A 243793-nucleotide genomic window follows, 5' to 3' on the forward strand; every position below is an offset into this window, starting at 1 on the left:
CGTGTGGTGCCAGGACAACAACCTCTCCCTCTACGTGATCAAGACAAAGGAGATGATTGTGGACTACAGGAAAAAGAAGAGGACCGAGCACGCTCCCATTCTCATCGACGGGGCTGTAGTGGAGCAGGTTGAGAGCTTCAAGTTCCTTGGTGTCCACATCACCAACAAACTAACATGGTCCAAGCACACCAAGACAGTCGTGAAGAGGGCACGACAAAACCTATTCCCCCTAAGGAGACTGAAAAGATTTGGCATGGGTCCTCAGATCCTCAAAAGGTTCTACAGCTGCACCATCGAGAGCATCCTGACTGGTTGCATCACCGCCTGGTATGGCAACTCCTCGGCCTCCGACCGCAAGGCACTACAGAGGGTAGTGTGTACGGCCCAGTACATCACTGGGGCCAAGCTTCCTGCCATCCAGGACCTCTATACCAGGCGGTGTCAGAGGAAGGCCCTAAAAATTGTCAAAGACTCCAGCCACCCTAGTCATAGACTGTTCTCTCTTCTACCGCACGGCAAGCGATACCGGAGCGTCAAGTCTAGGTCCAAGAGGCTTCTAAACAGCTTCCACCCCGAAGCCATAAGACTCCTGAACATCTAATCAAATGGCTACCCAGACTATTTGCATTGACTCAGTTCCGGTACCCCCTGTATATAGCCTCGCTATTGTTTATTATACTGCTGCTCTTTAATTATTTGTAACTTTTATTTAGTATTATTTTATATTGTATTTTTTTGTGTGATTTGTTTTGGTATTCTTTCTTAAAACTGCAGAGTTGGTTAAGGGCTTGTTAGTAAGCATTTTACTGTAAGGTCTACATCTGTTGTATTCGGCGCATGTGACAAATAACATTTGATTTGATTTAGGCCCAGCAACGCTGCATAACATAACCCTTTAAAGTACTTTAGTTGGTAGACAGCAATCCAAATCTCCATTATCTCCATGCAACTTCACCAAAATGTACCAATTATTATTTCAGCTAGGACCATGGATGGACAAAGTGCACATCAGACGTTTTCTCCTAAAAGATGGACTATCAAAAAAAGCTAACTTTCTGTTTCCTGGTTATTCATTCAACCACCTGAGTGAAGGAGAGAGAAGCAGTGGAAACAGAAGGAGAGAAGGACAGAGGGAGAGAAAATAATGGCCCATCATTCTTCAGACGTTTGTTTGATGCACACAGACCCTCTCTCTATCTCTCGCCCCCGGGCAAGAATGCTTGATTTTGCTGCGCCAATCTGACATTTGGCAATATGCAATGATTTTCTAAAATTTGTCACGAAAATGGGCTGACGATGGAAAAACTTTGTTGACGTGTAGATTGATTGAACCATATTATGCTGTAAATGTGCTGTGATTGGTCAAAATTGCGAGCCCTCTTTTTGTACTATACGCAGATAGCACATGAGTACACCTGCTTGCTGTTGGTTTAATTAAAGGTTACAAGTAAGTAACACAATGCTTGGCACTCAATTATACGGTGTTCATCCTGTCAATACAGTGAGGGAAAAAAGTATTTGATCCCCAGCTGATTTTGTACATTTGCCCACTGACACAGAAATGATCAGTCTATAATTTTAATGGTAGGTTTATCCAGAAAAACGCATGTCAAAAATGTTATAAATTGATTTGCATTTTAATGAGGGAAATAAGTACTTGACCCCCTCTCAATCAGAAAGATTTCTGGCTCCCAGGTGTCTTTTATACAGGTAATGAGCTGAGATTAGGAGCACACTCTTAAAGGGAGTGCTCCTAATCTCAGCTTGTTACCTGTATAAAAGACAACTGTCCACAGAAGCAATCAATCAATCCGATTCCAAACTCTCCACCATGGCTCTCCAAGGATATCAGGGACAAGATTGTAGACCTACAAAAGGCTGGAATGGGCTACAAGACCATCGCCAGGCAGCTTGGTGAGAAGGTGACAACAGTTGGTGCGATTATTCACAAATGGAAGAAACACAAAATAACTGTCAATCTCCCTCGGCCTGGGGCTCCATGCAAGATCTCATCTCATGGAGTTGAAAATGAAAAACATCCCCACAGCATGATGGATGGTGTTCTCGGAGTGATGAGAGGTGTTGGGTTTGCGCCAGACATATCATTTTCCTTGATGGCCAAAAAGCTCAATTTTAGTCTCATCTGACCAGAGTACCTTCTTCCATATGTTTGGAGAGTCTCCCACATGGCTTTTGGCGAACACCAAATGTGTTTGCTTATTTTTTTCTTTAAGCAATTGCTTTTTTCTGGCCACTCTTCCGTAAAGCCCAGCTCTGTGGAGTGTACGGCTTAAAGTGGTCCTATGGACAGATAATCCAATCTCCGCTGTGGAACTTTGCAGCTCCTTCAGGGTTATCTTTGGTCTCTTTGCCTGGTCCGTGAGTTTTGTTGGGCAGCCCTCTCTTGGCAGGTTTGTTGTGGTGCCATATTCTTTCCATTTTTAATAATGGATTTAATGGTGCTCCGTGGGATGTTAAAAGTTTTGGATATTTTTTCATAACCCAACCCTGATCTGTACTGCTCCACAACTTTGTCCCTGACCTGTTTGGAGAGCTCCTTTGTCTTCATGGTGCCGCTTGCTTGGTGGTGCCGCTTGCTTAGTGGTGTTGCAGACTCTGGGGCCTTTCAGAACAGGTGTATATATACTGAGATCATGTGGCACTTAGATTGCACACAGGTGGACTTTATTTAACTAATTATGTGACTTCTGAAGGTAATTGGTTGCACCAGATCTTATTTAGGGGCTTCATAGCAAAAGGGGTGAATACATATGCACCTACCACTTTTCCATTATTTATTTTTTAGAATTCTTTGAAACAGGATTTCTTTTAAATTTCACTTCACCAATTTCGTGTATGTCCATTGTATGAAATCCAAATAAAAATCAATTTAAATTACAGGTTGTAATGCAACAAAATAGGAAAAACGCCAAGGGGGATGAATACTTTTGCAAGGCACTGTATATTTGTAAACAACAGCTGGTGCACGGAAGTCTCAAGGTTTTGCTCGCCTGATGTAGAGTATCTCATGATAAACTGTAGACCATACTATCTACCAAGAGAGTTTTCATCTATATTCTTTGTAGCTGTCTATTTACCACCACAAACCGATGCTGGCACTAAGACCGCACTCAATGAACTGTATACGGCCATAAGCAAACAGGAAAACGCTCATCCAGAGGTGGCGCTCCTAGTGGCGCTCCTAGTGGCCGGGGACACTGCTGGTCCTGCTCACACTGCCCTACCCTATGCTTTGACTTCTTTCTCCCCTCTCTCTCCAGATAAAATCTTGCGACTAGTGACTGCAGGCCGCCCAACAACCTGCCCGCTTGACCCCATCCCCTCCTCTCTTCTCCAGACCATCTCCGGTGACCTTCTCCCCTACCTCACCTCGCTGATCAACTCATCCTTGACCGCTGGCTATGTCCCTTCCATCTTCAAGAGAGCGAGAGTTGCACCCCTTCTCAAAAAAACCAACACTCGATCCCACTGATGTCAACAACTACAGACCAGTATCCCTTCTTTCTTTTCTTTCCAAAACTATTGAGCGTGCCGTCTTTAGCCAACTCTCTTGCTATCTCTCTCAGAATGACCTTCTTGATCCAAACCAGTCAGGTTTCAGGACTGGTCATTCAACTGAGACTGCTCTTCTCTGTGTCACGGAGGCTCTCCGCACTGCTAAAGCTAACTCTCTCTCCTCTGCTCTTGTCCTTCTAGACCTGTCTGCTGCCTTTGATACTGTGAACCATCAGATCCTCCTCTCCACCCTCTCCGAGCTGGGCATCTCCGGCGCGGCTCACTCCTGGATTGCGTCCTACCTGACCGGTCGCTCCTACCAAGTAGCGTGGCGAGAAGCTGTCTCCGCACCACGTGCTCTCACCACTGGTGTCCCCAGGGCTCAGTTCTAGGCCCTCTCCTTTTCTCCCTATACACCAAGTCACTTGGCTCTGTCATATCCTCACATGGCCTCTCCTATCATTGCTACGCTGACGATACACAACTCATCTTCTCCTTTCCCCCTTCTGATAACCAGGTGGCGAATCGCATCTCTGCATGTCTGGCAGACATATCAGTATGGATGACGGATCACCACCTCAAGCTGAACCCTGGCAAGACGGAGCTGCTCTTCCTCCCGGGGAAGGACTGCCCGTTCCATGATCTCGCCATCACGGTTGACAACTCCGTTGTGTCCTCCTCCCAGAGTGCGAAGAGCCTTGGCGTGACCCTGGACAACACCCTGTCATTCTCCGCTAACATCAAGGCGGTGACCCGATCCTGCACGTTCATGCTCTACAACATTCGGAGAGTACGACCCTGCCTTACACAGGAAGCGGCACAGGTCCTAATCCAGGCACTTGTCATCTCCCGTCTGGATTACTGCAACTCGCTGTTGGCTGGGCTCCCTGCCTGTGCCATTATACCCCTACAACTCATCCAGAATGCCGCAGCCCGTCTGGTGTTCAACCTTCCCAAGTTCTCTCACGTCACCCCCCTCCTCCGCACACTCCACTGGCTTCCAGTTGAAGCTCGCATCCGTTACAAGACCATGGTGCTTGCCTATGGAGCAGTGAGGGGAACGGCACCTCCGTACCTTCAGGCTCTGATCAGTCCCTACACCCAAACGAGGGCATTGCGTTCATCCACCTCTGGCCTGCTGGCTCCCCTTCCTCTGCGGAAGCATAGTTCCCGCTCAGCCCAGTCAAAACTGTTCGCTGCTCTGGCACCCAAATGGTGGAACAAGCTCCCTCACGACGCCAGGACAGCGGAGTCACTCACCACCTTCCGGAGACATTTGAAACCCCACCTCTTTAAGGAATACCTGGGATAGGATAAAGTAATCCTTCAACCCCCCAAAAAAAAAAAAAAAAAAAGTAAAGTGGTTATCCCACTGGCTATAGGGTGAATGCACCAATTTGTAAGTCGCTCTGGATAAGAGCGTCTGATAAATGACGTAAATGTAAATGTAATGACTATAATGCAGGGAAACTTAAATCCGTTTTACCTCATTTCTACCATCATTTTAAATGTGCAACCAGAGGGGAAAGAAATTCTAGACAACCTTTACTCCACACACAGAGACGCGAACAAAGCTCTCCCTCGCCCTCCATTTGGCAAATCTGACCATAATTCTATCCTCCTGATTCCTGCTTACAAGCAAAAACTAAAGTGACTCGTCAATAAAAAAAGTGGTGAGATGAAGCAGATGCTAAGCTACAGGACTGTTTTGCTAGCACAGACTAGAATATGTTCTGGGATTCTTCCGATGGCATTGAGGAGTACACCACATCAGTCATTCAGCAATAAGTGCGTCGATGACGTCGTCCCCACAGTGACTGTACATACATACCCCAACCAGAAGCCATAGATTACAGGCAACATCCGCACTGAGCTAAAGGGTAGAGCTGCCGCTTTCAAGGAGCGGGACTCTAACCCGGAAGCTTATGAGAAATCCCACTGTGCCCTCCGATTGAATCTTATTATGCTGTAAATGTGCTGTGATTGGTCAAAATTGCGAGCCCTCTTTTTGTACTCGGTGATGGGTCAGTTTTATGTGCAAGCCCTCGCATAATATGAGGGGAATTGTTGATTTTGCAACAAAAAAAATGTGATCGCAGAATCGCGGAATCCTGGAGGGACTGACGCTTTGACCTCAGACGTAAGTAACAACGACATGCAGCAGCGGATCCAAAGGCTTTGTCTGTGATGCCACCTCCCTGTAAAAAGTCATTATTTTTCCATGTGGCACAGTGGTCTAAGGCACTGCATCTCAGTGCTTGAGGCGTCACTACAGACCCCCTGGTTCGATTCCAGGCTATATCACAACCGGCCGTGATTGGGAGTCCTATAGGGCGGCGCACAATTGGCCCAGCATCGTCCGGGTTTGGCCGGTGTAGGCCGTCATTGTAAATAAGAATTTGTTCTTAACTGACTTGCCTAGTTAAATAAATAAAAAATAAAAAATAATTTTTCCAATGCAGATTCTCCACAAGCTCTCTCTCTCCCATTTATATTAGTGTCACTCTTTATCATAAAACACGGATGGCAATGTGTCACGGATACGGCCGAGGCTACCCCTCCTCCTCGTTCGGGCAGGCTTCGGCGGTCGTCGTCACCGGAGTACTAGCTGCCACCGATCTATGTTTCTGTGTCTCACTAGTTCTGTCTGTATTGTTCACACCTGTTACTCATTAGGCTTATTAGTTTCCCTATATTACCTCTGTTTTCCCTCCTGAGTGTGTGCGTGATTGTTCTGTGTTACGTCGTCTGTTGAGCTGTTGTTTTTGCTCTTCCCTGCATGGAGGGTTTGCTATATTTACTTGGAGTCGAGTAAAGCCATTTATTCTCAGTTCTGTGTCCTGCGCCTGATTCCGTTTCCCCACTGCACCCAGACGCTGACACAATGGATGGGAATTTAATTTCACATCAAAAGGACCATAATCATAATCTTATCTCGAAAGCTAACATTATCAAAATTGGTTTCACATTTATTATCGATGATGGATATGAAATAAGAAAATAATAATTTTTCATAATTCCCCATGGTTTACAAATCAATAAATAGGTGGTAAACATGTATTAATAGATAAATAGGACCAAACTTATTGGCTAATGCCCCAGTCAGAAGGCCCTGTTAGATTCCATTATTTACTCCAGTAAGAGACCATATGAACTAAGGCTTGACCAAATCTGTACTTTCGATTGTATTTTAATTGTTATTTATTTATAATGGGCTATAGCTCTTTGTTGACTTTATTTACTTTGTTTGTTGTGTCTGTTCTGTTTGTTGACGTTATTGACTGTGTTTGTTGTGTCTGTTCTGTTTGTTGGCATTCTTTTTTTGTGTATATTTTTTTTCCACCTTTATTTAACCAGGTAAGCCAGTTGAGAACAAGGTCTCATTTACAACTGCGACCTTGTGACGAGGTGTGAAAGAAGGAGTCAGGCGCAGGAGGTAAAATACCAAAGTCCAGAGTTGAATCCGTTTGCATAAATCAAACGCCCCAAGCGTCAAACGAAACTGTACAAGGGAAAACATCCACCTTGGCAATAACACAGTGAAATGTAGCTCAACCGAGCTACACGCTCTCACAACAAAACAATCACTCACAAAGACAAGGGGAACAGAGGGAACACTTATACACATACTAATTAGGGGAATGAGCACCAGGTGTGTGTGATTGACAAGACATGACAAGTGGAGTGATGAGAATGGGATCGGCAGTTGCTAGTACTCCGGTGACGACGAACGCCGAAGCAGGCCCAAACCAGGAGGGGGGGCAGCCTCGGCGGAAGTCGTGACAGACCTGGCCAAGATAATGCAAAGCAGTGCGATAAAAACAACAACACCGAGTTACATATGGAAAAACAAAACGTACAGTCAATAACACAATAGAAAATCTATATACAGTGTGTGCAAATGTAGTAAGTTATAGAGGTAAGGCAATAAATAGGCCATAGTGCAAAATAATTACAATTAGTATTAACAGTGGAGTGATAGATGTGCAGAAGATGATGTGCAAATAGAGATACTGGGGTGCAAATGAGCAAAATAAATGAGCAAAATAAATAACAATATGGGGAGGAGGTAGTTGGGTGGGCTAATTACAGATGGGCTGTGTACAGGTGCAGTGATCGGTAAGCTGCTCTGACAACTGATGCTTAAATTTAGTGAGGGAGATAAGAGTTTTGCGTGAAGTGTTGGGTGAAGATTCAATAAAAATGTAATCACAAAAAATAAAAAATGCATTAACAACATACTGTCTCTTCACCAAATCTCTCTCTCTCTCTCTCTCTCTGTCACGAGTTACAAAGCCAGAACCCAGAAGCAGACCAGGACAAGGTAAGTTGAAACGAAGGTGAGTGTTTATTTACAAGTTCAAGAGTGATGCTGAATAATCCAGGGAACAGAGCGGGCGGCGTTGGTTAGTTGTTGGGGGTGCAGTGGTTGATCCAATCATGGCTCGGCAGCCGCCGACCACCAGGCAGAGGTTGGATGAAGGTTCCGGACGGGTGACTGCAGATGGAACAAAACGGAGGTAAGTAAACAATAAACCAACAAGGTGCAAAACAACAAAACTAACGCTAGAAGCTCTAAGACTGATACTCTGGTAAACCTACTGTTCATGGCTAACGATCCGGCAGGGAATGGATGTTAGGCCAGAGCCTAAGAAGGGTGATGATCAGGACCAGGTGTGCAGATTGCTGATGGGATGCAGGTGCGGAAATCAAGAGAGCTCCCCGGAGCGTTCCAGAACCCTCGGGAAACTGGAGATCACGAGCAGAAAAACTAGTCCACAGACCGGACCCGACTCAGACTGCCGGGATCGTTACAGTACCCCCCTCCGACGAACGCCACCGGGCGGACTCCCGGAGCGCCAGGATGGAGGCGGTAGAAGTCACGGATGAGGTCAGCATCTAGGATCTGTCGCCGCGGAATCCAACTCCTCTCTTCAGGACCATACCCTCCCAGTCCACGAGATACTGGAAACCCCGGCCCCGCCGTCTGGAATCCATGATGCGTCGCACCGTGTAGGCAGGACCACCTCCGATCATCCGAGGAGGAGGAGGAGGAGGCGGAGGAGGCAACAGAGGACTGAGGAAAACAGGCTTGAGGCAGGAGACATGAAAGGTGGGATGGACTCTGAGCGTCCTCGGGAGTTTGAGTCGAACTGCCACCGGATTGATCACCTTCTCCACCACAAACGGACCAATGAACTTCGGTAACAACTTCCTAGACTCAGTCCGTAAAGGAAGATCCCGTGTGGCCAACCAGACCCTATCTCCGATGGTGTAGGTGGGAGCGGGGATCCGGCGACGATTCGCCTGGAGCTGATACCGGTCCGAAACTCTAAGGAGTGCCTTTCTGGCCCGATGCCAGGTCCGGTGGCAACGACGAATATGGGCCTGAACAGAAGGCACTGAGAGCTCCTTCTCCTGAGAAGGGAACAAGGGAGGTTGGTAGCCATACAGGCACTGGAAGGGAGACATCCCAGTGGCAGATGTAGGGAGAGTATTGTGGGCATACTCAACCCAAGGCAACTGAGAGACCCAGGAGGTGGGGTTGGAAGAGGCCAGGCAGCGTAGCGTGGATTCCATCTTCTGGTTGGCTCTCTCCGCCTGACCATTAGATTGGGGGTGAAAACCAGATGTGAGACTGACTGTAGCTCCAATGGCCAAACAGAAGGACTTCCAGACAGCAGAGGTAAACTGAGGGCCACGGTCGGAAACGATATCACTGGGCAACCCGTGGACCCTGAAAACCTCCCTAACCAGGATCTCGGACGTCTCCGAGGCAGAGGGAAGCTTGGCAATTGGCACAAAGTGGGCGAACTTGCTGAATCTGTCCACGATAGTCAGAACGACCGTGTTCCCCTCAGAAGCGGGCAACCCAGTGACAAAGTCCAGGGCCAGATGCGACCATGGTCGCCGGGGAATAGGAAGGGGGGTGAAGTAGTCCAGAGCTGGGCCGATTGGTACTCTTATTCTGCGCACACACTGGACAGGCAGCAACATAACCCCGAGTATCCTCGGCCATGGCAGGCCACCAAAACGTCTGCGAAGAAACGCCATCGTCCGAGCCACGCCAGGGTGACAAGCCATCTTGCTGGCGTGGGACCATTTGAGGACCGCAGGACGAACCGACTCAGGCACAAACAACCGACCGGGTGGACCGTTACCGGGACCGGGCTGCGTCCGAAGAGCCGCCATCACCTCCTCCTCAATCTTCCACCTAACAGCTCCCACGACGCAGTTCCGGGGAGAATAGTCTCGGTCTTGGACCCACTCTCCTCCGTCTTGGAGAACATCCGAGACAAGGCGTCCGCCTTGCCGTTCTTAGATCCAGGTCGGAACGTCAGGGAAAAATTGAATCGTCCGAAAAACAACGACCACCTGGCCTGACGGGAGTTGAGACGTCTAGCCGATTGCACGTAAGCAAGATTCTTGTGGTCAGTCCAGACAATAAACGGCTGCTCCGCCCCCTCCAACCAGTGGCGCCACTCCTCCAAGGCAAGTTTCACCGCGAGAAGCTCCCGGTTACCCACATCGTAATTCCTCTCCGCAGGCGAAAGGCGACGAGAGTAGTAGGCGCAGGGATGGAGTTACTGTCCGTGGAGCATCGCTGCGACAGGATGGCGCCAACTCCCACATCAGACGCGTCCACTTCAACGACGAACTGACGGGCCGTGTCCGGTTGAGAGAGAATCGGTGCGTTGGTGAATCGCCTCTTCAAATCCAGAAACGCTCGATCCGCCTCCGGATTCCACTTGAAGCTCCTGATACTGGAAGTCAAGGCCGTTAACGGAGCGGCCACACGGCTGTAATCCCGGATGAATCTGCGGTAGAAATTCGCAAACCCCAAAAAATCTCTGGAGCTGCAATCTCGCACGGGCTGGGCCCATTCCAGAACCGCTCTAACCTTCTCCTGGTCCATCCTAATCTCTCCCCTGGAGATGATGTACCCGAGAAAGGATGTCGTGTGGGCGTGAAACTCGCACCTCTCGGCCTTCACGAACAGGCGATTCTCCAACAATCGCTGCAGAACCTGCCGGACATGCTGGACGTGGTCGGAAGGTTCCTTCGAGAAGATCAGAATGTCATCCAGGTAAACAAACACAAAGAGACCGATCATATCTCTCAGGACGTCGTTCACCATACTCTGGAATACCGCTGGAGCATTGGTCAGTCCAAACGGCATCACCTGATACTCGAAGTGACCCATCGGTGTATTGAAACCCGTCAACCACTCGTCTCCCTCTCTGATCCGGACCATGTGATACGCATTGCGTAGGTCTAGCTTGGTGAACACCGTAGCACCCTGTAAGGAGTCGAAGGCAGAACTCATCAAGGGCAGGGGATACTTGTTCTTGACCGTGATGTCATTCAACCCCCCGATAATCAATACACGGTCGAAGAGAGCCATCCTTCTTACCCACAAAGAAGAATCCTGCCCCCAGGGGGTGATGACGAGGGACCGAACGAGACCAGCAGCTAGGGACTCCTTGATGTAGGTCTCCAAAGCCTCACGTTCAGGGCGGGAGATACTGTATAACCTTCCCTTGGGGTAGACAGCTCCAGGGAACAGGTTGATGGCACAATCATATGGTCGGTGGGGGAGGGAGTGACAGAGCCTTCTGCTTACTGAACACTTCCCCAAATCGTGATATGTCTCGGGAACCAGGGACAAATCTGGGGGTTTAGCCTCAATCACCTGACTGGGAACCGAATGGGGACAGGCAGTCTTGAGACAGTTAGCATGACAATCAAGGCTCCAACTCGTTACCTTGCCCGTCACCCAATCGAACGTGGGATTGTGTTCCTTCAGCCAGGGGTATCCAAGGACCAGAGGAACATGGGAAGACGGCAGAATGAAGAATGAAATCATCTCCGAATGATTCCCCGACAACAGCATCTTAACCGGTTCAGTCCTCATCGTGATACGTGCCAGACTACTGCCGTTCAGAGTGGTCGCTTCAATGGCTTCCGGCAATTGCTCCTTGGAAAGCCCCAGCTGTTCCACCAACTCGGCATCAAGAAAGCTTCCATCGGCACCTGAATCGATAAAAAGCGTTAATCGCTAAGCTCTGATTCCTGTTCACAAGGGTAGCCGGGAAACGGGGTCTGACAGAGGTACTGAGAGGTTGAAACTGGCTCGCTAAAAGTCCTCCCAACTTTAGCGAGCCGGGCAGTTTGACGACCGCCGGGAACAAGTGGAGATGTAATGTCCCGAGCTACCACAGTAGAGGCAGCAGTTGGTCTTACGTCTATGTTGACGCTCCTCCTTGGTTAACCCGTGCCGCCCCACTTGCATGGGTTCAGAATCGGGAGAGAGGACCTCTCCACTAATCCTTTGTGGTGGAGAATGATCGCCGTGTTCTGGTCCACCACCCGACCCGACTGGGAACTGAGAAGCTGATCGATTGGACGGACCCCATTGCTTCTCCCTCCTTCGCTCTCGGACTCGATTATCCACCCGAATAGACAAGGCTACCAAGCTGTCCAGGTCACTAGGCTCCGGATAGGAGATCAACTCATCCTTGAGCTGCTCCGACAGACCCTGGTAAAAGGCCGCTTGCAGAGACTCCTCATTCCACCCACTCTCCACAGCCAACGTCTTGAACTCGATCACGAAGTCGGCCACGCTGCGAATTCCTTGGTGAAGCGAAAACAGGCGCCTAGCTGCGTCCCTCCCTCGGACGGAATGGTCGAAGAGCTTCCTCATCTCGGCCGTGAACCCCTGGTATGAAGCCATGCAGGGGTCTTGTCGTTCCCAAACGGCTGAAGCCCACTCCAGCGCTCGACCACGCAGCAACTCAATCACAAAGGCTATCCTAGCCTTGTCTGTGGCATAAGAGTAGGGCTGTAGATCGAACACTAACCCACACTGCATAAGGAAAGAACGGCATCTTCCCAGCTCCCCCTCATATTTATCCGGCGTCGGAACCTTGGGCTCACGGAAGGACACATCTCCAGACGCGGCAGGCGAGATGGGTGAAACCGGTAGTGGATCCTCCACCGGAAACTTGCGCTGGTTCTGGACCTCCGTCAGACCGGTAGAAAGGTTCCGAACTGACAACGCTATCTCCTGTAGTGCCGTGCTATGTTGTCCCAACATCTTCTCCTGATGGGAAATGGCATGGCGAACAGAGTCCAGGTCCGCTGGGTTCATTACTGGCCGGATCGTTCTGTCACGAGTTACAAAGCCAGAACCCAGAAGCAGACCAGGACAAGGTAAGTTGAAACGAAGGTGAGTGTTTATTTACAAGTTCAAGAGTGATGCTGAATAATCCAGGGAACAGAGCGGGCGGCGTTGGTTAGTTGTTGGGGGTGCAGTGGTTGATCCAATCATGGCTCGGCAGCCGCCGACCACCAGGCAGAGGTTGGATGAAGGTTCCGGACGGGTGACTGCAGATGGAACAAAACGGAGGTAAGTAAACAATAAACCAACAAGGTGCAAAACAACAAAACTAACGCTAGAAGCTCTAAGACTGATACTCTGGTAAACCTACTGTTCATGGCTAACGATCCGGCAGGGAATGGATGTTAGGCCAGAGCCTAAGAAGGGTGATGATCAGGACCAGGTGTGCAGATTGCTGATGGGATGCAGGTGCGGAAATCAAGAGAGCTCCCCGGAGCGTTCCAGAACCCTCGGGAAACTGGAGATCACGAGCAGAAAAACTAGTCCACAGACCGGACCCGACTCAGACTGCCGGGATCGCTCTCTCTCTCCTCTCTCTCTCTCTCTCTCTCTCTCTCTCTCTCTCTCTCTCTCTCTCTCTCTCTCTCTCTCTCTCTCTCTCTCTCTCTCTCTCTCTCTCTCTCTCTCTCTCTCTCTCTCCTCTCTTCTCTCTCTCTCTTTCTCTCTCTCTCTCTCTCTCTCTCTCTCTCTCTCTCTCTCTCTCTCTCTCTCTCTCTCTCTCTCTCTCTCCAGGAAGAATAATAGGTATTTAGATTTCCTGCGTTCCAAATGGGGAATGCACTCATCTTGACATAAAGCATCTCTGGGCACCGCTGCTTCTCTGCAGCACAGGAGATGTATAGGCTAGAACGTAATCAGATGTACCTTTGAGTGCATCCCAAATGGCACCCTATTCCCTGTATTGTTCAGTACTTTTGACCAGTGCACTGTGTAGGGAACAGGGTGCCATTTGGTATACAGCCTTTATATGCCAACCAGGGCCATTGGACAACAAGATGTAGGGCTGTAAGAATGAATAGTTTTTGGTATTCGGGATTAATGATATTGTACTAGAAATATCAATGTAGATTTCAGGTTATGGGTATATTTAAAATCCTGTCTTTGCCATCATCAAATTAAATACAAGAACACTGGACTGACAGGTTTGACTTGTAATATAACAGGAACTAATAGTAAGAAAGGTTGTTGTATTCACTGCTGTAAATCATTTGGCCACAATTGGTAGCTCAATTGGTAGAGCATGGCGCTTGTAACGCCAGGGTAGTGGGTTCAATCCCCGGGACCACCCATACGTGAAAATGTATGCACACATGACTGTAAATCGCTTTGGATAAAAGCGTCTGCTAAATGGCTTATTATTAAATGTACACCTGCTTGCTGTTGGTTTAATTAAAGGTTACAAGTAAGTAATTACACAATGCTTGGCACTCAATTATACGGTGTTCATCCTGTCAAGTAAAAGGTTAGTGTGTGTGTGTACACTTGTGACTGCATGTGTGTCTGTGCGCATTCTTCTGTGTGTATGTGTGCGTGTCTGTGTGTGTGTGTGTGTATGTGCACGTGTGTGTGAAAGTATTCACCCCCCTTGGCATTTTTCCTATTTTGTTGCCTTACAACCTGGAATTAAAATGGATTTTTGGGGGGTTTGTTTTTTATTGTGAAACAAACAAGAAATAAGACAAAAAAACAGAAAACTTGAGCGTGCATAACTATTCATATCCCCCCGCCCCCCCACCCCCCACCCCCACAAAGTCAATATTTTGTAGAGCCACCTTTTGCAGCAATTACAGCTGCAAGTCTCTTGGGGTATGTCTCTATAAGCTTGGCACATCTAGCCACTGGGATTTTTGGCCATTCTTCAAGGCAAAACTGCTCCAGCTCCTTCAAGTTGGATGGGTTCCGCTGGTGTACAGCAATCTTTAAGTCATATCACAGATTCTCAATTGGATTGAGGTCTGGACTTTGACTAGGCCATTCCAAGACATTTAAATGTTTCCCCTTAAACCACTTGAGTGTTGCTTAAACAGTATGCTTAGGGTCATTGTCCTGCTGGAAGGTGAACCGCCGTCCCAGTCTCAAATCTCTGGAAGACTGAAACAGGTTTCCCTCAAGAATTTCCCTGTATTTAGTGCCATCCATCATTCATTCAATTCTGACCAGTTCCCCAGTCCCTGCCGATGAAAAACATCCCCACAGCATGATGCTGCCACCAACATGCTTCACTGTGGGGATGGTGTTCTCGGGGCGATGAGAGGTCATGAGAGGTGTTGGGTTTGCGGCGGACATAGCGTTTTCCTTGATGGCCAAAAAGCTCAATTTTAGTCTCATCTGACCAGAGTACCTTCTTCCATATGTTTGGGGAGTCTCCCATATGGCTTTTGGCGAACACCAAACGTGTTTGCTTATTTTTTTCTTTAAGCAATTGCTTTTTTCTGGCCACTCTTTTCCGTAAAGCCCAGCTCTGTGGAGTGTACGGCTTAAAGTGGTCCTATGGACAGATACTCCAATCTCCGCTGTGGAGCTTTGCAGCTCCTTCAGGGTTATCTTTGGTCTCTTTGTTGCCTCTCTGATTAATGCCCTCCTTGCCTGGTCCGTGAGTTTTGGTGGGCAGCCCTCTCTTGGCAGGTTTGTTGTGGTGCCATATTCTTTCCGTTTTTTAATAATGGATTTAATGGTGCTCCGTGGGATGTTCAAAGTTTCTGATATTTTGTTATAACTCAACCCTGATCTGTACTTCTCCACAACTTTGTCCCTGACCTGTTTGAAGAGCTCCTTGGTCTTCATGGTGCTGCTTGCTTGGTGGTGCCGCTTGCTTAGTGGTGTTGCAGACTCTCTGGCCTTTCAGAACAGGTGTATATATACTGAGATCATGTGGCACTTAGATTGCACACAGGTGGACTTTATTTAACTAATTATGTGACTTCTGAAGGTAATTGGTTGCACCAGATCTTATTTAGGGGCTTCATAGCAAAGGGGGTGAATACATATGCACGCACCACTTTTCCGTTATTTATTTTTCAGAATTTCACTTCACCAATTTGGACTATTTTGTGTATGTCCATTACATGAAATCCAAATAAAAATCAATTTAAAATTACAGGTTGTAATGCAACAAAATAGGAAAAACGCCAAGGGGGATGAATACTTTTGCAAGGCACTGTACAGAATGACAGAGCAAGGGCATTTTCCTCAACTGTTTAGTCAAATAGACTAATAGGATGAACAGCTTCCATTCAGCCTTTCTCCAGAATGGAAGAGATAATCTGAGTACCCCCTGTGGAATGTACCTTGTACAGTATGTACTACTTGAGAAATACTTGAGTACTACATGAGAATACTGTCATCCTCATGTCATAATGCATTGTTCTTGGTTACTCCACATTGCTTCTTTGTTTGTGTATATTTCGAGAAGGTTGACATGAAATACGAAACAAAACAGTTTTTTTCAGCTATTTTCCTCATTTCTTTCCTTTACAAAAGTATAGGGCTTTTTGTCATAAAATAAAATGCGTAAAAGTCTGAGTAAGCTTTTAGAGCTTTTTGGAGCTTCCTGTCTCCCAGAATCACAGCTCTGCCTGTTGCGTTCTCATCCTGACATGACTCATACCTGACGCGTAGTGGAACACTGGTACCCAACGACGAAGCTTTGAGGCCTTTCTCAGAGCACTACGTTGCAGAATTCTCTTCACACTTTGCTTTCAGTCTTCTACAGTCTCTCACAGGAACAATGACAGAAACAAAAAAGTGAAAAAATACTCAACCTTCGAGGCCATTTACGATTTTCAGTCTGAATATGTGTGGGCACCCTTTTTGTCTGAAAAAAAGTATAGAATTTTTGTTATTGTGTTTTACGCTATTGTGAAGAAATGCTTTGTCTATGCTGTCGGTGGTGGAGGAGGGTTCATTCGGTTGCTTTTCAATCATGTTTCTCAGCGTTGTCTATGGGCTGAATCCGAGTTTGAGATCTTTGTGCCTAACTTTAAGTTTTTTTTGTTCACGTCTGTTATCTAGCCCTACGTTGAGGAGTGGTTGCAAGCCATTTGGCAAAATGCAGAGCTCTCTCTCTCTCTCTCTCTCTCTCTCTCTCTCTCTCTCTCTCTCTCTCTCTCTCTCTCTCTCTCTCTCTCTCTCTCTCTCTCTCTCTCTCTCTCTCTCTCTCTCTCTCTCTCTCTCTCTCTCTCTCTCTCTCTCTCTCTCTCTCTCTCTCTCTCTCTCTCTCTCTCTCACATACACACACAGAGACACACACACACACAAACACACACACCCAGTTGAGAAATTACCAACACACCCCACAATCAAAAGCGATACAAATAAATTGAAATTTAAAACATAAAATCCCACCCCTCTGTTCTTTGTTCAATGTATACCAGCTGGATAGAACGCATCTCTTTCTATTCCTCAACATACTGCTTTGTCAAATTCTTATTAAAGGTAATTTGATTGGGTTGTCTCACCCATTCCCTACCATGACTTTGAAGAATTTAGAAAGCATAATGGGTCCTGATGGCATGCTGCGCACATCCTCAACCATCGTCTCTCTTCACTCATTCTCTCATTAGAATTTCATGCCATGACGGTAAGATTCTGTTTTTTTCTCAATCGATTCCTTCACTCAGAACAGAGCATGCTCCCTTCCTCCCACTCATTTTAACCTTTATTTATTTATTTTGACAGGAAGTGATGCTGAGACCAATATCTCCTTTACATATGAATACACATCAATATACACTATACACATCAATACACATCACTATACACATCAATATACACTATAAATATCAATATACACATCAATACACACTATAAACATCAATATAAACATCAATACACAGCAATATACACTATACACATAAATATAAACATCAATATACACCAATATACACTATAAACATCAATATAAACATCAATAAACATCAATATACACTATAAACATCAATATAAACATCAATATACATTATAAACATCTATATACACATTAATAAACACTATAAACATCAATATATACATTAATATAGAGCAATATACACTATACACATCATTATAAACATCAATATGCAATATAAACATCAATATACACTATAAACCTCAATATAAACATCAATACACAGCAATATACACTATAAACATCAATATACATCAATATACACTATACACATCAATATAAACATCAATATACATCAATATACAATATATACCTCAATATAAACATCAATAAACATCAATATACAATATAAACATCAATATACACATCAATATACACATCAATATACACATCAATATACATCAATATACAATATAAACATCAATATACATCAATATACACATCAATACACAAAAAATAAAAACACAATCATATAAACCAAACACATTCTTCAGTAAAAATAATTGCCCTAGAGGCACCAACTCTTCCAATTTTAGAGCGCTTTGGAGATTATTCCACAAGGTGCAAGCTCTTCTCTCCCTCCACCTCACTCCCTTCTCGCCCTCCACCTATCACTGCAATTCACCCTGGATCAACAATGAGCCTCCTCTCATATGTCTCTGAAATTGAAAGAGTTGAGCAATATGGTAGCTAGCTGACTTTAAACAAACAGATATATATTGACTCGAGACTGCAGCTGTCCGGAGTATGACAGACTGCACAATGGGGAGGAACTATAACCAGCAATATCGAGATGGACGCAAGCGCTCCAGCTATAAATATATTTTTCTCATTTTGAATGAGTACCTGAATACAGTAGTCAGAAACCATACTTGTATAGTAACACTCAACCTAATTGCTGATGCATGTAACAGTATGAGAGCCTGGCTGGCTGATGTAAGACACTACCTGTACATTTTCACATCAATATTACATTAATGCAACATCTATGTAAATGTGCCGGGGTTAGCCAAGAGCTAATTTGCACCCGTACTCCCTGGGCGGGTAAAGGCAATTACACAGCCACAATGCAAATGCAAATACTCACTAAAAACAATTTAAAAAAAAATACAAATACATTGCATCCAATACAATATGATTATAACAACAACAATCTATTCATCATTTTAACAAACATCAGCTGTCGTCTTACATATGAGGAGCCAGAGATAACTCAGGTGTATAGGTTTGGTTTGATTTGAGACATGATTTCAATTTCAATTTAAAAGTGCAATAATCAGTGCAGTTTCTCAAGTCCATGGGCAGAGTATTCCAGTATTGTGTAGCTCTAACAGAGAGGGCTGATGGTCTGAGTTTACTGTGTCGGAAAGGGACAACACAGTCTCCTCTGGTTACTGCCCTTGTTATCCTGGAGGTGCTTTCCTTCAGCTTGATATGCTGGTATAGAGGTGGTATAGAGCCTTGTCTTTCAGAATCTGAACGACAAGGCTTGCATCAGCATACTGCTTGAAGCTGTCCAGACTTGAATACATTGTGTTTGTGAATGATTTGACAATGGTTGTAACTCTTTGGTTTGTTATCAAAAAAATCTTAAGTGTTTGTTTGTAGAGTGATTCAATTGGTTTGAGAATGGTGGCTCCTGCTTGTAAGGCAATAACTCAGACGTGAGATCATTGCATGCATATACTTATGTAAATGTGATATTTCTGTTTCATTTTCAATACATTCGCAAAAATTTCTAAAAACATGTTTTCACTTTGTCATTATGGGGTATAATGTGTAAATGGGTGAGAGAAAAAAATATATTGAATCCATTTTAAAAGTCATGCTGTAACACAACAAAATGTGGAATAAGTCAAGGGGTATGAATACTTTCTGAAGGCACTGTATGTACAGTGAGGGAAAAAAGTATTTGATCCCCTGCTGATTTTGTACGTTTGCCCACTGACAAAGAAATGATCAGTCTATAATTTTAATGGTAGGTTTATTTGAACAGTGAGAGACAGAATAACAACAAAAAAATCCAGAAAAATGCATGTCAAAAATGTTATAAATTGATTTTCATTTTAATGAGGGAAATAAGTATTTAACCCCTCTGCAAAACATGACTTAGTACTTGGTGGCAAAACCCTTGTAGGCAATCACAGAGGTCAGACGTTTCTTGTAGTTGTCCACCAGGTTTGCACACATCTCTTTGCAGATCTTCTCCAAGTCATTAAGGTTTCGAGGCTGACGTTTGGCAACTCAAACCTTCAGCTCCCTCCACAGATTGTCTATGGGATTCAGGTCTGGAGACTGGCTAGGCCACTCCAGGACCTTAATGTGCTTCTTCTTGAGCCACTCCTTTGTTGCCTTGGCCGTGTGTTTTGAGTCATTGTCATGCTGGAATACCCATCCACGACCCATTGTCAATGCCCTGGCTGAGGGAAGGAGGTTCTCACCCAAGATTTGACGGTACATGGCCCCGTCCATCGTCCCTTTGATGCGGTGAAGTAGTCCTGTCCCCTTAGCAGAAAAATACCCCCAAAGCATTCATCCTCCTCCAAACACGGCGAGTTGAGTTGATGCCAAAGAGCTCCATTTTGGTCTCATCTGACCACAACACTTTCACCCAGTTCTCCTCTGAATCATTCAGATGTTCATTGGCAAACTTCAGATGGGCATGTATATGTGCTTTCTTGAGCAGGGGGACCTTGCGGGCACTGCAGGATTTCAGTCCTTCACGGTGTAGTGTGTTACCAATTGTTTTCTTGGTGACTATGGTCCCAGCTGCCTTGAGATCATTGACAAGATCCTCCCGTGTAGTTCTGGGCTGATTCCTCACCGTTCTCATGATCATTGCAACTCCACGAGGTGAGATCTTGCATGGAGCCCCAGGCCGAGGGAGATTGACAGTTATTTTGTGTTTCTTCCATTTGCGAATAATCGCACCAACTGTTGTCACCTTCTCACCAAGCTGCTTGGCGATGGTCTTGTAGCCCATTCCAGCCTTGTGTAGGTCTACAATCTTGTCCCTGACATCCTTGGAGAGCTCTTTGGTCTTGGCCATGGTGGAGAGTTTGGAATCTGATTGATTGATTGCTTCTGTGGACAGGTGTCTTTTATACAGGTAACAAGCTGAGATTAGGAGCACTCCCTTTAAGAGTGTGCTCCTAATCTCAGCTCGTTACCTGTATAAAAGACACCTGGGAGCCAGAAATCTTTCTGATTGAGAGGGGGTCAAATACTTATTTCCCTCATTAAAATGCAGATCAATTTATAAAAAATTGTACATGCGTTTTTCTGGATTTTTTGTTGTTATTCTGTCTCTCACTGTTCAAATAAACCTACCATTAAAATTATAGACAAATCATTTCTTTGTCAGTGGGCAAACGTACAAAATCAGCAGGGGATCAAATACTTTTTTCCCTCACTGTATACTGAACAAAAACATAAAAGCAACATTCGTCCCATGTTTCATGAGCTAAAATAAAAGGTCCCAGAAATGTTCCATACACCAAAAAGCTTATTTCTCTCCAATTTTGTGAACAAATGTGTTTACATCGCTGTTAGTGAGCATTTCTCCTTTGCCACCATAGTCCATCCACCTGACAGGTGTGGCATATCAATAAGCTGATTAACCAGTATGCTCATTACACAGGTGCACCTTGTGCTGGGGACAATAAAAGGCCACTCTAAAATGTACAGTTTTGTCACACAACACAATGCCACAGATGTCTCAAGTTTTGAGGGAGTGTGCAATTGGCATGCTGACTGCAGGAATGTCCACCAGAGCTGTTCTCAGATAATTTAATGTTAATTTCTCTACCATATGCCGCTTCCAACGTCATTTTAGAGAATTTGGCAGTACATCCAACCGGCCTCACAACCGCAGATCACGTGTAACCACAGCAGCCCAGGACCTCCACATCTGGCTTCTTCAGCTGCGGGATCGTCTGAGACCAGCCACCTGGACAGCTGATGGAACTGAGGAGTATTTCTGTCGGTAATGAAGGCCTTTTGTGGGGAAAAACTCATTCTGATTGGCTGGGCCTGGCTCCCCATGTCCAGTCATGTGACATCTATAGATTAGGGCCTAATGAATTTATTTCAATTTACTGATTTCTTTATATGAACTGTAACTCAGTCAAATCCTCTGTAGGATCCTGTGGTCCTCTGTAGCTCAGCTGGTAGAGCACGGCGCTTGTAACGCCAAGGTAGTGGGTTCGATCCCCGGGACCACCCATACACAAAAATGTATGCACACATGACTGTAAGTCGCTTTGGATAAAAGCGTCTGCTAAATGGCATATTATTAAATCTTTGAAATTGTTGCATGTTGCGTTTATATCTTTGTTCAGTATATAGTTTGGCGGGCTCCAGAAGAAGGTAAGGTCTTATAAACCTACAGTTGGATCGCCCGAACTTGACAGTGTTAAACACCTTCTTCACCTGTTTCTTGAATGTCAAGTTGGAGTCCAAAATGATGCTGGGATACAACTTTTAGTTTCTCCCCATTGATAAGAACTGCTCGTTGGGAATAGTCAATGGTTTTCTTAGAGAAGTACAGTACATGCAAACAGTCTTGTCAATATTTAAATGCAGGCATGAAGAAGATAATTATACACAAAGCACTCAACATTCATGCCTCTAATGAGTGCTATCTAGCTACATAAGACATTATTAACCTATAATGCAAATATTTTAACCTGGTGGAATGAGCCTGATCGCTGCGTATATTGTTATTAGAAACTGCTTCATAGGAGGCCATTTCATTGGAGAGATCTACTCTCCTCTGGTGCTTGTGACCTCTAGACATGCCCTTCAGTGGCACATCAACACAACCCACACGGCCATTACCTGTCCCTTTCACAATTATGCTTTTATAGATGCTTTATGTGAAAGGGATAGCTATTATTTTTGTCTGGAGAAAGAAAGAGAGAGAAAGAGAGAAAGTGAAAGTGAGTGAATGAGGTTTTAGAGAGTGGTATATTCTGTGAGACTGACTTCGAGGGTGATAGCTTGGATCAACAGAGAGAGACGCCTACGCTGCCAGCAGAGCAGTCACCAAGGGGGATATAGCTAGGTACAAACCCATAGCCCAACTCACGGTGGGGAATCAATTGCTATGTTGGCTTTGATCATGTTTGTCCTTAGGAAACTCATTAGGATGTGAAGAAAGGCTGCTTAAAAGGAGTGGAATGATCGCTCATGGCCCAGTTAGGAACTACATCCCTGGCAAATCCCAGACCCGTCTTTGATGGACTTTCACTGAGCTATTTTGGACCCCTTAATTAGTAGAGCATGGCGCTTGCAACGCCAGGGTTGTGGGTTCGATTCCCACGGGGGGCCAGTATGAAAAATGTATGCACTCACTAACTGTAAGTCGCTAAATGGCTAAAATGTAAATGTAAGAAAGAAAGAAAGAGAGAAAGAAAGAAAGAAAGAAAGAAAGGGTTACAGCAGTCTCGTGTTTTTTCACATGAATTCCATTAACGATCTTCCCATCCGACATTTCCTACCGTGCTGTACGATATAAGAGGTCGATAACGTAGCAGAAGGAGAAGCACATATCCATGTCTTGAAGACAGCTGTTGGCCATTCCCATTTCTTGCACAAGTGAAAGATACTCCAGTGAAAGATGTTCCTGTCCATCAGAGCAGCTTGAATTGATCTTGAGGTACTCTGTCTGTCCCAAATGGCACCCTATTCCCTATTATGGTGCACTACTTTTGACCTGGGCCAATAGGGAATAGGGTGCCATTTGGGACGCAGTGAGTACCTCAAGAGCAATTCAAGCTGCTCTGATGGACAGGAACAACTGATCTGAGATCAGGCAAATAACAAATTGGAGGCAATGTCTGTTCTCTGTACAACTTTATCTTCTGGTTTTAAAAGAGACCAAAGGACTGACAAAAGAGAAGATATCTTAATGTCTGCCTTAACCTTTTTTGGTAGTTTCGTTGTTTTTAGCCACTACTTGATGAGAGAACAAACAATTCACTTTGGGCAACAGCTGTTATGTTTTGAGTTAAATATGGATACCTGCAGATCCACTGAATGCTGAATACCCCATGGGACCACTGGGATGTGCTTAAATTACAATAAGAGAGAGAACATGTTTAATTCTTCATTTGTTTTGCTGTCAATTTATCTCATCATTCACTCCGTATGGAATAATCAGAATGACTGATTAGAGTTGGGAACCGATGTTGCTATAGGAACTAGTTTTGATTAACTTCTGAATCCAATATTGCCATTGTTTGTGTGAAAGTGTTTAGTCACTGCAGTCTCTCACTTGGCCTTTTAGCAGGAGGAGTGTTGACATCACCCCCCCCATGTCCTTTACTTCTCTATTCAACAGCACTCACAGATTTTCACTTCATCCCTCTGATCAAGCCCTACTGCTGCTAATCCTTTCTTTCTGTCAGGCAAAGCAAAGCCATGTTCTCGCTCACTGTTCCGCATTAGAGATCCATTTGCACCTGCCGGCTTCCCTCAGCAGTCTAGAAGACTCTGGTAGCTCTTCTGTATCAAATCAAAATAAAATGATATTTGTCACGCTTCGTAAACAACAGGTGTGGAATAACAGTGAAATGCTTACTTACGGGCAATGCAGAGAGAAAGAAAATAGAGAAATAATAGAAAAGTAATAACACAAAATAATAAAAGTAATAATAGATACACAATGAGTAATGATAACTTGGCTAAATACACCTAGTCTACAAAACATTAGGAACACCTGCTTTTTCCAGGACATAGACTGACCAGGTGAATCCAGGTGAAAGCTACGATCCCTTATTGATGTCACTTGTTAAATCCACTTCAATCAGTGTAGATGAAGGTGAGAAGACAGGTTAAAGAAGGATTTTTAAGCCTTGAGACAATTGAGACATGGACTGTGTATGTGTGTCGTTCAGAATGTGAATGGGCAAGACAAACGTTTTAAGTGCCTTTGAATGGGATATGGTAGTAGGTGCCAGGCGCACCGGTTTGAGTGTGTGAAGACCTGCAATGCTGCTGCGTTTTTCACGCTCAACAGTTTCCTGTGTGTATCATGAATGGTCCACCACCCAAAGGACATCCGGCCAACTTGACACAACTGTGGGAAGCATTGGAGTCAACATGGGCCTGCATCCCTGTGGAACTCTTTCAACACGTGGTCCTCTGTAGCTGAATTGGTAGAGCATGCCGCTTGTAACGCCAGGGTAGTGGGTTCGATCCCCGGGACCACCCATACGTAACAATGTATGCACACATGACTGTAAGTCCCTTTGGATAAAAGCGTCTGCTAAATGGCATATTATTATATTATTAACACCTTGAAGAGTCCATGCCTCGAAGAATTGAGGCTGTTCTGAGGGCAAAAAGGGGTGCAACTCAATATTAGGAAGGTGTTCCTAATGTTCTGTACACTCAGTGTATAAGGGGTACCAGTACCGAGTCGATGTGCAGAGTTATGAGGTAATTGAGGTAGATATGTACAGTACATATAACTAGGAATAAATTGACAGATAGTAAACAGTAGCAGAAGCGTATATTATGAGTCAAAAAAGTTAGTGCAAAAAGGGTCAAGGTAGCTATTTGGTTAACTATTTAACTAACTATTTAGCAGTCTTATGGCATGGGGTAGAAGCTGTTCAGGGTCCTGTTGGTTCCAGACCTGGTGCATTGGTACCGCTTGCCGTGCGGTAGCAGAGAGAACAGTCTATGACTTGGGTGGCTGGAGTCTTTGACAAATTTTAGGGCCTTCCTCTAACACCGCCTGGTATAAAGGTCCTGGATGGCTGGGAGCTCGGCCCCAGTGATGTACTGGGCCGTACGCACTACCCTCTGTAGTGCCTTGCGGTCGGATGCCAAGCAGTTGCCATACCAAGCGGTGATGCAGCCAGTCAAGATGCTCTCAATGGTGCAGCTGTAGAACGTTTTGAGAATCTGAGGGCCCATGCTAAATCTTTTCGACCTCCTGAGGGGGGAAGAGGCATTGTTGTGCCCTCTTCACTACTGTGTTGGTGTGTTTGGACCATGATAGATCCTTAGTGACGTGGACACCAAGGAACTTGAAACTTGACCCACTCTTCTCCAGCCCGTCGATGAGAATGGGGGCGTAATCGGCCCTCCGTTTCCTGTAGTCCACGATCAGCTCCTTTGTCTTGCTGACGTTGAGGGAAAGGTTGTTGTCCTGGCACCACATTCCCAGGTCTCTGACCTCCTCCCTGTAGGCTGTCTCATCAGGCCTACCACCGTTGTGTCATTGGCAAACTTAAGGATGGTGTTGGAGTCGTGCACGGCCACACAGTCATGGGTGAACAGGGAGTATAGGAGGGGACTAAGCACACACCCCTGAGAGGCCCCCGTGTTGAAGGTCAGCGTGGGGGATGTGTTGCTGCCCACCCTCACCACCTGGGGGTGTCCAGTCAGAAAGTCCAGGATCCAGTTTCAGAGGGAGGTGTTCAGTCCCAGGGTTCATAGCTTAGTGATGAGCTTGAAGGTCACTATGGTGTTGAACGCTGAGATGTAGTCAATGAACAGCATTCTCACGTAGGTGTTCCTTTTGTCCAAGTGGGAAAATGCTGTGTGGAGTGCAATAGAGATTGCGTCACCTGTGGATCTGTTTGGGCGGTATGCGAATTGGAGTGGGTCCAGGGTGTCTGGGATAATGGTGTTGATGTGAGCATTTCATGGCTACAGATGTGAGTGATACAGGGCGATAGTCATTTAGACAGGTTTCCTTGGCGTTCTCCCGAGTGGCGCAGTGGTCTAAGGCACTGCATCTCAGTGCTTGAGGTGTCATTACAGACCCCCTGGTTCGATTCCAGGCTGTATCACAACCGGCCGTGATTGGGAGTCCCACAGAGCGGTGCACAATTGGCCCAGCGTCATCCGGGTTTGGCTGGTGTAGGCCGTCATTGTAAATAAGAATTTGTTCTTAACTGATTTGCCTAGTTAAATAAAATAAAAACCTCCCTATGATGTGATTGGGGGAGAGCAGCTATGATAAGGGACAGCTGTGTGATCTGGTGCGATAGCTTCCCAGTCTCTCACTGACCTAAGGCTGCTAAAAGCAGGGAGGTCATAAAAAACCGCAGAAGTGGGGATCACGGATTGGATCACCATGCCAATGAGAAGCTTAATCTGAACTGATAGTATCAAGGGCGCAGGTTACAGGACAACAAGCTTACAGACAATATGTAGGCTTCATGTGGAATGATTTTCTGTTTGTTTTTTTCTATTGCAAAATGCTGTACAAAATATAAATTCTCTCATAAATCCTTGCGTCACAGCATAGTTCAAACAATTTATATACTGTAGCTTATGTACTTTACCCATAGTTACTTCATATCATCATGGGATCAACCCCCATTTGTTGGTTTGTTATTCTATTGTAAACTGAAAATGCCCTCTCTTTGCTGTAAACAAAATATATTTGTTTGTTTATTGAAGTGATTGGTCTGAACATCAGAGACATGAAACACACTAAACTCATCTGGAGAGACTACAGCTAATCGGCTTGATGTGTTGTGTGGCAGAGGCACAAGTCCCTAACATGTTTGGGCAGCAGCCACTATCACCAACCCAGCAAGTCCCGATAGTTTTTTTGTGTTTTTGTTTTTTTGGGGGGGTGGGGGGGGTTGTTGGGTGCTGTTCCGTTCTCCCCATCTCTGGCCAGGAGATAAAAGCACTGTCATTTATGAGCGAAAAGAGACAAAGAGTTCCCTCTCATCTCCCAAGCAAACAAATCAAATTATAGGAGCCTGTTACTTTGTCAAGCGTTTCCCCTTTTATCTGGAGCTGATTAAAACGCCCTTTGGAATCGTGTGAAGACACACTCGGCTGTGATTGCTGATAAAGTTTTGAAGTCACTGCAGTGAGTGAGGAAGCAGGGAATCAAGGAGGGAGGAAGGAAGGGGCGATGACTTTATATGGCAATCAGAAATTTGGGATTTCTTTTGTTTTTTTTTGTTCCTGTAGGCAAAATAAAAAAGGATTAGCTCATGTCCATGAATGGTAGCAGATCAAAATACTCATGTCCATGAATGGTAGCAGAGCAAAATACTCATGTCCATGAATGGTAGCAGAGCAAAATACTAATGTCCATGAATGGTAGCAGAGCAAAATACTCATGTCCATGAATGGTAGCAGAGCAAAAGACTCCACTAGCTAGATACCATTATACATAGTGCATCTTAAGGACACAATTGTTGAGTAGGGAGTAGAGTGGTCTAAATAAACACTCAATCTTATTGTTTCTATTGTTCACAGCAGGGTTTACTTATCTCATAGACATTGTGTCGCTTGAGAGAGAGAGAGAGAGAGAGAGAGAGAGAGAGAGAGAGAGAGAGAGAGAGAGAGAGAGAGAGAGAGAGAGAGAGAGAGAGAGAGAGAGAGAGACAGACAGACAGAGAGAGAGAGGTAGAGAGGTAGAGAGACAGAGAGACCCAGACAGAGAAAAATAGAGAGATAGAGGGTGTGAGAGAGACGGGGGAAGAATTACATATTCATTAATAATGTAATAAAAACAATCGTTCTTTATAATTTACTCTCTGTGAATGTGGAACATGGGCTGTTATTTGAAGGATGAAAAATGCAGTTACCTTATAGTTAAACCTATGTAGAAAGCACAGCCATAGGCCTACAGTATCAAATCAACACATTATAGATGTTATCGTCATGTATAAGACCATGCAGATGGGAGGAACCTCTCCAACATGCCTCGAGTGTGTGCCAAGGATTCGGGAGAAGCAGCTGGCATAGGGTCATAAAGTTGATACATATGTTGTCTTATTGGTATTTGAGGAATGGAAACAAGCAAGGGCTCAAGGAAAACAAGGTTGCGAGCTGATTGTAACAGCACCGTTGTCTCTACTTTGGCACTGAAATGCTGCATGAGCATTCTTTATCTCCACACCGCACTTCAAGGGTGTTTTCTATCTTATTTTAGGGAGTTATCAGGGAGCACATGCACGTTTTTATTTGCAATTGAAAGGGACATTTTCCATCTAATTTAATCTGCTCTGAAATATGCAGTTGTTGAAACTGTTGCTGCTGGTTTCTGAAGAGTATGCAAAAAAAAAGAAAAAAATTAGAGACCTAAAACAAATGACTAATTCACCTCAAATAGTGGCAAGCGCATAACGTTTTGAGAACCATATGTGTCTTAGAGCTTGGTGAGAGCATGGTTGTCTTATGGTTATTTTGGATACAACCTTCCCACAACTTTCTGGAAAGGTGCAGGATAGTTACTTGGCTTTGGAACATTTTCAGCACATTTAAGGAACATTACAACAACAAAAAAATATTTGTATTTCATTACTTTAACAGACCGTTTCCTAAAAGTTCAAACATGGTTAGATTTAATTTTAATATTTTAATGTTTTAATGTAATTTTTATGTTATAGGAACGTTCTCCAAATGGTTTGACATTGAGAATGTTCTCAAATAGTTCAGAGAATGTTAAGAAACAATGTTCTTCAGTGGGAATTTCAGTACTTCATCATAACGTTTCCTACAGGTTTCCTGATGGTTCTATTTGAAGTCAATGTTCTCAAATTGTTCCTAGAATGTTAAGAAAACGTTCTAAGAATGTTTTTTTAAAACATATACATTATTTTCTCAGTATCAACCAAACTCTTTATATCCTCTATCTTGTTAAGGTGTGTTGGCCGCACCCACTAATAGTCCACACCTTATCTTAATGAGTGCTTGTTTCCTTTGAATTGGGGTCTGTTTTAACCCTCCCGTTGTCCTAGGGTCAAAATGACCCGCCAATGTGTTGAACCAACTTTATTAAATTTTTATATTTTTGGGATCATTTGTGAGAAGGAGGCAGTGATACTTTCTTTAAAGTCTCACTGCCTCCTTCTCACAAATGATCCCAAAAATATAAAAATTAAATAAAGTTGGTTCAACACAGTGGCGGGTCATTTTGACCCTAGGACAACGGGAGGGTTAAAATGAACAACTTTGTATGCGTAAAAAAACATAGCATGCTAGCTCCATTCTGGTGGCACAGTGGGCTAATTCCATGGATAAAGAACAGAAGATTATAGGTTCAAATCTCCCTGATAAAAATAAATATGTTTGCACGATTAATGCCTAAGGAAATGAATTTCCATGTGTCCTATCTGTGCTTGGAGTTGAAAAAAGTTAACCCAAAATAAGCTAGCAGTGTTATTGAAAGTCTTACTAAAATAACCTATCATTTCTGTTCTTAGAGCATTAATAAAACTTTCAAGGAACCAGAGTAAAACATTCTCAGAACCTCCCTAAAAATAAACATTCCCGGTCAGAAAACGTATAGCTTCGTTCCCACAACCAATGTGAAACCAAAAACATACGTTCCCACAACTTCCAAGGAACTAAATGTGCTAGCTGGGTATAGCCTATCGATCCATTTAGCCCAAACTCTCACAGAGTAGCTAAATGGACTGGCAGGAAATTGTTGCCAATTTGGCATTGCTGTTTACTCTCATTTTACAGTTTTTGCTCTATAGCCTGCAACAATAATAATAATAAAAAAAGCTCAAACAAAACTAAGGCTTTCAATTGACTTTCAAAATTAATAAAGATGTGGTCATGCTTGTATTCTAGAAATGTTCAGCTTTAGATCTTAATCAAAGATCTGGTGCTGCACTTTCAATGATAAAAGACTGTAATCTGAAACAGCACACATTAATGTACTTCCCTCTGGTAATGTGTGGTGGTGGGGGTTCTTTAGGAGTGATAATTGCCCTTATCATACATGAGAGATTATTTGCCCTGATATTGTTATTCTTAATGGGATAATTTCAGTAAAACTGTCATGCTAGTTGAGTGTTGAATGTTGATTACGTTGTAGGCTACATGCTTCTACATGCTGCCACAAAGACATACTTTAGGCTACTATATAGCCAATATATTCTCTGCACACATTTTTTACAGATCAAAGTATTATAAGCTAGTAATACCAGTCAAAAGTTTGGACACACCTACTCATTCCAGTTTTTTTTTTTTTTTTTTTTACTATTTTCCATATTGTAGAATAATAGTGAAGACATCAAAACTATGAAATAACACATATGGAATCATGTAGTAACCAACAAAGTGTTAAACGAATCAAAATATATTTATATAATGAGATTCTTCAAATAGCCACCCTTTGCCTTGATGGCACATTTGCGCACACTTGACATTCTCTCAACCAGCTTCACCTGGAATGCTTTTCCAACAGTTTTGAAGGAGTTCCCACATATGCTGAGCACTTGTTGGCTGCTTTTCCTTCACTCTGTGGTCCGACTCATCCCAAACCATCTCAATTGAGTTAAGGTCGGGGGATTGTGGAGGCCAGGTCATCTGATGCAGCCCTCCATCACTCTCCTTCTAGGTAAAATAGCCCTTACACAGCCTGGAGGTGTGTTTGGCCATTGTCCTTTTAAAAAACAAATGATAGTTGCACTAAGCCCAAACCAGATGGGACGGTTAAGTGTGCCTTGAATTTGAAATAAATCACTGATAGTGTCACCAGCAAAGCACCCCCACACCATAACACCTCCTCCTCCATGCTTTACGGTGGGAACTACACATGCGGAGATCATCCCTTCACCCACACGCGTCTCACAAAGCCACGGCGGTTGGAACCAAACATCTCCAATTTGGACTCCAGACCAAAGGACAAATTTCCACCAGTCTAATGTCCATTGCTCGTGTTTTTTGGCAAAAGCAAGTCTCTTCTTATTATTGGTGTCCTTTAGTAGTGGTTTCTTTGCAGCAATTCGACCATGAAGGCCTGAGTCACACAGACTCCTCTGAACAGTTGATGTTGAGATGTGTCTGTTACTTGAACTCTGTGAAGCATTTATTTGGGCTGCAATTTCTGAGGCTGGTAACTCTAATGAACTTGTCCTCTGCAGCAGGCTTCCTTTCCTGTGGCGGTCCTCATGAGAGCCAGTTTCATCATGGCCCCGTGTAGCTCAGTTGGTAGAGCATGGTGCTTGCAACGCCAGGGTTGTGGGTTCGATTCCCATGGGGGGCCAGTATAAAAAAAATAAAAATAATGTATGCACTCACTAACTGTAAGTCGCTCTGGATAAGAGCGTCTGCTAAATGACTGAAATGTAAAAATAGCGCTTGATGGTTTTTGCGACTGCACTTGAAGAAACTTTCAAAGATCTTGAAATGTTCCGTATTGACTGACCTTCATGTCTTAAAGTAATGATGGACTGTTGTTTCTCTTTGCTTATTTGAGATGTTCTTCCCACAATATGGACTTGGTCTTTTACCAAATAGGGCTATCTTCTGTATACCCTCCCTACCTTGTCACAACACAACTGATTGGCTCAAACGCATTAAGAAGGAAAGAAATTCCACAAATTAACTTTTAAGAAGGCTCACCTGTTAGTTGAACAGTTTAAATGCATTCCAGGGGACTACCTCATGAAGCTGGTTGAGAGAATGCCAAGAGTGTGCAAAGCTGTCATCAAGGCAAAGGGTAGCTTTTTGAAGAATCTCAAACTTTAACGCTCTTTTGGTTATTACATGATTCAATATGTGTTATTTTATAGTTTTGATGTCTTCACTATTAATCTACAATGTAAAAAATAGTAAAAATAAAGAAAACCACTTGAATGAGTAGGTGTGTCCAAACGTTTGACTGGTAGTGTACCTGTAGACTAAGGCTATACAGTCTAAGCTACAGTGCCTTGCAGAAGTATTCATCCCCCTTGGCGTTTTTCCTATTTTGTTGCATTACAACCTGTAATTTAAATGAATTTTTATTTGGATTTCATGTAATGGACATACACAAAATAGACCAAATTGGTGAAGTGAAATGAAAAAAATTACTTGTTTCAAAGAATTAAATAAAAATTGATAACGGAAAAGTGGTGCGTGCATATGTATTCACCCCCTTTGCTATGAAGCCCCTAAATAAGATCTGGTGCAACCAATTACCTTCAGAAGTCACATAATTAGTTAAATAAAGTCCACCTGTGTGCAATCTAAGTGTCACATGATCTGTCACATGGTCTCAGTATATATACACCTGTTCTGAAAGGCCCCAGAGTCTGCAACACCACTAAGCAAGGGGCACCACCAAGCAAGCGCCACCAAGAAGACCAAGGAGCTCTCCAAACAGGTCAGGGACAAAGTTGTGGAGAAGTACAGATCAAGGTTGGGTTATAAGAAAATATCAGAAACTTTGAACATCCCACGGAGCACCATTAAATCCATTATTAAAAATGGAAAGAATATGGCACCACAACAAACCTGCCAAGAGAGGGCCGCCCACCAAAACTCACGGACCAGGCAAGGAGGGCATTAATCAGAGAGGCAACAAAGAGACCAAAGATAACCCTGAAGGAGCTGCAAAGCTCCACAGCGGAGATTGGAGTATCTGTCCATAGGATCACTTTAAGCTGTACACTCCACAGAGCTGAGCTTTACAGAAGAGTGGCCAGAAAAAAGCCATTGCTTAAAGAAAAAAATAAGCAAACACGTTTGGTGTTCACCAAAAGGCATGTGGGAGACTCCCCAAACATATGGTAGAAGGTACTCTGGTCAGATGAGACTAAAATTAAGCTTTTTGGCCATCAAGGAAAACGCTATGTCTGGCACAAACCCAACACCTCTCATCACCCTGAGAACACATTTTTTTTATTTATTTTTTACATTTTAGTCATTTAGCAGACGCTCTTATCCAGAGCGACTTACAGGAGCAATTAGAGTTAAGTGCCTTGCTCAAGGGCACATCGATAGATTTTTCACCTAGTCGGCTCGGGGATTAGAACCAGCGACCTTTCGGTTACTGGCACCCAGTGAAGCATGGTGGTGGTGGCAGCATCATGCTGTGGGGATGTTTTTCATCAGCAGGGACTTGGAAAGTGGTCAGAATTGAGGGAATGGTGGATGGCGCTAAATACAGGGAAATTCTTGAGGGAAACCTGTTTCAGTCTTCCAGAGATTTGAGACTGGGACGGAGGTTCACCTTCCAGCAAGACAATGACCCTAAGCATACTGCTAAAGCAACACTCGAGTGGTTTAAGGGGAAACATTTAAATGTCTTGGAATAGCCTAGTCAAAGCCCAGACCTCAATCCAATTGAGAATATGTGGTATGACTTAAAGATTGCTGTACACCAGTGGAACCCATCCAACTTGAAGGAGCTGGAGCAGTTTTGCCTTGAAGAATGCGCAAAAATCCCAGTGGCTAGATGTGCAAAGCTTACAGAGACATACCCCAAGAGACTTGCAGCTGTAATTGCTGCAAAAGGTGGCTCTAAAAAAGTATTGACTTTGGGGGGGGGGGGGGGTGAATAGTTATGCACACTCAACTTTTCTGTTTTTTTGTCTTATTTCTTCTTTGTTTCACAAAAATCTATATTTTTCATCTTCAAAGTGGTAGGCATGTTGTGTAAATCAAATGATACAACCCCCCAAAAAATCAATTTTAATTCCAGGTTGTAAGGCAACAAAATAGCAAAAATGCCAAGGGGGGGTGAATACTTTTGCAAGCCACTGTATACGTTACTGCATAAATAGAAATGTATAGAGAGCTTAATTAATGTAAAAGCAATAAGTCTATGGGCTGGTTTGTTTATTACCAGACAAATACAGAAAAACTACCCGTGTGTGTCTACCAAACATAGTTAGCCTGCATTTTGAGTCGGCCCAGATCAATCAATGAAAGGTATGATTAATCTTATCTAACACAGAAGACAACATTATTTATCAGAGTTGATGCATTGTCCCTTCGCGTAAACATTCAGACAAAGAAGCCTAATTCTGCTACAAAGCAAACATCCTTTAAATTAATAATAATAAGTTAGGGACAAAGGTTAATGATGCTGACGCTAGCTTTTCTTTTCACAGATAGGTGAGAAATAGTCCAATAAAGTGGAGTGTGTAATTAGGAGTCTCTTTGCCATGCCATCAGTCCTGCTAATGTCCAAGGTTACAGGCCCGGGCTGTATTCACACTGGAGGACCAGAGGCAGGTGACACGAACACTGGTTTAAGAAAGAAGAGAGGAGGTGGTTCAAAACACACACTTTCCCAGGCAGATTAAACCTATAGTCTTGGACGAAAAAGCACAGAATCTCCATTGAAGATTATTTTTGCACTACGATTAGTGTATTCAAGGTTTTAAAATGTTTCTAAAGTTTGTAATTTCCACTTTAAAATGTCAGACTTGATTTGTCCTAACAGAAAATGTATGAATCCCTACAAAAAAATGCCATTAATTATAATCCACATAATCATTTACATTTCCTGTTGCTGCAGGATTATTTTCCTGCTGTAGCAAACTGGCTCAAATTCAGATCCTACATCTGTAGCTCATTACAATCACAACACCCTTATTGTCTTATTTTATGGTCTTTCATTTTACAGAAGGTGTCTGAATGTGAAACCATGGATGTGCACTGCACTATCAAGTTATCTTACATCTACAGTATGCATTGACATTTACAAAAACAATTATCTTCTGCCTGAATGTCAATGCATCTATTTCATCACCTTCAGCATTTTATTAGAGGAATACACACACCTATGTAGGAAATATGGCTAAGAATAAAGGCATGGCATATGCACTGTCTATATATATACTGTATGGTGATAGGTTTGTTTATAGTTTATTTTTTGTTTATTATTTGTTTATTGTGGTCCTCTGTAGCTCAGCTGGTAGAGCACGGCGCTTGTAACGCCAAGGTAGTGGGTTCGATCCCCGGGACCACCCATACACAAAAATGTATGCACGCATGACTGTAAGTCGCTTTGGATAAAAGCGTCTGCTAAATGGCATATTATATTATATTATAGTGCTATGTTCACAGCCAGTGCAGCGGACAGCCAGGCTGGCGAGAAGAGAACACAAACTCCAGTGCTATTTCACACGGTAAACACAGCCAAGTACTTTCACTGCATATAAACAACATCATTTTGCACCCGTGTCAACCACCATTACACAGCACTGTCATTACAACAGACTCAATCAATGGGACCTTCTAGAAAACGCCTGTGGCCAGGGCTGGGTGTAAATATAGTGTGTTTGTGAATGTGTGTGTGTGTGTGTGTGTGTGTGTGTGTGTGTGTGTGTGTGTGTGTGTGTGTGTGTGTGTGTGTGTGTGTGTGCGTGTGTGCGTGTGTGTGTGCGTGTGTGTGTGTGTGTGTATGTGTGTATGTGTGTGTGTGTGTGTGTGTGTGTGTGTGTGTGTGTGTGTGTGTGTGTGTGTGTGTGTGTAACATAGGCCTACAAGTAATTCCATACAAATGAAGAATAGCATGAACAGACCACTCTAAAAGCAGAAAATTATAGGAAAGGAAAAATTTGACATTTTTATGACTGTACTAATACCTTTAGTTGCCTTTAGTTGGAACATTACAACATCAAAATACTATATAAGAAAGCGTGTTAAAGGTGTACACTACAGATGTCGGATCTTAACTTGATCACTCTTTTGTCACAGAGAATTTTCCTGCTGCATCAGGAAATTCAAATAAGCCTTGTGAGTCCCTAAAAAAAGAGCAGTTATTTTTCTCTACATGTGGGGGCAGTCGAGTCATTGGGATCAGGGCTTGCTATCAAAATTATGTTCTCTCTCGCTCGCTCAAACGCTAGGCCTAGGTCCTATTCCAAATGTACAAAAATCTATCTGAAATGCAGCCATACACATCAACAATACATTCTGTAGGCTACCCGTTAGCCTATCTATTGTGACATCATGAAAGTTGTGAAAACCCATAATAGGCTAAAGTGTCCCTGACTGAGTTGATCAGCTGATTTGGGCCATCAGTTGATTGACAGATGTAGGCCTGCTGTAGAACGATAAACTTTCCTCCAGTGTGGATGCTCGTCCACGTTTTAGTCAGGCTATGTATAATTTGTCAATATAGTTCTGGTCTTTGTTGTGGATTGAACGCCTGTATTGTGTGGCTTTAATATTTCATTTCCTATAGCTGTCAAGATGTTTATTCATTTGAGCTTATCCAAGAAGGATTTTGTTGAGCTGTGACACTTTTCTTTGATGTGTAAATTATCAGACTATTCGTTTTACTTTTTGAACACATTTAAATAAATGCAATAAACGTGTGGGTCTAATGTATGCCCCATGGTCACTATATCGCCCAGCACTGGGAGAAAACGAATGCAGCTCAGACTACGGCAGTTCATCATGCTTTATCAAGCACTAAGAGTACTATGAATGCTGATGACACATAGGCGATTGTTTTTAATTAATTTGTTTTAAACCTTCCCCAAACCATAACCCTAACCTTAACCACTTAGAATTCATGCCTAAACTGTTAACCTTTGAGTTGTTTCAAATCAAATCAAATGTTATTGGTCACATAAACTTATTTAGCAGATGTTATTGTGGGTGTAGCGAAATGCTTGTTTTCCTAGCTCCAACAGTGCAGTAGTATCTAACAATTCACAACAATGTTTCTGTTTTAACCCTGTAACCACGCGGAATTAATACGTCAAAAATAGACATTGTATGATTTTTAAGTAATTAATTTGCATTTTATTGCATGACATAAGTATTTGATCACCTACCAACCAGTAAGAATTCCGGCTCTCACAGACCTGTTAGTTTTTCTTTAAGAAGCCCTCCTGTTCTCCACTCATTACCTGTATTAACTGCACCTGTTTGAACTCGTTACCTGTATAAAAGACACCTGTGCACACACTCAATCAAACAGACTCCAACCTCTCCACAATGGCCAAGACCAGAGAGCTGTGTAAGGACATCAGGGATAACATTGTAGACCTGCACAAGGCTGGGATGGGCTACAGGACAATAGGCAAGCAGCTTGGTGAGAAGGCAACAACTGTTGGCGCAATTATTAGAAAATGGAAGAAGTTCAAGATGACGGTCAATCACCCTCGGTCTGGGGCTCCATGCAAGATCTCACCTCATGGGGCATCAATGATCATGAGGAAGGTGAGGGATCAGCCCAGAACTACACGGCAGGACCTGGTCAATGACCTGAAGAGAGCTGGGACCACAGTCTCAAAGAAAACCATTAGTAACACACTACGCCGTCATGGATTAAAATCCTGCAGCGCACGCAAGGTCCCCCTTCTCAAGCCAGCGCATGTCCAGGCCCGTCTGAAGTTTGCCAATCACCATCTGGATGATCCAGAGGAGGAATGGGAGAAGGTCATGTGGTCTGATGAGACAAAAATAGAGCTTTTTGGTCTAAACTCCATTCGCCATGTTTGGAGGAAGAAGAAGGATGAGTACAACCCCAAGAACACCATCCCAACCGTGAAGCATGGAGATGGAAACATCATTCTTTGGGGATGCTTTTCTGCAAAGGGGACAGGACGACTGCACCGTATTGCGGGGAGGATGGATGGGGCCATGTATCGCGAGATCTTGGCCAACAACCTCCTTCCCTCAGTAAGAGCATTGAAGATGGGTCGTGGCTGGGTCTTCCAGCATGACAACGACCCGAAACACACAGCCAGGGCAACTAAGGAGTGGCTCCGTAAGAAGCATCTCAAGGTCCTGGAGTGGCCTAGCCAGTCTACAGACCTGAACCCAATAGAAACTCTTTGGAGGGAGCTGAAAGTCCGTATTGCCCAGCGACAGCCCCGAAACCTGAAGGATCTGAAGAAGGTCTGTATGGAGGAGTGGGCCAAAATCCCTGCTGCAGTGTGTGCAAACCTGGTCAAGACCTACAGGAAACGTATGATCTCTGTAATTGCAAACAAAGGTTTATGTACCAAATATTAAGTTCTTATTTTCTGATGTATCAAATACTTATGTCATGCAATAAAATGCAAATTAATTACTTAAAAATCATACAATGTGATTTTCTGGATTTTTGTTTTAGGTTTCTGTCTCTCACAGTTGAAGTGTACCTATGATAAAAATTACAGACCTCTACATGCTTTGTAAGTAGGAAAACCTGCAAAATCGGCAGTGTACCAAATACTTGTTCTCCCCACTGTAAGTACGGTGTGCATTGTATACAAACACCGCTTCCAGCTGCCCACTGGCCACGATTGTAAATATTTCTTCAGATATTCAAATCCTCCTGCTGCAGGATTGTTTTCCTCCTGCGACAAAAGGGGTCAAATTAAGATCCTACATCTGTATATTCCATTTATTTGACTAGATTCATTGGACCACCTCTTGGACAATTTTTCATGATCAAATGTTTTTTATTAATAATATTGTCAACAAGAATCACCTCTTGGACTCTTATTCAGATCCATCAGCATGCAACTCATGTTCCTTTGAATGTGTTCACTATGTGTTCTGAGGCAGAGCAGAGTGGTCCTATAATAGACTGGAACGGCAACAGATGTTGTGGTCCATAAGACATGACATTTCTAACATCTAACACACACAGGCACAGGCACAGGCATGCATGCACGTGCACACACAAGCACGCACGCACACACACACACACACACACACACACACACACACACACACACACAATCACACTATAGATGTTATGGTCCATAAGACATGACATTTCTACCATCTACCACAGGCTGCCTGCCCATAACAGATGGGACACACATCATCTTGCTGCTTCCTCTCAACCCTCCCTCCATCTCTCCCTCCCTCCCTCCCTCCTGATTCCACATCAAACAGAAACACATAATCAGAAGAACAATGCAGGAAATAATACCTCTAGTTGATAACAGAGAGACAGTGCACAAGAAGTGAGTTCCTCTGATGCATCACACACACATCCGGTTTCCGAGCTGGTCATGGGTGCACCTCAGCCACGCTCAAGGTCCTCTAAACGATATTATAACCGCGATCGATAATAGACAGTACTGTGCAGCCGTCTTCATCGACCTGGCCAAGGCTTTCGACTCTGTCAACCATCGCATTCTTATTGGCAGACTAAATAGCCTTGGTTTCTGAAATGACTGCCTCGCCTGGTTCACCAACTACTTCTCAGATAGAGTTCAATGTGTCATATCGGAGGGCATGTTGTCTGGACCTATGGCAGTCTCTATGGGGGTGCCACAGGGTTCAATTTTCGGGCCGACTCTTTTCTCTGTGTATATCAATGATGTCGCTCTTGCTGCTGGCACCCGCCCACCCGACTAGAATCACTACTCTCGGCGGGTCTGACCTAGTGTATGTGGACAACTACAAATACCTAGGTGTCTGGTTAGACTGTAAACTCTCCTTCCAGACTCACATTAAGCATCTCCAATCCAAAGTTAAATCTAGAATCGGCTTCCTATTTCGCAACAAAGCCTCCTTCAATCATGCTGCCAAACATGCCCTCGTAAAACTGACTATCCTACCGATCCTTGACTTTGGCGATGTCATTTACAAAATAGCCTCCAACACTCTACTCAGCAAATTGGATGTAGTCTATCACAGTGCCATATACTACCCACCACTGTGACCTGTACGCTCTTGTTGGCTGGTCCTCACAACATATTCGTCGCCAAACCCACTGGCTCCAGGTTATCTATAAATCACTGCTAGGCAAATCCCCGCCTTATCTTAGCTCATTGGTCACCATAGCAACACCCACCCGTAGTATGCGCTCCAGCAGGTATATCTCACTGGTCATCCCCAAAGCCAACACCTCCTTTGGCCGCCATTCCTTCCAGTTCTCTGCTGCCGATGACTGGAACAAACTGCAAAAATCTCTGAAGCTGGAGAATCTTATCTCCCTCACCAACTTTAAGCATCAGTTGTCAGAGCAGCTTACCGATCACTGCACCTGTACACAGCCCATCTGAAATTAGCCCACCCAACTACCTCATCCCCATATTGTTATTTATTTTGCTCATTTGCACCCCAGTATCTCTATTTGCACATCTATCATTCCAGTGTTAATACTAAATTGTAATTATTTTGCACTATGGTCTATTTATTGCCTTACCTCCATAACTTGCTACATTTGCACACACTGTATATATATTTTCTGTTATATTTTTGACTTTATGTTTTGTTTACCCCATATGTAACTCTGTGTTGTTGTTTTTATCGCACTGTTTTGCTTTATCTTGGCCAGGTCGCAGTTGTAAATGAGAACTTGTTCTCAACTGGCTTACCTGGTTAAATAAAGGTGAAATACATTTTTATTTTTTATTTTTTAAACACACACACACACACACACACACACACACAAGCCCTGACATAGCTGTGCACCAAATTGCCTTTGAGCGGCCGGGGGAAGAGGCAAAAACAATTTCCTGACAAGTGAAGGAAGGCAGGGGGGCAGTACTCTCTAGAATATAATTTAAAATGATGGCACGTCGTTCTTGGAAATGCTAATTAAGGGTAATTTCTCTCTCAATTTTAATAAAGCTAATCAAGGGAGCAGTGTGGTCGTATCATACAACGCTTCTCTTCTCATTATCTGGTATGCATGGCAGCATGATGGCAGCGTGATGGCAGGGTGGCAGCGGTGTGTGTGCGTGTATGTGTGTGTGTGCGTATGCGTGTGTGTGTGCAGGGAGGCAGCGGTGTGTGTGCGTGTATGTGTGTGTGTGCGTATGCGTGTGTGTGTGCAGGGAGGCAGCGGTGTGTGTGCGGTGTATGTGTGTGTGTGCGTGTGGGATGTGTGTGTGTGCGTATGCGTGTGTGTGTGCAGGGTGGCAGCGGTGTGTGTGCGTGTATGTGTGTGTGTGCGTATGCGTGTGTGTGTGCAGGGAGGCAGCGGTGTGTGTGCGTGTATGTGTGTGTGTGCGTATGCGTGTGTGTGTGCAGGGAGGCAGCGGTGTGTGTGCGTGTATGTGTGTGTGTGCGTATGCGTGTGTGTGTGCAGGGAGGCAGCGGTGTGTGTGTGCGTGTATGTGTGTGTGTGCGTGTGTGTGTGTGTGTGCGTATGCGTGTGTGTGTGCAGGGTGGCAGCGGTGTGTGTGCGTGTATGTGTGTGTGTGCGTATGCGTGTGTGTGTGCAGGGAGGCAGCGGTGTGTGTGCGTGTATGTGTGTGTGTGCGTATGTGTGTGTGTGCGTATGCGTGTGTGTGTGCAGGGTGGCAGCGGTGTGTGTGCGTGTATGTGTGTGTGTGCGTATGCGTGTGTGTGTGCAGGGTGGCAGCGGTGTGTGTGCGTGTATGTGTGTGTGTGTGTATGCGTGTGTGTGTGCAGGGAGGCAGCGGTGTGTGTGCGTGTATGTGTGTGTGTGCGTATGCGTGTGTGTGTGCAGGGTGGCAGCGGTGTGTGTGCGTGTATGTGTGTGTGTGTGTATGCGTGTGTGTGTGCAGGGAGGCAGCGGTGTGTGTGCGTGTATGTGTGTGTGTGTGTATGCGTGTGTGTGTGCAGGGAGGCAGCGACAGTACTCTACCCCGTTCATCACCATGATGATGTAGCATGTTGATGTTGATTTGATGTAGGGGAGAGAGAGAGTGTCAGAGGTAGTCATTAGGAATAGGACAGGAGTGACAGACGAGGACACACACACACACAAGCAGGTAGTCATTAGGAATAGGACAGGAGTGACAGACGAGGACACACACACACACAAGCAGGTAGTCATTAGGAATAGGACAGGAGTGACAGACGAGGACACACACACACACAAGCAGGTAGTCATTAGGACTGGGACAGGAGTGACAGACGAGGACACACACACACACAAGCAGGTAGTCATTAGGACTGGGACAGGAGTGACAGACGAGGACACACACACACACAAGCAGGTAGTCATTAGGAATAGGGACAGGAGTGACAGACGAGGACACACACACACACAAGCAGGTAGTCATTAGGAATAGGACAGGAGTGACAGACGAGGACACACACACACACAAGCAGGTAGTCATTAGGAATAGGACAGGAGTGACAGACGAGGACACACACACACACAAGCAGGTAGTCATTAGGAATAGGACAGGAGTGACAGACGAGGACACACACACACACAAGCAGGTAGTCATTAGGAATAGGACAGGAGTGACAGACGAGGACACACACACACACAAGCAGGTAGTCATTAGGAATAGGACAGGAGTGACAGACGAGGACACACACACACACAAGCAGGTAGTCATTAGGACTGGGATAGGGTGGGAGTGACAGGCTGCATAGTCACAATACGGGGAGCCTGCACAGCCCTTTATTTCCATGGATATACGACTCTGGTGGGGACCATCATTAAGCAGGCGTACAGGGGGGGACTGGGCCCTAGAAGCCGAGCAGACAATAGGACAAACAGGGAAGGACAAGGAGGAGGAGGTGGAGGAGAGTCACAGGGAGAGATGGGCTCCAAGCAGCCAGAGAAGAGAATAGCCACAGCAAACTGACAGGACGGAAGTGACAAACTGACGACATTCAGCCTGTCTGTCACCAGTCAAAGAACCAGGGTTGGGTATTCGGCCTGTCTGTCACCAGTCATAAAGAACCAGGGGAGGGTATTCAGCCTGTCTGTCACCAGTCATTAAGAACCAGGGGAGGGTATTCAGCCTGTCTGTTACCAGTCATAAAGAACCAGGGGAGGGTATTCAGCCTGTCTGTCACCAGTCATAAAGAACCAGGGGAGAGTTCTAGAATCCATTATCACCTATCAGGACTGATAGAATGCAGCGTCGGCAACCAGCTCTCGACACCCAACACCCTGCTCTCACATTCATACAGGCAGACATTCTCCCAACCAATGTGCTTTAATGAAAGCCAGGGAAATGGCCTCCAATCAATACCTGCTAATAGCAGTGTGTGAGAGGGAGAGAAATGTTTCAGGAGGTAGTCGTGTCTGGGAAGCATTGAGGAAGGATAGGGTCGTTAGTTGGGTGTCACTCCTCTTATCAGTTATATAATAGTCACAAGGCGGTGTGGATTCTCCCTACATACGTCTTCTAGGGGTTTAGCTGTATTTAGCAGGCTTCTCTCAATTCAAAAATTTACATATATAGTCAATGTGATGTTGTAATAACATCATTTGTTCAGGTTTTACATTTACTCTCACTCCTTTACAGTGAATGGTCAGTAAAGGAGGGTGCTGTTGAGTTAGTGCTGAATTACAAACCAGACAAACACCCCAGGGAACCACTAAATCACTTATCTAAATTCATTCCCTGCAGCTCCAAGCTACCTTTAGGGGGATACACACTGAGTGCACAAAACATTAGGAGCACCTTTATGTAGTAGTAGGTTCCAGGCGCACCGGTTTGTGTCAAGAACTGCAACGCTGCTGGGTTTTTTCACACACAACAGTTTCCTGTGTGCATCAAGAATGGTCCACCACCCAAAGGAACTCAAAAGTCTGATTATTTCAACTAGAAGCATCTGTTTGTAAGTGTTCTACCTGGTAGTACTGTAGTACTGTAGTAGCAGTAGTAGTAGTAGTAGTAGTAGTAGTAGTTGTAGTAGTAGTAGTAGTAGTAGTAGTAGTAGTAATTGTTGTAGTGGTTGTAGTAGTAGTAGTAGTAGTAGTAGTAGTAGTAGTAGTAGTAGTAGTAGTAGTAGTAGTAGTAGTAGTAGTAGTAGAGGTAGTTGTACTAATAGTAGTAGTAGTAGTAGTAGTAGTAGTAGTAGTAGTAGTAGTAGTTGTAGTAGTAATAGTAGAGGTAGTTGTACTAATAGTAGTAGTAATAGTAGTAGTAGTAGAGGTAGTTGTACTAATAGTAGTAGTAGTAGTAGTAGTAGTAGTAGTAGTAGTAGTAGTAGTAGTAGTAGTAGTAGTAGTAGTAGTAGTAGAGGTAGTTGTACTAATAGTAGTAGTAGTAGTAGTAGTAGTAGTAGTAGAGGTAGTTGTACTAATAGTAGTAGGAGTAGGAGTAGGAGTAGGAGTAGTAGTAGTAGTAGTAGTAGTAGTAATAGTAGAGGTAGTTGTACTAATAGTAGTAGTAGTAGTAGTAGTAGAGGTAGTTGTACTAATAGTAGTAGTAGTAGTAGTAGTAGTAGTAGTAGTAGTAGTAGTAGTAGTAGTAGAGGTAGTTGTACTAATAGTAGTAGGAGTAGGAGTAGGAGTAGGAGTAGGAGTAGGAGTAGTAGTGGAGCAGGTTGAGAGCTTCATGTTCCTTGGTGTCCACATCACCAACAAACTATCATGGTCCAAACACACCAAGACAGTCGTGAAGAGGGCACGACAACGCCTATTCCCCTCAGAAGACTGAAAAGGATTTGGCATTCGTCCTCAAATCCTCAAAAAGTTATACAGCTGCACCATTGAGAGCATCCTGACTGGTTGCATCAGCGACTGGTATGGCAACTGCTCGGCCTCCGACCGCAAGGCGCTACAGAGGGTAGTGCGTACGGCCCAGTACATCACTGGGGCCAAGTTTCCTGCCATCCAGGACCCTTTTCCCAGGCGGTGTCAGAAAAAATTGCCAAAGACTCCAGCCACCCTAGTCATAGACTGTTTTCTCTACTACCGCACGGCTTCTACCCCCAAGCCATAAGACGGCTGAATAGCTAATGAAATGGCTACCTGGACTATTTGCAATGCCATCATCCTCTCTTTCATGTTGACGAAACAGTCTATCACTCTGTCATACAGTACATGCTTTTATTTTTGTTGTCCTAGGCTACCTGGCTAAAATGCTTGCTCGCTAGCCTAACTTCCATTCATGGGCAACGTTAGCTAGTTAACATTAGCCTTCTACATCTAGCTATATATTGAACTTCCATCCTCTCAGGTCAGGGGCACAACAATGTATGAATTAATGGTTGGATCAGAATCACCGGTATAATCATTGGCCAGTACGGAGAATTAAGTAAAACCACAAGTCCAAATCCCTATCTCCATCCATGGCTAATTTAGGAAAGGACCACTTTTCGCTAGCTGGCTAGCTAGCTAGCCAACGGAGGACAACAACACAACGAGATGTAACAATTCAAGTTGTTTCTGTCAATGACGTATTGCTCTCAATGGATTTGATAGAAGTGATGCCAAATCCAAACTGGCTTCCCTTTACACTTTGTTTTGGTGTGCCAGGACCAATCACAGATGGGCTCGGTTGCTTTCTCCTATGAGATACATTCAGCCTCTTGCGAATTGAAGGGAAATTATGAAACACAGAGAGACTAAATATAAATGATTATTATTTATATATTGTTTTTTCTTTTCCTTTTTGTTGGGAAGCCTGGCTTTCCTTGGCATCGATGAATACACGCCACTATCTATTCATTGGTTAAGTAATTTAATGTCTAGCTAAATGTAACAAATAAAAATGTTCTATTTTCAGAGCTTTACAAAGGAACAGAAAGGAACGATATCAACTGTTACTTTGTTTTGGTTCAAACCGGTTCCAAACTTTATTTTGCTGGTAGGAACAGTGTAACGGAACAAAAATAAATTGAATTCTGTTCAGAACTAAACGATTGGAGAATCATTTTGGTTCCAACCGCTGCTACAAATACAGTACAGTAGCTATGGGGGGGGGGGGTAGCTTGTTCTACAAAATATGCAAGAGCAATTATTCCACTGCTTGAGATGTGCCACAGATGTCTCAACTTTTTAGGGAGCGTGCAATTGGCATGCTGACTGCAGGAATGTCCACCAGAGCTGTTGCCAAATAATTTAATGTTCATTTCTCTACCATAAGCTGCCTCCAACGTTGTTTGAGAGAATTTGACAGTACGTCCAACCAGCCTCACAGCCGCAGACCACGTGCAACCACACCAGCCCAGGACCTCCACATCCGGCTTCTTCACCTGCGAGATCGTCTGAGGGGGGATGGGGGGAGTTGAGGAGTATTTATATCTGTAATAAAGCCCATTTGTGGGGAAAAACTCATTCTGATTGGCTGGGCCTATGCCCTCACAGATCCACCTATGGCTGCACCCCTGACCAGTCGTGAAATCCATAGATTGGGGCCTAATGTATTTATTTCAATTGACTGATTTCCTTGTATGAACTGTAACTCAGTAAAATATTTGAAATGGTTGCATTTATATTTTTGTTCCGTATATATAAAAACTGGCTTGTGGTTGAAATTCTCTACTCTGGAAGAGTTCAGAAAGAAGAGGGCAGATGTCCTGTCTGTCTGTCAATGAGTTAAAAGCAGACACAGGCTTTTGAGGGAGATTCATAAAGAACTCACTCCATATGCCTGCCTGTCTAACTCCCAAAAGGCCAGACCTAATCTGTCTTCTAGAAGAGAGAGACCTTTACTGAAGGGCCCCTGAAGAGACCTGTGGTTCCTGCAGTACTGCTACTGTGTTTGTGTGTATATAAGCGCATTCAAACTGATGACTCAGTCATACTGTCATCAAAGACATCTGAGCCCACCTAAAACCCATCCCTCAACCCTGTCTCTACGACAGTCTGCTTGTGTCCCAAATGGCACCCTATTCCTTAATATAGTGCACTACTTTTGGGCTCTGGTCAAAATGCATGCACTATATAGGGAATAAGGTGCCATTTGGGACATATAAACAGTCTCTCTCCTGCTCCGACCCCTGGCCTTACTGACTAATATATGCAGTAAGCTGAGACGTGGCCGCCGAGGGCTAGAGTGAGGAACGGAGTTGATATTCTGATTCCACAGGGGTGCACAGGGTCCTCTAGCTGTCCAGATATCCCTCCCTGTCTTATCAGATCACATCTTATCAGGGAAATAGTAATCTCACTTTCTCCTACAGGGCTCAAAGTTGTTGCCAAGGTTACTTCTGAAAGCTGCATGCTATTAAACTTATTGCAGTGTAGTATGTAGTATGTCTACGGCCAGGAGATTTTCTGAGTCTGAAAAACTCCTGGTCCTTATTAGATCTGAGTGGAGGAAAACTAGAATCCCTGGCCAATTCATGCACTGTTTAAGAAGACAAAATAATAGTTACATACTAATAGCTCAGAATACGCTCGTCAAACATACATTTTACAATAGCTTTCAAAAAAGAAACCTTGAAATGACAAATACCCTTTTCAAGTTGTGCACGTATTCAAATACCCTTATTTTCCTTTCCAACTGAACCTGAATGGCAAACATGTCACACACTGCACCATGATAGAATGTTCTACATTTAGATTCTGCATCTACAGTGGCTTGCGAAAGTATTCACCCCCCCTTGGCATTTTTCCTTTTTGTTGCCTTACAACCTGGAATTAAAATTGATTTTTTGGGGGGGTTGTATCATTTGATTTACACAAAACTTTGAAGATTATAATATTTTTTCAAGAAATAAGACAAAAAAACTGAAAACTTGAGCGTGCATAACTATTCACCCCACCCAAGTCAATACTTTGTAGAGCCACCTTTTGCAGCAATTACAGCTGCAAGTCTCTTGGGGTATGTCTCTATAAGCTTGGCACATCTAGCCACTGGGATTTTTGCCCATTCTTCAAGGCAAAACTGCTCCATCTCCTTCAAGTTGGATGGGTTCCGCTGTTGTACAGCAATCTTTAAGTAATTGGATTGAGGTCTGGGCTTTGACTAGGCCATTCCAAGACATTTAAATGTTTCACCCTAAACATTTACATTTACATTTGAGTCATTTAGCAGACGCTCTTATCCAACCACTCAAGTGTTGCTTTAGCAGTATGCTTAGGTTCATTGTCCTGCTGGAAGGTGAACCTCCGTCCCAGCCTCAAATCTCTGGAAACTGAAACAGGTTTCCCTCAAGAATTTCCCTGTATTTAGCGCCATCCATCATTTCTTCAATTCTGACCACTTTCCCAGTCCCTGCCGATGAAAAACATCCCCCCAGCATGATGCTGCCACCACCATGCTTCACTGTGGGGATGGTGTTCTCAGGGTGATGAGAGGTGTTGGGTTTGCGCCAGACATGGCGTTTTCCTTGATGGCCAAAAAGCTCAATTTTAGTCTCATCTGACCAGAGTACCTTCTTCTATATGTTTGGGGAGTCTCCCACATGCCTTTTGGTGAACACCAAACGTGTTTGCTTATCTTTTTCTTTAAGCAATGGCTTTTTTCTGGCAACTCTTCCGTAAAGCCCAGCTCTGTGGAGTGTACGGCTTAAAGTGGTCCTATGGACAGCTACTCCAATCTCCGCTGTGGAGCTTTGCAGCTCCTTCAGGGTTATCTTTGGTCTCTTTGTTGCCTCTCTGATTAATGCCCTCCTTGCCTGGTCCGTGAGTTTTGGTGGGCGGCCCCCTCTTGGCAGGTTTGTTGTGGTGCCATATTCTTTCCATTTTTTAATAATGGATTTAATGGTGCTCTGTGGGATGTTCAAAGTTTCTGATATTTTTTTATATTCCAACCCTGATCTGTACTTCTCCACAACTTTGTCCCTGACCTGTTTGGAGAGCTCCTTGGTCTTCATGGTGCCGCTTGCTTGGTGGTGCCCCTTGCTTAGTGGTGTTGCAGACTCTGGGTTCTTTCAGAATAGGTGTAAATATACTGAGATCATGTGACAGATCATGTGACACTTAGATTGCACACAGGTGGACTTTATTTAACTAATTATTTGACTTCTGAAGGTAATTGGTTGCACCAGATCTTTTTTAGGGGCTTCATAGCAAAGGGGGTGAATACATATGCACGCACCACTTTTCCGTTATTTATTTTTTAGAATTTTTTGAAACAAGTTATTGTTTTCATTTCACTTCACCAATTTGGACTATTTTGTGTATGTCCATTACATTAAATCCAAATAAAAAAATCCATTTAAATTACAGGTTGTAATGCAACAAAATAGGAAAAATGCCAAGGGGGATGAATACTTTTGCAAGGCACTGTACAGTATGCAGAAAACAAACAGAGACTATGATAATACAGCACCAACATTATATTTTGCTGCCATGCAACCAAGTGTGAACTCTCATTTCCTGGCTCTTCTCATACACTATTGTTAGTAGGCATAGAAAGTCACCACCCCTTTCTTAAATGTTCACCTTTTATTGCCTTACATCCTGAAATGAAAACACATAACATTAGACTTTTTCCGGCTTTATTTACACACAGTAACCCACAATATCCAAGTTAAAAAATATATATATTTCAAAATTAATTACAAGTAAAACAGTTAAATACCCTATGAACACCCCCCCAAAGGGGCTTTATTACAGACAGAAATACTCCTCAGCCCCCACCCTCCCCCCCACCCCTCAGACGATACCGCAGGTGAAGAAAACGGATGTGGAGGTCCTGGGGTGGCGTAGTTACACCTGGTCTGCGGTGGTGAGGCCGGTTGGACATACTGCCAAATTCTCTAAGATGACGTTGGAGGCGACTTACGGTAGAGAAATGAACATTAAAATCCTCTGGCAACAGCTCTGGTGGACATTCCTGCAGACAGCATGCCAATTGCTCCCTCAAAACTTCAGACATCTGTGGCATTGTGTTGTGTGACAAAACTTCACATTTTAGAGTGGCCTTTTATTGTCCCCAGCACAAGGTGCACCTGTGTAATGATCATGCTGTTTAATCAGCTTCTTGATATGCCACACCTGTGAGGTGGATGGATTATCTTGGCAAAGGAGACATGCTCACTAACAGCGATGTAAACAAATTTGTGCCAAACATTTTAGAGAAATACGCTTTTTGTGCATATGGAATATTTCAGGGATCTTTTATTTCAGCTCATGAAACATGCTGCGTTTACATGTTGCATTTATATTTTTGTTCAGTGTACATAAAGTAAGCACCAAACCCTGCCCTCCTCCACTCCAAACTAGAGTGAGTGAGTGAGTGAGTGAGTGAGTGGAGGCTGAAAGATAAATAAAGTGGAGAAAAATGACTACTTCCTCTCAGAGTCCAGCTGTATCCCACTCAGCTCCCAACAGATATCACTGAACAAGAAGCAGCTTTAGGCCTACCTGACATGTATTGATGTGCTGATCACACACACACACACACACACACACACAGGGTGGAGCCAATGCCGTTTAAGGAGAGGAGGAAAGCACAGGAAGAGGTTGCTGGAGGGTGGAGCTGGTGGAATGTGGGGGATTTTATTGATGCCCTGGGAGGGCTTTTATGCACACAAGCATTAACCCCCCCCGCAGAATGACTCCAGTGAGTGTTCCCCCCAACTGACACGCACACACACTCTTGGCTATACATCGTTTATTCATCAAAGAACATCAAACCCCTCCTGCTTCTAGACATGTTGACTTTACACTGCAGTGTCCTCCTCTACCAAAGTGTCCATGTCGGTCTGTCTCCCTCCGAGCCAGGTGTGTGTGTGCTATCAGCAGCAATCACATGCAGGTTTGTGGGAGGACTTCATCACAGAAAGCGGCAAGACTTTTATCAGACGTTTACACACCCAGATCTGACTGGAAAGGTGTTTAAGGTGGAGGAGAGGAGAGAGCATGTGGAGTGTGATGCTTAGTAAGAGGTGGAGATGTATTACAGTGTGACATGGGGCTCTGGTTAAAAGTAGTGCACTATAAAGGGAATAGGGTGCCATTTGGGACAGACCTATGTTGGTGACACATCATTCTGGTATGAGGAGCTCTGTGGTGGAAAGCTCCATATTAACAAAGTGTCTCAGAGTAGGAGTGCTGATCTAGGATCAGTTTTTCCTTTCAGATCATAACGAATAAGACAGGGAGAGACCTGATCCAGCACTTCTACTCTAAAACGATGTGAAACCAGGTGAGAACATCCATTTAGAGAAGAATGGACGAAGTCGTTAATACAGCAGTGGAATGGCAATATTCACACTCCCGCTCAGTCAAAACCCCCATTACATTTGGCTCTGAAATATCTGCAAATCACAGGGATGATTGATTATTAAGGATAAATTAAAATGGCCTGGTCTGGAAAGCAGACACATGATAATAAGATTTGAGACTGATGATTCAGACACCTATAGTAGTTAGATCTGTGACTGATGATTCAGAGACACCTATAGTAGTTAGATCTGTGACTGATGATTCAGAGACACCTACAGTAGTTAGATCTGTGACTGATGATTCAGAGACACCTACAGTAGTTAGACCTGTGACTGATGATTCAGAGACACCTACAGTAGTTAGACCTGTGACTGATGATTCAGAGACCAACCTACAGTAGTTAGACCTGTGACTGATGATTCAGAGACAAACCTACAGTAGTTAGACCTGTGACTGATGATTCAGAGACACCTACAGTAGTTAGACCTGTGACTGATGATTCAGAGACCAACCTACAGTAGTTAGACCTGTGACTGATGATTCAGAGACACCTATAGTAGTTAGATCTGTGACTGATGATTCAGAGACACCTACAGTAGTTAGATCTGTGACTGATGATTCAGAGACACCTACAGTAGTTAGATCTGTGACTGATGATTCAGAGACACCTACAGTAGTTAGATCTGTGACTGATGATTCAGACGCCTATAGTAGTTAGACCTGTGACTGATGATTCAGAGACACCTACAGTAGTTAGACCTGTGACTGATGATTCAGAGACCAACCTACAGTAGTTAGACCTGTGACTTATGATTCAGAGACACCTATAGTAGTTAGACCTGTGACTGATGATTCAGAGACCAACCTACAGTAGTTAGACCTGTGACTGATGATTCAGAGACAAACCTACAGTAGTTAGACCTGTGACTGATGATTCAGAGGCACCTACAGTAGTGAGATCTGTGACTGATGATTCAGACACAGTAGTTAGATCTGTGACTGATGATTCAGAGACAAACCTACAGTAGTTAGATCTGTGACTGATGATTCAGAGGCACCTACAGTAGTGAGATCTGTGACTGATGATGCAGACACACCTACAGTAGTTAGACCTGTGACTGATGATTCAGAGACAAGCCTACAGTAGTTAGACCTGTGACTGATGATTCAGACACCTACAGTAGTTAGACCTGTGACTGATGATGCAGAGAGAGCCAGAGAGAAAGAGATAGACCCATCTAGAAGCTCTGACTGCCAATATTACTGTGAATATGTAATCGCTCTTCCATTAGCATCGCTACCCCACCACAATCCACAACCAGAGGTCAATCCTGGGTTAAAACCAACGATCCATTTACTACAGGCTCATTTCAAAGCCAGGAGTAATCATCTGGAGCAGGCCGTGTCATTAGGAGAGGGAAACTGAAACCTCTGATCAGGTTGAGTTCAGCCGAGGGGGATGACGGAGACACAAGACAAAAAGGCAGTAAAGACGTTGATGCATATTGCGCCTGGCAAGGGAAGACTAATGCACAGGGCCAATTAATCCAGAGTGTGACATTGGTAGAGAGAGGTAGGTGAGAGGGTAGCCACGTGGAAGGAGATTGGAGGGTACTGCTGGGAGACTTGCTGGCTCCATCTCAACAATCATGTTTTTAGAACTGAGGTGGTGTGAGTTAACAGGTAAATAATGGACTTGTTGGCCATGTTACAGTATAGGGGGGACTTGTTGGCCATGCTACAGTATAGGGGGGACTTGTTGGCCATGCTACAGTATAGGGGGGACTTGTTGGCCATGTTACAGTATAGGGGGGACTTGTTGGCCATGTTACAGTATAGGGGGACTTGTTGGCCATGTTACAGTATAGGGGGACTTGTTGGCCATGTTACAGTATAGGGGGACTTGTTGGCCATGTTACAGTATAGGGGGACTTGTTGGCCATGTTACAGTATAGGGGGGACTTGTTGGCCATGTTACAGTATAGGGGGACTTGTTGGCCATGTTACAGTATAGGGGGGACTTGTTGGCCATGTTACAGTATAGGGGGACTTGTTGGCCATGTTACAGTATAGGGGGACTTGTTGGCCATGTTACAGTATAGGGGGGACTTGTTGGCCATGTTACAGTATAGGGGGGACTTGTTGGCCATGTTACAGTATAGGGGGGACTTGTTGGCCATGTTACAGTATAGGGGGACTTGTTGGCCATGTTACAGTATAGGGGGGACTTGTTGGCCATGTTACAGTATAGGGGGGACTTGTTGGCCATGTTACAGTATAGGGGGACTTGTTGGCCATGTTACAGTATAGGGGGACTTGTTGGCCATGTTACAGTATAGGGGGGACTTGTTGGCCATGTTACAGTATAGGGGGACTTGTTGGCCATGTTACAGTATAGGGGGGGACTTGTTGGCCATGTTACAGTATAGGGGGGACTTGTTGGCCATGTTACAGTATAGGGGGGGACTTGTTGGCCATGTTACAGTATAGGGGGGACTTGTTGGCCATGTTACAGTATAGGGGGGACTTGTTGGCCATGTTACAGTATAGGGGGGACTTGTTGGCCATGTTACAGTATAGGGGGACTTGTTGGCCATGTTACAGTATAGGGGGACTTGTTGGCCATGTTACAGTATAGGGGGACTTGTTGGCCATGTTACAGTATAGGAGGGACTTGTTGGCCATGTTACAGTATAGGGGGGACTTGTTGGCCATGTTACAGTATAGGGGGGACTTGTTGGCCATGTTACAGTATAGGGGGGACTTGTTGGCCATGTTACAGTATAGGAGGGACTTGTTGGCCATGTTACAGTATAGGGGGGACTTGTTGGCCATGTTACAGTATAGGAGGGACTTGTTGGCCATGTTACAGTATAGGGGGACTTGTTGGCCATGTTACAGTATAGGGGGACTTGTTGGCCATGTTACAGTATAGGAGGGACTTGTTGGCCATGTTACAGTATAGGGGGGACTTGTTGGCCATGTTACAGTATAGGGGGGACTTGTTGGCCATGTTACAGTATAGGGGGGACTTGTTGGCCATGTTACAGTATAGGGGGGACTTGTTGGCCATGTTACAGTATAGGGGGGACTTGTTGGCCATGTTACAGTATAGGGGGACTTGTTGGCCATGTTACAGTATAGGGGGACTTGTTGGCCATGTTACAGTATAGGGGGACTTGTTGGCCATGTTACAGTATAGGGGGGACTTGTTGGCCATGTTACAGTATAGGGGGACTTGTTGGCCATGTTACAGTATAGGGGGGACTTGTTGGCCATGTTACAGTATAGGGGGGACTTGTTGGCCATGTTACAGTATAGGGGGGACTTGTTCATCTTCCTTCCATGTGCAAAATCAGTTTAGCCACATCAGATGTATTCCACATTTGGTTAAACTGAACTCATTTAATGTCAATAATTCAGATACAAAATTAAAACCTTAAAAGTAAATCCAATATATTATGAAGAAAAAAAAGGTTAATTGACCAGAAGCAGAAAAAACAGTACCAATGTCAAGATGAAGAGAAATGTTGTGTCCATTTTCCTCCTAGAAAACATGGCATGATTTATGCTGAGTGGCACAGCTGACGGAAACTGTTACAGAACCATGTTAGGTATATAAAGGCAGACATGTACGACCAAGCCAAACGTCCACCTTTAGCCCCTAAGCACTTGTGTAGATCTGAGCGCATTGGACAGCTAAGTCTATAACAAGGCATAGTGCAGCCATGACAACATTTGCTATACCAAGGCTATCCATTCATTCCAGGTCTCCTCAACTGCCTAAAGGGCTATTTGAGACAAAACCTGCAAGGAAAAATGGCTTCCACCTGTGCTTGATGATGGCTACTGACAGAATGCATCGTTCTTCCCCTCCAGTGGTCCTGATTGATTGAAAAACCACAAAGTCATTGAGCAGACTTCCTCAGGCACACAGTAGGGAGGATGGGGGAGCAACATGATGAAGGTGGGAAGCAACATGATGATGAGGAGGAGCAACATGATGATGAGGAGGAGCAACATGATGATGGGGGGAGAAACATGATGATGAGGGGGAAGCAACATACTGCATGTACAAAATGAAAGGAACAAGAAGGATGCTGAAGGCATGGATGGATGGATGGATGGATGAAGAGACACTGGGAAGGGGCATGGTGTCGTTTCTACGCTGCCGACCGTCGTCGGATGACAAGCGCTCCTCTCTGTAGCTGTCCCAGGTAGATCCTCATCTTGGTGCTGTCGCTGGTCTTCCTCACCCAGATCTGAGGGGAAACCCAATCAATAGGCCCCATTATGGTCATTTACTCTAAAGAGAGAGCCTCCGTATAATAAGTGGCATGATGCTCATCATATCAGGAGTTTCAGAACAAAAGGACGTTCCACAATTTATATACTGTATTAAATGTTTTTAAGTCCATTTTAGGAAAACTGCCAATTTATCTATCCTCTCTTCTAGCTCGAAATGAAAACGCATGCAAGCTCAGATCTCAATCTTATTTTATGCTAAGAGTCCCGAAGATTAGAACCGAGCATGGAAAAATTGTCCTTTTATTACTCAGCCCCCTGGTCTTGGAATTCCCTCCAAGCCAACCTAAAACTCCAGGACCTGGTGTCCCTGGAGGAGTTCAAAGGACAAATAGATGAACAGGTTGTTGAGACATGTAGTTGTTTCTAGTTGGTCACCCCATGTCACTAGTTTGCATTGCCTTATGTAAGGAAGCATGTTGTTTAACTTCACACAGACACACAGTTTGTTGTTGTATTTATGCTGCTTCCAGTGTCGTCTGTCTGTTGTCCGTTTTCTCATTTTATTTTTAGCCCGTCCCCACAGGAGGCCATGTTGTAAATAATAATTGTTTCTTAATTGAATTGCCTGGTTAAATAAAGAAATACCATAGCACCCACACAATACTTACACTGCACTTCGGACAGACTACTACGACCACCACAACACGATACTAGCAAGTCATGCATCCCTCTAGGATAGAATGGATTTAAGTGGTACAAGCATAGCACTGTAGCTGTGGAAATGGAGAACTGAAACCCACCTCGTTTGTTCCCACTGAGCTGATGACACAGCTGATCTTGGTGTTCTCCTTGGACTCCAGGTGGATGGCCTGGCTCTTATGATACCTGATGGGAACACCACAAGATAAACACAAACTACAAATTGCACAAAACATTAGCAACATAACATTTCCTCACATCCTGGAAAATGAATGCTTGTTGGTTTATGATACTTATCTTACATTGCAGTCTGTAGCAATTTCAGGCATTTCTAAGCAGTGTCCTTCAGAAACCAAGAACATATTACATGTAGCTCATTTAATATTATATGAGCCCCTCTGGAATTGAGTGAGGGGTAAAAGGAGGAATCAGTCCACTCAGATAAGGACTTCTATACCTATAGGATAATATCCTCGAGCACACAATCCCTTAAAGATTCCATTAAATAGATAATCTGACAATGCTGTCATGGAGAGAAACAAAATGTCTGAAAACCAGGTAGTCTTTGATTGTGGCTGAGGAGAGAGTCCCCCTGAGGTAAGTGGAAAGGAGTGACAGTTGGAACAGACAGAATTAGAAAAGGTATATTTCTTGAAGAACATGTGTGCGCTTGCTTCAGCTGTCTTGCTTTCAAACAAGCACACTAATGAACTGTAATTACTGGGAGAAAGAAGAATACATGTGGTTTCAACCATGGCTATCGAGTCTTCCCATCCTCTCCCCTCAGCCTTTCTTAGCCTAGGTCTGGTGAGACTGGCAGCGAGACTGATAGCAGCAAGCACTTCAGTGTTCACTCAACTGAGCCCCACCTCTCTCACTTCAGAATTTATCAAAGGCTACATGAAAGTCATGGAAAGCCATTTGTAATATCACAGGAGCACATTTCACATTTTCCACTCTTCAAAGGAATTATTAATTGGTGCGTGATGTCCTATGCAGAGAGCTACTCTTTACCCAAAGGGTAGAGGACAGATTATCCCATCCAAGCAAACACTGTCATTTCTGTCAGACTGTGGAACTATCGCCAAACGGCATACTGCGCTTTATGCCAAAACCCATGTTAGTAAAATGTAATGTAATTCCATGGTGACAGGTAGAATGAGCCTGCCTGGCCGACATTCCAGCCACCCATTGGTTAATATGAAATATCACCTATTGGGCAGAGGGAATGTTACTATAAACATACTACAAACATGATTACCATTTGTAGAATCTTGTTTTTAAGTCTTTTAACAGACATATCAGCAAAGCCAAGAATTCTTCAGTAAGTAAGTATAGCAGGAGGATTTATAAGGGTGTGGCGCCATCTAGTGGCAAATAAAAGTCGACCGCATCATGAATTAAAATGCTCAGTATTCTATTATAAGGAACCAATTTAGTAGGTCTTATGTTTAGACCAATGTTATTAGTTTATTAAACAGCGATAAACCACAACAGCAGACAATAAAAGTAACAATCTTTTTAAAAGTATGACTGTGATCCTCAACAAAACTCCCCTCTTCGCTGTGCTTTTTAAGCGGTGTAATAAGCCAAATGAAAAAGGAAGATAATTAGTATGCATGTACCATCTCTTGTCGTAGTACAGCTTTCCCTCTTCGATGCGTGCCTCATAGCGCTGTGAGGGGGACTCCATTGGAATGGTGGGCATTTGGTCTGGAGAAGACGGAGACACTGGGGGAGAAAACATGGCGTGAGAAACTAAATCAGTCTAGTGATTTTAAAGTAAATAGTTAATTTACTAAAACGTGGCCCGCCCGGGAGGTCTTGATGTTTAATAATATATCTAAACTTAACATATTTTATTGTAGTCTGAACAGAAATCCTGTATAATAACTTGATTTCTCCTCATTTTGGCTTGATGGCATTTAGACTAACTGAAACAAAACAATCCTAAGAGTAGTAAAAAATTGACTGCTCACATACCTGGACGCTTGGGGGACTTCAGCTGCTTGTTCAGTATTCGCAGATCTTCCATGATCTGGTCATCTGTTAGCAAATAGTTTAGCTGAGGTGTGGAGTGTTAAGGACAACTCATCTCATAATTTGTATTATATATTTCTGTAAAGGGGTAACAACTGTATCCGGTAAGTTTTAACAACCCTGTGAAAATTGGGAAAAAAATGTACATGTAACTAATCAGTCAAGACGAGATTCTTTTGAAGATTGACAGATCTCCACAGTGCCTAACTTGGATCAACCCTGCTGTAGACAAGACAGCAGAGAGATTGGACTTCTAGTAAAGGATATCAGGTGCAGGTTTCCTCCGCTTGTCTGGAATGGGGACTGGATCGTTGGGCCGCCTCCTCAACTTCCGGGTCATGATGGGTTTCACCTCCATGGAATCTACACAGGGGTAATAGGGAATGAGCTCCCTGCCATGCACCCGACACCGTATAAATAGCATTACTAGTTCATCGGTCATTGCACATCGACTTAAATGGGGATGCACATTCTAGTAATTCTATGGCTGACACCCATGTGGGTATAACACAGATAAATATATATTGAACACAGATAAATATATATTGGTATATGTACACTAAGTATACTAAACATTAACAACACCTGCTCTTTCCATGACAGACTGACCAGGTGAATGCTATTTTCCCTTACTGATGTCAACAGTTAAATCCACTTCAATCAGTGTAGATGAAGGGGAGGAGACAGGTTAAAGAAGGATTTTTAAGCCTTGAGACAATTGAGATATGGATTGTGTATGTGTGCCATTCAGAAGGTGAATGGGCAAGACAAAATATTTACGTGCCTTTGAACGGGGTATGGTAGTAGGTGCCAGGTGCACCAGTTTGTGTCAAGAACTGCAACGCTGCTGGGTTTTTCACGCTCAACAGTTTCCAGTGTGTATCAGGAATGGTACACCACCCAAAGGAGATCCAGCCAACTTGACACAACTGTGTGAAGCATTGGAGTCAACATGGACCAGCATCCCTGTGAAACGCTTGACACCTTGTAGTCCATGCCCAGATGAATTAAGGCTGTTCTGGAGGGCAAATGGGGGGGGGGTTACAACTCAAATGTTATGGAGATTTTTTCTATATATCTATAGTACCAGTCAAAAGTTTGGACACACCTACTCATTCCAGGGCTTTTCTTTATCTTTACTATTTTCTACATTGTAGAATAGTGAAGACAGCAAAACTATGAAATAACACTTGATGACAGCTTTGCACACTCTTTGCATTCTCTCAACCAGCTTCATGAGGTAGTCATTTCAATTAACAGGTGTGCCTTGTTAAAGTCCATTTGTGGAATTTCTTTCCTTCTTAATGTGTTTGAGTCAATCAGTTGTGTTGTAACAAGGTAGGGGTGGTATACAGAAGATAGCCCTATTTGGTTAAAGACCAAGTTCATATTATGGCAAGAACAGCTCAAATAAGCAAAGAGAAATGACAGTCTATCATTACTTTAAGACATGAAGGTCAGTCAATCTGGAAAATGTCAAGAACTTTGAAAGTTTCAAGTGCAGTCACAAAAACCATCAAGCGCTATGATGAAACTGGCTCTCATGTGGACCGCCACAGGAAAGGAAGACCCAGAGTTACCTTTGCTGCAGAGGATAAGTTCATTGGAGTTACCAGCCTCAAATTGCAGCCCAAATAAATGCTTCACAAAGTTCAAGTAACAGACATCTCAACATCAACTGTTCAGAGGAGACGGAGTGAATCAGGCCTTCATTGTCAAATTGCTGCGAAGGTCCTCTGTAGCTCAATTGGTAGAGCGTGGCGCTTGTAATGCCAGGGTAGTGGGTTCGATCCCCGGGACCACCCATACGTAAAAATGTATGCACACATGACTAAGTCGCTTTGGATAAAAGCGTCTGCTAAATGGCATATTATTATTATTATTATTATATTATAAACCACTACTAAAGGACACCAATAAGAGGAAGATACTTTATTGGGCCAAGAAACACGAGCAATGGACATTAGACTGGTGGAAATTTGTCCTGTGGTCTGATTAGTTAAAATTTTAGACTTTTGGTTCCAACCGCTGTGTCTTTGTGAGACGCAGAATAGGTGAACAGATGATCTCTGCATGTGTGGTTCCCACCGTGAAGCATGGAGGAGGACGTGTGATGGTGCTTTGCTGGTGACGCTGATTTATTTAGAATTCAAGGCACACTTAACCAGCATGGCTACCACAGCATTCTGCAGCGATACGCCATCCCATCTGGTTTGGGCTTATCATTTGTTTTTCAGCCGCTGACTGGATTTTTTTGTTTGTCACACCATTCTCGGTAAACCCTAGACACTGTCGTGTGTGAAAAGCCCAGGAGACCATCTGTTTCTGAGATACTGGAACCAGTGCGTCTGGCAACAACGAACATACCACCCTCTCTCTTAGGTCACTCGTTTTGCCCATTCTAACGTTCAATGAAACAGTAACTGAATGCCTCAATGCCTGCTTTATATAGGAGCAAACTATTTTTGTGAACTGGGTGGCGTACCTAATAAACTATGTGTATGCATGTATATGACATTACAGGTTATAACAACATTACTGCACTGAAACGAGATCTTCAATTGAGCGATTAGCATGAAATCTGCAACTCTCCCTCATCTCCAAAACACTTCCATTGTATTGACAGAGGATAAAATAAGTTAGCTTACATAGTCTTCCTCCTCTGCAAAAAAACAACCAACACCCATCATTATTTTTTATCCCCACACCGCCTCTCGGAGAAAGTGAGATGAGAGGAGGGATAGATTTCCCTGTCATCTGATCTTTCTCAGTGATTCTCCTACCGCCTGTCAGCTCCATCGTTAATTTCTCATTCTCTATCATCTTCTTCTTCTCCTCCAGCTCGGCAATTAAGTTTTCCTTCAGCTCAACTTTCTTATCGTCAAACTCTTTCACCGCCGCCTTCTTCTCTTTGATGTAGTTCCTCTCCACCTGTTCTGTCTGAGAGCGAGAGAGAGAGAGAGAGAGGGGAGAAGACAGAGGGGGAAAGAGATTGACGGGAGGCCCAGAGATGTTCGTGTGGATAGGACATTAAATCGCAGGTGAAGAATTCAATAGAATTTCCATGTTAGGTAATAATATCAAACATGTCTTACCTCAAGTTGGAGAAAGAGATCTATAGGAAAGAAACAGATCAAATACAATGTTAACGCGCATGTTGACTGCATCGTCAGTTAATCCCTGACTGTCAATTTTATTTTTTACATTTTTAGTCATTTAGCAGACGCTCTTATCCAGAGCGACTTACAGTTAGTGAGTGCATACATTTTCATACTGGCCCCCCGTGGGAATGGAACCCACAACCCTGGCGTTGCAAACGCCATGCTCTACCAACTGAGCTACATTGACTTGCAGCATAAAACCTAACCCCCCCCCAAAAAAGTTGTATTCGTCACGTACACTGTTCACAGCAGGTATAAATGGTGCAGTGAAACGCTTACAAGCTTGCTCCCTCAACAAGGCAGTACACTCTTTGGGTGTTCAAGATCAAATGATACAGAATGAGGTATCTCCATGTGGCAACAACTGAACGGTGAGTGAGTGCCTCCCAAATGGCACCCTATTTCCTATGGGCCCTGGTCAAAAGTAGTCCACTATAATAGGGAGCCATTTAGCGATGAGCACAGTGATCCTATGCAACAACAGTGCTATTTTCTTACCAGCATTACGGAGTCTCTCCTTGTATTGCTGGTCCAGCTTCTTCATTCTCTTCTGGTACTCCTGAAGTGTTCCTGCAGGGAAGAGTTTTATGAAACACAGCATATACACCTAACTTCTAATCCAACAAGTCTCTCAATGCAAAGAGCACCACCTCTGAGGCGCCATCATAGCAGTTGTGCAAAACGATAAAGGTCTGCTCAGCTGCTACTTCAGCACGTGTTGAGATATATGACATTGATAATCACATTGATTGTTAATGCAGGGAGGATAATTCATGGATTATAGGACAGGCTTAATTCATAAAAAAGCAGTGAGGATAATTAGAAACAGACACTACCTTCTTGGAGTTGCGTCAACTGCCTTTTCAATGACGCCAGCTTGTCTTGGTACATCCTGCAACCAAATAAAACATCATGATTATCACAACCAACTACTAAATCTGTAAATTGAGTCCTTCAAGACCAGGCTACATTTTGAACATCCCATTTGATCCATGTCAACATCTATTCTATCCAGTGTAACTGTGCATTTGGTGGACAACACTCACTGTTCTTTGATTTCCACATAGTCATCCTCGTCATGTTTTGCCAGGTCAGTTTCACTGGCATCTTCTGTGTCTGAAAAAGGGCCAAAAAAAAAAGCTAACGTCAGTAAGTAGGCCAACAGTTCACCAATATCATATGACATAGGGCCTATGCCAAGAAAACATTTTCAGAACAATTTGTTCAATAACCAAGTCAATTAAATGAGTAATTTTAGGACAAGCTGGAAACAGTAGTAGGATACATGTCTGATAGATGTAGCTACTCAGCCAAGTTACCTTTATTTGGATCACCAATGAGTGCGTTACCAGCCATTTCCCTTTAGACTTACACAAAACTAAACTAACACAAAGTAAAACGAGGTCCTCTGATAAATGTGAATGTTATGTCGTAGGCTAAAATAGCTAGGAAGCAAGCTATAGCCACACGCAAGGTGGCAAGCTAGCTAGTTAAACGTTCAGCTAAATCTTGCTCGTTTCTATCAAAAGGTTAGCAATTAAATGTTACAGACAGAATTGGACACACCGTCAAGTCATTCCAGATTAGTAAACAGTCGTTTCTTAGTTGACCAGCCAGCTAATTCGCAACAAAAGGGTTTACATTGAGTGCCGAACATTTGCCCCGTTGCTAATGCGTAGCAAGTTGATGAGAGCCAAGTTCGAGTGCGATGTGTCAAACCAGCCAATTTAGCTATTAGCAACGGCTAATTCAAGACTTGGCAACTGAACTGGTTTTAAGTTTGTTAGCTAGATGCAATCTCTGAGTTTTGCCTCTGTGAGATTACGTAGTTAGCTACCTATTTTAGATATCTGACTAACTCGCTAGCTACTGAGTTTGCCAGCTCAAAGCCAAAGGTTTTGCCGGTGACCTGTCAGCTGATGGTAGCTAACGTTAGCTAGTACTGGCTAGCGGCGTAACGTTAACGTTTGCTAGCTAGTTACAATACCAGTGTGAATGGCTGACTTAAGCTTTGACAAGACTAACACAACTCCCCATCAAATACAGTTAAAATAAGTAAGGGTCATTGCTTAATCTGTAGCTCTTCCCAAACTTCACATCACAAATGCAACGTGACATTTAGAATTAGCCTGCATCAGCGCGCGACCAACTTTGGTCGGCCTTAAAACCTAACTAACTTAGCTGTCCCAAACAACCACCTTCATCGGCATCTTAGCACGGATGCAATGAAATGGCTGGCCTCAAAATTAACTCCATGCAAGGAGAGCTGAAATTACTAAATCAAATCTAGTTTCTTATACTTCACACCAACAGTTGCAAGACAGTGTCAGAAGAGGACAATCAATGAAATCATATTGGTGGTAAAGCAAATGATAAGCCTTTCTGTCAACCATAACAAATGTTTTACTGAGAATGACTGCCTGTTTGTTCCGAACTTTACTCCAGAATCGAGACTCCAAATCCAATGCACGGTTACCATCACCATTTGCTCCCTCTTCTAGCTATTACGTTAGCGCTATCTGTCCACACCTGACCTGACAACGTTTTGCTGTAGAAGAGTACAGCCAGGTTTGGACGCTAAACATCAAAGTTGAAAAATACATTAACTCCTCCCCAATCTACACTGACAGGTGGCTTGCTTGACAGGGGCGTTTCATTACGCCGAAGCAAGAAAAACGAAACGGGGAGGGACCTACCTGAATTTGTCCAATAGAAACTCTCGTTTAAACTGTTTGGACTCACGATTACACTCCAGTTAACTAACGTTAGCGAACAACTAGCTAGCGTCCGCTTCGTGGTGCACGATCCCCCACGGATTAGAAGCCTGTGTTGTTGGCTAGCTAACGTTAGTTACCCAAGCTAGCGCAAACGTAGACTTTACAGTTCAATGGGGATGGGTTCATTCTCAAAAAATATGTACAAACGTCACACTAGTTTTACTAGACTATTTGAGCAAACTAACGTTAGCGTTTATTAGCAAATATCACAACAAGTGTAGCCAGCTAAAGCTAGCTAACAAATGTGCTACATTGGCGAACCTACCTTCTTCCGAGTCTCTTCCCCTTAAGCTTCGATCATCCTCGTCGTCCACACTATCAAGTTCTTCTTCATCATTGTAATAATCTACCATCGGTGATAGTAAAGTAGAAGCCATTTGATGGCTAGTACAAATGTAAACAACCGTTAGATAAACAATCGATTTGGAATTTGCAGTTCAGAACTAAACAGCGCCTACATCTGTTAAGACCCCATGAGAAGTAAGATGGCCGTCATTGCGCCTGACCAAAATACCTAAAACAAACCTGTACAGATTTTTCAAGAGTCATTTTATCACATCTTTGTGTTATGCATATACCAATTTAATAGTATAATTAAATTGCCTTTTTCCATGTGACAGGGTTAGTTACCAGTATCTTTGCTATATTTGTGCAGTCTAATTAGGCATTTCGAGGTCAGCCCGCCTTTTGCAGAGCACAATATTTTCAGCGAACAGGTTTGCGATTTGTATCAAAATAGTGTGCAATTAAATGCTAGACAGAATTGCATATGCCGGACAGCCAGTCACTCCAAATGAGTAAACCGTCGTTTGTTATTTGACCAGTCAGCTAATTCTCAACAGCAAAGTACCGCATGTTGACTTGCTAGCCCCGATCTTGGCGATTTTGTTATGAATTTACCCAGCTGTGGGTCAATCGTAACAAAATGGCTATCGGGTTAAGGTGCGTGTATTGAAAGTAATTACGTCCCTCACGTTCACATAACTGTCTAGACACTAAAATATTAATATCCCTAAACCTGGGTATTCGAAATAGTTGCTGAGTAAGGTTGTTAACTTTTTGCGGACATTTCACCCACATTTACCTTGACAAAACCATAGGGACCCCACACACTGATTATCCATTATATTGGCCAGATACTCTAGTGGCCGCTCTAACAATCAGGGTTGCCAGGTCGAGCTAGAATTTCTATCCGAATGACCACTAAAAACCAACCCGAAAACTAGCCCGCATTTTTCCCCACAGCAAGAGAGGAGTTGCATATTTATACTGTAAATCCTTTTCCCATAACGTTATCTAGCCAATTAAGGCGGAATATCGCAGTAACTTGTAATGACTTTAGAAGCAAAATTTGGTTTTCCTCAAAATAATATTGCGAGCTATGACATGACGTAATAAATGCATTTGAATATGTAGCAAGAGGAAAGATAATTCACCCTTACACTCGCCAGATAATTTTCCATCAATGGATGTCGATTTAACTCGTTTGACTGCTATGATTAAGCAATAAGGCGCAAGGGGGTATGGTACAGTGCATTCGGAAAGTATTCAGACCCCTTTACTTTTTCCACATTTTGTTATGTTACAGCCTTATTCTAAAATGAATGAAATTGTTTTTTTCTCCTCAACAATCTACAAGCAATACCCCATAATGACAAAGCAATTTTTTTTGCAAATATATTCAAAATAAAAAACTGATATCACATTTACATAAGTATTCAGACCCTTTACTCAGTACTTTGTTGAAGCACCTTTGGCAGCGATTACAGCCTCGAGTCTTCTTGGGTATGACACTACAAGCTTGGCACACCTGTATTTGGGGAGTTTCTCCCATTCTTCTCTGCAAAGCCTCTCAAGCTCTGTCAGGTTGGATGGAGAGCGTCACTGCACAGCTATTTTCAGGTCTCTCCAGAGATGTTCGATCGGGTTCAAGTCCGGGCTCTGGTTGGGCCACTCAAGGACATTCAGAGTCTTGTCCCGAAGCCACTCCTGCGTTGTCTTGGCTGTGTGCTTAGGGTCGTTGTTCTGTTGGAAGGTGAACCTTTGCCCCAGTCTGAGGTCCTGAGCGCAATGGAGCAGGTTTCCATCAAGTATCTCTCTGTACTTTGTCCCATTCATCTTTCCCCTCAATCCTGACTAGTCTCCCATTCGCTGCCGCTGAAATACATCCCCACAGCATGATGCTGCCACCACCATGCTTCACCATAGGGATGGTGCCAGGTTTCCTCAAGACAAAACCTGTTTTCGCTTTGTCATTATGGGGTATTGTGTGTAGATTGATGAGGGACATTTTTTTATTTAATCAATTTTAGAATAATTCTGTAACATAACAAAATGTCGAAAAAGGGAAGGGGTCTGAATACTTTACGAATGCACTGTACATACCCCCACCAGACACACCACTATGGGTTTCTTCACGGTACCCAAACCAAAATCAGATTTAATGGAATGCTCTGCCACAAGGTTACTCAGGCAATAAAACAGGTTTAGCTTTAAAAAACGGTTTGAAAAAAACCCATTGTATCACAGCGCCTCTCCTCTTTCTAAAGATATAATTTAACTGTACTATAAGAATATAAATATGTATATATTAATAGTATAAATAGTATTTTTGTTGTCTCTTGGTGTCTTTCCTATATATAACTCTTATTTTATTTTTGTATTTTGAATTTAATGTAATATCTTATGTTGTTCTTGTCTATTACTGTTCTGTACTTTGTCATGTATTTGTTTTATGTGGACCCCAGGAAGAGTAGCTGCTGCATGTACAGTAGCTAATGGGGATCCTAATCAACTAAACATCGACTCGGTACTGGTACCCCTTGTATATAGCCAAGTTGTCGGTACTCATTGTGTATCTATTATTACTTTTATTATGAAAATGTATGCACTCACTAACTGTAAGTCGCTCTGGATAAGAGCGTCTGCTAAATGACTAAAATGTAAAATGTAAATTATTACGTGTTTTACTTTTCTATTATTTCTCTGTTTTCTTCCTCTCTGCATTGTTGGGAAGGGCCCGTAAGTAAACATTTCACTGTTAGTCCACACATGTTGTTTATTAAGCATGTGACGAATACAATTAGATTAGATTTGATTCCACTATTTGTATGGGGTTGCACTTTACATTTTGGACTTTTATTTTGAAGGAAGTGCAAATTCCAGAAGGACGTTGGCCAACATTCGGATAGAAATGTATTATGTAGAACAAACATGCCTCTGATTCTAAGGAATCATGTCAGTCCTATTCATGGTATTTCTATCTCCAACGTTCCAAAACTGTTTTGTACTGAACATGCCCAGGTGAACATACTGAGCTATATACGTGTAGCTCAGTTGGTAGAGCATGGTGCTTGCAACGCCATGGTTGTGGGTTCGATTCCCACGGGGGGCCAGTATGAAAATGTATGCACTCACTAACTGTAAGTCGCTCTGGATAAGAGCGTCTGCTAAATGACTAAAATGTAAATATACGAACCCTGCTCTGCCCATCGCTTATATGTCTGGAAAGCCTCCGCAATTGAAAACGTGTGGTGGGCGGGGTCGCGTACCGTGGCGAGGGGCTTCTCGGATAACATGTTTTATGTAAAGTGATATACCAATTAAGTTACACCGAATAACAGTAGAATAATTAGTCACTTGACAGTAATGGGATTGTTACATAGGGAATATACAGCAGGTCGAGCCTGACTATAAAGGCACTCGGCTCTAAAAAAGTCCACTTACTCTGGGCAGTGACGCACACACACTAAAGGAGTCAAAGGGTTGTAGCAGGAAAGCATAACCGAGGAATATGTTTTGAGTAGGGGTTGCTGGGGGGAGTACATTTATTTGTAGGCACAAGGTGTGTGTGAGAGAAAAACGAGAGGGGTGTTGTAATTAAATGATTAAACACAAGATTGTGCCTATTAAAACTGAGCGCAAATGGACAGCAATGCGATCCATCGCAGAGAAAAGCGCTCAACTCGATCCAGCACCAGCGGGTGGAAAGGGCCGCCGCCACTCGCTGGGCCGCGCCCAACACTGTCTTGCTTGCGAGACTAGTCGGCTAGTACGCATGCATAAGTGTTCGACATGGGCAGGAGCAGCCCTGCGAGCCGAGGGCGAAAGAATGCCATGTTCCTTATTTGATATTGTTCCCATTCCCAAGACTATTGCGAGCACTCCTCCAGATCTCTTGATATTCACCACGAGAGAAGAGGGATATTCCAATAGGCAATTTAATTCAAACTACATTTAATTAAATTACCCAAATTATATAATGACTCCTGTGTATACAGAAATAAATAAAACCATTCAAAATAGGCTAATACACCAGGAAGTATAATTTGTCCCCAGATGATCATTCGCTTCTTTAAAAAAAATAAGCTGTGGATTGTTTTAAATCACAAGCGCATAGCCTACAGTTGGAAGGCCCAACATTTGGGCAGCGGGCGCGGCAAATACCAAATAGATGATTGTTGAGTTGAGACTGTCAGTGAAAAGCAGCTGAAAAAGGCCCAGGCATATCACAATATTTCAAAATACAGTCACGGGAAAACATAGTTTGGAAAGCAAATGGCTATTGCTGTAAAGAGAAGACAATGAAAATACTCTAATCTGTCTTTTAGTTATCAAAATGATTCTCAATATGAGCAAATAGTAGCCTATCTTATTGGCACCAGCGGAGAGCATCTTCCATATCCCAGGTGAGTGCGCTGTGCGCATATTCACTCTTTATCATTGGGTCAGTCAGTGCCACTTGAAACTTTGTTATTGGACATTATTTTGCTCCTTCAGGTTAGGTGGACTTCATATTGTACAAGTTGTCTCCCCATTTCATAGGTCTGGATTAGATGGTTGAAGACAAGGTCGTTTTTATTTATCTGTTTGTCAGTGTCAGCAGTAGCCTATTGGTCAATACTACCCTGTAATTTTTGTTGTATTCTTTAAAAACGATTCTGCTAATGTCTCCAGACATAAAGTGTAGTAGAATTGCATGAAATGTGTTTATAAACACAATAAGAAAGGAGAAGAAACGTACAGTGCCTTCAGAAAGACTAATATATACTAATATATCTTGATTAGATAATTATTCAACCCCCAGAGTCAATACATGTTAGAATCACCTTTGGCAGTGATTACAGCTGTGAGTCTTTCTGGGTAGGTCTCTAAGACCTTTCCACACCTGGATTGTGCAACATTTGCCCAATATTCTTTTCAAAATTCTTCAAGCTCTGTCAAATTGGTTTTGCCGTAGATTTTTAAGCAGATTTTAGTCAAAATTGTAACTCGGCCACTCAGGAACATTCACTGTCTTCTTGGTAAGCAACTCCAGTGTAGATTTGCCCATGTGTTTTAGGCTATTGTCCTGCTGAAAGGTGAATTCATCTTCCAGGGTCTGGTGGAAAGCAGACTGAACCAGGCTTTCCTCTAGGATTTTCCTGTGCTTAGCTCCATTCCGTAATTTTTTTTATCCTGAAAAAATCCACAGTCCTTAATGATTACAAGCATACCCATAACATGATGCAGCCACCACTATGCTTGAAAATATGGAGAGTGGTACTCAGAAATGTGTTGTATTGGATTTGCCCCAAACATGACACTTTGTATTCAGGAAAAAAAGTTAATTGCTTTGCCACATTTTTTGCAGTATTAGTTTAGTGCCTTGTTGCAAACAGGATGCATGTTTTGGAATATTTTTATTCTGTACAGGTTTCCTTCTTTTCACTCTGTCAATTAGGTTAATATTGTGGAGTAACTACAATGTTATTGATCCATCCTCAGTTTCTCTAATCACAGCCATTAAACTCTGTAACTGTTTTAAAGTCACCATTGGCCTCATGGTGAATACCTTGAGCGGTTTCCTTCCTCTCCGGCAACCGAGTTAGGAAGGATGCCTGTATCTTTGTAGTGACTGGGTGTATTGATACACCATCCAAAGTGCAATTAATAACTTCACCATGCTCAAAGGGAAATTCATTGTCTGCTTTTTTTGAAGGGGTTACCCATCTACCAATAGGTGCCCTTCTTTGGGAGGTATTGGAAAACCTCCTTGGTCTTTGTGGTTAAATCTGTGTTTTAAATTCATTTCAGCTTTTCATTTTCAATTAATTAGTAAACATTTCGAAAAACATGATTTCATTACATTTACATTTACATTGACCTCCCGAGTGGCGCAGTGGTCTAAGGCACTGCATCGCAGTGCTAGCTGTGCTACTAGAGATCCTGGTTCGAATGCAGGCTCTGCTGTAGCCGGCCACAACCGGGAGACCAATGGGGCGGCGCACAATTGTCCCAGGGTAGGGGAGGGAATGGCTGGCAGGGAGGTAGCGAGGGGCCAGTATGATAAAATAATAATAATGTATGCACTAACTGTAAGTCGCTCTGGATAAGAGCGTCTGCTAAATGACGTAAATGAAAAACATGATTTCACTATGACATTATGGGGTATTTTATGTGGACCAGTGACAAAAACTCTCAATTTAATCCATTTTAAATTCAGGCTTTAACACAACAAAATGTGGAAAAGGTCAAGGGGTGTGAATACTTTCTGAAGTCACTGTATCTTATATAGTCTATAGCCTACTCTACGCCACTACACGCTCAGCCATGCATTGAACCCTGCCGTATTTTTTGCGAACAGTGATTGAGTTATATTATTAGCCTAAATTATGGCTATCCAATCTACTCATCACCTTAGGAATAGTAGCCTATCTTACGTAAGTCTGCAAATGATAAATACAGTGCCTTGCAAAAGTATTCATCCCCAATGGCATTTTTCCTATTCTATTGCATTACAACCTGTAATTTAAATGGATTTTTTTGGGATTTCATGTAATGGACATACACAAAATAGTCCAAATTGGTGAAGTGAAATGAAAAAAAATAACTTCTTTCAAAAAATTCAAAGAAATAAATAACAGAAAAGTGGTGTGTATACAGTGGGGAAAAAAGTATTTAGTCAGCCACCAATTGTGCAAGTTCTCCTACTTAAAAAGATGAGAGAGGCCTGTAATTTTCATCATAGGTACACGTCAACTATGACAGACAAAATGAGAAAAAAAAATCCAGAAAATCACATTGTAGAATTTTTAATGAATTTATTTGCAAGTTGTGGTGGAAAATAAGTATTTGGTCAATAACAAAAGTTTCTCAATACTTTGTTATATACCATTTGTGTCACACCCTGGCTCTGGGGACTCTATATGTTGAGCCAGGGTGTGTAAGTTCTATGTGTTTTTGTTCTATGGTGTATTCTATGGGTGCTATTTCTATGTTGGCCAGAGTGGCTCCCAATCAGAGGCAACGAGTGTCAGCTGTGGCTGGTTGGCTCTGATTGGGAGCCATATTTAAACTGTCTGTTTTCCCTTTGTGTTTGTGGGATCTTGTTCCGTTTGGTTTGTTTCCGTGTCGGTTGTGCTAGACCGAGGACGTCACGTTTTTGTTTTGTTGTTTTGTTCGTGCATTCATTATATAAATAAAATATGTTTGCAACTAACGCTGCGCATTGGTCCTCTGTTCCCGACGATCGTGACAATTTGTTGGCAATGACACAGGTCTTCACAAGGTTTTCACACACTGTTGCTGGTATTTTGGCCCATTCCTCCATGCAGATATCCTCTAGAGCAGTGATGTTTTGGGGCTGTCGCTGGGTAACACAGACTTTCAACTCCCTCCAAAGATTTTCTATGGGGTTGAGATCTGGAGACTGGCTAGGCCACTCCAGGACCTTGAAATGCTTCTTACGAAGCAACTCCTTCGTTGCCCGGGCGGTGTGTTTGGGATCATTGTCATGCTGAAAGACCCAGCCACGTTTCATCTTCAATGCCCTTGCTGATGAAAGGAGGTTTTCACTCAAAATCTCACGATACATGGCCCCATTCATTCTTTCCTTTACACGGATCAGTCGTCCTGGTCCCTTGCAGAAAAACAGCCCCAAAGCATGATGTTTCCACCCCCATGCTTCACAGTAGGTATGGTGTTCTTTGGATGCAACTCAGCATTCTTTGTCCTCCAAACACGACAAGTTGAGTTTTTACCAAAAAGTTATATTTTGGTTTCCTCTGACCATATGACATTCTCCCAATCCTCTTCTGGATAATCCAAATGCACTCTAGCAAACTTCAGACGGGCCTGGACATGTACTGGCTTAAGCAGGGGGACACGTCTGGCACTGCAGGATTTGAGTCCCTGGCGGCGTAGTGTGTTACTGATGGTAGGCTTTGTTACTTTGGTCCCAGCTCTCTGCAGGTCATTCACTAGGTCCCCCCTTGTGATCATTTTGACCCCACGGGGTGAGATCTTGCGTGGAGCCCCAGATCGAGGGAGATTATCAGTGGTCTTGTATGTCTTCCATTTCCTAATAATTGCTCCCACAGTTGATTTCTTCAAACCAAGCTGCTTACCTATTGCAGATTCAGTCTTCCCAGCCTGGTGCAGGTCTACAATTTTGTTTCTGGTGTCCTTTGACAGCTCTTTGGTCTTGGTCATAGTGGAGTTTGGAGTGTGACTGTTTGAGGTTGTGGACAGGTGTCTTTTATACTGATAACAAGTTCAAACAGGTGCCATTAATACAGGTAATGAGTGGAGGAGAGAGGAGTCTCTTAAAGAAGAAGTTACAGGTCTGTGAGAGCCAGAAATCTTGCTTGTTTGTAGGTGACCAAATACTTATTTTCCACCATAATTTGAAAAAATAAATTCATTAAAAATCCTACAATGTGATTTTCTGGATTTTTTTTCTCAATTTGTCTGTCATAGTTGATGTGTACCTATGATGAAAATTACAGGCCTCTCTCATCTTTTTAAGTGGGAGAACTTGCACAATTGGTGGCTGACTAAATACTTTTTTTCCCCACTGTATCTATTCACCCCCTTTGCTATGAAGCCCCTAAATAAGATCTGGTGCAACCAATTACCTTCAGAAGTCACATAATTAGTTAAATAAAACCCACCTGTGTGCAATCTAAGTGTCACATGATATGTCACATGATCTCAGTATATATACACCTGTTCTGAAAGGCCCCAGAGTCTGCAACACCACTAAGCAAGGGGCACCACCAAGTAAGCGCCACCATGAAGACCAAGGAGCTCTCCAAACAGGTCAGGGACAAAGTTGTGGAGAAGTACAGATCAGGGTTGGGTTATAAAAAAATATCAAAAACGTTGAACATCCCACAGAGCACCATTAAATCCATTATTAAAAAATGGAAAGAATATGGCACCACAACAAACCTGCCAAGAGAGGGCCGCCCACCAAAACTCACGGACCAGGCAAGGAGGGCATTAAAGGAGGGCTGCAAAGCTCCACAGCTGAGATTGGAGTATCTGTCCATAGGACCACTTTAAACCGTACACTCCACAGAGCTGGGCTTTACGGAAGAGTGGCCAGAAAAAAGCCATTGCTTAAAGAAAAAAATAAGCAAACACTTTTGGTGTTCGCCAAAGGGCATGTGGGAAACTCCCCAAACATATGGAAGAAGGAACTCTGGTCAGATTAGACTAAAATTGAGCTTTTTGCCATCAAGGAAAACGCTATGTCTGGTGCAAACCCAACACCTCTCATCACCCCGAGAACACCATCCCCACAGTGAAGCATGGTGGTGGCAGCATCATGCTGGGGGGATGTTTTTAATCGGCAGGGACTGCGAAACTGGTCACAATTGAAGGAATGATGGATGGTGCTAAATACAGGGAAATTCTTGAGGGAAACCTGTTTCAGTCTTCCAGAGATTTGAGACTGGGACGGAGGTTCACCTTCCAGCAAAACAATGACCCTAAGCATACTGCTAAAGCAACACTCGAGTGGTTTAAGGGGAAACATTTAAATGTCTTGGAATGGCCTAGTCAAAGCCCAGACCTCAATCCAATTGAGAATCTGTGGTATGACTTAAAGATTGCTGTACACCAGCGGAAATCATCCATCTTGAAGGAGCTGGAGCAGTTTTGCCTTGAATAATGGGCAAAAATCCCAGTGGCTAGATGTGCCAAGCTTATAGAGACATACCCCAAGAGACTTGCAGCTGTAATTGCTGCAGAAGGTGGGTCTTCAAAGTATTGACTTTGGTGGCGGTGAACAGTTATGCACGCTCAAGTTTTTTTTGATTTTTTTTATTATTTCTTGTTTGTTTCACCATAAAAAATTATATTTTGCATCTTGAAAGTGGTAGGCATGTTGTGTAAATCAAATGATACAAAAAAAAATCCATTTTAATTCCAGGTTGTAAGGCAACAAAATAGGAAACATTCCAAGGGGGGTGAATATACATCCTTACAATCTATTTACGATCCACATTTCTAACATAAATAAATTAAAGATTCTACTTGCGACAATATAGATAATGTATTTATGTAGATGTTACTGTAATGTTGTGTCCCATGTTATAGCCAGGAATTTGTCTTGTCTATAATATTGTTGTCACCATACAAATAATAACACATTTGTTGATTTGTTTATTACGTGTGAATAAAATTGAATACATATTGTAGGCTACACATGGGTTATTCTTGGGGATTTCTACACTGGCAATGTCCAGGAAACTGTCCTTTAAAACGCCCTAGAGACGATTTCCGCATAATAAAAAAGTCCCCATAAAAATCTGTCAGTTTAAACTAGAGATATCTGGTGTCTTGCATTGGATGCATCTCAATCCACCACATCCGCCGATGTCTCACTTCCACATCTACGGTGTTTGTCAGACCATGAGGCATCCTGAAAATCGTTTTTTTGCACAAAATCGTCTGTAGCGTCCGAATGGTTTGGCCTAAAAACTAGTATGACTCCTCTATGGAAAGATGAGACTCTCACTCTTAGGATGGTGTTCTCCACAAGTGCCTTGGGACAGACGATCTGCCAACTTCTGTCTGTAGTGTCCGAACAGTTTGGGCTACACACTAATATGACCCCTCTCCAACATCACAAACACGTACATGTTGGTTATTTTGCTCTAGGACACCCACAGGCCTCACAAGACTCATCTGAAGGTCCCGGGTACCAGTTGAAAAAGTGAATGGAAGTATAGTATACAGTGCATTCGGAAAGTATTCAGACCTCTTGACTTTTTCCACATTTTGTTACGTTAGAGCCTTATTCAATTTTTTTTTTTTTTTTATGTTTTCCTCAATGTACACACAATGCCCCATAATGACAAAGCAAAAACAGGTTTTTAGAAATGTTTGCAAACTTATTAAAATTATATAAATTATATTTATCATAGTAAACGAAAACTGAAACGAAAACTAATCATGAAAAAACAATTTCGTAAACTGAAATAAAATAAGTAACAAACCCATTTGAAGAACTAAAACTATACTGAAACTCTTATATATAACTCCAGAACTAACTACAATAAAAACCATCATGAATTATGTTCAGTTTTAGTTTTTTTCTCACAAAATGTTGGGCAAAAATAAAATGGGGTTTTCAAGTTCTGAATCTGGGGGTTCACAGATACTTGAGGTACCGCCTAGCAGCGCATTTTGTACTCTATCCATTTGCCCCTCCCTACCTTCAGGCTATGCTCAAACCCGAGCAGTCCACCCCTGGTCTCTTGGCTCAGCTCCCACTCAGCCCAGTCCAAGCTCTTCTCTGTGTTGGCACCCAAATGGTGGAACCAGCTTCCCCCTGAAGCTAGAACAGCAGAGTCCCTGCCCTTCTTCCGAAAGCACCTGAAACCCTACCTTTTCAAAGAGTATCTTAAATAAAATAATTCCCCTCCTCACCTCCAAAAAAAACTTTCCTGAACCAACACTTGCAATTGACTCCCCCTTCCCCCCTTTCTAGCTCTGACTTTGCTAATAGCTACTTTAATGAGGAGAAGTGTTCTTACTATGCCTGTGATACAGTGGCTTGCGAAAGTATTCACCCCCCTTGGAATTTTTCCTATTTTGTTGCCTTACAACCTGGAATCTAAATGGATTTTTGTGGGGTTTGTATCATTTGATTTACACAACATGCCTACCACTTTGAAGATGCAAAATATATTTTTGTGTGAAACAAACAAGAAATAAGACAAAAAAACAGAAAACTTGATTTTTATGAGGGAAATAAGCATGCAGTTTACCAATAAAATGGTCTGATGGTGATGTGGATCTACTCGGAATACATGGGCGGAGGATTAGGGTTAAGGCGTTCAGAACGAAGCGTGGGTTTATCCCGAATGTGTTTGCTAAATGAAATAAATGAAATCTCACTCCAATACATTTTAATAGAAAGTTAGAAAAAATAAGATCTTGCTACCATGGAAAGGTAAATACCTGTCAATTTGTGGAAAAATAATATTGATTAACTCTTTAGTATTATCCCAGTTTACCTATTTGCTTATGGTCTTGCCTACAGCTAGCGAACAATATTTTAAATTATATGAGAAAAAAAGATTCCATTTTATTTGGAACGGCAAGCCAGACAAAATTAAACAGGCCTATTTATATAATGAATATGAATTCAGAGGACAGAAATTATTAAATATTAAAGCATTAGACCTATCACTAAAAGCTACAAAAGTTATATTTAAATCCGAACTGGTTCTCTATCAAATTAGTAAGATTGTCTCACACAATGTTCAAGAATGGCCTTTTTCCCTTTATTCAGATTACAACCTCACACTTTCAGTTATTTGAAAAGGAAATAATCTCCCATTTTTTTTTATTTTTTTTTATTATTATTTCACCTTTATTTAACCAGGTAAACCAGTTGAGAACAAGTTCTCATTTACAACTCAAGACCTGGCCAAGATAAAGCAAAGAAAGTGATAAAAACAACAACACAGAGTTACATAAGTAAAACAAAACAAAGTCAAAAATACAACAGAAATAAATATATATACAGTGTGTGTGCAAATGTAGCAAGTTAGGGAGGTAAGGCAATAAATAGGCTATAGTGCAAAATAATTACAATTAGTATTAACACTGGGTAGATGTGCAAGAGATGTGTGCAAATAGAGATACTGGGGTACAAATTAGCAAAATAAATAACAATATAGGGATGAGGGTAGTTGGGCGGCTAATTTCAGATGGGCTGTGTACAGGTGCAGTGATCGGTAAGGTGCTCTGACAACTGATGCTTAAAGTTAGTGAGGGAGATAAGTGTCTCAGCTTCAGAGATTTTTGCAATTTGTTCCAGTCATTGGCAGCAGAGAACTGGAAGGAATGGCGGCCAAAGGAGGTGTTGGCTTTGGGGATGACCAGTGAGATATACCTGCTGGAGCGCATACTACGGGTGGGTGTTGCTATGGTGACCAATGAGCTAAGATAAGGCGGGTTTGCCTAGCAGGGATTTATAGATGGCCTGGAGCCAGTGAGTTTGGCTGGCGGTGATATGTAGTGAGGACCAGCCAACAAGAGCGTACAGGTCACAGTGGTGGGTAGTATATGGGGCTTTGGTGACAAAACGGATGGCACTGTGATAGACTACATCCAACTTGCTGAGTAGAGTGTTGGAGGCTATTTTGTAAATGACATCGCCAAGTCAAGGATCGGTAGGATAGTCAGTTTTACGAGGGCATGTTTGGCAGCAGGAGTGAAGGAGGCTTTTTTGCAATAGGAAGCTGATTCTAGATTTAACTTTGGATTGGAGATTCTTAATGTGAGTCTGGAAGGAGAGTTTACAGTCTAACCAGACACCTAGGTATTTGTAGTTGTCCACATAATCTAGGTCAGACCCGGCCGAGAGTAGTGATTCTAGTCGGGTGGGCGCGGGTGCAAGCAGCGTTCGGTTGAAGAGCATGCATTTAGTTTTACTAGTGTTTAAGAGCAGTTGGAGGCTACTGAAGGAGGTGTTGTATGGCATTGAAGCTCGTTTGGAGGTTTGTTAACACAGTGTCCAATGAAGGGCCAGATGTATACAAAATGGTGTTCGTCTGCGTAGAGGTGGATCTGAGAGTCACCAGCAGCAAGAGTGACGTCATTGATATACACAGAGAAAAGAGTCGGCCCAAGAATTGAACCCTGTGGTACCCCCTTAGAGACTGCCATAGGTCCAGACAACAGGCCCTCCGATTTGACACATTGAACTCTATCAGAGAAGTAGTTGGTGAACCAGGCGAGGAGTCATTTGAGAAACCAAGGCTATTTAGTCTGCCAATAAGAATGCGGTGGTTGACAGAGTCGGAAAGCCTTGGCAAGGTCAGAAAACGGGCTGCACAGTACTGTCTATTATCGATCGCGCGGTTATAATATCGTTTAGGACCTTGAGCGCGGCTGAAGTGCACCCATGACCAGCTCGAAACCGGATGCATGCAGCGGAGAAGGTACGGTGGGATTCAAATAGGTGATCTGTTTGTTAACTTGGCTTTTAAAAATGTTTGAAAGGCAGGGCAGGATGGATATGGGTCTGTAACAGTTTGGATCTAGAGTGTCACCCCCTTTGAAGAGGGGGATGACCGCTGCAGCTTTCAAACTCTGGGGATCTCAGACGCGTTACGAAAGAGAGGTTGAACAGGCTAGTAATAGGGGTTGCGATTTCAGCGGCTAGTTTTAGAAAGAAAGGGTCCAGATTGTCTGGCCCAGATGATTTGTAGGGGTCCAGATTTTGCAGCTCTTTCAGAACATCAGCTGTCTGGATTTGTGTGGAAGGAGAAGCGGGGGGGCATGGGCAAGGTGCAGCGGAGGGTGCAGAGCTGGTGGCCGGGGTAGTGGTAGCCAGGTGGAAAGCATGGCCAGCCGTAGCAAAATGCTTGTTGAAATTCTCGATTATTGTAGATTGATCGGTGGTGATAGTGTTTCCTAGCCTCAGTGCAGTGGGCAGCTGGGAGGAAGTGCTCTTATTTTCCATGGACTTTACAGTGTCCCAAAACTTTTTGGAGTTAGTGCTACAAGATACAAATTTCTGTTTGAAAAAAAGTTAGCCTTTGCTTTCCTAACTGCTTGTGTATATTGGTTCCTAACTTCCCTGAAAAGTTGCATATCGCTGGGGCTATTTGATGCTAATGCAGTACGCCACAGATATCACTATTTCTAAAACAAGCCAGAAACGACAGAACAAATAATGCAACAAATATTGTGGTTAAACTCAAATATACTAATTGATAAAAAACACTTTTTTTTTTGACAAAATGTTTAAAAAATGTATAATCTTCGTAAATGATATCATTGGTAGGACTGGTAGAGTTATGTCGCACATGCAGCTAACAAAAACATTTGGAAATGTCTGCTCTAACCAAAATTACAACCAAATAATTGCAGCATTACCGCAAAAATGGAAGAGGAAAGTGGAAGGGTGGAAATGTAAGGAACTTGTCTGTCGGCCCTGCATTAAAGAACATAATTGGTTAATGAAAACTGTGATAAATAAGTTTCATTTAAGGACCAAATGATTGACAGCCATCCCATATAGATTGCAAAATAGTTGGGAAGAGATTTTTGACGTACCGATCCCATGGCATAGTGTTTATGAACTGATACGCAAAACGACGCCGGATTCAAAACTTTTTTTAAATTATTATATAAAATTCTTGCTACCAATAGAATGTTATTTATATGGGGGATACAATCTTCCCAGCTCTGCAGATTTTGCTACGAAGAAACAGAATCATTAGGTCATTTGTTTTGGTACTGTCCATTTGTAGCTTGTTTTTGGACACATGGCTGGCTAAAGGATTGCAATATTTACCTGGAGCTAACCCTGCAAATAGCATTACTGGGTGATCTGAAAAGTCATAGTCAATCGATCAATAATATAATAATATTTTTAGCAAAAATGTTTATTTTCAATTTACAATCTGTAGAAACAATGAGAATAGAAAGGTTCAGAACTTTTGTAAAACACCACAGTACAGTTGAAAAATATATGGCAAATAGAAATCCAATATGGATGGTGTTAAGAGATAGATGGGTGGTGTTGAATGGAGTTGAAGGATGGGACTAATAACAACTAATAACAACTTATAACAACAAGATAACTAATAATGTAAGCATAGTGTGTCCATAATAAGTATATTTACATTTACATTTTAGTCATTTAGCAGACGCTCTTATCCAGAGCGACTTACAGTTAGTGAGTGCATACATTTTTCACGCTGGTATATAGGTTATAGGTTGAGAGCTTTTGTGAAAGAGCACAGTTAGAAAGATATGGCATATAGAAACAAACCGGATGGACATCATGAAAATGATTGGAGAGGTTGAGGGTAGAGGAAGTTCAGGAGTAAAAACAAACAAAATAGAATTATTGTAAAATTGATTGTCCATAAAATGTATATAGTATGTATAAGCTGGAAGTAGAGGCCTAAGCATTGTTGTTCACTAGATTACTCCAATTAGGGAAGGGGTAGTGGGGTTGGAAAGTAATAAATGGAAATATATTTTAAAAAATGAAATGTATATGTATGTATGTATGTATGTACAGTGGGGAAAAAAGGATTTAGTCAGCCACCAATTGTGCAAGTTCTCCACTTAAAAAAGATGAGAGAGGCCTGTAATTTTCATCATAGGTACACGTCAACTATGACAGACAAAATGAAAAAAAAAAAATCCAGAAAATCACATTGTAGGATTTTTATGAATTTATTGGCAAATTATGGTGGAAAATAAGTATTTGGTCAATAACAAAAGTTTCTCAATACTTTGTTATATACCCTTTGTTGGCAATGACACAGGTCAAACGTTTTCTGTAAGTCTTCACAAGGTTTTCACACACTGTTGCTGGTATTTTGGCCCATTCCTCCATGCAGATCTCCTCTAGAGCAGTGATGTTTTGGGGCTGTCGCTGGGCAGCACACGGACTTTCAACTCCCCTCAAAGATTTTCTATGGGGTTGAGATCTGGAGACTGGCTAGGCCACTCCAGGACCTTGAAATGCTTCTTCACGAAGCCACTCCTTCGTTGCCCGGGCGGTGTGTTTGGGATCATTGTCATGCTGAAAGACCCAGCCACGTTTCATCTTCAATGCCCTTGCTGATGGAAGGAGGTTTTCACTCAAAATCTCACGATACATGGCCCCATTCATTCTTTCCTTTACACTGATCAGTCGTCCTGGTCCCTTTGCAGAAAACCAGCCCCAAAGCATGATGTTTCCACCCCCATGCTTCACAGTAGGTATGGTGTTCTTTGGATGCAACTCAGCATTCTTTGTCCTCCAAACACGACGAGTTGAGTTTTTACCAAAAAGTTATATTTTGGTTTCATCTGACCATATGACATTCTCCCAATCCTCTTCTGGATCATCCAAATGCACTCAAGCCAACTTCAGACGGGCCTGGACATGTACTGGCTTAAGCAGGGGGACACGTCTGGCACTGCAGTATTTGAGTCCCTGGCGGCGTAGTGTGTTAATGATGGTAGGCTTTGTTACTTTGGTCCCAGCTCTCTGCAGGTCATTCACTAGGTCCCCCCGTGTGATTCTGGGATTTTTGCTCACCGTTCTTGTGATCATTTTGACCCCACGGGGTGAGATCTTGCGTGGAGCACCAGATCGAGGGAGATTATCAGTGGTCTTGTATGTCTTCCATTTCCCTAATAATTGCTCCCACAGTTGATTTCTTCAAACCAAGCTGCTTACCTATTGCAGATTCAGTCTTCCCAGCCTGGTGCAGGTCTACAATTTTGTTTCTGGTGTCCTTTGACAGCTCTTTTGGTCTTGGACATAGTGGAGTTTGGAGTGTGACTGTTTGAGGTTGTGGACAGGTGTCTTTTATACTGATAACAAGTTCAAACAGGTGCCATTAATACAGGTAACGAGTGGAGAGACAGAGGAGCCTCTTAAAGAAGAAGTTACAGGTCTGTGAGAGCCAGAAATCTTGCTTGTTTGTAGGTGACCAAATACTTATTTTCCACCATAATTTGCAAATAAATTCATTAAAAATCCTACAATGTGATTTTCTGGAGAAAAAATTCTCAATTTGTCTGTCATAGTTGACGTGTACCTATGATGAAAATTACAGGCCTCTCTCATCTTTTTAAGTGGGAGAACTTGCACAATTGGTGGCTGACTAAATACTTTTTTTTCCCCACTGTATGTACAGTTGAAGTCTGAAATTTACATACACCTTAGCCAAATTCCTGACATTTAATCCTAGTAAAAATTCCCTGTCTTAGGTCAGTTAGGATCACCACTTTATTTAAAGAATGTGAAATGTCAGAATAATAGTAGAGATAATTATTTCTTTCAGCTTTTATTTCTTTCATCACATTCCCAGTGGGTCAGAAGTTTACATACACTCAATTAGTATTTGGTAGCATTGCCTTTAAATTGTTTAACTTGGGTCAAACGTTTCGGGTAGTCTTCCACAAGCTTCCCACAATAAATTGGGTGAATTTTGGCCCATTCCTCCTGACAGAGCTGGTGTAACTGAGTCAGGTTTGTAGGCCTCCTTGCTTGCACACGCTTTTTCAGTTCTGCCCACAAATGTTCTATAGGATTGAGGTCAGGGCTTTGTGATGGCCACTCCAATACATTTACATTTGAGTAATTTAGCAGACGCTCTTATCCAGAGTGACTTACAGTTAGTGAGTGCATACATTATTATTATTATTTTATTTATGTTAAAATAAAATAAAATCATACTGGCCCCCCGTGGGAATCGAACCCACAACCCTGGCGTTGAAAACGCCATGCTCTACCAACTGAGCTACATCCCTGCCGGCCATTCCCTCCCCTACCCTGGACGACGCTGGGCCAATTGTGCGCCGCCCCATGGGTCTCCCGGTCACGGCCGGCTACGACAGAGACTGGATTCGAACCAGGATCTCTAGTGCCTTGACTTTGTTGTCCTTAAACCATTTTGCCACAACTTTGGAAGTATGCTTGGGGTCATTGTCCATTTGGAAGACCCATTTGCGACCAAGCTTTAACCTCCTGACTGATGTCTTGAGATGTTGCTTCAATATATCCACATAATTTTCCTTCCTCATGATGTCATCTATTTTGTGAAGTGCACCAGTCCCTCCTGCAGCAAAGCATCCCCACAGCATGATGCTGCCACACCCGTGCTTCACGGTTGGGATGGTGTTCTTCGGCTTGCAACACCCCCTTTTTCTTCCAAACATAACAATGGTCATTACGGCAAAACAGTTATATTTTTGTTTCATCAGACCAGAGGACATTTCTCCAAAAAGTACGATCTTTGTCCCCATGTGCAGTTGCAAACCGTAGTCTGGCTTTTTTATGGCGGTTTTGGAGCAGTGGCTTCTTCCTTGCTGAGCGGCCTTTCAGGTTATGTCGATATAGGACTCGTTTTACTGTGGATATAGATACTTTTGTACCTGTTTCTTCCAGAATCTTCACAAGGTCCTTTGCTGTTGTTCTGGGATTGATTTGCACTTTTCACACCAAAGTACGTTCATCTCTAGGAGACAGAATGCGTCTCCTTCCTGAGCGGTATGACGGCTGCGTGGTCCCATGGTGTTTATACTTGCGTACTATTGTTTGTACAGATGAACATGGTACCTTCAGGTGTTTGGAAATTGCTCCCAATGATGAACCAGACTTGTGGAGGTCTACAAAACATTTTCTGAGGTCGTGGCTGATTTATTTTGCTTTTCCCATGATGTCAAGCAAAGAGGCACTGAGTTTGAAGGTAGGCTTTGAAATACATCCACAGGTACACCTCCAATTGACTCAAATGATGTCAATTAGCCTATCAGAAGCTTCTAAAACCATGACATCATTTTCTGGAATTTTCCAAGCTGTTTAAAGGCACAGTCAACTTAGTGTATGTAAACTTCTGACCCACTGGAATTGTGATACAGTGAATTATAAGTGAAATAATCTGTCTGTAAACAATTGTTGGAAAAATGACTTGTGTCATGCACAAAGTAGATGTCCTAACCGACTTGCCAAAACTATAGTTTGTTAACAAGAAATTTGTGGAGTGGTTGAAAAACGAGTTTTAATGACTCCAACCTAAGTGTAAGTAAACTTCCGACTTCAACTGTATGTATGTATATATTTATATATATTTGCGAGAAGAAAAAAAACATTATTGATGGAAGGTACAATCTATCTGCAATATTAAAGCTGATCTACCCCCTAAAAAAAAATAACATTTAAAAAAACAACAACTAGTAAATCAGATCTGAAAACTAACTGAAACTAAACTGAATTTCAAATTCAAATCTTAAAACGAATAGAAATAAAAACTAATATAAAAACACAAAACTATAATAACCTTGCCTGATACCACAAGTCATATCTGATTTAGCTCGAACTCACTGTATGTGACCAAGGTTAAACCTAGGTCTTCTTCATACCAAAAGACTGTGTTAGCCCGCTGAGCTAGCTCAAGCCTAGGTATTAGCTCGGTAGCCAATGCAAGTTTTCAGGTCTCACAGGTAAGGTACACATCACGTGCCCTGGCCTATAGAGACTGGGAAGGAGGCAGAGGCAAAAATGGGGGTCCAATCCGGGACCTGAAGCGTTTTGCATGGATTTCCTGCAATTCATCCGGTTTTTATTAGACATTCATTTCATGGACTTTCTGGTATTATACGTGTCATTCTCAATTATAACACCAGATGTCAGTGTCACCTTATTTTTGTTTATTTGTTTAATTTTTTTTTTTTTTTGTTGTGTCGCCTTAGTTTTTATGAACACTGTCAAGTGACGCATTTGGTCAGAATTGACATTTCTGTGACTGACTTTCATCGCTTTCAGTGGTCAATATTGTCCCAATGCACCACAAAATATACATAAAGCCCACAAAATTAATGTGGTTTATTTTTTATTTTTTATACAATTAACCCCATGTTCTTTTATTAATGAGGACATGACTGAAACCTAATACAGTCTACCCAAGTATTCATTATCATTTTTAACATTGATATCCCTAGTTTATCAATCACGAAAGGTTGTCTGTTGATGATCCTTTATAGCCAATGACCGAAACATTTTTGTTTCTCTCATCCTCCTCATGTCCTCGTCTGCTTTGACTCTGAATTCGATTGTTTCTCCTCGTAAATAGCACATACTAAAACGTCCAATATTGTATCGAGTTAAATGACAAATTATCTGATCAGTGCAATTTATTGATCATGATCAATAATCAACGGGCATGATCTAAACAATTGTGACACATACGGCGAATGTGTTTTTTTTTTTTTTGTCAAACCATAACATTTTATAGAGGTGCGTATAGGCCAGAACTAGAGCCAACTGCTGCTTGCCAGATAATCTACGAATTTATTTCCGCTGTCAAACAAGCTGTCAGCGACAAGGGGCCGTGCTCGAGCGACTCGAGCCCTCATTCAGGAAGTACTGACTAAACTTCAGAAAGTCAAGTTGTCTCTTTCGGAGTTGGACTAAATGCTATTGGAAACGTGGGATTCATCAAAAGGAGCAAGAACATCACTGGTCAGTTTTTACTTTGGTTTATTTATGATGAAGGTACAAATGTTCATTTTAGCTATTGCTTTCACAGTTCTAATTTGCTGGCCTCATGCACGACACGTCCTATAGCACGCTGTCATCATGTCTTCGTTTCCTTTAAGATAAAGTCGAAGTAACCTATGTCACTGTGAAATTAGTATGTCGTTGTCAAGATACCAGGCTAATGTAGTTTATTCTTCATTATGACTCATAGCTTGCCAGCTAGCATGATGGCTACCAAAGTTGAGACTTGAACGCATTGTTGTTTTAACGTCACAGTCTGTGACTAGATAGGCGGTCAGTGAAGTGCGTAGGGTAGTTGAACTGTGCAACCCAAATACTTGTTCTGTTGGTTGGTTACACCTGCTCGCAAAACAATTCTCACTGTCGGTTTCATTGGACATTGTTTATCATTCATACAGTGTTTTTTAGTCGATGAAAGTATTGCTTGGCAAATGAGGAACAGAGGACGTGTTTTCATAAAAGCACCGACCTGAGCTCATGGGTAAGTGCATTGCGAGCAAATGACAAGCCAGTTTGGTTCACCTCTTCTAGTGTTAAATTACTAACTGAACCGCTCGATAAACAATGAGCCATGTTTTTAAAACCGGTATGCAGTTGCTCAAGCATTTCAACTTGGTTTAGCTGGCAATTTGGGGAATTGTCATTTTGTTTGAAGAGAGGTTTTACTTGATAATTGGTGAGTTGTCACTAGACGGCTGGAACTACAATGTAGCTAGCTACTGTCTGGCTGTGCCAGCGGATACATGTTGCGACTGAATGTTTTACAACCAGCTACTTACTGCATCATTATTTTTTGGACATTCTACGATGGATGGATTGCCAGACATCGACAACGATTGCATAGCTCAATGCACATGTTAAAATATGTTAATGAAATGAAATGAAATTGGCTTTAACTGTACAGTAATTGACAGACAAGCAAAATGACATTGTCCCCCGAGTCTAGTGTGTCTATTATTTTTGTGCTCGAAGCAAATGTTGGACTAGTGTGCTACAGACTAGTTTAACACCATTGACAGTTACATGTAAAACGTTTTGTTTGATTTGCCGTCTATTGTCATTCATACAATGCTTTCAACGATAGTTTAACCACTGATATGCATATATTTGTTTCCTGTAATCTGCATTAAAGTAAACGTAGGTTAACATTACGAGCTTGAAATGTCTGATTAAAGGCTAAAATAGCAGCCAGTGGAACAGCCTACAAAAACCAACCTGACTTAATGATGTCATCCTTTTATGTAGACAACTTGAACAGGAAGCTAACAGACATGCTTGTAATGAACACCTTTCTGCTTGTTCTGAACATGAAATATCTTGCAATTTCCCAAGATATTGCCTAAGACATGTGATGTCATTAACTTCCATATTTAGCATATATTTGGTATTCACATAGCTCTTGAATATTCTGTATCAGAGTTCTCAGTATAATGTGCACATTGATTTATCTCTCACTATAAACAAACAATCTTTGTCCATTTAGCAGCAAGCAGCTTGATTTTAAAGAAGCAGCTTTCATTGCATAATCCCATGCTTCCCACATAACCTACAGGAAGCTTATCAAGTACGCCAGCCAGCTCATCAGTATGTCTCAGGCTTTGAGTGGGAAGTAGCTATTAACAGAAAGTTACACCATGGCATGCCTAGGCTACCAGTTCCATAAGGCTGCCTGCGTCGCCTATCTAGCTGATAATACTGGTGTTTAGGCCAGTTCAGTCCATGTTTATTGTATCAAGAGGGACAATAGCCTGAAATAGTAGTGAGTGTGTGTGACCGAGGTCCAACTGAAGTTGCCCCCCTGTCACCTTCACACTGTTAGTTTAGCTTCTTTTTTTTGTAGGATATTCAGACGTGACATCCTGTCTGCCTCCAAAATGGAACCCCATTCCCTATGTAGTGCACTACTTTTTTACCAGGGCTCATAGGGCTCTTGTCGAAAGTAGTGCAGTATATGGAATAGGGTACCAGTTGGAACGCACCCCGAGTGTCACTGACATCCTGTGTGTCCATGATCTTTTGGCGTGTTCAAGGGTTGTGGTTCGTGTTTTGTGAGTAACCTATGTCCTATGCATGCATCCCATAGGCCTTGCCTACATAAATATCTTAGTATGTTCTAGGCCTACATACATGTTCCTCTGCATGTGTAAAGTCCAATTAAAATTCTCTGTCTTCCTGCTTGTCTTCTCTGACTGACTATATTTACTGTGTAGTTCCTCCTCTGCGAATCAGTGATGTCTGACTATAAACATGTCATGTGCAGCTATATCTCTGCAAGTGTGAGACGTGTGTGTGTGTGTGTTGATGGATGCGTGGGGTGAGGACTCATCAGCTGTGTCTGACAAGTGGCTGTCGGGGAGAGGGGGACATTCTGCGTCCTGATCAAAAGTAGTGCAATATAAAGGGAATAGGGTGCCATTTGGGACACAGGCAGGCCCAGGCTCCAGGCTCCAGGCTCCAGCCCCCTCTCCTGCAGCAGAAGCCCTCCCCCAGGCAGGCAGGCCCCGGCTCCAGGCTCCAGCCCCCTCTCCTGCAGCAGAAGCCCTCCCCCAGGCAGGCAGGCCCCGGCTCCAGGCTCCAGCCCCCTCTCCTGCAGCAGAAGCCCTCCCCCAGGCAGGCAAGCCCAACATAGGGGAGGTTTAAACCCTGGCAACAGGCTTAATCACTACACACTGACTGCTCTGTAAAGGGCTTTGGATAATCTGGGTGTGAATAAAGTTTCAGATATGAGGGAGAGAGGGAAAGAGAGAGCTTTTCCACTGCAGCTCTTCTTTTTCCTCTTCTCTCTATTCTCAAGGACTAGTCTAGGCTATTATGTTTAGGACTCACTCTCCTTCAACTCTTCCGAGCGGAGGATGGAGGAAGATGAGGCCTAAAGGAAGGAGTCTGTAATGTCCGTTTAGTATTTGGTCCCATATTCATAGCACACAATGACTACATCAAGCTTAAAGCTCTACAGATTTGTTGGATTCATTTGCTTTTTTTTTGTGTTTAGGATTATTTTGTTCCCAATATAAATTAATGTGAAATTATGTATTGTCATTTTGGAGTCACTTTTTATTGTAAATAAGAGTAGCATATGTTTCTAAACACTTCTACATTAATGTGGATGTTACCATGGTTACGGATAGTCATGAGTGAATCGTGAATAATGATTATTTACAGACGCACATATCATATCCCCAAGACATACTAACCTCTCACCATTACAATAATTGGGGAGGTTAGCATTTTGGGGAGGGGGTATGATATTTTGACTAACTTTCTCACTCATCAGTATTTACGATTCATTCAGGATTATATGTAATCATGGTAGCATCCACATGAATGTAGAAGTGTTTAAAAACATTCTGTTTTTATTTACAATGGAAGTGACTCAAATTGTATTTACAATAAAAGTGACCCCAAAGTTGTCCCAATACTTTTGGTCGGTTTACCCGATATGGATGAAAATACCCTCAAATTAAAGATGAAAGTCTGCACTTTAACCTCATAGTCATGGTATAATTTAAAATCCAAGTGCTGGAGTACAGAGCCAAAACAACAACAGTGTCACTCTCCCAATACTTTTGGTGCTCACAGTTGATATGGAGAAACGCCACTTACGTCAGGTGTACAATAAGCTTCTAGACATAAGATTTTATGTCACATTCACCGAATACAACTGGTGTAGACTTTAGCGTGAAATGCTTGCTTACGAGCCCTTCCCAAAGATGCAGAGTTTAAAAATAATAATCTAAATAAATGGTAATGCGAGGAATAAAATAGATGCATCATTGAATACGACCTACTAGGCCACAGTGCGGGACTGTACAGCAGTGTTGTAGTACTCGAGACCACATATTGAGTGTCTCGGTCTCGTCTTGGTGTCGGAAACATTTGTACTTGGTCTTCACTATCTCAGACAATTTCTTCCCGAGACCAGAGGAGTAAAAAACTCATCATTATCAATTTCCATTCAGCTCTGCACATAAAACCGCTTCGCAAGGCCACATACAGTGGGAAGAACAAGTATTTGATACACTGCCGATTTTGCAGGTTTTCCTACTTACAAAGCATGTAGAGGTCTGTAATTTTTATCATAGGTACACTTCAACTGTGAGAGACGGAATCTAAAACAAAAATCCAGAAAATCATATTGTATCACTTTTAAGTAATTAATTTGCATTTTATTGCGTGACATAAGTATTTGATCACCTACCAACTAGTAAGAATTCCGGCTCTCACAGACCTGTTAGTTTTTCTTTAAGAAGCCCTCCTGTTCTCCACTCACTACCTGTATTAACTGCACCTGTTTGAACTCGTTACCTGTATAAAAGACACCTGTCCACACACTCAATCAAACAGACTCTAACCTCTCCACAATGGCCAAGACCAGAGAGCTGTGTAAGGACATCAGGGATAAAATTGTAGACCTGCACAAGGCTGGGATGGGATACAGGACAATAGGCAAGCAGCTTGGTGAGAAGGCAACAACTGTTGGCGCAATTATTAGAAAATGGAAGAAGTTCAAGATGACGGTCAATCACCCTCGGTCTGGGGCTCCAAGCAAGATCTCACCTCGTGGGGCATCAATGATCATGAGGAAGGTGAGGGATCAGCCCAGAACTACACGGCAGGACCTGGTCAATGACCTGAAGAGAGCTGGGACCACAGTCTCAAAGAAAACCATTAGTAACACACTACGCCGTCATGGATTAAAATCCTGCAGCGCACGCAAGGTCCCCCTGCTCAAGCCAGCGCGTGTCCAGGCCCATCTGAAGTTTGCCAATGACCATTTGGATGATCCAGAGGAGGAATGGGAGAACATAATGTGGTCTGATGAGACAAAAATAGAGCTTTTTGGTCTAAACTCCACTCGCCGTGTTTGGAGGAAGAAGAAGGATGAGTACAACCCCAAGAACACCATCCCAACCGTGAAGCATGGAGGTGGAAACGTCATTCTTTGGGGATGCTTTTCTGCAAAGGGGACAGGACGACTGCACCGTATTGAGGGGAGGATGGATGGGGCTATGTATCGCGAGATCTTGGCCAACAACCTCCTTCCCTCAGTAAGAGCATTGAAGATGGGTCGTGGCTGGGTCTTCCACACAGCCAGGGCAACTAAGGAGTGGCTCCGTAAGAAGCATCTCAAGGTCCTGGAGTGGCCTAGCCAGTCTCCAGACCTGAACCCAATAGAAAATCTTTGGAGGGAGCTGAAAGTCCGTATTGCCCAGCGACAGCCCCGAAACCTGAAGGATCTGGAGAAGGACTGTATGGAGGAGTGGGCCAAAATCCCTGCTGCAGTGTGTGCAAACCTGGTCAAGACCTACAGGAAACGTATGATCTCTGTAATTGCAAACAAAGGTTTCTGTACCAAATATTAAGTTCTGCTTTTCTGATGTATCAAATACTTATGTCATGCAATAAAATGCAAATTAATTACTTAAAAATCATACAATGTGATTTTCTGGATATTTGTTTTAGATTCCGTCTCTCACAGTTGAAGTGTACCTATGATAAAAAGTACAGACCTCTACATGCTTTGTAAGTAGGAAAACCTGCAAAATCGGCAGTGTATCAAATACTTGTTCTCCCCACTGTGTGTGTGTGTGTGTGTGTGTGTATGTATATATATATATATATATATACTCCTTTCTTGAAACATTAATACAGTATCTTAACACCCTTTATATCTATTATAGACATGTTTGCACAGTGGCGAACCTATAGGCCTTCAGTGTGTGACAGGTTCGTGATTCTGAAAGGACAGCAACCGTAATACCAGCGTGCTCATGTAGGAATGTGCACTTTGTGTAAAACACGAAGGGCCAGCGGAGTAGTGGAGGCTATGCCCAGGTATAAGCCGTTTACCCACTTTTCTTTTCAGTGGGCATTGCGTATACTCACTCCTTAATCCTTACTGATGCGAATCAAAGTTGTGTAGTGGAGTTACACGACTTATCAATTATGTGGTATGTAGTACAATAGAGAAATCATGCACAAAGTAGCGTACACAATCGCAAAGCACGTGAAATATATTCACATGCGCGCTGCACACAGCTTAGTTTCAGCGGAATATCATCTGCAGGCAGCAAGAATGTGCAGCTCTCAACTGGTTTTGGCATGGAGCAGACAGATGAATGACATCGGTAGCTGGTAGGGTAGGAAATACTTTTCAATTTATGATATCTACCAGTAAATGCTAACTAGGGCAACAATGGGTATGCAAACCAGGCATTAAAAAAGTGTAGTCCGAGGTGTTGGTTAGTAGGCTATTTGTGATGCGCAATTGTCAGTTTGCCAAGTTTGTAATATAGTAATAGTAATATGCCATTTAGCAGACGCTTTTATCCAAAGCGACTTACAGTCATGTGTGCATACATTTTTACGTATGGGTGGTCCCGGGGATCGAACCCACTACCCTGGCGTTACAAGCGCCATGCTCTACCAATTGAGCTACAGAGAACCACAGTTTGCTTCAGGGGCGTAGACATGGATGGGCCAGGGTGGACAGAGGCCCACCCACTGAGGAAGTCAGGCCCTAACAGGCCCACCCAATTAGATGTATGTGGTTTAAGCATTGTTGTGGACTTAGACCATCACATTGTTTTATTTTTTCAACAATAAAACAATTGAGTTTTCTTTAGAGTGAAAATCTGAAAACTCATAAAAAAACATAGGAAAACAGGATTCTTCACACAGGTTGCCTTTCCTTCACTGGGAACTTGTTGGCAACATTTGAGTATACCCACTTCTCCAGGCACCACTACACCACTGCATAGGGCCGATGGAAAGACAGCAGTCCCATACAGCATGATGTTAAAGGATAAGCAGTCCATAAACTCTGACATAATAAGCCAGTAGGTCCCATTCATAAGGATATAATAACACAACCGTTAAGCATTTCCCAATCAAATGTACAACTATTACTTCCCATTGCAAAAAACATTAAACGTTTTGCACACAAAGTAACCAGTTTATGCTACAAAACCAACTTAATGAGGTTTTAAAAATAGGTTATATTTAACTCAACATTCCATGACGTACACTAAGGCATTGTTGGCAGAATAGATGGATGCAGTTCAATGTATGATTAATATATTTCACCAATACATTTCTTGGTAGTCCAAAAAATATTGCTATCAGGTTGTAAATCACAGCTGGCCTGATACATTGTTTGCTGCCTCCATTCGGGATGCTCTGTTTTCAGTTTCAATGACTCAATATTCTGGACAAAAACTGACAAATGTAACTAAGGCTGGGAATGTCAATACAATCAAACTAGCAAGGGCAATGATCACAAGTCAGTCATAACGTCGCTAATAGGCTAGCGTATCTATTTATGTAGCAAGCTAAAAACACGGAGACTAACGTTAGCTAGCTAGCTAGGAGGATGACGTGTCATGCCATTGGAGGAGTGGGTGAGTGACTGACTTTTTCCCCTCATTGTTTTTTGGTGGCTATACACACCTAGAGATGCAGGTGCCATTTGGTTAGCTAGCAAGAACTTGAACGACTGTTCATTTTGCGTTCGCAAATTCAGAACAACTGATGAATTTACGTACGTGCAACACCCACTTAATATGACCGGTGTCAGTAAACGTAGAAAAAAAAAAAAAAAGAATAGTTAGTCAAGAACGCTCTAGATAACATGTAAACAGCCTAACCAGCTCTGCTACGGTGAGTAAAATGCTCGGAGTGAGGTGTTCTCTCATTTGTGTCTGGAAGTAGCTAGCTAGCAAGCTATCCAACTTTAGCCAGTTAGCTTGGTTGGGACAAGCATGCATTTACATTTACATTGCATTGGCAGGCAAGCTGCAGAAGGACGAGGTTGGCTACAATTCCCCATCGTTTATCAGTGCATTTGACGGCCAACTACCTGAACAAGTTAATCTAATGTTCCTTCGTTAGATTTTTGATCATCTTGCTCTGGCTAGCATTAGTTGTTGATCTTGTTGATGTGCATAACTGAGGGAGAGAGAGCCTACCTTTTCATGGTTGTTTGATCAATAGGACTATAAAGTTCTCAAATGTAAGAGGACTCGCGTGGTGTTTACATATTTGCAGAAATCCATTCAGGTGTATTTTGTTGCTTTTGGCGAATGCGTTCTAATGATCTGAAGTCGCGCTGTTGCAACTGCCTGTAAAAACACAATCCAGTTCAAAGTTAATGACGGCAGGCCAGTGTGGCAAATGGCTTGTTTGTATAAAGGCCTACTGTAGCTCTGATGGCTATAGCGCACTGGTCTGTGTAGACTCCAGTCCTGGACAAGACAGATATTTTTATTCGGTTTCATTTACTGCAGTGTCAATTAATTGTCCAAATGCACGGCCGCTTTCCCACTCTATTGCTATAGAATTTTCACAAATGCCTTAGTATACGTAATTCTCAAACATTCTAAGAATTTACGAAAACTTAGTGGTCGCTTGTCAGAAAATGTTTTTAAAAAGTGTCCTTCTTCCTGGTGGTGTATATGAACAGATTTTAATAACACTTCATGTTGCTAAGATGCTGTCAGTTCCACTTTAAATGCAACAATATTTCTCACACACAAGTTATTTTCAAAGAGATGGCTATCAACAGCAAGCGCACTGCAATAAAAAACACAGTTCCACTCACCAGATGATGATGATGATGATCATTTGAAAGTAAACTTCTTGTTCAAAGTTATTCTTGAAAAGGGAGAAGCTTACTAATTAGCAACAACATCCTCTTTAACACCTGCTGCAGCCACTGCAAACTAGCCGACAACAAAAGCTAGCTAGCTAGACCGTGGGAAAACTACTGCTCGCTATTGCACAGTGACCTGTTGGTCTTCAAGAAGGCAGAAGTTTCCAGACGTTTTTGTAAAAGCGGTCCCACCCATTAAGTCAAAATTGGTTGATTCCACTTTAACTCCAAAATGTTGCCCTAATACAGCTGAATGGCAGATGCCTTTTATCTAGCTTCTGATGACCTAGCCAATGGCTGACTTAGCTAGCTAGATTTATCTCCCCTGAGACAGCAAATAAAAATCCTGATTAGAACTTGTTAACCCTTTCCAACAAAAACTGAAGAGATTAAATCAGAACATCATTGAAAATAATATAACATTTTTTATATTATAATCATTATTTTATAAATCCTTAGCCTTTCTCTGAAGGCGTAGAAGGCCCATTGTTCCCCACTGTTTGGATTAGTAATAATTTGTAGAGTGGCTCTATTTTCTCCCAGCATGCTTTTTTTTTCACTATTTTGAATGTCTAAAGAATCCATATGTTGTTCTGAAATATAAACACAGACATACTGGACATTTTGAACTCTTATTTTTCTGTTCTCGTCTTGTCTCGGGTCCATTGTCCCCCTCCCGGTCTCGGTCTTGACTCTGTCCCCCCTTTGGTCTTGGTCTTGACTCTGACTCTTTTTGCTCCGGTCTTGGTCTTGAATCGGTCTTGCTTTAGGTGGTCTAGAACACAACACTACTGTACACTATGTAATCACTTGTAAAGTGAAATGTAGATTGGATATACAGTACCAGTTTGGCCACACATAGTCATTTAAGGATTTTTCTTTATTTTTACTATTTTCTACATTGTAGAATAATAGTGAAGACATCAAAACGATGAAATAACACATGGAATCATGTAGTAACCAAAAAAGTGTTAAACAAATCCAAATATATTTAAGATTCTTGAGGTTGGATGATTGTGGAGGCCAGGTCATCTGATGCAGCACTCCATCACTCTCCTTCTTGGTCAAATAGCCCTTACACAGCCTGGAAATGTGTTTTGGGTCATTGTCCTGTTGAAAAATAAATGATAGTCCCACTAAGCGCAAACCAGATGGGATGGCATATTGCTGCAGAATGCTGTGGTAGCCATGCTGGTTAAGTTTGCCCTGAATTCAAAATAAATCACTGACAGTGTCACCAGCAAAGCAACATCACACCTCCACCTCCATTCTTCACGTTGGAAACCACACATGCAGAGATCATCTGTTCACCTGCTCTGCGTCTTACAAAGACACAGCGGTTGAACCCAAAATCTCAAATTTGGACTCATCAGACCAAAGGACAGATTTCCACCGGTCTACTGTCCATTGCTCATGTTTTTTGGCCCAAGCAAGTCTCTTCTTATTGGTGTCCTTTAGTAGGGGTTTCTTTGCAGCAATTCAGTCATGAAGGCCTGATTGATGCAGTCTCCTCTGAACAGTTGATGTTGAGATGTGTCTGTTACTTGAACTCTGAAGTATTTGTTTGGGCTGCAATTTCTGAGGCAAGTAACTCTCTAATGAACTTATCCTCTGCAGCAGATGAAACTCTGGGTCTTGCTTTCCTGTGGCGGTCCTAATGAGAGCCAATTTCATCATAGCGCTTGATGGTTTTTGCGACTGCACTTGAAGAAACTTTCAAAGTTCTTGCCATTTTCCAGATTGACTGACCTTCATGTCTTAAAGTAATTATGGACTGTCGTTTCTCTTTGCTTATTTGAGCTGTTCTTGCCATAATATGGACTTGGTCTTTTACCAAATAGGGCTATCTTCTGTATACCACCCCTACCTTGTCACAACACAACTGATTGGCTCAAATGCATTAAGAACAAAAGAAATTCCACAAATTAACTTTTAAGAAGGCACACCTGTTAATTGAAATGGATTCCAGGTGACTACCTCATGAAGCTGGTTGAGAGAATGCAAAGAGTGTACAAAGCTGTCATAAAGGCAAAGGGTGGCTACTTTGAAGAATCTCAAATATTACATATATTTTGATTTGTTTATCACTTTTCTGGTTACTACATGATTCCATATGTGACCGACTGCCTTGATTCGGTCTTTATGTAGCAAAATTTGAAATGGTGTTTTTTACATTGGATAAAAGCAGAGACGCAGAGCTACAAAATGGTATATCATACACTGCATTTGAGGAACAATGGGGAAAGTAATTCTGCTTTGAAAGTTGATACATTTTGTAATCTATCGTTTGAGAAAATGGCCTTTGAATTTGTTGGTACCTACTGAAGAGCTCTTCTTTGTCTACACCCATTCAGCATCGTTCACACCATCTTAAGCTTTAGCCAGCTAAGATTAGGCTATAACTAGCCAAGCAAATGGCTCTGAGATACGACTAATAAGATCATACACGTAACGTTAGCTAGCGAGCCAGCCAGCTAACATTAGCTAGTTAGCTAACAGCACACTTTAACTTGAAATGAAAACGACTTTCTGTCAAAATTTAGAAACGTGTAATATCTGAAAGTGTAGCTAGCTAGACTATCTTACCTGTATACATCGTGCATGGATGGACGCGTCTCCCTGTCAAGGATGCCATGGTTGCCCTTAGTTTGAAGATGTAATCTGCAGGTGTTCTCTCCATCTCTTTAGCTATCATACTCTAATTCCACTGATTTTCAAAACTCGATCCTCCAGAAAGTGGAGAGCAACACTTATGCAGCTCCACTACACGATACATAAAAAAAAAGCCACATTAGACAGGATTACCTACACATACTGACCAGCTCAAATAGACAGAAAGGTGCTATATGTCAGACCAATCCGAACTCCTCTCTCGGCATGTCCAATCCATTCATTATCTCAGCCAATCATGGCTAGTGGGAAGGTTGCTGTCTTTCTGTGGCATAACCAACTAGGCTCGTAATTTAACAATTTTATTCGTATTTACAGATGGCATACATGTTTCATAATAAGGCACATGAAAGTTCACATGTTCCAGAAGGCATTTCAGCCAGAAAACGCATCTTGATTTTTTTTTTTTTTTAGTTTATGTTCAAATGGCTCTCCTGTGAAGTAGTGACCTGCGACATATGCCTAGTTTCCTGAAAGGAGTCACATTTAATAGTTTTTATGTCTTCACTATTATTCTACATTTTAGAAAATAGTAAAAAAAAAAATAATAATAGAAAAACAGGACTTTTGACTGGTACTGTAGATATGGTGAAACACCACTTGTCAGGTGTACAAGCCCATAGATACAGTGAGGGGAAAAAAGTAGTTGATCCCCTGCTGATTTTGTACGTTTGCCCACTGACAAAGACATGATCAGTCTATAATTGTAATGGTAGGTTTATTTGAACAGTGAGAGACAGAATAACAACAAAATAATCTAGAAAAATGCATGTCAAAAATGTTATAAATTGATTTGCATTTTAATGAGGGAAATAAGTATTTGACCCCCTCTCAATCAAAAAGATTTCTGGCTCCCAGGTGTCTTTTATACAGGTAACGAGCTGAGATTAGGAGCACACTCTTAAAGTGAGTGCTCCTAATCTCAGTTTGTTACCTGTATAAAAGACACCTGTCCACAGAAGCAATCAATCAATCAGATTCCAAACTCTCCACCATGGCCAAGACCAAAGAGCTCTCCAAGGATGTCAGGGACAAGATTGTAGACCTACACAAGGCTGGAATGGGCTACAAGACCATCGCCAAGCAGCTTGGTGAGAAGGTGACAACAGTTGGTGCGATTATTCGCAAATGGAAGAAACACAAAATAACTGTCAATCTCCCTCGGCCTGGGGCTCCATGCAAGATCTCACCTTGTGGAGTTGCAATGATCATGTGGTCCTCTGTAGCTCCATTTGTGGTCCTCCATTTGTGGTCCTCTGTAGCTCAGCTGGTAGAGCACGGCGCTTGTAACGACAAGGTAGTGGGTTCGATCCCCGGGACCACCCATACACAAAAAAAATGTATGCACGCATGACTGTAAGTCGCTTTGGATAAAAGCGTCTGCTAAATGGCTTATTATTATTATTATTATTATTATTATCATGAGAATGGTTAGGAATCAGCCCAGAACTACACGGGAGGATCTTGTCAATGATCTCAAGGCAGCTGGGACCATAGTCACCAAGAAAACAATTGGTAACACACTATGCCGTGAAAGACTGAAATCCTGCAGCGCCCCGCAAGGTCCCCCTGCTCAAGAAAGCACATATACAGGCCTGTCTGAAGTTTGCCAATGAACACCTAAATGATTCAGAGGAGAACTGGGTGAAAGTGTTGTGGCCAGATGAGACCAAAATGGAGCTCTTTGGCATCAACTCAACTCGCCGTGTTTGGAGGAGGAGGAATGCTGCCTATGACCCCAAGAACACCATCCCCACCGTCAAACATGGAGGTGGAAACATTATGCTTTGGGGGTGTTTTCCTGATAAGGTGACAGGACAACTTCACCGCATCAAAGGGACGATGGACGGGGCCATGTACCGTCAAATCTTGGGTGAGATCCTCCTTCCCTCAGCCAGGGCATTGAAAATGGGTCGTGGATGAGTATTCCAGCATGACAATGACCCAAAACACACGGCCAAGGCAACAAAGGAGTGCCTCAAGAAGAAGCACATGAAGGTCCTGGAGTGGCCTAGCCAGTCTCCAGACCTTAATCCCATCGAAAATCTGTGGAGGGAGCTGAAGGTTCGAGTTGCCAAACGTCAGCCTCGAAACCTTAATGACTTGGAGAAGATCTGCAAAGAGGAGTGGGACAAAATCCCTCCTGAGATGTGTGCAAACCTGGAGGCCAACTACAAGAAAAGTCTGACCTTTGATTGCCAACAAGGGTTTTGCCACCAAGTACTAAGTCATGTTTTGCAGAGGGGTCAAATACTTATTTCCCTCATTAAAATGCAAATCAATTTATAACATTTTTGACATGCGTTTGTCTTGATTTTTTTGTTGTTATTCTGTCTCTCACTGTTCAAATAAACCTACCATTAAAATTATAGACTGATCATGTCTTTGTCAGTGGGCAAACGTACAAAATCAGCAGGGGATCAAATACTTTTTTCCCTCACTGTATAGTCTACATCATTGAATAGGCCACAATACTGTACTGTACAGGTAATTGCCAAAATAAACACCAACAAAAAGTGTCTTAATAGGGCATTGGGCCACCACAAGCCGCCAGAACAGCTTCAATGCACCTTGGCATAGATTCTACAAGTGTCTGGAACAATTGTTGGGTGTTTTGTTGATGGTGGTGGAAAATGCTGTCTCCGGCGCTGCTCCAGAATCAATTGACCCTTCGCCAAGCCCCGTCCCAGAATTTTAGGCAGCCAATTGCACCGCTTCAATGGATAGCAACTTTTGTCGAGTCCGACACCTCGGACAAGGTCACGTTTAAATCGCATGAAAGCCAGTGTGGGCTATGGCAAAAAAACAGTTTTCTTCAAAAAATGCATCTTTAAATGGCTAAATAATTTAGCAGTGCACCAGGAGTACTTGCTACTGTGATTCCTGAAATGCAGAGCCTGTTGGAGGATTTTTCGAATCCGAAATTATGACTCGACCTTCGCCTCTCCAGAGCCCGTTGGGGAGTTGCATCGATGAGACAAGATCGCAATTGGATATCACGAAATTGAGGAGAAAAGGGAGTAAAAAATACAAAAATAAATAAATGAATGGTGTACAAGAGACCTGTCTGATTCGTGCCTGTCTGAGTGGACTGATCCATTGTGGAGGCTGTGGGCATGGCACAGTCCATCAGTCTAAGACATTTGTTACTGAAATTGTATATGGTTATATTATGTAAGAACAATGGTGCAACACAAATAAAAATAATATTATTTTATAACAAATGCGCGTTCTCCTGCGTTGGATAGTGGTCGCTTTCTGCAGCTCTGAAACACATCAGTGCGCTGTTGAATTGGCGCCTTTTTTCCTAGACCATGTTGCTATGTGCATAATAGCAAAGTTAACCAGCATTGGTGTTGAGAACAATGCGGCAGAGGCAGTAGCGGAGTTAGGAAACAAGGAAACAGCCTTTGCCTTGTCTAAGAAAAGTGAGAGAGGAAACCCCAACTTAATTAGGTTCATAATCAATAACCTAACTGTCAAATGTGTCTGGCTTTATAAATCATCCATATACATCTACAGAAATAAGACAGATCCTTCTTCTGTTGCCTGTTTGAGTGTTTAATAGCCTGATCTCCTTATTGTTATTACTATGATCATCATTATAATAAGTAATGTCATTATCGTTAGTAGGCTTAGTATAGCAGCCTTGTATAACCACCATCGAGCTGTAGGCCTAAGAGCGCATCCTGTTTAGTCTTAATAACGTAACTTAGTTAGGCCTATATTTCAATAGGCTACTGTATCAATAAATCATTTATTCGTTCATGTCATCACACAGCATAGGAGTCATTCATGATTTGAAATGCAATCAAGCATTTTAGTTTGAAAAGAAAATAACAAAGCAACCATTGAATAATTCACGTAAACAATAAATAGGCCTAAACCGTTCCATTTCGGAAATTGCATTCACGAATACGACTGTTTTTAGTCTTTGCTGTGATAAAGGCTTTACAAAAAAAACATTACAACAGACTCTGGTATGCTTAGAATTCATTTAGTGTTTACGTTGTTCCAAACGGGCAGATTATATTGTGATTTAACAGCACCAGTTTGGTGAACACAATATGCATGCAGCGCTTGCTCCTTACCTTATTTTTCTCGATCTCCAGTATTTTCAACAACTAGTCAAATTTATTCCACACTTCTGACTTTCCCTTTACCTCCTGAGCAACCAGTAAACATTTCCCCGTTTCTAGTTTATTTGTCACGTCCTCTGCATCCATTTTGCTGTCACATGTGTTACGGTGTTGAGTTGGTTATAACCAAATTTATTGATGTGATTATGATATTCTATAAGTCAGATACTATTGGTCACGTGCATGTGATGCATACATGTGTCACGTAAAGAGAGCAAGGGTTGAGGGAATAGGGAATGTTTTTCCTAAACAAATGAGGGATTTCGGTAAGTACTTTTCAGTCAGAAATGGTTGTAACTATGTTGCAGCTTCAGCAACACGGACAGCGCGATAAACACTTTGATGTTCTGTGGTGGTCGCTGCAGCAGGGAGGAGAGGGAGACAACGGGTGCTAGTCACACAGTCACTCGCTGTTTTTTTTACGAAGCGCAGCAAATCTGAGCCAGGCCCAGCACAATTAAATCAATTGCGGTCGGGAACAGTTGGCTTAAAGCTTCTGCCAAGCTCAGTGCATATAGTTGATTTGATTAAAACACATAGGATGGGTCTATACAGTATATGGAAAAATACACGTTGGAAAATTTCGACCAATCAATTGATTTTATTTTTGTCGGGGGACAGCCCTACTCTCGACATGTACCTCTACCTCACTCTTTCTCACCTTCTTGCTTTCTCGCTCGCTCTCTTTCTCGCGCTTTCTCTCTCAGCTCTCTCTCTCTCTCTCTCTCTCTCACCTTCTCGCTCTCTTTCGATTCTCTGACTACCTCTACACTTCCCCTCACCATGGCTGGGTTATTTTTGTATAATGGCTTCTGCTGTGTTTAGGTGATGCGTCTGAGGGCCAATCATGTGCTTATCTGTCTTAGAGACAAAGGCACGCCATGTTGGAATGCCTCCATACACAGTGGGCCTCATTTATCAACCGTGAGCAGCACACATTTTGTGTGTAAATCGTTAGTAGAAGAAATTGTACATGTATGTTGATAAATGTAATATTTTAGACCATGAAGTTGAAGCTGTAAAATTACTGGCCTACCTTCCCCCATGCCTATAAAATGACATCCTGTGTACTTCCTGTACAGAGGGCCCTGTTGGTGGCAAGGTCAATCTGTTGCGAGCGAGTCCCTGCCAGTGCTATGCATTCATATTTCCACCTCCACCTCTTCTGCTGCTCCTGCTAAACACAACTCCCTCCAGCCTCTCAGCTGAAAGCCTTGAACTTGTTTTTCTTCTTCCCTTTTTTGTCTGTCTGTCGCTCTGTCTGTCTCTCTGTCTGTCGCTCTGTCTGTCGCTCTGTCTGTCCGCCTCTTCATCCCTCCTGCCACGTTAGAGAAGACTAACTTTTGAAAAATATACTATGGGAATGGATTGGAGAGAGAGAATTGTAAGTTGTAACCCGGTGTGATGCTGCAGTTTGCTGGTTTATATACGCCACGACGGTAGCAAAGCACATCAAATATTTAAAGCGTTTGCGTTTTCAAGCTTAATGTTCTGCGCTGATCTGGTTTAACATGTCTACTATTAGAATGCTGTCACGGATGACGAGGACAATTATGTTTCTCAACTCTTCTTGCTCTGGTCGTTCCTTTACTTCTCCTCTAGCAAGATGCACTCGTGTGTCTGTTTTTAATTATGATTTCATAAGACATAAGGGGGTGGGGGTTCCAAATGGCACCCTATTCCCTATATAAGTGTACTAGTTTTCGAGCTGGTCAAAATAAGTGCACTACATAGGGAATAGGGTGCCATTTGGGATGCAGACTGGGTACAGATGTTTGGTAACAGGCTTACTCTGCCAGCACCACAATGTTTAATTACCAATATTGACCCTATCCCCACCACCGCTTCTGAATAGACACCCTGTTCAGAACGGGTGTTACTTTGGGTCACTGTACGGGAGTCATGAAGGCAACGCTTGTTTGTATAATGTGGTGATCTGCCAACCATTAGGTTAGAAATGTGGAGGGAAGGTCTATACTACAGTGAAAAAGGAGTCTCCACACACTTAGGCTAAATCCGATGTCTTTTCAGTATTAATGGCTAAGCTTTCGGTCACTAATGGTCGTCAGAGCATTTTTTGTACACTAGAGGTCTGCCGGCTGTCTGTACACCATGTCAGCCTAATCAAAGGTGTGTGTGTGTGTGTGTGTGTGTGTGTGTGTGTGTGTGTGTGTGTGTGTGTGGAGAGATGCTCCACTATTTTCTGTCTGCTCTGGGTTTTAAGCATGTTTCACGCCTAGCTGCCTTTCCCCCTCTCCTAATGTGATGCTCCACTGTTTGTCTCAATGAGGCCTGGAGGCCTAGCCGTCGCTCCAAGACATTCCTTCCCCTAGTTCTCTCCTCATAGTCTGCTCTGGTGGAAAGTGTGCATTTACCTCTTGGATGGATGGCTGTGGCAGGAAGGAGTCAGTGGAACATGGGAATGTGTCTGCTCGTCATGGTTCACCAGCTGCCCCAGTCAGACCTGAATCACATGCTGGGGCCAGTCGAGCACACTCATGATCACAATTCATAGGAGTGAATCTCAATTGTATTTCCTTGCATCTTCTCTCCACACTGCTTCCTCGAAATGCATTGGAGGAGAAGGTCTGAGGGCAAGGAGAGAGGACACAAAGAATCAATGGTGGTCACCGCATGGTCACTAAGAGAAACATTTTTGGTTGGAGATTGTACCCCCACACAACCCACACTCCAGGGCCCAGTTTTTCAAAAGGTATCCATCTGGATTTCGCCAATCGAGTAGGATTAAAATGCATATAAATAGAACTGGAGTCCCCATTCAAGTCAATGATTCCTCCATTCTGTCATTGGCGTAACGCAGTTTCGCGGGGCACCCCGCAAGGTCTGAGCAAGGCACCCCCCAACCAAAATATGTTTTTATGGGGCAGAGAGAAATGGGCAGTTTTTTATAGCTTATTTCCTGTAATAAAATAAAATAAATCATGGCTTATGTGTTCATATAATATATGGGGGGGCCCAACCTCCGGGGGCCCAACCTCCGGGGCAGGGGCAGCAGCAGTGTGTGGTATCCCAGTCTGTTCTATTCATTATATTTCTATGTATTAAATCCTATTTGATCTGTGGAATCTAGATGGATCACTTTTTAAAAACTGGATCCTGAGGATCCATCCATTCTCTGTGTGTGTCTGTCTTTGGGGAGCGGCATCAGGGTGCAGCTGTCATTACAGACAGAATATAACTGTGGAGCAGCAATATTAAGCAGAGCAGCATACCCGCCTCCATTGCATCCACCGTCTCTAATGTAGGCTGGGCTAACGGCCTATTTGTGCCACATAAATCTAATAAAACAACATTTGACACCAATGTAGGCGCTAGCCAGTCTCATGGCTGGCTTGACATTTAATTCACCGCTACAGATATAGAATGGTTAGATAGGCAGACCAGGCTGTAGATCTAGGCTTCTCATACTGTTCATCTTCTGCTCTTCCTCCTGTGTGTTGTGTTCTTGGCGTGCGTAGCCGTGTACAACCCCCTCATCGTAAGAATGGCGTTCTTGGCAAGTCGGCCTTGACTAACTGGGTGTGGGATGCAATACGATGGACTCGAGCAACTTAATTTAAGCCTTTAACAGTATAAAATGCGCCTCCGATTTTCTGACGGAAAAAAACTGCAGCTGCGACCGACTGAGTTGGTCATCGAACCCCCCTTTGCTCTGTGTTTGTGAGCCACTGAGCTTCTTTCTTCTCCAGGGTGAAGCCGTACCGTCCCGGGGCTCCAGGGTGAAGCCGTACCGTCCCGGGGCTCCAGGGTGAAGCCGTACCGTCCCGGGGCTCCAGGGTGAAGCCGTACCGTCCCGGGGCTCCAGGGTGAAGCCGTACCGTCCCCGGGGCTCCAGGGTGAAGCCGTACCGTCCCGGGGCTCCAGGGTGAAGCCGTACCGTCCCGGGGCTCCAGGGTGAAGCCGTACCGTCCCGGGGCTCCAGGGTGAAGCCGTACCGTCCCGGGGCTCCAGGGTGAAGCCGTACCGTCCCGGGGCTCCAGGGTGAAGCGTACCGTCCCGGGGCTCCAGGGTGAAGCCGTACCGTCCCGGGCTCCAGGGTGAAGCCGTACCGTCCCCGGGGCTCCAGGGTGAAGCCGTACCGCCCCGGGCTCCAGGGTGAATCCGTACCGTCCCCGGGGCTCCAGGGTGAAGCCGTACCGGTCCCGGGGCTCCAGGGTGAAGCCGTACCGTCCCGGGGCTCCAGGGTGAAGCCGTACCGTCCCCGGGGCTCCAGGGTGAAGCCGTACCGCCCGGGGCTCCAGGGTGAAGCCGCATGCCGTCCCGGGGGCTCCAGGGTGAAGCCGTACCGTCCCGGGGCTCCAGGGTGAAGCCGTACCGTCCCGGGGCTCCAGGGTGAAGCCGTACCGTCCCGGGGCTCCAGGGTGAAGCCGTACCGTCTCCGTTTTATTTTTTCCATGTTTCCCAGTTTTTCCATGTTTTCACTCTCAAAATCAAACTCTAAAAGATATATTATATAAAAATATAATTTCAACAAAATTGAATATTCTGAGTCCACAACATGGCTTAAACCACATCAGGAGACCACTTTTGACATTTAATCCTAGTAAAAATTCCCTGTCTTAGGTCAGTTAGGATCACCACTTTATTTTAAGAATGTGAAATGTCAGAATAATAGTAGAGAGAATGATTTCTTTCAGATTTTATTTATTTCATCACATTCCCAGTGGGTCAAAAGTTTACATACACTCAATTAGTATTTGGTAGCATTGCCTTTAAATTGTTTAACTTGGGTCAAACATGTTGGGTAGCTTTCCACAAGCTTACCACAATAAGTGGGGTGAATTTTGTCCCATTCCTCCTGACAGAGCTGGTGTAACTGAGTCAGGTTTGTAGGCCTCCTTGCTCGCACACACTTTTTTCTATAGGATTGAGGTCAGGGCTTTGTGATGGCCACTCCAATACCTTGACTGTGTTGTCCTTAAGCCATTTTGCCACAACTTTGGAAGTATGCTTGGGGTCATTGTCCATTTGGAAGACCCATTTGCGACCAAGCTGTAACTTCCTGACTGATGTCTTGAGATGTTGCTTCAATATATCCACATCATTTTCCTTCCTCATGATGCCATTTATTTTGTGAAGTGCACCAGTCCCTCCTGCAGCAATACACCCCCACAGCATGATGCTGCCACCCCCGTACTTCACGGGTGGGATGGTGTTCTCCGGCTTGCAAGCCACCCCCTTTTTCTTTCAAACATAACGATGGTCATTATGGCCAAACAGTTCTATTTATGTTTCATCAGACCAGAGGTCATTTCTCCAAAAAGTACGATCTTTGTCCCCATGTGCAGTTGCAAACCGTAGTCTGGCTTTTTTATGGCGGTTTTGGAGCAGTGGCTTCTTCCTTGCTGAGCAGCCTTCCAGGTTATGTTGATATAGGACTCGTTTTACTGTGGATATAGATACTTTTGTACCTGTTTCCTCCAGCATCTTCACAAGGTCCTTTGCTGTTGTTGTGGGATTAATTTGCACTTTTCGCACCAAAGTACGTTAATCTCTAGAAGACAGAATGCGTCTTCTTCCTAAGCGGTATGACGGCTGCGTGGTTGCATGGTGCTTATAGTTGGGTACTATTGTTTGTACAGATGAACGTGGTACCTTCAGGCATTTGGAAATTGCTCTTGGAAATTGCTCCCAAGGATCAACCAGACTTGTGGAGGTCTACAATTTTTTTTCTGATGTCTTGGCTGATTTCTTTTCGATTTTCCCATGATGTCAAGCAAAGAGGCACTGAATTTGAAGGTAGGCCTTGAAATACATCCACAGGTACACCTCCAATTGACTCATGATGTCAATTAGTCTATCAGAAGCTTCTAAAGTCATGACATAATTTTCTGGAATTTTCCAAGCTGTTTAAAGGCATAGTCAACTTAGTGTATGTAAACTTCTGACCCACTGGAATTGTGATACAGTGAATTATAAGTGAAATAATCTGTCTGTAATCAATTGTTGGAAAAATTACTTGTGTCATGCACAAAGTAGATGTCCTAACCGACTTGCCAAAACTATAGTTTGTTAACTAGAAATTTGTGGAGTGGTTGAAAAACAAGTTTTAATGACTCCAACCTAAATGTATGTAAACTTCTGACTTCAACTGTATATGTATGCATGTATATATATGTACAGTGGGGAGAACAAGTATTTGATACACTGCCGATTTTGCAGGTTTTCCTACTTACAAAGCATGTAGAGGTCTGTAATTTTTATCATAGGTACACTTCAACTGTGAGAGACGGAATCTAATACAAAAATCAAGAAAATCACATTGTATGATTTTTAAGTAATTAATTTGCATTTTATTGCATGACATAAGTATTTGATCACCTACCAACCAGTAAGAATTCCGTCTTTCACAGAGCTGTTAGTTTTTCTTTAAAAACCCTCCTGTTCTCCACTCATTACCTCTATTAACTGCACCTGTTTGAACTCGTTACCTGTATAAAAGACACCTGTCCACACACTCAATCAAACAGACTCCAACCTCTCCTCAATGGCCAAGACCAGAGAGCTGTGTAAGGACATCAGGGATAAAATTGTAGACCTGCACAAGGCTGGGATGGGCTACAGGACAATAGGCAAGCAGCTTGGTGAGAAGGCAACAACTGTTGGCGCAATTATTAGAAAATGGAAGAAGTTCAAGATGATGGTCAATCAACCTCGGTCTGGGGCTCCATGCAAGATCTCACCTCGTGGGGCATCAATGATCATGAGGAAGGTGAGGGATCAGCCCAGAACTACACAGCAGGACCTGGTCAATGACCTGAAGAGAGCTGGGACCACAGTCTCAAAGAAAACCATTAGTAACACACTACACCGTCATAGATTAAAGTCCTGCAGCGCACGCAAGGTCCCCCTGCTCAAGCCAGCGCGTGTCCAGGCCCATCTGAAGTTTGCCAATGACCATCTGGATGATCCAGAGGAGGAATGGGAGAAGATCATGTGGTCTGATGAGACAAAAATAGAGCTTTTTGGTCTAAACTCCACTCGCCGTGTTTGGAGGAAGAAGAAGGATGAGTACAACCCCAAGAACACCATCCCAACCGTGAAGCATGGAGGTGGCAACATTCTTTGGGGATGCTTTTCTGCAAAGGGGACAGGACGACTGTACCGTATTGAGGGGAGGATGGATGGGGCCATGTATCGCGAGATCTTGGCCAACAACCTCCTTCCCTCAGTAAGAGCATTGAAGATGGGTCGTGGCTGGGTCTTCCAGCATGACATCGACCTGAAACACACAGCCAGGGCAACTAAGGAGTGGCTCCGTAAGAAGCATCTCAAGGTCCTGGAGTGGCCTAGCCAGTCTCCAGACCTGAACCCAATAGAAAATCTTTGGAGGGAGCTGAAAGTCCATATTGCCCAGCGACAGCCCCGAAACCTGAAGGATCTGGAGAAGGTCTGTATGGAGGAGTGGGCCAAAATCCCTGCTGCAGTGTGTGTGCAAACCTGGTCAAGACCTACAGGAAACGTATGTCTCTGTAATTGCAAACAAAGGTTTCTGTACCAAATATTAACTTATGCTTTTCTGATGTATCAAATACTTATGTCATGCAATAAAATGCAAATTAATTACTTAAAAATCATACAATGTGATTTTCTGGATTTTTGTTTTACATTCCATCTCTCACAGTTGAAGTGTACCTATGATAAAAATTACAGACCTCTACATGCTTTGTAAGTAGGAAAACCTGCAAAATCGGCAGTGTATCAAATACTTGTTCTCCCCACTGTATGTGTGTATATATATATGTATGTGTTATTTCATAGTTTTTTTATTTTTTTTATTTTATTTTTTTGTCATTTAGCAGACGCTCTTATCCAGAGCGACTTACAGTTAGTGAGTGCATACATTATATATTTTTGTATTTTTTCATACTGGCCCCCCCGTGGGAATCGAACCCACAACCCTGGCGTTGCAAACGCCATGCTCTACCAACATCCCCTGCCGGCCATTCCCTCCCCTACCCTGGACGACGCTGGGCCAATTGTGCGCCGCCCCATGGGTCTCCCGGTCGCGGCCGGCTACGACAGAGCCTGGATTCGAACCAGGATATCTAGTGGCACAGCTAGCATTGCGATGCAGTGCCTTAGACCACTGCGCCACTCGGAAGGTTAGGTTTTGATGTCTTTACTATTATTCTACAATGTAGAAAATTGTAAAAAGAAAAACCCTTGAATGATTAGGTGTGTCCAAACAAATGTCCTCTCACTGTCAACTGCGTTTATTTTCAGCAAACTTAACATGTGTAAATATTTGTATGAACATAACAATATTCAACAACTGAGACATAAACTGAACAAGTTCCACAGACATGTGACTAACAGAAGTTGAATAATGTGTCCCTGAACAAAGGGGGGATCAAAATCAAAAGTAACAGTCAGGATCTGGTGTGGCCACCAGCTGCATTAAGTACTGCAGTGCATCTCCTCCTCATGGACTGCACCAGATTTGCATGTTCTTGCTGTGAGATGTTACCCCACTCTTCCACCAAGAAACCTGCAAGTTCCTGGACATTTCTGGGGGGAAGGGCCCTAGCCCTCACCCTCCGATCCAACCGGTCCCAGACGTGCTCAATGGGATTGAGATCATGGCTCTTTGTTGGCCATGGCGGAATACTGACATTCCTGTCTTGCAGAAAATCACGCACAGAACGAGCAGTATGGCTGGTGGCATTGTCATGCAGGAGGGTCATGTCAGGATGAGCCTGCAGAAGGGTACCACATGAGGGAGGAGGATGTCTTCCCTGTAACACACAGCGTTGAGATTGCCTGCAATGACAACAAGCTCAGTCCGATGATGCTGTGACACACCGCCCCGGACCATGACGGACCCTCCACCTCCAAAACGATCCCGCTCCAGAGTACAGGCCTCAGTGTAACGCTCATTCCTTCGACGATAAACACGAATCCGACCACCCCTGGTGAGACAAAACCGCGACTCGTCAGTGAAGAGCACCTTTTGCCAGTCCTTTCTGGTCCAGTGACGGTGGGTTTGTGCCCATAGGCAACGTTCTGCCGTCTGTACCTGTCCCGCAGGTGTGATGTTTGGATGTACCGATCCTGTGCAGGTGTTGCTGCACGTGGTCTGCCACTGCGAGGACGATCAGCTGTCCGTCCTGTCTCACTGTAGCGCTGTCTTTAGGTGTCTCACAGTACGGACATTGCAATTTATTGCCCTGGCCACATCTGCAGTCCTCATGCCTCCTTGCAGCATGCCTAAGGCACGTTCACGCAGATGAGCAGGGACCCTGGGCATCTTTCTTTTGGTGTTTTTCAGAGTCAGTAGAAAGGCCTCTTTAGTGTCCTAAGTTTTCATAACTGTGACCTTAATTGCCTACCGTCTGTAAGCTGTGAGTGTCTTAACGACCGTTCCACAGGTGCATGTTCATTAATTGTTTATGGTTCATTGAACAAGCATGGGAAACAGTGTTTAAACCCTTTACAATGAAGATCTGTGATGTTATTTGGATTTTTACAAATTATCTTTGAAAGACAGGGTCCTGAAACGTTTCTTTTTTTGCTGAGTATTTATATATATATATATATACACACACACAGAGAGAGAAAAATCTAAAGTAGATTCCAGATGTCAGTCAGCTAGCGCGCCAAGGTGGAAAAAGTTACAAAACTCCCGTTAACTACTTCACACAGGAAAAACTCATGCTTCCTACCCTTTTAACATTTAATTGAGAAGGTTTTTGGGAAAGCCTTTCCATCTCTACCAGAATAAGGTTATCATTAGCATCATCGCTAACGGCTACGCAAAGTGTAGACATATGCTCACCACTTGGGCAAATTCATGAATTTTCTAATACGTTCAATAAATTTTTTAAATATTGTTGGATTCCGTTTTGATGTCTAGATTCCGTGATTCCGTCCGCGTTGTCCACAACTCAGATTTCTATTTGTCCTATCTCTGGTGATTGTTCTGCTCTGAGGCATAATTTAGCTCATTTAGTTTAAGGCAGAAGCTCAGTATGTAAAATAAAAATATAAAAAAACACGCATGTACCGTATAGATGACCTGTTGAAAAATCTAAGTGTCATGTCATAGCTTTTATGTGCCATGCTGCAGATGGATTCTTGAACAAACTAACCGAACCCACAGTTGAGTAGCTACTAGCTACAGTATCAAATCACATTTTATTTGCCACATGCGCCGAATACAGCAGGTCTATAACCTCCCGAGTGGCGCAGTGGTCTAAGGCTCTGTCGTAGCTGGCCGTGACCGGGAGACCCATGGGGCGGCGCACAATTGGCCCAGCGTCGTCCAGGGTAGGGGAGGGAATGGCCGGCAGGGATGTAGCTCAGTTGGTATAGCATGGCGTTTTCAACGCCAGGGTTGTGGGTTCGATTCCCACTGGGGGCCAGTATAAAAAAAATAAAAAAAATAATGTATGCACTCACTAACTGTAAGTCGCTCTGGATAAGAGCGTCTGCTAAATGACTAAAATGTCTACACATTTACATTTTACATTACAGTGAAATGCTTACCTACAAGCCCTTAACCAAGAATGCAGTTTTTTTTTAAAGAAAAATGTAAAAATGAAAAAGTGTTAATTAAAGAAAATAGCTAAAGAGCAGCAGTAAAATAAAATAACAGTAGGGAGGCTATATACAGGGGGTGGGGGGGGAGTATTTGATCCCCTGTTGATTTTGTATGTTTGCCCACTGACAAAGACATGATCAGTCTATAATTTTAATGGTAGATTTATTTGAACAGTGAGAGACAGAATAACAACAACCAAAATCCCGAAAAACGCATGTCAAAAATGTTATAAATTGATTTGCATTTTAATGATGAAAATAAGTAGTTGACCCCTCTGCAAAACATGACTTAGTACTTATTGGCAAAACCCTTGTTGGCAATCAGAGGTCAGACGTTTCTTGTAGTTGGCCACCAGGTTTGCACACATCTCAGGAGGGATTTTTTCCCACTCCTCTTTGCAGATCTTCTCCAAGTCATTAAGGTTTCGAGCCTGACGTTTGGCAACTTGAACCTTCAGCTCCCTCCACAGATTTTCTATGGGATTAAGGTCTGGAGACTGGCTAGGCCACTCCAGGACCTTAATGTGCTTCTTCTTGAGCCTCTCCTTTGTTGCCTTGGCCGTGTATTTTGGGTCATTGTCATGCTGGAATACCCATCCACGACCCATTTTCTTGGTGACTATGGTCCCAGCTGCCTTGAGATAATTGACAAGATCCTTCCGTGTAGTTCTGGGCTGATTCCTCACCTTTCTGATGATCATTGCAACTCCACGAGGTGAGATCTTGCATGGAGCCCAAGGCCGAGGGAGATTGACAGATATTTTGTGTTTCTTCCATTTGCGAATAATCTCACCCACTGTTGTCACCTTCTCACCAAGCTGCTTGGCGATGGTCTTGTAGCCCTTCCAGCCTTGTATAGGTCTACAATCTTGTCCCTGACATCCTTGGAGAGCTCTTTGGTCTTGGCCATGGTGGAGAGTTTGGAATCTGATTGATTGATTTGCTTCTGTGGACAGGTGTCTTTTATACAGGTAACAAGCTGAGATTAGGAGCACTCCCTTTAAGAGTATGCCTAGCTAGCGTTGCAGTTGCAGAGAGGGTATGCCAGCTTGGTTTAGATTGGGTGATTGTAATGGACACATTTGCTGATGTGAGTGGGGAGTGAGGTAATGTCGTGGTGGATGGTGGTCTATTTTTGGCCTCTCCCTCGGCCTGCCTAAAGCGCTTTGTCTCACCACCACTCTACATCAGAGCGGCTGCTCACTTCCCTGGCTGGCCAACAAACATCAGCTTTAACCTGTTCTCATTTTATAAAAGGTTGTTTAAAACAATCATATTTTACATTTTTATTGGTCGGTGTAGCTGTAGTCACACTGGGGCAGGATGGTGGCAATAATGCAGCCTACCATCTGTTATCTGTAGTGTGCTGCTGACTGGCATTGCAAACACCAACGGATTCAGGCTTTTAAGGGTGATGTCAGTTTTCTAATTTGGAGAGAATGCATACACTACAGCCTTGGCTGACTGGATGTAACGTAGGCCTGCATTCTCAAACCTCTTCATCTGTTGGAGTTGGACTCCCTCAGCTATTTCCCCCAGTGAGTCCCAGGAGAAACTATAAACTAGGTCCCTGGCTCTCTCGCCGTGTGCTCTGCACTCTCTCTGTGTGTGCGTAGCCCAAAGTAATGCTGTGACTGGACAGTCTCCATTGGGTCAAGTAGAGATTTGCCTGGCCTGTGATGAATCTGGGGAGATTGCGTCGTGCTCATCGCAAGCCAGCAGTGAATTTTTTGTTGTTTTTCTCTCACTACCTCTCACTCTCTGCCTCTCTCTGTTGGTCATATCACATTTTATTTGTCACGTGCCAAATACAACAGGTGAAGAAGACATTACCGTGAAATGCTTACGAGCCCTTTCCCAACAACGCAGAGGTAAAAAGTAAGAAATATTCGCTAAATAGTAGTACAATAAAATAAAAATAGACTATATACAAGGAGTACAGGTCTGTCTGTATCTCTCTCTCCCTCTCTCTGCTTCGCTCTCTGCTTGTCTCTCTCGCTCTCTCTGCTTCTCTCTCTCTCTGCTTCTCTCTCTCGCTCTCTCTGCTTCTCTCTCTCTCTGCTTCTCTCTCTCTCACTGCTTCTCTCGCTCTCTGCTTCTCTCTCTCTCTCTGCTTCTCTCTCGCTCTCTGCTTCTCTCTCTCTCTCTGCTTCTCTCTCTCGCTCTCTCTGCTTTTCTCTCTGCTTCTCCTCTCAATTCAATTTCTCTCTCTCTCTGCTTCTCTCTGCTTCGCTCTCTGCTTCTCTCTCTCTCTCTCTCTCACTGCTTCTCTCTCTCTCTGCTTCTCTCTCTGCTTCTCTCTCGTTCTCTCTGCTTCTCGCTCTCTCTGCTTCTCTCTCTCTCACTGCTTCTCTCTCTCTCTCTGCTTCTCTCTCTCTCTCTGCTTCTCTCTCTCTCTCTCTCTCTGCTTCTCTCAATTCAATTTCAATTCAATTTAAGGGCTTTATTGGCATGGGAAATGTGTGTTAACATTGCCAAAGCAAGGGAAGTAGATAGTAAACAAAAGTGAAATAAACAATAAATATTAACAGTAAACATTACACTCAGAAGTTTCAAAAGAATAAAGACATTTCAAATGTCCTATTATGTGTATATATACAGTGTTGTAACAATGTGCAAATAGTTAAAGTACAAATGGGAAAATAAATAAACGTAAATATAGGTTGTATTTACAATGGTGTTTGTTCTTCACTGGTTGCCCTTTTCTTGTGGCAACAGGTCACAAATCTTGCAGCTGTGATGGCACACTGTGGTTTTTCACCCAGTAGATAAGGGAGTTTATCAAAATTGGGTTTGTTTTCGAATTCTTTGTGGATCGCTGTAATCTGAGGGAAATATGTGTCTCTAATATGGTCATACATTTGGCAGGAGGTTAGGAAGTGCAGCTCAGTTTCCACCTCATTTTGTGGGCAGTGTGCACATAGCCTGTCTTCTCTTGAGAGCCAGGTCTGCCTACGGCGGCCTTTCTCAATAGCAAGGCTATGGTCACTGAGTCTGTACATAGTCAAAGCTTTCCTTAAGTTTGGGTCAGTCACAGTGGTCAGGTATTCTGCCACTGTGTACTCTCTGTTTAGGGCCAAATAGCATTCTAGTTTGCTCTGTTTTTTTGTTTGTTCTTTCCAATGTGTCAAGTAATTCTCTTTTTGTTTTCTCATGATTTGGTTGGGTCTAATTGTGTTGTTGTTGTTGTTGTTGTTGTTGTCCTGGGGCTGTGTGGGGTCTGTTTGTGTTTGTGAACAGAGGCCCAGGACAAGCTTACTTAGGGGACTCTTCTCCAAGTTCATCTCTCTGTAGGTGATGGCTTTGTTATGGAAGGTTTGGGAATCGCTTCCTTTTAAGTGGTTATAGAATTTAACGGCTCTTTTCTGGATTTTGATAATTAGCGGGTATTGGCCTAATTCTGCTCTGCATGCATTATTTGGTGTTTTACGTTGTACACGGAGGATGTTTTTGCAGAATTCTGCATGCAGAGTCTCAATTTGGTGTTTGTCCCATTTTGTGAATTCTTGGTTGGTGAGCGGACCCCAGACCTCAGAACCATAAAGGGCAATGGGTTCTATAACTGATTCAAGTATTTTTAGCCAGATCCTAATTGGTATGTCAAATTTTATGTTCCTTTTGATGGCATAGAAGGCCCTTCTTGCCTTGTCTCTCAGATCGTTCACAGCTTTGTGGAAGTTACCTGTGGCGCTGATGTTTAGGCCGAGGTATGTATAGTTTTTTGTGTGCTCTAGGGCAACGGTGTCTAGATGGAATTTGTATTTGTGGTCCTGGCAACTGGACCTTTTTTGGAACACCATTATTTTTGTCTTACTGAGATTTACTGTCAGGGCCCAGGTCTGACAGAATCTGTGCAGAAGATCTAGGTGCTGCTGTAGGCCCTCCTTGGTTGGTGACAGAAGCACAAGATCATCAGCAAACAGAAGACATTTGACTTCAGATTCTAGTAGGGTGAGGCCGGGTGCTGCAGACTGTTCTAGTGCCCTCGCCAATTCATTGATATATATGTTGAAGAGGGTGGGGCTTAAACTGCATCCCTGTCTCACCCCACGGCCCTGTGGAAAGAAATGTGTGTGTTTTTTGCCAATTTTAACCGCACACTTGTTGTTTGTGTACATGGATTTTATAATGTCGTATGTTTTTCCCCCAACCCCACTTTCCATCAATTTGTATAGCAGACACTCATGCCAAATTGAGTCAAAAGCTTTTTTGAAATCAACAAAGCATGAGAAGACTTTGCCTTTGTTTTGGTTTGTTTGTTTGTCAATTAGGGTGTGCAGCTTCTCTCTCTCTCTGCATCTCTCTCTCTCTCTGCTTCTCTCTCTGCTTATCTCTCTCTCTCTGCTTATCTCTCTCTCTCTCTCTGCTTATCTCTCTCTCTCTGCTTATCTCTCTCTCTCTCTCTGCTTCTCTCTCTCTCTCTGCTTCTCTCGCTCTCTCTCTCTCATGGGACTGAAAATGCAACAACCCTGTGTATGACGTGTGTCTCATTTCCCTCTCTTCGTCTATAATGCATCACAACATCAAGGCCAACAAATACCCCCTCTGTTGGCCCACTGTGTTCTACTTTTTTTTAACCAACATTTTCAAATGAATGGTTTATTTGAGTTGTAGTGAATGAATGGTGTTCCATATTCTCAGAGCAAACAGACATGGCTCATAAGTAAACGGGGGAAATGGGAGCCAAACTAGTGTTTCTGTTATCCTTTTCTTGCTTAATAGTCCATAATGCCTGGGTTTTCTTGCTTAATAGTCCATAATGCCTGGGTTTTCTTGCTTAATAGTCCATAATGCCTGGGTTTTCTTGCTTAATAGTCCATAATGCCTGGGTTTTCTTGCTTAATAGTCCATAATGCCTGGGTTTTCTTGCTTAATAGTCCATAATGCCTGGGTTTTCTTGCTTAATAGTCCATAATGCCTGGGTTTTCTTGCTTAATAGTCCATAATGCCTGGGTTTTCTTGCTTAATAGTCCATAATGCCTGGGTTTTCTTGCTTAATAGTCCATAATGCCTGGGTTTTCTTGCTTAATAGTCCATAATGCCTGGGTTTTCTTGCTTAATAGTCCATAATGCCTGGGTTTTCTTGCTTAATAGTCCATAATGCCTGGGTTTTCTTGCTTAATAGTCCATAATGCCTGGGTTTTCTTGCTTAATAGTCCATAATGCCTGGGTTTTCTTGCTTAATAGTCCATAATGCCTGGGTTTTCTTGCTTAATAGTCCATAATGCCTGGGTTTTCTTGCTTAATAGTCCATAATGCCTGGGTTTTCTTGCTTAATAGTCCATAATGCCTGGGTTTTCTTGCTTAATAGTCCATAATGCCTGGGTTTTCTTGCTTAATAGTCCATAATGCCTGGGTTTTCTTGCTTAATAGTCCATAATGCCTGGGTTTTGTATGCCTTTGTGAGCCTGAAGAGCCTGGGGTTGAACTGAACAATAGTCCAATTAAACTGTGGTTCGCTGAAAACTGTGCCATTCCCCCTCGTGCGCTCTCACACACACACAACACTCTCTCGTGCGGTCACACACACACACACACACACACACACACACACACACACACACAGGAACAGATGTGCTGCTCCACACAGCTGATAGGCTCTGAACCCTACATGAATTATTCTGTAATAAATGTGATTGTCTGTGAAGACCGAGAGGAGTAAACAGAGGCAGGGAGAGCAATGAAAATAACAAACAGAAGATATGTCTCTTCCTCTTCCTGTACACTGGCCTTTATGACCTCCAACACCAGCTACTTCCTGGTATTATGTTACTTTAACAACCTTTTTATATTGTGGCCATAATGGACGTAAATGGTGGGTAGATTACTGATTTCCTTCCTATAGCACATCTCGTCGTCTTCCTAGATGCTTGACCTAAGCAGAGCTATCCTAAATCTCATGAGGGTGAGAGGGGAGGTCAAAGCTTCGGTGACCCTCTGAAGAGCTTGTTAGTCGGGGAGGCTAGCCATGCAAAGTATTACCTAGGAGGATGGATGTAGCCTACAATTCACAGGATGGCAGGAGTACTATAATGTATGGATATTAAACAGTATGTGGAGGATGTTATTTTTGAGTGCCTATGCTGTTCCTAATTGCCCCAGAGGGGATAAATAAAAGTTATATTCCAATTTGAATTGAACCAGGATTCGGCTTGAGTACAGTCAATAGGAGTAGGAGGAAGAAGAGTAGAAGGTTAGCTAGGAGAATGGCAGCAGAGGAGACGGTCGTTATAGATCTGGAGCAGGTCAGCAAAGGGGCACTGATCTATGATGTCTAGATTAGCCGACAAGGAGAAAGGTTAGTGTGTACGAGAGCTGCCACATCACGGCCGGCCGGCCACTGACCAGGGCCCTCATTTATAACCGTTGTGTACATTTGACACTAAATATCTGTGGTTGTGATTTATAAACTTGGCACACAACATGCATACGTATGTTTCCCGTTTTATAAATCAGACCCGTCCTGAAACTGTGTTTGTGAACGAGTATTATAACTCCACCTGAAAAACGCCCATCATTCACCTTTTATGGTGACAATAATGCCCTCATTTGCTGTATACTTTGGAAGTATTGGAATTAGACCAAGGCCGTTTCTAAAGGAAATGGCAATGGAGAACTGTCTTTGGAGGTGTTGGCAGAATGTTTTCTTTTACAGTGACATTTGCTATAGCCTATCTGACTGTTTCTGAAAGACAAAAACAATTGCAAGTTGTTGTGGACCTGTAAACAGATCGTTTGAATTCAATAATGTTTTGCGTTTACGTTTTCCCGAACCTAAATATGCTGCACTGCCCGTGAATTCTGAAACTTTGTCTACTCTGAAAAAAATGAAAACTACAGTAGCCCTACTTACAGTGGTAGCCTTCACACTTGAATGCAAAAGGTCAGCTGTCTGTTTACCTGTTCCAATCTACTGTATGTAATAAACTGCGCAAAAACTTTCAATTATAATAGCCTATCTAATAGGCCCAATTACTGTAAATGAGGAGATGCGCATGGTAATTTGTTGTATTTGTTGAATTTATTCTGCAATGGTTGCGATTATATGTATTATTAAATGTTGTCTGCTGGAGAAATGTGACATTTACAGTATTCAGTTGTAGCCTACAAATGTCAATGGAAAAGGTGAACCATCTGTTCTACTGTTAAACAGCGCTTCAGATGTGATTGCTTGAGCAAAATAATGTAAATATACTGAACAAAAATATATACGCAACATGTAAAGTGTTGAACCGATGTTTCATGAGCTGAAATGTAAGATCCCAGAAATAGTCCAAAAAGCTTATTTCTCTCATTTTGTGCACACATTTTTTTACATCCCTGTTAGTGAGCATTTCTCATTTGCCAAGATAATCTATCCACCTGACAGGTGTGGCATATCAAGAAGCTGATTAAACAGCATGATCATTACACATTTGCACCTTGTGCTGGGGACAATAAAAGGCAGCTCTAAAATGTGCAGTTTCGTCACATAACACAATGCCACAGATGTCAAGAAATTGGCATGCTCACTGCAGGAATGTCCACCAGAGCTGTTGCCAGAGAATTGAATGTTAATTTCTCTACCATAAGCCTCCTCCAACGTTGTTTTAGAGAATTTAGCAGTACGTCCAACCGGCCTCACAACCGCAGACCACGTGTGTGGTGTCGTGTGGGTGAGCGGTTTGCTGATGTCAGTGTTGTGAACACAGTGCCCCATGGTGGTGGGGTTACAGTATGGGCAGGGATAAGCTACGGACAATGAACACAATTGCATTTTATCGATGGCATTTTGAATGCACAGAGATACCGTGACGAGATCCTGAGGCACATTTTTGTGCCATTCATCCGCCGCCATCACCTCATGTTTCAGCATGATAATGCACAGCCCCATGTCGCTATGAGAATTGTCCCAGTTCTTAATAATATTATAATATGCCATTTAGCAGACACTTTTATCCAAAGCGACTTACAGTCATGTGTGCATACATTTTTACGTATGGGTGGTCCCGGGGATCGAACCCACTACCCTGGCGTTACAAGCACCATGCTCTACCTGCATACTCACCAGACATGTCACCCATAGAGCATGTTTGGAATCCTCTGGATCGACGTGTACGACTGCGTGTTCCAGTTCACGCCAATATCCAGCAACTTCGCACAGCCATGGAATTGGAGTTTGACAACATTCCACAGGCCACAATCAACAGCCTGATCAACTCTATGCAAAGGAGATGTGTCGCGCTGCATGAGGCAAATGGTGGTCACATTTACATTACATCATTTACATTTACGTCATTTAGCAGACGCTCTTATCCAGAGCGACTTACAGTTAGTGCATACATTATTCTTTTTTAATTTTCATACTGGCACCCCGTGGGAATCGAACCCACAACCCTGGCGTTGCAAACACCATGCTCTACCAACTGAGCTACCTCCCTGCCGGCCATTCCCTCCCCTACCCTGGACGACGCTGGGCCAATTGTGCGCCGCCCCATTGGGTCTCCCGGTTGCGGCCGGCTACAGCAGAGCCTGGATTCGAACCAGGATCTCTAGTGGCACAGCTAGCACTGCGATGCAGTGCCTTAGACCACTGCGCCACTCGGGAGGTCACAACAGGTACTGACTGGTTTTCTGATCCACGCCCCTCATTTATTCTTTTTTATGTATCTGTGACAAACAGATGCATATCTGTATTCCCAGTCATGTGAAATCCATAAATTAGGGCCTAATGAATGTATTTCAATTGACTGATTTCCTTTTATATGAACTGTATCTTTGAAATTGTTGCATGTTGCGTTTTATATTTTTATTCAGTATAGCTTACAGTGCCTTGCAGAAGTATTCATCCCCCTTGGCGTTTTTCCTCCCTTGGTGTTTTTCCTATTTTGTTGCATTACAACCTGTAATTTAAATTGATTTTTATTTGGATTTCATGTAATGGACATACACAAAATAGTCCAAATTGGTGAAGTGAAATGAAAAAAATAACTTGTTTCAAATCAAATCTAAAAAATAAATAATGGAAAAGTGGTGCGTGCATATGTATTCACCCCCTTTTGCTATGAAGCCCCTAAATAAGATCTGGTGCAACCAATTACCTTCAGAAGTCACATAATTAGTTAGATTGCACATGTGGTCTTTATTTAAGTGTCACATGATCTCAGTATATATACACCTGTTCTGAAAGGCACAGAGTCTGCAACACCACTAAGCAAGGGGCACCACCAAGCAAGCGGCACCATGAAGACCAAGGAGCTCTCCAAACAGGTCAGGGACAAAGTTGTGGAGAAGTACAGATTAGGGTTGGGTTATAAAAAAATATCAAACTTTGAACATCCCACGGAGCACCATTAAATCCATTATTAAAAAATGGAAAGAATATGGTACCACAACAAATCTGCCAAGAGATGGCCGCCCACCAAAACTCACGGACCAGGCAAGGAGGGCATTAATCAGAGGCAACAAAGAGACCAAAGATAACCCTGAAGGAGCTGCAAAGCTCCACGGCGGAGATTGGATTATCTGTCCATAGGATCACTTTAAGCCGTACACTCCACAGAGCTGGGATTTACGGAAGAGTGGCCAGAAAAAAGCCATTGCTTAAAGAAAAAAATAAGCAAACACGTTTGGTGTTCGTCAAAAGGCATGTGGGAGGAGATTCCCCAAACATATGGAAGAAGGTACTCTGTCAGATGAGACAAAAATTGAGCTTTTTGGCCATCAAGGAAAACGCTATGTCTGGCGCAAACCCAACACCTCTCATCACCCCGAGAACACCATCCCCACAGTGAAGCATGGTGGTGGCAGCATCATTCTGTGGGGATGTTTTTCATCGGCAGGGACTGGGAAACTAGTCAGAATTGAAGGAATGATGGATGGCGCTAAATACAGGGAAATTCTTGAGGGAAACCTGTTTCAGTCTTCAAGAGATTTGAGACTGGGACGGAGGTTTACCTTCCAGCAGGACAATGACCCTAAGCATACTTCTAAAGCAACACTCTAGTGGTTTAAGGGGAAACATTTAATTATGCACGCTCAAGTTTTCAGTTTTTTGTTTTATTTCTTGTTTTCACCAGAAAAAGGGGGGTTTGGTGTAGTAGGGTACTTCACTGCCTATACCAAATCAAATTTTATTTGCCACATGTGCCGAATACAACAGGTGTAGACATTACAGTGCATTTATTTTTTTATAAAAAAGTAAAATGAAAACAACAACAACAAAAAAGTGTTGAGGAAAAAAAGAGAAGTAAAATAAAATAACAGTAGGGAGGTTATATACAAGGGGTGCCGGTGCAGAGTCAATGTGCGGGGGCACCGGCTAGTTGAGGTAGTTGAGGTAATATGTACATGTGGGTAGAGTTAAAGTGACTATGCATAAATAATTAACAGAGTAGCAGCAGCGTAAAAAGATGGGGTGGGGGTGTGGGGGCAGTGCAAATAGTCAGGGTAGCCATGATTAGCTGTTCAGGAGTCTTATGGCTTGTGGGTAGAAGCTGTTGAGAAGCCTTTTGGACCTAGACTTGGCACTCCGGTACCGCTTGCCATGCGGTAGCAGAGAGAACAGTCTATGACTAGGGTGGCTGGAGTCTTTGACAATTTTGAGGGCCTTCCTCTGACACCGCCTGGTATAGAGGTCCTGGATGGCAGAAGGCTTGGCCCCAGTGATGTACTGGGCCGTGCTCACTACCCTCTGTAGTGCCTTGCGGTCGGAGGCCAAGCAGTTGCCATACCAGGCGGTGATGCAACCAGTCAGGATGCTCTCGATGGTGCAGCTGTAGAACTTTTTGAGGATCTGAGGACCCATGCCAAATCTTTTGTCTCCTGAGGGGGAATAGGCTTTGTCGTGCCCTCTTCACGACTGTCTTGGTGTGTTTGGACCATGATAGTTCGTTGGTGATGTGGACACCAAGGAACTTGAAGCTCTCAACCTGTTCCACTACAGCCCCGTCGATGAGAATGGGGGCGTGCTCAGTCCTCTTTTTTTTCCTGTAGTCCACAATCATCTCCTTTGTCTTGGTCACGTTGAGGGAGAGGTTGTTATCCTGGCACCACACGGCCAGGTCTCTGACCTCCTCCCTATAGGCTTTCTCATCGTTGTCGGTGATCAGGCCTACCACTGTTGTGTCGTCGGCAAACTTAATGATGGTGTTGGAGTCGTGCCTGGCCATGCAGTCATGGGTGAACAGGGATTACAGGAGGGGACTGATCATGCACCCCTGAGGGGCCCCCGTGTTGAGGATCAGCGTGGCAGATGTGTTGTTACCTACCCTTACCACCTGGGGGAGACCCGTCAGGAAGTCCAGGATCCAGTTGCAGAGGGAGGTGTTTAGTCCCAGGATCCTTAGCTTAGTGATGAGCTTTGAGGGCACTATGGTGTTGAACTCTGAGCTGTAGTCAATTAATAGCATTCTCACGTAGGTGTTCCTCTTGTCCAGGTGGTAAAGGGCAGTGTGGAGTGCAATAGAGATTGCATCATCTGTGGATCTGTTGGGGCGGTATGCAAATTGGAGTGGGTCTAGGGTTTCTGGGATAATGGTGTTGATGTGAGCCATGACCAGCCTTTCAAAGCACTTCATGGCTACAGACGTCAGTGCTACGGGTCGGTAGTCATTTAGGCAGGTTATCTTAGTGTCCTTGGGCACGGGGACTATGGTGGTCTGCTTGAAACGTTGGTATTACAGACTCAGTCAGGGACATGTTGAAAATGTCGGTGAAGACACTTGCCAGTTGGTCAGTACACGTCCTGGTAATCCGTCTGGGCCTGCGGCCTTGTGAATGTTGACCTGTTTAAAAGTCTTACCCACATCGGCTACAGAGAGCGTGATCACATAGTCATCCGGAACAGCTGGTGCTCTCATGCATGCTTCAGTGTTGCTTGCCTCGAAGCGAGCATAGAAGTGGTTTAGCTCGTCTGGTAGGCTTGTGTCGCTGGGCAGCTCGCGGATGTGCTTCCCTTTTGTAGTCTGTAATAGTTTTCAAGCCCTGCCACATCCGACGAGCGTCAGAGCCGGTGTAGTACGTCATCGATGCACTTATTGATGAAGCCAGTGACTGATGTACTCCTCAATGCTATCTGAAGAATCCCGGAACATGTTCCAGTCTGTGCTAGCAAAACAGTCCTGTAGCTTAGCATCTGCGTCATCTGACCACTTTTTTTATTAACCGAGTCACTGGTGCTTCCTGCTTTAGTTTTTGCTTATAAGCAGGAATCAGGAGGATAGAGTTATGGTCAGATTTGCCAAATGTAGGGCGAGGGAGAGCTTTGTATGTGTCTCTGTGTGTGGAGTAAAGGTGGTCAAGAGTTTTTTTTCCTCTGGTTGCACATTTAACATGCTGGTAGAAATTAGGTAGAACGGATTTAAGTTTCCCTGCATTAAAGTCCCAGGCCACTAGGAGTGCTGCCTCTGGATGAGCGTTTTCCTGTTTAGTTATGGCCTTATACAGCTCATTCAGTGCAATCTTAATGCCAGCATTGGTTTGTGGTGGTAAATAGACAGCTATGAAAAATATAGATGAAAACTCTCTTGGTAAATAGTGTGGTCTACAGCTTATCATAAGAAACTCTACCTCAGGCGAGCAAAACCTCGAGACTTCCTTAGTATTTGATTTTGTGCGCCAGCTGTTGTTTACAAATATACACAGACTGACACCCCTTGTCTTACCAGAGTCAGCCGTTCTATCCTGCCGATGTAGCGTATAGCCCGCTAGCTGGATGTTGTCCATGTCGTCGTTCAGCCACGACTCGGTGAAACATAAGATATTACAGTTTTTAATGTCCTGTTGGTAGGATAAGCGTAATCTTAGGTCATCTAATTTATTTTCAAATGATTGAAGATTGGCTAATAGGATTGATGGAAGAGGCAGTTTACTCGCCGTCGGATCCTTACAAGGCACCCCGACCTACGTCCACGATATCTCTGTCTCTTTCTCCTGCGAATGACAGGGATTTGGGCCTTGTCGGGTGTCTGTAGGATATCCTTCGCGTCCGACTCATTGAAGAAAAAATCTTCGTCCAATACGAGGTGAGTAATCGCTGTCCTGATATCCAGAAGCTCTTTTTGGTTATAAGAGACGATGGCAGAAACATTATGTACAGAATAAATTAAAATTAACACGAAAAAACACACATAATAGTACAATTGGTTAGAGGGCTGTAGAACGGCAGCCATCTTCTCCGGCGCCATCTCTGGAGATCTGCAGTCTCTGCCTGTAATGTGTTTGTAACAGCCATTGTTACTAACTGGTAATAATTTAAAGGGATCCATCAATATTTCCCCAGGCTTAAAGACTCAATGGTTAGATGCAGTTCTACAGCATATTGAAGCATATAGATTTTTTTAATCTAATGGACCTCAGGATAACACGTCAGTAAGTTAAAACCAGCAGGATATATCCTAACACAAATCATTTCCAGGCTGCGCTCACTATCTACAACACCACCACTACTACCACAGGGGTGTTAGCCTACATATAGTTCATTGTGGGTAAAATAATACGTAAATTCACACACAGCACCACAGGGCTGAAATCTAACCGTTTTATTGGAAGAGTTGAGGATGCTGTGATGAAACAGTGCTGTGAGAAATAGAGGGGGGGGGGGGAATCTCTCGATGTAGAGTTCTTAGCCTACATTAATTCCCAAATTAATTGCAGGCAGACTTTACAGGGCTAAAAGCTGAAATCCCAGCCCTAAACCGATGGGCTTTCTCCCTCTCTCCTTTCTCTGTAAACTCCTAGCCGTGATGTACATAATTTATCCTGCCAGTGTATATTAAAGAAAGAGAAGCGTGGAGGAGCACAGGGAAATGACTGTGGCCTAAATGCAATGTTTCCTTTTTGGGGTTTCCAGTTGTGTTGATGGTTCTCTCTCTTTATGCCTGTGTTGATGGTTCTCTCTTGTTCTCGTCTGTCTTTTTTTAATAGAAGAAGACTAGTGAAAGGATATAGGCTAGGCTGGCTACATCATCATGTCTAGATCCTGGCTACATCATCATCATGTCTAGGCCATGTCTAGATCCTGGCTACATTATCATGTCTACATCCTGGCTACATCATGTCTAGATCCTGGCTACATTATCATGTCTAGGCCATGTCTAGATCCTGGCTACATTATCATGTCTAGATCCTGGCTACATTATCATGTATAGGCCATGTCTAGATCCTGGCTACATTATCATGTCTAGATCCTGGCTACATCATGTCTAGGCCATGTCTAGATCCTGGCTACATTATCATGTCTAGGCCATGTCTAGATCCTGGCTGCATTATCATGTCTAAGCCATGTCTAGATCCTGGCTAAATCATTACGCCTAGGCCATGTCTAGATCAACTGCCTCTTTTCAAAATGGCTGGCTGGCCACCCCCATGGTGGAAAGTGAACACTTCATCCAGGCTATTCTGAAGTTGGCAGATCTGAAAGGATAGTACTTCATAAATGTATGCCAATGAATCCCAACCTCCCTGAGAGCTCAGTGACTAGCCACATGCAGCATGACCTAACACCCACCTCAAGAACGAGACCTTGGAGACTGTCTGGGGCTGCATCTCAATACTATGAAGCGGTCTTCTCTCCTTGTCTCCTTTTAATTGATCTACACTGATAAGAAAGGACTGGACAGGTTATGGCAAATTTCCAGTAGGCCACCAGTCAACCATATTGTTTTCATATATCATCCTGTGTGGTAGAGGAAAGGAAGACGCTGTTGCAATGCACCCCCAGTAACAATGTGAATTGTCAATGTCAAAGGGTTTCAGTTGTCCAGTGTTTTAAGTGCAGTACAGAAGGAGGGGAAGCGACTTTAGACTATTGAGATCAACCCATCTCTCTCCTACTGACCTCCTCCACCAGATCAATGAATGAAACCCAACTCCTCCTGTCCTGCTCTTCCCTGGTTTACCCTCCTCTCCTAAACCCAAAGTCACGTGAGGACGGTTCTAGTCGTGACACCTCATCTCTTGGCGGAGAAGCCACTAGCCCCGTTAACACGCTCACATCTAATGCATCGAGCCAAAGCCAAGCAATGCAGTGTCTGTTAATTTGATATTTTAAATATTTAATGGTGCAAAACTCATGAGCGGCTCTGGGTTTTCGTGTGTGTATGCCAAAGCCTGGGCCTGTACCACGGTGGGTTTTGTATTTTTGCGATGTGCTTGATTCTGTGCTTGATTCTGTGCTTGCTGTGAAACGGGTTGCGTCCCAAATAGCACCCCATTCCCTATATAGTGCAGCCCCACCGCACTTCTGATTCAGAGGGGTTGGGTTAAATGCGGAAGACACATTTCAGTTGAATGCATTCAATTGTTCAACTGACTAGGTTATCCCCCTTTTCCTTCCCTTTTGATTGGAAAATCATGTTGGGCTTTAAAGTATCAGAGCAGCCCTCTACTCCAACCCCCCCCTCCCCCTCCACCTCCTCATCCTCTCTGAAACTAGATCAGTTGGTTTCAGTGTGTGATGAGCCACAAATGGAAGCGTGTGTGTGCAGATTGTGTGTGTCTATGCTGTGTGCGTTTGCTCGTTCACTCACTCTTCTCATGCATTTTACATGACCTAGTGGGAACGAGGCTGGGGCTGTAGCAGCAACATGACTCACTGGGCTTGGGGAGACTTCACCACAAGCACTTGTTACGGTTGTATCAGGCCAGGGTCATCCATGGGAATGTGGTGTGCTGTAGCTTACCTGAGGTGTGTGTGTGTGTGTGTGTGTGTGTGTGTGTGTGTGTGTGTGTGTGTGTGTGTGTGTGTGTGTGTGTGTGTGTGTGTGTGTGTGTGTGTGTGTGTGTGTGTGTGTGTGTGTGTGTGTGTGTGTGTGTGTGTGTGTGTGTGTGTGTGTGTGTGTGTGTGTGTGTGTGTGCACACATCTCCTCGCCCATGCACTGTATCAGCTTTGTCAGTTGGTAGTCAGCAGAGCTAGGCAGGCCTGTAACAGCCAGTCAGTCGAAGCTGTCTGAAACCAATCCCTAGCCGTGACACAGCGGGTGTAAATCATAGTTAATCCATACGAACTGAGAGTCACGTGGGATAGATTTGATACTGGACCACTCACCAGTCTCTCCCTCCCCATCACTTTTATAGCTCTGGCTAACGCATGCTAGCATGCTACAGGCAAGGTCTGCCTTTTGGAGTCTGTCTCTCTCTGTCTGTCCTAGTGTGTGTACATGCATATGTCTGTGCGTGTGTTTAGGTGTGTATGGGGAATGCGTTTGCGGCCCTGTCAAATCAATGCGGTTGGTAATTGATAGTGTCATAAACAGACCTAGGGTTATTGCACAGGCCCAGTCGATGGCGATACAGTTGAGCTGAGTCCATGGGGATGTTTTCCACACACTGATGGGAATGAGTACTTATCGAATGGTCTGACTTCCATCTCTGTCGTCTCGCTATATTTATAACAGCAGTGGCTGGCAGCCCCATGCCAAACCATGTCCATAAGAGATATGACGACAGTGGGAAATAACATACTTTTTTGCTCCAAATTTCCCATCTGATTTAGTAAAGCCTAGTTCCTGGTTTGACTCTAACTGGTGAGCAAATTGGAGTAGAGTGAATTATATCCATTGGCCTGTGGTTAGGGTGGTGGTTGAGAGACTTGGTCTTTAAGCTCTAACCTGTTAAGAATGTCTTTAAAACCTACTGACCTCATGCCAACCCCTGGCTTAATGCCCAGTTAACCTCTGATTAACCAACCGTCCATTTGCCAAACCCCCTGAGACCTGGCTGTGTGGTGTAAGGATAACAACCTCTCCCTCAACGGGATCAAGACAAAGGAGATGATTGTGGACTACAGGAAAAGGAGGGCCGAGCACGCTCCCATTCTCATCGACGGGGATGTAGTGGAGCGGGTTAAGAGCTTCAAGTTCCTTGGTGTCCACATCACCAACAAACTATCATGGTCCAAACACACCAAGACAGTAGTGAAGAGGACACGACAAAGCCTATTCCCCCTCAGGAGACTGAAATGATTTGGCATGGGTCCTCAGATCCTCAAAAAGTTCTACAGCTGCTCCACGATCATCTCCTTTATCTTGCTCACGTTGAGGGAGAGGTTTATCTTGGCACCACACTGCCAAGTGTCTGACCTCCTCCCTATAGGCTGTCTCATCGTTGTCTGTGATCAGGCCTACCACCGTTGTTGTCAGCAAACTTAATGATGGTGTTGGAGTCGTGCTTGGCCACACAGTCGTGGGTGAACAGGGAGTACAGGAGGGAACTAAGCACGCACCCGTGAGGGGCCCTCGTGTTGAGGATCAGTGTGCCAGATGTGTTGTTACCTACCCTTACCACCTGGTGGCGGCCCGTCAGGAAGTCCAGGATCCAGTTGCAGAGGGAGGTGTTTAGTCCCAGGATCCTTAGCTTAGTGATGAGCTTTGAGGGCACTATGGTGTTGAACGCTGAGCTGTAGTCAATGAACAGCATTCTCACATAGGTGTTTCTTTTGTCCAGGTGGGAAAGGAGAGTGCGATTGAGATAGCGTCATCTGTGGATCTATTGGTGGTATGCGAATTGGAGTGGGTCTAGGGTTTCCGGGATGATGGTGTTGATGTGAGCCATGACCAGCCTTTCAAAGCAATTCATGGCTACCGACGTGAGTGCTACGGGGCGATAGTCATTTAGGCAGGTTACCTTTGCTTTCTTGGGCACAAGGACTATGGTGGTCTGCTTGAAACATGTAGGTATTACAGACTCTGTGTGGGAGAGGTTGAATGTTGACGCGGCCTTGTGAATTTTGACCTGTTTAAAGGTCTTGCTCACATCGGCTACGGAGAGCGTGATCACACAGTTGTCCAGAACAGCTGGTACTCTCATGCATGCTTCAGTGTTGCTTGCCTCGAAGTGAGCATAATAGGCATTAGCCCGTCTGGTAGGCTTGCGGCACTGGGCAGCTCGCGGCTGGGTTTCCCTTTGTAGTCCGTAATAGTTTCCAAGCCCTGCCACATCCGACGAGCGTCAGAGCCAGTGTAGTAGGATTCAATCTTAGTCCTGTATTGACGCTTTGCCTGTTTGATGGTTCGTCTGAGGGCATAGCGGGATTTCTTTTAAGCATCCCACTCCTTGAAAGCGGCAGCCCTAGCCTTTAGCTCAGTGCGGATGTTGCCTTGAAAGCGGCAGCTCTAGCATTTAGCTCAGTGCGGATGTTGCCTGTAATCCATGGCTTCTGGTTGGGATATGTACGTACAGTCACTGTGGGGACGACGTCGTCGATGCACTTATTGATGAAGCCGGTGACTGAGGTGGTATACTCCTCAATGCCATTGGATGAATCCCGGAACATATTCCAGTCTGTGCTAGCAAAACGGTCCCATAGCATCCACGTCATCTGACCACTTCCGTATTGAGCGAGTCACTGGTACTACTTCCTGCTTTAGTTTTTGCTTGTAAGGAGGAATGAGGAGGATAGAATTATGGTCAGATTTTCCAAATGGAGAGCGAGGGAGAGCTTTGTACGTGTCTCTGTGTGTGGAGTAAAGGTGGTCTAGAGTAATTTTTTCCTCTGGTTGTACATGTGACATGCTGGTAGAAATGAGGTAAAACAGATTGAAGTTTGCCTGCATTAAAGTCCCCGGCCACTAGGAGCGCCGCTTCTGGATGAGCATTTTCTTGTTTGCTTATGCCCTTATACAGCTCGTTGAGTGCGGTCTTAGTGCCAGCATCGGTTTGTGGTGGTAAATAGACAGCTACGAAAAATGTAGATGAAATCTCTCTCAGTAGAAAGTGTGGTCTACAGCTTATCATGAGGTACTCTACCTCAGGCGAGCAATACCTCGAGACTTCCTTAATATTAGACATCGCGCACCAGCTGTTATTGACAAATAGACTCACACCCCCATCCCTCGTCTTACCAGACGTAGCTGTTCTGTCCTGCCGATGCACGGAAAACCCAGTCAACTGTATATTATCCGTGTCGTCGTTCAGCCACAACTCGGTGAAACATAAGATATTACAGTTTTGAATGTCCCGTTGGTAGGATAGTCTCGAACGGAGCTCATCCAGTTTATTCTCCAGCGCATTTGTTGATCCTCGACCACGAGACACTTGCATTCAGTCTGTATGGTCAATGCAGCACATGCAACAATATTGATGACAACGATGCTTTTTTCACTAACGCATTTTAATATAAATCCACTAGCGTTCAATAATTACACTATTAGTTTGTGTTTCTTACATCTGCAAACAGCTAGTTTGTCTTTTCGTAGCAAGTTGGGCCTAACCTTTGTTAGCCGCTAATCGCTAGTTAGCTGGCTAGCTAGCTAATACATGTACTGGGTCAGAGTAAACGTAGCTAGCTATACAGCCTGATACCAGTGATGGTGTAGACCTAAATCAGCATGTTGTTTGTGCAACAGTATCTTCTAAATCAAAGAGGAAAACACAAAGCATGAATATGTTAGCTACATGAAGTAGCTACGAGAAAACATTCAATGTAGCCAAAGATTATAGGGTCCCCTAGGAAACACTTGTCAACACTTTGGTTCCTACCCTGTCACAATAACGCCTCCCTGGCATTTTTATTTGTTGTCATGTCAAACAACACTCTATTCAAAGTGCCCACTATTATATTCTAACTATAGAATTAGAATAATCATTCTAATCCATGATTCCAACAGTTCACCCAAGTATTTTGCTCTAAATCACAAGTCAAATTGCAATTGTAACATTAGGTTAAAAATGTTGCAACTGAAAACCCTACGTGACAGTGTGGAAATGATCTCAAATTAGTTCAGGAAATGCAGAAATTTACGAAAATGATAAAAATTAATTTTTGTTTTGAAGTTCAATTGAACAGTATAAAACAATCAGAATGGAGAAAGACCCATTGAAATCACTTAGAATGTATGTGTTACCACCCTATGGTCACACACTACTCATGAAGAAAATTTAGAACTTCTATTATACAAAAACATGAAACACGTTATACCGTCCAATATTTTACAAATACCGTTATATAATATTTTGGCCGTATCGCCCAGCCCTAGCGTGACTGTGTGTGAGACATTAGTAGTGAGATGTTCTCCCCTCGCCCTGCGTCTGACTGTTAGAGACTATAATTACAGGAGCAGGGTGAGGAAGAGGACAGGAGCACAGAAACCATACTGCCTCAGGTTCACTCCACACACACACACACACACTAACCCCTCCCCCCTTACACACACACACACACACACATTAACCCCGCCCCCTTTACACACACACGCACTAACCCCACACAAAGGGACCTTATGTAAAATGTATTTTATATATTCAAGTTGGAAAGTTTAAAATCTAGGTTAGCGCTAGCCCTGAGGTTGATGTAGTCTTTCCCCCTCGCCCTCCTGGGGAAAATGACTAAGTCATATTGTTGAAGCACGCAGCTCCAAAAAACACAGATTGATTGAGTTTCTTGCAAAAATTGTCTTAAAATCCCATGGCATGGTGTGTGATGTCAGGTCAGAGGTCGTAGGAGATGCTTGGAAGTCGGAACTCCTATCTACTGCCTTGCCCTTGTGATGTGTAGGCCGTTGAATAAATAATAAATCTATGTTTATTTGTCGTGCATGGGAGACAGCGGGGGTAAACGGTACAGTGAAATGCTTACTTGCCGATCTTCATCAACAGTGCAGAGCAGAGCAAATGAGCGGAGTGGAGCGGTGAGAATCTCAGCTCCTCGCTCACGGAGCTGTTCACCCCTCCGCTCCCCCCGCTCAAAGCCACTTCAGGCCAGTCCGCTCATTATCGCTCAGCGCTCAACGAAGTTTGCATCGCGCTCCACTCAAATCGCCCCCTCGCTCGCTCCAAAAAAGGAAAAAAATCTGCATGTATTTCACTTTTAGCTTAAACCACAGCCTTACCTCCCAAAGAACTAAAGAGCAACAACAACATTTTCCAAATATAAATGTTTTATTTCAAATGACAAATTAGGCCTAGCCTATGTAAGAAGGAATATACACAAAAAGTCCTGTAAAATTAAACGAATCAATGGGCCTAATTACATAAATAAAAATATACAGGCTATACATCAAAGTTTTAAAAGTAAATTAACTATTAGGCCAAAATTCTGATAACTGAACTTTTGTGCAGCTTGCACGTGGATTAAAATTAAAATTGGCTTGTATCCATTGTCAAACTTTAAAATAAAATTTTAAAAAATGAACTGCGAGGGCGCAGGTGGTCCCTCATCCTCCTCTTCATGTTCTCCACTGCTGCTGGCATCCGCGGTCACTTCACCCTCCGCCTCCTCTTCAGTGCCAGGGAGGAGGTTAAATGCCTTGATCATGTTGCTGGCACTGTCAGTGATGACCCGAATCACACGTCGTTGCACGTTCCAATATTTCAGTACACTTTCATACTTTTGGTAAATACGATCTGCGGTATGGTGCCTCTGTATGTGCTCACAGCCCAACAAAACCGTGTGCCCCCGAACGTCCCATCAATGAAACTGGCCACGATGCCAAGGAAGCTGTGCCCTCTTCTACGGGTCCAAATGTCCACTGACTGAACGAGCCCATCACCATTTTGCAGTAGGTCTTGCAGTTTGGCTTCCATCTCTTCCAGGGCATGTGGCATGAATGTGTCCCGTGCGGTGTTGTAGCATGGGGGGGGGTGTAGCCCGGTTGAGCTGCGCTGGCGAAGTGTTGCATCCCTTCGCGTTCTCCTTTACTCAGCGGTTCATAGTCCATGTAAATCATTTTTTAAAATGCTACATCCAGCTCTCTTTTTCTCTCCCTTGTTATGGTTGGGCCTTTGTGTGCAGTGAATAAACTTTTGAATTCCTCAACCCTTTTCTCTTGTTGCTGCTGCTGCTCCTCTTGCTCTATAAAATACAAATTCATGGACGACACAAATTAAATTAAACGAACCATATATTAGGCCTACTTTGAATGACAAAACGAATTTGTTTGAATATTAGGCTATATTTACTTTACACTTTTGTTACAAGTTACCCTATTCAACTTGCTAACCTTTTGCTTTCTTCGCAGCATGTTTCTCGTAGCACACTTTCGTGTTTTCGAGAGATGTCTTTTTAGATTCCAAAATGAATCTTTACTGACTGAAACGATGTCACCACATTCTTTTTCTTGAACCACATTATCATTGTTAGTTAGTTTTATATTAATAGTACACCTGTATGACTTCTCATTTTCCTTTTTGAAGTACTTGGTGAACTCCATTATTGAGCCGAGTTCTGACTGAAAATAGTCTACTGTTGATGACTGTGCAAGACACAGATGGATTCTGGGTCAGGCTTGAGCATGCTTCAGACTCGTTGTGTGAGCGGAGCAAAATTGGAGCGGGACATAGGGCGACGCTCCGTCCATTTAAAAATGCCGCTCTGCGCTCTGTCCAAAATCCGGCCGCTCGCGCTCCCCGCTCGCTCCCGCTCCACTCCGCTCACATGCTCTGGTGCAGAGTAAATGTAAAGTATCAAAGCTAATCAATCAGTAGATTAATAAAAATGTAACAGAGCACAACATGGAGGAGGCTTTAGTAGATATTGAACCAGGTGACCCTATAGCCCACTACCAGTGTTGAACCAGATGACCCTATAGCCCACTACCAGTATTGAACCAGGTGACCCTATAGCCCACTACCAGTATTGAACCAGGTGACCCTATAGCCCACTACCAGTATTGAACCAGGTGACCCTATAGCCCACTACCAGTGTTGAACCAGATGACCCTATAGCCCACTACCAGTATTGAACCAGGTGACCCTATAGCCCACTACCAGTGTTGAACCAGGTGACCCTATAGCCCACTACCAGTGTTGAACCAGGTGACCCTACAACCCACTACCAGTGTTGAACCAGGTGACCCTACAACCCACTACCAGTGTTGAACCAGATGACCCTATAGCCCACTACCAGTGTTGAACCAGGTGACCCTATAACCCACTACCAGTGTTGAACCAGGTGACCCTATAGCCCACTACCAGTGTTGAACCAGGTGACCCTATAGCCCACTACCAGTGTTGAACCAGGTGACCCTATAGCCCACTACCAGTGTTGAACCAAGTGACCCTATAGCCCACTACCAGTGTTGAACCAAGTGACCCTACAGCCCACTACCAGTGTTGAACCAGGTGACCCTATAGCCCACTACCAGTGCCCTATGGATCCTCTCACTCTGGATGCATTCCAGTAGTTTGTTGCCTCTACTGAGAGAGAGAGAGAGAGAGTGGAGACGCGGCGCGGGAGAGGCGACGAGGAGAGGGAGAGGAGACGCGGGAAGGAGACACAGCGCGGGAGAGGAGATGCGACGCGGAGAGCGAGACGAGTGTGGGGGGGACTGGGCGAGTGTGGGGGGACTGGGCGAGTGTGGGGGGGACTGGGCGAGTGTGGGGGGGACTGGGCGAGTGTGGGGGGACTGGGCGAGTGTGAGTGAGTGCCATTGCGGGCCTGTGCTCCAGGAGTAAAGGTGTTTCATGGGAGGTGTTAAAGAACATGCTGCTCTGCTCACTATAACATGGATCCTTGCCTGGCCAGAGCTGCTTTTTTAAGATTGCGCTGAACTGAATATTGCATGTTGCCACTTAGGTGGGTCCTATAAATAGTAGAGACAGTCCCCTCCAGGGGTGGAGTGCTGCCAGAGCGCGGGGGAGCGGCTCTCCATCACTTGTTTCAATTTGAGAATACACGGAGCTGGTAAAAATATTTCTGAAACATTTATTATTATAAATACATAATATTTAATTACCACAAAAATTCCATGAAGAACAGCCTATGTATAGCAACCTAGAGGTAGGTAAATGATGGTTTCTTCCCCGTCTTCTCTCTGGCGGTGGCGAGAATGATGAACTGTAGGCTATGTGTGTGCACTGTGGAGGCCCGTCAGAGGCTTGACCACTTTGGCCATCAGAACATTGACAAATAATCACCAGCAGTTCCTAGCCAGCCCTTTCACAACCACAAGCTTTAAAGGCATGTCCGCAGCAGACCAGGCTGCAGCGCAGTCTGAGGAAACACACCTGATACGTCAGGCAAACATCCTGGAGGGAGAGAGCTGGCCAGAGCCTCTCCCTATGGGATTCAGGGAATAAGACATTCGCATCTTGTGCCAACGCTTCTCCCTCCCGTGCGCCTCCAACATCAATGGTTTTAGGGACTTTTTTCAGCTTAACTGTACGTATCGCCAGTGCTTGACCAGTGCTTGGCTTGGGCAGGAGCTCAAAATGTTCTACTGCTTGAGCTCCTGTCCTTCTTATAAAATATTAGCTCAAAAGTATTGTGGCGCTCCTGCACCTAAATATAAACCGTACCGGCACACAAAATGAGTACTGGAACCCATTTCAGTCCAAGTCAAGCACTGTGAATCCCTGCAGCTCAGCGGAGTGTGAGAGGTGGTCTAGCCACATTTAACCTTATCACAACAATGAGATCTATTTTACGAACTGACTTGTTGAAAGTCACTGAGCTCTTCAGTAAGGCCATTCTACTGCCAATTTTTATTTATGGAAATTGCATGGCTGTGAGCTCTATTTTATACACCTGTCAGGAACGTGTGTGGCTGAAATGGCTTAATCCTCACTCATTTGAAGGGGTGTCCACATACTTTTGGCAAGTAGTGTGTATCTACCTGAAAATACATTATCTAAGTGATTGATAGTTGGTATTCAACAGTCATAAAAGTATGCCTTATTTACTTTGAAGAACTACTAAAATAGTGATTTAGTCAGACAGCATAGGCAGCAGCTCTATAGAGATGAGATGATGACTTTGTGGTCCTCTGTAGCACAATTGGTAGAGCACGGCGCTTGTAACGCCAGGGTAGTGGGTTCGATCCCCGGGACCACCCATACGTAACAATGTATGCGCACATGACTGTAAGTCCCTTTGGATAAAAGCGTCTGCTAAATGGCATATTGTTGTTATTATTATTATTATTATTATTATTATTATTTGAATTAAATAATGAAGTCATCAAATTAAACAAATGTAATTTACACAACTGAAATATTTTTATTAAAGTAATGTGAATAAATGATGGTTAATAAGTGATAAGCAGTAATGGACAGTCCCTACCATCATGGGACTTGTATAGATTGTTTTATTTTGTGGTGTTACAGCATTCAACCTACATAATGCATAGTGCATTTCATGTTTAAAAATATAATCGAAAACCGTGATACATTTTTTTTTTCATAAAACAGAAACCGAACTGACCTCAAAAAGCACTAATCGCTCAGCACTAGCGCAGACCGAAGAATATCTATGGTCCCTCCCAATAAGTTCTCCAATCTCATAAAGCATTATAGAAAGAGGCTAAGTGCCGTTATCCTTGCAATGGGAGGGTGAACAAAGTAATGGTAGCTTCTCTTTGAAACGTCGGTGATCAGTGAACGCTTCCAACCGTTACACAGTAGATAGTGTATAGCATAGCACAGATAATGTTTTGCCAACCTTAGTGCACTTCCTCAATTCCCATCTTGGAAGACAACCCATGTCTTCTAAACTTCCATGTCTAGTTCCAGGGGGTTCGTTTGAATTTGGAAAATGCTCCGTTGTTAATTTTAAATAAATGTTTTGCTCCATAAAGTAATCCAACAATGTGTACGCAGCCATCTTGTCTATTTCAAATCTTCTCTCATAGATTGATACATGATGACACTTTTTAAAAAATCTTTATCAAGGTTGCCAGTAATTTTGTAGGTGATTGTATGGTCATGCGTGTTTCTTCTGTGTGTGTGCGTGCCAACATCTGTCATGCTGTACTACTCAAACAGCATCCATGTCCTTCTAGTGAGTACCTTTTAACTGAACGGCAGAGATTAAGATTGATTGGAGAATGAAAGTGCTAAATGAAGTACTCCATCATCGGTGATACTATTAAACGGCACTAAGTAGCTACTATTAGTATCTGTATTCATCCCTGGCGAAGCTGCCACTCTGAGTATAGACATATAACTGTAAGGGAAAAGTCGTGGAGTGAACCGTAGAGGTGGGCCTTGTGCTTTATTGGGTAGAAGTGGGCCAGAGGCTGTATTCAGAAATAGGATCAGGTGCTCCCTGTCCATGGTATTCATCATGATCTAAAAGTCAAAACTCTTCCAAGAGCAGCACTTGTATTCTGATACGTTTCATGAATAGGGTCCCAGATCCATGGTCTATTGGTACCCCAAAGCATTATGTTAATATTACAGGCTGATCTATGTAGCCTAACTCCCATGATTCATAGTGCATTTTCTCTGGAGTAGTCCTATTATTTTCAGTGTCACTAAGCTCTGAATATGGGAGAGCTAGCAGCTCACACTGCTTTGAAAGCTACAAATCTGTGTGTGTGTGTGTGTGTGTGTGTGTGTGTGTGCGTGCGCGCCCCCCGTTATTAGTCACCCTATCTGAGATGAGTCACGTCTTTCAAATCCCACCAACAGCATGTGGCCCCGGTATCAAAACAGGACATTCTGTTTAGTTTCTATCTGCTAGTTATTTGTCATTGATGGAGCGTAGTGGGTGTGAGTTAACTGCCTTGTTTGTGCATGCTGTAACAGGCTGTAGGCCTACATCTGTATCAACTTTGTTAATCAAGTAGGCTACATATTACATCAGCCCATTTATTTTTGTGTCTGTGGATCTCTGTGTCTGTGGATCTCTGTGTCTGTGGATCTCTGTGTCTGTGGATCTCTGTGTCTGTGGATCTCTGTGTCTGTGGATCTCTGTGTGTGTGGCCCTACTTAAACCCAATGCTAGATTTAAGACACTGACGCACATGCGCTCGCATGCACGCACGCACATACACACAGACACACACACAACCTATGTCTCTCTCTCTCTCTCTCTCTCTCTCTCTCTCTCTCTCTCTCTCTCTCTCTCTCTCTCTCTCTCTCTCTCTCTCTCTCTCTCTCTCTCTCTCTCTCTCTCTCTCTCTCTCTCTCTCTCTCTCTCTCTCTCTCTCTCTCTCTCTCTCTCTCTCTCTCTGCAAATGGCACTGATCTTTAGAGCTGCAGCTAGTTCTGTGACATTAATACGGTTCGATTGTAGTCCAATTAATTTCCCCCAGGCCGGCCGGCCCACCAGCTGAGCGGCATTCAAAATCGGCTTAATATTAGCCCCTAAAAAAAAGTTCTCAAATGGATCATGGCAGCCAGGCTGTCTCCTCTCTCTCTCCTCCTCCTCCTCTCTCCTCCCTATATGTCCTCACTCATTCAGCCAGCCTTCTGACCTTGGCCTCACACACAGACAAACACATGGACACACACATACAGAGGCATGGATGCACACATACTGACATGGGCAGGGTTTTTTCTGCATAGAAAACTATTGGGCGGGCCGCCTAACAGTAAAAAACGTTTTCCGTGTACAATGACTAAAACCAGATATAAAGTATGTAGAAAAGATAATAGATCTATATACCTTTCAATAAGATCATCTTTGAGAATTAACAACTACCTAAATAAAAGGTAGACAGTCCGGAAGAATCTAAAATTCCCAAAATGATGCATACAGGAGTATTTTTGTCATGGCATGAGGCCCTATTGATTTTGTCATGTTTGAGTCACTCAGACAGCATAAGCCATGGCAAAATATTTAGAATTGCAGGAAATTAGCATTAAAACAGCTAAATATTTCCACTGCGGCCAACAGGAGGGCCTAAAAAAATTTGGGCCGGCCTCCGAGTGGCGTAGCGGTCTAAGGCACTGCATCACGGTGCTAGAGGCGTCACTACAGACCTGGGTTCGATCCAAGGCTGTGTCGCAACCAGCCGCGACCGGGAGACTCATGAGGCAGCGCAGAATTGGCCCAGCGTCGTCCAGGTTAGGGGAGGGTTTGGCCGGCAGGGATGTCCTTGTCCCATCGCGCTCCAGCGACTCCTTGTGGCGGACCGGGCGCATGCACGCTGACTTCGGTCGTCAGTTGTACGGTGTTCCCTCCGACACATTGGTGCGGCTTGCTTCCGGGTTAAGCGAGCAGTGTGTCAAGAAGCAGTGCGGCTTAGCTGGGTCGTGTTTCGGAGGACGCATGGCTCTCGACCTTCGCCTCTCCCGAGTCCGTACGGGAGTTGCAGCGATGGGACAAAACCGTAACTACCATTTTGGATATCACGAAATTGGGGAGAAAAAGGGGTAAAAAGTAAATAAAAAAATTATAATACAAAATAATAAAATAATATAAAAATACAATTTAAAAAATGGGTCGGCGACCGCACCATTGGCCATGCCCATGGCCACGCCCACAACCTAATCCCCATTTTGATCCAGAAAAAACCCTAATGGGTACACACACATGGGTACACACACACACACAGACATGGACACACTAATAATCACACACTGATAGTCTCACGCACACACACATCAATATGTGTCTGAAGGACGTCTGCACACGTACACACACAGATCACTCACACAATCACAGTCTGACACACACACACACACACACACACACAGTCACACAGCAATAACAGTGTCTGAAGGCCGTCTCCTGCCCTTGGCTATGAGGCGTTCTCTGACCTAGCACTGTTAGTCACATCACACACCAAAAATAGGACCCCCTTCCTCTCCCTCGTTCTCGCACTCACCCTCCGGCCACTCTCCTCTCCTCTCTATCTTTCTCTCTCTCACTGTCTCTCTGAGGTTACACTCCCTCTCTTCCTGAAGGAGGACAAGAAGGCAAGGAGGACTTGGAAGCTCAACTTTCCAGAGGCTCCTACGTCCTGCATCACTTTCAGTTATAAATCATGTAGCGACACTCACAAGAAGCACAATACACTTAGATCCTCTTCCCTTCCTTTATTATTCAAACTGTGGCTTTTTATACCTGATCTGAGGCCTGTGGTATCTAGAGGAGAAGAGTGGGAAATCTGAGGCCTGTGGTATCTAGAGGAGAAGAGTGGGAAATCTGAGGCCTGTGGTATCTAGAGGAGAAGAGTGGGACATCTGAGGCCTGTGGTATCTAGAGGAGAAGAGTGGGAAATCTGAGACCTGTGGTATCTAGAGGAGAAGAGTGGGAAATCTGAGACCTGTGGTATCTAGAGGAGAAGAGTGGGAAATCTGAGGCCTGTGGTATCTAGAGGAGAAGAGTGGGAAATCTGAGACCTGTGGTATCTAGAGGAGAAGAGTGGGAAATCTGAGGCCTGTGGTATCTAGAGGAGAAGAGTGGGAAATCTGAGGCCTGTGGTATCTAGAGGAGAAGAGTGGGAAATCTGAGGCCTGTGGTATCTAGAGGAGAAGAGTGGGAAATCTGAGGCCTGTGGTATCTAGAGGAGAAGAGTGGGAAATCTGAGGCCTGTGGTATCTAGAGGAGAAGAGTGGGAAATCTGAGGCCTGTGGTATCTAGAGGAGAAGAGTGGGAAATCTGAGGCCTGTGTTATCTAGAGGAGAGAGATATGACAATAGTGAAGAACAAACACCACTGTAAATACAACCCATATTTGTTTATTTATCTTCCCTTTTGTACCTTAACTATTTGCACATAATATGACATTTCAAATGTCTTTATTCTTTTGGAACTTTTGTGAGTGTAATGTTTACAGTTAATTTTTATTGTTAGTAAACAAAAGTGAAATTATCTACTTCACTTGCTTTGGCAATGTTAACATATGTTTCCCGTGCCAATAAAGCCCCTTAAATTGAATTGAATTGATATGAGTCCTGTGGTATCTAGAGGAGAGGAGAGTGAGATATGAGGCCTGTGGTATCTAGAGGAGAGGGATATGAGGCCTGTGGATTCTAGAGGAGAGGGATATGAGGCCTGTGGTATCTAGAGGAGAGGGGGATATGAGGCCTGTGGTATCTAGAGTAGAGGGGGATATGAGGCCTGTGGTATCTAGAGTAGAGGGAGATATGAGGCCTGTGGTATCTAGAGGAGAGGGATATGAGGCCTGTGGTATCGTGAGGAGAGGGGTATGAGGCCTGTAGTATCTAGAGTAGAGGAGAGGGAGATATGAGGCCTGTGGTATCTAGAGTAGAGGAGAGGGAGATATGAGGCCTGTGGTATCGATAGGAGAGAGGGATATGAGGCCTATGGTATCTAGAGGAGAGAGGGATATGAGGCCTGTGGTATCGATAGGAGAGAGGGATATGAGGCCTGTGGTATCTAGAGGAGAGAGGGATATGAGGCCTGTAGTATCTAGAGTAGAGGAGAGGGAGATATGAGGCCTGTGGTATCTAGAGTAGAGGAGAGGGAGATATGAGGCCTGTGGTATCGATAGGAGAGAGGGATATGAGGCCTGTGGTATCGAGAGGAGAGGGATATGAAGCCTGTGGTATCGAGAGGAGAGGGATATGAGGCCTGTGGTATCGATAGGAGAGAGGGATATGAGGCCTGTGGTATCGAGAGGAGAGAGAGGGATATGAGGCCTGTGGTATTGAGAGGAGAGGGAGATATGAGGCCTGTGGTATCTAGAGGAGAGAGGGATATGAGGCCTGTGGTATCGAGAGGAGAGGGAGATATGAGGCCTGTGGTATCTAGAGGAGAGGAGAGGGAGATATGAGGCCTGTGGTATCGAGAGGAGAGGAGAGGGAGATATGAGGCCTGTGGTATCTAGAGGAGAGAGGGATATGAGGCCTGTGGTATCGAGAGGAGAGGGAGATATGAGGCCTGTGGTATCTAGAGGAGAGAGGGATATGAGGCCTGTGGTATCGAGAGGAGAGGGAGATATGAGGCCTGTGGTATCTAGAGGAGAGGAGAGGGAGATATGAGGCCTGTGGTATCGAGAGGAGAGGAGAGGGGAGATATGAGGCCTGTGGTATCTAGAGGAGAGAGGGATATGAGGCCTGTGGTATCGAGAGGAGAGGGAGATATGAGGCCTGTGGTATCTAGAGGAGAGGAGAGGGATATATGAGGCCTGTGGTATCTAGAGGAGAGGAGAGGGAGATATGAGGCCTGTGGTATCTAGAGGAGAGAGGGAGAGATATGAGGCCTGTGGTATCTAGAGGAGAGAGGGATATGAGGCCTGTGGTATCGAGAGGAGAGGGAGATATGAGGCCTGTGGTATCTAGAGGAGAGAGGGATATGAGGCCTGTGGTATCGAGAGGAGAGGGAGATATGAGGCCTGTGGTATCGAGAGGAGAGGGATATGAGGCCTGTGGTATCTAGAAGAGAGGAGAGGGAGATATGAGGCCTGTGGTATCTAGAGGAGAGGAGAGTGAGATATGAGGCCTGTGGTATCGAAAGGAGAGGGATATGAGACCTGTAATATCGAGAGGAGAGGGAGATCTGAGGCCTGTGGTATCTAGAGGAGAGGAGAGGGAGATATGAGGCCTGTGGTATCGAGAGGAGAGGAGAGGGAGATATGAGGCCTGTGGTATCTAGAGGAGAGAGGGATATGAGGCCTGTGGTATCGAGAGGAGAGGGAGATATGAGGCCTGTGGTATCTAGAGGAGAGGAGAGGGATATATGAGGCCTGTGGTATCTAGAGGAGAGGAGAGGGAGATATGAGGCCTGTGGTATCTAGAGGAGAGAGGGAGAGATGAGGCCTGTGGTATCTAGAGGAGAGAGGGATATGAGGCCTGTGGTATCTAGAGGAGAGGGAGATATGAGGCCTGTGGTATCTAGAGGAGAGAGGGATAGGAGGCCTGTGGTATCGAGAGGAGAGGGAGATATGAGGCCTGTGGTATCTAGAGGAGAGAGGGATATGAGGCCTGTGGTATCGAGAGGAGAGGGAGATATGAGGCCTGTGGTATCTAGAGGAGAGAGGGATATGAGGCCTGTGGTATCGAGAGGAGAGGGATATGAGGCCTGTGGTATCGAGAGGAGAGGGAGATATGAGGCCTGTGGTATCTAGAGGAGAGGAGAGTGAGATATGAGGCCTGTGGTATCTAGAGGAGAGGAGAGGGAGATATGAGGCCTGTGGTATCGAGAGGAGAGGAGAGGGAGATATGAGGCCTGTGGTATCTAGAGGAGAGAGGGATATGAGGCCTGTGGTATCGAGAGGAGAGGGAGATATGAGGCCTGTGGTATCTAGAGGGAGAGGAGAGGGATATATGAGGCCTGTGGTATCTAGAGGAGAGGAGAGGGAGATATGAGGCCTGTGGTATCTAGAGGAGAGAGGGAGAGATATGAGGCCTGTGGTATCTAGAGGAGAGAGGGATATGAGGCCTGTGGTATCTAGAGGAGAGGGAGATATGAGGCCTGTGGTATCTAGAGGAGAGAGGGATAGGAGGCCTGTGGTATCGAGAGGAGAGGGAGATATGAGGCCTGTGGTATCTAGAGGAGAGAGGGATATGAGGCCTGTGGTATCGAGAGGAGAGGGAGATATGAGGCCTGTGGTATCTAGAGGAGAGAGGGATATGAGGCCTGTGGTATCGAGAGGAGAGGGATATGAGGCCTGTGGTATCAAGAGGAGAGGGAGATATGAGGCCTGTGGTATCTAGAGGAGAGGAGAGTGAGATATGAGGCCTGTGGTATCGAGAGGAGAGAGGGATATGAGGCCTGTGGTATCGAGAGGAGAGAGAGGGATATGAGGCCTGTGGTATTGAGAGGAGAGGGAGATATGAGGCCTGTGGTATCTAGAGGAGAGAGAGGGATATGAGGCCTGTGGTATCGAGAGGAGAGGGAGATATGAGGCCTGTGGTATCTAGAGGAGAGGAGAGGGAGATATGAGGCCTGTGGTATCGAGAGGAGAGGAGAGGGAGATATGAGGCCTGTGGTATCTAGAGGAGAGAGGGATATGAGGCCTGTGGTATCGAGAGGAGAGGGAAATATATGAGGCCTGTGGTATCTAGAGGAGAGAGGGATATGAGGCCTGTGGTATCGAGAGGAGAGGGAGATATGAGGCCTGTGGTATCTAGAGGGAGAGGAGAGGGAGATATGAGGCCTGTGGTATCGAGAGGAGAGGAGAGGGAGATATGAGGCCTGTGGTATCTAGAGGAGAGAGGGATATGAGGCCTGTGGTATCGAGAGGAGAGGGAGATATGAGGCCTGTGGTATCTAGAGGAGAGGAGAGGGATATATGAGGCATCTAGAGGAGAGGAGAGGGAGATATGAGGCCTGTGGTATCTAGAGGAGAGAGGGAGAGATATGAGGCCTGTGGTATCTAGAGGAGAGAGGGATATGAGGCCTGTGGTATCGAGAGGAGAGGGAGATATGAGGCCTGTGGTATCTAGAGGAGAGAGGGATATGAGGCCTGTGGTATCGAGAGGAGAGGGAGATATGAGGCCTGTGGTATCGAGAGGAGAGGGATATGAGGCCTGTGGTATCTAGAAGAGAGGAGAGGGAGATATGAGGCCTGTGGTATCTAGAGGAGAGGAGAGTGAGATATGAGGCCTGTGGTATCGAAAGGAGAGGGATATGAGGCCTGTAATATCGAGAGGAGAGGGAGATCTGAGGCCTGTGGTATCTAGAGGAGAGGAGAGGGAGATATGAGGCCTGTGGTATCGAGAGGAGAGGAGAGGGAGATATGAGGCCTGTGGTATCTAGAGGAGAGAGGGATATGAGGCCTGTGGTATCGAGAGGAGAGGGAGATATGAGGCCTGTGGTATCTAGAGGAGAGGGAGAGGGATATATGAGGCCTGTGGTATCTAGAGGAGAGGAGAGGGAGATATGAGGCCTGTGGTATCTAGAGGAGAGAGGGAGAGAATGAGGCCTGTGGTATCTAGAGGAGAGAGGGATATGAGGCCTGTGGTATCTAGAGGAGAGGGAGATATGAGGCCTGTGGTATCTAGAGGAAAGAGGGATAGGAGGCCTGTGGTATCGAGAGGAGAGGGAGATATGAGGCCTGTGGTATCTAGAGGAGAGAGGGATATGAGGCCTGTGGTATCGAGAGGGAGAGGGAGATATGAGGCCTGTGGTATCTAGAGGAGAGAGGGATATGAGGCCTGTGGTATCGAGAGGAGAGGGATATGAGGCCTGTGGTATCGAGAGGAGAGGGAGATATGAGGCCTGTGGTATCTAGAGGAGAGGAGAGTGAGATATGAGGCCTGTGGTATCTAGAGGAGAGGAGAGGGAGATATGAGGCCTGTGGTATCGAGAGGAGAGGAGAGGGAGATATGAGGCCTGTGGTATCTAGAGGAGAGAGGGATATGAGGCCTGTGGTATCGAGAGGAGAGGGAGATATGAGGCCTGTGGTATCTAGAGGAGAGGAGAGGGATATATGAGGCCTGTGGTATCTAGAGGAGAGGAGAGGGAGATATGAGGCCTGTGGTATCTAGAGGAGAGAGGGAGAGATATGAGGCCTGTGGTATCTAGAGGAGAGAGGGATATGAGGCCTGTGGTATCTAGAGGAGAGGGAGATATGAGGCCTGTGGTATCTAGAGGAGAGAGGGTTAGGAGGCCTGTGGTATCGAGAGGAGAGGGAGATATGAGGCCTGTGGTATCTAGAGGAGAGAGGGATATGAGGCCTGTGGTATCGAGAGGAGAGGGAGATATGAGGCCTGTGGTATCTAGAGGAGAGAGGGATATGAGGCCTGTGGTATCGAGAGGAGAGGGATATGAGGCCTGTGGTATCGAGAGGAGAGGGAGATATGAGGCCTGTGGTATCTAGAGGAGAGGAGAGTGAGATATGAGGCCTGTGGTATCGAGAGGAGAGGGAGATATGAGGCCTGTGGTATCGATAGGAGAGAGATATGAGGCCTGTTGTATCTAGAGGAGAGAAGGATATGAGGCCTGTGGTATCGAGAGGAGAGGGAGATATGAGGCCTGTGGTATCTAGAGGAGAGAGGGAGAGAGATGAGGCCTGTGGTATCTAGAGTAGAGAGGGAGAGAGATGAGGCCTGTGGTATCTAGAGTAGAGAGGGATCTAAGGCCTCTGGTATCTAGAGAGGAGGAAGTCGTTTGGAGAAAGAGGAACTAGTTCTCTTGGAAGAGCTCAGGGGTCATTGGATGAATAATGGGAGTCTCTAGCTACAGTACTCTGTTGTAGATGTGACTGTACTGTAGCTAGCTAGCTGCTGCCAGATCTGTGCACTTCTAGATGTGACTTTACTGTAGCTAGCTAGCTGCTGCCAGACCAGAGCTCTTGTAGATGTGACTGTACTGTAGCTAGCTAGCTAGCTGCTGTCAGACCAGAGCTCTTGTAGATGTGACTGTACTGTAGCTAGCTAGCTGCTGTCAGACCAGAGCTCTTCTAGATGTGACTGTACTGTAGCTAGCTAGCTGCTGTCAGACCAGAGCTCTTGTAGATGTGACTGTACTGTAGCTAGCTAGCTGCTGTCAGACCAGAGCTCTTGTAGATGTGACTGTACTGTAGCTAGCTAGCTGCTGCCAGATCTCTGCTCTTCTAGATGTGACTGTACTGTAGCTAGCTAGCTGCTGTCAGACCAGAGCTCTTGTAGATGTGACTGTACTGTAGCTAGCTAGCTGCTGTCAGACCAGAGCTCTTCTAGATGTGACTGTACTGTAGCTAGCTAGCTAGCTGCTGTCAGACCAGAGCTCTTCTAGATGTGACTGTACTGTAGCTAGCTAGCTGCTGCCAGACCAGAGCTCTTCTAGATGTGACTGTACTGTAGCTAGCTAGCTGCTGCCAGACCAGAGCTCTTGTAGATGTGACTGTACTGTAGCTAGCTAGCTGCTGTCAGACCAGAGCTCTTGTAGATGTGACTGTACTGTAGCTAGCTAGCTGCTGCCAGATCTGTGCTCGTCTAGATGTGACTGTACTGTAGCTAGCTAGCTGCTGTCAGACCAGAGCTCTTCTAGATGTGACTGTACTGTAGCTAGCTAGCTGTTGCCAGACCAGAGCTCTTGTAGATGTGACTGTACTGTAGCTAGCTAGCTGCTGTCGGACCAGAGCTCTTGTAGATGTGACTGTACTGTAGCTAGCTAGCTGCTGTCAGACCAGAGCTCTTGTAGATGTGACTGTACTGTAGCTAGCTAGCTGCTGCCAGATCTGTGCTCTTCTAGATGTGACTGTACTGTAGCTAGCTAGCTGCTGTCAGACCAGAGCTCTTCTAGATGTGATTGTACTGTAGCTAGCTAGCTGCTGCCAAACCAGAGCTCTTCTAGATGTGACTGTACTGTAGCTAGCTAGCTGCTGTCAGACCAGAGCTCTTCTAGATGTGACTGTACTGTAGCTAGCTAGCTGCTGTCAGACCAGAGCTCTTGTAGATGTGACTGTACTGTAGCTAGCTAGCTGCTGTCAGACCAGAGCTCTTGTAGATGTGACTGTACTGTAGCTAGCTAGCTGCTGCCAGATCTCTGCTCTTCTAGATGTGACTGTACTGTAGCTAGCTAGCTGCTGTCAGACCAGAGCTCTTCTAGATGTGATTGTACTGTAGCTAGCTAGCTGCTGTCAGACCAGAGCTCTTTTAGATGTGACTGTACTGTAGCTAGCTAGCTAGCTAGCTAGCTAGCTGCTGTCAGACCAGAGCTCTTCTAGATGTGACTGTACTGTAGCTAGCTAGCTGCTGTCAGACCAGAGCTCTGTTGTATCTTTGTGGATGGGGATTTTCTACCACCTGCCAACTCAAGATATGATGTGCCTATGCTGTACTCTATACTAGCCACAAACGGTGTGCTTACACAACCTGTAAGGGTTATGAATTATTATTGTACAGTTCACTACTGATACGTACATGTTTGGATAAGTACAAACTCTGTTTAAGTGAATTACGTAATTTCAACCAGTTTCGATCAGTTATGTCATGATGAAGTTATTCATCTAAGTATGCTCTTTCCTCTGCTGTGTTTCCTCAGGTTTTCCCCCCATCATCTGTCCCAGCCATGAAGCAGCAGAGTGGACTGTAGACCCACTCTGAGCCCAGAGAACAGCAGAACTCGCTCCCACACTAAGGTAATGATGCATGTGGTCGTTTACCTCAAGCCACCTACTGTACAGGGGCCATTCCACCTCAGCATGACCCAAAAATATTTTTGCTATTCCAGATTGTTCTGGCAATTCTCACATCAAAGCTTCATTGGAAGGAATTATGTTTAACGTGGTTTTTACATTTGTATAACAAACCATCTTTTAGAAAATCATGATGAGTGGCCATTTTTTAGGCCCTTTTTAGACCTATACATGTCTATGAAATGTGAACCGTACATGATACAGACAACATTTTGGTGTCATTGTGATTGATTCGTTGATTCATTTTTGTACTATTCAGTCCTTTCTTTCTCTCGCTCTCATTCCCTCCCACCATCCATCCATCCATTATCTAAATCCTACTGTCCATATTGCATGGAAGCAGGCGACTGTGGTAAATGAATCTGCCCTGTAAGTGTCGCACACATTGCACCGGATGTGGATCTTCGGTTCGTTCAGCGCACTGTTGACATCTGACTGCCAACATTTTCGTGCATCAGTTCGTACTCGGTTCGCAAGTACTCTCTGCAGGCAAACACTACTGGTGTGTGGATCCCTAATGGTTGGTGTGTTGGAGCCCTAATGGTTGGTGTGTTGGAGCCCTAATGGTTGGTGTGTTGGAGCCCTAATGGTTGGTGAGTTGGAGCCCTAATGGTTGGTGTGTTGGAGCCCTAATGGTTGGTGTGTTGGAGCCCTAATGGTTGGTGTGTTGGAGCCCTAATGGTTGGTGTGTTGGAGCCCTAATGGTTGGTGTGTTGGAGCCCTAATGGTTGGTGTGTTGGAGCCCTAATGGTTGGTGAGTTGGAGCCCTAATGGTTGGTGTGTTGGAGCCCTAATGGTTGGTGTGTTGGAGCCCTAATGGTTGGTGTGTTGGAGCCCTAATGGTTGGTGTGTTGGAGCCCTAATGGTTGGTGTGTTGGAGCCCTAATGGTTGGTGTGTTGGAGCCCTAATGGTTGGTGTGTTGGAGCCCTAATGGTTGGTGTGTTGGAGCCCTAATGGTTGGTGTGTTGGAGCCCTAATGGTTGGTGTGTTGGAGCCCTAATGGTTGGTGTGTTGGAGCCCTAATGGTTGGTGTGTTGGAGCCCTAATGGTTGGTGTGTTGGAGCCCTAATGGTTGGTGTGTTGGAGCCCTAATGGTTGGTGAGTTGGAGCCCTAATGGTTGGTGTGTTGGAGCCCTAATGGTTGGTGTGTTGGAGCCCTAATGGTTGGTGTGTTGGAGCCCTAATGGTTGGTGTGTGGATCCCTAATGGTTGGTGTGTTGGAGCCCTAATGGTTGGTGAGTTGGAGCCCTAATGGTTGGTGAGTTGGAGCCCTAATGGTTGGTGAGTTGGAGCCCTAATGGTTGGTGTGTTGGAGCCCTAATGGTTGCTCCTCTCTTACTGCTCTACTTACTCAAGCCGGCGTGATGATGCTGCTGCTGACTTCGTAAAGCAATCGCTCATAATTAAACTCTTCTCTGGGAGAAGGGAAGCACACTCACACACACACAGAACGCCAGAAGCAAAGCTGGCTGCTGAGTCACACAGCAGATCAGAGAGTTGGGGAGCCCATAGCCAAGGCAGCGTGCTGGGGGGTCCTGGGGAGGGAGGGAGGTGGGGGTACAATATTTTTTATAATTTTCCCCCTCATATGCATGCTCCTATGTCCTATATTTCATGTGTTCATTACAATTGAATAAACACAATGCACCCATTCACATCCATATGAGATTGAATGACCTAAGCCCTGTGTTAAAGTGTGTTATTAATACTTTAAAGTACACGTTTACTCCAGGGGTGATGTGGGGTGATGCGTTATTACTGCACCCAGGCTGTCCGTCTTGATTAGTAAGGCTTTACTGAAGTGCAGTGATTCTATGGGAATGAATACCACAGTAGAATACCAAAAGCCCTAATCCTACTCTGTAATATCATGCTAGTAATATAAAATGAAAGGATCATTATGTAATTATCCCTCTCCCTCTCCCTCCCAACGTCCATACGTTATCTCAATGCACAATTTGCCTGATTTGTCTTTTTAAATGTATTATTAGTTAGGGTTGGGTGATGTCAACTGTTGGCCTATTGTGACTATATACCCATAAAACATTGATATACTATATTGGCTCCTCTGCTAAAACTAATACGAATAGAATAGAACGGGACGAGTCATGACAAAAGATAATGTTATTGAAAGCATGGGCAGAGGCTAAATGCAGGCAATGGCAAATATTTTCTAATATTATTTTCCGGTGGAGGAGCAGCACGGGTTTGTGTCCGTCTGTCTATGTGGCGCACGTGATGGAGCAGTGACTGTCTGATGAACTGGCTGTCTTACTGTAGTGAGCTAGGTTATAGGACTACGTCACGATGGAGCAGTGACTGTCTGATGAACTGGCTGTCTTACTGTAGTGAGCTAGGTTATAGGACTACGTCACGATGGAGCAGTGACTGATGAACTGGCTGTCTTACTGTAGTGAGCTAGGTTATAGGACTACATCACGATGGAGCAGTGACTGTCTGATGAACTGGCTGTCTTACTGTAGTGAGCTAGGATATAGGACTACATCACGATGGAGCAGTGACTGTCTGATGAACTGGCTGTCTTACTGTAGTGAGCTAGGTTATAGGACTACGTCACGATGGAGCAGTGACTGTCTGATGAACTGGCTGTCTTACTGTAGTGAGCTAGGTTATAGGACTACGTCACGATGGAGCAGTGACTGTCTGATGAACTGGCTGTCTTACTGTAGTGAGCTAGGTTATAGGACTACGTCACGATGGAGCAGTGACTGTCTGATGAACTGGCTGTCTTACTGTAGTGAGCTAGGTTATAGGACTACGTCACGATGGAGCAGTGACTGTCTGATGAACTGGCTGTCTTACTGTAGTGAGCTAGGTTATAGGACTACGTCACGATGGAGCAGTGACTGTCTGATGAACTGGCTGTCTTACTGTAGTGAGCTAGGTTATAGGACTACATCACGATGGAGCAGTGACTGTCTGATGAACTGGCTGTCTTACTGTAGTGAGCTAGGTTATAGGACTACATCACGATGGAGCAGTGACTGTCTGATGAACTGGCTGTCTTACTGTAGTGAGCTAGGTTATAGGACTACATCACGATGGAGCAGTGACTGTCTGATGAACTGGCTGTCTTACTGTAGTGAGCTAGGTTATAGGACTACATCACGATGGAGCAGTGACTGTCTGATGAACTGGCTGTCTTACTGTAGTGAGCTAGGTTATAGGGCTACGTCACGATGGAGCAGTGACTGTCTGATGAACTGGCTGTCTTACTGTAGTGAGCTAGGTTATAGGACTACGTCACGATGGAGCAGTGACTGTCTGATGAACTGGCTGTCTTACTGTAGTGAGCTAGGTTATAGGACTACGTCACGATGGAGCAGTGACTGTCTGATGAACTGGCTGTCTTACTGTAGTGAGCTAGGTTATAGGACTACGTCACGATGGAGCAGTGACTGTCTGATGAACTGGCTGTCTTACTGTAGTGAGCTAGGTTATAGGACTACGTCACGATGGAGCAGTGACTGTCTGATGAACTGGCTGTCTTACTGTAGTGAGCTAGGTTATAGGACTACGTCACGATGGAGCAGTGACTGTCTGATGAACTGGCTGTCTTACTGTAGTGAGCTAGGTTATAGGACTACGTCACGATGGAGCAGTGACTGTCTGAGGAACAGGCTGTCTTACTGTAGTGAGCTAGGTTATAGGACTACGTCACGATGGAGCAGTGACTGTCTGATGAACTGGCTGTCTTACTGTAGTGAGCTAGGTTATAGGACTACGTCACGATGGAGCAGTGACTGTCTGATGAACTGGCTGTCTTACTGTAGTGAGCTAGGTTATAGGACTACGTCACGATGGAGCAGTGACTGTCTGATGAACTGGCTGTCTTACTGTAGTGAGCTAGGTTATAGGACTACGTCACGATGGAGCAGTGACTGTCTGATGAACTGGCTGTCTTACTGTAGTGAGCTAGGTTATAGGACTACATCACGATGGAGCAGTGACTGTCTGATGAACTGGCTGTCTTACTGTAGTGAGCTAGGTTATAGGGACTACGTCACGATGGAGCAGTGACTGTCTGATGAACTGGCTGTCTTACTGTAGTGAGCTAGGTTATAGGACTACGTCACGATGGAGCAGTGACTGTCTGATGAACTGGCTGTCTTACTGTAGTGAGCTAGGTTATAGGACTACGTCACGATGGAGCAGTGACTGTCTGATGAACTGGCTGTCCTACTGTAGTGAGCTAGGTTATAGGACTACATCACGATGGAGAAGTGACTGTCTGATGAACTGGCTGTCTTACTGTAGTGAGCTAGGTTATAGGACTACATCACGATGGAGCAGTGACTGTCTGATGAACTGGCTGTCTTACTGTAGTGAGCTAGGTTATAGGACTACATCACGATGGAGCAGTGACTGTCTGATGAACTGGCTGTCTTACTGTAGTGAGCTAGGTTATAGGACTACGTCACGATGGAGCAGTGACTGTCTGATGAACTGGCTGTCTTACTGTAGTGAGCTAGGTTATAGGACTACGTCACGATGGAGCAGTGACTGTCTGATGAACTGGCTGTCTTACTGTAGTGAGCTAGGTTATAGGACTACGTCACGATGGAGCAGTGACTGTCTGATGAACTGGCTGTCTTACTGTAGTGAGCTAGGTTATAGGACTACGTCACGATGGAGCAGTGACTGTCTGAACTGGCTGTCTTACTGTAGTGAGCTAGGTTATAGGACTACATCACGATGGAGCAGTGACTGTCTGATGAACTGGCTGTCTTACTGTAGTGAGCTAGGTTATAGGACTATGTCACGATGGAGCAGTGACTGTCTGATGAACTGGCTGTCTTACTGTAGTGAGCTAGGTTATAGGACTACATCACGATGGAGCAGTGACTGTCTGATGAACTGGCTGTCTTACTGTAGTGAGCTAGGTTATAGGACTACGTCACGATGGAGCAGTGACTGTCTGATGAACTGGCTGTCTTACTGTAGTGAGCTAGGTTATAGGACTACGTCACGATGGAGCAGTGACTGTCTGATGAACTGGCTGTCTTACTGTAGTGAGCTAGGTTATAGGACTACATCACGATGGAGCAGTGACTGTCTGATGAACTGGCTGTCTTACTGTAGTGAGCTAGGTTATAGGACTACATCACGATGGAGCAGTGACTGTCTGATGAACTGGCTGTCTTACTGTAGTGAGCTAGGTTATAGGACTACATCACGATGGAGCAGTGACTGTCTGATGAACTGGCTGTCTTACTGTAGTGAGCTAGGTTATAGGACTACATCACGATGGAGCAGTGACTGTCTGATGAACTGGCTGTCTTACTGTAGTGAGCTAGGTTATAGGACTACATCACGATGGAGCAGTGACTGTCTGATGAACTGGCTGTCTTACTGTAGTGAGCTAGGTTATAGGACTACGTCACGATGGAGCAGTGACTGTCTGATGAACTGGCTGTCTTACTGTAGTGAGCTAGGTTATAGGACTACGTCACGATGGAGCAGTGGCTGTCTGATGAACTGGCTGTCTTACTGTAGTGAGCTAGGTTATAGGACTACATCACGATGGAGCAGTGACTGTCTGATGAACTGGCTGTCTTACTGTAGTGAGCTAGGTTATAGGACTACGTCACGATGGAGCAGTGACTGTCTGATGAACTGGCTGTCTTACTGTAGTGAGCTAGGATATAGGACTACATCACGATGGAGCAGTGACTGTCTGATGAACTGGCTGTCTTACTGTAGTGAGCTAGGTTATAGGACTACATCACGATGGAGCAGTGACTGTCTGATGAACTGGCTGTCTTACTGTAGTGAGCTAGGTTATAGGACTACATCACGATGGAGCAGTGACTGTCTGATGAACTGGCTGTCTTACTGTAGTGAGCTAGGTTATAGGACTACATCACGATGGAGCAGTGACTGTCTGATGAACTGGCTGTCTTACTGTAGTGAGCTAGGTTATAGGACTACATCACGATGGAGCAGTGACTGTCTGATGAACTGGCTGTCTTACTGTAGTGAGCTAGGATATAGGACTACATCACGATGGAGCAGTGACTGTCTGATGAACTGGCTGTCTTACTGTAGTGAGCTAGGATATAGGACTACGTCATGGGCTGGATAGAATCGGTCTACTATCTTCACAACTGGATAATAATGTCTCCGAATGGAGAGACAAGGGAATATAGGCAATGTATTTTTAAACAGCCAGACACAACATAGTTAAGGAGTGTCCGTTATTATTTGTTTTAACTGTATTTTTTTGGGAATATGACTGAAGCTCATGCATCCTAATGCCCTTGCGTCCGACAGAGCGCGAGAAACACTGTTTTCTGACTTGACATTTTGCGCTGGAATTGCTATCCTCCCCTGTTATTGTAATGGTGAGAGGTTAGCATGTCTTAGAGGTATGATATTTGTGTGTCTAACTTTTTCACTATTCATTCAGGACTATCCGTAACCATGGTAGCATCTACATTAATGTAGAAGTGTTCATTTCTTACAAAATTTGAATTTTTTTCTTCCACTTTGACGTCGAATAGTTTGTGTAGATTGTTGACAAATAAATTACAATTAAATCAATTTTAATCCCACTTTTGTAACACAACAGAATGTGGAAAAAGTAAAGGGGTGTGAAATACTTTCTGAAGGCACTGTCCACCCAATCTATCAACATCTATCTCACTGTACCAGGTGGCTCTCAGGGGAGTAGAGCTCTCATGCTGTTTCAGTCTGAAGTGTGTGTGTGTGCGCGTGCATACTGTCTTTGTAGAGGGCGCTAGTGGATGGCTCTCATGCTGGACTGACGCAGAAGGTCAGGGGTTCATTGACCCGTGTGCTCCGTGTCCGGATCCAGATTTCTAAATAATGTCACGGGTCTGGGTCGGATCTGATATGATTGTCACGGGTCTTGGGTATGTGTAATTTTAACTGACTTGTCGGAAAGGGCCCATACAGATCCGACAGCTGCCGTAGAGAGAGAATGAGAGGTTATCATTTATTCAGCTGCTCTTGCTTTTTAACGAGAGTGGAGCGTTTTAGCTTGTTGTTGTTGGCCAATCATAAGTCATCAAAGCGCCAATAGGCTACAATTATGGAGCCTCTGTGTGGGGCAAAAGTTAGGAGATATCTAATCAATGGAAGATGGCATTAAAATGACGGCATTAAAAGTTAAAGGAGAAGGATAGGCTACAACGACCAAGTGCCAACAGGTAGGCTGCTACTTAATATTATGAATGGAGTTGTTGTTGGTTGTAACTAACTGTGTAGGATAAGAAAGCGCATGCGGACTCGATCAGCCTAGCTAGCTAGCTTAACTAACGTCTCCCGGTTTGATGCAGTCAAGACAGGTACCGGGTAATCATATTGGATGATAATTAGCCTAGCTAGCTAGCTTAACTAACGTCTCCCGGTTTGATGCAGTCAAGACAGGTACTGGGTAATCATATTGGATGATAAATAACCTAGCTATAGCAGCTAATGGTCTACTATAGCGAGAGTCGGCTTGTTGGTTGGGAGCGGTGTCTCCCTCAAAGACTCAATCATGGACGCTCTTAATGACAGTTGTGGCTGCTTCGCGTGATGAATTGTTGTCTCTACCTTCTTGCCCTTTGTGCTGTTGTCTGTGCCCAATAATGTTTGTACCATGTTTTGTGCTGCTACCATGTTGTGCTGCTGCCATGTTGTGTTGCTAGCATGCTGTTGTCATGTGGTGTTGCTACCATGCTGTGTTGTTGTCTTAGGTCTCTCTTTATGTAGTGTTGTGGTGTCTCTAATGTCGTGATGTGTGTTTTGTCCTATTTATTTATTTATTTTATCCCAGCCCCCCTCCCCGCAGGAGGCCTTTTGCCTTTTGGTAGGCTGTCATTGTAAATAAGAATTCGCACTTAACTGACTAGCCTAGTTAAATAACGTTTAAAAAAAATATATATTCTTGCTCCCCGTGTCACTCGCTCACAGTACGGCCCCACCCCCGCCTGCTAGAGCAGCACCAATCTCTCCGTTATCTCTCTCTTTATCAGCTCCGGTTAATGAAGTAGCTTTAAAAAAGGCTTTTCTGCTGCTTCCCTCGCTCTGATCGGACTGGGTCTGGATCTGACCAGGTCTATATGGAACGGGTCTAGTTGTCCTCTGGTCCGTTCGGAACGGATCTCCATTTAAAATTTTTATTTATGCATATCGGGTCCGAGTGGGAAAGCCCCAGGTCCATTTTGGACCCATGAAGACCTCTAGTGAGCCTGTGTCAGAGCAGAGCTGTGGAATATAATATTCAGCAGCTTGATGGTCTTCTTTCATAGCAACACGTTTGAAGATGAATTAGTAATGGCAGTGCAGTGGCCTCAGGGAGCCCACAGCGTGAGAAACCACCGTATGGGTGGATGAAATGTGTGTATTTGGGCAAGAGGATATGTGAAGGCATGTCTGTTTATGAATATTCTTGATGGGAGTGTGTGTGTGTGTGTGTGTGTGTGTGTGTGTGTGTGTGTGTGTGCACTCACGCAAATGCTAGATCCTCATCACTCTACTGTACTCCCCCTCTCTCTCACTCTATATACGCACACACGTCTACACACACACACACACACGTCTACACACACACACACACACGTATGCCCACGCACACATACGCGCACCCCTACACATGCATGCCCACAGGCACGTACTCATATGCACCCACTCATTCGCACGGACACACACACACACACTCTCACGCCCACACACACCCTCATGCACTCCTACACACACGGGAGCACACATGCTTCGATTTACACACACACACCCACGCACTAACTCCCTAATCTGTCGAAGCCGCTTCCCTAATCACCTTCCTCAGCACAATGTCATTCATAGATAGATCTGTAATTATTTCCCAATGCGCGTACACACACACACACACACACACACACACACACACACACACACACACACACACAAATGGTGTAAGCGGGTAGTGAGGACCAACAGCACAGTTACAACTTGTTGTTGCCTCGTTGCATCATATCACACATTCCTACCGAGGGGGAGGGGAGAGAGAGAGAGAGAGGGGGAGGAGAGAGGAAGAGGAGAGCAGGAATAGAGGAAAGAGAGAGATGGAAGCAAAGGGCCCCTAGAGATGTGAGATGTGACCTCGTCATTTGCTCCATTTTTATCTCCGACCCTCTTCTCTCTATCCTTCTATCTTTGAAAGCTCTAAAATCACTGTCAGGTTAAAGCTCTAAAACCACTGTCAGGTTAAAGCTCTACCACCACGTGGGTTAAAGCTCTACCACCACGTGGGTTAAAGCTCTACCACCACGTGGGTTAAAGAATTGATGCCCTCTCTTTCCTCTCTATTCTCTTTCTCCTTCTCTTTCTCTGTTCTCTCTTTCTCCATCTCTCTCTCACTCCCCTCTCTTCTCTCTCTCACTTCTCTCTCTCTCTCTCCTTTTATCTAGTGGAAGCTGTGTATCCAGATTGAGCGAGGCGGGGGGGTTCATTTTAAGCTCTTACTGGAGAGTTTTGAGCTCAACAGGAGGAGAGGGGAGACAGACAGGAGGAGAGGGGAGACAGACAGGAGGAGAGGGGAGACAGACAGGAGGAGAGGGGAGACAGACAGGAGGAGAGGGGAGACAGACAGGAGGAGAGGGGAGACAGACAGGAGGAGAGGGGAGACAGACAGGAGGAGAGGGGAGACAGACAGGATGATGCAATGAAGAGAGGGAGAGAGACACACACACTTGAAATGCTTTATTTGGATTTGGAGTAAAGCCTATAATCATGGAAACAAAAACATGGTTTACTCCTATACGCACACACACACACACACTGTGTTTTCCCTGTTGGCATGTCGGAAGGGCCAATGAAGGCTTGTAGGGTGTTTGAATGCATGGAGTGTATCTATAGCTAAAGGGTGTATTTATTGTTCTATGTAAGTTCCTATGTAAGGTCTATACCTTTTCCCCAGTCCAGCCAGAGACATGGCATCTATTGCATTCGGAACACATGGAAAAAATCTTGACTCTGAACTGTGATAATTTGGCAGTAGTTCACCCATTTACCAACATCAGTGGTGGAACTAATCAATGTTGTTTTTTTTATGTTTCAACCCATGTTTATCACGGGTATTACGTAGCAATAATAATGTATGTGAGAACTGAACTTTAGTTAAACATAATGACGTAATACCAAGAATACAACACAATGTACAGTATTGTAGCTTACACATTAGAACCTTTTGTAACCAGGCTGTCATCCATTATGTATAGGTTTTTCACAGCGTTTCCTATCAAATTGTCACACTGTCGTTAGAGGTGTGGTAACAGGCTCAGAGAAGGTGCTGCTCAGGAGAAACACCTCCTTCTTTACCACACTACAGTTAGCCTGAGAACATAATGAACTGTGTATGTAATTGTAGAAGTAGAGCTAGATAAGCGGTCAGGCAGGAAGCCAAGCCTTCATTTACAACACGGAACACAGAACACGCCATTGTTCGAAAGGTTCTACATAATCCGGGTCATTCCATGCCATTCATGTGGAAAAAGGAACAAATATGGCCATGCCTTTTGGAACAAAGAGTTGTCCTATGTAGTTGATTGTTTGATATGTTGTTGTATCTGAAAACAATGAATACCTCTAAGATGAAGCGCTTGAGAATGATGATGATGTTTAGTGTCTGTTACTGTCTCTGCCTGTGTACCCTCTGCCCGTGTGTGTAGGGTTGGGCGGTATCCAGATTGTCATACCGCCATACTGTTTCTGTACCATGCCGAGGTATATGGTATTACCGGAAGTGCACACAAAGGGCGTTATTTATATTGAACAAAAATATCAACTCAACAATTACAGTTCATAGAAGGAAATTAGTCAATTAGAAATACATTCATTAGGCCCTAATCTATGGATTTCACCTGACTGGGAGTACATATATGCATCTATTGATCACAGATACACTATATATACAATAGTATGTGGACACCCCTTTAAAAATGTGTGGATTTGGCTATTTCAGCCACACCCATTGCTGACAGGTGTATAAAATCGAGCACACAGCCATGCAATCTCCATAGACAAACATTGGCAGTAAAATGGCCTTACTGAAGAGCTCAGTGACTTTCAACATGGCACCGTCATAGGATGCCACCTTTTCAACAAGTCAGTTTGTCAAATTTCTGCCCTGCTAGAGCTGCCCCGTCAACTGTAAGTGCTGTTATTGTGAAGTGGAAACGTCTAGGAGCAACAACGACTCAGCCGCGAGGTGGTAGGCCACACAAGATCACAGAACGGGACTGCCGAGTGTTGAAGCGCGTAGCACGTAAAAGTCGTCTGTTCTCGGTTGCAACACTCACTACCGAGTTCCAAACTGCCTCTGGAAGCAACGTCAGCACAAGAACGGTTCGTCGTAAGCTTCATGAAATGGGATTGGAAATGGCCGAGCAGCCGCACACAAGCCTAAGATTACCATGCGCAATGCCAAGAGTCTGCTGGGGTGGTGTAAAGCTCGCCGCCATTAGACTCTGGAGCAGTGGAAACGCGTTCTCTGGAGTGATTAATCACGCTTCACCGTCTGGCAGTCCGACGGACTAATCTGGGTTTGGCGGATGCCAGGAGAACGCTACATGCCCCAATGCATAGTGCCAACTTTAAAGTTTGGTGGAGGATGAATAATGGTCTGGGGCTGTTTTTCATGGTTCAGGCCCCTTAGTTCCAGTGAAGGGAAATCTTAACGCTGCAGCATACAATGACATTCTAGACGATTCTGTGCTTCCAACTTTGTGGCAACAGTTTGGGGAAGGCCCTTTCCTGTTTCAGCATGACAATGTCCCTGTGCACAAAGCGAGGTCCATACAGAAATGGTTTGTTGATCGGTGTGGAAGAACTTGACTGGCGTGCACAGAGCCCTGACCTCAACCCCATCGAACACCTTTGGGATGAATTGGAACGCATGCCAGGCCTAATCGCCCAACATCAGTGCCCAACCTCACTAATGCTCTTGTGGCTGAATGGAAGCAAGTCCCAGCAGCAATGTTCCAACATCTAGTGGAAGGCCTTCCCAGAAGAGTGGATGCTGTTATTATAGCAAAAGGGGGACCAACTCCATATGAATGATTTTGGAATGAGATGTTCGACGAGCAGGTGTCCACATACTTTTGGTCATGTAGTGTACCTTTAAAAAAAAAAAGGAGGGGTGTGGATCAGAAAACCAGTCGGTATCTGGTATGACCACCATTTGCCTCATGCAGCGCGACACATCTCCTTCGCCTAGAATTGATCAAGCTGTTGATTGTGGCCTTTGGAATATTGTCCCACTCCTCTTCAATGGCTGTGCGAAGTTGCTGGATATTGGCGGGAACTGGAACACGCTGTCGTACACATCCCAAACATGCTCAATGGGTGACATGTCTGGTGAGTATGCAGGCCATGGAAGAACTGGTGACATATTCAGCTTCCAGGAATTGTGTGCAAATTGCTGCGACATGGGGGCCGTGCATTATCATGCTGAAACATGAGGTGATGGCGGCGGATGAATGATACGGCAATGGGCCTCAAGATCTCATCACGGTATATCTGTGCATTCAAATTGCCATCGATAAAATGCAATTGTATTCGTTGTCCGTAGCTTATGCCTGCCCATACCATAACGGCACCGCCACCATGTGGAATTCTGTTCACAATGTTGACATCAGCAAACCGCTCGTCCACACGATGCCATGCACGTGGTCTGTTGTTGTGAGGCCGGTTGGACGTACTGCCAAATTCTCTAAAACGACGTTGGAGGTGGCTTACGGTAGAGAAATTAACATTCAATTATCTGGCAACCGCTCTGGTGGACATTCCTACAGTCAGCATGCCAATTGCATGCTCCCTCAACTTGAGAAATCTCTGTCATCGTGTTTTGACAAAACTGCAAATTTTAGTCGCCTTTTATTGTCCCCAGCATAAGGTGCACCTGTGGAATGATACATGCTGTTCAATCAGCTTCTTGATATGCCACACTTGTCAGGTGGATGTATTATCTTGGCAAGCAGAAATGCTCGCTAACAGGTCTGAAAAAAAATGTGTGCACAAAATTTTTGAGAAAAAAGCTTTTTGTGCGTGTGGAAAAATTCTGGGATCTTTTATTTCAGTTCATGAAACATTGGAACAACACTTTACATGTTTTTTTGTGTGTTTTTTTTGCAATTTAGGCTAACAGGAATCTTGATCCAGAAGGGGATTAAATGTCTCTGCTGTAACCAAGAAGCTTGATCTTGACATCTAGACACTTAGCTAGCAAGTTAGCAAACCAAATGCATAGCTGGAGCCTTGAACTGGATATAATTTGACACATCTTAGATTTCTTATAGTTTGTAAGCAGTGGCGTTGCACGCACTCCCTCCGCCTCAGGATAAATAATACAATATCAACAATAAAAAAATATATACTGTATATCTATATTTTTTTATTTATATGGTATTGGAAATCATATCGTCGGTATTTCGAAATACCCCGGTATACGGTATAAACAGGGTATCGCCCAAGCCTACGTGTGATCACTTGGCCCTCTCTTTTCTCTCTCTGTGTGTATGTGTCTCTCTCTAACAGGAGCATAGCCTATTTGTTACACACTTGTAGCCCTACCTGCTGCTGCTGCCTTGTGTGTCTGTGTCTGTGTGTGTGTGTGTGTCCCCGTGTGTGTCCGTCTGTGTGTGTGTGTGTGTGTGTGTCCATGTGTGGAAGTGATGCACCAATGACTCACAGCGAGCGGCTGCAGCTGTCCTGTGTGTGTGTGTGTGTGTGTGTGTGAGATGTTCTGCTTGGTTGAGCAACAGGACCAGACAGTGAGCATGACCATCTCCTTCCCTTCTTCTACCCTGCCAACTGTCCACGTGACACACAAACACACATGCAGTGTGTACATCCAAGAAAGAATCCTGTTAAATGGTGATGAGTAGGATATGGTAGTACACATGGTTGTACTGATTCAAAACACTTGATCTGTGTGTTTGTGTCTGCATGTTTATCCTGTAAATGGAATCTCCATACGATACGCTTTATTGTCCATTTTAAATGGCTATTCATTTTGTGAAGCGATCATATAAATACACCAAATACACCAAAACGATACAGTATAAAACATCTCTGTGTTGTGTGTAGGCCTTACTCCCTCATAAACGTGTATGTTTGTCTTCCGTCCAGGTTGGTATGGTAAAAACGGGGCGCGTGGATGAGGAGGAGCAGCTGCAGTGAGGTGGAACACCGCGGTAACCACGGGACCGTCTAGCCCCGCCCACCCACCATGCCCTCGTCCACGCGGAAGGGAGTGCCGAAGGACCCAGAGCAGGCCGACCTCTTCTTCAAAGAAGACCCAGAGGAAGTCTTCTGTGACCTCCACGAGATCGGCCATGGCAGCTTCGGGGCTGTCTACTTTGTACGTAAACTGAGAGCCTGACTTGAGATAAAAATGCATGTCTTATACAGGTTTAAGTGTGAAACATGCATGGGTGGAACTCCAGTTATGAAGCTAGTAGTGATAAAGTAATAGTAGGGTTATATGCTTGAAAGAGTAGCATTGGCTCTACTATTACACAGAACTAGCTGGCATGGCTAGAGTGTACTCTATGCATTTTGTGGTTGAGTGCAATCCGTATTCACTAGGATGATGTTAGTCTGTGGCTATGTCAGAGTCCAGGGACAAGATCACACACTTTCTCAAGGTTGTCTGATAATAACTCTCTCTGCTGCCATTTCCGTTAAGTTTCTCTGCTGCGTTTCTTAATCCGGTCGTCACTAATGACACAAAGCCTTTGATTCTAAAGCAACGCAGAGAGAGCGAGAGGACGAATCCGCCAGCACCAATCCCTCCATCCTCCTCCTCCTCCTCCTCCTCCTCCTCCCTTCCCTCTACCTCTCTCCTCCATCCTTCCCCTCATCCCTCCCTCTACCTCTCTCCTCCTCCTTCCCCTCTCCTCCATCCTTCCCCTCATCCCTCCCTCTACCTCTCTCCTCCATCCTTCCCCTCTCCTCCATCCTTCCCCTCATCCCTCCCTCTACCTCTCTCCTCCATCCTTCCCCTCATCCCTCCCTCTACCTCTCTCCTCCATCCTTCCCCTCATCCCTCCCTCTACCTCTCTCCTCCATCCTTCCCCTCATCCCTCCCTCTACCTCTCTCCTCCATCCTTCCCCTCATCCCTCCCTCAGCCTCTCTCCTCCATCCTTCCCCTCATCCCTCCCTCTACCTCTCTCCTCCATCCTTCCCCTCATCCCTCCCTCTACCTCTCTCCTCCTCCTTCCCCTCATCCCTCCCTCTACCTCTCTCCTCCATCCTTCCCCTCATCCCTCCCTCTACCTCTCTCCTCCATCCTTCCCCTCATCCCTCCCTCAGCCTCTCTCCTCCATCCTTCCCCTCATCCCTCCCTCAGCCTCTCTCCTCCATCCTTCCCCTCATCCCTCCCTCTACCTCTCTCCTCCATCCTTCCCCTCATCCCTCCCTCTACCTCTCTCCTCCATCCTTCCCCTCATCCCTCCCTCAGCCTCTCTCCTCCATCCTTCCCCTCATCCCTCCCTCAGCCTCTCTCCTCCATCCTTCCCCTCATCCCTCCCTCAGCCTCTCTCCTCCATCCTTCCCCTCATCCCTCCCTCAGCCTCTCTCCTCCATCCTCCCTCAGCCTCTCTCCTCCATCACTCCCTCAGCCTCTCTCCTCCATCCTTCCCCTCATCCCTCCCTCAGCCTCTCTCCTCCATCCTTCCCCTCATCCCTCCCTCTACCTCTCTCCTCCATCCTTCCCCTCATCCCTCCCTCTACCTCTCTCCTCCATCCTTCCCCTCATCCCTCCCTCTACCTCTCTCCTCCATCCTTCCCCTCATCCCTCCCTCAGCCTCTCTCCTCCATCCTCCCTCAGCCTCTCTCCTCCATCACTCCCTCAGCCTCTCTCCTCCATCCTTCCCCTCATCCCTCCCTCAGCCTCTCTCCTCCATCCTTCCCCTCATCCCTCCCTCTACCTCTCTCCTCCATCCTTCCCCTCATCCCTCCCTCTACCTCTCTCCTCCTCCTTCCCCTCATCCCTCCCTCTACCTCTCTCCTCCATCCTTCCCCTCATCCCTCCCTCTACCTCTCTCCTCCATCCTTCCCCTCATCCCTCCCTCAGCCTCTCTCCTCCATCCTTCCCCTCATCCCTCCCTCAGCCTCTCTCCTCCATCCTTCCCCTCATCCCTCCCTCTACCTCTCTCCTCCATCCTTCCCCTCATCCCTCCCTCTACCTCTCTCCTCCATCCTTCCCCTCATCCCTCCCTCTACCTCTCTCCTCCATCCTTCCCCTCATCCCTCCCTCTACCTCTCTCCTCCTCCTTCCCCTCATCCCTCCCTCAGCCTCTCCAGATGCAAGGCTGGTGGAGAAAAGGGATAAACAGAAGTCTTTCCTCCTAAGAGGATCTATAGATAGATAGATAGATAGATAGATAGATAGATAGTAGGGCATGAACATTACTACTCCATAGAATCCAGTCATTTTCAGATAAGGCTACAGCACTGTCAGCCTAGCAGTCTGGCTGATATGGCTGGCTATAGAGTCCTGGTGCCTTTATTGTGCTCATTGACACTATTGTTTTGATAGGAGGGCAGGATATTTTACTGGACCTGTGTTGGCTGGTATTACTGCTCCTCGGAGTCCAGTCATCTACCAGACAAGGCTACAGAAATAGAATGACTAAAATTGACAATTTATTTTAAAGCGGCAATCTGGGATTCGGAAAACAAGGTCAGGTCAATGGCTATGTATCATCAATTTAAAAGTCCAGAAAGGCATGTACCAATCCCAGATTGCCCCCTTTTTAAGTGTTCCAGTCAATTTGCCGTAGTCTGAATATTTTCTTTCCCATTCTAGTAATTCAATTTCTATGGCTAAAGTACCACTGTGTGAGGATGAGGCCGTCGTCTGTCTGGCTGATATGGCCGGCTATGATGAAATCCTTGTGCCTTTATTGTGGTCATTGACACACTTCTCTACCCAGCTGTCTGTGATCTACATGGATAGCTAATTGGGAGTTTTAGCTAGCTTTACAGGGATTTGTCTGCCATTTTAAATAATTGGGCTGGCCACCAAACGTTTTTTCGGGTTGCCTAAATCCAAACAGTGTAAACTTAAATGACTAAAACCAGATATAAAGTATATAGAAAAGATAATGGAGCTACACTACCGGTCAAAAGTTTTAGAACACCTACTCATTTAAGGGTTTTTCTTTATTTGTACTATTTTCTACATTGTAGAATAATAGTGAAGACATCAAAACTTTGAAATAACACATGGAATCATGTAGTAACCAAAAAATGTTTTAACAAATCAAAATATATTTTATATTTGAGATTCTTTAAATAGCCACCCTTTGCCTTGATGACAGCTTTGAACATTCTTGGCATTCTCTCAACCAGCTTCATGAGGTAGTCGCCTGGAATGCATTTCAATTAACAGGTGTGCCTTCTTAAAAGTTAATTTGTGAAATGTCTTTCCTTCTTAATACGTTTTAGCCAATCAGTTGTGTTTTGACAAGGTATACAGAAGATAGCCCTATTTGGTAAAAGACAAAGTCCATATTATGGCAAGAACAGTTCAAATAAGTAAAGAGAAACGACAGTCCATCATTACTTTAAGACATGAAGGTCAGTCAATCCGGAAAATGTCAAGAACTTTGAAAGTTTCTTCAAGTGCAGTTGCAAAAACCATCAAGCGCTATGATGAAACTGGCTCTCATGAGGACCGCCACAGGAATTGAAGACTCATAGTTTCCTCTGCTGCAGAGGATATTAGAGTTACCAGCCTCAGAAATTGCAGCCCAAATAAATGCTTCACAGAGTTCAAGTAACAGACACATCTCAACATCAACTGTTCAGAGGAGACTGTGTGAATCAGGCCTTCGTGGTCAAATTGCTGCAAAGAAACACATTGCGAGATATTTGGCGAAATAGACAGACATACCTATATTTCCCCTATAGGAAACACTGGGACGACCTCAGAGTTCCATGAGTAATATTTTGTTGTTGTTGACATTTTAACTATCAGCATTTGGTTCAGCCTGGGCAGGTCTCATTGCCAACAATAGCAAAGCAGGCATTCTGACGTAGAACAATGGGCTGTGAATAAAACATTCGGAAGGCGACTTGGTGCCACGGTGCTCAATAGAACTAATAGGAGCTGGCAGGGTGAAAAATGCCCTAAAATAAGGCCTGTTTTTTCGTGATTACTTCAAAACTACGGCAAGCAGCTGGGACATATGGTAATATTATGAAACTGGGCTCCACGGTGGATGCAATTAACTATTTTTTATCCGAAAAAAAGCATTAAAAATGCATTTCATATGTCCAGCCTAGTTACAGTAGCTAGCAACGTCAATCTAAAAACAGCTTAAATTATTTATTCATATTTAACATTTTATGGTAAAGAAAGTGTTCTCTTTCCAGTCTTTTCGGTCCTGTGAAACAGCAGGTAGTCACCAGGTTGTCACAGTCAAAAACACGGTCCTTGGAGAGCAATTCTGAGGTAATAATTTTGCACGGACTGAGGGGGAGCTTACGAGGTGAAATAGAACTAGAACTGCCCGTGTCCTCCTTCCTTCGCTACGAGTTAAAATAGAGCCAAGCAACCAGCATAGCAACGGACGCTTTGGTTCATTAATAAAACTGTCCAAGTTAAACCAATTGCTGATAGCTAGCCAGCCAGCTACTGTAGCTGGCTAGCTGACTAGGCAGGCTGAGGTATATAAGTAACGTTACAGTAGTCCTCTGTGGCTCAATTGTAGCTCAATTGGTAGAGCATGGCGCTTGTAACGCCAGGGTAGTGGGTTCGATCCCCGGGACCACCCATACGTAAAAATGTATGCGCACATGACTGTAAGTCGCTTTGGATAAAAGCGTCTGCTAAATGGCATATTGTTATTATTATTATTACGTAATCCTGTCAGAATGTTGCAAGTTCTAGCAACAGCCCTAAAAACAGAAGCTAGAACTCATCGAATCCCATTGTGCCGCAGGGGGACACTATTTGGCATGACAGGGCCTCTAAACTGTTCTCTAAAATTCAGCCGCCCCGAGGGTCAACTATATACAGGGTCAACTACAGTGCATTCGGAAAGTATTCAGACCCCTTGACCTTTTCCACATTTTGTTATGTTACAGCCGTATTCTAAAATTGATTAAATCGTTTTTTCCCCTCATCAATCTACACACAATACCCCATAATGACAAAGCAAAAATAGGTTTTTAGAATTTTTTGCAAATGTATTAAAATAAAAAACGGAAATAGACATTTACATAAGTATTCAGACCCTTTACTCAGTATTTTGTTGAAGCACGTTTGGCAGCGATTACAGCCTCAAGTCTTTTTGGGAATGACGCTACAAGCTTGGCACACCTGTATTTGGGGAGTTTCTCCCATTCTTCTCTGCAGGTCCTCTCAACCTCTGTCAGGTTGGATGGGGAGCTTGGCTGCACAGCTATTTTCAGGTTCGATCGGGTTCAAGTCCGGGCTCTGACTAGGCCACTCAAGGACATTCAGAGACTTGTCCCGAAGCCACTCCTGCGTTGTTTAGGGTAGTTGTCCTGTTGGAAGGTGAACCTTCGCCCCCAGTTTGAGGTACTGAGCACTCTGGAGCAGGTTTTCATCAAGGATCTCTCTGTACTTTGCTCTGTTCATCTTTCCCTCGATCCTGAATAGTCTCCCAGTCCCTGCTGCTGAAAAACATCCCCACAGCCTGATGCTGCCACCACCATGCGTCACCGTAGGGATGGTGCCAGGTTTCCTCCAGACATGAGGCTTGGCATTCAGTCCAAATAGTTCAATCTTGGTTTCATCAGACCAGAGAATCTTGTTTCTCATGGTCTGAGAGTCCTTTAGGTGCCTTTTGGCAAACTCAGAGCGGGCTGTCATGTGCCTTTTACTGAGGAGTGGCTTCCGCCTGGCCACTACCATAAAGGCCTGATTGGTGGAGTGCTGCAGAGATGGTTGTCCTTCTGGAAGTTTCTCCCATCTCCACAGAGGAACTCTGGAGCTCAGTCAGCGTGACCATCGGGTTCTGGGTCACCTCCCTGACCAAGGCCCTTCTCCCCCGATTGCTCAGTTTGGCCCGGAGGCCAGCTCCAGGAAGAGTCTTGGTGGTTCCAAACTTCTTCCATTTAAGAATGATGGAGGCCTCTGTGTTCTTGGGGACCTTCAATGCTGCAGAAATGTTTTGGTACCCTTCCCCAGATCTGTGCCTCGACACAATCCTGTCTCAGAGCTCTACGGACAATTCCTTCGACCTCATGGCTTGGTTTTTTGCTCTGACATGCACTGTTAACTGTGGGACCTTATATAGACAGGTGTTCCTTTCCAAATCATGTCCAATCAATTGAATTTACCACGGGTGGACTCCAATCAAGTTGTAGAAACATCTCAATGGAAACAGGATGCACCTGAGCTCAATTTCGAGTCTCATAGCATAAGGTCTGAATACTTATGTAAATAAGGTATTTCTGTTTATTACTTTTAATACATTTGCAAAAATTTCTTAAAACTTGTTTTCACTTTGTCATTATGGGGTATTGTGTGTAGACTGATGAGGAAAATTTATGTAATCCATTTTAGAGTAAGGCTGTAATGTAATAAAATGTGGAAAAGGGGAAGTGGTCTGAATACTATCCGAATGCACTGTATATACACGGTCAGCTATATACAGGGTCAGCTATATACAGGGACAGTGCCAGTACCAACTTTACAATGCGCAGGGATACTGGAGTAGTTGAGGTAGATGTGTACATGTAGGCAGGGATTAGGAGAAAGTGACTGGTAGCAGGAGAGACTGTAATGATGTTCTTACTGTCTGTAGATAGGCTACCAGCAGGCTAAGGACCTGTACCTAGCTACTAGCTTCCTGTTTCCTCTATGCTCATATCTCAACTCAGGGGAGTTTCCTGTGATGTTAAAATATGTACTTTCATATTTGCTCAGTAACTCCTTAAGTGGAGATGTCAATGAAGAGACACAGTTGATTATTGTTTCCTGTTTGTTCTCATTTGACCCAGAGTCATCAGTCAGTTTATTAGGTACACCCATTTAGTACCCGGTCGGACAATCCTTTTCTTCCAGAACAGCATGAATTCTTCAAGGCATGGAAACGTTGCTCAATTGGTATCAGGGGACTTAACGTGTGCCAGGAAAACAGTGTGCCACTGTTTTACTGCGCTGTTATTTGCCTGTTTGTGGACCGCCTGTTAGCTTGCACCATTCTCGCCGTTCTCCTTCGACCACTCATCATCGAGCTGTTTTCGCCCACAGGACTGCCGTTGACTGTGTGTTTTTTTTGTATGTCGCACCATTCTGGGTAAATCCTAGACACTGTTGTGTGTGAAAAGCACAGGATACTGGAACTGGCATACCTGGCACCAATGATCATACCACGCTCAAAGTCGCTTAGGTCACAGATTTTGCCCATTTTAACGTTCAATCAAACAGTAACTGAATGCCCATCTTCCTGCTTTATATAGCAAGCCACGGTCACGTAACTCACTGTCTGTAGGAGCGAATCATTTTCATTAACGGGGTACCTAATAAACTGGCCACTAAGTGTATAAAGATGTATCACTATGATTTGACCCACTTGTACCAGCTTTTAGGCTCCAACTGGATGCTAGCCAGCTGTCCATGTTTCAGATACTTATTGAATTGAATATTAAGTGCTCCTCTTGGGTTTGCAAATGAATTGACTCTGGCAAGGACTATTTACTTACTACTAGTAATTTACTAAATGTGAACTGCAGCACAGTCTGGTTAACAAATGATGGTATTTTCTTCTGGGTCTTAATACTGATGACAGCTCTATAAAAGATGGGCCCATATCCTGGATTCATACTACTGCTGTGTCTTTCTATGAGAGATGCCTGTTCTCACATTCACCCTCTCTGTCTCGCTCTGTCTCGCTCTCTCTCTCTGTCTTTGTCGGTCTCTGTCTCTCTGTCTTTCTCTCTATCTCTCTGTCTCTCTGTCTCTCTCTCTCCTCCTCTCCTACAGGCCAGGAACTCCTACTCCAACGAGGTGGTGGCCATCAAGAAGATGTCCTACAATGGCAAACAGACCACCGAGGTGAGAGGACAGCTCCAACACACACTAAAGTCACTCACTGACCACTATACTGGCCAAACCAACCAGCTCACACTCAAGTCACTCACTGACCGCTATACTGGCCAAACCAACCAGCTCACACTAAAGTCACTCACTGACCGCTATACTGGCCAAACCAACCAGCTCACTCTGAAGTCACTCACTGACCGCTATACTGGCCAAACCAACCAGCTCACTCTGAAGTCACTCACTGACCGCTATACTGGCCAAACCAACCAGCTCACACTAAAGTCACTCACTGACCGCTATACTGGCCAAACCAACCAGCTCACTCTGAAGTCACTCACTGACCACTATACTGGCCAAACCAACCAACTCACTCTGAAGTCACTCACTGACCGCTATACTGGCCAAACCAACCAACTCACTCTGAAGTCACTCACTGACCACTATACTGGCCAAACCAACCAACTCACTCTGAAGTCACTCACTGACCACTATACTGGCCAAACCAACCAACTCACTCTGAAGTCACTCACTGACCGCTATACTGGCCAAACCAACCAACTCACTCTGAAGTCACTCACTGACCACTATACTGGCCAAACCAACCAGCTCACTCTGAAGTCACTCACTGACCACTATACTGGCCAAACCAACCAACTCACTCTGAAGTCACTCACTGACCACTATACTGGCCAAACCAACCAGCTCACTCTGAAGTCACTCACTGACCACTATACTGGCCAAACCAACCAACTCACTCTGAAGTCACTGTGTGTCCACTATAACGGTCACACCTGAGGTTAAAGATTTCCTGGCCAGCACTAACTCACTCTGAAGTCACTCTGACCACAGATGGTCACATCTCATGTACTCACTTTGAACTCAAACTAGAATGGTCATACCTCAGGCCTTGAAATGGCACTAACTTACTTTGAACTCATTCCCACTCTGTCTGCTTTCAGTCACACCTCAGACCTTGAAACAGAGGTCAAACAAGTTGAGAGGACAACTAATGCTAACACTTTGAACTCTAACTCTGCCCTCTACGGCCAATAGGACGGTCACACCTCAGGACGAATCAGAGGTTCAACGTTCCATGGACAGCATTCACTCAGTCTGAGGTCCCTCCCTATGGACATTATGATGGTCACAACTCACTATCTTTGAACTCACAACCTGGCCACTCGAGCAGTCACATCTCAGGCCTTGTAACAGAGGTTCAACGTTCCCTGTGATCCACAAGGCCTTGTGTTGAGGTTTATGTTGGGGTCAAGGGTTAGGTTCAAACTCCTCTCTTGTGTAAATGTAACTGACCTATCCATAAACCCACTCTCTCTCTCTCCTTCTCCTTCGCTCTCTCTCTTTCTCTCCTTCCTTCTCTCCTCAGAAATGGCAGGACATCATCAAGGAGGTCAAGTTTTTGGAACAGCTGCGCCACCCAAACACCATTGAGTATAAAGGCTGCTACTTAAAGGATAACACTGCCTGGGTCAGTGGACTGTGGCAGAGCTGTATCAATGTCTCTCTCTCTCTCATTGTCTCTCTCTCTCATTGTCTCTCTCTCTCTCATTGTCTCTCTCTCTCATTGTCTCTCTCTCTCTCATTGTCTCTCTCTCTCATTGTCTCTCTCTCTCTCATTGTCTCTCTCTCTCTCATTGTCTCTCTCTCTCTCATTGTCTCTCTCTCTCTCATTGTATCTCTCTCTCTCTCTCTCTCTCTCTCTCTCTCTCTGTCTCTCTCATTGTCTCTGTGCACTTTCTCACTTTTATGTTATAAACTTCTGACCTCTGACCTTTCTCTCTGTCTCTTCCAGCTGGTGATGGAGTACTGCCTAGGCTCCGCATCAGATTTACTAGAGGGTGAGTAGCACACACAGTTCATCCAAACACAACGAAAATAGCTGGATGCTTTCGGGGCATGTGCTCTATGAATCTATCCGTAATTCAACATTCATGGTTAGCGATGAGCCTTTTCTCTAAACTCTCCATGTAATATTCCAGTATGAATGTTCCTGTTCACCATCTCCCAACATTCCTCACCTTGGCCTGACTCATGCATATATATATATATATATATAGCACTTGTGTTTGTTGCCCATCCTGGCTGTCATGGATACCGTTTTAAACAGCCATGATGGTGTGTGTGAAGTGCTTCTGAAATTTCTCCACTGTAGTTCCGCTTTGCCCTTTGACTCCTTGGCAAGGCTTCGTTCTGCTTAGCCTGGTCCCAGATCTGTTTGCACTGTCTTACCACCTCTCTATAGTCATTGAGTTAGCAAGACGGCACAAACAGATCTGGGACCAGGCTATAGTTCTGCCAGAGCTATGAGGAATGTGTTTTATAACCCTTGTCTCCCAACCCTTTACCCAATAACCAGATGCTGTTGGTTGTTGTCGTGTGTCATATCAGGAAGGGCAGATTGCTGCTACATACGTACACACTGTACCCCATATCTCTAGCAATGACGATTTTCCCCTTTGGTTTATTTTTCTATCCTCTTCTCTCTTCTAGTTCATAAGAAACCGCTCCAAGAGGTTGAAATTGCTGCCATAACCCACGGTGCCTTGCTAGGACTGGCTTACCTACATTCCCGTAATATGATTCACAGGTGAGTGGTCGGTCGGGTCTACCCGTCTGTTTCCTCGTTAAAAGGTTCCTCGACAACAGATTTAAAACCAGTTTGAACTGATGCTGAGACGATAAGTGGTGTCTCTGTTTCCACTGTTAGGTAATAATGACGTCATCAGAGATAACTGTCTCAGAGCCGTTATATCTGACAATCCTTATCTCAGTTCAACGTGCATTCCAACAAGCCCTCTTGAATGTCACTTACCGGAAAATGTTATTACGTGCAGATGCCCGTATAATTTTACTATGGTCCCATAAAGACACAAATTACTCTTTTTATTACATACAAATATGATAGGCATCCATTAATAGAGCAATTCCCAAGCCCTAAATTCTCTGACAATCATAGTTTCACTACAGGTTATCATGTCGCTGCTACGCTGATTAAAATGTAGGCCTGTTCAAAGTTGAGAAAAAATAGAAATAATAAAAATGATCCCAGACAGAATTTCATAAATGAATTGTAAGGTTTTATGCCTCCAAAAGTAGACTTAAAAAATATCCTCTCTGTTTTCTGCGCACAAGGAAATGCCTTTATTAATACGATTGGGTTGAGTTATTCACAATGTTTCAACCACATCAGTCTTCTTCAACCTGACAGTGAGCCAAGTTTTCGCTTTCTTCCTGGAGTTCAGCTCCTGTCATGTGCTTTTTGGATATATCATAGATGAAGAAATAACAAAGAAGGAGAAGTATACTACAAACATATGGTAGCGCTTTACTCTGGGCGTCTTTATTTGTGCATTCAGAAAGCCTTCTTAATACGTCCTATCGGGGACGGGAAACGTATGTTAACATTGCCAAAGCAAGTGAAGTAGATAGTAAACAAAAGTGAAATAAACAATAAATATTAACAGTAAACATTACACTCAGAAGTTTCAAAAGAATAAAGACATTTCAAATGTCATATTATGTATATATACAGTGTTGTAACAATGTGCAAATAGTTAAAGTACAAATGGGAAAATAAATAAACATAAATATGGGTTGTATTTACAATGGTGTTTGTTCTTCACTGGTTGCCCTTTTCTTGTGGCAACAGGTCACCAATCTTGCAGCTGTGATGGCACACTGTGGTTTTTCACCCCGTAGATAAGGGAGTTTATCAAAATTGGGTTTGTTTTCAAATTCTTTGTGGATCGCTGTAATCTGAGGGAAATATGTGTCTCTAATATGGTCATACATTTGGCAGGAGGTTAGGAAGTGCAGCTCAGTTTCCACCTCATTTTGTGGGCAGTGTGCACATAGCCTGTGTTCTCTTAAGAGCCAGGTCTGCCTACGGCGGCCTTTCTCAATAGCAAGGCTATGCTCACTGAGTCTGTACATAGTCAAAGCTTTCCTTAAGTTTGGGTCAGTCACAGTGGTCAGGTATTCTGCCACTGTGTACTCTCTGTTTAGGGCCAAATAGCATTCTAGTTTGCTCTGTTTTTTTGTTTGTTCTTTCCAATGTGTCAAGTAATTCTCTTTTTGTTTTCTCATGATTTGGTTGGGTCTAATTGTGTTGTTGTTGTTGTTGTCCTGGGGCTCTGTGGGGTCTGTTTGTGTTTGTGAACAGAGCCCCAGGACCAGCTTACTTAGGAGACTCTTCTCCATTTCATCTCTCTGTAGGTGATGGCTTTGTTATGGATGGTTTGGGAATCGCTTCCTTTTAGGTGGTTATAGAATTTAACGGCTCTTTTCTGGATTTTGATAATTAGCGGGTATTGGCCTAATTCTGCTCTGCATGCATTATTTGGTGTTTTACATTGTACACGGAGGATGTTTTTGCAGAATTCTGCATGCAGAGTCTCAATTTGGTGTTTGTCCCATTTTGTGAATTCTTGGTTGGTGAGCGGACCCCAGACCTCACAACCATAAAGGGCAATGGGTTCTATAACTGATTCAAGTATTTTTAGCCAGATCCTAATTGGTATGTCAAATTTTATGTTCCTTTTGATGGCATAGAAGGCCCTTCTTGCCTTGTCTCTCAGATCGTTCACAGCTTTGTGGAAGTTACCTGTGGCGCTGATGTTTAGGCCGAGGTATGTATAGTTTTTTGTGTGCTCTAGGGAAACGGCGTCTAGATGGAATTTGTATTTGTGGTCCTGGCAACTGGACCTTTTTTGGAACACCATTATTTTTGTCTTACTGAGATTTACTGTCAGGGCCCAGGTCTGACAGAATCTGTGCAGAAGATCTAGGTGCTGCTGTAGGCCCTCCTTGGTTGGTGACAGAAGCACCAGATCATCAGCAAACAGAAGACATTTGACTTCAGATTCTAGTAGGGTGAGGCCGGGTGCTGCAGACTGTTCTAGTGCCCTCGCCAATTCGTTGATATATATGTTGAAGAGGGTGGGGCTTAAACTGCATCCCTGTCTCACCCCACGGCCCTGTGGAAAGAAATGTGTGTGTTTTTTGCCAATTTTAACCGCACACTTGTTGTTTGTGTACATGGATTTTATAATGTCGTATGTTTTTCCCCCAACCCCACTTTCCATCAATCCTCATGCCAAATTGAGTCAAAAGCTTTTTTGAAATCAACAAAGCACGAGAAGACTTTGCCTTTGTTTTGGTTTGTTCGTTTGTCAATTAGGGTGTGCAGGGTGAATACGTGGTCTGTCATACGGTAATTTGGTAAAAAGCCAATTTGACATTTGCTCAGTACATTGTTTTCACTGAGGAATTGAACTAGTCTGCTGTTAATGATAATGCAGAGGATTTTCCCAAGGTTGCTGTTGACGCATATCCCACGGTAGTTATTGGGGTCAAATTTGTCTCCACTTTTGTGGATTGGGGTGATCAGTCCTTGGTTCCAAATATTGGGGAAGATGCCAGAGCTAAGGATGATGTTAAAGAGTTTAAGTATAGCTAATTGAAATTTGTGGTCTGCATATTTTATCATTTCATTGAGGATACCATCAACACCACAGGCCTTTTTGGGTTGGAGGGTTTGTATTTTGTCCTGTAGTTCATTCAATGTAATTGGAGAATCCAGTGGGTTCTGGTAGTCTTTAATAGTTGATTCTAAGATTTGCATTTGATCATGTATATTTTCTTGCTGTTTGTTCTCTGTTATAGGGCCAAAAAGATTGGAGAAGTGGTTTACCCATACATCTCCGTTTTGGATAGATAGCTCTTCGTGTTGTTGTGTTTTCCAATTTTCCCAGAAGTGGTTAGTCTATGGATTCTTCAATTACATTGAGCTGATTTCTGACATGCTGTTCCTTCTTTTTCCGAAGTGTATTTCTGTATTGTTTTAGTGATTCATCATAGTGAAGGCGTAGGCTCAGGTTTTCTGGGTCTCTATGTTTTTGGTTGGATAGGTTTCTCAATTTCTTTCTTAGGTTTTTGCATTCTTCATCAAACCAGTTATCACTGTTGTTACTTTTCTTTGGTTTTCTGTTAGAGATTTTTAGATTTGATAGGGAAGCTGAGAGGTCAAATATACTGTTTAGGTTATCTACTGCCAAGTTTACACCTTCACTATTACAGTGGAACGTTTTGTCCAGGAAGTTGTCTAGAATGGATTGAATTTGTTGTTGCCTAATTGTTTTTTGGTAGGTCAACAGTACTTTCCTTCCATCTATAGCTTTTCTTAATATTATTCAGTTCCTTTGGCTTTGATGCCTCATGATTGAGTATTGCTCTGTTCAAGTAGACTGTGATTTTGCTGTGGTCTGATAGGGGTGTCAGTGGGCTGACTGTGAATGCTCTGAGAGACTCTGGGTTGAGGTCAGTGATAAAGTAGTCTACAGTACTACTGCCAAGAGATGAGCTATAGGTGTACCTACCATAGGAGTCCCCTCGAAGCCTACCATTGACTATGTACATACCCAGTGTGCGACAGAGCTGCAGGAGTCGTGACCCGTTTTTGTTGGTTATGTTGTCGTAGTTGTGCCTAGGGGGGCATATGGGGGAGGGAATGCTGTCACCACCAGGTATGTGTTTGTCCCCCTGTGTGCTGAGGGTGTCAGGTTCTTGTCCAGTTCTGGCATTAAGGTCGCCACAGACTAGTACATGTCCTTGGGTCTGGAAATGATTGATTTCCCCCTCCAGGATGGAGAAGCTGTCTTCATTAAAGTATGGGGATTCTCTCTCTCTCTCTCTCTCGCTCCCCCAGAGATGTAAAAGCTGGAAACATCCTGCTAACGGAGCCAGGCCAGGTCAAATTGGCAGACTTCGGCTCTGCCTCTACAGCCTCTCCTGCCAACTCCTTCGTAGGAACTCCTTACTGGTCAGTACCACCACCACACTAACTCCTTACTGGTCAGTACCACCACCACACTAACTCCTTACTGGTCAGTACCACCACACTAATACCTTACTGGTCAGTACCACCACCACACTAACTCCTTACTGGTCAGTACCACCACCACACTAACTCCTTACTGGTCAGTACCACCACCACACTAACTCCTTACTGGTCAGTACCACCACCACACTAACTCCTTACTGGTCAGTACCACCACCACACTAACACCTTACTGGTCAGTACCACCACAACACTAACTCCTTACTGGTCAGTACCACCACACTAACACCTTACTGGTCAGTACCACCACACCACTAACTCCTTACTGGTCAGTACCACCACCACACTAACTCCTTACTGGTCAGTACCACCATACTGGTCAGTACCACCACCACACCAACACCTTACTGGTCAGTACCTAACACTACAACAGGGCTTTTCCACTCCAGTCCTGGGGCCTCCCCAGAATGCACATTCTTGCTCCAGCCCACCGCTATCACACCTGATTCAACTACTCAAGGCCTTGACGATTAGTTGATTCATTGAATTACATATTCAGCTGGAACACAAAATGTGGAATGTGGAATGTTGGAAGCCCCAGGACCAGATAGCTATATGTAATAATTGACAATGATTTCTTATGTTATAAAAGCCGCTGGTCATTCACATAGAAACCCTCACAGTAACGCTGGAGATAAACAAACAAAACATGAGAATTCGGAGAACTCTCATAAGAAAAGTGTTGATTCTCCTGATATTCCACTCATGATCCTCAAAGCCCGCTGTGTGCTACTTGTCTCCAGCAGAACATTACTCAGACCTGATTTGCTAGCTAGGCTATCACTGCATACCAAAGGGTATTTAAGATCTCCGGGCTCAACAGCTTATGAATTGCCATGAATTTAACAGTGGTGGTTAATTAATAACTTACGTGTGTGTGTGCCTCCGTGTGTGTGTGTGTGTGTGTGTGTGTGTGTGTGTGTGTGTGTGTTTATCCGTGTGTGTGTGTGTGTGTGTGCATTCGTGTGTGTGTGCATCCGTGTGTGTGTACCAGGATGGCCCCGGAAGTGATCCTAGCCATGGATGAGGGTCAGTACGAAGGGAAGATCGACATCTGGTCCCTGGGAATCACCTGCATAGAACTGGGTGAGTTACGATTATTTCTGTTTTACTGGGAATCACCTGCATAGAACTGGGTGAGTTACGATTATTTCTGTTTTACTGGGAATCACCTGCATAGAACTGGGTGAGTTACGATTATTTCTGTTTTACTGGGAATCACCTGCATAGAACTGGGTGAGTTACGATTATTTCAGTTTTACTGGGAATCACCTGCATAGAACTGGGTTACTTTATTAATTACTTGTACATGTGAGTCATTTAGCGGACGCTCTGAGTCAGTGCATTGGTAGGTAGTTACTCCTCTTCACTCCCTGTAGAGCATAAAGCCTGCAACTAACCCACTCAGCTTCTAGCACAGACTCTATTATGGACATCTCAGGAGGCATCATTGTTATCAGTATACTGTTTTGGCCTGCCTCAGAATGTCAAACAGACATAGCTAGACCATCTGGCGAGAGCAGTGACACTCCTGGTTGACAGTTGATTCACATTGTTGCTCAGTCCTGTTTGTCATGTGATTACTGTGGCCCTTTTATCTATTTCAGACACTGCATGTAAACATTCACTCACACTTCTATACAAACAGACAGATAATGAGAATCACTAGGTCAATAGTATCTCTTATCTTTCCTCCTGGTCAACCAGATATGAACTCCCTCCTAACTCTCTTTTCTCTCTATCCCTCTCTCTCCCCCCTCCCCCCTCCCTCTCTCCCCTCCCCCCTCCCTCTCTCTCTCCCCCTCCCCCCTCCCTCTCTCTCCCTCCCCTCCCTCTCTCTCTCCCCCTCCCCCTCCCCCCTCCCTCCCCCTCCCCCTTCCATAGCGGAGCGGAAGCCTCCCCTGTTCAACATGAACGCTATGAGTGCCTTATATCACATTGCCCAGAACGACTCTCCCACGCTGCAGTCCAACGAGTGGTAAGTCCTCACCGTCCCTCCACTGAGCTGTGTGACCACACACACACACACACACACACACACACACACACACACACACACACACACAACCTCTCTGTGACGAGGTGTGAATGAAGGAGTCAGGCTCAGGAGGTAAAACACCGAAGTCCAGAGTTTATTCCGTTTACATAAATAAAACGCACCAAGCTTCAAAACGAAACTATCACAAGGGAAATATTCCACCTTGGCAATAACAAATGGAAGAGTAGCTCAACCGAGCTCCTCGCTCTCACAATGAAACAATCACTCACAAAGACAAGGGGAACAGAGGGAACACTTATACACATACTAATTAGGGGAATGAGCACCAGGTGTGTGTGATTGACAAGACAAGACATGACAAGTGGAGTGATGAGAATGGGATCGGCAGTAGCTAGTAAGCCGGTGACGACGAACGCCGAAACCTGCCCGAACAAGGAGGGGAGGCAGCCTCGGCGGAAGTCGTGACACTCTCGCAGCCCTGGAATTCCCAGTCAAAGTACATACACTACATGACCAAAAGTATGTGGATACCTGCTTGTCGAACATCCCATTCCAAAATCATGGGCATTAATATGGAGTTGGTCCCCCCTTTGCTGCTATAACAGCCTCCACTCTTATGGGAAGGCTTTCCACTAGCTGTTGGAACATTGCTGAGGGGACTTGCTCCCTTTCAGTCACAAGTGCATTAGTGAGGTCAGGCACTGATGTTGGGCGATTAGGCCTGGTTCACAGTCGGCGTTCCAATTCATCCCAAAGGTGTTCGATGGGGTTGAGGTCAGGGCTCTGTGCAGGCCTGTCAAGTTCTTCCACACCAATCTCGACAAACCATTTCTGTATGGACCTCTCTTTGTGAACGGGGGCATTGTCATGCTGAAACAGGAAAGGGCCTTCCCCAAACTGTTGCCACAAAGTTGGAAGCACAGAATCATCTAGAATGTCATTGTATGCTGCAGCATTAAGATTTCCCTTCACTGGAACTAAGGGGCCCGAAACATGAAAAACAGCCCCAGACCATTATTCCTCCTCCATCCAGCTTTACAGTTGGCACTATGCATTGGGGCATGTAGCGTTCTCCTGGCATCCGCCAAACCCAGATTCGTCCGTCGGACTGCCAGATGGTGAAGCGTGATTCTTCACTCCAGAGAACGCGTTTCCACTGCTCCAGAGTCTAATGGCGGCGAGCTTTACACCACTCCAGCCGACACTTGGCATTGCGTGTGGTGATCTATGATCTTAGGCTTGTGTGCGGCTGCTTGGCCATGGAAACCCATTTTATGAAGCTCCCGACTAACAATTATTGTGCTGATGTTGCTTCCAGAGACAGTTTGGAACTCAGTAGTGAGTGTTGCAACCGAGGACAGCAGATTTTTTTTATGCGCTACGCACTTCAGCACTCAGTGGTCCCGTTCTGTGAGCTTGTGTGGCCTACCACTTTGCGGCTGAGCTGTTGTTGCTCCTAGACGTTTCCACTTCACAATAACAGCACTTACAGTTGACCGGGGCAGCTCTAGCAAAGCAGAAATGTGACAAACTGACTTGTTGGAAAGGTGGCATCCTATGACGGTGCCACGTTGAAAGTCACTGAGCTCTTCAGTAAGGCCATTCTACTGCCAATGTTTGTTTATGGAGATTGCATGGCTGTGTGCTTGATTTAAAAAAACAGGTGTGGCTGAAATAGCCGAATCCACTAATATGACGGGGTGTCCACATACTTTTGTTTATGTAAGTGTATGTTATGTAAATACCTGAGGGGCCGAGCTGTGGCCTATTTAAAGAATCAGGCTCACGTACACAGGCTTCTACTGTAATCTACTATTCACTATACCACTCCGCAGGACGGAGAGAGACAGACAGACAGGCAGGGAGAGAGACAGACAGACAGACAGGCAGCAATCACACTACCCCCCCCCTTATGTTGCTGTTGATGGTGTGATGACTGCCATAGGAGGAAGATCCAGTCAAACATTACTCTACGTGTCAACATTTACAATAGCATGACCCACTCACTATACAGTAGTATCGCACCATAAAGGTGGAAGTTTGTACTCTACTTGACCCAAATACAGATATAGGACTTATATGGCTCTAAGGATACATTCCTTTCAACAAATACAGTTGCTTACACTACAGCTAAAACAAGTGGCAGCGTGCGTCACTCTTTACAAGGTGATTTTCCTGAAGGTGTAAGTGTTCATTACTAAACAGTGCTACTCATTGTTCTCCAGTGTAAGAGAGTCGATTGTGGGAGTTATGAAACCCAAAGCAAGCAGATTCACAAGTAGCGCACTCTCCAAGAAATTAGTGTTTGATTTTCTATTCATAATGCAAAGATTATGCACACTTTGACAAATTAACATTGAAAGAAAGCCCTATCCTTGTACTAAAGAGTGTGTGAAGCAGAGTTATGATCCTACCATAGAGGTACATTATAATAGTGTTGCATTTAATTCTGTGGGTGCCCCCCTAGCCAGTGTGTTGTTGGTGTTCCAAACAGGCCTCTGGCATAAACATAGTCTCTCAAAGCTGAAACTAGCGGAGACATCACCATGCATCGTTAGTCTTAAAGAAGACAGGTGACATGTTGACAAGCAATACAGGTGCTCTTAACCCTGACTCTGTGTATACTGCTGAATGTATGACACTTTGACAGATGAAGGTTGAAAATGACAGCTATTGTCTTTATGCCCGTTTCTCCCAGAGCTAAGACTAGTACAACATTTAGGAAACTATGTAGACTGTATGATGTACCCATGCAAAGAGTTTGAAGATGGACTTTCAATAACACTGACAAACACAGTGAATAGCTATAGAAGCACGGCTTGGCCCTTACTCTGGTTTGAAAGGTGGGAAAGATGTTGACTACTATTGCCTTTTGTGCCTGGCGTAATCATTGTTGCGTTCTGTTTTCTTCCGTCCCTCCGCTCCGCCTCTCCACTCCTCTATCTTTCTACAAGGTCGGACCCCTTCCGGAGCTTTGTTGACTGCTGCCTCCTCAAAATTCCTCAGGACAGACCCTCGTCTGGGGAGCTGCTGCGAGTGAGTGCACTTCCTGTTATCTCTGACAGAGGCTGTCACCTCACTTCCTGTGTCAGTCTCTTAAAGACCATCTGGTCGCGTGCGTCCTAAATGGTACCCTATTCCCTACATAGTGCACTACTTTTGACCAGAGCCCTATAGATAGTAGTGCACTACGTAGGGAATAGGGTGCCATTTGGGACACATCCGATGACTCACTGCCTCCCACAGCTCTAGAGAAAATATGAATAAAAGATTCCACAGCGGTTATTCCACACACACAAACACACACTGGTTCGACAGGGGTTAGGGTTTTGTTGTTCAGTGTTTTTGAACGTTTATTTATTTATTTATTTTTATTTATTTATTTTTTGCTGTGCTACACCTCGTGTTAGAGGTTGATAAGGCGTCATGTGTAAGCTTGCCTGTATGTGGACTCACTCTAAACATTCTGACCAAATCCCCTTGACACCCAATGAAAGCTGTAGTCAGACTGCCCGCCCACATAGACCCCCATAGAGTTACACTACAAGTGCACAGTCACACGGTCTTTGTCATTTGTACGTCCTGATCTGCCAATCCACTGTGTTCATCTGTGTTCATTGTGTGTTTGTGTTAATTTGCGTATGTTGTGTTCATATTTTTGTTTGTTTGGCCGACAGGTAAACCTAACAGCGTGCTAAGGGTTTTACGTTCTTGGTTGTTTGTCACTCTCTCTCACTCTCCAGGGTTCCAGCCAGGGGGCTTGTCGTTTTTTATCTGGCTGCCCAGGGAGTGTAGGGGTTAGTGGGATGGAGGGGATGAGACGGTGGGGGCTAGTCTGGAGCTCTGGGTAGAGGTTTACCTTTAGGTGGAAATCTAGGATCAGCTTGCCCTCTCCCAAATCCTGACCTTAATTAATTATTATAACCGTAACTATTAGTGGGGCTGACCTTGGGTCAGTGTTTAGTAGGCAACTTCCTCCGAATCTGAGTCGGGGCAGGGGTCATCCACATCACTGCCCATCGAGCCCCTGATTAACACACACACACACACTCATTGCCCCTCTTTGAGCTATTTAGGAGAATTGGGGTCACTAATCTGTGCCCCTGTGCTGTCAACAGATTCTTTCCTTTCAGGTTCCACTTCCACTGAGTGAGAAAATTACAGACGCACAAATATCATATCCCCCCCCCCACCAAAAAATGCTAATCTCCCCTGTTATTGTGATGGTGAGAGGTTAGCATGTCTTAGGGGTATGGTATTTGTGCGTCTGTAACTTTCTCACTCAACATTATTCACGATTCATTCAGGATTATCCGTAATCATGGAAGCATCCACATTAACGTAGAAGTGTTTAGAAACATATTATATTCTTATTTACTATAAAAGTGACTCCAAAATGACACAATACAAAATTTACCATTCATTTCTATTGGGAATAAAATAATCTGAAACATAACCAAAAAAAAACAGCAAATGAATCCAACATGTATGTAGAGTTGCAAGCTTTATGTAGTCATTGTGTGCTGTGATTATGGGACAAATACTAAACTTTTTACTACTTTAATACACATATACAGTGAGGGAAAAAAGTATTTGATCCCCTGCTGATTTTGTACGTTTGCACACTGACAAAGAAATGATCAGTCTATCATTTTAATGGTAGGTTTATTTGAACAGTGAGAGACAGAATAACAACAAAGAAATCCAGAAAAAAGCATGTCAAAAATGTTATAAATTGATTTGCATTTTAATGAGGGAAATAAATATTTGACCCCCTCTCAATCAGAAAGATTTCTGGCTCCCAGGTGTCTTTTATACAGGTAACGAGCTGAGATTAGGAGCACACTCTTAAAGGGAGTGCTCCTAATCTCAGTTTGTTACCTGTATAAAAGACACCTGTCCACAGAAGCAATCAATCAATCAGATTCCAAACTCTCCACCATGGCCAAGACCAAAGAGCTCTCCAAGGATGTCAGGGACAAGATTGTAGACCTACACAAGGCTGGAATGGGCTACAAGACCATCGCCAAGCAGCTTGGTGAGAAGGTGACAACAGTTGGTGCGATTATTCGCAAATGGAAGAAACACAAAAGAACTGTCAATCTCCCTCGGCCTGGGGCTCCATGCAAGATCTCACCTCATGGAGTTGCAATGATCATGAGAACGGTGAGGAATCAGCCCAGAACTACACAGGAGGATGTTGTCAATGATCTCAAGGCAGCTGGGACCACAGTCACCAAGAAAACATTTGGTAACACACTACGCCGTGAAGGACTGAAATTCTGCAGCACCCGCAAGGTCCCCCTGCTCAAGAAATAACATATACAGGCCCGTCTGAAGTTTGCCAATGAACATCTGAATGATTCACAGGGGAACTGGGTGAAAGTGTTGTGGTCAGATGAGACCAATATCGAGCTCTTTGGCATCAACTCAACTTGCCGTGTTTGGAGGAGGAGGAATGCTGCCTATGACCTCAAGAACACCATCCCCACCGTCAAACATGGAGGTGGAAACATTATGCTTTGGGGGTGTTTTTCTGCTAAGGGGACAGGACAACTTCAGCGCATCAAAGGGACGATGGACGGGGCCATGTACCGTCAATTCTTGGGTGAGAACCTCCTTCCCTCAGCCAGGGCATTGAAAATGGGTCGTGGATGGGTATTCCAGCATGACAATGACCCAAAACACACGGCCAAGGCAACAAAGGAGTGGCTCAAGAAGAAGCACATTAAGGTGCTGGAGTGGCCTAGCCAGTCTCCAGACCTTAATCCCATGGAAAATCTGTGGAGGGAGCTGAAGGTTCGAGTTGCCAAACGTCAGGCTCAAAACCTTAATGACTTGGAGAAGATCTGCAAAGAGGAGTGGGACAAAATCCCTCCTGAGATGTGTGCAAACCTGGTGGCCAAATACAAGAAACGTCTGACCTTTGTGATTGCCAACAAGGGTTTTGCCACCAAGTACTAAGTCATGTTTTGCAGAGGGGTCAAATACTTATTTCCCTCATTAAAATGCAAATAAAAATTTATAACATTTTTGACATGCGTTTTTCTGGAATTTTTTTTTGTTATTCTGTCTCGCACTGTTCAAATAAACCTACCATTAAAAATTATAGACTGATCATGTCTTTGTCAGTGGGCAAACGTACAAAATCAGCAGTGGATCAAATACTTTTTTCCCTCACTGTAAGTGAATTTGTCCCAATACTTTTGGTCCCCTAAAATGGGGGGACTATGTAGAAAAAGTGCTGTAATTTCTAAACGGTTCACCCGATATGAATGAAAATACCCTCAAATTAAAGCTGACAGTCTGCACCAAAGTGCTGGAGTACAGAGCCAAAACAACAAAAAATGTGACACTCTCCCAATACTTTTGGAGCTCACTGTAGATCTAAAAAGACTCTTCCCATACTCCTTCACTCCTACACCCATCCAAAACTACACTACCACACTTTGGAGAATCACAAGGTTGGGTGCATGTGTCGAAAAATATGGGAGTTACATTTTGGGGGTTGGGGGGAAGGAGGAAAAGGAAACGGTCCGACTACATTTATGGTCCCCAATATTGGGGTTTTATTTATTTTTTAATTCGGAGGGTATACTCAGAATATTAGTTATATCGCTCCCCCCCCCTGCCTTGTAAAAGTATTCAATTGATTTAATTGTAATTTTTTGTCAACATTCTACACAAAATACTCTGTCAATGTACATTTTACATTTTAGTCATTTAGCAGATGCTCTTGTCCAGAGAGTGCATACATTTTGTTTTAGTTCTTTTTTGTTTTTTCATACTGGCCCCCTGTGGGAATCGAACCCACAACCCTGGCGTTGCAAACGCCATGCTCTACCAACTGAGCTACACGGGATCATTTAATGTTACATTCTCTACCATAAGCCGCCTCAACGTCGTTTTAGAGAAATTGGCAGTACGTCCAGCCGGCCTCACAACAGCAGACCATGTGTAACCACTCCAGCCCAGGACCTCCACATCTGGCTTCGTCACCTGCGGGATCGTCTGAGACCAGCCACCCAGACAGCTGATGAAACGGAGGAGCGTTTATGTCTGTAATAAAGCCCTTTTGTGGGGAAAAACTAATTCTGATTGGCTGGGCCTGGCTCTCCAGTGGGTGGGCCTGGCTCCCTAGTGGGTGAGCCTATGCCCTCCCATGGCTGCGGCCCGTCCCAGTCTTGTGAAATCCATAGATTAGGGCCTAATGAATTTATTTCAATTGACTGATTTCCTTATATGAACTGTAACTAAGTAAAGTCGTTGAAATTGTTGCATGTTGCGTTTATATTTTTGTTCAGTGTTGGTGTGTGTATATACATGCACTGAGTGTACAAAACATTAGGAACACCTGCTCTTTCTTTGACATAGACTGACCAGGTGAAAGCTATGATAATCCCTTATTGATGTCACTTGTTAAATCCACTTCAATCAGTGTAGATGAAGGGGAGGAGACAGGTTAAAGAAGGATTTTTAATCCTTGAGACAATTGAGACATGTATTGTGCATGTGTGCCATTCAGAGGGTGAATGGGCAAGACCAAAATATTTAAGTGACTTTGAAGGGGGTATGGTAGTAGGTGCCAGGCGCACCGGTTTGTGTTAAGAACTGCAACGCTGCAGGGTTTTTCACACTCAACAGTTTCCCATGTGTATCAAGAATGGTCCACCACCCAAAGGACATCCAGCCAACTTGACACAACTGTGGGAACCATTAAAGTCAACATGGGCCAGCATCCCTGTGTAACGCTTTCGACACCGTGTAGCGTCCATGCCCCGACGAATTGAGGCTGTTCTGAGGGCAAAAGGGGGAGGGGGGTGGTGCAACTCAATATTAGGAAGGTGTTCTTAATGTTTTGTACACTCAGTGTATATCTCTCCTTTCCCCTCTCTCTCCATCTCTTTCCCTTATTTTCTCTCTCTTATCTCCCTCTCTCCCTGCCCCCTGGTCCGTGGGAGCTCTCAGTCTCTGTCACTCACTCGTTCAGTCCCTCTCTCCGTCCGTTTGTTTGAAAAACTGGAAAATGTGTCATCTCTGTTTCCAGAGTATGATGTCATCAGTGTGCTGCTGAAGGAGAGAGTGCATTACACTACATTACCCCAGCCAGCCAGTATCTGTCAGATAGAAGGAAGGAAGCAGGAAGATGAACACACACACACAGGCGTTTCAGACCCCAAGTGGTTGCATACATTACATTTCCACGCCATTTAGCAAATATATTTTTCATGAGTGTGTGTGGGTGGGAGCCGGCTTGAGCCTTTTGGGGCCCTAAGCGAGAATTGGTTGGTGGGCCCCCTACCTCGCAGCAAAACATTTTAGTTGTCCGCCTCTTGACGGTGGAGAGAACTATTTAACTTTTAAAGTTCATTTCCTGCAATTCTGCTCATTTTGCAATGGGGTAGAGAGAATAAATGTGCCGTTTTTAAAGGTAACTTCCTGCATTCTACCCGTTTTGTAATGAGTTATGCCATGTCAATATGATATCTGAGTGAGAATGACTAACTGGGGGCGGGGCTACCGCTTCCCACATGTCCTCTAGTCTATAGGATGGATTCCTGGTAAACCTAGATAGGAACTCGATCTAGATGGGAACTCTTATCTAGGTTGAATAACCCACAGGCGCCCTCTAGTGACAAATGGACAATAGAGATTTTTCAAATAGATATTCTTTCAGATAATCACATGTATTTATATATATCATGGAGTTATTGATATCTGAAATTTCTCGCGACCCCAACCATGTGGGAAAAAAAGTATGTATTTAACAGCCAATGTTAACTTTTTTATTTGGGGCTATTTCTGATTGTCTTAACTCACCATCACATACTTTTAATGTGGGGCTATGACAGTCAATTGCAAATTAGTCTGACATAATGTATCTTATCTCACCACCGCTAATGTCGCGTGTCGCGTTGGAGATTCTCAAAGTTGGGGGGGGGGGGCGTGGTCGACAGTGCGCACCTCATCTCTGCTGTCACATCCAACCTGGATCGATATTTGGTTTTAATGCAGACGAGAGCACTGAATCCAGCTTCACACAGATATGAGCTGGCGAAGGGTACCATGAGTTTTATGGTGCTTTCAAGACAACTGGGAACTTTGAAAGATATGAGGTGAAATCATGACATCAGTGATCTTAAGGTTGGAAAGTTGGAGCTCTAGAAAGAGGCCCAAGTTCCTGAGTTGGAATTCCGAGTTGGATGACCGTTCAAAACTATTTTTCCCAGTCAGAGCTGGTTTTTTTTTTCTCTAGAGTTCCCAGTTGTCTTGAACGCACTGACGTCGGAATTCTGAGACTTCAGAGTTCACAGTTCACAGTTGTTTTGAACACGGCATGGTATTCCCGATAGGGTATTCCCTTTGAGTCATGAACCAAAACTCCTCCGTAGTGTGCCGTGAATGTATTCAGTCACATAACCGCTCGATCAGCTGTTCGATTTCACTTACCGGCATGTCAACTGAGCCAGGATCACAGTCAAACGGATTGGGAAGTAGGTCCCAAAGTGCTCTTCCAAGCGTTGGAGGTGATCAGTCATCACTCGTGTGGGACACTTACTGATGCTGTTTTCTGTTAGAAACATGCACAGCAGAGGGAAGGGGGCATGGATCTCTTTTGAAAGACTCTCTCTCCAATAATAATTATTTCCTCTGAATCCACTGATTCGGTCACTCATCTGTAGAATGTTTTGTATTTCCCCTGCATGCTTGCGTTCAGTTCGTTAGTTTACCAAATATGTCTGTTACATAGGCAAGGAGACACATTTTATTTTCATTACACAGTCAATCAATCAATCAAATGTATTTATAAAGCCTTTTTACATCAGCAGATGTCACAAAGTGCTATACAGAAACCCAGCCTAAAACCCCAAACAGCAAGCAATGCAGATGTAGAAGCACGGTGGCTAGGAAAAACTCCCTAGAAAGGCAGGAACCTAGGAAGAAACCTAGAGAGGAACCAGGCTCTGAGGGGTGGCCAGTCCTCTTCTGGCTGTGCTGGGTGGAGATTATAAGAGTGGCCATTTAAGGCCAGATGGTTCTTCAAGATGTTCAAACGTTCATAGATGTCCAGCAGGGTCAAATGATAATCAGTGGTTGTAGAGGGTGCAACAGGTCAGTACCTCAGGAGTAAATGTCAGTTGGCTTTTCATAGTCGAGCATTCAGAGGTCGAGACAGCAGGTGCGGTAGAGAGAGAGCGGATCGAAAACAGCAGGTCCGGGACAAGGTAGCACGTCCGGTGAACAGGTCAGGGTTCCCTAGCCGCAGGCAGAACAGTTTTAAACTGGAGCAGCAGCACGACCAGGTGGACTGTGGACAGCCAAGAGTCATCAGGCCAGGTAGTCCGGAGGCATGGTCCTAGGGCTCAGGTCCTCCGGGAGGGGAGGGAGAGAGGGAGAGAATTAGAGGGAGCATACTTCAATTCACACAGGACACCAGATAAGACAGGAGAATTACACCAGATATAACAGACTGACCCTAGCCCCTCGGCACATAGACTATTGCAGCATAGATACTGGAGACTGAGACAGGGGTGGGTCATTCACATCCATTGTGAATGACAACAGTTCTTCTCTCAATGTGAAAATCTTTCCAACACTCTCCCTCTATAACCTCCAAGCCTCGGTGTGAAATAGAGCGTTGCCCACTGAAGTCAGGTCAATACCCCGGTGAGGACGACGAGCATGCAGATGAGCTTCCTTGAGATGGTTTCTGATAGTTTGTGCAGAAATTATTCGGTTGTGCAAACCCACAGTGTCATCAGCTATCCGGGTGGCTGGTCTCAGATGATCCCGCAGGTGAAGAAGCCGGATGTGGAGGTCCTGGGCTGGCGTGGTTACACGTGGTCTGCAGTTGTGTTGAGACATCTCTGTGGCATTGTGTTGTGTTACAAAACTGCACTTTGTGCACCTGTATAATGATCATGCTGTTTAATCAGCTTCTTGATATGCCAAACCTGTCAGGTGGATGGATTATCTTGGCAAATGAGAAATGCTCACAAACAAGGATGTAAGCAAATTTGTGTACAAATTTGAGAGAAAGAAGCTTTTTGTGCATGTGGAAAATTTCGGGGATCTTTTATTTCAACTCATGATATAGATATGAGTTTCTGTGCCTCTGCCTCCCCACATTGTTTTCACCATATCAATTGCGGCTGCTAATATCAAAGTCTCTGCAATAGTGTGTGGTTTCATAGCGTAGCGGGCCTAGCCATTCACGTGGGAATAATTCAAGTGCAACGGTCAAGTACCGCCTTTTCCCATGATCTAAGCGCGCTCTCTGGTTGAATTTGATCTTTTAGATTTAAATCATTTTCATTTAAATTTAAGGTTAACCACATTAAAATGATTATGAGATACAAAGACAATATTATAATATATATACTTTATATGTTTTGATATTATTATAAAAAAGAATGTCTTCAGGGTTTTGGAAATTCTCCCGCGACCCCATTTTCATATCAGGTGACCCCTAGTTTGGGAACCGCTGCTCTAACCTGTAACCTCTCTTTTCTCCCCAGCATGACTTTGTACGTCGGGAGCGCCCCCCGCGGGTCCTTATGGATCTGATCCAGAGGACCAAGGACGCGGTGAGGGAGCTGGACAACCTGCAGTACCGTAAGATGAAGAAGATCCTCTATCAGGAAAAACACATGGGGGAGAGCCTGGAGGAGGAGGAGGTGAGGATGGAAGGGGGGAGCCAGGAGGAGGAGAGGATGGAAGGGGGGAGCCAGGAGGAGGAGAGGATGGGAGGGGGAGCCAGGAGGAGGAGAGGATGGGAGGGGGGAGCCAGGAGGAGGAGAGGATGGAAGGGGGAGCCAGGAGGAGGAGAGGATGGGAGGGGGGAGCCAGGAGGAGGTGAGGATGGGAGGGGGAGCCAGGAGGAGGTGAGGATGGGAGGGGGAGCCAGGAGGAGGAGAGGATGGGAGGGGGAGCCAGGAGGAGGAGAGGATGGGAGGGGGGAGCCAGGAGGAGGAGAGGATGGGAGGGGGAGCCAGGAGGAGGAGAGGATGGGAGGGGGGAGCCAGGAGGAGGTGAGGATGGAAGGGGGGAGCCAGGAGGAGGAGAGGATGGGAGTGGGGAGCCAGGAGGAGGAGAGGATGGGAGTGGGGGAGCCAGGAGGAGGTGAGGATGGAAGGGGGGAGCCAGGAGGAGGAGAGGATGGGAGTGGGGGAGCCAGGAGGAGGAGAGGATGGAAGGGGGGAGCCAGGAGGAGGAGAGGATAGAGGAAGGACAGAGACAGGAGGAGGAGGAGGAAGTACATCCACTATAACCACTACTATTCTTACTTTACTATGAAACATGTCAGTAGGATGTGTACACAATTGATTACATGAATAGAATAAGAAACCATGCCATTGTGTGTCCGGGTGGATAACCCTCTGGAGTCAACTGAACTCCTGTTTTGGTCTGGCACAAATGGAATGGGTGTCCCAGAGGTCAACAAAGGTTGACCTGGAGAAGACACATGTCCTCCTGTTCACCTGACTTGAACTAGGGCAAAGGAACACTGATATAGAGTCGTGAGACCCTGTCATCTAGCCCTGCGTCTCAGTTCTCCACCCATTTTTTTTTGCCCATGCTTATTAAGCTCTTTATTGACATTATATAAACAAACACATTTCCAGACATTCTGTTTTTGATTTCCCTGTGCTGGGTTTGTTTTTGTGCCACAAGCTCTGTTTTGTATGGCACACTCAAGCATGCTGATTCTGTTAGGACCGACAGACACAGACCGACAGACACCCACAGACCGACAGACACCCACAGACCGACAGACACCCACAGACCGACAGACACCCACCCACAGACAGACACCCACAGACAGACAGACACCCACAGACAGACAGACACCCACAGACAGACAGACACCCACAGACAGACAGACACCCACAGACAGACAGACACCCACAGACAGACAGACACCCACAGACAGACAGACACCCACAGACAGACAGACACCCACAGACAGACAGACAGACACCGACAGACAGACAGACACCGACAGACAGACAGACAGACACCGACAGACAGACAGACAGACACCGACAGACAGACAGACACCGACAGACAGACAGACACCGACAGACAGACAGACACCGACAGACAGACAGACACCCACAGACCGACAGACACCCACAGACCGACAGACACCCACCCACAGACAGACACCCACAGACAGACAGACACCCACAGACAGACAGACACCCACAGACAGACAGACACCCACAGACAGACAGACACCCACAGACAGACAGACACCCACAGACAGACAGACACCCACAGACAGACAGACACCCACAGACAGACAGACACCCACAGACAGACAGACACCCACAGACAGACAGACACCCACAGACAGACAGACACCCACAGACAGACAGACAGACACCGACAGACAGACAGACAGACACCGACAGACAGACAGACAGACACAGACAGACAGACAGACACCGACAGACAGACAGACACCGACAGACAGACAGACAGACACCGACAGACAGACAGACAGACAGACAGACAGACAGACAGACAGACACCCGACCGGCCGACAGACACGGACACAGACACCGGCCGACCGACAGACAGACACCGACCGGCCGACAGACAGACACCGACCGGCCGACAGACCAGACACCGACAGACAGACACCGACAGACAGACAGACAGACACCGACAGACAGACAGACAGACACCGACAGACAGACAGACAGACAGACAGACAGACAGACAGACACCGACCGGCCGACAGACACAGACACCGACCGGCCGACAGACAGACAGACACCGACCGGCCGACCGACAGACAGACACCGACCGGCCGACAGACAGACACCGACAGACAGACACCGACAGACAGACACCGACAGACAGACACCGACAGACAGACACCGACAGACAGACACCGACAGACAGACACCGACAGACAGACACCGACAGACAGACACCGACAGACAGACACCGACAGACAGACACCGACAGACAGACACCGACAGACAGACACCGACCGACAGACACCGACCGACAGACAGACAGACACCGACCGACAGACAGACAGACACCGACCGACAGACAGACAGACACCGACCGACCGACCGACAGACAGACAGACACCGACCGACCGACCGACCGACAGACACCGACCGACCGACAGACAGACAGACACCGACCGACCGACAGACAGACAGACACCGACCGACCGACAGACAGACACCGACCGACCGACAGACAGACACCGACCGACCGACAGACAGACACCGACCGACCGACAGACAGACACCGACCGACCGACAGACAGACACCGACCGACCGACAGACAGACACCGACCGACCGACACAGACAGACACCGACCGACAGACAGACAGACACCGACCGACAGACAGACAGACACCGACCGACAGACAGACAGACACCGACCGACAGACAGACAGACACCGACCGACAGACAGACACCGACCGACAGACACCGACCGACAGACACCGACCGACAGACACCGACCGACAGACACCGACCGACAGACACCGGACAGACACCGACCGACCGACAGACAGACACCGACAGACCGACAGACAGACACCGACCGACCGACAGACAGACACCGACCGACCGACAGACAGACACCGACCGACCGACAGACAGACACCGACCGACCGACAGACAGACACCGACCGACCGACAGACAGACACCGACCGACAGACAGACAGACACCGACCGACAGACAGACAGACACCGACCGACAGACAGACACCGACCGACAGACAGACACCGACCGACAGACAGACACCGACCGACAGACAGACACCGACCGACAGACAGACAGACAGACACCGACCGACAGACAGACAGACACCGACCGACACAGACAGACACCGACCGACAGACAGACAGACACCGACCGACAGACAGACACCGACCGACAGACAGACACCGACCGACAGACAGACACCGACCGACAGACACCGACCGACCGACAGACAGACACCGACCGACCGACAGACAGACACCGACCGACCGACAGACAGACACCGACCGACCGACAGACAGACACCGACCGACAGACAGACACCGACCGACCGACAGACAGACACCGACCGACCGACAGACAGACACCCGACCGACAGACAGACACCGACCGACCGACAGACAGACACCGACCGACAGACAGACACGACCGACCGACAGACAGACAGACACCGACCGACCGACAGACAGACACCGACCGACAGACAGACAGACACCGACCGACAGACAGACACGACCGACCGACAGACAGACAGACAGACAGACACCGACCGACCGACAGACAGACAGACAGACAGACAGACAGACACCGACCGACAGACAGACAGACAGACAGACAGACAGACACCGACCGACAGACAGACAGACAGACACCGACCGACAGACAGACAGACACCGACCGACAGACAGACAGACAGACAGACAGACACCGACAGACAGACAGACAGACACCGACCGACAGACAGAGAGACACCGACCCACAGAGAGACACCGACCCACAGAGAGACACTGACCCACAGAGAGACACAGAGACACAGAGACAGGCACAGACTGACACACACAGACTGACAGACTGACACACACAGACTGACAGACTAACACACACAGACTGACAGACTGACACACACAGACTGACAGACTGACACACACAGACTGACACACACAGACTGACAGACTGACACACACAGACTGACACACACAGACTGACAGACTGACACTGACAGACACAGAAACACACAGAGAGACAGACAGCGAGAGACACACAGACAGCGAGAGCCACACAGAAAGAGAGAGCCACACAGACAGAGAGAGCCACACAGACAGAGAGAGCCACACAGACAGAGAGAGCCACACAGACAGAGAGAGCCACACAGACAGAGAGAGACACACAGACAGAGAGAGACACACAGAGAGAGAGCCACACAGACAGAGAGAGCCACACAGACAGAGAGAGCCACACAGACAGAGAGAGACACACAGAGAGAGAGACACACAGACAGAGACACAGACATACGCAGACAGAGACATACACAGACCGACACAGAGACACACAGACAGACAGACACACAGACAGACAGACACACAGACAGACAGACATGACTGGAGGACTGACATCGATACGTTCTGTCTGTCTGTGTGAATCAAATGGTGGTTAATAGGCTATTTAGCATGACTTTGACTATGTTGCCCTCTTGATGGCAGGACATTATTTCTGCTATATCAAGGTCACTCCAAGTTTAATGAGGCTATTTGGAAACCCATATTTACAGTTGAGGGGAGGGAAGGGGTGAGGGTTGTGTGTGTGTGTGCGTTTCCAACAGTGTGTGTATACTGATTTCTCTCTCTCTCTCTCTCTCTCTCTCTCTCTCTCTCTCTCTCTCTCTCTCTCTCTCTCTCTCTCTCTCTCTCTCTCTCTCTCTCTCTCTCTCTCTCTCTCTCTCTCTCTCTCTTTCTTTCTTTCTTTCTTTCTTTCTTTCTTTCTTTCTTTCTTTCTTTCTTTCTTTCTTTCTTTCTTTCTTTCTTTCTTTCTTTCTTTCTTTCTTTCTTTCTTTCTTTCTTTCTTTCTTTCTTTCTTTCTTTCTTTCTTTCTTTCTTTCTTTCTCTTTCTTTCTTTCTTTCTTTCTTTCTTTCTTTCTTTCTTTCTTTCTTTCTTTCTTTCTTTCTTTCTTTCTTTCTTTCTTTCTTTCTTTCTTTCTTTCTTTCTTTCTTTCTTTCTTTCTTTCTTTCTTTCTTTCTTTCTTTCTTTCTTTCTTTCTTTCTTTCTTTCTTTCTTTCTTTCTTTCTTTCTTTCTTTCTTTCTTTCTTTCTTTCTTTCTTTCTTTCTTTCTTTCTTTCTTTCTTTCTTTCTTTCTTTCTTTCTTTCTTTCTTTCTTTCTTTCTTTCTTTCTTTCTTTCTTTCTTTCTTTCTTTCTTTCTTTCTTTCTTTCTTTCTTTCTTTCTTTCTTTCTTTCTTTCTTTCTTTCTTTCTTTCTTTCTTTCTTTCTTTCTTTCTTTCTTTCTTTCTTTCTTTCTTTCTTTCTTTCTTTCTTTCTTTCTTTCTTTCTTTCTTTCTTTCTTTCTTTCTTTCTTTCTTTCTTTCTTTCTTTCTTTCTTTCTTTCTTTCTTTCTTTCTTTCTTTCTTTCTTTCTTTCTTTCTTTCTTTCTTTCTTTCTTTCTTTCTTTCTTTCTTTCTTTCTTTCTTTCTTTCTTTCTCCCCCCCTCCAGGACTGTGAGCAGGCCAGCTGTAAGACGAACAGCCTGGGCAGTAACCACTCCATCCCCAGCACCTCAGTCAGTACAGGAAGTCAGAGCAGCAGCGTCAACAGCATACAGGAGGTCCTAGACGAGAGCTGCTCCGACGTGACCATGATGCACCACGACTATGACAGCAGCTTAGAGTCCTCCGCACACACCAAAAAGGTATTACTGACAGAGGGAGACATACACACACACACACCAAGATGCTACACACTGTAGCGCCTAGAAGAAAACTAGCACTATCAGTGTCCCTCCAGCAAGTCACCCACTACCCACGTCTTCAAGAATGACACCAACAAACATGAACACACACACATCAAGAAGACTCATCTAGCCCCTCAGTCTCTCTAGCCAGCCATCCAGCAACCACCTACACCAAACTTCAACCCACGTCCTCAAGAATGACAGCTCTCAGGGCTGTATAAAGGGTCATACACAGAAGTGAAATGTGTACACTCCAACCCGCACCCAAATAATGACACACACCAAACAGAACCAACCTCGCCGAGGTAACCATATAATCATACTATATTAACCTAAACAAACCTAACACCCTTCGAAAACACTGACGCCATGGAAACCAAAGATACTGTTGAAGTTGGAAGTTTACATACACCTTAGCCAAATACATTTAAACTCAGTTTTTTACAATCCCTGACATTTAGTCCTAGTAAAAATTCCCTGTCTTAGGTCAGTTAGGATCACCACTTTATTTTAAGAATGTAAAATGTCAGAATAATTGTAGAGAGAATGATTTATTTAAGCTTCTATTTATTTCATCACATTCCCAGTGGGTCAGAAGTTTACATACACTCAATTAGTATTTGGTAGCATTGCCTTTAAATTGTTTAACATGGGTCAAACATTTTGGGTAGCCTTCCACAAGCTTCCCACAATAAGTTTGGGTGACTTTTGGCCCATTCCTCCTGACAGAGCTGGTGTAACTGAGTCAGGTTTGTAGGCCTCCTTGCTCGCCCACGCTTTTTCAGTTCTGCCCACACATTTTCTATAGGATTGAGGTCAGGGCTTTGTGATGGCCACTCCAATACCTTGACTTTGTTGTCCTTAAGCCATTTTGCCACAACTTTGGAAGTATGCTTGGGGTCATTGTCCATTTGGAAGACACATTTGCGACCAAGCTTTAACTTCCTGACTTATGTCTTGAGATGTTGCTTCAATATATCAAAATAATTTTCCTTCCTCATGATGCCATCTATTTTGTGAAGTGCACCAGTCCCTCCTGCAGCAAAGCACCCCCACAGCATGATGCTGCCACCCCCGTGCTTCACAGTTGGGATGGTGTTCTTCGGCTTGCAAGCCTTCCCCCTTTTTCCTCCAAACATAACGATGGTCATTATGGCCAAACAGTTCTATATTTGTTTTATCAGACCAGAGGACATTTCTCCAAAAAGTACGAACTTTGTCCCCATGTGCAGTTGCAAACTGTAGTCTGGCTTTTTTATGGCGGTTTTAGAGCAGTGGCTTCTTCCTTGCTGAGCGGCCTTTCAGGTTATGTCGATATAGGATTTTTTTTATGTCAAAAACTAAAAACTAAAAAGATACCTTATTTACGTAAGTATTCAGACCATTTGCTATGAGACTCAAAATTGAGCTTAGGTGCATCCTGTTTCCATTGATCATCCTTGATGTTTCTGCAACTTGATTGGTGTCCACCTGTGGTAAATTCAATTGATTGGTTATGATTTGGAAATGCACACACCTGTCTATATAAGGTCCCACAGTTGACAGTGCATGTCAGAGCAAAAACCAAGCCATGAGGTCGAAGGAATTGTCCGTAGACCTCCGAGACAGGATTGTGTCGGCACAGATCTGGGGAAGGGTACTAAAAAATGTCTGCAGCATTGAAGGTCCCCAAGAACACAGTGGCCTCCATCATTCTTCAATGGAAGAAGTTTGGAACCACCAAGACTCTTCCAAGAGCTGGCTGCCCGGCCAAACTGAGCAATCGGGGGAGAAGGGCCTTGGTCAGGGAGGTGACCAAGAACCTGATGGTCACTCTGACAGAGCTCCCGAGTTCCTCTGTGGAGATGGTAGAACCTTCCAGAAGGACAATCATCTCTGCAGCACTCCACCAATCAGGCCTTTATGGTAGAGTGGCCAGGCGGAAGCCTCTCCTCAGTAAAAGGCACATGACAGCCCGCTTGGAGTTTGCCAAAAGGCACCTAAAGGACTGGGAGAAACTCCCCAAATACAGGTGTGCCAAGCTTGTAGCATCATACCTTAAGACTCAAGGCTGTAATCACTGCCAAAGGTGTTTCTACAAAATACTGAGTAAAGGGTCTGAATACTTATGTAAATGTGATATTACTGTTCTTTATTTTTTATACATTTGCAAACAATTATACATTTATTTTTGGTTTGTCATTATGGGGTATTGTGTGTATATTGATGAGAGGAAAAACATGTTTTAATCCATTTTAGAATAAGGCTGTAACGTAACAAAATGTGGAAAAAGTCAAGGGGTCTGAATACTTTCTGAAGGCACTGTATACAGTGCCTTCAAAAAGTATTCACAGCCCTTTACTTTTTTTTTGTTGTGTTACAAAGTGGGATTAAAATGGATTTGGCATTTTTTGTCAACAATCTACACAAAATACTCTGTGGAAGACACATTTTCATTTGTAAAATATAACACTAATATACAGTATCTTGATTAGATAAGTCAATACATGTTAGAATTACCTTTGAGTCTTTCTGGGTAGGTCTCTAAGAGCTTTCCACACCTGGATTATGCAACATTTGCCAATTTTTTTGTTTTCAAAATTCTTCAAGCTCTGTCAAATTGGTTGTTGATCATTGCTAGAACACCATTTTCAGGTCTTGCCATAGATTTTCAAGCAGATTTAAGTCAAAACTGTAACTCGGCCACTCAGGAACATTCACTGTCTTCTTGGTAAGCAACTCCAATGTAGATTTGGCCTTGTGTTTTAGGATATTGTCCTGCTGAAAGGTGAATTCAACTCCCAGTGTCTGGTGGAAAGCAGACTGAACCAGGTTTTCCTCTAGGATTTTGCCTGTCCATAGCTCCATTCCGTTTCTTTTTTATCCTGAAAAACTCCCCAGTCCTTAACGATTACAAGCATACCCATAATATGATGCAGCCACCACTTTGCTTGAAAATATTGAGTGTTACTCAGTAATATGTTGTGTTGGATTTTCCCCAAACATGACAATTTGTATTCAGGACAAAAAGTAAATTGCTTTGTCAAATTTTTTTGCAGTATTACTTTAGTGCCTTATTGCAAACAGGATGCATGTTTTGGAATATTTTCTTCTGTACAGGCTTCCTTTTTTTCACTCTGTCATTTAGGTTATTATTGTGGAGTAACATCCATTAAACTCTAACTGTTTTAAAGTCACAATTGGGCCTCATGGTGAATACCCTGAGCAGTTTCCTTCCTCTACAGCAACAGAGTTAGGAAAGACACCTGTATATTTGTAGTGACTAGGTGTATTGATACACCATCCGCAGTGTAATTAATAACGTCACCATGCTCAAAGGGATATTCTGTGTCTGCTTTATTTATTTTTTACAAATCTACCAATAGGTGCCCTTTGCAAGACATTGGAAAACCTCCCTGGTCTTTGGTTGAATATGTGTTTGAAATTCACTGGTCAACTGAGGGACCTTACAGATAATTGTGTGTGTGTGGGGTACAGAGATGAGGTAGTCATTCAAAAATCATGTTAAACTCTTATTATTGAAAGAAAGAATTGCGCCCGAGGGGATGGCTGCCGTTTTACGGGCTCCTAACCAACTGCTATTTTGTGTGTGTTTTCGCATTGTTTGTAACTTATTTTGTACATAATGTTGTCTGCTACTGTCTCTTATGACCGAAAAGAGCTTCTGGGTATCAGAACAGCGATTACTCACCTCGAACTGGACAACGTTTTTTCTTTAATGGGTCCGACGCAAAGGATATACTGCTTCTCCGAGACCAGGCCCAAATCCCCATCTTTCACGTGAAGAAAAGGCGGAAATACAGGGGGCGGAGATCGGGGTGCCTTGTGAGAATTTGTTGGTGAGTGGGTAACCCGCCTCTACCATCCATTTTATTGGCCAACGTGCAATCACTGGAAAATAAACTGGATGAGCTCTGTTTGAGACTATCCTACCAACGGGACATTCAAAACTGTAATATCTTATGTTTCACCGAGTCTTGGCTGAATGACGACACAGATTATATACAGTTGGCTGGGTTAACCGTGCATCGGCAGGACAGAATAGCTACGTCTGGTAAGATGAGGGGTGGTGGTGTGTGTCTATTTGTCAATAACAGCTGGTGTGTGATGTCTAATATTAAAGAGGTCTCAAAGTATTGCTCGCCTAAGGTAGAGTACCTCATGATAAGCTGTAGACCACACTATCTACCAAGATAGTGTGGTCTACAGACCGCACTTAACGAGCTGTATAAGGCCATAAGCAAACAAGAAAATGCTCATCCAGAAGCGGCGCTCCTAGTGGCCGGGGACTTTAATGCAGGCAAACTTAAATCCGTTTTACCTCATTTCTACCAGCATGTGCAACCAGAGGGAAAAAAACTAGACCACCTTTACTTCTCACGCAGAAAAACTTTCCCTCGTCCTCCATTTGAAAAATCTGACCATGCAAAAAACAAAAGCAGGAAGTACGAGTGACTCGCTCAATACGTTCCTTGGTGTCCACATCACCAACAATCCGTTTTACCTCATTTCTACCAGCATGTGCAACCAGAGGGAAAAAACTAGACCACCTTTACTTCTCACGCAGAAAAACTTTCGCTCGCCCTCCATTTGAAAAATCTGACCATGCAAAAAACGAAAGCAGGAAGTACGAGTGACTCGCTCAATACGTTCCTTGGTGTCCACATCACCAACAAACTATCATGGTCCAATCACACCAAGACAGTCGTGCAGAGAGCACGACAACACCTTTTCCCCCTCAGGAGACTGAAAAGATTTGTCATGGGGTCCTCAGATCCTCAAAAAGTTCTACAGCTGCACCATCGAGAGCATCCTGACCGGTTGCATCACCGCCTGGTATGGCAACTGCTCCGCATCCGACCGTAAGGTGCTACAGAGGGTAGTGCGTACGGCACAGTACATCACTGGGGCCACGCTTCCTGCCATCCAGGACCTACATACTAGGCGGTGTCAGAGGAAGGCCCAAACAATTGTTAAAGACTCCAGTCACCCAAGTCATAGACTGTTCTCTCTCTGCTACCGCACGGCAAACGGTACCGGAGCGCCAAGTCTAGGTCCAAAAGGCTACTTAACAGCTTCTACCCCTAAGCCATAAGACTGCTGAACAATTAATCAAATGGCCACCTGGACTATTTGCATTGACCCCCACCCCCTTTGTTTTTACACTGAAGAAATTCGGCTTGGCACCTAAAACCCTCACAAACTTTTACAGATGCACAATTGAGAGCATCCTGTCGGGCTCTATCACCACCTGGTACGGCAACTGCACCGCCCGCAACCGCAGGGCTCTCTAGAGGGTGGTGCGGTCTGCCGAACGCATTATCGGGGGCAAACTACCCGCCCTCCAAGACACATACAGCCCCCGATGTCACAGGAAGGCCAAAAAGATAATCAAGGACATCAACCACCCGAGCCACTGCCTGTCCACCCTGCTATCATCCAGAAGGCGAGGTCAGTACAGGTGCATCAAAGCTGAGACCGAGAGAATGAAAAACAGCTTCTATCTCAAGGCCATCAGACTGTTAAATAGCCATCACTAGCACATTAGAGGCTGCTGCTGCCTATTGAAATCACTGACCACTTTAAGAAATGGAACACTAGTCACTTTAATAATGTTTACAGTCACTTTAATAATGTTTACATATCTTGCACTACTCATCTCATATATACAGTGGGGGAAAAAAGTATTTAGTCAGCCACCAATTGTGCAAGTTCTCCCACTTAAAAAGATGAGAGAGGCCTGTAATTTTCATCATAGGTACACGTCAGCTATGACAGACAAAATGAGAATTTTTTTTCAAGAAAATCACATTGTATGATTTTTAATGAATGTATTTGCAAATTATGGTGGAAAATAAGTATTTGGTCAATAACAAAAGTTTCTCAATACTTTGTTATATACCTTTTGTTGGCAATGACACAGGTCAAACGTTTTCTGTAAGTCTTCACAAGGTTTTCACACACTGTTGCTGGTATTTTGGCCCATTCCTCCATGCAGATCTACTCTAGAGCAGTGATGTTTTGGGGCTGTCGCTGGGCAACACAGACTTTCAACTCCCTCCAAAGATTTTCTATGGGGTTGAGATCTGGAGACTGGCTAGGCCACTCCAGGACCGTGAAATGCTTCTTACGAAGACACTCCTTCGTTGCCCGGGCGGTGTGTTTGGGATCATTGTCATGCTGAAAGACCCAGCCACGTTTCATCTTCAATGCCCTTGCTGATGGAAGGAGGTTTTCACTCAAAATCTCACGATACATGGCCCCATTCATTCTTTCCTTTACACGGATCAGTCGTCCTGGTCCCTTTGCAGAAAAACAGCCCCAAAGGATGATGTTTCCACCCCCATGCTTCACAGTAGGTATGGTGTTCTTTGGATGCAACTCAACATTCTTTGTCCTCCAAACACGACGAGTTGAGTTTTTACCAAAAAGTTATATTTTGGTTTCATCTGACCATATGACATTCTCCCAATCCTCTTCTGGATCATCCAAATGCACTCTAGCAAACTTCAGACGAGGCTCTCTGCAGGTCATTCACTAGGTCCCCCGTGTGGTTCTGGGATTTTTGCTCACCGTTCTTGTGATCATTTTGACCCCACGGGGTGAGATCTTGCGTGGAGCCCCAGATCGAGGGAGATTATCAGTGGTCTTGTATGTCTTCCATTTCCTAATAATTGCTCCCACAGTTGATTTCTTCAAACCAAGCTGCTTACCTATTGCAGATTGTCTTCCCAGCCTGGTGCAGGTCTACCATTTTGTTTCTGGTGTCCTTTGACAGCTCTTTGGTCTTGGCCATAGTGGAGTTTGGAGTGTGACTGTTTGAGGTTGTGGACAGGTGTCTTTTATACAGATAACAAGTTCAAACAGGTGCCATTAATACAGGTAACGAGTGGAGGACAGAGGAGCCTCTTAAAGAAGAAGTTACAGGTCTGTGAGAGCCAGAAATCTTGCTTGTTTGTAGGTGACCAAATACTTATTTTCCACCATAGTTTTCAAATAAATTCATAAAAAATCCTACAATGTGATTTTCTGGATTATTTTCTTCTCAATTTGTCTGTCATAGTTGACGTGTACCTATGATGAAAATTACAGGCCTCTCTCATCTTTTTAAGTGGGAGAACTTGCACAATTGGTGGCTGACTAAATACTTTTTTTCCCCCACTGTATATATATATATATATACTGCATTCTATTCTATAATATTCTACTGTATCTTAGTCCATGCCGCTCTGTCATTGCTTGTCATTGCTTGTATATTTTCTTAAATTCCATTCCTTACTAGTTTTGTGTGTATTGGGTATATGTTGTGAAATTGTTAGATATTACTTGTTAGATATTACTGCACTGTTGGAGCTAGAAGCACAAGCATTTCGCTACACCCGCTATAACATCTGCTAAACAAGTGTATGTGACAAATAGAATTTGATTTGATTTGCTGCTACTCACTGTTTATTATCTATGTATAGTCACTTTACCCCTACCTACATGTACAAATTACCTCGACTAACCTGTACCCCCGCACATTGACTCGGTACCGGTACCCCCTGTATATAGCCTCGGTATTGTTATTTTATTGTGTTACTTTTTATTTTTTATTTTATTTAGTAAATATTGTCTTAACTCTATTTCTTGAACTGCATTGTTGGTTAAGGGCTTGTAAGTAAGCATTTCACGGTAAGGTTGTATTCGGCGCATGTGACAAATGAAATTTGATTTATTGCACTCTGAGTGAGTCCATGCAACTTACTACGTTACTTGTATTTAGGCTTGCCATAACAAAGGGGTTGACTCAAGACATTTCAGCTTTTTTTATTAATAAAACAATTCCACTTTGACACTATGGGTTATAGTGTGTAGACAACAAATCTACATTTAATCAGTTTTAAATTCAGGCTGTAACACAACAACATTTGGAAAAAGTCAAAGGGTATGAATACTTTCTGAAGGCACTGTAACTGGTGAACAGGTCATGAGCTGACATAAAATATGAAGGTTTATACACACTCCAGTTTGATAGTCTAACCATCTAACTTTGGGTTGAGTTAAGTACAAAACTGTTCACTACCATTCTGTGGCACTACAAAACTATGTGTGAACAACCACCATACATATCCACCCCTGCCAGACTCGCTATATGAAGAATAATTTGGCTACTAATAATGCAACAGTCAATTATATCAACTACGGTTACATGTAGGTTTTGAAATAACAGGCCAGGAAATTCAACGTTTCTCCTGTCTCTCTCTCTCTCGTCAGGACCACATGTATAACTGGGATGATGGTCTGAAACGTGACCACAGGCCGGAGCTGATTCCAGCATCCTCTGACATGAGCAAGGCACACAACTATCGCCACAACAACTTCTCCACCATCAAATCAGCATCACTGGTAAGGGTCAACACTCCTTTATCGCTCTAGCTTCATTTATCTCTCTCTCTTCTCTCCTCTCTCTCCACTATCCACTATCAAATCAGCATCACCGGTATCATAGGGCTAACATCATAGTTCGCTCTCCTTGGGGGATACCAAGTCTCCCTCATACTCTGTCCATCTTTCCCTCTTTCCTTTGTGTCTCGCATGCTGTCTCTCTCTAGCTTCCTCTTTCCTTTGTGTCTCGCATGCTGTCTCTCTCTAGCTTCCTCTTTCCTTTGTGTCTCGCATGCTGTCTCTCTCTAGCTTCCTCTTTCCTTTGTGTCTCGCATGCTGTCTCTCTAGCTTCCTATTTCATTTGTGTCTCGCATGCTGTCTCTCTCTAGCTTCCTCTTTCCTTTGTGTCTCGCATGCTGTCTCTCTCTAGCTTCCTCTTTCCTTTGTGTCTCGCATGCTGTCTCTCTCTAGCTTCCTCTTTCCTTTGTGTCTCGCATGCTGTCTCTCTCTAGCTTCCTCTTTCCTTTGTCTCGCATGCTGTCTCTCTCTAGCTTCCTCTTTCCTTTGTGTCTCGCATGCTGTCTCTCTCTAGCTTCCTCTTTCCTTTGTGTCTCGCATGCTGTCTCTCTCTAGCTTCCTCTTTCCTTTGTGTCTCGCATGCTGTCTCTCTCTAGCTTCCTCTTTCCTTTGTGTCTCGCATGCTGTCTCTAGCTTCCTATTTCATTTGTGTCTCGCATGCTGTCTCTCTAGCTTCCTCTTTCCTTTGTGTCTCGCATGGTGTCTTTCTCTAGCTTCCTCTTTCCTTTGTGTCTCGCATGCTGTCTCTCTAGCTTCCTCTTTCCTTTGTGTCTCGCATGCTGTCTCTCTCTAGCTTCCTCTTTCCTTTGTGTCTCGCATGCTGTCTCTCTCTAGCTTCCTCTTTCCTTTGTGTCTCGCATGCTGTCTCTCTCTAGCTTCCTCTTTCCTTTGTGTCTCGCATGCTGTCTCTCTCTAGCTTCCTCTTTCCTTTCGTTATCTCTCGCGTCTCTCTCTCTTTCTCTCTCTCTCTCTCCTTCCACTCACTCGACCCCTTTGTGTTCTCCCGGTTCTTCACTCTGCTTCCACTCCACTTTACCTCCCTCTCTCTCTCCCTCTCACCCTCCCTTTCTCCTTCTCTCCCTCCCTCTCTCCTTATCTCCCTCCCTCCCTCTCTTTCTCTCCCTCCCTCTCTCATTCTCTCCTGTACTTTTCCCCTCACTAATATATCACTCTCCGACCCCCTCTGGTTTAAGTCCGGAGGGATGCAGTGCAGTATGGAGTAAGATTACCCTCCTTGCCTCTCTCTCGCTCTTTCTCTCTCCATGTATGTTGTCATGGATACAAGGTTCCAGTAAGCAGTCAGTCAGTCAGTCATTCAGTTGCAATGGTGTCTACGGTCTGTCTGTCCTCCCACTGGATTTAATGGTGTCTATGGTCTGTCTGTCCTCCCTGGACTGGCTTTGGGACTGTGGGAACTGTGTGTCCTTAACATGGCATGTGTTAGCTAGTTTAACTGACTGGGGTTTACTGTGGTGGATATTTGGTTCTGACTGCCATAGGTAGTGTTTAATTCATCCTTTATCAATAGTGTGAAATCAGCGCTGTAATGACTGTTAATCAAATGAATTGGTTGTTCACTTGGTTGTTGTTTCAGGAGTCAGGGTATAGTGGTGTTGATTCCACATTGCGGTAGGTATGAGTTGCGTGGAGTCTGTTGCTGCTGCGATGAGTCGATGACATCACCGCTTTCTGCCGCCGTGAGGCGAGCACACGTCCCCAGATGGACCGGCACTGCTCGCTCAGACTGGAAAGAACAGGTAGAGAGAGGGGAGGGGGAGAGAGAGGGAGAGATAATGACATAATGTAGAGGGAAGGAGTAAAGAAATGGGATGGGCAGAGAGGAGAAAAACAATAGATAGATGGAGAGGGAGGGAGGAAGACTAAAGGAGGAAGACTAAAGGAGGAAGACTAAAGGAGGAAGACTAAAGGAGGAAGACTAAAGGAGGAAGACTAAAGGAGGAAGACTAAAGGAGGAAGACTAATGGAGGAAGACTAATGGAGGAAGACTAAAGGAGAGAGAGCGGGAGAGAAAAGTGGTGCACTCTGTCTGATCTCACTGAATGAAGCGTTAGATATCAGTTAAGGGGAAGGAGAGAAAGAGAAGTCAAGAGAGATGGTGATACCCATCTGGAGGACAGAGAGATGGTGACACCCATCTGGAGGACAGAGTGATGGTAATACTCATCTGGAGAACAGAGGGATGGTAATACCCATCTGGAGAACAGAGGGATGGTAATACCCATCTGGAGGACAGAGTGATGGTAATACTCATCTGGAGAACAGAGGGATGGTAATACCCATCTGGAGAACAGAGGGATGGTAATACCCATCTGGAGAACAGAGGGATGGTAACACCCATCTGGAGGACAGAGGGATGGTAATACCCATCTGGAGAACAGAGGGATGGTAATACCCATCTGGAGGATAGAGGGATGGTAATACCCATCTGGAGAACAGAGGGATGGTAAAACCCATCTGGAGGACAGAGGGATGGTAATACCCATCTGGAGGACAGAGGGATGGTGAGACCCATCTGGAGAACAGAGGGATGGTGAGACCCATCTGGAGAACAGAGAGATGGTGAGACCCATCTGGAGAACAGAGAGATGGTGAGACCTGTCCACAGGTAACAAACTGAGATTAGGAGCACTCCCTTTAAGAGTGTGCTCCTAATCTCAGCTCGTTACCTGTATAAAAGACACCTGGGAGCCAGAAATCTTTCTGATTGAGAGGGGGTCAAATACTTTTTTCCCTCACTGTACAGTACCAGTCAAAAGTTTGGACACACCTACTCATTCAAGGGTTTTTCTTTATTTTACAATTTTCTACATTGTAGAATAATAGTGAAGGCATAAACTATGAAATAACACATATGGACATTCTGAGGCCTCTGTTTCCTCTCTCCGTCCTCATAGCTTCACCATACAGGGAGCACCATAATTAATTGGACAGTGACCATTCTTTTGTTATTTTGGTTCTGTACTCTAGCACTTTGAGTTTGAAAGGATACAATGACAATGAGGGTGAAGTGCAGACTGTCAACTTTAATTTGAGGGTATGTTCGTACATATCGGATGAACCGTTTAGAGATTATAGAACCTTTTGTACATGGTCCCCCACATTTTCGGGCATCAAAAAACATTGGACAGTTTAACATAATGTAGAATAAAGTAATCATTGTTAATATTTGGTCGCATATCCTTTGCATGCAATGACTGCTTGAAGTCTGCGATGCATCGACATCACCAGACGCTGGGTATCTTCCCTGGTGATGCTCTGCCAGGCCTGTACTGCAGCCATCTTCAGTTCCTGCTTGTTTCGGGGACTTTTGCCTTCAGTCTCCTCTTCAGCATGTAAAATGCATGTTCAATTGGATTCAGATCCGGTGATTGACTCGGCCAGTCAAGGATTTTCCACTTATTGGCCATCAAAAACCCCTTCGTTGCTCTAGCAGTATGTTTAGGGTCATTGTCTTGTTGCATGATGAAGTGCTGAGCAGATAAAATACTTTCAGAATTCATTGTTCTACTTCTGTCTGCAGTCACATCATCGATGAAGACAAGTGAGCCTGTTCCACTGGCAGCCATACAGGCCCAAGCCATAACACCCCCTCCACCATGTTTCACGGATGAGGTGGTATGCTTTGGATCATGGGCATTTCTTTTTTTTTCTCCACACTTTCCTTTCTTTTTGGGGCTCTTTTAGGTGCTTTTTAGCAAACTGTAATCTCGCCTTTCTGTTCTTCAGGCTTATCAGTGGTTTGCATCTTGTAGTGTACCCTCTGTAGTCCTGCTGGTGTAGTCTTCTACATATGGTAGACTTTGACACATCTACACCTGCATCCAGGAGAGTGTTTTTGATCTGTTGGGCTGTTGTCAGGGGGGCTTTCTTCACCATAGAGAGTATTCTCCGGTCATCCACTACAGTGGTCTTCCTCGGTCTACCGGGTCTTTTGACATAATTGAGTTCACCGGTAGTTTTTTTCTTGTTAATGATGAACCAAACTGTTGACTTGGGCATGGCCAGGGTTTTTGCAATGTTCCTGATTTATTGATTTTCATTTCTGAGCCTTATGACGGCCAGCTTCATTTGCATCGACACTGCTGTCTTCCTCATGTTGTCACACCCCAATAACAACCTCCAAAGGCAATAGCAAAGTCTAGAATCATTACTATTCAGCAACAGCTCTCCTGCATTCACTGTGACACAAATGAATACACCTGCCTAACGACACACACCTGAGAAGCCAATTGAACAAATACTTGTAGTACCTTAAAATGGGGGGACCATGTACAAAAGGTGCTGTCATTTCTAAACGGTTCATCCGATATGTATGAAAATACCCTCAAATTAAAGCTGACAGTCTGCACTTCACCGTCATTGTATCCTTTCAAACTCAAAGTGCTAGAGTACAGAACCAAAATAACAAAAAAATAGTCACTGTCCAATGAATTATGGAGCTCACTGTATGTCACTTAAGTTATGTTAACCCTCTCCTCCCCTATCCTCTCCTCTGCTCTCCTCCCCTATCCTCTCCTCTCCTCTGCTCTCCTCCCCTATCCTCTCCTCTCCTCTGCCCTCCTCTCCTCTGCTCTCCTCCCCTATCCTCTCCTCTCCTCTGCCCTCCTCTCCTCTGCTCTCCTCCCCTATCCTCTCCTCTCCTCTGCTCTCCTCCCCTATCCTCTCCTCTCCTCTGCCCTCCTCTCCTCTGCTCTCCTCCCCTATCCTCTCCTCTCCTCTGCCCTCCTCTCCTCTGCTCTCCTCCCCTATCCTCTCCTCTCCTCCCCTATCCTCTCCTCTCCTCTGCTCTCCTCCCCTATCCTCTCCTCTCCTCTGCTCTCCTCCCCTATCCTCTCCTCTCCTCTGCCCTCCTCTCCTCTGCTCTCCTCCCCTATCCTCTCCTCTCCTCTGCTCTCCTCCCCTATCCTCTCCTCTCCTCTGCCCTCCTCTCTTCTGGTCTCCTCCCCTATCCTCTCCTCTCCTCTGCTCTCCTCCCCTATCCTCTCCTCTCCTCTGCCCTCCTCTCCTCTGCTCTCCTCCCCTATCCTCTCCTCTCCTCTGCTCTCCTCCCCTATCCTCTCCTCTCCTCTGCTCTCCTCCCCTATCCTCTCCTCTCCTCTGCCCTCCTCTCCTCTGCTCTCCTCCCCTATCCTCTCCTCTCCTCTGCTCTCCTCCCCTATCCTCTCCTCTCCTCTGCCCTCCTCTCCTCTGCTTCCTCCCCATCCTCTCCTCTCCTCTGCTCTCCTCCCCTATCCTCTCCTCTCCTCTGCCCTCCTCTCCTCTGCTCTCCTCCCCTATCCTCTCCTCTCCTCTCCTCTGCTCTCCTCCCCTATCCTCTCCTCTCCTCTGCCCTCCTCTCTTCTGGTCTCCTCCCCTATCCTCTCCTCTGCTCTCCTTTCCTCCACATACAACATCCTGTTTTCTTTTCAGAGAGAAACGCATTTAAATTGTGACATTTTGAAATGGCTAAACATTTCAATAAGATAGAATACTACATCTCAATATAAACTCAGCAAAAAAAGAAACATCCCTATTTCAGGACCCTGTCTTTCAAAGATAATTCGTAAAAATCAAAATAACTTCACATATCTTCATTGTAAAGGGTTTAAACACTGTTTCCCATGCTTGTTCAATGAACCATAAACAATTAATGAACATGCACCTGTGGAACGGTCGTTAAGACACTAACAGCTTACAGACGGTAGGCAATTAAGGTCAAAGTTATGAAAACTTAGGACACTAAAGAGGCCTTTCTACTGACTCTGAAAAACACCAAAAGAAAGATGCCCAGGGTCCCTGCTCATCTGCGTGAACGTGCCTTAGGCATGCTGCAAGGAGGCATGAGGACTGCAGATGTGGCCAGGGCAATAAATTGCAATGTCCGTACTGTGAGACGCCTAAGACAGGACGGACAGCTGATCATCCTCGCAGTGGCAGACCACGTGTAACAACACCTGCACAGGATCGATACATCCGAACATCACAGGTACAGGATGGCAACAACAACTGCCCGAGTTACACCAGGAACGCACAATCCCTCCATCAGTGCTCAGACTGTCCGCAATAGGCTGAGAGAGACTGAGGGCTTGTAGGCCTGTTTTAAGGCAGGTCCTCACCAGACATCACCGGCAACAACGTCGCCTATGGGCACAAACCCACCGTCGCTGGACCATACAGGACTGGCAAAAAGTGCTCTTCACTGACGAGTCGCGGTTGTCTCACCAGGGGTGATGGTTGGATTTGCGTTTATTGACGAAGAAGTGAGCGTTACACCGAGGCCTGTACTCTGGAGTGGGATCGATTTGGAGGTGGAGGGTCCGTCATGGTCCGGGGCGGTGTGTCAAAGCATCATCGGACTGAGCTTGTTGTCATTGCAGGCAATCTCAACGCTGTGTGTTACAGGGAAGACATCCTCCTCCCTCATGTGGTACCCTTCCTGCAGGCTCATCCTGAAATGACCCTCCAGCATGACAATGCCACCAGCCATACTGCTAGTTCTGTGTGTGATTTCCTGCAAGTCAGGAATGTCAGTGTTCTACCATGGCCAGCGAAGAGCCCGGATCTCAATCCCATTGAGCACGTCTGGGACCTGTTGGATCGGAGGGTGAGGGCTAGGGCCATTCCCCCCCAGAAATGTCCGGGAACTTGCAGGTGCCTTGATGGAAGAGTGGGGTAACATCTCACAGCAAGAACTGGCAAATCTGGTGCAGTCCATGAGGAGGAGATGCACTGCAGTACTTAATGCAGCTGGTGGCCACACCAGATACTGACTGTTACTTTTGATTTTGACCCCCCCTTTGTTCAGACACATTATTCAATTTCTGTTAGTCACATGTCTGTGGAACTTGTTCAGTTTATGTCTCAGTTGTTGAATCTTGTTATGTTCATACAAATATTTACACATGTTAAGAATGCTGAAAAAAAACGCAGTTGACAGTGAGGACGTTTCTTTTTTTGCTGAGTTTATAAGTCAAAATACACTGAGTGTACAAAACATTAAGAACACCTGCTCTTTCTATTAAATAGACTGACCAGGTGAAAGCTATGATCCCTTATTGATATCACATGTTAAATCCTCTTCAATCAGTGTAGATGAAGGGGAGGAGACAGGTTAAAGAAGGATTTTTAAGCCTTGAGACAATTGAGACATGGATTGTGTATGTGTGCCATTCAGAGGGTGACTGGGCAAGACAAAATATTTAAGTGCCTTTGAATGGGGTATGGTAGTAGGTGACAGGCACACATGTTGGAATGTGTCAAGAACTGCAACGCTGCTGGGTTTTAGACGCTTAACAGTTTCCCGTGTGTTTCAAGAATGGTCCACCACCCAAAGGACATCCAGCCAACTTGACACAAATGTGGGAAGCATTGGAGTCAACATGGACCAGCATCCCTGTGAAACGCTTGACACCTTGTAGTCCATGCCCAGATGAATTGAGGCTGTTCTGAGGGCAAAAGAGGGTGCAAATCAATATTAGGAACACACATTAAGGCTCCCTTGATCAACCAGGTCATTGGCTGAGTGGCTTACCTGGCGAAAGGTCAACTAAACAAAAATGTCCTCACAATCCAATAAATCTTAATAACCTTTGACCTGGAAGTGTTCCCCCCTGGATCATAATTCCCTCCTAGAGCCCAGGCTGTGAATGGTGATCACATGACGTGACTTGGCCTGTGGTGGCAGCAAGGTGAAAGCAAGTGATTAGGATTGGCTCTACATTACAGTAGGAGTATTGATTCAGATAGATTAGGAGGGGATCTCTCACTCTCTCAACCTCTCTCTACTTCTCTCCCTCTCTCTCCCTCCCTCTCTCCGTCTCTCACTCTCTCAACCTCTCTCTACTTCTCTCCCTCTCTCTCACTCTCTCAACCTCTCTCTACTTCTCTCCCTCTCTCTCTCTCACTCTCTCAACCTCTCTCTACTTCTCTCCCTCTCTCTCTCTCTCTCTCACTCTCTCAACCTCTCTCTACTTCTCTCCCTCTCTCTCTCTCTCACTCTCTCAACCTCTCTCTACTTCTCTCTCTCTCTCTCTCCCTCCCCCTCTCCGTCTCTCAAAGAGGCTTTCATGTGACCCACCTGCTGAACGCGGCCGCTCGGCCCCCAAAGAGCCCCCTCTGTTCTGCCTGTCCGTGGAGTCCGCTCCCTCTCCCTCCCTCATTCACACTTTCTTCGCCCCTGTGTAGCCCACAGCCGCCGCGTTTGTCCAAATTTGTTTGTCTAAACGTTAACCAACCAGTGGGTTTGTTGCTGGGCTGGCTGAAGCTGAGCTGAGGGGTTTTGGGCGTAGGATATACCACACATGGTTTCTGGATGCTCGCGTGGCTGTTGAACATGAACGTTGCGATGATGCTTGGCCTTAAGAAGAGGAGTTATGAGAAGATGATGGACTACTATGGGGATCTGGATAGTCCCTTTTGTCAGGTTTGGTTTGTTTGTCATCTTGACTCTTTAGATTGTTGTGACTTGGACTAACTTGACTTGACTTAGTTAGATTGTTGTGAGGTTGGTATGAATGCATTGGTACTGATTGCCTTTCAAGAGTGTTGCCGTTGGTTGATGGTGGTGCTTTGCTTTGTACTGTATAGGGAGATTGATCTGTCAGCAGACCAGTGTTATAGACTCACCTGTCAGTGTGACTTGACTTTGTTAAAGCCTATCAAACCTCTTTCAGTTAGCTTCATTATAGGCTCTCTTGACTGTGCCATTGAGGGTATAGTGTAATCTTTGGCTGCCAGATTAAGGTGTTGTGTTATCCTGTTGTCTCTCTCTTTCTCTCATTCTCTCTCTACTCTCGGTCTCTCGCTCTCTAGTCCACTCATAAAGTCAATGTAAGCTGATTAACCAGTTGGAGTTCAATCAAATCTGTATGAACAGGGTAATTGGTCAATCTTGAAGACCAATGTTGGATCTACTCCTCCCTCCTCCTCCTGTCTAATGTTGGATCTACTCCTCCCTCCTCCTCCTGTCTAATGTTGGATCTACTCCTCCCTCCTCCTCCTGTCTAATGTTGGATCTACTCCTCCCTCCTCCTCCTGTCTAATGTTGGATCTACTCCTCCCTCCTCCTCCTGTCTAATGTTGGATCTACTCCTCCCTCCTGCTCCTGTCTAATGTTGGATCTACTCCTCCCTCCTCCTCCTGTCTAATGTTGGATCTACTCCTCCCTCCTCCTCCTGTCTAATGTTGGATCTACTCCTCCCTCCTCCTGTCTAATGTTGGATCTACTCCTCCCTCCTCCTCCTGTCTAATGTTGGATCTACTCCTCCCTCCTCCTCCTGTCTAATGTTGGATCTACTCCTCCCTCCTCCTCCTGTCTAATGTTGGATCTACTCCTCCCTCCTCCCCCTGTCTAATGTTGGATCTACTCCTCCCTCCTCCCCCTGTCTAATGTTGGATCTACTCCTCCCTCCTCCTCCTGTCTAATGTTGGATCTACTCCTCCCTCCTCCTCCTGTCTAATGTTGGATCTACTCCTCCCTCCTCCTCCTGTCTAATGTTGGATCTACTCCTCCCTCCTGCTCCTGTCTAATGTTGGATCTACTCCTCCCTCCTGCTCCTGTCTAATGTTGGATCTACTCCTCCCTCCTCCTCCTGTCTAATGTTGGATCTACTCCTCCCTCCTCCTCCTGTCTAATGTTGGATCTACTCCTCCCTCCTCCCCCTGTCTAATGTTGGATCTACTCCTCCCTCCTCCTCCTGTCTAATGTTGGATCTACTCCTCCCTCCTCCTCCTGTCTAATGTTGGATCTACTCCTCCCTCCTCCTCCTGTCTAATGTTGGATCTACTCCTCCCTCCTCCTCCTGTCTAATGTTGGATCTACTCCTCCCTCCTCCTCCTGTCTAATGTTGGATCTACTCCTCCCTCCTCCCCCTGTCTAATGTTGGATCTACTCCTCCCTCCTCCTCCTGTCTAATGTTGGATCTACTCCTCCCTCCTCCTCCTGTCTAATGTTGGATCTACTCCTCCCCCTGTCTAATGTTTGATCTACTCCTCCCTCCTCCTCCTGTCTAATGTTGGATCTACTCCTCCCCCTGTCTAATGTTGGATCTACTCCTCCCTCCTCCTCCTGTCTAATGTTGGATCTACTCCTCCCTCCTCCTCCTGTCTAATGTTGGATCTACTCCTCCCTCCTCCTCCTGTCTAATGTTGGATCTACTCCTCCCTCCTCCTCCTGTCTAATGTTGGATCAACTCCTCCCTCCTCCTCCTCTCTAATGTTGGATCTACTCCTCCCCCTGTCTAATGTTGGATCTACTCCTCCCTCAATCAATTTTCAATCAATTTTATTTTATATAGCCCTTCTTACATCAGCTAATATCTCGAAGTGCTTTACAGAAACCCAGCCTAAAACCCCAAACAGCTAGTAATGCAGGTGTAGAAGCACGGTGGCTAGGAAAAACTCCCTAGAAAGGCCAAAACCTAGGAAGAAACCTAGAGAGGAACCAGGCTATGAGGGGTGGCCAGTCCTCTTCTGGCTGTGCCGGGTGGAGATTATAACAGAACCATGCCAAGATGTTCAAAAATGTTCATAAGTGACAAGCATGGTCAAATAATAATCAGGAATAAATCTCAGTTGGAAACAGAGTTGAAAACAGCAGGTCTGGGACAGGTAGGGGTTCCATAACCGCAGGCAGAACAGTTGAAACTGGAATAGCAGCAAGGCCAGGCGGACTGGGGACAGCAAGGAGTCACCACGGCCGGTAGTCCCGACGTATGGTCCTAGGGCTCAGGTCTCTCAGTTGGCTTTTCATAGCCGATCATTAAGAGTTGAAAACAGCAGGTCTGGGACAGGTAGGGGTTTCGTAACCGCAGGCAGAACAGTTGAAACTGGAATAGCAGCAAGGCCAGGCGGACTGGGGACAGCAAGGTGTCAGCATGCCCGGTAGTCCTGACGTATGGTCCTAGGGCTCAGGTTCTCAGAGAGAAAGAGAGAACGAGAGAATTAGAGAGAGCATACTTAAATTCACACAGGACACTGGATAAGACAGGAGAAGTACTCCAGGTATAACCAACTAACCCCAGCCCCCCGACACATAAACTACTGCAGCATAAATACTGGAGGCTGAGACAGGAGCGGTCCGGGACACTGTGGCCCCATCCGAAGAAACCCCGGACAGGGCCAAACAGGAAGGATATAACCCCACCCACTCTGCCAAAGCACAGCCCCCGCACCACCAGAGGGATATCCTCAACCACCAACTTACAATCCTGAGACAAGGCCGAGTATAGCCCACAGAGGTCTCCACCACAGCACAAACCAAGGGGGGCGCCAACCCAGACAGGAAGATCACGTCAGTAACTCAACCCACTCAAGTGACGCACCCCTCCTAGGGACGGCATGAAAGAGCACCAGCAAGCCAGTGACTCAGCCCCTGTAACAGGGTTAGAGGCAGAGAACCCCAGTGGAGAGAGGGGAACCGGCCTGGCAGAGACAGCAAGGGCTGTTCGTTGCTCCAGAGCCTTTCCGTTCACCTTCACACTCCTGGGCCAGACTACACTCAATCATATGACCTACTGAAGAGATAAGTCTTCAGTAAAGACTTAAAGGTTGAGACCGAGTCTGCGTCTCTCACATGGGTAGGCAAACTGTTCCATAAAAATGGAGATCTATAGGAGAAAGCCCTGCCTCCCGCTGTTTGCTTAGAAATTCTAGGGACAATTAGGAGGCCTGCGTCTTGTGACCGTAGCGTACGTATTGGTATGTACGGCAGGACCAACTCGGAAAGATAGGTAGGAGCAAGCCCATGTAACGCTTTATAGGTTAACAGTAAAACCTTGAAATCAGCCCTTGCCTTAACAGGAAGCCAGTGTAGGGAAGCTAGCGCTGGAGTAATATGATCAAATTTCTTGGTTCTAGTCAGGATTCTAGCAGCCGTATTTAGCACTAACTGAAGTTTATTTAGTGCTTTATCCGGGTAGCCGGAAAGTAGAGCATTGCAGTAGTCTAACCTAGAAGTAACAAATGCATGGATTAATTTTTCTGCATCATTTTTGGACAGAAAATTTCTGATTTTTGCAATGTTACGTAGATGGAAAAAAGCTGTCCTTGAAACAGTCTTGATATGTTCGTCAAAAGAGAGATCAGGGTCAAGAGTAACGCCGAGGTCCTTCACAGTTTTATTTGAGACGACTTTACAACCATCAAGATGAATTGTCAGATTTAACAGAAGATCTCTTTGTTTCTTGGGACCTAGAACAAGCATCTCTGTTTTGTCCGAGTTTAAAAGTAGAAAGTTTTCAGCCATCCACTTCCTTATGTCTGAAACAATTTTGGGGCTTCACCATGTTTCATTGAAATGTACAGCTGTGTGTCATCCGCATGCAGATGAAGGGCAGTAGAAGAGGAGACAGATTTTTAAGTAATTGAGATAGAGCGTTGGTGTACCCCATACCTTTTGGCCTCTGACCTCAGTGACCCTAACTACCTTTCCGATTGGTTGGTTGATTGATTAAATCCCCTCCACAGGTAACCAAGCAGATCCATCAGCATGAGCAGGAGAATGAGCTGCGGGAGCAGATGTCCGGTTATAAACGGATGAGACGGCAGCACCAGAAGCAGCTGATCGCTCTGGAGAACAAGCTGAAGGCAGAGATGGACGAACACCGGCTGAAGCTGCAGAAGGAGGTGGAGACCCAGGCCAACAATGCCCACATAGAGCTGGAGAAACTGGCCAAGAGACACACCGTCCACTGTGAAAAAGAGGTGGGTCTGGGGATGGGGGGAGGGGGGGGGGGGGGGGGGGGGGGTCCTGTCCTGTCCTGGAGAAGTGCCATGCCGTCCACACAAAGAAGGTGTCTGGGGAGGAAGAGAGGACAACTTGCTCATGTTATGGGTTGGGTATTGCTGCCACCCAATGTCAAGACGCTGTTAAAAAGCAAACCAGGTCATCTGTAACTCTGCAGATTATAGGTTAACCTCCATGGTCCTCCTTGGCATACACTAACACAAACAACACTAACAACATTAACACTAACAACACTAACACAAACAACACTAACAACATTAACATTAACAACACTAACACTAACAGATACACTAACAACATTAACACTAACAACACTAACACAAACAACACTAACAACATTAACAGCCAGAAAGCTTGCTAGCAAAACAACACTAACACTAACAACACTAATAACACTATCAGCCAGAAAGCTTGCTAGCAAAACAACATTAGCCATGTGTCGTTTTCTCCATGTGTTCCTCTCTCACATACAAGACCCCTTCACAGCTAACTAACATCTCTGCCTCTCTCCACCTCCCCTTCTTTCCCCACCCCTCTCTCCCCCCTCTCTCTCTCTCTCTCCCCCTCCCTCCATTCCCCTGTCTCTCTCTCACTTCCTCTCTCTCTCTCCCTCCCATTCTCTCCCCACCCCCTCTTTCTCCCTCCCTCCCTACATCCCCCCGTCTCTCTCGCTCTCTTTCCCTCTCTCTACCCCTCCCTCTGTCTCCCTCTCTCTCTCATCTCCCCTCAGATGAAGACAACGTCATCAGATGAGAAGAAGTTCCAGCAGCAGATAGTGTCCCAGCAGAAGAAGGATCTCACCACCTTCCTGGATAACCAGAAGAAGCAGTACAAACTCTGCAAGGAGAAGATTAAAGAGGTCCACTATTCCCCCTTTCCCAGCCTCACACTATATGCTCTGTATTGGGCTGAGTTGAATCGATCCTTAGTACAAGCTCTGCTAGGAAAAGATTTGAGGTCGCAACACTGTTTGTTTATGTCCTCGAGCTAGCTAGTACACTACTGATCCTCTTATAATGCCTCTATAGTATGAATCATCTCAGCACCCATGACACATCTAATTTTCTATGTATTGCGATGGGTGGAATCAACCATCCTACGAATACACACACACACACACACACACACACACACACATACAAGCTAGCACAAACATACACAAGTACAGTATGTTCATTTATCGTGCAGTTTCATTTCACTGAGGAGGAGCTGAGTCACTCCTCCTACTCACTCACACACACACACACACACACACACACACATTCTGTTTATGTTTCTAACAACCTTGACGCACTGTTTCTCAGAACTGGATCCATTGTTGTGAACAGAACTAGGCCATCTCAGTTAACAGACATTGTTGGCCAGGACTGATATTCCCCAACAAACTGTAGGTAGAGATGAATTATTCCCCAACAAACTGTAGGTAGAGATGAATTATTCCACAACAAACTGTAGGTAGAGATGAATTATTCCACAACAAACTGTAGGTAGAGATTAATTATTCCACAACAAACTGTTCCCCACACAGAGAGAGCAGCATCAGTGTGTTAAGTGCATTAGCTAGAAAGTGGATTAAGACATGGTAATTGTGTCCCAAATGGCCCCCTACTCCATTTAGTGCACTACTTTTGACCACAACCCAAAAGTAGTGCACTAAATATGTAGTAGGTTACGATTTGGGATGCAGCCTTGGATTTACCCTAACATCCATGAAGCAGAATGGAGACCGACACCAGCTGATGGGATAGTTTACCCAGAAACTGAGGCTCTGTGATGCAACCTGAGTCAAGTTGGTGACAGAGGGACTTCTGTTTGGCCATGAGCTAGAGCAGGCAGGAGCGACAGTATCTGATAATGTGCATTTCACACAGTTTCCAAATCACTAGCTAAGTACTTTAAGATATATTTCACTCCAGAGTCAAATCATGTGAGATGTTTTCACGCCTCAGACGTGTTCCAAGGTGGAATTGAGTGCACCATCTCCACAGTCTGTTGTTGTATATTAGCCAGAAATAGATGTCCTTGTTATATTATAACTTAGCGTCCTATTATGACCTCTGTGTCCACCCCCTCATATACCCCCATATTCCCTTGATATAGATGACCCCAGAGCCATATATTTAGTGAGTTGGGCCAACTTGTAGAATTTGGAATATTGTTCTAATTCTAGACATTCAGTTACATAGTATTGTTTAAATCATAGAATTAAGAATTAGAATACTAGAATGGTCATGAACCTTCTTATGATGGGATAAAGGTCAGCCATTTTGGTCAGGGAGTTGGTCAACCATGGTTTTCCAGTCCTGTGATAAGATATTGTATAAAATAATGAATTTGAAGAATGTATCTGCACTGTATGTTTGATCGCTAGCCAGACAGTTTTAGAGGAATGATTCCATTATATGTTTTTTATTAACTACCAATATGCCAACATTCCATTCAAACAATGCAGTCAATCCACTGGCTGAAATCAGTTGATGATAGGACATAGACAAGGTGTAAATGCAACCAGTGCTGATATTGTATCATATAATAGCACTCACAGCTTTCCAAGAAAACTAAAATGGAGACATGTATGTTCTGTTTCCATTTATTCTAGAGGCTATTTTTACAGTTTTTTTTTATATAACCTGTATAAACTGTATTTATAATTATATGACAATATTTTAGGTTGACAATCATTCTATTGCACAATTTCTGATGTATCACATGCCTTACTTTTATTGGCCTGCATAAATAAAATCAGGATTATGCCTCTATACTGCCATTCATTCCAATTAGACTGGTTTGGATTTCTCCCTGACCAATATGGCTGCCATTTTCACCCCATTCTGGAACTTTGAGGGTTTATGACATAGCCCCTCTAGTAATTGAATAGGTCAATAGAACTCGACCAAAACAATGGAAATGCCATGGAAACGCTTTGGGGAAAGATGCCGTGGGGGAAAGATCCTGAATCTCCTCATTGTCCCCCAGCTAAATTAGCCTATATTTAGGATATTGTATATATGTGTATTTCACACTATGTTGAGGTAAAAATCTGAGTATAATGCTTGTATGGATGTCAACCCCAATATATGTTCATGTCATTGTCACCAATCAACTGCATTTGATTTTACTACCACCACCAATTTCTGTATGCCAGCTACGCTACCAGTTTACATGTATACGAGTTAGCATTTAGCAGTCACTTCTAAATCTCAAATGGGACGACATCTAAATGTAATGCAGCTAAATCGAATTTTAGTAACCACATGGTGGGCCTGTTACAATACACCAATCATGACGGATTTGACGAATATCCACTTTGTTAGATCAGATGTGTTGAATGTGGGCCAATCCAGCGTCCTTCTACCCCCCACGGTCTGCGTTCCAATGACCTCTTTATCGCAATATGGAATGTTAACGGGGAGCTAATATGGCTGCCATAGAATGTTGTAGTGTAATGGAAATGCATCATAATGGTCATTCTAGACATTCAGTTTTATAGTGTTTTAAAAAAATATTCCCAATGTAATGTTAACGGGGAGCTAATATGGCTGCCATAGAATGTTGTAGTGTAATGGAAATACATCATAATGGTCATTCTAGACATTCAGTTTTATAGTGTTTTAAAAAAATATTCCCAATGTAATGTTAACGGGGAGCTAACATGGCTGCCATAGAATGTTGAAGTGTTATGTAAATGCATCATAATGCAGAAACTGCATTGGCTCATCTCTAAATATATTGCTCTGGAGGACCCTTTATATCTTTTAGATAATGAGATGATCTGCTGCACACCTGACCATTAGACAGGAGACAATGTATATCATGGACTGTTATATATCCGTAACAATATCCTCTGTCTCTCCCCATCTTCCAGGAGATGAATGACGACCACCACACCCCTAAGAAGGAGAAGCAGGAGCGCCTGTCGAAGCACAAGGAGAACCTGCAACACAGCCAGGCTGAGGAGGAGGCCCAGGTCCTGAGCCAACAGAGGGCCTTCTACGACAGGAACTGCAGAGGCTTCAAACGCAAAGTCGTGATCAAGAGGCACACGTTGGAACAGGAGCAGATACGAGAGGTACTGTATATTGTATAGATGTATAGATAGCCATTTCAAATGAGAGGCAAGGAGGAGTGGATGCCGCAGTGTGAAGAATGACTGGGATGTACTGTATCTTGGATAGATATACACACATTTTAGTTCAAGTTCAGTCTGTAGTGGTGTGAAGTGAACACTGCAATCCAGTAGGGATGTGAATATCACATGTCCAACTGCTTATCCATAACATTCCCGAGGTCAATGTTGTCCTCGAATGGCTTCTGTAACATGAAAAATTATGTTCCCCCAAATCTTTGACCAATACCGGTATTTTCTGATGTTTGTGGAAAACACCAAGAAGTAGTTTCCCATCTCGTGGAATGCAGATTAGAAAGTATAAGCAAGATAACAACGCCCTAATCTCCTAATCTGCTCTGTATATCAGGAGGGGCGGTAATGTCAATAAAGCAACAATGGCCTAATCTCCTAATCTGCTCTGTATATCAGGAGGGGGGGTAATGTCAGTAAGGCAACAATGGCCTAATCTCCTAATCTGCTCTGTATATCAGGAGGGGGTGTAATGTCAATAGGGCAACAATGCCCTAATCTCCTAATCTGCTTTGTATATCAGGAGGGGGGGTAATGTCAATAAGGCAACAATGGCCTAATCTCCTAATCTGCTTTGTATATCAGGAGGGGGGGGTAATGTCAATAAGGCAACACCACGAGATACCGTGCTCCGTACTAATGTCAGTAGGTTCTCATCATCCAGTGTCTGTATAAAAGCAACGTTTTTATCATTGGATGGGCATGATAATTCCTCTCTCTCTCTCCCCCCACCCCCTCTCTCCCTATCTCCCCCCTATATATCCCTCCTTCTCTCTCTCCCTCCCCATGTCTCTCTCCCCCTCTCTCTCTCCCCCTCTCTCTCCAGGAGCTGAACAAGAAGAAGACACAGAAGGAGATGGAGCATGCCATGCTGATCAGACATGACGAGTCGACCCAGGAGCTGGAGCATCGTCAGCTGAAAACCCTTCAGAAGCTCCGCATGGACCTGATCCGTCTGCAGCACCAGACAGAACTGGAGAACCAGATAGAGTACAACAACCGCCGCGAGAGAGAGCTCCACCGCAAGCACGTTCTGGAGCTACGACAGCAGCCCAAGAACCTCAAGGTGATGGCTAGGCCAGGTGCAGCTAGCTAGTGAATGTAGCCCTGGAATGTGATGGCTGCATTGGTAGCTACATTAGGCTGCATTGGTAGCTACATTAGGTGTTCTCAAGGAAAAGGCTCTGATGTAACCAGGTAGCGGAGGATATGAACCTAAAGGTGAGGGTTAGGGTGCAGCTAGCTAAGGCAGTCCTGAAAAGGGGAAATCCTCAGTGGTAGCTCCAATGTCCTCTCCATTTCCACCAGGCCATGGAGCTGCAGATTAAGAAACAGTTCCAGGACACGTGTAAGGTCCAGACGCGTCAGTACAAGGCCCTGAGACACCACCAGATGGAGGTGACGCCCAAGAGCGAGCACAAGGCGGTCCTCAAGGCCCTGAAGGAGGAGCAGACCAGGAAGCTGGCCATTCTGGCCGAGCAGTACGAACAGAGCATCAACGAGATGATGGCATCGCAGGCGGTGAGTTGCCTCAAAATGGAGGACGGATGTTATGATGAGGATTAGTGAGCAGTGATGTTGTTATTTGATCATTTCCTTTATAGCAATCTCAAAGATTCATATAAATGTCAAAGATCTTCTCTAATATCTAACATGAAAATGAAAGAATAGTTCCATAAGGGAATTCTATCATTTTCGGCCCTAAACCATAGGATATTTAGGTCATTGTAGGAGTTTGTAACTCTACTTCTGTTATTCCCAACTCTCCTCCTATCTCCTCTTCTATTCCATCTCTCCTCCTATCTCCTCTTCTATTCCATCTCTCCTCCTATCTCCTCTTCTATTCCATCTCTCCTCCTATCTCCTCTTCTATTCCATCTCTCCTCCTATCTCCTCTTCTATTCCATCTCTCCTCCTATCTCCTCTTCTATTCCATCTCTCCTCCTATCTCCTCTTCTATTCCATCTCTCCTCCTATCTCCTCTTCTATTCCATCTCTCCTCCTATCTCCTCTTCTATTCATCTCTCCTTATTTTCTATCATCTCTCCTTTTTATATCTCTCCTTATCTTCTTCTTACTCTCCTCCTATCTCCTCTTCTATTCCCTCTACTCTCCCTCTCTCCCACCCTCTTTTCTCTCCCCTCTCCCCGTTTCCTTCTTGCTCTCTCTCTCTCTCTCTCTCTCTCCTGCTTCCTCTTTGTTTCTCTCTCCTCTCAGCTGCGTCTGGACGAGGCCCAGGAAGCCGAGTGCCAGGCTCTGAGGCACCAGCTGCAGCAGGAGATGGAGCTGCTTAATGCCTACCAGAGTAAGATCAAGATGCAGACCGAGGCCCAGCATGACAGAGAGCAGCAGAAGCTGGAGCACAAGGTGTTGCTGCGCAGAGCCCACCTCGAACAAAAGGTACAGACAGACAGAGAGAGAGAGCTGCGCAGAGCCCACCTTGAACAAAAGGTAGAGGGGGAGGAGTCACAGAGAGACAACAGAGAGAATCACACTGATAGAAACATAGAGCCCACCTGGTAGAGAGGGGAGAGTTAACGCATGAGACACAGAGACACAGACTTACACACACATACGCAGAGCCCACATTCACAAAAGGTGCCAAAAAAAGGTTTGGGGGAGGGGGGAGTCAACACAGACAGACACCCACACAGATACCCAGACAGACACTGATGTACGCACACACACGCATGCAGGCTGGAGCAGAATGTGCTGGAAGCAGAATCAACACGCACCCACACAGACAGACAGACTTCCCTTTCATTTCACACATTTCACTCACCACTGATTTATAACCCAATAATTGGTCATGCACTCAGCTTTTGTTGTGAAATCCCATGATGTGTTATTCTTACAACATGCTCTCTCTATTTTTAAAAAAATCATAAGCAGTGTTAAAAAATGTATAATTGATTCTTGATCATAGATGATGTAATATGGAAATGTTCAACAATAAGACGTTACTTACTCAGCGACACTGCCTCTAGTCTCCTGTTTTATTCATCAAACCATACTCTCCATTCTGTGTCATACAATCTGGAGTCACAACACCTTCTCCCAACTCACTACCCGGCTGTTGACCATTTACAACAGTGGATGCTGATGGCATGACATGGTATACAATAAATTCACCATAGGCCAGTTTATTAGTCATAATACTCGTTTTTTTAAATACTAGAATACAAAGTTTTTCGAATGCAATGATGTCATCGCTCCTGGACAACAAAGGAACATGCAGCCCTGATCCAGTTTCAGTTGCCCAGACAGTATCCTACAGTAGTATCGGTACAATATTATGCAACCAGTGGTGCTGTGGCGCCATCTGTTGACCATCTGTCTCCCTGCAGTCTGTCTGGAATAGATTACATCATCGAAACCAGTATCAGGGTTGTATTAATCAGGGAAGGTAACAGAATACGTTTTAAAACGTTCTCCAATGGAAAACTAAAATGAGCGTTTCTTATTGGACCAGTTTAGGTAGACAGACCCCTTCCTGTTTCAATAAGTGTTCTTCTGTTTGGTGCCTAATGAACACACCCCAGACTCGTATGCTTCATTTCATATGAAAGAGAAGTGCAAACTGCAGATATCGATCCACTGGCTGGACTATTACGTGATTCAGGGGCCAGATGGAATCTGTTGCTAAAGGCTTTATGGAATTAAATCATGAATCAATACAAACCGAACACTGAAAATGAAATATGAACAGCTATATATTTATTGATTAAAGATGCAGACAACGGCTATAATGGATTGATAAGCTTCACTGATAATGTCTGGTCCTAATCATGACTAGCGCAGGCGTATTTCTGTCTGTACTTTGTTGACTATGGAGTGGTTACAGATTCATGCTGAATTTCAAATCAATCCCCTAGCCTAGCTTGAGCAAAAAAAGCAAAAACCTGCACCAGCAGCCTTTGCAGATCAAACTCAGCAGGACTCATTCAAACCTTACTTCAGTATGTTGTGGTTCCAAATACTCTTGCTTCCAGTAGTTTAATGAACTAAGTTGTGGTTTTGTAGATTGAAGAGGAGCTGGCTTCCCTTCAGAAGGAGCGTACAGAGAGGATCAAGCACCTGCTGGAGCGCCAGGCAAGAGAGATTGACACGTTCGACATGGAGAGTCTCCGTCTGGGCTTCGGTAACCTGGTGGCCCTGGACCCCCCCAAGGACATCTACAGATGATTAGACCAGCCCAGGTAATCTGGTGGCCCTGGATACCCCGAAGGACGACTACAGATGCCTAGACCAGCCCTGGTAACCTCCTCGTGACCTCCTGTCTATCTTCATCATCTGGTCTGACCCTCCTCGTCCCCCTGACCTGGTCTGGTCGGGATTGACCGGGCAGTTAGGGTCTTTAGCCACTGATGCACACACACACACACACACACATTAACACACGCACATGTGCATGTACACACACTCCAGCCCAGTGCTAGTCTAATGCCAACGGGGCCCCCAATCTCATAGTATGGTGTACAGATGACTAAAAATGCTGGATAACTTCCTAGGCTTTCTTTCTTTTTAAAGAACAACAACACAATGTCACAGTGTTTCTGTTTCTTGTGCAGTGATGGCACTTTTAGTGTGACTGAAACCGGAAAGCAGACAGAGAGAATAAGAGAAAAGAGTATGATGATACAAGTGAGTAATATTGTGTTGCTCAATGATCATGCATTAGAGGTTAATAATTGGTTCAAGCTGTGCAAAAAAACTTCCAAAGCCCAAAAACTCAAAAACAAACTGATCCTTCTGCAGCCTTGTTGTCTTATTGGCGCTGCTTCCAGTTCCTTCAACTATTTTTTAGATTTATATTCATCGGGACATTTTTATAGAAAATATCAAGCAATTTCATACGTTGAGAACATGTTTGAAGTCATAATGTACATGTTGGTACGTTAATAATTTTGACTCTTTGGAGAGAATTTGACTTGACTTGGGAGGGACACTGAGGAGGGAGACTTGCAATGGACACTGGTACTCTACTGTATTATACTGATTCTCTGCACTGGCAGGTAATGTGAATACTACATGGTTACGTCTGGAATTGCACCCTATTCCCTATGTAGTGCAGTACTTATAGGGCACTGGTTAGTGCACTATATAGTAATAAAATAGTGCACTACATAGGGAATAGGTTGTGATTTGAGACGGAGCCCATGTGAATCCCTACTCCCAGGTAGCACAAAGGGCTTTGTCGCAGGGGGAGGGATATGTATTTTGTGTATAGAAGGATTTATGGTAGAGCCTTTTACTTATTTTCGTATTGTACTATTTTAATTGTTATTCAAATCGATTTTTTTTTTAAATGATGGTTTTCTCCTCTTCGTTCAGTAAGTCGACTCGATCACTCAATGGGTTTCTTTCTCTGACATTCTGTCTGAAATGAGTCATTATTTTTGCTTTAACCGCCACACTCTACAAGCTGAGTATTTTCTTATAAACCAGATCAGTAAAATAAATGCTTTATTATTGCATGCACTTTCATTTTGTTTTCCAGGATTAAGAGAGAGCATGAATCTGTCAGCTTTTAATTATATTTGTAAATAAAGTGCTCATCACACAAGTTCTGTCTGGATTTATTTGATTTAATATTTTCCATATCTGCCATTGGATTTATAACAGCAAGTTATTAGATAACATTTGCTTAGTTTACAGCAAACCATGGATTTGAGTTTATGCTTATTTGCAAATGGTCAAAATAGACTGCACACTATGCTCTCTATTAATATGGTTTATTATGATATTTTGATCACAGGTCTTTCCTGATATTTTCCACATCTGCCGTTAGCATTATGGATATTCAATAGGTACATGTGACCTTGGCCACATTCAAGGTCCACTAGTGAATGCATTTTCCATTTGTTTGAATGGTGCCATGGTTATTGCAGGGCCAGGTTTTGTTAAAGGAGCACTCCACCACATTATCTCCAGCAACATGCCAGTGTCTACAAAAAGAATAACTGATGCAACAGAGAGTAACTCATTCAAACAGTATACACCACACAGTGCTGGAGAACGGTCAGCAACAAAATAATATAAACCAAACAAGATGAGCTGTTTTGTTTGACTGATCATGGGGATAGAGAGATTACTTTTTAATGAGCCAGCATGAACAAATCTAGGGAATTGCATTGTTGGGGTTTCTGCAGTTATCTTAGCTACATAAATGTTAATTTCTGAATACTTTGTTTATTTTCCAGCCAGTTGCTCATAGAGTTTAGGGACATAGTTATCCCACTCTGCCTGATAGCAGGTTCCAGCCACGGGAACTCCCAGTCCGTATTTCTGGCGGAAGGCTTGGATCTTGAACTTGCCGCGGTTGTCTCCACAGCAGTTGGTGAGGATGGGCTCCTCACAGGAGAGGCTTCCTGACTGCTCATAGACCAGCCACACATACCTGTGGAGACCTGGAGGGACACACACAGACACAATGAGATGTCACATGAGGGAGGAAGGGTGTTGGACAGGTGAAATAAAGGGCTGGTGCAAGGAGTGAGTTATCCCCTTAGTGTAAAGCGTTTGAGAAAAGAGCTATAATTCAAAATGCATGTGTTCTTTTCCTGCTCAAAGACAGTGCGCAAGGGCTGTGTGAAGCAATGCAGAAAATGTCCAATAATAAACTTATCCAGTTGTGTAGGAAATGCATCACTGCAGAGATTTCAAGCTTCATAAATCGCTATAGGAATACAACAGCCGCTCCAATCATCATTGGATAAGGAGGGACAGTCACACAGTCTTCTTACCAGTGCCTTTTGGAGGGCCAGACCCAACGTAGTCGGACATAACACATCCACTAGACACGTCATTTCCCTTCATGTTCACCACCAGAAAGTGATGCCACTCCCTTCAAGAGAATACATGCGTTAGGAAGAAATATGGTTATCCAACGTCCTTGAATACACAATATTCAGAAATAAGATTATCGATCACACAAAATCTCAGTTGGCTTCAAATGATCGGGGGTAAAAAGGTCAAGCAAAGTTGTGTGTTATGTGCAATCATTAAAAGATCAGAGCCAATAAATGGGAGCTGCAGCCTAGGGCTGGGCAATATGGCCGAAAAATAATCTTGATTTATTCAAATGTATGGGCGATTCATATCTCAAATGTGTTTGTTTTCTCTAAATAAGCTTTGTTCTACAATTAAAGGGCAAGCCTCCCACAACCATAAGACCCACTAATATTTTTATTTTTTTTCAAAATAGTTTAACCTGCTTTTTTGCAATCACTGATCTGGCTTTCAAGTCTGTCTATGAAAATGCAATTTTTGTAAAATGTACCATAATGCACATTCACTAATAATGACTAACTTCTTGTAACAGGTATTATAGAAAATTAACACAGGTCTCAAACAATCTCTCAAGCACAAGCCCACGTGCTAGTGAGTAGCCGGCTAATCTTTACATTTAAAGTTTAGCCAACTTGGATCTATTTGCTAGCTAACAAGGTAGAACAGTTGAATTGTTATGAACACACCCTGCTGTCTGTCTCCAACTGTTTGAACAGCATGCTAGCCTGTCCACTTTTTTTCAGATGTTGAAATTAAGTGACCTACCTAATTTCTCAGAATGAGAATGAGTTACCAATTCCTTATATAATTGTGTTTTATGCTTACTGCACATTTATAAAACAGACTAATGTGATTCTTGCAAAACATGCATTTGGAATATTGTGCTAAAACAAATTCTAATTAATTTGATATCGCCCAGGCCGACTGCAGCCCACCCGAACTTGGGGTCTTTCCTGCTGGGTGCATCGGGGTCGGTCATGGCCAGGGTGTACAGCTTAGTGGAGTCACACCCATCCCACTCGATAGAGGTGGGTCGACTCTGCACCTGTGAAGAAACAAACCAGGGGGAATGTAGTTGGTATCACAATAAATACCATACAAGCCAAGAATGCTTTCACAACAAGTCAAGGTTGGTATCCCAATAAATAAGAATATGGTTATCACAAATACAAACCACACACAGTCAATATGGTTGGTATCACAAACAATAAGCAACAGATATCAGTTTAATATATTAAAGATACTAGATTGAACTATGGATAATTATGTTAATTTGAGTTAAAGTGCAGGACTTTTGGGCTAAGAGGAGAGTGCTGACTGACATACATTGATTGCCCAACCCTTGTCTCTGCAGTGCAGATGATCAGTGTATGGTCAGACCATTGGGTCAGACCACCACTTATGCAGTCTAAGCAAGACTGCAACATTGTTGCACACTGACACTTTTGTGCATTGTGTCACACATTCTTGCAAATAAGCCTAGGCCTGCAAATTCAAGCTAGTTAGCAATCAATTTGGCTATTCAGCTACCAATCAATAACATTCTTTTTTAAATGAGCTTTTTCATGTAATGTATCAACTACCATCTATTGAGCATAACCGTGAGCACGTGCTGTCAGCCCTACAACTGAATTATATTCGACATTTGTAAGCATGCAAGCTAGCGCCACAGATAGAACAATGAGACAGATATTTCACCGGATGTGTAAATGTGAAGCATCCGCTTGGCGTTTCCGCTCACTACCAAATATGTAGTCAGAGGAAACACACTGGCCGGAGAAGATGGAAAAGATGATGGTTTTTGGCCGACATTCTGCACATTTTCTCATCGATGAAACATTTGATCTCAATACAGTTTTCTGTTCCCAAAACTATGTTATGGACAGAGTGGTCTAAGTTTTGTAGACATAACCCCTTCGCAAAAGTTTTTTTTTTTTTTTTTTAATCGCGTTGTTTGGGAGTGCAACGGTTAATTGAGTTATTGCATACGCGCACTTCACATAGGTGGCGTTCCCTAACAGAAATATGTAGATACAGGCTAGAACGCGCCAATAGGATCTCGCTAGCTCGTGCTTGGCTCTGCCCACCTCAATGCTTGTTCTGCCCACTATGACTCATTTGTTCCCATTAGAAATGACAGACCGTAGTCTATCTTGGTTTAGTTATAAAAAATCTTCGCTAGTTCGTTAGCATTCATATTTGACAGTACCTGTGTTGGCGTGAGCACTTTGCCCAACTCGTCGATTTCAAGAGAGCCATACTTGACATGGAGGGTCTGTGCAGGCTTCTCATCCACCTCTGTTAGGGCAAGAGCCCCTGTCCAGTGGCTTAAATCTACCGGCATTTTCACTGATTCCGGAGAGCTGCACACAGCAGCTGCTTTCACTTATTATGCACAAAAACACAACACAAGGGGGCAGGCACAGGCAGGGCACGGAGTCCGGACTATCGTATGCTTTGCGTTTAGGCCAATCACAGTACGTCTAACGCTACAGTTAGCACTTATGATTGGCCTAAAGTTCTGTCAATCTCTCACTTTACTGCCCAACGACCCAAATGTGTCTTTCTAGAAAGTTCTTTTCACAACCAAGGTCCACTCCTACTCGAATTGTCAAGTTTTGCTGATAATGCTACATTGTGTCTTTAGGATTTGTAAAAATAAAATAAAAATACTTTTGTGTCAGTTTCCCCCCAGTTATATCTAACACTAGAGAAATATATAATAGGCTGTCTGTCACCTTCTCAATGAACTTGAGTAACCAGCCTCGTTGATCAGTGCGGTGACAGCGGTATCAACTGTCAACAAGCGAGAAATCACCTGCTGCACCTTTAAGAAGGTAAGTGTTGGGTGTGGTTTGATGGTTCCGGATGAACGTGCCGGATGAACAGCCAGGTAGCCAAATGGGTGATACGTTATAGCATGTGGCAGTTCCAATGTAAAAGAGAAATGTTGAATCATAGTGGCTCATACGTCCTCTCTCAGCTACTCTAACCAGTCCTATATAAACTAGGTGTAGAGGTGTGTTGTGTCACCGCATGCACAACAGGTAGTCAGAAAGAGGTTGGCAGGCAAAGCTTTTGTCTAACTAGAAATCAGGGTATGTATGCTATACAGTAGGAGGAATAATTATGAAGGCCTTCGCTTTTGCAATTTTTCTTCTGGTCATGCATCAGACAGGTAAGTGTCCGCTTGTGACATGTTTATGAATATGTAGCCTAACCTACATGTGGATTTGAAACATCCATTGATTTTAGCCGATACAGTGAAATTAGTTATATATTACGTCTGAAGTTTTCATCTATGTAGGCCTACTGCTCACTTTTATATGCTATTTGTTGAATCATGTTTCTTATCTTAAATTATCTTGCTCATTGTCTTTATGAAAGTTGCAGCAAATGGGCGCTCAGATGAAACAACTGTAGCTGGAACACTGGGAGAGAATATTATACTTCCATGTGGGAACACTGCGACCAATGTGACTCCCTCATTCACGCGATGGCTGAAGAATGGACAGTTTACCATTGATCGCAATCATTCCATTATAATTCCAATATCCTCAAGTGAAGGGCACCTGACTATACTGTATAATCAAAGCTTGTACATCAATCGAATAACTCTATCAGATGAGGGGACCTATCTCTGTGATTCTTTACCACATGACAACAAAACTCAAACAAGTCTCACATTGCAAATAGTCAGTAAGTATCTGTTTTCTATCATAACAATGTGTGTTGACGTCCTTCATATAATGACTTGTAGATACTGTACTGGGATCTTGGTCAATTGCCCTGGAAATTATTTTGAGCAATTGTTGCCTTGAAACTGGTTATTCCAGATGATTTGCTGCTGGGGCTGGTTTCATGGCACATGCTGTAGGAGCCCATGTGTCTTGTAGGTATTTGAACGAGAATGATCGGAGGGGTACTGTAGTGTACCTTGACAACTATGTAGTATATGATGGATGGAATGGGACTGTATCATTTTTACAAACATTGTGCATGTTGTGGCATCAGTCCACATTGCTCAATAATGAAAGATGGGTGCCTTGGGTTGTAACAATGCTTGATTGTTGTATACTGTGAGGACTGTTTTCAGGTGGAAAGTGTCTGCCTGCTTTGGCAACACTATAGTAAAGTACCTCATGTTTACTTCTTGCAGGTGGTCCTGACAATAGCATCACAGACATCCAGCCAGCCACGCCTCTTTCCAACGGAACCCTCGTTGTTGTCAGGGGTTCCACGGTGTCATTTAACTGCTCCAGCTTGTCCTACCCCTCCCAGAGCCTGTCCTTGGGGTTTCAGGGTGTGGCATCCAGTAACGACTCTCTGGCGGTGGGCAGTGGATCATGGCTGGGCTTCAGGATAGAGGATGTTCAGCCCACAGCTCAGGGGAACTACAGCTGCAGAGCCCAGAACTCAATCTCCCAGAAGGCTGTTGGCTGGAGCACAGAGCTGCTTGTATACTGTAGGTGACTATTAGGGAAATAGACTCAATGGTCTCTGATACAGTGGTTGCTTAGTGACAATTTGAGTATCGGTATAGCCTAAGCTCCTAATAAATACCTATCAGATACAGTGGCCAGTGGTGCTTGTTCAAATGACTTGTGTACCTATCTTAGTGCTGTGTAATAACCCAAATACCTCAGCAATTCTATACTGTAAAGAGCATCCATCTTTCTCCTTTAGATTCCCCAGAAAGGCACCCAGAGTGTCTGTGGAAGGCAGGGAAGGATCCGTCTCATGTCCAGTTCAACTGTAGCTGGTTTGGAGGCTACCCCTCTCCCACGTTATTCTGGGGGGAGAACCACCAGGAGCCAGGGAGCCAGGGGAACCAGGTGTTTGTTTTGCGTGGGGTTAAAACACAGCTTAATTGGATACCATGCATTTAAAATAATTGAGTATAACATAAAAAAAAACGAACTTATTTCCTTTGTGGTCTTCTTAGGTGGCTGGACGGCTGATGGAGTCGGAGGAGACAGTCAGTCTGGTGGTGAATCTGAACAGGTCGTTGTTGTTCGACGGGCAGACGCTGAAGTGTGATGGGCGTCACCCTACGATCAGTCTAGGAGAGGAGAAGTTCTGCTCCTTCACCCTGAGTAAGTGAGAGATGGCTGCAGACGGATGCCCGAATGGCACACTATTCTCTATATACAGTGAGGGGAAAAAAGGATTTGATCCCCTGCTGATTTTGTAAATTTTCCCCACTGACAAAGACATGATCAGTCTATAATTGTAATGGTAGGTTTATTTGAACGGTGAGAGACAGAATAACAACAACAAAATCCAGGAAAACTCATGTCAAAAATGTTATAAATTGATTTGCATTTTAATGAGGAAAATAAGTATTTGACCCCTCTGCAAAACATGACTTAGTACTTGGTGGCAAAACCCTTGTTGGCAATCACAGAGGTCAGACGTTTCTTGTAGTTGGCCACCAGGTTTGCACACATCTCAGGAGGGATTTTGTTCCACTCCTCTTTGCAGATCTTCTCCAAGTCATTAAGGTTTCGAGGCTGTCGTTTGGCAACTCGAACCATCAGCTCCCTCCACAGATTTTCTATGGGATTAAGGTCTGGAGACTGGCTAGGCCACTCCAGGACCTTCATGTGCTTCTTCTTGAGCCACTCCTTTGTTGCCTTGGCCATGTGTTTTGGGTCATTGTCATGCTGGAATACCCATCCACGACCCATTTTCAATGCCCTGGCTGAGGGAAGGAGGTTCTCACCCAAGATTTGACGGTAAATGGCGCCGTCCATCGTCCCTTTGATGCGGTGAAGTAGTCCTGTCCCCTTAGCAGAAAAACACCCCCAAAGCATAATGTTTCCACCTCCATGTTTGACGTGGGGATGGTGTTCTTGGAGTCATAGGCAGCATTCCTCCTCCTCCAAACACGGCGAGTTGAGTTGATGCTAAAGAGCTCGATTTTGGTCTCATCGGACCACAACACTTTCACCCAGTTCTCCTCTGAATCATTCAGATGTTCATTGGCAAACTTCAGACAGGCCTGTATATGTGCTTTCTTGAGCAGGGGGACCTTGCGGGCGCTGCAGGATTTCAGTCCTTCACGGCGTAGTGTGTTACCAATTGTTTTCTTGGTGACTATGGTCCCAGCTGCCTTGAGATCATTGACAAGATCCTCCCGTGTAGTTCTGGGCTGATTCCTCACCGTTCTCATGATCATTGCAACTCCACGAGGGAGATCTTGCATGGAGCCCCAGGCAGAGGGAGATTGACAGTTATTTTGTGTTTCTTCCATTTGCGAATACTGTTACTGCACCAACTGTTGTCACCTTCTCACCAAGCTGCTTGGCGATGGTCTTGTAGCCCATTCCAGCCTTGTGTAGGTCTACAATCTTGTCCCTGACATCCTTGGAGAGCTCTTTGGTCTTGGCCATGGTGGAGAGTTTGGAATCTGATTGATTGCTTCTGTGGACAGGTGTATTTTATACAGGTAACAAGCTGAGATTAGGAGCACTCCCTTTAAGAGTGAGCTCCTAATCTCAGCTCGTTACCTGTATAAAAGACACCTGTGAGCCAGAAATCTTTCTGATTGAGAGGGGGTCAATACTTATTTCCCTCATTAAAATGCAAATCAATTTATAACATTTTTGACATGTGTTTTTCTGAATTTTGTTGTTGTTATTCTGTCTCTCACTGTTCAAATAAACCTACCATTAAAATTATAGACGGATCATTTCTTTGTCAGTGGGCAAACGTACAAAATCAACCCTCACTGTAGTGCGGTACTTTTTACCAGGGCCCATAGGTAAAAGGTACACTATATAGGATGCCGTTAGGGACGCACGCCTAGCCAACATCTGATATGCCTTTTGTTTACGTTCAGCTTGATGTTTTTTGCATTGCAACTGTAGTTAGACGCCCTGAAACGTGTCAATATCAGTTCAGTTCAGTTCAGGACGCTTTATTGGGACATCCTACCATTGGCCAATTTAATACAATGATATTGGGTCATTAATAAAAGAGACCTCTCCTCTGTCTCTTGTTCACTTTCAGCTTTAAACCAACTGAATGGTTTCCACAACTGTACACATTTCATAGAATATTAGTCATGTGTGAAACACCCAGTGGCTGTGGCACACCTGGTCTGATTCCAAAATAAACCTGCAAGGTAGGGCGCTGTCTGTGTGATTGCAGAAAGGCGGGATATTTTTTAAATCAATTATCAGCGTTTCTGAGCACCAGGCAAAATGACTCAAACAATGAGGAGGAACAAAAACAATGTGTAACCTTCACCTCTTACCAGGCTTCACTTTTCCCATGTCACACCCAACGCAGTTAGTGTGATTGTGTACATACCTGTATAGAAGGATATCTCTTTAGATGTGTATCTATCACTGACCCAGTCTAAACCCCTGTTTCTCTCCTCATCTCCTAGAGTCCCCCTATCCTGAAGGGTTACCACTAGTCACAGCGTTAGAAGGAACCAACGTGACATTAACGTGTACAGAGTCCAGCTCCCTGCCTCCAGCCCTCACCAGCTGGCAGAGGACAGCCCAGCAGGAGGACGTGGTCCCCAGCCCCAAGTACATCCTGTCAGAGCAGGGCCCCACCTTCACCCTCACTATAGTCAACATCACCAAGCAGGACGAGGGCTTCTACTTCTGCAGGAGCGAGAACCCACTGATGGTCCGCGAGTTGGAGATCTATTTAACAGTTAAAGGTTAGTTCAGAGAGAGGGTGTGTGTGTGTGTGTGTGGGGGGGTTTATTGGTGAAAAATCTATATTTACAGATTGGATATCTCTGCAGACTCTTGTGATAATCTATGTTGTTGATCATATAGGGGCCAGTTGGGAAGGCAGGTGCAGGAAGGTAGCAAGGCAACACCTTCTCTGGAATGTCGCTAAACCTGTTGCCTCTCCCAGTTAGCTTCTAACAAGACTTCTTAGATTATTGTACATTCATTTCTCTTTAGCGACTATTCTCTTAACTTTTTTTTAACTTAATCATGTCTAATGTTGTTTTTGTTTCCATAGCCACCTCTCAATACACTGGAGCAATCATAGGGATATTCCTAGCGATTTTGATAGTAGGATCTGGTATTGTTATTGCTAAAACAATATACTCCAACCGTGACCGAATATGCCTGGGTAAGACCTTTTTCCCATGCATTATAATGTCCCTTTTGTTAATAGGGCTTCAAGTTTGTAACAGTCCGTGCCATATCAGATTATCTGCCTTCGTTATTTTCAGGGGTGCAACTTTCACTGCGGACGGGGGGGACATAACAAAACAAAACAAATGTCCCCCCACTTCTAAAACCAAAGTTACGCCCCTGGTTATTTTTGTATAATTTCATGAAATATGACCCCCGTCACCAAACCTAAGATAATATAAGATATACTTTGATGATAACTGACTTGTGGAGTTACTGACTTGCTAAAAAAAAAAAAATGCAAATACTAACAACCAACTTTGAAATCTAAATGTATGTTTTTTTATTACAGGAAATGGATTTGAGCGAATGGAGGAGGAGAGAGGAGATGTGTTGAGCCTGGTAGAGGCAGATGAAGAGGAGGTGTTTCATGAAGCTGTACCCAGACTGCCACCTCTGTCTCTGACCAACGGACACAACACTACACTTGTAGAGATACACACAATACCATCCAGTAAGGAATTATTTTCTGCTTCCAGGTTGTGGAGGGGAGGGATTGCCCACTTGGGTATTAGCTGTATATTAGTTGTTTTCAAAATGTGTAGTTGATATGAAATGCAACACTATTAATGATGTTGTATTTGCACATGTATCCATAATATACAGTGGATAGAACTGTTACTGGGTGGCAGGTAGCCTAGCGGTTAAGAGCGTTGGGGTAAAAATCGAAAGATTGCTGATTCGAAATCCCAAAGCCGACAAGGGGGAAAATCTGTCTGTGCCCTTGAGCAAGGAACATAACCCTAATTGCTCTTAAAAGTCGCTCTGGATAAGAGTCTGCTAAATGACTAAAATATTACTGTTCTGTTGCTGTTTTGTATTGACCTTGTACTGTAGATGCAACTCTAACCCAAATATGTAACCCATCTCTTTTTCAGTTGACCATGAAGATGCAGAAATTGTTGAACATCCATTACAGCTAGAAAATCCTGATATTGACGAACTTGTCACATTTTAGGTGTTGTAAGACTTTTAGAAACGTTTTTTTTTTGTTGGTATAATGATTGGTGGTTGGTTTGTACAGTATGTAGATACAGTATATGGGTCTGCTTTTTACCATCATTTTTAACTGTTTTGTTTCAGCTTCAGGCTTATTAATTTATACTTAACAGGGTTATTTCAATGAATTGTTGCCATTTGCCACATTAAATGACATATTTGACAATAATGTAACATTTTGTATTACTCAATCACAAAATGAAATCTGAATAAAACATTTGAATAACAAAAGCAAAGGCAGGGATGTAGGCCTCCCTCTCTCTCTCTTTCTTTTGTTTTTATTAATGAACAATATATACAATTTACAAGTTGGAATGTGTAGGCTTATCAGAGCGCAGTTAAAAAAAAATAAAAAATTCGCCTATCGATAGGATTAAATTCATAGGAATAGAATGAATAGAACGGACGAATCAGTAGGCAGTTTTCCATTGACCCAGGTTTATTCGTCAAAAAAAACAAAACATTGCGACATGTTTAATGGAAACGGCAGTTATAGGATAAATGTAGGACAAAATAAAAATACTCCCCTGTCGAACGGATAAAAATGTTGTCAATCATTAGAACATTTATCTAATGATTGACAACATTTTTATCCGTTCGACAGGGGAGTATTTTTATTTTGTCAAACTTTAATGACACATTATGATCGAAGCTGTGTTTATCCGAATAAATTATGATTGACGAGGGGCACGTGATGTCACCTCGTAACTATAAAGCTCTACTCAACATTTAATTCTAAATGATTACTGCTTACAAATTTATTTATTTTTTACTATAAAAAATAATGTTTCGCCATCCGATTATCTAAGATCAACAGGAGTGCAAGTTTCACCATCCAATTATTTCACCATGGCACAGACCTGGCGATACGTTGACACTCATGTGCCAGAAATATGAGTGAGTTATTATTGCATTGTGGCTTTCGCGGGCTACCTGAAACATGAAACCGATAGGTGGGAGGGCATACAGGCTGTCGCCAAGTGGGTAATGGAAACACTTCAGCCACTACAATTTGTATTCCACACTAGGTTTTGTGAAAACATTTTTCGTGTGTGTGTGACGTCATTACGTCCTGCTGCTTTGATTTGAATGGGGACACTTGTTTTGTTCATTCTATTTCTATGCATTTAATCCTATCCGATAGTCGAAATCCAGATAGATAACTCTTTATAAACTGTGCCCTGTAGAAAAAACAAATCATGGACAAATCCATGTTACGTAATAGAAAACAAGGTAGCCAATCAAATCGCATTTGAGAAATTGAATTTTACTGTACAGGAAATCAGATGAATTATTCTCTTTGGACTCAAAAATACACAAAAATCAACAACAATTAGGCTATTTTACATCATTTAGCGATCTAAAGACACAATGTGCGCTCTGTTTTTCTCTCGGAATATGATATTTAAACATGTGATTATTGACTGGAAGGCATTGTTAGAAAACCAGGAAGAGACAGTAAACTGATCAAGGATGTGATAATCTGCTGTCAACGTCTGTCATTTGCAACAATGTGTTCATCGGAAGACAATAATCAACACACACGGTCCATTTGATTTATAGGCCTATAAAAAAAAACAATAGTGGTTAGAGAGGCGAGCCAGCAACCAGAGGGTTGCCAGTTCGATTCCCGTCTCCGACGGGAATAATCTGCAGAAGTTAGCCGTAGTGCCCTTGAGCAAAGCATTTATACCTCCACAACAACAGCTCCCCGGGCACCCAGTGTGGTAGCCCCCCAGCACAAAAAAAAAACGGTATATGTATGTGTCTTTAGGAGGGAGGGGCTGGGTTAAAAGCGGAAGTCAAACATGTCTGGTCATGCCTCTGATCTGGCGGACTCACTAAACACACATGCTTCGTTTGTAAATTATGTCTGAGTGTTGGAGTGTGCCCCTGGCTATCCGTGAATATAACATTTTAAAAACGAAGCAGTCTGGTTCGCTTCATATAAGGAATTTGAAATTATGTATACTTTTACTTTTGATGCTTAAGTATATTTTAGCAAACACATTTACATACAGACATTAAACATACTTTTAGACTTACTCAAGAGGTATTTTACTGGGTGACTTTCACTTTTACTTGAGTCATTTTCTATTAAGGTATCTTTTACTCATGTATGACAATTGGGTACTTTTTCCACCACTGGTGGTCGCCTGGGCGCTTCAGTATGAGATGTACAGTTGAAGTATGAAAAATGAATGCACTCACTAACTGTAAGTCGCTCTGGATAAGAGCGTCCGCTAAATGACTAAAATGTAAATGTAAAATGTAAGTCGGAGGTTTACATACACTTAAGTTGGAGTAATTAAAACTTGTTTTTCAACCACTCCACAAATTTCTTGTTAACAAACTATAGTTTTGGCAAGTTGGTTAGGACATCTACTTTGTGCATGACACAAGTAATTTTTCCAACAATTGTTTACAGACATTATTTCACTTATAATTCACCAGAGGTGGGACAAAGTCATTGTTATGCAAGTCACAAGTAAGTCTCAAGTCTTTGCCCTCGAGTCCCGAGTCAAGTCGAGTCAAAGATGAGGCAAGTCCCAAGTCGAGTCAAAAGTCAAAGCCATCAAGTCTCAAGTCGAGTCCAAAGTCCTACATTTTAGTTTCGAGTCATTTCAAGTCCTCTTAGCAAGCCTTTGCAAGTCATTACAAGTCCTCGTAGCAAGTCTTCTCGAGTCATAAGGTGCAAGTCCAAGTCAAGTCACGAGTCATTGATGTTAAAGTCCAAGTCGAGTTGCAAGTCTTTGTACATTTTGTCGAGTCGAGTCTGAAGTCATCAAATTCATGACTCGAGTCTGACTCGAGTCCAAGTCACATGACTCGAGTCCACACCTCTGTAATTCACTGTATCACATTTACATTTACATTTAAGTAATTTAGCAGATGCTCTTATCCAGAGCGACTTACAAATTGGTGCATTCAACTTAGGATAGCCAGTGGGACAACCACATCTTGATCACAGTAAGTACACTTCTTCAAACAAGCAGCTGTGAGCAAAGTCAGTGAAATCAGGGACAACTACATCTCGATCACAATAAGTACATTTCTTTAAACAAGTCAATGCTAGCAGGTGAAATAATTCAGGTGTTAGTTTAGACAAAAGAGAGTGGTAGTAAAGGGGGGGGGGGGGTAGAAGGATTACTATTATACTATTCCAGGTATTCCTTAAAGAGGTAGGGTTTCAAGTGTCTCCGGAAGGTGGTCAGTGACTCCGCTGTCCTTGCGTCGTGGGGGAGCTTGTTCCACCATTGGGGTGCCAGAGCAGCAAATAGCTTTGACTGGCTGAGCGGGAACTGTGCTTCCGTAGAGGTAGGGGGGCTAGCAGGCCAGAGGTGGATGAACGTAGTGCCCTCGTTTGGGTGTTGGGTCTGATCAGAGCCAGAAGGTAAGGAGGTGCCGTTCCCCTCACAGCTCCGTAGGCAAGCACCATGGTTTTGTAGTAGACGCGAGCTTCAACTGGAAGCCAGTGGTGTGTGCGGAGGAGAGGGGTGACGTGAGAGAACTTGGGAAGGTTGAACACCAGACGCCTCTGTGACACAGAGAAGAGCAGTCTCAGTTGAATGACCAGTCTTGAAACCTGACTGGTTAGGATCAAGAAGGTCATTCTGAGAGAGATAGCAGGAGAGTTGGCTAGAGAAGGCACGCTCAAGAGTTTTGGAGAGAAAAGAAAGAAGGGATACTGGTCTGTAGTTGTTGATAGTGTAGGTTTTTTGAGGAGGGGTGCAACTCTCGCTCTCTTGAACACGGAAGGGACATAGCCAGCGGTCAAGGATGAGTAGATGAGCGAGGTGAGGTAAGGGAGAAGGTCTCCGGAAATGGTCTGGAGAAGAGAGGAGGGGATAGGGTCAAGCAGGCAGGTTGTTGGGCGGCCGGCCGTCACAAGTCGCAAGATTTCATCTGGAGAGAGAGGGGAGAAAGAAGTCATAGCATAGGGTAGGGCAGTGTGAGCAGGACCAGCGCTGTCATTTGACTTAATAAATGAGGATCGGATGTCGTCAACCTTCTTTTCAAAATGGTTGACGAAGTCATCCACAGAGAGGGAGGAGGGAGGGGGAGGAGGAGGAGGATTCAGCAGAGGTGGCAAAGAGCTTCCTAGGGTTAGAGGCAGAGGCTTGAAATTTAGAGTGGTAGAAAGTGGCCTTAGCAGCAGAAACAGAGGAAGAAAAAGTAGAGAGGAGTGAGTGAAAAGATGACAGGTCCGCAGGGAGTCTAGTTTTCCTCCATTTCCGCTCGGCTGCACGGAACCCTGTTCTGTGAGCTCGCAATGAGTCGTCAAGCCACGGAGCAGGAGGGGAGGACCGAGCCGGCCGGGAGGATAGAGTCACCCATAACAGTGAGGGGTGAGCCATCCTCAGGAAAGGAACTTATCAAGGCATCAAGCTCATTGATGAACTCTCCAAGGGAACCTGGAAGGGCGATAAATGACAAGGATGTTAAGCTTGAATGGGCTAGTGACTGTGACAGCATGGAATTCAAATGAGGAGATAGACAGATGGGTCAGGGGGAAAAGAGAGAATGCCCACTTGGGAGAGATGAGGATTCCTGTGCCACCGCCGCGCTGACCAGATGCTCTCGGGGTATGCGAGAACACATGATCAGACGAGGAAAGAGCAGTAGGAGTGGCAGTGTTTTCTGTGGTAATCCATGTTTCCGTCAGCGCCAAGAAGTAGAGAGACTGGAGGGTAGCATAGGCTGAGATGAACTCTGCCTTGTTGGCCGCAGAATGGCAGTTCCAGAGGCTGCCGGAGACCTGGAACTCCACGTGGGTCGTGCGCGCAGGGACCACCAGATTAGAGTGGTAGCAGACACGCGGTGTGAAGCGTTTGTATGGCCTGTGCAGAGAGGAGAGAACAGGGATAGACATACACATAGTTGACAGGCTACAGAAAAGTCTACAATAATGCAAAAGAGATCGGAATGAAATTAACTAAACATCTGGGGAAGCGAGAGAGCGGGGCCTCCCTCGACTAACTCCCGCAGAACAACTTGGCAGAACTGTCTTTGTTTCAGGGACAGTCTTCGTTTTGGGGACAGCTGCCGCTGAACAAAGAGGTTGTGCTAATAACACCAAGCTAATTGCCTAGCACAAGTGTAGCCACTCCCCCTCCTATTGAGTTGTAATCTGCAGAGAACAAAAGAAGTGGCTGGACCTGCGTCCAGTGTGAATGAGTAGCAATCGCTTCTTAAGAAGACTGGGTAGCTTACTAACTATGACAGACAGACACAATTCCAGTGGGTCAGAAGTTTACATACACTAAGTTGACTGTGCCTTTAAACAGCTTGGAAAATTCCAGAAAACGATGTCATGGCTTTAGAAGCTTCTGATAGGCTAATTGACATCATTTGAGTCAATTGGAGGTGTACCTGTGGATGTATTTTAAGGCCTACCTTCAAACTCAGTGCCTCTTTGCTTGACATCATGGGAAAATCAAAAGAAATCAGCCAATACCTCCACAAGTCTGGTTCATCCTTGGGAGAAATTTCCAAACACCTGAAGGTACCACGTTCATCTGTACAAACAATAGTATGCAAGTATAAACACCATGGGACCACGCAGCCGTCATTCCGCTCAGGAAGGAGACGCGTTCTGTCTCCTAGAGATTAATGTACTTTGGTGCGAAAGTGCAAATCAATCCCAGAACAACAGCAAAGGACCTTGTGAAGATGCTGGAGGAAACAGGTACAAAAGTATCTATATCCACAGTAAAACTAGTCCTATATTGACATAACCTGAAAGGCCGCTCAGCAAGGAAGAAGCCACTGCTCCAAAACCGCCATAAAAAAGCCAGACTACGGTTTGCAACTGCACATGGGGACAAAGATCGTACTTTTTGGAGAAATGTCCTCTGGTCTGATGAAACAAAAATAGAACTGTTTGGCCATAATGACCATCGTTATGTTTGGAGGAAAAAGGGGGAAGGCTTGCAAGCCTTAGAACACCATCCCAACCGTGAAGCATGGGGGTGGCAGCATCATGCTGTGGGGGTGCTTTGCTGCAGGAGGGACTGGTGCACTTCACAAAATAGATGGCATCATGAGGAAGGAAAATGATGTGGATATATTGAAGCAACATATCAAGACATCAGTCAGGAAGTTAAAGCTTGGTCGCAAATGGGTCTTCCAAATGGACAATGACCCCAAGCATACTTCCAAAGTTGTGTCAA

At 44.4% G+C, this 243793-nt stretch overlaps 4 protein-coding genes and 1 non-coding gene across 10 annotated transcripts; 2 read left to right on the forward strand and 3 right to left on the reverse strand.

Annotated features, from left to right (window-relative positions):
• Positions 1–54367: 54367 nt before the first annotated feature.
• Positions 54368–64383, reverse strand: LOC121530786 (sin3 histone deacetylase corepressor complex component SDS3). 3 transcript variants are annotated; one of them, XM_041836020.2, is made up of 11 exons: positions 64182–64383; positions 62186–62255; positions 61976–62031; positions 61638–61709; positions 61074–61093; positions 60762–60918; positions 58246–58341; positions 57922–58008; positions 57564–57669; positions 56040–56124; positions 54368–55253 (listed from the first exon to the last, which is right to left on the reverse strand). In XM_041836020.2, the coding sequence occupies exons 1-11, from the start codon at positions 64291–64293 to the stop codon at positions 55155–55157; spliced, it is 960 nt and encodes a 319-aa protein (XP_041691954.1). In that variant the 5' UTR covers positions 64294–64383; the 3' UTR covers positions 54368–55154. The 3 variants fall into 3 exon arrangements, with proteins under 3 accessions (XP_041691954.1, XP_041691956.1, XP_041691955.1); XM_041836022.2 differs by lacking the exon at positions 64182–64383 and adding an exon at positions 63616–63703; XM_041836021.2 differs by lacking the exon at positions 64182–64383 and adding an exon at positions 62459–63533.
• An 18011-nt stretch (positions 64384–82394) lies between these two features.
• Positions 82395–82475, reverse strand: trnae-uuc. The gene has a single exon. It is a non-coding gene; the product is annotated as a tRNA-Glu (tRNA).
• A 2484-nt stretch (positions 82476–84959) lies between these two features.
• On the forward strand, positions 84960–227221 carry LOC121530783 (serine/threonine-protein kinase TAO3). 4 transcript variants are annotated; one of them, XM_045226867.1, is made up of 21 exons: positions 84960–85178; positions 147761–147857; positions 162052–162283; positions 169890–169961; positions 171334–171435; positions 171760–171805; positions 172458–172554; positions 176674–176787; positions 177860–177951; positions 178750–178843; positions 181819–181900; positions 190384–190542; positions 196091–196285; positions 204584–204715; positions 217238–217474; positions 218248–218376; positions 221383–221586; positions 222482–222721; positions 222964–223176; positions 223873–224055; positions 225679–227221. In XM_045226867.1, exons 3-21 carry the CDS (start codon positions 162152–162154, stop codon positions 225838–225840), a joined length of 2685 nt encoding a protein of 894 aa, XP_045082802.1. In that variant the 5' UTR covers positions 84960–85178; positions 147761–147857; positions 162052–162151; the 3' UTR covers positions 225841–227221. The 4 variants fall into 4 exon arrangements, with proteins under 4 accessions (XP_045082802.1, XP_045082803.1, XP_041691951.1 ...); XM_045226868.1 differs by lacking the exon at positions 84960–85178 and adding an exon at positions 85474–85698; XM_041836017.2 differs by lacking the exons at positions 84960–85178; positions 147761–147857; positions 162052–162283; ... (4 more) ...; positions 176674–176787; positions 177860–177951 and adding an exon at positions 178133–178151.
• Positions 227219–230855, reverse strand: pebp1 (phosphatidylethanolamine binding protein 1). The gene is made up of 4 exons (XM_041836019.2): positions 230657–230855; positions 229383–229492; positions 228402–228502; positions 227219–228065 (listed from the first exon to the last, which is right to left on the reverse strand). Exons 1-4 carry the CDS (start codon positions 230789–230791, stop codon positions 227848–227850), a joined length of 564 nt encoding a protein of 187 aa, XP_041691953.1. The 5' UTR covers positions 230792–230855; the 3' UTR covers positions 227219–227847.
• A 458-nt stretch (positions 230856–231313) lies between these two features.
• LOC121530782 (V-set and immunoglobulin domain-containing protein 10) lies at positions 231314–237789 on the forward strand. The gene is made up of 9 exons (XM_041836013.2): positions 231314–231625; positions 231835–232146; positions 232607–232912; positions 233134–233282; positions 233393–233543; positions 235844–236128; positions 236443–236556; positions 236914–237075; positions 237500–237789. Exons 1-9 carry the CDS (start codon positions 231577–231579, stop codon positions 237577–237579), a joined length of 1608 nt encoding a protein of 535 aa, XP_041691947.2. The 5' UTR covers positions 231314–231576; the 3' UTR covers positions 237580–237789.
• The last annotated feature ends 6004 nt before the right edge of the window (positions 237790–243793 follow it).

Source organism: Coregonus clupeaformis, chromosome 18, assembly GCF_020615455.1.
Source record: "Coregonus clupeaformis isolate EN_2021a chromosome 18, ASM2061545v1, whole genome shotgun sequence".
In the NCBI taxonomy this organism is placed as follows: Eukaryota; Metazoa; Chordata; class Actinopteri; order Salmoniformes; family Salmonidae; genus Coregonus; species Coregonus clupeaformis.

Bases quoted from the DNA above. Each gene is read 5' to 3' on its own strand.
- pebp1 (XM_041836019.2), bottom strand. From the start codon at position 230,791: ATGCCGGTAGATTTAAGCCACTGGACAGGGGCTCTTGCCCTAACAGAG. The intron at 229,493-230,656 runs GTACTGTCAAAT...GTTTCTTCACAG, and splicing joins AAGTGCTCACGCCAACACAG to GTGCAGAGTCGACCCACCTC. The intron at 228,066-228,401 runs GTAAGAAGACTG...GTGTCCCTCCAG, and splicing joins TGGCCCTCCAAAAGGCACTG to GTCTCCACAGGTATGTGTGG.
- LOC121530783 (XM_045226867.1), top strand. From the start codon at position 162,152: ATGCCCTCGTCCACGCGGAAGGGAGTGCCGAAGGACCCAGAGCAGGCC. The intron at 177,952-178,749 runs GTGAGTTACGAT...CCCCTTCCATAG, and splicing joins AATCACCTGCATAGAACTGG to CGGAGCGGAAGCCTCCCCTG. The intron at 217,475-218,247 runs GTGGGTCTGGGG...ATCTCCCCTCAG, and splicing joins CCGTCCACTGTGAAAAAGAG to ATGAAGACAACGTCATCAGA.
- LOC121530786 (XM_041836020.2), bottom strand. From the start codon at position 64,293: ATGGCTTCTACTTTACTATCACCGATGGTAGATTATTACAATGATGAA. The intron at 62,256-64,181 runs GTAGGTTCGCCA...GCCCTTTTTCAG, and splicing joins GGGAAGAGACTCGGAAGAAG to ACACAGAAGATGCCAGTGAA. The intron at 62,032-62,185 runs GTGAGTGTTGTC...ATTTGGTTGCAG, and splicing joins TATGTGGAAATCAAAGAACA to GATGTACCAAGACAAGCTGG.
- LOC121530782 (XM_041836013.2), top strand. From the start codon at position 231,577: ATGAAGGCCTTCGCTTTTGCAATTTTTCTTCTGGTCATGCATCAGACA. The intron at 232,147-232,606 runs GTAAGTATCTGT...TACTTCTTGCAG, and splicing joins TCTCACATTGCAAATAGTCA to GTGGTCCTGACAATAGCATC. The intron at 232,913-233,133 runs GTAGGTGACTAT...TTTCTCCTTTAG, and splicing joins CACAGAGCTGCTTGTATACT to ATTCCCCAGAAAGGCACCCA.